Genomic DNA, 280,949 nt, shown 5'->3' on the forward strand with positions numbered 1-280,949 from the left:
GTCCTATTGATGAGGCTTCCCCTGAGTTTTTCATTTGACTGATTAGGTCCTTTCATTCCCAGTATCACTTCAGATTGACTCTTCTTGGGTATTTCTATCTCTTTTATGAATTCTATTTTCATATCCTGAGTTGACGTTTGTATTTCATGCAGATGTTTGTGCTTTCTTGACTACGTTCCCTTGTTCTTTGTACTCGCTAAATGTGTTTATGGTCATTTGTTTGCATTGTTTGCTCTTACGCTGGAGCTGGTATATTTTGGAAGAGAGACACGCTGTCTTATTTTCTCATTCCACTTTTGCTTCTGTGTCAGGACTAATACACATGAAGTTTGTTGGTTGACTAATTATTTGTTTGTATTTTTGTCTGTTTATGAAAGTCACCTTCTTTTCTTTGGTGTGAGTTGGTCCAGCTTGTACCCTCCGTGGGATGCTGTGATGTCTCCTATTCTTGGAGCTGGCCTTTATGTCAGTTTGCACAAGGAAACTGGTGTGCTTAGTAAGTCAGTCCAATTAAGCCTATCTTGGTGTGAAGACAGAATTCTGAATTCCAGAGCCCAACTTTGCATATAATTTGTCTTAGGTTCTTGGTTCTTGTTGATTGACTCTTTTTCCACTTGACAAAAACTAGAGTTACCTGAAAAGAATGAAGCACAGTTGAAGAAAGCACCTCTTAACACTGGCCTGTAACGAAGCTCTAAGGAAGAAGCCACTGAGCAGTGTTCTCCACAGCTTCAGTAACCGCCTCCAGGTTCCCACCTTGGGTTTCTGACCTGACTTCCTTCAGTGATGAACTGTGATGTGGAAGTATAAGGAAAAAAACTGCACCTCTACTGCTGAGCAGGTCTGTGCATGTCTGACCACACAGCTACATGACAGCAGCTGCACCTCTACTGCCCAGCACTCGCCCAAAGTTTACTTCATCCCAGGCTGCTATAATGCACATCCTGATTGGTTTCTTAAAGAAACAATTTCAAGCTATAGTTTTTATTTTCATCCAAAACCATTTTTATTCAGCTGATAATTCTATTCTTTTTAATTTGAATATTTTTACTTTACTTTTGTGTTTAGATTTAAATCTACCATTTTGTCATCCATTTCCGTTCGTTGCTCCATCGCTGTTCTTTTTTAAAAAAAATAAAATAAAGGGTTCTTTATTTAGGGGTACACTCACAGATGTACAGCCCTCTGCATGAGTGGGGAACAGGAACCAAATCTAGCAAGAGAGAGAGAGAAAGAGAGAGAGAGCACACGTTTCTATATCTTGTTTTTATAGTACCCCAAGACCACACCCAAAGTGGTCCAGCCATTGGCTGAAGGAATTCCCCCAGAACCTCCCCGCTTTGTCTAAATAGGAGAGTTCCAACTCAATACAAAACTAACTACAATAAAAACAGAAATCAAGTATAAAAATTAGAACTATAACCAGCATAAACAACATTAAGCAAGTCTTGCTTAATATTTTCCATCTCTGTTCTTAAACCACCCCCATTCTTCTCATTTTGTCCTAAATCAACTTTAAAAATATTCTGTAATGTGATGGTGATAGCTTCCTATTTTTCTCTTATCTGTTACCTTGCATATTGCAACATTCTCCTTTGATTTTTTTTCTTTACTGTTGTAGAGTGAATTCAGGGCTTCACAATACTAGGCAAGTGTCTATCACTGAACAATCCTCAGCGGTTCTTTTGCTTTTTTTACTTTGGAAACAGAGTCTCACGAAGTTGTCAAAGTTTACCTTAATCTAAGTCAGTAGCCCAAGTTGACAGTGCATGCGTGATATTCCTGCCTTACTTCTTGAATCTCTGGAATCATAGGCCTTCCTCCTACATCTAGTTCTTTTCCGTATTATTATTTTATTATTTAATAAGCATATTAAATTTTCTGCCCTATTTTTTGTTTCATTGGCTTCATATTTGGAAAAGAAAGTCTTTTAATGAAACTTACATAATTTTTAGATAATTGTACATCTATGTAGAATCATAAAAATAGAGATCATATATTACACCTTCCTGTTTTTGCTTATGATGTTATCTCACAAAATCATAGCAACAGAATCATAACTGTGGTATGGGCATTAATGTCATCCCTTGTGCTGGTTAGTTTTATGCCAACCAGACATGAGCTATAGTCATCAGGGAGGAGGGAGCCTCAACTGGGGAAATGGGTCCGTAAGATTGGACTGTAGGCAAGCCTATAGGGCATTTTGTAGCTAGTGATTGGTGGGGGAGGTCAAGTCTATTGTAGATAGGGCCATCCCTGGGCTGGCAGTCAGTCTGAGAAAGCCATGGGAAGCAATCCTGTAAGCATCAGTCCTCCATGGCCTCTTCATCAGCTCCTGCCTTCGGGTTCCTGCCCTGTTTTGCGTTCCTGTCTTGACTTCCTCCATTGACAAACAATGATGTGGAGGTGTTAGCCAAAGAGATCCCTTCCTAGGTTGCTTTTGGTGTTTCATCACAGCAATAATGATCCTAAGACACCCATCAAGTTAATGCACATCTCCCCATTTTTACTTATGAGTGTGTGTGTGTGTGTATCTATTTTCTATCGATTTTATGATGTGCATGTGTCTGCACCTACTGCATAAGCAAGTTCTGTTAACACCATAACACCCCATGTGAGCTTTGATACCTCTTTTTGCCCCATCCTGTTGAACAGCAACAACTCCTTCCTAACGCCTCATCACTAGTCTCCGTTGCTCGACGTTTTCATCCTATTTTTATGGCATTCAGGTGTGTATCTTTGTATTATCTTCTTTGTTGTGACTCCAAGCATTACGACAGACACCAGAGACTTATTATACTGTCTATCGACAACAAGCCTATCATTTGAATGTGTTGGTGTCTTAGTATTTGCTGTCAGTATCCACGCTGCTGGCTCATTTAGTTTGGAAAGCTTTTAGTGTATTTTCACAGAACTTCTATTATGCAGATACCATTCCAAAAATATTTCAACAGCAATTTGAAAACTGTATAGTACTAATTTTAACCATTAACAAATAAAATCTCCATCTTGAAAACCTATAATATAGTAAAGTTTATATTTTTTCCGGGGCTATGTATATATATGGTATATTATTTATATTGTTGCCTATTCCTTCTGTAGCTTCATATAACTGTAAAAAAGGATATTAGTTTTCAGCTAGTTTATGAATTACTTTTACTGTTCTAGACTATGGAAAGGTACAGGTGTCGCAAAAGTGACACATGAACCTTCACACTTACTTGTGCACCCAGAGAAGTCATAGTAGATGAATCCTGGGACTTGCCACTATCAATCACAGCAGTCTTCCTCTGCGAGACAGGCATGGCCTCCAGGTCCTTCGCCGTACTTCTTTCTAGGCAGATCAAACTTCACAGAAGAATTCGAGATAAAAATTGGTTTCTCTCTCTGCCATAATGGCAATTACTTAGATGAGTTATTAAGTTTTTTGACTTTCCTGTTTCAGAAGTAAAATTAACATCTACATTCAATTCAAAGCCAATTTTAAATAAATTAAATTGGGTTTTCACCATTGGTCTTTTAACACCTGTTTGTTTCGGCGCGAGTCCATCGCTATGTATCGATATATACATATGCTACATATGCATACATATGCATACATACATATGCTATGTATCGCACGCTGGCCTCTCACGCATGCTCTCCCTGCCTAGAATCCCAAGTGCTAGTACCACACCCACCTTTGATTTAACTTGTTGGTTTTTACTCCTTTCTTAGTCAGCTGAAACAAATTTGCACCATCTTTAACGATTTGGGTGAGCGACATAGTCTCTGAGTCTCCAGGAAACGTCTCCTCATCATCTGCCAATCGCCAGCAGATCACATTCTGGGTGGATTTTGCACTGAACGTCCATTTCTACTGCTTTTCCACACGTTCTACTACACGACACAGTTGTGAAGTGGTGGTAGCTACACATTTGTGAGTAACCGGTTTATTTATGTTTTCCCTTCAATGTGTGTTGCTACCGCTGTCATAGGAACCAAAAATGCTTCACAGTACGATTGGTGCATTTCCTTAGTTTTTAAATTTTCCTAAATCTCAAGACACTCTTATACTAGATGTATTAATTTATTTTCTAATATGACTATCAAGTGTTTGAGGGGGGACATTGTCTGCAGAAAAGCTTAATTTGCAGTTAGAAATGCTTGAAAGCATGGTGCAAACTTCAGCTTGGTTCTCGACAGCTTCTAGCAGGAAGCATTCTCTTTAAAGGGTCAGTTAATAAAGCATGAGGGGTTCTGAGCCGCAGGATCTAAGAGCAATTCGCAATTCCTGCAGGAGAGGACAAGATGTATGCTACAAATATTTAAATTTATTCACTCTGTGTGTGTGTGTGTGTGTGTGTGTGTGTGTGTGTGTGTGTGTGTTCTCACATCACAACACATGTAGTTAGAGAACAGTTTGAAGAAATTGGTTTTTTCCTTCTACAACATGGCTTTCTGCAGTGGAACTCGGGTCCTCAGGCTTAGTGACAGACGCCCTACCAACTTTGCCACCTCCCTGGCCTCCAAGTTTTTCTTTATGCACCCTGAACTTTCAATCACCTGCACTTTCTCTGTACTGGAAAATATTATTGTCGGTGAGCCAACTTGATCCGCGAGCTATAATTTGTTCAGAGTCATGTACATGATAGAGACAAAGATGGAAATAAGCTATAAGCATCAAATCCCCATGAAGAAGGTATTGTGTGCTTTCAGTTCTTCATGAAGAAGGTATTGCCAAACCAGTTCATACACAAGGTAGCATAAGTGTAGGCATCCCATAGAAGCTTAGAATGGAACGGGGAAAGTAGCCACTTCAAGAGTGAAAACGTACAGACCTGCAAGTAAATCCCAGAGAGAAAGAACTCAAGACGGAATCTGACATGGTAAAATTTCATCATAGAACTACCCAATCCACTTCTTTGTTTAACCCTCATAGAGCCCTTCAGTTTAGCAGTATTGAAACTAAGACTTGGAGAAATTAAGTCACAGGTCAAGATCCAAGAAATACCAAGTGACGAAAGCAGAGACACAGGAAATCTGTGTCTCGAAGCTCCATGTTTTCGCTCCATGTTTTCTAATTGAAGTAAAAACACTCTCTTATTGGACATGATGGCATTCTCTACCGCCATAGCCTCTGACCTTAAAATTCTCAGTATTAGTTATAGGAAGCCCAATCACCTCTCAGGGAGGCCTGAGTCTTGACTTTGGCATCTCCTGCAGGACATAAATATATACCATGCCATGTGCATGCAGGGAAGAGGGTGTTGGAATCCCTGGAGCTGAAGGTATGGCTGATTGTAAACTGAACTCCAGGCCTCAGTAAGAGTAGCAAGTTTTCTTGCCCACTGAGTCATCTCTCCAGCCCTCTACAAGACTTTATATCTGTCACTCATTGTATCTGAGTATCTATTTCCTTGAAAGGGAAGAGCAATCTTGACACCATTATTTATTTTGCAAGCAAAAAAAAAAAGGAATGAGGATGTTGGATGAATACAAAACATTTTACAGCTCAATGGTTGGAGTTGGAGAGATGGCACAGCAGCTAAGGTCCACACTGCTCAGTTATGAGAACAAGAGTTCAGATTCTAGCATTGATGTCAGGCAGCTCACAAACACTTGTAACTCCAACTCCAAGGGCTCCAACTCTTTCCTCTGGCTTCAGGGGACACACGCCCCCACACATTTGCACAAATACATATATACATGCATATGCACACAGATATTAAATGAAATAGGTCTTTTGAAAAGTTGAACACAGGGTCTAGATGCTTTACCATTGAGCTATATTCCAGGCCCAGTGTTTAGAATTTATGTTTTCTTTCTTGGCTTTGATTCTGAGAAATGGGCATAGAGCTATGAGTCAGTCACTGTGCCTTCAAAGCCTGTGGAACTTTGTTGACTTGTGCTGCGTGCCTGGATGCAGTTCGGGTAACTGTGCCACCTTGGTGTGGGAGAGATCTGTATCTGTGGGTATTCAGATAGCTAGAACACCCTGTTCTGGGTGAAGACAACCTTTCACTGATCGGATTTTGATCCCTCCACACCCACACATACACCGTGACTCCCGCAGGACAGTATTCGTTCCTGGACCTAAACAGGAAGTCAGAGTCCTGACTACCCTTCCTTAAATCATAGCAATGTACGTGGCAATTGTTTTTGTTCCTTTAAGAAAAGAGTTGCCTCATCACTTTCTTTGGTTTGGAGTCTAGTGATCCTCAGAACATTTCATCTTTTAGGTTAACGTCAGGACAAACGTCAGGAAAGTCGGATGCCTCCTGGAAACATCAAGGTTTCTGTGCCCATTTGGGTAGAAAATAATGTGATTAGATTTTATTGTTTGATTTCCAAGCCTTCCAGAATTTAGTGGGGACAACAGTTGCAGGGGTCACAGAAGAAAAGCGACTGGTACTGACTTGTGACGGTGGCAAGTGGAGAGAATCAGACAGAGGTGTTGAGGGACAATGTCATCCTTCTGTTCCTTGATAAAGCCTGCCTAGCAGACACCATCACCCACTAGATCCCAGCAGTAGTGGGACTGAAGGCACCTAGCGAACTCAAAAATCTCACTGCACCTTCTTTGGAGGTGGATAGTAGTACAACAGCCAGCTCAGATCTTCTGTTCTGTGCTCAAGTGCCACACCAGACATGAGTGAAGAGACTCCATTTCACAAGGGGACCCACAGGCTAACACTTACTGCCTGGAACAACATAAACATTGGAATGCCAGTTCTTACCCATTTCTACTCTCTTTCCACCTAGAAGACGTGTTCTGGTGATGAAATATAATATCGGTTATGCCTATTAGCGGAACACATGGTGAAGAACTAAGGGACGATCAACAAGTTTCTCCTCGGAGCCATGGTTTGGAGCCTGTACCCCAAGTTGGCACTGATGACTGGAAGATGACCATGTAGACAAGGGAGGCTGTGGTTCTTCCACGTGAAAATCGATCCCTAGAACTTGTTGGACCAAATTTGCTTTTATGTCAGCTAACTGACTTTTTTTTTCTGGATATTTCCAATAACAGTGATTATTCCTGAATGAAACTCAGTGAGTCAAAAGCAAGTCAGGGGGTCAGAGACAGGGTCCTTCACCTTGCCTAGAGTTGGGGAGCCAATGTATAATCACTGAATTCCATTCTCATTTGGTAGCGCCAAACTTGCTGGACAAATAAAAACTGCACTTAACTAGAAACCTACACCTTCCAACGTGGTGTGGCAGAGTGTCCCCTGGGTAGGTGAGCTTGGAGTTAAACTAACAGGTCACTAAGTAGTTGCCACTCCTAGATGCCTCAGCATAGTAGGCCTGATTGTTTTCAGTATGAAAATTCAGTGAGAAACATTACCTTGCCACTGAATTGTGCATGGTAACCTTCATATTTATCATGTCTCCTTATTTTAAACACCTGTGAAATCAGAAATCATCTCTACTTTATCAACCTAATTTGTAGAACACAGGACATAACATGAATGATACGGGGCTTTCTTCCCAGCTAAGAGAAGGAACAAAACTATGATACAATGTGGGGTTTACTGAGAGTTAAAACCTTGTATATCAAGAATGTTCCCAAGACAAAACCCTTACCTCTTTTTTATATATGCCCCTTTCTTCAGAGCTTAGCATCTAGCCCTTTAGCATATCAAGACTTCAGGAAATACCTATCAAATGAAAGAAATTACAAAATGTCAAGTATGTGTTGAATATATACCAGATATCAAACTGAAAAGGAAATCCATATAAGTCAAGTTCACCAGAGGTTCTTTGAGGATAAAATGTAACTGAGAAGAAATTATATACAGAAAGCTAAAGAGCGCTGAGCAAGCTGAAGTTGAATATGCAGTACATAGGGAGTTAAGGCAGATGAAGGTAATGAAATGACCCCAGAGGAGTGGGCAAGCCTTTGGGGACTCAGAGACGGCAACCGGTCTCACAGGAAGGACTGTAAAGAGCGAATTATGTGGGGAAGGAAAATGACACATCTCCCTGTGTTTGCTGCACATCTGAGCCTCACCTTTTCCAGTAGTGATCTACGAGCGAGGAGGAAAGTGCCAACATTGTAAATAACACAGTCAGAATTTGAATCAAAAGTTGACTCCCCCCAAAATACGTTTCCATTCTCCGTGGGAATCCCACCTACCTGAAAATATGAGGAACGTGTGAAATGAAGAGTGAACTCTTGTGAAGAACAGACACCATTCCAGGTGGATTGCTGTTTGACACAGAAGTTCAAATGGTGTGATTTGCCCAGGCAAGCAGGGCTAGACACACAGCTGGGACACTCCCAGAATCACCTCTACACTAGGAACTGTGCTCTGCACCTAGAAAGCGGAACCTTTAAGGGATATTAACGGGGAATCAGTATTCTAGGAGAACTGGATAGGCTCTCATGTAAGAGAATGAGGAAGGAGTCAGATAAACGAAGGAAAGCCATTTGGAGGGCTCAGAGAAATGGTGCTGAGACCCTGGCTACCAGAGCTAGCCGAGCAAGCATTCTCTTCTTCACTGGTTCTCTTTCTTATTCTCAAATAGCTCTTAAGAACTATATCAAAGGAACTACTTAGATATGATCATTTTTCTCCTAGTATCTAAATTCTAGCGGGAGTGATGAACAATTAAGAAAGAAATAATATCAAAGTTGTAGCTGACCAACATAGTTCCTGTAAGAGAATCCTGGATAACGGGGCCAGGAATGTTAGGTGGGGTGGCCGGTGACAAGCACGAGCTGAGTGAACAGGAACGAGGTGTCTTCAAGGACATTTATTAATGAATGAGTGGCAAGCACAGGCCATTTGGGATGGATGAAAGCCTATGGGTTCAGGTAAAGCGAACACCCAGGCCCAGAAGTACTAGCGTGCAGCAGAAGGCGGAGTTACACTAGGGAGATGCTACAAAGAGGGGCCTGTGAGACTACAGGAAGCAGAACAATGGCAATAGAGCTATACCTATGATTTCTGCCACTGGGCCTGGTCAGTCTTTGAACATGGGGAGTACAGGAGTGATCCAGGAGATTCCAGATTTGACAGCCTCTAGGAATAGCAAGAAGTGGAGGGGCTCTGTGTGTAAATATGTGAGTATGTAGATGGTTGTATGTGTGAGTGTGTATGTGTGTGTGTGTAGATGGGTGTATGTGTGTATGTGTGCGTGTGTATGTGTGTGTGTAGATGGGTGTATGTGTGTATGTGTGCGTGTGTATGTGTGTGTGTAGATGGGTGTATGTGTGTATGTGTGCGTGTGTATGTGTGTGTGTAGATGGGTGTATATGTGTATGTGTGAGTGTGTATGTGTGTGTAGATGGGTGTATGTGTGTATGTGTGAGTGTGTATGTGCGTGTAGGCGGGGGGGGGGAGTTTGATGAAGGCAAAGGAACACCAATATAACTCATGACTCATTCATGGCTTGAAACCTGTTTAAGAGCAGAACTTACTTCCTTTCTCTCGTACCTTGTGGAGTTTCCACCGCTGGAATCGCTGACTGTACACAGAACTGATTTATTAAGCCGAGAAGGCTGTCTGCATGTCTTGGGAAAGGCAGTTGCACCCACTTCTACAGTGTGGAAGTGGAAAGCCAGTAGACATGACCAAGGAACCCAGCTGATGACATCTATACTTGTCAGTAACTCCAAAATCACTTGAAATGTGGCTCACAATTTAAAAACCATTCATATTGATAATAAATTCAGTAATCAATAAATATAAAGAATGGGGAGGGTGTAATGGGAAAAAGACACTTAGTTGAAAACTTCTGGGGGAAAAATAAGGTGCAGAGAAGCACAGGGTTGCCTTGAATCCTTTGGCTCTAAGTATCGTTGTCTAAGTCACTGCAAAGGACCATCTCCAGATTACATTGGTCACGTGACCTAGGAAGAGTGAAGTCTGTGCCTTCTGAGGAAAAACACGCTTCCCTACCCATGTGCTTTTAGGATGATGCAAAAAAAATGTTATCATTAATATACCTGGGTTTTTGCAAGTTGACCAACAATGTAATTGTAATTGTTTCATTTTGTGGTGCTGAGGGTTGAATGTAGGATCTTGCACACACTGGACAAGAGCCCTATCACTAAACTGTATCTCCAGCCTTATTTTTACCCATCATGTTGAAACATACTCTCACTAAATTGCTCAAAGTGGCCTTGACCTCACTCTAAGTTCCTTAGAAGATCCGGAACTTTCCCATACTTCTGACTCATCCTGCAGAGTCCCTGGCATTATAATCCTTCGCTACTGGCTTGACCGTGTTGTTCTTCCTTCAACACTCCTTATGAGAAAAGAAAACAGCCAGCCAAATCTGACTCTAACATCTTGGTGGCAAGGCGAAGAAATGTAGGTGTTTGGTGTAATCTATTTGATCCCTACAAACATATGCATGTATCAGACACCATGCAACACCCAGAAAAAGTGAACAATTTTTCTATGTCAATAAATAAAAGCATTACGGGGTCTCTTTTAGGAGCAATGAATTGGGTTCATGTATACACATTTGATTACTTGGATCATCTTAAAGAGATAATCATTCCAGTCTCTGGTCTCTTAGGCTACCTTGTGCCTTAAGAGGTGGCAAATTTTGTCACACTAACCATGATCCTAACCATCTCCCAAAAGACAGAGGACTTGAAGACAGCAAAGGGCAGCCCATTTGTTTGCACAGCTACCAGACAACTAGACTCTGCTGAGCCACAGGCTTCCTATGGGAAGACAAAGTGTGCGGCAAGAGCCTACACAGCCTTGCAGGCTCCTTCAGCCTGCTCCTGGTGTATCTGCCACTGGCCCTTGTGCTGCATTCTGCTGCCACCCACACATGTGGCCCCCTGGCAAACTTTCGTCACATTGCACTCATCTTCCTAGACCAAATTTCACACGAATTTCCTGGAGTTTCTATTTAGATAAGTGATTCTGACTAGGTGGGTATCACTTTGTGCCTTGAAACCCAGAGTGTCCATTCCCCTTCAAAGCCTTCACCTCCTTCCCTTTCTCCTAGTTTGGCCTCACAGTGGCTTCTTCCTCAGACAACATCTGTTCTGCCTCTCGGTTCTCAACATCTTGTCTTGTCCTATTTAAATCTTGTTGTGAGGAAGAAAAAAAAAAGAAAAAAAAACAGAAGCTGATAATCGCAAGCTTTCCTTTAACACACACACACACACACACACACACACACACACACACACACACACCACAGTCTGTTTCCATCATCTGGATCATCCACAACCTGAGCTGCCACAGCCCTGACACATACATTTCCGGACTATTAGGAATTAGGGACTGCATTTACATAACATTAAAATCGCTGTCTACAGGCACAAAACAGAGTGAACGGCTTCAACACCCTCCTGCAGACGTTGGTCTGAGACACACTTTCATGGACTTCTGCACCTCTGGCCACGTCCCTGGTCACTCCTAACACCAGTTCTGCTGACAACTGGCCAGACTTCAAGAGTCAAACTGCCAGAACCTGGGTAGAGAAGGTGGTGAGGTGGAGCCTGTCCTATCTCATCTCCCCAGCATGCCTTGCAGCGACAGGAAGCCACCCACCCGTATTTCAGAAACCACAGGCTCCTGCGGTTCTGAGAGCCCTGTCCTATGTGTCCTTAAAACATGCACACCATTTAATGTCTCATCAGTCACCTTCTGTTATATGACTCAACTGTAACCAGGAAAGACCACAGTTTGCCCTGACCAAGACACAGTTTGGTCTCCCGTTTTCCCATTCGATCATAAGCAACTGTTTCAAAAGAGATGGCCAAGCGCTGTGTGCTAGAATTTTGTGACCTGAGATACGCAGGAAATGACCTGTTTCTTGTCATAGACAGCCCTGAAGACAAAGCCGACCCAGCAGTGTCTGTCCTCCATCCCTAGTGCCAAGCAGGGTCTGGCCATTTGAGGAACGCAAGCCCTGCTTGTCGGTTGGAGATCAGAATGGCCCTGGTTTCCCTCAGCCACCTAGTTGTACAACAATTAAAAGAAGATCCCAGATCAGTGGCAGTCAGCTAGTCCCAAAGGCAGACTCTCCAGCGGCCACCTTCAGATCTGCCTATGGTTCCTCACTGATCCTACCCCCGCTACCGAATCGCAGCCCGCAGAGGCTGGTGTCATGGCAGCTGCAGTCCCAGAATCCTCCACTTTCTCTGACCAATCAACACCTTTCCCAAGGAAGCCCTACGTACTTCCCAAGGTCTCTGTGCTCACGAAGTCTCCATCACTTGATGCTACACAGGTGGTGTAGATGAGGAAGTCGAGGGTCCAAACCCTGTAACTCACGAAGATCAGCTCCATGAGTCTTTTGCACGTTGGTAGACCCAAGTGGCTGCGCTATTCCTTTCTCCTAGCCGTCTACTAAGTCTGCCAGCACGGCAAGTTTCCTGGACCTGCCCATGTGCCCCAGGCTCTCTCATGTCCTGTAGTCACAGTCCTGAAATAATTTTGTCTTCAATTTGTGTTTGGTCAGGGAAGTTGAGAGGAGCAATGAAGCATTGAGCTCGTACACAACTAGCTTTTCTGGCTTTCTCTCAGCACCTCACCCAGCAGCAAGGGAACCCAAGACATGGGAATGAAGGAATGGAGCAGAGTTGAGTGTTTGTGTGTGTGTGTGTGTGTGTGTGTGTGTGTGTGTGTGTCTCCTATGAGTATTCTCCTAGCCAAGGATCCAGTAAAAATGTTGTAACAAGGGTAGGAGAAACAGAGAGAGAGAGAGAGAGGAGAGAGAGAGAGAGAGAGAGAGAGAGAGAGAGAGACGTTTTCTATGTACTTTTTGAAGGAAGAGCTATGTATTTGCCATGGGACCCTGAAAGTTATGGAGTCAACTTTGCCAGGCAGATGTAGTCAATTAACCCATGAACCCCAGAGTATCGATGCAGTGGTATGTTTGAGAATAGTTAGTTCTTCATAAGGTGCAGAATATAAGGAGCAAAGGTAAAACGCAAGTCGCATGCAGCACCGAAACCTCACCTCCCACCTGCCACCTCTTTGACTTGTGTGGTTTGCTAAATCCAGAGCCTTGACCAGCAAGTTGCTCAGGCTACCTCATACTCAAAAAAAAAAAACAGGATCAAAAATATTGTTGAATATTTGAGTCACGTTCTCAACGCCTGTATCTAAAATAAGGCCCCAATTTTGCATCTGCGATTATTTATGCCTGGAAATAAGGAAGTGAAATTCCCACCTACTGGAAGGACAGTTAGCAAGGCCACTCAGCCAGGCAAGTGTGGCTGAGAGTGGTGCAAACTGCAATGCACGTGCAGCAGAGACTCGGGAGTTTGGGCAGGCAGCTGCACAAGCCCTGTGACCCAGAGCAAGATAGGGATCAGTCTGTGACCTCCAGAAATGCGGGAACAAGCAGGGCCGTTAGCTTCAGGGGCCTGGCGAGGTCAGAAGGAGTGAATATTAAGCAGGACTGGCCTGTGTGAGATGGCGGTCCATCGTGGAGAGGATTTCCAGGGCCCACTAGGATGCTGCCGTCTTCCCTATCCAAATCATTTCTGCATATCTCAGAGCTTAAGTAGGTTCCGAGTAATTTGATGCATTTCTGCTTTTGACGTGCTTAGTTTCCCATCCAGGGCATTGCTACGGAGCATCCATCTCTGTGAGAGTTTCTTTTGCAAGCCTCGGAGCTGAGCGAGCCGAGCCGAGCTAGTACTAGCTTTGCTGTCAGATGTAGCCGTGTCCCACAGGATAATGCCCATTGTGGACTCACACCATGTCAACCACAGTAATGGTGATAGTATAGGGTGGAACCCAAGCAGAGACAAGAAAGTTCATGAAGGCCTTTGGAAGACAAGCTTTACTTTAAGCTGGAGCTTCAAGAAAAATATTCTCCCCTTTGGGTGGCGGGACACTAGCTCCTGAAATATGGGCAGGAGAGTTAAGCCTGTCTAAAGGCCTGAGCCCTTTCTGGCCTAATCTTCTTACAAATCAAGACCAGGCTATGGACTAATTTACGAAACTGAGCAACTTCTGGGAGACTCTGCCTTCTCTCTAGAATGACTGGGTCACCAGCTGCGACTAGGTCACTAGGATCCCCCGGGCCGCTGGGGGTTCTTTGTACTCTGCTGACTATTGTAAATAAGGTTTGGAAAAATGACTGTCATTTTACCAGAATCTAAGCTCTACTGGCTAACTTAAGAAAGATGTTTTGGTCCTTGAATCTGGACTTCATTGGATATTAAAAAAAAAAAAAAACAACCAAATCCAAAATCTTTTAATTCAGCTCTTTCCCTGGTATTTTTAAAAGAATAAAGAGGTCAGAAAGCAGCATTTTTTTCACAAATCATTGTACTAATATCACTGTCTGCTTTTGAAACTGCAAAGCCCATTGATGAATCCTGTAGGCTCCCTTCTCCCCTCTGTCAGCTTCTGCAGTGATGTCCTCCTCACATGATGGTCCATTGAAATACCTTATGAAAACTGTCAAGAGACATTCTTCTGTGGCAGCCGATGCTTCTCTGCTGTCTTGAATGCTTCTGTCTTCCCAGTGTTGGTTAATTTTGTTTGCGTCATGTAGAGCTTTGATTTTAGTCAGCATTATTAATAATTTACTCTTTAACTTAATGGGACTGCAGAGGGGCTGAGACAGGTCTGGCTCAAGCAGTGTGAGCTCCCTGTTATGGACAGCTCCGGGGATCTCGTGTGTGTTGCCAAGTGCATTACAGGGTAATAAATGTATAACGAGCTGTGCAATCTGTGTGTGCTAAAAATGAACATAGAATTAAGTAAAGGAAGTATTGCCCCTGTTCAGCCTCTGCTATTAAAAAGCCCAACCTGAAAACCATTGCAGACTGCAGAATTGACTCCTAGGAGCATGCCTTGTGTGTCAACAGCCCACATCCATACCTGGAAGTCTTGAGTTATCTTCAAAGTACTTGCTTCTAGAATAAATTCATCAGCAGAGGTCCCGAGCTGTGTTATAACATGCATACCAACGCTGCATTTCGTTCACTTAGCGAGACATGATCTAAACAGTGCCATCCATGGGTGTGAAGGGGTTAAACAGTAAAACCTCAGAGGTCTGCAGTTGCTGAGGGTGGGGGTGAACCCAGTCAATGTGGGATAGAGAACCACATTCACAATGAGGCAGAATGTGCTGTGGTGAGAGCCCCGTTTCCCCACACACTAAAACCAGTGGCAATAATGCCTTCAGGAAGAAGGGAGACAATCATAGCCAAGGCTCAAGACAGCTCCCAGAATGTTCTAGAAAGGTTAAACTGTGGGGGAAAACACTTCCCTTGAATTCAGCAGCCACCAAAGATATATAGATACAGGGGTGGGTGACATCATTAAATACAACTGTATATAGTAACAGACACTGGGATTCCTTTTAAGTTGAGATGAAAATTTTCACAGAAGAAGAATTCCCCTTGGGATGCAGGAAAGCTGGACAGGAGCAGGAGCACTCCCACGACACAGAAAACCCTAGCATTCAAGACACTAGTAAAACAAGGCAAAACAAAAAAGCCACCATTCCCATGCCATCTCTTCAGTTGTATGCCCTTTGAGCATTACCAGGGTTTCAACCAAAGGAGCAAAGACCCTTGTCAGACTTATCCTGCAGATTAGGAAGTTATTTTCATACATGTAATCCAGAGTCCTTTTAGCTTTGTCTTCAGCAGTAACGCAAACTGGGCAGAGCACAGCGAGAGATGCAGCTTACATGGACCACATTCTGATTCTTAACGCCACCTCTTACACTGTTCACTATCTACATAGACACATCGCATGATTTCCATTTTTCTAATGTGGAGGGAAATAATGAGTGATGGGTTCAATTATTTGCTACTTGAGTATACTTTCGTGACTGTTTTTTTTTCTTGGGTCCAATACAGTTTCTTCTCTTAGTTGGGAAAAGGGCCATTACACTAAGCCTTCTACTTCATCTGCCTGGCTGTAAAGTTGCTGTGGAACGGCTCCTTTGTGATGCCATGTTCCATGACATGCTTGCATTGCAATGGATGGGAAGACTCATCACTCTCTGGCTATCCCTTTTGCTGCAAAACAGGAATATTTGTGCAGTTCCAAACTGTTGCACACTGAAAAAGGGCAACCCTGCAAAAGCGCAGAGCCAGGGAGAGGTGGTCCTGTAGACTCCGCCAATGCACAGCTTGCCCTGTGGAAGCCTCCTAGTCTTTGGTTCAGAGTCGACTACTGTTTTGGAATAGGGACCAAGACTTTACTTATTCTTCCAGTAAACATTTATTAAAGACCTGCTGTGGAATAAACACACGTGCACATATGTACACAGCTTTAGGATCCTGTCCTTGAAAATGTATCACATCAGGGAGTCCTAAATATAAGGTGGGCCTAAACAAGGGGGGATCCAAATAGTCCCACCCGAAAGAACTGTGATCTCCCCAAGAGACTTTAAAAAACTTCTTCTTCTTGGCATGACAAGAAGTTCAAAGACACTGAAGCCAGAGAAGACACAGGAAGAGCTGTGCAAGATAAACATACTAAGTACTTAGAGAACAGCATGCTCAGCTGAGAGCCTGACATAAGCCGGGTGCCATCCCAGAGCCTTTACCTGCTCCTTGTACCATCACAGTTCTACTGATGTAGGTTTGAGTGTCGTGTGTGCATTTAAAGGCCTTGCAAATTCTAGGTCATTTAGTGTTCTGAGCTATCGTATGCAGAGATACTACTGCTACCTCATTTTACATATGAGAAAACTAAAAATCAGAGAGACTTAAAAAATATGTCCAGGAAAGTATAGGAAGAGGACAGGTCAGGATTTTTATCCAAACATGACTCCATGTTCATAATTCCTGACGCTCCTCTCCTAGGAGTGGAAGCAGCAAGAGTGAGTTGGGAGCAAGAGTTGGAAGGGCCTGCTTGGTGAATACCTTTCCTATTAGCAGTCCGCAGAGAAGGCAGTGGTCATGCCTTCTGCTAGGTTGGGAGGGCAAAGGGAGACAGGCCATGGATGAAGAGAGGTAAGTATGTCATGATTTAAAGCTCTGACTTCACAAATGACCATCATTGGAAGCTTCAGTTCATCCATCTACACAGAGCAAGGGTTTTGCATAAGGTGTTAAAAATTCAGAGATGCATAAATAGCTACCCATACCGTGTTTTCTACATAGTTGGTAAACAGAAACTACTAACCATTTGGATAGCCTGGACCCTGCTTTCATAAAGGTGGGACTAGGCAACATTCATCCTGTGAGCTCTCCAGGCACATTCACAGCCACGGGGAAGATGTTACCAGGTTCTGACAGAAATGCAGGCGCAGGGGTTGTCCTGGTGATGTGACCAAGTAGCCCCCAGGGTCCCTCCTGTCTTAACCTATGTTCCATCAGTCCAGTTATCCTAATGACAGTCATCGAAAAACCGGTTAATCTATACTTCATATACAGAAACTAATGCTCCCAAAGGAAGCTTTCCTTGCCTTATAGTATATGAAGCAGGAAATTGATACATGAGATGAATCAAACTTGTATAAGTTACAAGTCGAAATGAGTGTTCTCTCCATCCCTGCACATTGCTGAAATAACAGCTTTCCAGAAAGGAGTACTGGTGCTGGGGGAAAGTATACATCTATCTGTCGACTATCAGATTGACACGTTCAGGAAGTGACTGCGAGGCTTTCGTGCATCTCCAGAATGCCTAAACGAGACACAACTGTTTTTAAACGGAAGGAGACCATTATCCACATACTGCTGTTGTCGTGATAGTGACAAACTATGGCAAATGTTACTATATGGCAACTATTGGTCATTGTGCATTAAAAATAACAGATTTAATAGTCAATATAGAGGAATATATAAGTGGAATGCCTCGGAGATGAGGGAAGAAAGAGAAAGGTAAGCCAAGAGGGGATGCGTTTCTCTAATCTGATCTCACGACGGCTCAATTACTCTCTTTACACTTCATTTACTCCCTCGCTAAATTTATACAGCCCGTGAATGGGTCCACAGGCTCTGGAACTCCGCCTATCAGGCTCCATATCTGCAAAGCCCACACCACGGACAGACCTCCCTGGCTCTCTTTAGTGGTTGGCCTGATTGATCTCATTAATTGGTAAGAGCTATTTATTTCTTCTTTAATAAATACTTCTTAATTCAATTAATCTCCTTGTTCAAGCTTGCGCTAAATTTAGACGTGGGGCTTCAGCTGCATGGGCATCATGAGGTAGGAAGATTTTTATAACAGCAAATTCATTCTTTCCAGAACATTAGCCCAGAATTTTTAATAACCCAGCAATCAGGTTTGCACACCACTACTACAATGACACATCTCTGGCCCAATTTATTCTCTTACACAGATACACACTCTAACTAATTCATGGGCTTAAATGCATCAGCTTTAAATTGGGAATTTAGAAGGTTTCTTGTTGGAAAGCAGTAAAAGCAGGATACTCTAATTCCAGGCATGTCTCATAGAGACCGTATTCCTAAACTGTCATTAAATCACTCGAATATTGTGCTCCTGGCATCTTGGATCCATTACATATTACATCTGTATTTAAATGGCGACATTGGTCATCTTTACAATAGCATATTTTTAAAAATAGAGTTATCTCTAGTAAAAGAGCTCATTTATGAGCTGTTCAAAATTGAAGAAATTATTTCCTGATTAGACAGCCAGGAAATTTAACAATCAGCCAGCATTCCTTAAATATCAGAAGAAGTCAGAAGAAGGGTAGCCGCCGTATGCCTGAGGTTCACTGGTGCCTTACCCTGACTTGCAGGCAGAGGAAGATTGGAAAAGAACATCATTCATTCCTTCCTGTTCTTCCTCATCCCTCTGTATATCCAACCCCTCAGTCTTACATTTTGTGGTTGTCCTCATCACTAATTTGTCAATGTTTTACAGAAAAAAAAAACCAAAAAAAAAAACATACCAAATTTGCATATAAGAGGACTTCATATAAGGTAGAAAATGCAATTGGGTGAGGAATGAGAAGTAAACTTAGTCAAACTGAAGATTTAACTATTAAAGGCAGACAAGTCTCCTGTACCATCAAAGAGGCCAGCATTTCAGAATATGAGTCAGCCTCGCAGTGACCTATCCCTCTCCCTTCTAGTCCTCTGTCCTCCCGCTTGCACTGTTTCCCTAGGAAAAGGGGCTCCTCTCTTTTTACACACACTGGGTTAGCCACCTGCTTTCTTAGCCAGTCTTCGACCACACTAATGACCTTAACATCTAATCCTTTCATGCAGCAAGTGAAAAGCAGGGAGGTGCTTGCTTGATGAATAAGGACACTTCCTTTCTTTAAAAAAAAAAATCACCCATTAAGATGAACTTCAAAATTATTTAACATGAGGGTGCTCTGTTTTGGGAAACAATATCTTAATCTTTTATCAATAGGAAGTCGATTAGGTAGAAAAACGATGGGTGCGTATTAGGAAGTTTCTGAAACAGTGATATGTTTCAAGTTACCTGACCATGAAATTATATTGTCTTAAATATTGAGTAAATGCAATGATATAAAACATCCCCAAAACACAGCATCCAATCTTTCAAGAGCCATGAACTCACTTACTACCTTTTAGGGAAACTGTCAGGGACCCTAACCTCTTCCTTCCGTGCCTGCTCATATTAATCACTACCCTGAATCTGGAGCCACTGTCTTATGTTTCCTTAGAAAAATTATTGTTTCTCATTTTCCAGTAACTAGTCGATAATATATTTTGAAGAGCTTTATGTCTTTTGATACCACAAGAAAGAAAAAAAACATGTTTTTTCTATTCTTTTGTAGTTTGCTTCTTCCACTCAAGAATGAGCTGATCACTCCCCTCCACGGATGTGTAGGATAGAGTCAGATCCCTCTCCATGCTGTGTGGCATTCCTTTGTAAGCCCACATCACACTTCATAAAATACTCACTTCCCCATGGACCTCCTGGCTTCTTAAAGCTTTTGTTATTACAAAGAGTGCTCCTATGAATAGTCTTGAATATTCTAATTTTTACCAATCTGGTGATAGGATAATGTGGTTTTAATTTTGCATTTCCCTAGTCGCTAAGATTGGGGATCTTTTCATATGTTTATAAGTCATTTTCTCTTTTATAAGTCATCCTCCTCTTTTATAGGTGCCTATTCAAACCTTTTGGTTATTTTGTTATTTGCTTTATTATTAATTCAAACAATCTCACTTGCAGGGTATATTTTCTTCTAAAACAAAAGTTTAGTAGTTCACAATTTTACCATTAATGATTTGATTGTAGAGGAACTGATTAAAAGAGAGGGTTGATTTTCATTTCTTTCCTTATGTGTATAATAAATTAGTCTCCAATTATGACAAAGTGAATTTTTTTCCTTTCTTCTCAGTTATATTTCTAGCTCAATTATGAAGTAAATTTCACATATTTGTGAGTTTGCTTGGGGCACCTTCTTTTCTATTCCAGTGGTCAGTTTCTTTGCTTAGCTATTCTTTACCCCCTGGACCTACTTCACAAAACAATAAAAATCATCTCTCCAATCTTTATGAAAAGAAGAAGTTTTGTTTGGGATTAAGTTGAATTCCCAAAATCGATGTTTTAACTTGGCATCTTTAAACCAACCCAGCCATACCAACCCAGCCGTGTATCCATGAACATGGTGCATCTTTCCATTGCAGTGGATGCCGGCAGGTTGGTTTATTTTTCTTTCTAGACCTGCATGTGTTTTTAGGTTTCTCCATCTCCATTTTAGGTTTAAAGGTTTGGAATTACTGTATTTTTCAGACTGTTTTGACCTCATGGTTCTCTCATAATCTCTTTTACCTTAATCTCCTTTGTTAATAAGGACGTGGCTGCCCTTGCCTGCCTGTCTGATATTTTAGTCTCTATTTAGCTGCCACATTTTTCAGCACTGTTCTTAACTTCTTGGAAATTGCTCTTGATGGAAATCCAGTTCAATCTCAATCAGAGAAAAGAATCTGTTGAAATTGATTTCAGGTCCTGATATACTCTGACACAGTTCTAGCATCTGATCTTGTGTTTTCTATTTGCCCTTTAGGTTTTCTTTTCTTACACTTTTCTTGACTCTTTTGGGATTCAGCTTTTTTTCTTCTTGCTACTAAATTCAAAGATGTACATACATATTGTTGTTACGTTGGGGCGCTTTAAGAACTAACCACACCCACCCCAGCTACTTCTGACCCCACCTCCCCCTCGTCGCCATCTTCTCTCTCTCTGGTGCGTGTGTGTGGGTGCGTGCGTTTGTGTGTGTGTGTGTGTGTGTGTGTGTGTCTTTGTTCTCTCTACGTTTGTCTATATCTCCCTTTCTTTAAGTAATAAATGTCTAGCTTTATGTATAGCCTTATGTCCATTTACTCTGCCGTCCACCGCATCCAGCCACCTGACTCTGCCGCTCGCCCGAGGACCTTGACTCCCCCGGCCGCATGGCGCTGCCACTTGCAGCTGCTCCGTGAGCTGCCTGGGACATCCCATCATCATATTATTTTTAAAAAAGAACAATACATATATGCATACATACATTGACACATACGTACGCACCTTATTTCTATTATTTTACTGGCTTACATATGTGCCATTAAAACACAAATTTAATTGTTGACTGAGGTCTCTGTCCTGCCCAGTTCCCACAATTGTTAAGTCCCAAAGAAATCACACAGAGGTCTTTATTAGTTATAACCTGATTGGCCCATTAGCTCAGGCTTCTTATTAACTCTTATAACTTATATTAGCCCATTATTCTAGTATATGCTAGTGACATGGCTCAGTACCTTTTTCAGCGGTGCAGGTCACATCTTGCTTCTTCTGTGGCAGACTCACAGCTGCAGAGGAATGGACTTCCTCCTTCCCAGAATTCTCCTGTTCTCATTGCCCAGCCTCTACTTCCTGTCTGATTTTCTCACCTATACTTCCTACCTGGCTGGCTACTGGCCAATCAACATTTATTTAAAACATGACTGACAAAATAAAGAATTGTCCCACACCATCTAATAAATACCCTTAGGTTTTATACACATGACATTTTCCTGAAGCCATTTTTGCTTCTAGTGTGAATGTAGCCCAGAGCCCAGCTCTCCAGGATCCTTCTTTGCCAGCTTTGGATGGAACCCCATTCACCCACAGGCATCTGTGATGTCAGAGATGGCATTCAGAGAAGCCTGACACACTTGACCAAGTCTTTGCCGGAAGGAGAATATGAAGAGAGACTATTCTGGTTAGACTTTATTGACCCTGACTCAATCAATTCTATGGCAGCTCTGCCTATGGCAACCAAGATCTGTGTTTGTTATATGTGCTAGGTTCTTAGACTAGAGTTCTGATTGGAAGGATATTCTAAAGTTCTTTTCAAAGAGAGGAACTCTGAACATTCTAAGAGAGGAAGTGACAGAGGTCACCCAGGAGTCAGTTGGCAGAACCAGAAATAGACCCCAGGTCTCACTCTCGGTTCGGACAAAGCAGCTTGTTCTGAAGGGGGGACATACAGGAGAAATATTTCCCCCAAAAATTGCTTTTCTCTTCCACTCAAATTCCTCTGATAACGACATAATAACTTGGAATTGCTTAGAAACTTGGACTGGCAAGAGCTGCAGTCCCTTCCTACTGCTACGACCCCCCTCCTTGTGATTCCCATGACACCGGGGCTCTTCCACCTTGGGTTCTCCTTGCCCTACATGCTGATTGTGGGAAATGCTGGGCTGGAGACATCTTGTCTTCAGCACTTTGGGAGTCTGCAATGGGCCTCCCCAGATGACATCAGAAGGTCCAGACTGTAGAAAGGTCTGAGGCCGTCTCAAGACCACTTCTGGAACTGCAGTGAGAAGGCACAATTCACACCCCATTTTTCACTCCGTTTGCAGTTCCCAAAGTTAAGTCTGACAGAGAGAGAGAGAGAGAGAGAGAGAGAGAGAGAGAGAGAGAGAGAGAGAGAGATTCTGTGCCCCCAGAGCCCTAGGAAGAAAGAAAAGATGTGTCTTTCCCCAATTTTTCAACACTGTCACAGGTTTCTCCTTTAGGGAGGCTTCTTGAGGCCCCACATGCTGCCCCCCTAAAAGAGGCGAGCCCTTCTCCATGTGAAGGGAGACAAACGAGGACAGGCTTAATGCAGTTCTTTGTGATAGGCTCCTTTTCCCAGAAATCAGAGGTTATAAGAGAAAACACAAATGGAGTCTAAATCTGGTTAGATTTGCAGAACCTCAAGGTTTCGCTGGGTCAGGAACAGTGTAAAAATAGTCTCTCAGGATGAATCCTGGCCAGGGAGATAGAGACAAGCGATGGACAGGGAAAGGCGGTGTGCATTTCACTGTTTCCAACTGTCCTGCTTGGTTTTACTCTTTCTCTCTACAGAGTCGCTCATTCTCCAAGAGCAGTGCAGAGGAGCTCCCTGAAGTGGAGGGACCCTGAAGACTATGGAGCAGGTACTTTTCAAAAGTTCAATCACAAAGGGTATAGTAAAATAGATCCTGGAAGTAGGTAACATGCCCACAAGGCTGGCCAGACTGTGGTGCAGGAACTAACACCTTCCAATTCAATGCACATTCCCTCCGGTGCACAGTGAGGGGCACCGAAGAAGAACAAAGGTCCCCTCACCCTCAGCGTGTTTCCACCTGTCCATGAAGAGCAAACACTATCTTCTTTCTGAAAATCTCCATGATTGGCCCAAAAGAACACGGGTCAGTCTTAGAAAGGATGACCCATTTAAAACTTCTACGCTATAGTTTATGAAAAACCCACTTAATGCTGCCTCGCCTCGACAGAACACTTCTCATAGGGAATGAGAGGCATTCTGTGGTATTGAAGCTCAAGAAGTGCCCAGTACCTTTTCAGACTTTAGAACTAGGGTCAACGTCTTCACTAAGTCAGACACCTCAGCTTCTCTCTCATCTCCATCCCCTCTCCCCTCTCTGAGGAGAAGGAGGAGGAAGAACACTGGGCACCTCATTCTTCCCTGGCATTCTTTCCTTTTGTTAGGATTATGCCTAGCTGGGTAGGAAAGCTCTGAGTGATCCTAACCCTCCACTGATGTGGTCAACATAACCTCCATCCTGGCAGTAAGCAAACGACTACATTCATAGGTCACGATCTAGATCACAAGTAGATCCCACTAATCTCACACACTAGCAACTGTGCATTAGCTCACTAGTGGGTCTACAGTCTCCCCTGTTACTAATAAATCGATGGTCAGTGTGTGTTGTTGATCACAAGGTAAGCACAAGAGAGCCAAACTCCATCTGTCTCTTGCAGGAAGGAAATCTGAAAGCCATGAAAGCACTACCTATCAGCTTTGTAAATATGAAATGCAGAAGTACTTTAATGCTGGGAGACAGGTGACAGGCGGAAAGCCAAGCTATAATGATGTCCAGACTTCAATACCTTAATCATAAATGAGTCTTAAAGAAATCACTGACTTCCTTGGGGCTTTCAGATAATCATTACATAAAATCATCACCTGAATGGCATCAATTCATGTCTGGTCTGTCTTCATTACTAAACAGTGGTGTTCCTGAGCGACGGTGTCATAGCTCCGCATTTCATACACTCACAAGTTGGTCCCAGGCCTGGAATGTAGCGATAAATTGGCATTATATGGATGAATAAATGATATGCAGTGGGGAATCGTTAGGAAAGAACACTGAAAAGGAAGGAATGAACAGAAGGAGGGAAGGAAGAAGGGGAAGGGAAGAGGGTCCTCAGCAGCAGACGCGATGCTCACAGTCAGCAGTCCTGGTGTGCAACTGCCCACAGACGTATGCAGCCTCCTAGACCAAATACGGCATGGACAGGAAGTTGTTGTCTGGCTTCACTCAAGAAGCTGGTGAACTTCATCCAAAGTCAAATTTACCAAGGATCATGGTAGTTTCTGGAGTCTTGGCTCCCTCTTTGAAGCCCCTTTATCTCCTCAAGCATCACCTCTGACATTGTTCATTTGCTCCTGTAGATGCGTCATATTGTACTATGACTATTGCATCACCATTAACCCGGTGGTTCCTAATGTTTACAGGGAAAAGAGAGGACAGTTGACGGGGTTTGTCACAGACATGTCCTGACGGTTCACTAAAAGTAACTTATGGCTCTCCTCAGGAAAATGTACCCATCTTTGGGCCCCATGCAAAAAACTCAGGCACTGATGAAAGTTCAGGAGTTCATAGACCTAGATTGGTTATTAGGGACTACTCATGTCTGCTCAATATCTTCATTACATTTGTTAAGTTTTTATCCCTAATTGGGAAAATGTCCAATTTAGGGGATTTCCAGACACCAATAACCAGATCGAGAGAAAGATAGTTCTCTGTCAGAATCAGACCTCAAAGTATGCCTTTTTGTTTACATTGAAATGTTGTTAGTCTTCTTGAAATAAATCCAGTAACGGTTAATGTGGGGGTCCTCTTCCTATCCTTACTTAGATCGGCAGTGACTCTGCATGAAAACAGACACATGCACAGACACACACAAACACATAGACACACACACACACTGTGGAAGAAGAATGCAGTAATAACATTCTGAGTAATTAACACCCTCTGAAAAGCATAATGAAGCACAGACGTGAGTCAGTAACTAGCTTTCTTTCTCAGTCATCAGTGGAGGGAGGGGCATAACAACATACTAGTGTATGCAATATACTCTCAACGATCCTTGGATTCCTACAGTTGTCTACCTGTGTGTTACTGTTCAATCTAGTTTCCTCCCCTTGGTCATGTCCCTCCAAACTCCAGAGTAGTATTGTGGAATATTCTTCAGAGAAGCCAATAGCTCTCAACCCCTCTTCAGGGTCTGGGGTGATGCTTAATCTTAATCATTAATGATTAGATTAAAAACCACCTAAGGAGCAGATTGGTGGTGGCACACACTTTTAATCCCAGTACTCAGGAGGCAGAGGCAGGCAGATCTCTATGAGTTTCAGGCCATCCTGGTCTACAGAGTGAGTTCCAGGACAGCCAAGGCTACTTAGAGAAAACCCTCTCTTGAAAAATATAAAACAAAACCAAAAAAAAAAAGAGCAACAAGAAAAAGAAAGAAAGAAAGAAAGAAAGAAAGAAAGAAAGAAAGAAAGAAAGAAAGAAAGAAGAAAGAAAGAAAGAAGAGAGAGAGAAGGGAAGGAAGGAAGGAAGGAAGGAAGGAAGGAAGGAAGGAAGGAAGGAAGGAAGGAAGGAAGGAAGAAAAACAGACAGACAGGCCACCTAAGAAGTCAGTAAAGCAGAGTTCTGGACATAGAGAATTAACTATGTAAGAAGACCTGCCCTGGATGTGGCCAACACCATCCCAAATGCTCAGGACTGACTTGGAATAAAAAAGAACAAGGTTGCTCACACTATGAGTCTATCTTTGCTTCCTTGTTACTGTGAGGTCAGCTACTCTGCTCCTCAAGGCTCTTAGCACTCTGATGATCTGAAAACAGGAGACAAAATAAATCGCCCCTTCTAATTTTAAGCTGTTTGTCAGGCATTTTGTCACTCCGATGAATGGCTCCTGGAAGGCAGCATGTTGAACAATAGATAAGATGCTGAAAGGGCTCATGAAATCCTTAACTGACAGGGATCTCCATGCCATATGCAATGTCTGGCCCCTGAGGAAAGCGAGGAGGAGGAGCTCATCTTAGAATTTCCTGAGGAGGGGTCACCCAGAGCTCACTTCATGTAGTGATACTTTGTTAATGCTGAAACAAATAAAACTTGACTGAAGATCAAGTGTGAAACCAGTCACATTAGTTAGCCATAGAGGCTAGGCGGTGGTGGTGGTGCACACCTTTAATCCCAGCACTCTGGAGACAGAGGCAGTTGGATCTCTGAGTTCCAGGCCACCCTGGGCTACACAAGACTGAGTCAATCGAGAAGAGAAACAGAGCTCACGCCTTTAATCCCAGCACTAGGGAGGTGGAGACAGGAGTGCTATGGCTGGGCAGAGAAAGGGATATTAAGGCAGAAGGAGACAGGGGCTCAAAGCGTTCAGTCTGGGGTTTGGTAGGAACATGATCGCCCCTTTGGTCTGAGGATTCAGAAGAGGTAAGGACTAGTGACTGGCTGCTCTGCTTCTCTGATCTTTCAGCTGACTTTCAATATCTGACTCTGGGATTTTATTATTAAGACCAATTAGAATTTTCTCTATAACCTCATGTTAGGAAAGGAGGCACGCTATTGGTTTTTGTTTCAACCTTTTTATTAGTATTCAGTTTTTAAGATGGTATCTGCAGTCTGGTTTGCTGTTGCTGTGGTTATTACGTTTGAAGTAGTTGTAGTTCTCTGAGGACCCATGTTTACGAACTTACCAGTTACAGTAGTTGTGTGTGATTAAGAAAGGCAGATTCTACACCCCTGAAACAGTTACACTAGTTGCGTGTGATTGAGAAAGGCAGATTCCACACCCCTGAAACAGTTATCCCACTAATTCCTTCAGAGTAGCTCCCCCAAAGACTGGATCCCTCAAAATGGGTATCCCATCATCAACATGGAGAATGGGTTAGTCACACCGTTTTGAGATCATCCATCTAGGAGAACTGGTGGAATGCACGGGGTGAAACCACACCCCAGTCCACCTGCCGCAGAAAGGAGATAGCAATCAACAATCTCGTTCAATGAACTCCACAGGTGTGCAAGACACACGCTCACATTGGAAGAGGGCTTTTTAAGGTGGCACTTAAGGAACGCGTCAGTACTTCAAGTCATCTGTGGGAGTACAGTTTTCCAGGTAAGGGATGTCGGATTGTTAGGATGGATGGAGGAGTCAAAGGCCTGAGCATTGCTAGTCTGTGTTTCAGTAGATTCTCAACAACTTAACAATGACTGCTTTCTTTCTCTGCTCTGCTAACATCCAATATATGCAGGTCTGGTCCTGACTGAGGATATATAAATCCAAAATAAGCCCTTCTTCCCCGAAGGAGTTTCTTGCCAGATATCGCAATAATAAAAAGAGAAGCTAATACATCAGTGCAGGGGTGCGGTGTTACCTCATTTCTTTGACTTTTAGTCCCCTATTGGCAGACAGTGTTGGGCACCTGAGCATCAGCCCCAGGCCTCATGGCATGTATTTAGAGCACTTAATTTGACTTATTGATTGAAAGGGTACTGCCACCTTTTCCTCTTTTTCCCCCACTTAATCTGCCCTTTGTAGGTATTAGCTAAAGTTTATAGGAGACCAAGGTATGGGGTAGACTTATTATAGATGCTTTTGGAAGTATAGTGATGTATCTTTTTAAATATTGTCTATGTCAGGTTGTATCCACCATTTTCCAAAAAACACAGTCTTTCCATTTCTTCTTAAATTCAACAACTTATCAAAATATGTGCATCTTATACCCTTGAATCCATTCATCTCTTCAGTTTCAATAATTCTTTCTGCAGTCATTGTGTGGTATCTATTTTATTTCCCTTCAAAGCATGAATCAGTTATAATAGTTTCTAACATAATTTTGACCTAATTTGAGTTGTTAAATTTTTATTTGTTTGAAGAAAATGAATTAAGTTATCTCCAGCACACTTTTAACATGCATAACTTTATTGAGAGCATTTTTACTAGTATGATAAACTCCTGGGTTCCATATGACTGAGTAGAGGAGTCCCTGGTTAGTCACTTTTTCTAGGTGTGTACATGGGGCCATTCTGGAAGAGATTAGCCCTTGAGCTCTAGACTCAGACTCTCTCACCAATATGGTGGAAGGGTCTAAAGTAAAAACAAGAGGAGGAAGGACAAATTTGCTCCCTCCTCTCTACTTGAGTTGGGACACCCATCTTTTCCTGCCATTAGATTTTGGTACTCCAGTTTTGGGGGTCTTTGTGTTTGGACTGGAAGCATCCCACCCAGTTTCTTGGGCCTCCAAGCTGCCGAGGATAGACACAAGACTTCATAGCTTCTATAATGTCCTGAGCCAGCTGTCCCATAGTGAATCTCTTGCTCTGTATATACACATTTCTTCTTGGTTCTGTTTCTCCAAGAGCTTGAAGAGAGTTACTGATAAATTATAACAGAGAACAGTCAAGAAACAAACAAACGATCAGGAGAGTATAAATCACTCAGGAGCTCCTTGTCCACATGGAATGTTTGTGTGTTAGTGAACAGACTTTAGATATAGGTATGAAGTATTGCTTTTCCTTAAAACTCCCTTACATCTTGTATTTTCATTCAGTTAATGGTCATACATTAAATCATCATAATATTCAAACACTATCTTATCAATAGTGAGCATTTAGGGTTTTTTCCATTTTTCTGGGAACTTTATTCTAATGAACAATATTAAACATACACATAAAGGGATTGCCTTACACAATCACTTATCTCTTTGAGTACATTCCATCAAATAACAAGCACAATATCTTGTACTTTCTACACTGGCATACTGATGGGTAGTATTGACTTTCCACTAAAGTATAAATGCCATCAATAGAATCCAATCTCTACATTCAATGGTAGCCTTTAATATGTTATAGTCATAGCTCATATTTTTTCTTCTTTTAACCTCTACAAAAGTTGGATGTTTTCTTTGTATTGAGTTATGTATTTTTTGTTGCTGTTGTTTTTCGAAACAAGGTTTCTCTGTAGCTTTGGAGCCTGTCCTGGAACTAGCTCTTGTAGACCAGGCTCTCAAACTCACAGAGATTTACCTGCCTCTGCCTCCCAAGTGCTGGGATTAAAGGCGTGCACCACCACTGCCCAGCTGTATTTCTTTTTAAATTGTGCCAGTTCTTCATTTTTATTACCTTTTTTCATTAATTTTAAGAAATTTTGCATATTAGGGAATTCTTTTATATTTATTGCAAACATAATCTCAAAATAATATTTGTGTTTAAATAATATTTTTCTCCTCTTTATCTCAGAAACCTTGTAATTGATACACAAAAGTAGAAATAATTGTATCAACAGACCACATGTAGAAATGTCCTATCATCAAAACTTACAAAGATTTTAGCAACTTAGCTCTAAGTGTGAAATCTTCTCTAATGTTGTTGTTGTAAGCAAAGCTCATTCCACCTATAAATGTGTCAGTATGTACCCAGAACTACAAGGTTACCATGACAACTACATGTACAACCTTTCCCCAACTTATCCACCTATAATACCTAGCTGCCTACCCCTGTGAAGGCCCTTGCACAACATCTGCCCCTTCCAAACCCTTGCTGCAGTCTTTCCCCTAGGGACTGCTTTCTGAGACTTCATTTGTTTTTCCTAGCTTCTTAGACACACATCTACAGATTTCAGTATCAAAATCTATTTTCACAAAGTTTTTTATTCCTTCATTTATCTGTTTTCCACAGACTGTAGCATCAGATGAGGAAGGTTTCTGAAGTCAGTCGTGATTCTTGCCTCCACTGCCTTTCCCCAGAGCTCTGTATTTCCAATCTAAACGACAGTACACGCTGAAATCACAAGTTCTTCCTGATAATTTTCCATGTTGTGGGCATTTACATAGGCATTTGGGGAAGTTACGGGTTTTCCCCAAAGCATTTCCCACTCACCACAACAACCCAGCTTACAGCCAACTTCAGGATTTCCCCCAGATCAATATACTTATTTTAGTGCCAAATTAGCACATCCTCATTAAATCTCCCTTTGCCTATGCAGCAAGCATCTTTCCCAGAACGCTGCTTTCACCAGCTCTCTGTCTTGTTTTACTCAGGAGGACTTTCCCAGGAAAACCATGCCTCTAACAAGACATGTCTAACTTCTCTCTCAGGGCATCAGTACACAGAATAAGGTCAGTTGGCTCTTTGTGTGTTTTGCAAATGGTTCAGGTGAGGAGAATCTGTTACTTCTTCAGGATCACTCAACCAATACTGAACTTCAGCCATAGTTTTGCAACACCATCACCACACTATCTGATAGAACTAACCTAAGAGGGTAAAGATTTCTCTTTGCTCATGATTTCAGAGGGTTTTCACCCACCATAGCAGGGGAGACATAGTGGAAGAGCTCAGTTCACACAGCCCGAGCATGTAGCCAAGGCTGTTCACATCACAGCAGCCCAGGAAATGGGGAGTAGAGGCTGAAGCCAAGGGCTCAGCTCTCACCTTTAAAGGTTCGTCCCTAGTGCTCTACTTTGACCAGCTATGTTCTACTGCATAAGATTTACATACCAAGCCAGAAGAGCATCATCATCTGGGGAAATAGGTAAGCATCCAAAATATGAACCTGGAGGAGAGGCACTTCAGATTGAAGCAGTAACAGTGCCTATTCATGATCAATTCATAAATGATAGGCTTAGTGATTGGGCATGTGTGGTTTTGAGTGTACAACAGATTTTGACTGATTGAGCATAGCCACTTCATGGAGCTTGGAGCCTTTGGGGGCAGAATAACATAAAAACAAACAAACAGAAACAGAGAGACAGGACGCGCTAAGAGGCAATGTGACAAATACGAGCAAGCTTTTCCCAGAAGCTCTTCTCGGTTCCATACCATCTTCATGGAAACGCATTGCTTAGGTCAAAACTAACCCATGGGATACCAGTCAAGAGAATTGATAGACAGTGTCTCCTGGAAACATGATTGCTTATAAGGTGAACTGAGTGATTTGCTCAAGACTGAAGAGAAAAAAATCATTACCACTTGTGATTCTCCCGACTCTTCTATCTACCAAACCAAGGCAGAGCATCTAAGGTTGGTAGCATGTTGTAGCATCAAAGCTTTCACCCAAGCATGGAGGGCCAGTATTGCCTCGTCAAGGCATCTCATGTCACAGTAGAGCCTAAAATCAACTCTTTGGTGTTGACTACAGTCGTTACAGTGATTCCCAAAGACTTCAACCAGAAATGGTTCAACACGAGGGCACCTTTGCTGCAGTTCTGGACTCCTGCACCAGGGACGTCAATCACACATGACCCTGTTGAAAACCAACATCCACTGAAACAAAAGACAATTGTGAGTATAAGGATGAGGTGAAAAATAGATTCTAGAGGAGAATAGACCCCTCTCCCTGATGTCCTCAGAAGGCCCTCAAACCAAGTGCCCGTCCCATCCCACCCTTGACCTGCCTCAGCCCGTAAGAGCTTGATCTTTTGTCTCTGAAAAGACAACAGGATTGGGTCTTTAAGTGAAGAAATAAATAGTAAGTAGTTTTCCAGGTTTTCCGCAGCGATGTCTCGTATTTGACAATCTTACACTCCCCGACTTGACAGTCTGCTTTCACTAATCCATATGCATATAAGGTGTATATTACCCCCACGTCTACGAGATTCTCACTTAGCCAACGACATCTGTCTTTGAACTGTCATGAAATGCTAGAATGATTCTTTTTCTTTTGTGGTGTCAATTCCTCTTTCTGTCATTATTAACCCTGTTAAGTACCCTCTTCCCTCCCCTTCTGAAAGGCATGAACTGAGCGCTCAGTTTCAAACATACCCCCTTAGCACAGCCAGATGGCGGGGGAGAAGCACATCTAGCTATCTGCTTCATCAAACATCTACTTTCCCTCCATCAACGGGGAGTCGGCCCTTTTGTACATTTAACAAATTCAAGCAATTTAGCAACTGGGTTAAAGTCTATGTAAAGTACTTCAACAACATGGGAAATGAAGACACTGGTCTTCTGTCTGAGAACTGGTTAATGGAAGGCGTGAAGTCTCAGAACGCGCACAACAGTGGGTTCTTACAGTGCCGCCTAATGCACTGCTGGGAAAACCTTGAGAAGTTTCCCATCACGGGGGGGGGGGGGGATGGGGGGAGGCGGGTTGACAGTTTTTGCCTTTGCTGTCAGTTCCACTGTGGGAGGCTCCTAAATTTATTATGCCTAGGAAAGGATTCTAGCACACTTCTATCTCACGAGAAGCAAAGAAGCAAGGCATACAGCGTTTCCTTCAATGAGAACTATTGCCCCCTACTATGTGTGTACAGAGGCCAATGCAGGCAAGCACATGGGCGGTGACCAACGAGCTCTTCTCTGTCTACCTTGATCAAAGGGAAGCTGAGCAAGAACTCAGTCCTGCTTGCCTTTGTACATCAGTCAGTTTAACTTGATAGATAGATAGATAGATAGATAGATAGATAGATAGATAGATAGATAGATAGATTCAGATTAAAACAGAGAATTGTGGCAGTGGCATAGTAGCATTTCCCACTGACTGGAGTGTCTCTACCCAATGCAATTTTTAATGAGCAAGCAAAAACGCTCACTATTACCCATTAGACACCCATTTGTGAAGCATTAGTTTGGGGTCATTAAGAGGTAACTGTATTTCCTCTGTTAAAAAAAAATCCGCTATCACTTGGGAGGCTCCTGAACCTCAGTTTCCTCATCCGCAAAATTAAGACTAGTAACGTGGTCCAACTTCCCGGGAGGAGACTCAGGAGCGCTTTTTGCTGATTAGTTCAGAAGCCAGGCAAATATCAATCTCTGAGTGCTATGTAGGCTGCTTCGTTCTACCTTCGGCGCCAGGAGCTTTCACCGGCATCAACAGGAGCTCCAGGAATGGAGAAGAAATATGTAGGAGGAGAGATGGTCCAGAGCGTTTCCATGGCGATTACGAAGCACACTGCAGGGCTAGAGGGCGGCAGTTAAGTGTGTGATTATCGACCGCTACATTTGGATTTGCTGGGAGAACTGCTGCATCAAATAGTCCACTCGAATGACATCAATCACTGGGTGCAACGCTGTGTCTTACGGGCTTAATGGCCTTGGGATCTAAGGGGCCAAAAGAAAGCTGCCCTCTGAGGTGAGCAATGGGCTCTCCAAGTACTTGGAAAGTTAGAAGTGCCTCTTGCTTTAGCTAACAGCAAATAGTCCAATAAAAAGGTAGCTAAAGCAGCCTGTAGGTTCCGAGCATCACATGGCCAATAGCCACAGCTTAACCAATGTCCTCGTCAGCTTAACCAATGGAGCCAAACTTCCAGGTCTACAAAGTCACTCGTTCAGACTGCCGCCTTTTCACAGCCCCAGAAGGGATTCCCCAACTGTCACCAACTCTCTTGTGAATAATTCCACGCCCCTTATTTCAAATTGTGACAAAATAAGGGATCCTCAGTCTGTAACTCTCTTTTCAGTAGTAGCCTTTGCTGTCGCCTCTAAATTAGAACTGTTCCTTCTCCTGGACTTCAGGGTCATTTGTGACAACTTGCTAGAAACACTGCGCCTGGCTCGAAGTGTTTATAAGATATAATCATAGAAAATAAGGGATATTCAAATGAGAAGTCAGCCCTTCAGCTTAATTGCAAAACAGTGTGTAAGCTCGAGAAAATTGTGAATTTGAGCTCTGAAGTGGAAATAAAGTTGCTACTATCTGAGAAGCATCTCATAGAAAATGAGTTCTTTTTCTTCATTAGAACAACATATCTGCAAGTAATAAGAATATTATGAGGAAGTATTAATGGAACATATTACCACTGGGCTGTGTATAGCCACAGAATAGATGATATCTTTAAACAATTTTTAAATCATCAAGCTTAAACAAAGAAAACTTTATTCTTGGCCTTTCTAAAGTATAAAGTATACTCGTTCCTACAGAAATAAAAACTTATCAGTCTTTCTATGATACTTTCCTAATACAACCAAAACATGGGCAGAGTAAGCCATTATGATACCAAAGGTTGTACTTTAAAAGAATCATCTTTGTTTCCTCTTTTAAAAACAAATAGAAAGTGAGCAGACTCGTGCACAGGTAAGAATGGTATGAATAATATTGCCAACCTTTCTGGGGACCCAACAAGGAAAGAAACTTGGACTATTCTGTGCTGAATCCTTTCCCTCTAAGAGACTTAAATAAATCAAGAAGAAACTGCATAATGTACCTGAACTTAGAGACCAGAGAGAACATGAGGAGGGATTGAAAGGAGCCCCTTCTTGCCACAGTATTAGGGAAACAGCCACCATGCACATACATGCATACTGCAAAACTAACAAACCCAGTCTGTCTTGGCATGCAAGCAAAATGTGTTTCTGAAATTAGGAAAGTCTTATAAATCCTTCAAAGCACAGTACTATTGAATACAAACTTTCTCAGTGTCTGATCAATGGTTAAGACATTGATGAACCCCCTCTCTCTCTCCCCGCCACACACACACACACACACACACACACACACACACACACACACACAGAGTCTCTATGTTAAAGAAAGCAAAGTAAATGTTAATGATGACATTAGGAAATACTAACTGCTGTGGAAAAGAACAGAGAAAGGGGGCAAACAGACAGATATCCATAGCAGCATTCTAGAAGAAAGAACAATAACCGCACCTGTAGCGACCAGTCTGGAATAGTTGGGGAGAACTAACCTGGGCAAAGTGGCTGGCTGGAAGTGAAGACAAAGTCAAGAGCTGTTAGACAGGCCAGGCCAGGGGAGAGAGGCAGAGGGACGTAACTAGGGTCTCCTAGGCCTGGGCTTTGACTTGTGTAGAGAAGCTATCCCGCCCGGCACAGCTTCTAACCAGACATCTCTGACCTCTGTGAGGAGCAGGACAGAGGGGAGCAGTGTTACCGCCATGGAAGATACGGCGGCAGATCCCTGCCGCTGGCAGAGACAGCAGCGTGGGTGGCAGAGAAACGAGAACAGTGAGCATGAACTAAACAGTATCTAGTTGAAGAAGGCAAGGCTGGAAGGAAAGGCTAGGAAGGGACCCATCTGTGCTACAGAAATCATTAGATGCCCGTTAGAATTCCTGTTAAGAGACAGCATGGTCCTCTGAATGTGGCTGACAGTTGCATGGCTGGGGCAGAATGAGTGGCCACTGGCAGTGGCACCAGGATTTATTCCTACTGCTTATCCTGGCTTTTTGGGATCCTATTCTTTTTGGATGGACACCTTGCTCAGCTTAGATGTAGTAGGGAGAGCCTTGGACCTTCCACAAGGCAATGTGCCTTACCCTCTCTGAGGATTAGATGGGGGTGGGGTGGGAGGGTATGTGGAGGGAATGGGAGGGCAGGAGGGAGTGGGAACTTGGATGGGTATTTTTTTTAAAAAAAAATCTAATAAATTAAAAGAGAGAGAGAGAGAGAGAGAGAGAGAGAGAGAGAGAGAGAGAGATACCAGGCTAGATTTTAGAAGGTCTGAAGCATAAGAGTAGATGTTTAGAACCAACAATACAGAGAAGACGTTGAACTCTGATGCTAAATAGGTCTTTAAGTCCCTGGCAACTGAGAGACCTCTGAAAGGCCTCCCCTGAGTAGTGCCTTCGTTTTGGGAAAGAGGCCAAGTTGCCAATGACACAGAAGAAAGAAATGGGGAAAAAAAGAAAGATAAACAGAGCCCTGAAAATTTTCACTCACAGAAATAAATTGAAAAGTTTGTATAAAATTGGGGTGGGGGACTTTAAAATACAGCAAGAAATAAGAGGGCTCTGCTACCTTTCAGACAAACTGCAATTGGCCCCCACAACAGACTTTTCTCCTCAGAAAAAAAAAATGAAAGAAAGGAGGGAAGAGAGGGGAGGGGAGAGGAGGGGAGGGAAGGGGAGGGAGGGGAGGGGGAGGGGAAAAGGAGAGGGGGAGGGGAAGGGGGAGGGAGAAGAGGAGAGGTGGGGTAGAGAAGAGGGGGAAAGAGGAGGGGAGAGGGACGGGGAGAGGAGGGGGGAGAAGAGGGGAGGGGAGAGGGGAAGAGAGGGGAGGAGAGGAGAGAGAAAAAAGAAAGAAAACATAGTGTGCTTGCACCTTAGTCTAGGTTAGTGCCAACAGAGAGCCTGGGAAGCTCTTCCCGACAGTCTGCTTTCTTTTTTTTCCTTCTGTTTGCTAGAGTGATGTCTTAAGAACCTTCAAAGGCTGCTGCAAGCTGGGGAAACGTGAGGGCCAGAGAGGAAGAGTCATCTGGAGCGGGAAGCTTGGACAGGGATGAGCAACCAGGAAGGAACCAGAGGAAGGGGCCTCCTGGATTGAGAAGTGACTGGAAAGACAAGATGGCCTTTGGGCTGACAAAGCAGACAAGATTTGCATCGCAGACCAACCACTTAAAAACCGAATTCGACAAAATATTAAACACATATTCGTGCTTAGAAGCCACTGCAGGAAACCTACGACGCGTCGACTCATCTAGATCCCAAAGCATTTCTGACCAAGGTGTTCTTGCTGCTGTTATCGTGGTGACTGTGTTTCCCATTTTACAAAAAACGAAACTGAGGTGTAGAGAAGCCTAGTACCTGTAGATCAGCCCAATAGCTTGGCTCGGGCTTCTGTCACTCAACTGCTAGCCTTGGCTTTTTCTCTGCTGCAAAGGAGTGACCCGCTTTGACCTTCAACGTTATGTAAAGTTAGGACAGCAGTACTGTCTCTGATATGGGTGTCAGGCCTGGGAACACCTATCAGAGAGCTGAGTCAGGTTCAGGGAGGGTATCATAAGCTACCGTTAGTCTTTGGGTAGGTGTTGTTTTGTTTTTATTTTTGAGAGATTTTTTTAAAGGGGCCCTGCCTAGCTGTGAAGAAGGAAACATCCCCATTTCTCTGTGTTCTCTTCTCCCCTCTCCCCTCTTCATGTGCCCATGAAGCTTCCATGGCTCTACAACCATTGAGTTCCACTCTTTGTGTTCTAAGAAGATTTTATCAGGACACATTTGGGGCTAAAATGAAACTGTCTAATTCTCCTCCTGTTGCACTGAGCCCTGTAGGGAGCAAGGCCATATCTTATGCTTTATTACGATGTCTGGTCTATCAGACAGCACCCGAAACCATAAATAAGTACTTTCTGAACAAGTAAATCTGGTGAGATGTGAGTATGAATGAGCCTGGGATCTGAACCTCTGCATTCCGAAGCAGAGCCAGGAAAGGGACAGAGGAAACTTTTCCTGGTTGCCAAGGGAACTCTCAGGGGCTTCTCCTGGGGAGGCTCCCAAGCCAGCCATAGTCAAAGGCACCTTCTCCTGTTCCTTAGTCCACTCTTCCTTCACTTTAGCAGGAGGTGGGGGCCTGTGATCTGTAAGTAAAAGGAAGGAAACCATTATGGGAACTAGAAGCCAGGATCAAGGACGTCACCCACCCCAGCAGCCACCACTGGTGTCCAAAGGCACAGAAGCAGAAGCTGGAAGCCATGAAAACTGGGAAAAAGAAACAGAAGCTCTGGACGTTGTTGCAAAAGTTTCGTACAGCTCCAGGCTCCCTGCCTGTTGCTCTTGTTTCTTACCAAATGGAATTAGCAGAGTTCTCTTGGTTTAACTTCATAGAAAAAGGATCAACAAGAAATTCTTTTCCTGTTATTTAAAAAATATATTTGTTGTTCCCGATGTCTGGAGGAAAACAAGCATCCAGTAGACTGCTGTGCCACAGATTCTTTAAGACTGAAGAAAGCTACCCTTGTATTAACAGTGGCATAGAGGGCAGGGTGGCACATAATTGTGTTCCCAGCGCTTGGGAGGGAGGAGGAGTTCACTGTTATTTTCTGTTACATAGTGAATTTGAGGCCAGTCTGGGATACATGTGACCCTGCCTCAAAGGAAGGAAGGAAGGAAGGAAGGAAGGAAGGAAGGAAGGAAGGAAGGAAGGAAGGAAGGACGGAAGGAAGGAGGAAAGGAAGGAAGGAGGGAGGGAGGGAGGGAAGGAAGGAAGGAAGGAAGGAAGGAAGGAAGGAAGGAAGGAAGGAAGGAAGGAAGGAAGGAAGGAAGAAGGGAGGGAGGGAAGAAGGAAAGGAAAGGAAGGAGGGAGGGAAGGAAGGAAGGAAGGAAGGAAGGAAGGAAGGAAGGAAGGAAGGAAGACTATTTTTAAAATAAAAAAAGAAGAGCTTGCCCTATTTCATCTAAGCACCAACACCACCGCAGACGGAGGAGGTACACTGCAGAAGAGAACCTGAAGTTGAGAGAGCTCGGGAGACTTCTGAAAACTGGCAACTGGTTAGCTAAGTCACAGTACCCAGGCACCCTTCTTCTCTGCAGCATTTTCTTTCCCATAGAGTGTCTTCCAGCCCTGTGAGATCCAAGTTCCCAGTTGAGTCCTCACAGTACTAAGCTGGGAATAAGGAGCCTCAGGTCAACTCCATGGGAGGCGTTCATCATTTTGACAAAACCCTCTCTACCCAAAGAACTGGTGATTCCATTATTCTTCCTGAACTTATAGTTCTCTAACATTTTGAAAACAACAACACATGTTATTAATTCATAAATAAAATGACAGGCATGAGAGTATCTTGGTTTTTTTTTAATCTCTGAAGGTATCAGTGTTTTAGGTGACCTCTGGTCTCTTGGTATCCCTCCAGAGACTCCAACTTACAACCAGTTACTTCAGCTCCACCTGCTTGTGGGAGGAGGGGTTAACAGGAAGTAGACACAGGAACCTAACTCTGCAGTATGACCCCCACCACAGAGGGATATTGTGGTTAATGGGCTGAACAATAAATAACAGTTGTTTACTTCTGTTCCTCGGGCCTTATGGCAATGTCTTCCATATAGGTCCTTCTTTGCTCTCAAATGATTCCTTGGGGAAGATTTTGATCATTACCCCACAAGGTAAAATGGGGGAAACAGGCTTAGAGGGTGTAAGACCTTAAGATAATATCGGAAAGCCCTACATATCTGGATTTGTAGAGTTAGTAGCAGACACCTTGCCAGGATTACCATGTCTGAGACCATTCCCAAGGGCCAGGCACACATTTAAAGAGACATATCTGAAATCTAAGAGCGCTTGAGCATCTAAGAACTAGAGACGCCCAAGACCCCTTCCTTATCACCATCTAATCTCCCTTTGCATCTTACATTTTATGGTTACAGCCTCCAGTGACTCCTGACAGGACCCCTCCAGAGTTACAGGCTCCTAGACCTAAGGATGACTGACAGTCAGCGTTAGCAATACTTACAAGGGATCACAAAGAAAAAGTGGGAGCTAGCAATAGGACCCAAGGGCGGTCTACAAGTCTGTCTGTCCTCCCTGGCTTTCTACCCACGAGTTGACTGGTTCAGGGCCGCTTTATACAATAAAACATCTGTGGGAACCAACTGGGTCGTAGATGTTGTCTAAGTGGTCCAAGAAACTTTGTCCATGTCTTGATTGGGCTCATGGTGGATGGAAAGGACTTCTCTCAAGGAGAGCAGGGGCAAAGCCTGTCATTGTGGCGCCTGGGTCGTGCTGTGGCAGCCTACTCAGCCAAACCACAGTCATCCTGGACAGCTGTGTCCCCAGCCACACTTAACTGCCCTGAAGTCACATTTTGTGCCTCTCGCTGTGACTTACTCCTCTTACCACCTGGGAAACCTGTGTCTTACCCCTTTGAGACCCACAGTCTTCCTCCCTACTACTGTAGCTCTCCAGGATGCTCCCGAGTTTTATTTTGTGCTTTAGTAAGCAGCTTTGAAATGTGGTAAGGCAAGGATCCCCGCAGGGACACTGCTACGCTTATGGAATTCAAGATTCTCCCTCTGTGCTCAGGGTTATGGATTGCCTGGCCCCCTTCGGGTGTGGCCCAACTAATGAGAACGGTGATGGGCTCTTTGTAGAGTGTGAAGGGTGCGGTGTCAGAGGCTGTAGTCCTGTTTCTACGCAGGCACTCCGTGCCTGCCACACCAGGGAGAGATCTGAGGCGCCCACCGCGGAGCGAGGTGCAGGATTGCCTTGCTCCAACCTCTGCCCGCAGACCCCTTCCACGCTGGCGCGTGCACACAGGCCAGGATGGAAGGCGACATCCTAACTTCTGCTGTGAGCAGGTGGGAGGGAAGAGACGCGAGAGGTATTCCATTGGTTGTCTGGGAAAATGAACTGCACCTTCCCCTCACTCGCACAGGATCAACTTTTCCCACCCCCTAGGGTGGGCATTAGTACTTTGGGGGTCTAAGCCCGAACGTGGGAGCCCAGGGGTCCCAGGGACTTGGCTCTGCACACAGACAGCGGGTGCTCTTAGAAACCGGGAAAAAAAAGTGCCTTACAGTGTCCCGTGCCCCTCGAGTCCCCCGACTGGGCGAGCGCGCCTGTGTCGCGACCGCCCGGCTGCCCCGCGCGTGGCGCTGCGGCCGGGAGGCCCCTCCCCCTCCCCGCGGGCCCGCACGTGCCGCACCCCTGCGGGTTGAGCTCAGGTCCCGCAGTGGCGCGGCTGAGCTGGGCTAACCCGCGGGCAAAGCGCCGGCCGCGGCATCCCGCGCGGGGCAGCGGCGCGATGCTGCGCTGGAATGAGGAAGCTTGGCGGCAAGGGGAGGGCCCGGGCGCGCTGCGCGCGGGGGTGGCGGCGGCGCGCCGAGCGGGCCCGGCGCGGGCGAGCGGGCTGCAGCCGCCGGCGGCGCCAGCAGGTACGGCCGGTGCCCGCCGCCGCCCGGCGACCCTCGGCGGCTGGGCCCGAGCCCCGCGCGGCTGCAAACTTTGTGCGCGCGGCCCGGCAGGTTGCAGAGTTGCGGTCTGCTGCGGGACCAAGCGGCGGGCGCGGGGACGGGACGGCACCTCTCTCTGCCCGGTTTCTTGTCCCCGCCGGTGTCGCGAAGCCGCGAGGTGTACGCGAGGGCCGGGTGGGCTACGGGACAAGCAGAACGGGAGGCAGGTCGCGTGTGCCTCCCCCAAAGTTTTCACGGTGCGGGACCAGGGGCGCGCGCTCCGGGCGGCCGCAGGTGGTGGCGCGGTGTGCCCGGGCCAGGTGCGCTGCCCGCGGGCGGCGCTGTAAGCGCGGGACGGCCGGGTGGCCCGGGGCTCCCGAGCCCGGTCTGAGCCGCGGGGGGCGGGGAGTGTGGCGAGAAATGGGGAACAATGAGAGTGAGCAACTTGAGGAAGTCATTGTGAAAGAAAGCTGGGAAATGCTCCGCGGCCAACTTAGCAGGGCACTCTAACAAGTGCCTGCGCGGCCGCACCCGGGCCGGCAACAGCGGCAGCCCGGCGCAGTGCAGCCCATCCCGGGACACTCGACCGTGGCAGGCGGAGACCGAGTAGGTCCCGCGGGGTACAGGAGCCCCAGATCCCCGGCTGCTCTTCGCGCCCCAGGATCAGTCTTGGCCCCCAAAGCGCGGCATACAAATCCACGTGAGTGTTTTCAAATTAATTTCAGTAGGAAAACTTGGGATAACTGGTGGATTTTTTTTTTTAATTAGAAGTAGGAAAGAAAGGAAAGTCAGTTGAAATCCATAGTGTAGTGTCCGTGTTGCTCACGTCTGTCTTTTCCTTTCTGAGGACGGAGAGCTTTAACCAAAGCGTCCCTCCGCCTCTCTAGGGGCTGGGACAAGCAGGTGCGCGACCAGGCCAGCCTGAGCCACTTCTGAGTAGCCTGAAGTCCCACGAAGAACATGCCCTACTCATGTTTAGGCTTATATGGATAGATCTAGTGAGATCACAGAAACAAGCATTTCCAAAGTCGTGGGTAAAGACTTTCCTTATTTTTGGTGCGAGGGCCATTTGTTTTCCTGGTAGAATCCAGTCTTAGTTTGCTTTGTGCAAAATGGAAATGACCTGGGTATTGAAACTGTACTTTGTTCATCGCAGTGTGTGATCCCAGGTCATGGAGCTATGGCAGGGAGACCCTGTTATCAAATAGGCTTGCGATTTTTTTGAAATGTGTGCGTGTTTTTTTTTAATAGCGAAGCATCACTAGTTAGTGATTACCAAGGAATCTTATAAGCCCCTGATTTCCTTCTAATTTGTAGGCTTCAGGATATGACATCTGGTGACCCAAAGAGGTAACATTTCAAAAGGTCTGAGCCAGAAGCCTTTTCAATTTTCCATTTTCTCTCGGGTTGGAGCCCATCCAGAGTGAATTTAAACATGCCGTTTGCCCAAGTTACCCACGCGTAATTTCTCCTCCTGCTACAGATAACGTATTTTACCTTTGAGCTGCCTTGTCCTAAACTTCCAGAACCAAAGTGGTGTTAGGGAAATAGCACTTCACTGGTCCAACATACCTGGAAAAGAAAATTTAAAACGTCGAAAATGCCTAAAATGTATAATACTTTTCATAGACACTGAAATGCTTTTAATGATTAGTTCCTTTGGGTTATGAATGGAGAGGGGGATGAAATCTGTAAGAAAACCCCAGAGCCTGCGTTAGTTTCTTTGTTTGGCGATATTTGTTCTATGAGATTAATTGAATTCATTCAATTGTTTTCTATGAGATTTTTAAAGTAAAATTTTAAGCATGATTCTTATTATGTTAGTATGTGTCCAAATGGTTTCAGTAGCAAATCAGATTATTTGATATGTGACTCAAAATTTAAACGGGGACAAATATCCATGACAAAAGATTCATCTCCTTACATTAGATCAGCACCCTGTAATACACAGAACATGTTGAGGACATATGTGGAGTACATCCATGTAAATGACAATGGAGCATTTTATATTTTTCTAAAAACATGTATATTTTCATATTTTTCCACAAACATACATGCTTGTTCCTTTTCTCGTAGAAGAAAAAAAAATGTGCTTCCCAGACTTACAATTCACTAGAGCTGATGACAAAAAATGTTTTAAGTTTGACGGTTTTGATTTTTTGTTCATGGTGATAATTGAAACCTAGAGTTAAGAAATCCAAAGTACATGTTTATATAATTCATTAGTGTTTTTTTAAGTGGAGGGCAAATCCCAAGTCCCCCCCCCCCAAATTTAGGAGCATCGTAGCAAATAATATCTCACCATGGTGGCCTCACAAGTAGACACTGGTTGCTAATAAAGTGTGGGGGTGGGATGTCTGACTCTCTTGAGAAGTTTGTGTGCTGTGCCCTAAAGAGAAAGCAGGTGGTGGTCGTTCTTGCGCAGTTTCCATTGTTGAAAAATTAAGATCACAGTGAATTTATTGGCCAAAACATCTAAAGCCCAGCAGGTCCATAGGTCCCTTGCATTTTCTACTCCACTTGAGACTGGGTGTAAGGATGATGGTTCTTTGGTTTGAGGAAGCGTTTTCCTTTATCTGAATTTGTGTGTTTCATCTTTAGTTAATGTAACAGCCCATTATTCATGAGGATGACAGAATTTCTGAAATCTGAGGGGATCGTGTGTGTGTGTTTAATATATATCAGGATTACTTGTATTAATATATGCAGGAAATAAATTGCATGTGTTCCTATGTACTCCTGCTTGCACAAGCACACATCACACACATTGTGTGGAGTGACAGAAGCTTGAAGGTGGCAATGAAAGGAGTTTTACTATTAAATAAATGCACCTAACCTGGGAGATTAATTTCCTTCATCTTATTTATTTTTTTACTTTTTTAATATAAAATATAATGGTTTCTTTATAATGGCAGATTTGGGCATAGATAATGTTAGTTGTATAATATTAGGGCATTTTGAGTGCTCGTCAAATTTTGCACATTCGACTACAGCTACTGCAGTTAGTAAGGTTCCTCAAGGCGTGCGTGAGTAGCGGGATGCCCTCTCTACTGTTTGACGTTTCAAAACAATCCCTCTATAAAATAGGTGGCACTTGTTGTGTTCAGAGGAGAATGACGAAAGCGAATTTGCCTCCGAAGGCAAACCAGGAGCCTCTGAGTTCCTTGGGAACCGTTATTGCCTGTTTTTAAGACTGACAAATATTTGGGGGCATTGTGGTTCCTTCTTTTAGCCGAAGCTCCTACTCTGACTAGAAACCTACGAACAGGACTGTTCTTCCTTGCAGCTCTCTCACGTTGCTTCGTTCCACGGGTTCACTGTGTGAGCATCACATTTTCCAGGAAAACACGGGAAATGGCAATGCAGCAAGTGACAGCTCCTGAGGGTGCCGGGGGGAGAGAGACAGAAATCCACTTCACGTCTTGAAAGAGACCTTGCTTCCCGCTCCAAAAAGACACATGTATTGTTTTTTACTCTTAGGATTGTTGAGTGTCAGAGAATTAGCATTAAACATACACACACACACACACACACACACACACACACACACACAAATACAGGTGATGAGCTATGGAGAAGTGGGGTCTGTTGGAGTCTTGGGTCAGCACTCTGATAAATCCATATGAACAGTAACAGAATTATTTCACCGTGATGCTGATGCGATGCTCACACTCGTGTTCTTCGTATAAACCTCTGCTTCTTCACCTCCCTCTCATTCTGACATTAGCACGTGCCTTCATAACCTCAGGTTTCTTTGTCTCATTGCTGGAGTATCTGCCCCTGCTCTCAGAATTCCAGGGCCCCCTTTATGACGGTGTTTGTTTGGTATAGCCTTTAGCTGTTAAACGCTAATGGAACAGTTAGTTTTAAGACATGTGTAAGCATTTTTGCATAGTGCACTGCATGTCACAAGTGAACTATCCCAGCCCACCAAACATGATTCGCAAAAACTTTCTAAGGGGAGAAATGGATGTCTGCCCTGGTTTGGGGTATCTCACTGGCTCTTCATGAGAAAGTTCCAAAGGGACACAGCTGCCTGGGGACACAGTCTAAAGACAACTGACACATTATTTTCTTGGGCATTTCCCCATTTTCATGTCTGACTGTGATAAATAAGTGGATGCCAGCGTGTCTTCAACCCATGGTGATAAACTCTTTAAGTGAAATATCGAAAAGCCCAAGTCTCAAGCATGTAGGCCATTGAGCTTCTCCTTCGCAGGCCTGGCCCAGCTACATTTCTCCCATGGCCATGTCTTGCTAGGGGGAAGTCACAATTCCCGTTGACTAAAGAACACCCCCTTTCCACCCTGTGTCTGACAAATCAGACATCCGAATGATTTCTGAACTCACTTTGGTTAGGACAGGAAGCATAGGCTCCCTTCCTGTGTGAGCTTCCCTGAGAGAAAACTAGCTTCCCTCCTCCTTTGCATACTTGGCGACTGGTTCCACCTTTCTCTGAGCCCCAGTGGTGAGTGGAGGCAGCAGTGGGACCTTGAAGGAAGAGGGATCTGAGGCCTAGCCCAGGACCAGGATCCTTCCCGGGTGGCTCCTCACAGGGCACTCAGACCAAGTCTGGATTTGTGTGGGAGAGAGAGACTGCTCTTACTTGGCCTTGGGGAGGCCCACGCTTGTTGGTGAGTGTCACATGGGTTTGGTGTCTGGATGTGCTTGCTTGGCTTGACCTAGCCAGTGCTCTTTCCATTTCCCGCTGGGATTTTTGGTGAGCAGGCTTCACCCGGAGCCTCCCTGGCACTCCTGCCCAGCTCCCTGCCTTGGGGTGATAGAAAGCATCATTAGCCTCCATCTGTGTGTTCGCTCTCAGGTTCGCCCCATGCTCCACCTCCTGACAGCTTGTGGCATGGGGCCACGGCTTAACGAATTGCCTAACGTGGGCCCTAATTAGAGCAAAAGAGCTTCTCCGTATTTTCTCAGCCGAGTGTGCAGTGAGACGTTTTTCTTCAGAAAGCAGATCACCTCTGCAGCAAATCTGACACTTGCCGCCATTTTCAAAACAGAAGTTTCAGATGATGGCTAGAGAGTTAGGACTCTGTAAAGGACTCCCGAGTCTGAAGAGAAACCTGGCACTGTCCCAGTCCAGTCTGATTTCCTTTCTATCCCACATTCTCTTCCCCTTCTCATTCTTTCTCTTTATTTTTCTCTCATATGTGGTATTTTGACTGAACTATTGAAGCAGTTACCAAAGAGTGTCTTTCTATGCATCAGATAGATTTGTGTGTGGTGTGTGGTGTGTGGTGTGTGTGTGTGTGTGTGTTGCATTTTAGAATCATTTAGATTCCACACTGATTCTACACTTTATGACATTTTTCTGTGATGTGCAAACTGTCGGAAAATGAATTGTGTGGTTTAGAATGAACTTTTGCCGAAGCTAGGCATTCAGTGGAGTACCAACTACGCAAGTTTTAATCATTTTCTGTTGATCATTTTTCACTGGTAAATCTGGAGCAAGTCGAATTCCATAAGACAGTTCCTTCAACCTAATGGGGAAAAAATGTTTAATTTAGCAACTTTAAAAGACATGAAAATGAGGAGCTGACCTTTTATAAGCTTACCTGGGGCACTCTGCAATGTGCCCCAGTGCTTTTAATGGAAACTAGCAGAAGCCATCGACCCCCTAGGGTGAGCCCCTCTTTCAGTCTGAAAAAAAGTGACCTTTTCTCCCTTGTTTGTACAGAGTTTTGTGTAGAGTAGAAAATTAAAGTGATATTCAGAGAGACCAGTTGTGAAACAGGTAAATTGTGTACCTTACTTCATCAAATGAAAACCAGCTGCTAAGTATCAGGTCCTTCCTTTTCTTTTTTTTTTTTTTTTTTTTTTTTTTTTTTTTTTTTTTTTTGATTTTTCAAGACAGGGTTTCTGCATCTCCCTCCTGTCCTTAAAGCAAAGGTTGTTTGTTACTTTTTAAACCATGGTTTGGAAAGTTCTAGCTCTTTTCCACCATGAGGTTGTTCTATATGTGTGACTGAATATGAAGGATTTTTGCTTTTCACTTTTATTAAAAGCACATGGAATTTTTGTCAAAATAATAAACTTTAAAGGAAAAAATAAAACGACTTAGAGTGTTGAAAACTCATTGATCCTGTCTGTTGAAAGACTGCAGAACAGTCCAAGCAGGCATCAGAACCAAGCTTCCCTATGTTTGGCTTTCAAAGGGTAAGGGCTTTTCCTGCCCGATTATAAATAGACTCGCCAATTTTTGTAACCGTACAAATGAGGAAGCTGTAAGGTTCCATGAGATTCAGCTGATGACCCTCCTGGGTTTGCATGAGGACCTTGTAGGCTGAAGGTGAAAGATTACAAGATCCATCCAAATAACCTGGGTTGGGTGAACACGTGTTCCACTTGGATCTCAGTCTTATTCATGATGTGTGATGTTGGTGTGAATGTCTTGAGGATGCTCCCTGGTCTAGGTCAGGGGACACTGCTACTGAGCCATCCCATAGAATGAAATAAAACGTGTAGACAGACATTCCTTAGGATCTCACTAGAAAGCCATTGCAGAGAGTCAAGTGGTATATTTTTCTGTCGCTGTTCAGTTTATTGCCTGTAGTCGTTAATAGATAACTGGTTTTCTCTCTATGGACACTACAAGCGTCTTACTTACCCCACCAGAAGTTGGGTGAGCAAGGTAACTTTTCAGAGTACTAAAGCCCTTAAAAGACCATGATGTGATTTAGGGAACTCAATTTTTGAATGTAAGTTACAATATTGTGAACATAGCTTTGAAATGGGAAAAATATTATATATTAATATTTGAATAGTTTTTATGAAAAAGTTCCTTCACTTTAAGTGATGACAGTTGATGATTTCTCTGGGCGCTGTCAATAAAACACCAGTTCCAGTACTTTAGGGAAAATGGCCGCAGAGTCCATGTGGCCTACCCTAACTGGGTGATAGCAAACAGGACAACCATATTTGTCCTCCTCATTGGAGCAAAGACTAGATAGACTAAATGTTTTTTTTATTATGTCTGGGGTGTGCCAAAATGGCCCTTTTGTGTTTCAAAGAATAAGAGACCACGATGAGTTCAGTGATGGCTCTGAGCTGGCACCTGAACAGTGTCCCATTTTGTTGAAATGAAAAGTAAAATGGAAAGCAGTGTGTGTGGTACCTAGGCAGTGCATTTCGATATCATCAATGAGGGAATCAAGTCTGAGTGCTCTCTCGGCTACATTTGCCACGTCTACGTGAAAGTCTTCCTGAGCAATGGGATGCTCCTGTGAAGATCTGCAGGGTTTAACGTTTTTAGGCCTAAATAAAATAAAGCCCAATCAACTGGTCCAAGCCCTTTTTAAGCAAAGTAGAACAGCACTGTAGGCCACCACCATCAGAGGTTTCATGGCTATTTTTTTTCTCCAGCAGATACAGTTTAAGGTTGGATATTCAAGTGTTCATTTGGGAAGATTTACTTATACTATAGTTTAATTTCATTGTCAAAAGTCACGAAGAGATACTGTATTTGTTGTGGCACCACATCCCCTTACCACATAAGAAAATAATAGTGTTGTAAGCTTGTACTTACCTCTATTAAAATAAACAGACAGGGAGTCGGGAGAACAGGGCCCTGCTGTGTCTTCAGAACAATTACAAAGTATCAGCACTTTGGGAATTATCTCTGTGAATCTGTCCGGGAAGCCGTTGCTGTGTTTTAAAGATAGAAATCTCATTTGTGTTACATTGCCCTTCTCTCACTCTTCTCCTGGCCGTGCATAATTGTCTTCCACAGTAAGAGAGCAGAAGACAATGTTTCTAAACTTATTCTCCTTTCCCTTAAGTGATGAAGTGTGAAAAGCCATTTGTATTTGAGGAAGCTACTTAAGAAGTGGCCAGTGTTGATGGTTCAAGTCAGGAGGCATATTAATTGTGAGTAGGTGGCCCATGTGCAGGGTAGACAGGAAACCCAGCTTTGTGTGTGACCATGCCTTCCCTGATGGCAGAGAGAGCAAAGGGAAGAATGACAGCCATGCCAAGACACTTACGGACCTCTTGTTCCCAATTCCATTGTCTGCATTTTAAAAATTGTCTTTCTTGTGTACGATCTACCATCTTTTTCTCTTTCCTCTTCTGGCCTGGGGGTTCACCCTGCTGCCCAGGCTAGCCTGAAACTCATAAGTTGCCTGGGCTGCTTTCAAACTCATGTGTCCCTTTGAAAGTCCATCGATTACAAGTGGGAGCCTCCGTGCCTGGGTCCACCATTTTCTATTCCACGTCATGGAGCAGGTGCTCAATTACAGCTTTTTACTAGGAAGCATTCTTTATTTTATCTCCTCTCTCTCTCTCTCTCTCTCTCTCTCTCTCTCTCTCTCTCGGGTGTGTGTGTGTGTGTGTGTGTGTTCACACGTGTCTGTGCACATGTGTGTGAAGGCCGGAAGTCAAAATGGAGACTCTCCCTCAATCTCTCCCCCATGTTTCCAGGCCAGAGTCTGTCCCTGACTGGCTGGCTCCATTGGTTGGCTGTCTAGCCTCATGGGTCCTCTGTCCCCACCTCCCAGCACGGGAATTACAGTTGCCAGGCAAGGCTTTCTCCCTGGGTTTCTGGGATTAAACTCAGGTCCTGACTGAGGCATTTCCTTGGCCCCTTGCTGTATTCGTGACCAACTTCCTCATTTCCCTTTGACCCTTCTCCTTTTGCATATCAGTTCCTGCCCACAGAGGGAAAACTGTGAAGCCAGGACTGCACATCTGAGTGATTTGCCCTGGAGAAGAAGGTTCACAGAGCAGACTGCTGCGGGGAGCTTCTGCAGCTTAGCTGGATGTGGGGGGGGAGGGGCATGTGAACGCTAAATTGGATTCCTGTGCTCCTGTTTAAATCTTGTTTTTCATTGTTATTTGCACCAGCAAAGCTCTGGGAAATAATCATGAAACTGTGTAGATTGGCAGCTAATTTTTGGTAAAATGAAAAGGATCAGAGATGAAATAGGAGTGCTCAGAAGTTTTTATGTTCCCCAACCTGCTTTGTCAAACTGTTCCGCAAACCTAGAAGGTCTGTGACTAGATACAAAGATTTGCATATTGCTGGCCTTTCTGGTGGAGCATGCCTTTTGAAAAACACAGCGTAATTCGTGGCGCTATGATAGATTTGCAAAAAAGTAAAATCTTCAGTGTGCAGATGAAAAGACATGTCTCTCACAAAATAATGTTTTATTACAGAGGTCTGTAACAGACATTTTTAATAGATTATAGTTTTAGACCCTCCCCATTTCCTTCTACACACACACACACACACACACACACACACACACACTTAACTGCCTTCAGAGCAAGTATTGTCCAGTATTTAAGCAGCTAGTCCCAAGTATCCCTGCGGCAGTTTCACCCATAAGAAAGAAACACACTGGGCACATGTATGTAGCTGCATAACCAGAATTTAATTTTGTTGCAGAAGTTCTGTTGTGAAAACGATGTCTTGGTTTCAGGCTATTGCTGAGAACAAGTTTGTATGCTGGCCAAACATAAAGGATACCTTTCCTTGTCTGTCAGACATTCGGATATTGTCCGCTCTGCATCTTATGTACAGTTCTTGGAGCAGTAATAGCAGAGGATAGATTTTGTCACCAGATGGCTGTGACTTCAGAGCTCAGCTCTGCTGTTGGTTGGATATAGCCTTGGGCTGGCTGCTCCTATTTTGTGACTCTGCTAAGGGCCTCAGTCTTCTCTTCTGTAAAACGGAGATGATAAAACAGGTCTCCCTGACAAACAGGCACTGGATGCTCGCTGTGTACTGGAATCTGAGCCAAGCTGCCCAGTAAAATGCAAGGCAAGGCAGGGTCTCACCGTGTCAGAAAACATAACATTGTCCCTCTCAAACACCTCACAGCCGCCTAAAAGGTCCCTGTGCTCTTCCATTTCTGGCTATAGACCAGGCCCTCAAGGGTCCTTGTGGAGCATCATTACACAGGGAGGTCGCAAGGCCATTTCAAGACGGGGAAGGGCATTTACCTTGAAAACAAATACAAAAGTTGGTGTGGTGTTTCTGAATCCCTGGGGGAGTGGGGGGCAGGTTTCAAAGCATGTGGAAATACAGTGCAGGCAGATTCCCCCCCCCCCCCCACCGACCGTCCTGCCTGCAGCAGGCTTTCTGTGCCATGTGCTTAGCCGTTCTCTGGTAGCCATACTGTCAGACTAACTTGAGAAGACAAATGTTTGTGGTTTCCGGCTAGCATCTCGTTTTCCATTTTGATTTAATAAATCTAGGCTCACTCAGCTTGAGACAATTCTGGAAAAGCCAGTGGGCTAGGGCTGAAGGAGCTCTTTCTGCTCCTTCAGCCGGCTAGGACTTGGAGCCCCACTGGGAAAGGTGCTTGCTGAAGGAAGACCTGGCGGCACCCATTGGGGACTTGTGTGCTCCTGGGCTCTAGTAAGCCCTCCTCTGGGCCTTGCAAGTTAGAAATGGGCCAGTATTAAGGAACATTTGGCCAGCCTGCTTACCTGGAGGCAGCAACTGCCCAGGGCTGTTGGATGCTTTTCCCGGGAGCCAGCCAGGTTCCAGCCTGGTGGCAATGGCCTCTGTGTGGCAAGAGGAAAGAAAGGCTCCTGGTTTCCCAGGGAGTTTCTCGCGGGCTGCAGAAGCTTTGAGTCTGTGCTTCCTGCCTGATCCCCAGTGCAATGGAGTCCTTCCTTGGCCATCTGAAACCTGTGACCTATTCTCCTGTCTTCCATGCCTCTTCTAACATTAGTGACTTGTTGACTCCTTCTGTCTGAATCAGGGAAACGAAACCTGTTTGTCCCTGTTTAATCAGGAGAGAGAGAGAAAGCAAGAGAGAGAGAGAGAGAGACAGAGAGACAGAGAGGCAAACAGGAAGGGAGAGGGACAGAGGGAAGGGAGAGGAAGATGCAGAAAGAGAGACAGGAGCAGAGTTAACCGAAGAAGACAGGAAATGCAGAGGTCTGGAGGGATGGTGGGTTACAAGGGAAGCTTCACTGCTCTCTGTCCTAAAGGGCCAGCCTTGGGCAGCCTCTGTCATGCTGGCCTGCACTTATCTCTGCATCTATTTCCCCTTGTGCAAGATTCAGAACTGCTTGCTCCAGAGAAACAATAAAAGCATTCATGTTTAGAAGAACTGCACAGGCTCATTTACTGATACAGTGGTGTGCTCTCCATTGGGTTGGCTCTTACCTGAGACTGCTTGCCTTTCCCGTGCAAAGTGGACCATCGCAACACGTTTCTGTGGCACGCCTGTTCCTTCTGACACCCCTGCCCAGACCTGAAGATGCTAACTTCTCAGATGGGTCAGAGTTGAGGAAACATGCCATTCGTTTGCTTGGCGATGAATGCCTTTTAGTGAACGAAAACTCTTTCTATTTCGTTTTATTTTATTTCTAGCCGAGACTATAACATAACTGAGCTTAAATTCTCATTTTTGAAGTTTTTTAAATGGATTCTTTTCTTCGTGTGTGCACATACATGTGGAGGTCAGAGGACAGCTGTGAAGTCAGTTCTCTTCTTCCACTGTGTGGCTCCTAAGGATAGAGCTGGGGGGGGGTCGGCTAGGTGTGGCAGCATCACCTTTGTCCTCTGAGACATCTCTCAGGGGCCCTTTAAATCCTGCCTTTTCCCCCTCCTGTGCTCTGTGTTGCTTCTACAGAGGAGAAGAGGTGCTAAGTAGGGATTTTGTAAGCAGCCCCTGGTGGTTAGCATAGGACCTAGGAATGGGTTAGAGTCTTTCAGGACCCTTCCTGATACTTTTCTAAGTTTTCCCTTGAAAGAAACCAAATGTATTTCCCTCTCACTCTGCCCTTGATGGATTACTTCTTTTGTCTCCCCCCCCCCAAAAAAAAGGTGCAGATTTTTAGTTTTGGGAAGTTTGAGGGGCTTGAGAAATCATTCCAGCAATGACAGACAAGTCAGGCTGAGAATCCGTAGGACACGATCTAGGCAGACTCCGGCCCTTAATTTATTGTTAAGTATCTGAAAGCGTTACTGATGGTTGAGCTTTGCACCAAGTAAGGGACCCCCATTGGCGACTGTACTAGTCACAAGTCCAGAGAGGATAGGGTTGAAAATGTACATGAAAATCGAAGTGAGGGAGACTGTGCCACAAGGGTCCATGGGCCCTGGCTGGGAGTGGGTCTGTCATCAGGTGACCCAGCCAAGCAACCAAGAGCAGAAGTGAGCTGCTGGCATCCTGTCATGTACCATGATGGCCACGCTGCCCCTGGGGTCTTGCTCCAAGTGACTTCCCTGTCTGCCTGCTCCGTGAGAGCTGCTTGCTGTGTCTAGGAGATACTGTTGAGAGGAGGGCAGGTACTCACAGGCCCGATGAAACATTTCTTTTCCTTCGAGTCGGAAGGAACTTGGGTGTATTATACTGGGCGATCATCTAGTCAGTCAGGCCTTTAGTGCATATCCATTAATATATAATGATGGTACTATGTAGTAGTTAAATAAAAATACTTCTGAAATAACATGTAGTGTCTTATTCTATGAAAAGCATAGGAAACACACAGGAAAAAGAGCTGAAAGTTACAAATATTATGAGTCCTAAGTGGTGGAACTTACATGAGTTTCTTCCCAAAAATAAGGAAGAAAGAAAGAAAGAAACCTCATGAAAACTCACTCATGTCACCAAAAGTTCAAAGTTCACACTACAGACATTTTGTGTTGCCGTCATTGAGTTCTGCTTTACCTGCCAACACTGGGACATCACAGAACTTTTGATGAGCTTCATAAACCAGTTCATCTGTGGCCAGCAAGCCACAGAAATAAGGTCTCAGCTCTCACACAGGCCTCTCCTCTGAGTCCTTTATCATTGTTCAGAAGAATCCAGTCCTTTTTACCCAGAATGGTGTGGGACTCTGGGCACAGAACTTCTGGCTGCTCTTATGCTGGTTGGTGGTTGCCTCTAGGGATGGTTTGTTTCCTTTCAGTGGCTGCTAAACCTTCACTGGGGGTCTGAAGCATATGTGTACTGTGCGGTTTTTGTCTCCCTGTGGTCCTGGCTGCTCTCTGAAACCAGGTATCAGCCTTGGAAGTTCTCACAACTGAGACCAATGAAATGCCTTTTAGAAACAGATGAAACCCTTCTCCGCACAGAAGCATTCCTTATAGCTGAGCATATTCTTGAAAAAATATATGCGTTCTATCCATGTATATCACAAAAATGTTAAAGGTAAAAAGAGACCTCAAGTTTTAGATTGATGGATAGATATAACATCACATAAAGTACATATTAGCAATATATGGCATCTGAATACATATAGATAATATATACAACACATGAATATATGCATGTGCTATGTATATCCATACCATGCCTTCCATATGATTCTGTGCTATATAGAGCTATTTACATATGTGCTACTGCCCACATGGTTTCCAAACGATTGGCATCCCCCATCGGTCTCCAGGTCTCTGATGAAAGCAGGCCTCAGCTCATATCCACCTCGCTGAAGCAGAGAAACGGTGGTCCCCAGGTAAAAACAAAGGCACTCGGCTTAGACTCAAGCAGATAGCCTAAGTCTGACAACAGTGGCAGGGGTCTAGCAGAGCATGGTGAGCAGACTCAATGAAGTCACCACAGGATTCTGCTGGGCATGGATTTCTTATGAGTTACTGGATGTTGTGCGCTAAGAATGTAACATCTAAGGGCACCTAAGTGCTCGGAGGTGTGGCCTCCGAGCCAAGTCCCACTGCCGTTGTTCCTCTCCCTCTGTCTCTGGGTCCCTCCCTGGTGTCTGTGGTCATTTGTAGTATAGTCCTGGAGCACTTCCCACGGCTGCTACAGGACAGCCTCTTCCTCAGGGTGTTTTCAGTTCAAACCAAGATGAGAAGCCAGTTGCAGGCCTGCAAAACAGGAGGCTTGGGCCCTCTCCTGGTTTGTTCTGTCACTTCTCCCCGTGGGAGAGTGCTGGTGGGATCTGAAGCTAGAGTCGAGGAGTGGGGGGACAAGGACAGAGCCTGTGTTGCCCATCTGCCAGGCTGGAGGTGTATTCATTATTGATGGAGGTAGTGCGTTGCTGTTCAGATATGCAGCCTGCCTGGGTAAATGAGACATTCTTCAGCAAATTGCTTCGTTTTTTGATTGCTGATTGTACGCGTGTCACCAAGCTGACTCAAGGTTCATCGATGCATGCTCAGTAAATTAGAAAGAACATAACTATGGATCAGCCAAGAGAATGAATTCTGTGCCTACAATGACCCAGGGCCATTTAATTTTCTGCTTAATTTTGTTGCAGTCAGTTTGCATTTTGGGTTATTATGCAGTAGGAAATTAACAATAAATAACAAATTTGGTCCTCCTGTGCTTGTAATGATATTTTTATAAATCTTTGTAATGCTGTTTTTTAAAGGATCAGGGTCTGTGCTAGACTGATACTCCAGCAAGTATGTGAAGAGGAAAAATGCATTCTTCTTGCTAGATAGCGTTGTTGTTAAATAGTACAATCTCTCTCTCTCTCTCTCTCTCTCTCTCTCTCTCTCTCTCTCTCTCTCTCTCTCTGCCTGTCTCTCTAATTTTGCTTTAAACTAAATCCATTTCTCTCTTTTCTTTCTCAGATAATCTGAACGCAATGGATGCTGACGAGGGTCAAGACATGTCCCAAGTTTCAGGTGAGACCTTGGGTGATAGACATGTGTCCAGAAGTTGTGCTGGCTGTGCTTGGGGCCAGATGGGATGTGTTACTGTTTACTTCAACTTTCAAAGCATCCCAGCTTGAGAGCCTGAACATAAAAGCCTCCCAAATGAAATGGGTTATGGTGTCAACTCTGACAGCAACTCGGAAAGGATTAAATAAATACTGTACTTTGGAGAAAATTATGATGGATTTATCTATCAAACAGCTAAAATGCATGTCAAAAGGTGGCATCTAAGAGGTAAAAGATGGGAGAGAAGAATAGGAGACAGCAGCTTGCAAAGAAAGCACACCTACCAACAGGGCCCAGGTCAGGGGCTGAGGACTTACCAAGGGAGGAAGGCAAAAACATAGCTGCTGAGGTCTTCTCCTCTTACAAGACCTGGGAAATGGAGAGCTATGGCTGGGAGACAGTCAAGTCAGGCCCCAGGCTGTCCGGTGGGGTAGCACTGAGCATGTGCCGTGCAGCAGATCCTGCTGTGTTCCTGTATGATAAGTAGGTGAAGCCCATTCCTGCCTGGCCCTGTATCGGCACACTACCTGGAAGCAGGCTTCCTGGACTTGGAGGTCTGGTCGGTATTTCTGTTTCAGAGCCTCCAGGCAATTCCCCAGCCCCAGAAGCCTGGCCTTTATGTGTCACTGTTCAGTCTGCCTTCTGCGCCTTGGCCGAGCTGCCCCCCACCCAGGTTCTGAGGAAGTGTTCATTTCTAAGTTTGCAAGTTGGTCCAGGTGGGTGCTTCTAGGGGACCTGCCCTGAATGTGTGGTGCTGCATTGCCCTCCAGAGAACCTGCATGCCCTGAATCCCACCCCTTACTGAAGCACACTGTGGCATTGCCATTTGTACTTAAAAACCATGGTCTGTCCACCGACCTGTATGTACCCTCAGGTCTTAAAATAGAGGATAGTATGAATGTGCAGGGATGGAAAGAAATCTGAAATGTACATGATAGTGGAGAAGATGCAAAGTATGATTCCATGTGGAAGAAGAAAATGAGTTATACACACGTGTGCACACGTACATTCTACATGCTTGTGTGAACAGTTACAGTGATTCTGGAGTGTACATATTAACCTGGACCGCCCCCCCCCAAGCTGTGGGCGTGTGGGGAGAGGAGGAAGACGTTGCTTTTATCTTGTACTCTTCAGAGTTACTTGGCTTTATTTTCTTTTATGCTTTTTAAGCAAAACAGTTACATGGAAAAATGTTGTTAAGTTTGTTGCAGCTTTGTGTTTAGTTTCCCTACCCGCCCCCCCCCAAAGCCCAGGGAAACTGTGTGTGCCAAACATAATTAGAGGAGAAGCATGGGGTCTTCTGATGGAAGACCTCGCCCACTGGGCTTACCCCTTACAGCCGGATTGCCTCGGATGTCACAAAAATAGGGATGTTGAGAAACTCCAAGGGCAAGAAGAACCCTTTTGTTGGTTCTCCTCTTCTGCTTTTCCTTATGTCTTTGACCTCAGATGACCTTTACGTTCTGATGTCCTGATGTCAAAACAATAAGCTAGAGATTAAATCAACCCAAATGCCCATCGGTGGATAACGCGTGGTATGTGTATACAATGGAATACCATTTAGTTATAAAAGTTGGGATCCTGTCATCTAGGACAACATGAATAGATGGGAATGGCATTCAGTTAAATGAAATAGTCCAGGAACTAAAAATCAATGGCATGCACACTGTGCGTGAGTGTGCTTGTAAATGCGCACACAGAGAAGTGTAATAAAAAAAAATTCAGTAAGGATAGACCATAAGCTGCTTCCTAAAAGGTGAGCAAAGAACAAAGTGGAGAGGAAACAAAAACGTTGCAGACAGAAAACCCTCAATATTTTCAGTATTTCACAGAACGTGTGGCGATTTATTGAGGTAACATGCTCACAGCACGTTTGTAATTAACAGAAAAAGAATACACCGCAGAGGAGCCAAATTCCCTCGCCTAAGCCGCCACCTTTTGTGTGGTCTTCAGCCCTGTGATAGTTACCTTTTAAACTTATTTCCATAATTTATCCCATAAAAAACATGCCATTGTTTTCTCAACACTGTCCAGTGAGTAAGCAGTGTGTTTATGTTTATTGGGGATGAATTGTGTCATATTTGAACATTTCTCTTTAAAAAGAAGTTGAGAGAGAATGATTTCTGCCAGAAGCTGGGGGGTAAGGGGCATAGGCAGAGAGAGGTGGGTCAGTGGATGCGAAACGTGGTTAGCTAGGAGGAAGAAACTCAAGTGTGCTTTTGCACAGTATGGTGACTGCTATTGACAGCACTGTAGAAACCTACAGGACAGGATTCTGAATTTGCTCACTCTAGTGGAGAGTCTGGCATGGTGGGATGTGCCACACACATGTAGGGATTGTTATGCACTGCATATATGTCTGAAATCTCAAATATCTCACTGTACCACAAAAAACATGAGCAATTATTGGGCATCAATAAGAAATTTAAAGCAATAAAGATGCAAATATACCTTAGCCTTGAAAACTGCCTCTGACATGTTAGCTGGGAGGAATAGTCAGTACTCTCATCTTTCTGTTTTGATCCCGAGGCTTACGAATGCCTTATTTTCCTGAACTTTCTTTTCTTGCCCTTAAAAGTTGTGCTGAATACTTGTGCATTGTGGATCGCCCTAAAGGAGAGGATAGCTGGGGCAGGCTTAACAAGCAGCTTGGGAAAAAAAAAAAGAAAACTCCTTCACTCTCCTTTTTGTCTGAAAAGATTTAGTCTGAAATTTTCTCTGTATGCCCATAGCAAAGGAACGACTCTCTCTCCATCCCTGATGGAGCCGCTGAGTTCTGTTCAGCCTTGAGCATTCTAAACAATGACTAGAGCATCCATAGAGTGTGTCACATTTAGGAAGGGGATTAAACACCGCCTTTACGCTTCTGTAAATCTGATACCTTCCCAATTCAAACCGGGTCTCTTTCTTTGTCTGCTAAGGCTGGGAAGGCAGTGGGAAGTTGCATGGTGGGATGCACGTTTAGTTAAACAGGAGTGGATTGGATTTCTTTGTTTTTCTAGTGGCCTTGAGTGTCACCGTGGATGGAACCCAGGATGTTGCTTGTGCGAGGCAGGCGCTCTGCCACTGAGCTATATTCTCAGCCTGGGGTTAACTTTCTTCATAAGACGTGGAGGAATGTATTACTGAGTCATTCTCTTTTTCATAAAATGTTCAAATGGCAGCAGTTTCGTAGGATTCCCCCAAACATGTGCAATACTTAAAAAAAAAACAGTCCCCGCTAAGCCCCTGTTTTCAAGCCCTTTGGATTCTTTTTTCCTGGCATTTATCCTAATTGTGAACTCTGCTCCAGCTGATGCCACCTAGGGGCTGGGGACAATCCTAGAGGCTGACAGGGATTACAGATCAGGCTCACTGACTTGAATCCACTAATTGGAAAACTCTCACTGATAGGAGTAGGCTCTGACCTACAGGTGTGTCCAGCCTTCCTGCATGGTCCTCTACAGTAATCTCACCCAGGGACCATGCAATAAAGTTACAAAATAATCACCAAGGACCCCTCTATGTTTTAAGCATGTTTGCAAATTGGGGCATCAGAGCTCTCCTGGCCTGCAGGCCTCGGATTTTGAGTCGAACATGTGTGGATCTAAAGAAAGCTGCCGTTTCCTTTGGGACACTCCTCACTAACTTTTTGAGTGAAGCTATTTTTTCCTTCTCTTCTACGTCATTCTTTTCAAATTACTCATGCGTATGGCTTGGGCTTTTGTTTGCCTTCTACAGAAAGAGACAGTCTATGGGAAAAAACATAAAGGAGTTGAAAGGCCATCCTCACACCTGTTTCTGACTGCAGCTGTGGAACCCAAGCCTCCTAAACCGTGGTATATCTCCTGGTGCAGCAGTGGCTCTGGCCAGTGAGTCTCTGAGGCTCCTCTGGCTCCCATCACCCGAACTATACACTTGATATTTTCTTTTTTATTGTTTTTGTTGAGCTATATATTTTTCTTTGCTCCTCTCCCCTTCCCCTCTCCCTTTCTCTCCTCTCCCATGATCCCCACACTCCCAATTTACTCAGGAGATCTTGTCTTTTTCTACTTCCCATGTACATTAGATCCGTGTATGTCTCTCTTGGGGTCCTCCTTGTTGTCTAGGTTCTTTGGGATTGTGAATTGTAGGCTGGTATTTCTTTGCTTTAAGTCTCTAAAAGCCACTTATGAGTGAGTACATATTATATTTGTCTTTCTGGGTTACTTCACTCAATAGTATGTTTTCTAGATCCGTCCATTTGTGTATTTGGTATTATCTTATTGCTATTTGTAATGTGTTTGTTGGAACATGCACACAAGGTGTACACCCTGTAAATATGCATAATCTGTGTAGGGAAAGAAGCCTCATGTCTATTAAATAACAATGGAAGTATCCTGCCCTGTTAATCATAGTAAATCACATTGATTGAGCACTTTGAATTACCCAATACTAGCCTAAGCATTTTCTTGTTTTCACCATACAAAAACCCACTGAAGGAGGATGTAGTTACCTCCAAATTGTAGGAAACTAAAACATGGCTGATAAGAGATTGACAAGAAGTTCCATGGGAGTATGAGCCTACTCAGCTCTAGGCGCCAAGCATCTCACTCTTCTCTAGAGCGGTTGTTCTGTGTCAGGAGCATCTATTTACCCCAGGTATTATGTTTCCTTGGGTCCCTCAGTATGTTAAAGACACAGCCTTTGGGAGAGATTCCCAGAGTTTTGCTGGATAGCTAGGGTAAATTATAATCTACTTGAGAAATCATTTACTTTTAGTTTCGGATTAAGGGCACGGTTTCTTTCATTTGACCACAGAAACTTCTCAAAGACACACTTGACACATAGGCAACAGGCAAATTAGGTATAAATTGATACATTTATAATTTAGGCAGAAGTTTTGTTTTCCAAGTAAGTGAAATTGCACTTGCCTCTTCAGAGCTATTTGGTGACTTATTAAATGCTTGCTGTCTTGCTTTCTCCACCCCATTGCTCGTGCTGCAGGGTAAAGGTGCAAGCCATAGCCTGTGCTTCTCTTGTGCATGATAGGTTTCTGAGTGACACCATGAGCTTGACAGGTTAGCGTTCGTGCTTGTTGTTAACTTTATTTTCTCCACAACCCTCTGAACTGTACTAGAATCCTGAATTTTAGCCTCCCAGTCTGCCTGAGGAGAGAGTTCTAAAGTGGTGGCCCTCTCTCCTTCCCTCCATTTCTTCCCGCCATCTCTCCTTCTCCATCACCTCTTCGGCTGCTCTCTTGAGACCTGTAGCCCAGATCCCACAGTGTATTCATAATGGGGCCGTGTTGGCTTGACTTAGCACTTGCCTTTTATAAAGAAATGGTTCAAATGATGAGAGGGGCGAAAAGTAGCGTGCGCAATGATTTTGCCTCTCAGGGAGGTTTCCATGAAATGGTACATTTTCCTCAGGAAGACCTTCCAGCAGTAAAAGAATGCAAAGGTCCTTGGGCACAGAGTCCCCCAGAGTGACGAACGTCTCTGCAACACAATTCACACTGGGGGGCTTTTAGGCAAATCAGAGGACCTCTTAACAACCATCAGTGAGCCCAGGTGAGGCAGGGTTGAATTAATGCCATGCTCTCGGCTGCCATGGGAGCACATCTGGTTTTGTTCCATCCGGTCTGGTTTTGTACTCCATGCCCCTAGAAACATGGGGACTGATCTGTTATTCTTCATCTCTCTGTGTGGTTTCTTCTGCTCTAAGAGTTCCTATTGATCGGTCTGGCCCACAGGTATTTTAGAGTCATGATCCCTACTGTTCTCATTACACCTCGTCCTCCACGGAGGGACAAAATAAAGGACGGAGATATAAGATCAGGAATACTGTGGAGCTGGCCTTTTAGTGTAATGACTTGAGCCAGCTGTGATTCTTAAGAAACACAGCTGTTATTACGAACATCATCCCTAAGACGTAGTTGATATTGTTCTTTCAAAGATGGGTCAGCCACACTTTTAAAAATGGGTAACTAAGAGTGGTTTGGTTGTTTTTTTTTTTTTTTGGTTTTGGTTTTTTTGGAGGGGGCACATAATTCAACATGAATTGAGCTGAAACTGTGGCATGCTTTCATTAGCTAACACCTGATCTTTATCACACATACCCTCCTCCGAGCTCTAGTGTGATATGGCACCTCCTTGGGCCCAGAAGTTATCATAGGAAAGATCATCATAGCAAAAGAAGTCGAAGCAATTCCATTTCTCTTTCTCCCATTCCCACTCAGTCATAGTAACAGCTGGTCATCACAGGAACCCAAAACTCCAACCATTCTGTATCTGTCAACTCATACACCAGCTTCTCAAGTTGTGGCTCTGTTGCCAGGGGCCCCACTATCAATCTGATGGAGGTTCTTTTTATAATTATTTCTCTTCTGTTGAGGTCATAATGCAATTACATCATTTTCCTCTTCCCTTTCCTCTTTGGAGGTTCTTCATTGGCCTTTCAGAAGACAAGTGATATAGGTCATTGTTCATCTGGCTCCCCCCTCCCCACTGCAATTTCTTTGTATTATAAAGAAGATCTGCTGAGAATTTTGTGTGGTCGCTATCTTTGAATTCCTCCCTAAAGTCCTCAGACTTTGAAAACCTTTATTCTGGGCCATGGTTCTGTATGAAAGTAAGAGTTGTCAAACTGTTGGTATGCCTTCTGCATCCTCCTGGTTAGAGTCTTTCCTCTCTTGCTGAGAAGATGAGAGTCAAGGCCACACATCCAACCATGGTTCCTTTAAAGGTCATCTATTTAGGGTGATGGAGACAGCGCTGACTAATGAACCCAGACTCTAGCATAATGTGAAGACTTTCGATCAGTCTCTCGGGCCTTTTCCTTTTCTTGGGAAATTATATAATCTTACCCCATCTTTAACTATTTATCTTGTATCAGCTATCCAAATATACCCAATAATGCTCTTTCTGAAAATATGCCAGTTGCTCTAATCACAGCTAACCTGGGATATTACATTGTGACGTCTCTTTCTTAGACATTGTAATGCTATCCCCCAAAGCATATCCTTGGTGCCTTTACAGATTCTATTTTAAAGATTTCAGTAATGCTTGTCTCGTGTACTGAGACTTTTACTGATCCCGTCCATCTCCTAAAACGTTGGTGCAATTCTTGTGAGTTGATCCAGTCTTCACACCGTGTCTCGTCATGTTCTCAGAAAGTTTTAATGATTGACGTGTTGTTTGCATGTGCTCCCAAAAGTCTGGGTTAGTGTCTGTGTGGAATTCATTTTGCCTGTTGGGCCAAGTTGCTAATTCATCAGGCACACATCTGGTATACTGGTACTACCTTCAGTTTCTTAAGCAAGACTGCCTTTTGTAAGTAGCTACAGTGGATCAGTTAGCATAGGCTTAGGGCCTCACCAGTCCTATTAACCCCTTTAAACAGCTCTGGAAAGGTGAAGTTTTTCAAATTCCAGCCTTCATGAGAAAAGAGTGAGAAAAGGCTATCAGTGACAGCTTCACAGTGTTGTTCTCATATCTAAAAGAGCTAAAGGGACCTCATTTTAATTCAGCCAAAGATTCCTGGGAAGAAGGAAGTCGGTGAGATTAAGAGGGGGATGTGAGGGTAACGGGGAGTGAAAATGACCAAAATATTGTATATCGGTGTAAGGGATTGTCAAACAATAGCAAAGAAGAAAGGAAGGAAGGAAGGAACGAAGGAAGGAACGAAGGAAGGAAGGAAGGAAAGAAGGAAGGAAGGAAAGAAGAGAGGGAGGGAGGAAGCCTTACTTCATGAAGTGTAACAAACTTTTGTCTCTGTGTGGACTGTGAGTTTGTCAAGCACATGCAGAGCCTTGGAGATACAGGTGCCATTGGCCCAGCAGTAACCCTTCCAAAGAGTACATAATGGTGCCTTTAAGGATATGTCCAAAAACTGATGGCTAGGGTGCTCAGCTCAGTATTGTTTAAAAATATAAAAAAAAATTAAAAATATAGAGTAAAAGCAGAAAAAAAACGGAACCCTTCATGTGCCCATTACAAATAAAATTGTAGAAATAGCTCGGTAGCACCAAAATGTATTGAGAATATCTAAAGGCTGATTTCCTTTGGAAAAATGACGTCATCAGATCTGTTCTGCAATATATCAGTGTTTATGTAGTAATTTAGTAGCAGGAATAGCTAAGGCTACAGGTGTTGTTTGCCTTTTGTAAATCTTTGTTCTCTGGTGTTTATTTATTGCTTGGCAGTGCTATTCATTCCTAGAAAGAGCAATACATGTTGGTCCTAACAGGGAAGCAGTAATTCAGAGCAGATACCCCTTCATGCTGCCCTTTCGTGCTATCAAGGAAGCCCGGCACTAAGGTTTTCCCAGCAGCTGACCATGCCCGCTGGAAACTCAGTCTCTGATTTGTGTCTACAGGGAAGGAGAGCCCCCCAGTCAGTGACACTCCCGATGAAGGGGATGAACCCATGCCTGTCCCCGAAGACCTCTCCACCACCTCTGGTGCACAGCAGAACTCCAAGAGTGAGCGAGGCATGGGTAAGTGGGTCACCGTGGTGTCCTTCAGGCTGCGACACACCCGCAGTTAGGAAATGGCTGCTGTGTAGGGTAAGGTAGGTGTGGTCAGTCCCGCTTGCCCCCTGAAGTCACTCCCTTATATTTTTCAGGGTTTCCAAAAGTTGGGACTTGGGCAATCTGTTTTAATTGATGTGTTTGTTTTTAAGGTGGTTTTCTGCTTATTGCAAGTGGTCTTGGTGTTACTATGGGCTGACCTACTAGCATGAGTGTACCTTTTGAAACACATTTACATAAATTTAAAGGTCAGTTTAAATCGAAAGATTCAGCTTAGTCCCGGAAGCACCCTGTGTGATAGGGGTTTGTTTTTCAAGGTAACCCAGGCATAGACAGATGTTCACAACCTGCCTGTGGTTCTCATCACAAAGCAAGAGGCTCGTCCTGGGAAACAGAGGGCAATGTCCTTTGACCACATGACACACAGAGCGCCCCGGCTAGAGTCGGGCTGCTGACTTGGTTCTGATGGACAAAGAGGTGGGCTTGCCCTGCAATCCCACAGCTGCCGTGGAGCCTCTGCAGAATCATCACGCTGCAGGCAGGCTTTAGGGAACTGAAAACAAGGCCGGTTCCTGGAGAGCAGGGAAGATGTGTCCTTCACTTGTCATAGATGAATGGGTCATGAGTGTCAGCAAAAGCTGATGGGCACTTTATCCCTGTGACCATGCTGTGTTACTGGGGACCAACCGTGACTGACTCCATGACAGACGGTGCCCCTTGCATCCCGAGTAAAGCGCTCAGTCCCAGGTACGCTCAGTGTGGGAATTCCTTTGGCCTTGTCATTTCCAGAGTCTCCTCTACCTGACTGTCCCCATGCACAATTTTCAGTTCAGTTTCCTCTCAGGGCGGAGTTTAGAACACAGTCTTTTCAAACTTGAGAAAATAAAAGGCCTCGGTAATCCTTTTCGCCTGATTTGACAGTAGCCGTTGTCTTGGCCCTGGAGAGACAGGAGGCCATTTGACGTGCACCCCACAAATAAAGGAAGCGAAGGTTCTCATGGGCAACTAGAGGCCAAAGAGTCACTTGCCAGGAAAACTGAGAGAAAAAGCCTGGAGGACAGATAAAATGTGGGAAAGGGGTGAGAGGATCTGCCCTACAGATGCCCCAGCCACATTACATGGTGGCCAGCTGGTCCTGTGTGACTCTTGGAGGAGCCTCACCTGCTCCACATGTAAGCAGCAGGCTGTGGGTTTCATAACTTGCAGACTGTAACGTTCAATAGAATGGTGTGAAGATAGCATGTAGGAGAATTCACAGATTGAAGTAAATAAAGTTGAAGCAATACTTCACCACACTGTCCCATGGTATGGTATGAGAACCAAGGAGTCAAAAAAAAAAAAAGCCAGGGGACCAGGAGCCTGAAGAGTCTGGGGTAGGAGCAGAAGGCAGCAGGAGGAAGCAAGAGTCACCATGGAGACAGGGAGTCAGTAAGAGGGATGTGGTCATGCGGGAGGGCAAGTCCCAGAAAGGACACATTCCAGATTCCTAGTCCCTGGTTGTGACTCTCAGGGCAGAGCTTCTCATCGTCCCAAGCCTCAGTTTCCTCATGTGAGCAAGAGCAACTACCACATGCCCCAGGATGGCTTTGTGGGCCAGATGAAAAAAAAAAAGCAGAAGACAAAATGGCAGACAAAAAGTAAAAGGTAGGGAAAATGTATATTGTACATCCCAGGATTTACAGCCCTGGAAAAAGGGGCCCTGTGTAGCTTCAGGAGCGAGAGAGGGACAGGCAGCAGGTCATCAGGAAGAGACAATGGATTTATTAATTAAAAACCAATCCGTACATCAGGTAGTGGTGGTGCACACCTTTAATCCCAGTGCTTGGAGGCAGAAGCAAGTGAACCCCTGAGTTTGAGGCCAGCCTCATAGACAAAGTGAGTTCCAGGACAGCCAGGGCTACACAGAGAAACCCTGTCTGGGGAGAGGGGAAGGAACCCATAAAATAGGCAAACTAAAATCAGCCAGGAAAAGAAGAAATAGAACAGTACCAAAGAGGAGACTAACTTGAAATCTGAGTGTGAGCCATCAGAGTGGACAGTTTGGGAAGGCATGGTCAGAACTGACCAGCAGTGAGGGGAGGAGATTGGGTCACTCGATGGGAGAGAGACAGGCCTGCTGTTGATCCAGAGTCTGTAGCACCAGACAAGAGCAGACCAAGTAAGAAAATCATCAGTGGGAAACACTAGAACCCAATCCCCAACTGGTTAGTGGGTCATTCCCAGGACTTGAAAGTTAGGGTTTCACACACTGCTGCTTTTTCTAATGATGGGCCGAAAGGCCGCCCTAGATCTGTGTACAAATATTGGGACAATGACAGTCAGAAGCAGAGCAAGACACGCACCAGTACTGGGCCTCCATTTTCTTCAAGGTCTGAGTAAGAAGAAACAAAAGATTGGAAGGGCAGCTTGAAGAATTTAAGTCAGACCCAAAGGAGAACTTTCTGGCAAGCAGGGATTTAGTCATCAGAATGGTCTACTTAATGACAACTGTGGCTTGTTCTTTCTGAAGTGGTCTCTTTAAAATGAAGAGAACTCTCAGCGCTCTGAAGTGGTTGTGTCTGAAACCATTTGAAGTTGGGGAAGCGCTCATTGACCTCTTCAGGCAGCCCTGAGTTTACCAAGTCTTGGTTGTTTGCTGTAGGGAGTGCAGAACCCATTGCACTGACACAGAACTCCAGGGCCTCGGGAAGGCCTTCCTGTGGGACAGTGTCCAAGCTGAGGTCTAGAGAGAGCTGGGCAACTTGGGAAAGACTCCCCTCCTTCGCTCAGTAATACGTCTTTCCGGGGAGTTTTCTCCTGGTTTGGACTTGCTCTTGCCCCTTGTGACCGAGAAGGGACCAGAGCTGCACCGCCCTTCCTACCTGACAAGCTGAGGACTGTGGCCAAACTCTGAGAATCCAGAGCACCACTCCATGATGAATGTAACCACAGGGATGTCCGAGCAGAGGGAGAAGAGACCTGGAGTGCGGGGAAGGGGATTCCAGGCTAACAGCACAGACAGATGCTATGAGAAGGCCAGGCAAGGGCGGGGCTTAGCCTAGAGTCCAGGAGAAAAGCCAGCAGAGGCATAGGCCTGCCCAAGGCTGGACTAGGTGTTCCCAAATCACCCCAAGTGGCAGCTTCGGGGGCTGCTTGGCCCCTGACATTGGGACAACTTTGTACAGAACCCAGACAGAAGGAATGGGAGGAACACTGCGAGGGTGTGTGTATTCTAGGCTGCGTATCTTTCCATCATCTCCCTTTGAGTCCATCTCAGTCTGGTCTTCATCTGCCGGCACTGAGAGCGGCTGGCCCTGCACAGCTTCTCCCTGAGTGCTTGAGCCAGAGTCTGGCTCTCCTTAGCTTAGATGGAAGTGGGGAGAAAGTACAAAGTAAAGTGGGCGATTTCCATTCCACTAGAGAAATAAGGACGTGTGTAAAAACCTCGATCCTGGTTTTTATTTTGTTCGTTTGTTGTTTTTTGTTTGTTTGGTTTTTTTTTTGTTTTGTTTTTTTTTTTTTTTTTTTTTTTGCTCCATTCATTACATTGATTCGGCCGTGAGGGCAGGACTGAAACAGAAACTATAAGCAATTCAGACTTTCATTGCGTTTAAGCAGTGTAGATGGTGTTGTGTTACATGAGGGCATGTCAAATATATTGACACATATTTTGTAACCTGGAGCCAAGGTCCTCTCCTATGGAGGGGGTAGCGTTGAGCTTGGGCTTCGGTTGGCAAACCAACTCTGGGTTTCAGTGTGGCGTTTCAGACATACTACTCCAGCACCAAGGCTTCTCCCCAGCACTACTGTCCTTACCTTTCTCCTGTCTCCGTGGTCAGCTTGAGGCAGGCAAGGGTGGTCCTCGGGTTGGGTGGCCGCTATGAGGATTCCCTTAGGCCTAGGAGAGGGGAGAGGGGCTGGAGAGAGTTTTTCAGGACTTGAAGAGAGACAGCAGGCCTGGCTGGAGAGTGGGCAGCTGGCTTCAAGTACGGATGTGAGCCCCCCTTATCTAATCAGCAGCTAGAGGAAGTTGCTCTTATCGGTGAAATGCATCTCTTCTGAAGCGATAGCCCCACTTCAGCTTGGAAGAAGTGTTATCTGGCAGTATCTGAGCAGCTGCGGCGAGTGCAGGGACCGAAGGTGCAAGGAGGTAGCGTCTCCAGCCTCAGGAGCCACTGCTGACCCCGGTTTCTCTTCTCTGGGGATGACTGGAGAATGTAGGTTGACTTTTTGTGCACTTTGCTTTCTCTTTCTTGCTCCCTTGTTCCTCTTCGGAGCTGAATGCTCCATGCTGTGGCTTCAATGGGGCAGATCTGCCACAGTCTGTCCATCTCTACCTTGGAATGCTTGTAAAAGCCACTGGCGTGCCCCTCCCACTCCATAGGCATATCCCAGCCAGCCAAGAAGTATCCCTTTTTCATGAATTTCTCAAAACATGAGATACTAAATAGTATTATAAAAATGGTTTTCCCCACTCTCTTTCTCTTTCCATGTTTGGCCCAAGAGGCTGATGGGTATCTGCAGCCTTCAGGAATGAGAATTGCAGACTGCCACCCAAGCCCTCTGCCTTCTGCATCTCCCTTAATCTGTCAACTAGTGGGAATCAGTGATCTTCACTGACACTTGGTTATGCCTGAATTTGAAAGTGACTCTGTGCAACACGTGCCATCTTGGGTTGGGCCTGGGTATATACAATGCAGACCAAGCAGCAGAAATTTAAGACCATCCCTTAGAGGAAATGCAAATTGTTCTTTGTCAGCACCCATGTGTGCATGCTTACTTGCTTCTATGTACGTAGAGATTATGTATTATATGTATGATGGATGCATGTGTGTTTGTTTATGTGTGTGGTAGATATGTATGTGTTTGTTTATGTGTTCTTGTGTGTGGCATATGCATATATATGTTTATCTGTGCACATGTACATATGTGTGAATATGGGTATGTAATATTTTATGCATGTGTATTTGTGATACATAAACATGTATGGTATGTGTGTGGTGTGTATGTGTAAGGTATGTAAGAAATATGTATATAATAGGTATATGTGTGTGCTGTGTGTATATATGTGCTTTTATGTGCTATGTATGCATATGTTATATGGCACATGCATATATATGGTGGGTAGTCTATATGTATGTGTGTGGCATATGGGCATGTGTATGTAATGCATATGTGATATATATGTACATATGTATATATACACAGTATGTGTGTGCATGGTATATATATAGTATATATCTGAGATGTGTGTAGTCTCATGTGTATTTGTATGATGTGTAGCAGTGTGTGGATAGTGTGTCTGGTATTCATGTGATATGTATGTTTGTGACATTTGTATGGTATATATATATGCTGTATGTATGTATTATGTGTGGATGCATGGCTTGTGTGTGGCATGTGCCATTTCTGTAGTTTATATGTGATATGTATGTTTGTGTCTTATATTTGGTATTTATGTATGGGGTATGTGTATGACTTGTGTGTGGCATGTATATGTATGGTATGAGTTACTTACTTGTGAGTGGTGTGCAAGGGGCTTGTGTATGGTGTGTGTATATATATATATATGATATTTATGTGTACAATTTGTATAACATGTATGTTGTACATTGTGTCTGTGGTATGGGTGTGGCGTATATGGTGATGTGTATATGTGCTGTGTGTTGTGAGGTGAATGCGTGATTGTTGCTTTTTTAATATTTATTGCACTTATTTTCGGGTGTGTGGAGGTGTAATATGCATGTACCTTGGAGCATGTGTGGAGGCCGGAAGACAACTTGCAAGAGTCCATTCTTTTTTTCCATCAAGTGGGTCCCAGGGATTGAAGTCAGTCTTGACAGCTAGTGCCTTTACCCCCTGAGCCATCTCACTGGCCAAAAAGCTTGATAGTATCCCACTGCTGTTTTCCTGGAGATGCTGGCCCTCGCTAGCTGTTGGAGCCCCTACCTCACAAGCTCTGCAGTTACTACCATCTCTGCACCTAGAGGATGAGGAGTTCACCCTACCCAGGCAATGCATGCAAGTTACATACCAGCATGGAGCTCACCCCAGCCAGCACTCATGGTGTTGTTAATGTCTTCATGTTGTGCTAATGACAAAAAATTACATATCATCTCAATTGGGTGACCCTGTGCCTGAGTAAGTGACTTGGCACAGACACCTAGACACTAAGCCTAAAATGAGATCATTCCCTGGTTCCCAACAAAGGGTCACTCAAGGCCCCTGAAAGAACTAATTTCCTGTCTGAACCATCAGCTCCAAACCTCTGGGCACAAGAAGTGTAGGACAGCTCTGCCAGGCCCTGGTGGAGAGAGAGAGTGTAGACGAGTGTGCTGATGGGGGGTCAGGAGGTATATGGCTCATACTTTGGCCTAGTCTCTTCCTGTACACAAAGGCCACTCTATACCCGTTTACTTCCTTATATTTGTAGAATGGTGACCACAGTGCCCTGAAATGTCCTTAATATCTTACCCAAAACAGAGCCACTTAGGTGCAAAACATAGCCCCGCCCCATTCTCTGCTTAATTCATTTTGGTATTTATATAGATGTTGTTTGTGTCACCTTTCGGCTTTGTTTGGGTTGTCTGACCCCTCGGGGATGAGAGAACCCTATCAGATCCTAGAACCATTCCCAAAGCCCTTTAGTACACAAGATGGCCTCGGCCACTGCCTTGGAACCCGTGACAGCTAAGGAATGGCTGGATAGTGGTGCCTGTATTCCAATGATGCAATGATAAACTCTCAAGAATATGATTTTCTTAGAGAATATATACAAGGAAGAGTTTTTCCTAACTGGACTGAGGCTCAGATTCATGGAGCAGCTGGTTTGAGCAGGGGTATGAGATTTGATTGTAGGAAAAGTTGAGGAAAGAGGGAAGGATGCTGAGAAGCAAAAGAGTAGAGGCCCTGAAGGACCTCAGCGGCTTGGTCTGGGTGGGAGCCGTGGTGCTGGCAAAGGGGCCCTTCCCAGCAGGTTGGCCCAGTGACGGCCCCAGCTGATCTTCATGCTACGGTTTGTTCTCATGACAGTCTCCAGAGACTATTGTCTTTTGGTCTCCTGGCAGGGTGTTTGAACCTGTGCCAGGAGGCAGTGTGGGTAAGAAGAAAGCAGGTAGAGATGGTGTCTGTCTACTGATTTGGTCTAGGTCCCTGTGTGTAGTGACCAACTGCAGTGATTGGGGCGATGGAGATTCTGCTGAGCCAAGAGGGGAATCCAAATTTGATTGAGATAAAATTCAGTGAGGATTCCAAGCCAGGGGATTCGCTGGAATGCAGGGATGGAAGAGGAAGAAATTCCATCTTTGGGTAAAGTCTACTAGGTAGGACAATAGAGAAAAAACTCAGGCTAACATTGGCAACCTTGTAGGAACAATCGTCTTTAATTGAATAGAAAAGAGAAAAAGGCGACAGAGAACACGTCCTATGGTTTGGGTGAAGTTTCTCAGAAGAAATAGGGCATGGAAGTCACAGAGGAGACACGTAGCCAAGGTGAGAAATGCCAACGGGTGCACAGGAAGTGCCCTCCAAGGAGGGTGTGGGCCACTTGTGCATTCCCAAATGCATCTCAACAAGATGCAGGCAGAAACCAAACTGCCAAGGAGATCAAGCAGTGTGCAGCAAGATGGGGGAGTGGAAAGGGAGGGCGGGGGCGTGGAAAGATCAGATGGGGTGGAAAAAGGAGCTGAGAAAGTTGCCTACTGAAGAGGAGAATTTCCCGGCTGGTGCATTAGATGAGAATATTTAAATTCACTTTAGAAAGTAGGACTGGAGAAAAAGAAAAGATTGAGCTAAGAGCCCTAGGAGGCAAGCAAGGTGGTTCCCATGCTGCCCTGCTCCTTCCCTTTGAATTCAGAAGCCTGACCCACAAGAGGGTGTTCTGAAACCTTTGCTGCCTTCCTAGCTTCACACCTCATCCCGACAGGGTGGTATTGGCCTTGATTTCCTCCCTGAGGTGCCCTCAGCACCTGTTGCCCCTTAGAGTAGGGCAGTGTCCCAGCAGTGAGGATGGAATATTGGATGGTGTTGGCTTATTGAGGACAGAGAAAGAAGGGAGGGCAGGCAGGAGGGCTTGAAGTCAAGAAGAGAAAACAAGGCGGGATCCGATGCTCACCACCTTCATTCATCCATAATGACTTAACTCCTACTGGGGGCAGAGGGACAGAGCCCTTGTGGGAGGCTGTCCCTGCCACATGGCCAGTAGTGCTACCCCACCCAGGTCACTGTGACAACCATGTATCTCCATATAGCTTCCAGGTGAGAAACTGACTTAAATGTCATCCTCACTTCCCTCGGTGTCCCCCCCACACACACACACACACAGGACAGCTTTTGAGTTCACACAGGCCGTCTTCAGCGGGTTAAGACTTTTCATTGTGGTCATGATGTTCCAGACCTCAACATAGAAATTAAAAGTATACTGTAGAACATTGAACCCAAAGAGGTAACAGAATCCCATCGTTGGAGGTACATCCTTTCTTCCTGTTTTTCTCCCTTGTGTCTCCAGATGTTCAGGCTGACTCTGGAAAAATGGTTCGTTTCTATAACTAAAACCCAATATTCATCTCATCTCCACCTTACTCTGACCATTTCAATTCGAAATTCAGATCGTGCTCCATTAATTTGCTGAGAGAGACGACGGAGAGTCCAAGATGAAAGGGCTGCAGAGTAGATAAGACAAGTTCTACTTTTTGCTTCTGGGTTTTGGTCTCAGTGTTATTTTCTGCTTTGTTCTCCGTGTTTTGAAAGCGTCGGGGACTCTGTATGTAGAGCAGCCAACTGACATTCCGTTAACTTTCCTTCTGCATGGGGTTTCAGAAAGAAATGGAAAAAAAAAAACAGGTTTTGTGCTGTGGTTGCCAGTTGCCACCTGTCCTCCTATCTAGTTAGGACATTTTTCTGATTTGGGAAGTGTAAATATAACCCAGAAAGAAAAAGAAAAAAAAAAGAAGAAGAAGCTTCCCTTCCTTTTATGCAAAAGCAGAAAGGTTTAAGTAGAGACAGCAAACCTCCCCAGCACCCTTAAGTTTGCAGAGAAGCAGTTGAGCGCAGTGCAGATGCCTGCTGGGGGAGGCGAGGGGTGCAGGAAGCTTCCTCCTCGGGTCCTTGGGTCCTGAGGCTTGGGTCCCAGGTTCTAACCTCCACACGATATGCTCAACAGATCACAGGTCTGCCCAGAATTTTAACCTTTTCCTGGGAATTTTTTTAAGAGAAACTTGGAAAGAATTCGGAACGTTTGCTTCAGTTAGCCTGGAGCCAGATAAACAGCAGACTTCAGAGAGATTTATTTATGCTCCTAGACTCTTAATTGAACAGTTTGTAGTCTACCATAGTTAGAAGTATTTACACCCCAGACATTTGGCCAATGCTACAAATTAGGTCTTTTTTTTTTTTAATTTTCTTTTGTTTTAGTTTGGTTTGGGATTGAGAGCTGACTTGATATAATTTTCATATCTTGACAGCTACAATGAAGTATGGGGAGTATTTTTTGGATAGCTGTCTGTCCAATAAAGGGTAAATTTGACTCCAAAGTATTGGCTTCCAGTGGCTCTCTGATGTCGGTATCACAAATGTGCCCTCTTCTGCAACTGCCCTCTGCCTCTAACGAAACCAGAGCCCTTCTGCTGAATCTATCAGTTATGTTCAGCCCAGAAGTCAGGGCACAGATCAAGAGCTGACTCCCTCCCTGGCCCCTGCACCTGGGGTGGTTGTGAAGCTACTTTCTCAGTAAGGCTTAGCAGTATGCAAATGTAGGGGAGGGTGATCAAAAGCTCACCCTACCGTGGAGGGACCCAGCACTCTTGGGGCTCTGAAGCACGTGACACTTGCAGGAACTCACTTCTCTGGTTCTGAGCCATCTGTACCACCCCTGTCAGAAGTCGGGTCAAGGCAGGCACTGCTGGCCACAGGTCTGAGGTGTGTCTTTGCAAGGCTGGCTGCCAGCACAGCACTTCCCCTACGGTGGATGTGGCTGCAGGCTGTCGATTTCCACGGAAGTCCCCAGGCCAGGATTCCGGTGAAGCGCTGAACAGCCGCCATCTTCCCCATCCAGCAGGGTGTAACCTGTGACGTGTGATCAATGGCTGGCTTCCAGGCTGGCTCCTGCTGCCCGGCAGGGCCCAGGCAATTGTGGGCATTCACTTTTTCCAAATGAAAGACTGTCACCCTAGAAGGGAAACCTTGCTGAAATGAGAAAAAGACTTTTATTATAGCCCTGTAGGCAACTAACTATATGATTATTGTTATTATTATTCTTAGGACCTGGCAAAATGTTGACTGCCCCCACAATGTCTCTACACTCCAATTGAACTTGGTTGCAATAAAAATAGGAATCTCCAGCGACCCCAGAGCGCTTCTCTCAGCTTCTATTTATACCATAAAGTTTAATAATGACTATTAACTCTGGCCTGGTGTGGTGACCACTTGTTTGCTTCTGGTCTGACAGTTGAAACGGCCTTTAGTGAAATTGGTGTTGCGGGGAGAAATGCCGAGACGTCAGCCCAGTGGCTTGAGTCCTGAGAGGATGGTGTCTGGTGGCTGTAAAACCATGTGCATTTCCTTACAGTTTTAGAGGCCTGTTACTTCCCTGTGGTCCTCCCACTGGTTTCTGCATTTGCCTTTGTGCTGATGGGTATGGAAACACCTATTAAGGGTCTGTGTTTATCGGTGTATTTTCATAGTCCAGTAACTACTTTTATTATTGGTGGAATATGCACCCTTCTCTCGACCTGCTCTGTGCCTGCGTACCACACACGTGCCCAGACTTGCTGTCATCCCCTAGCACACTGACAGGCTTGCCCCACAACCGTGAGAAACCCTCATCTAGGGTCAGGAGTCTCATAGATGCCAGACGCAGGGTAACCCGTGTTTCTGGAATACGTCCATGCGTGAGTCACCTGTCCTAGTGTGGCGCTATCTGCTGGAAATGCAGTCGCCTGCAAAGGTGCTTCTGAATTCCCTAGAGAAAGGAATTTTTCTTTTCCAAAAAGGGAAAAAATAACTCGCACAGGTAAATTGATGTTACTATATTTTATTTAGTCAATACACCCAAATATTATTACAGATATGGACTCACTCTAAGTAGGACTTTTTAAAGTGAGAACTTTTACTTTTCCCTTGGATTAAGTGTTTGAGCCCACTGTGTATTTGATGTTTGTATCACATCTCGGGTTTTAACTGGTTGCTTTTCTTATGCTCAGGATCCAACTAAGCCAGCAGGTGGTAAGGGGTTGATTCGGTTTTTTTCAGTACTGTGCTCTAGCACTGAGCTGTAGCCCCAGGCAGGCAGAGCTTGAGACTTCCTGAGAAAAGGATTTAATTACATTATAGAAGAATATTATGGGGTTAGTGCTGAGTTTTATCTCTATGTCAAAAGTATGGACTTTTGCTCAGTCTAAGTCCTGTCCTGTTTGCGCCCTTCAGTTATTGTGGACCCCAGCATTCTAGCAGCCAGTCCTGCAGACATTTGCTGTATGTGCAGAGCATCAGTGAGCTGGGAAGCCCATCTGCTTCCCTGAGCCCAGCTGACTGCAGGTCAGAGAGGGAGTAATGCTAGCTTTGTTTCCTCCACCACCACCCCCTTTTTTTAATTTGGCCCCAGATGGGGTTTCTCTGTATAGCTGTGCTGTCCTGGGACTCACTTTGTACACCAGGCTGGCCTCGGAATCAGAGACCTACCTGCCTCTGCCTCCCGAGTGCTGGGATTTAAGGCTTGCACCACTACCACCTGGCGTACATCCATCCCTTCATTTATTCCTGGGTTCTCCTGTGGTCCTGGTGCGAAGCTATTTATTTGATTAAATATCTACAGAACATGGCGGTTGCTCTGCAGGCAAAGCCCATTCCTGAAGAGTACCACAGGAGACAGCTCCCAGCAAACTGAGCCTCAGAGACACTGCTGTGAAACTAGTTTTGCAAAAAAAAAAAAAAAAAAAAAAAAAAAAAAAAAAAAAAAAAAAATGGTGGCCACCAAATCCTCTTGCTCCTTCCTACAGGCTGCTGCAGCCTGATGAAGCAACAGGGAGGAGAGGGGTAGGAAAGGATTTTAAGGGAGAAACAGAGGCCAGCTTCCTTCCCATACGCCTCGTGTTTGCCTCAGCACCCACTGCTGTTCTGAAGGCCCAGGCACGGATGGCTCTGGCATCCCCCACCCCTTAGGCTTCCCCACCACACCTGGCGCCAGCACAGACCCAAGCCCTGTGGATGTCTGCCCTGCCACTGCCCACTGTTCTTCTTACAGCTCAGGAGACAGGGTGTGTCCCTGTGCATGCGGCTGCTGGGTTTCCTGAGCACACCATGATCCAGAGCACAGAGATAGGATCTGTCGTTGTGGCTTTGTATTGTTATTGTCTTATGACTCTCCCTCCCTACCTCTCTCCCTCCCTCCCTCCTTCCTTCCCTTCCTCCCCCTCCTTTCCCTTTTCTCTCTCCCTTTTTCTCCCTGTCCTCTTTCTGTCTCTTCCTCTGTCTCCTCCTCTTCTTTCTTCTCTCCCTCCTTCCCTTTTTCCCTCTCCCGTCCCCCTTTATTCCTTCCCCTTCCCTCCCTCATGCTCGTTCTTCTTCCTTTGTTCCCCACTCTTTCTCTTCTCCCTTCCCTCCTTTTCTTCTACCCTTGCCTCCCCTCCCTCTTTCTACTTCTCATTTCCCTCCCTCATTCCTTTATTTCTTCCTTCCTTCTTCACTCTGTTCCTTCATTTGATCATACATGTATTATCATCAGAAATTGGTTGCTTGAATGGATCTAGGAACCAACAGATGGATTGTGTTGCACTGATCTACCCTCAGCACTCTGCTCAAGAGGCATAGGCAGAACCATCAGATACAGTCCTGTTGTCCTGAGGAACCTGAAGCATCTTTATGTGCCCATTGGTGGTAACTATTTGTTTTTTTGCTTCCTGTTAAGTGAGTTAGATATTCCCTGGTTCGGGATCTATTGTGGTGCAATGATCTAGCTGGTTGAATCACAGAAAACCTACTGTGCAATCTTCATAGGTATAAATCCAAGGCTCCTGAGCATGTGAGATTCTTGACTTTGTTGACCACTCCCAGATTGTGGAACCAGCATTATTATAGCAAATTTTGAAGTAGAAGTAGGTTCGTTTAATCCTACTTAGTTGTGAAAACTAATAAGGAATCTGAATAATTCCTGCCATATTCCTCAAAGCTGTGTAGTCTCCAGAATACTGCCACTATACCTACTTCCAACCACTGGAATGAGTGTCATGAGAGTCACAGGTGGACAAGATCCTGTTCCTTTAAAGAGTTAAATATACACTGTGTCTTGCCTCTGGTTGCTCTTTAGACTTGGAGCTAAAGAGGAGTGTGTTCTGAGTGGATTCAACATTTTAGAATCAAGAGACAACTGGAGGGGCTGTTGAGACAAATGGGAGTTAAGTGTGTGCATTCCCAGGCGCCCTATTAGGCAGAAGTCACCAAGTAAGAAGAGGTCGCAGGGTTTACCCTTTGATAGAAGAGAGGAAAGGTGCAGGGGTAGAGCAACAGAAGCCATCAGGAAAGTGAGAAATAAAATGTAGAAGAATATAGCTTGCCCCCCAATTCATCCTGTTGGTTTTGGACACTTAAAATCCACTTAGATATTTATGGGAATGGTTAGCTGGGTGCTCTGAAGTTCATAGCTTTCATTGCTTTCATTGAATTCATTGATGGCAGTGTGACCATTCTCCTGGCCAAAGCTGTCATGTGTAGTAAATGATATTTGAGTCACCAGTGGACCACATATGTGACAGTCCCATCGATGATATCTGCTCATGGTATCACGGCTGTGTCTGTGCTTCATACACTTTGATGATCACAGGGGGATGAAACTCTTCAAGAATATCCATGTTATCAAGTGATGCATTTCTGTAATCTCTTCTGTCTGAACATGAATGAAACAGATAGTGGATATACATGGCCAGCCTTTGATGCTAACGCCTTTCTCCCACACCCAGTACTCACGGAGCAAGGTAGACGCAATTTCCAATTCCCATGAAAAGCACTGGGTAAAAGACCACTCAGACACCATGTGGATTCAGCAGTTTAACCAATCACCAGGCAGGTCACTCACTGTAGGTGCTAGCAGCGTGGAGTAAAGGGTGGGCTGAAACAGCAAGCATTGAGCTCAGTCTGTCCATCTGGAGTTCCTTGCTTCTGTCTGCATCATCACTGCTTTCTCATCAGTGAGAGCCCTTCCAGTTGCAGATGAGACATATGTTAGGCCCACTAAATATCCCCTCTTCTATCTAATTGCTCCTTTCCTTGGAATATAATAAACACATAGAGCGAAAACTACAGAGCCTTGGCTTGCTATTTGTGCTCCTTCTTTAGAGGGCGCTTGCCTGTATGCATTTCTCTTACATCTGTGTGCTCGCAGACAGCATGCCACAGCCAGCCATGGATCTCCAGGGGACTCACTAATAATGACCCGTGGATATGTGACTTCTTAAGCACATGGTCGTTGTTTATCAACTCTTACAGTTCTGCAGACGCAAGGCTGAGTAGAAAGAACACTGCCTCCCTTGCCCTTGGTGCGTTGCCTGAGTACACACACAAGAATGAATGAGAGTTTTACAGCCACATCCCTCGTCTCCTGCTGACCAGCAAACCTAAGCAGTTTCCCCAGAAAAAGTATCTCTTAAGCATCCTGGAACATTTGACTGAACAGCAGAATCTGCTCATAGTCATTCTCCTGCTTGGCTCAGTTTATCTCAGCTCAGTCTGGGCGGGATGCATGGGCATTGTTGAATAAGACAAGACCCCTGCCCTTAAGAGGTTCATTGTCTCTATTCCATAACATGTCTGGCTGAAAACATCATCTTTTTTTCTGTTTTGATAGTATGATACTCTGTGGATAAAATATGGAAATGGTGAAGTTTGGATTGCCGAACTGCTCAGCGTTCTGTGCCAATCCCTGCTCCCCTAGACAAACACCCACAGGAGGAAACAGCTAATGGACCAAACTTCAAGTCAAAGTTATGCGTTCAGTCTATTCAAAATACAGTTCTTTACAGGGGCCCACAAACACCCCATACTTCCCATTTAAAGGAGTAAGAACATGCTGCTGCCCCACTCTGTTCAGTTCTTATTCCAGTGAAGTTTATTTCACAAGGAGATTTATCCATCAGGTCTTGGATAGAATTTGATTTTTATGTTGGCAATTGATTTTTCTCCTAACATTCAGAGATCCTGAGAGTCAGCTGAAAGGTTTGGTGCCATGCCACATAATGTGTTAAGTCCTTCAAGAGCAGGTTGTAAATGCAGAAAGATTTCTTAGGAGCTTTAAGTGACAGGGGATCAGCAAGGAAGAATGCTTGACAATAGTGATGCGTGGAGATGTATCTGTCGCTGTTGGTGCAGCATTCCTGGCTTGTGTTAAATGCGTTGGCTTGCTGCTGGTGGAGCTCCTTTGCATCCTTCAGGTCAGAGAGGCTCGTCTTTTATTCCACAAAGAAACAGGAGCTGGCTTGGAAGGCAGAATGTTTTGCTATAATCAAGATGTAAATATTTATCTTTTGGTTTAGAACGGATTACAGAAATCCCAAGATTCTCCTGCTGTGTGCCTGGAGCCATTCCAAGAGAATGCCCTTGCTTGCTTTCCCATCTGTCATTCACACTGTTAAATGCTGACAGAAACTGTTTGAGTTTGTCAGAGAAGTTAGAAGCCTCGAATTTGTGGCATCCAGAGAGATACCACATAATCTTTTCAGATCTACATGGGTCCCAACAAGGAAGATGGGAGAACGTTTGCTGGTCAGAGATGCTTCATAAATGAGCTGTTAGTGACAGTCTCACCTCAAAAAAGGAAAACAGGAGGGGATAGGCACACCCAGAAAGTTATTTGTGGTGCATTCTTTGAGGCAGAGCACCTCTCTTAAGTGCCGCTTCCCCCGCCACATGCCATGAAGACTGGAACAAGGGTGAAGTGGTTTTAAGTGCTCATGGGTAGCACCCAGAGCAAGCAGGGGTCCTCTTCCCTGGAACAATGCTCTGGGCCATCAAGAACAAACCAACCAGACGACTGGACCAGATATGGTTGCAGTGAGCGATGCTTCTGTAGGTAGACGTGGAGTACAGTAAACTTGAGATCAGAGGCAACAGCCTTAGTGAGTGTGTGTTTTGTATAATATTGCCCAATCTTTTAATAGATGTCCATGAACTACTCACAGGAATGAAGAGATACACCCTGAACAATGGACAGCTAACGGAGGGCAAAGTCGTGCATGGGTCATGTAGGATATGGTTGCTGTAGGGGCTGGATATGGATCTGCTGATCTGTATGCCGTAGATAGAGAACTTTCAAGCGCATACCCAAGGACCCAGAACAGGCTGGAAGAGTGTTCCCTGTGTCGAGTTGCCAGACACCATGCTTGCTTAGCTGGTTAGCTTAAGGGCTCGGTTTTCTGGTCTTTGAATCTCGCAGTACTATGAACCCTCTTTAGTCTATTACTGACTTTTCCTTTAAGTGTATGTATTCCTAACCTTCATTGCCATCCAAAGAGCAAATCCTTGCCAAATGGCATTCTACAGCCAGGTATCTAGCACCAAGTCTAATTTCATTCAGGACATATTTGCCAGGCATATGATGTTGCGGTGACGGGGGGGGGGGAGATAGATGAATGAGCTGTAACCTGAGTTTTTCTGGGGGGACAGAATATTTTAAACTGCAATGCACATAAGAAACGAAGAGAGAAATCAGTTTTGATGAGACGTGTGTAGACATATTTCCCTGATACCTTACCAAGATCTATAAACCTTCCTCCTCACCCCTGGTCCAGTAGTAAGACTTCAAGGTTTGGTTTGCACCCTCCCGCGGTGACCTCCCACAGTGCACTGAAGAGAAAGGAGCGCCCTCCTCGCTGCGCTGTTCTTAAAGCGCATTTGTTGCAAGCCCCCCCCCCAGCCTGCAGCTGCACCTCAGACCCTTCAGCACTGAGTGCTGCTGGCCATTGCCCAGTGGTGCTGAGGCTGCCCGCAGAGAGCTCTACCTCACTCCTGACCGTTAGAAATGTGTCACCAAAGTATGAAACTATTGACGCTGTTAGGTTTCCCATCATTTCTAGTCTTTCGATCCCTCTCATTTGCATGGGTTACTCATAAATGTAGATCTTGGGTATGATTTGGACAACTGCTCTGTCACTTGGCAGAAGGGCCTTGCTAGGTGGGTCTGCTTCGTCTGCAAATGCTGGATGTCAGTGAGCCACAGGTGGTGCCACAGGAGCTGGCCTGGCGCCAAGGGCTGAGGAAACAAAGTGTGTATCTGTTTGACGCAGTTACTGGTTTAAAGCCCCCTTCGTAAATGCGAGCACCGCTTCTGAACTATGAAGTTCGCTTTAAGATCCCCAGTTTGCTTACTTAATTTGTGTGCTGACATCTCTGGGTAGAATCGAACACGCTGACTACTAAGAAACCTTGTGAGTTCAGGTTGAGGAACTCTGAAACATTTACCGCTTTACAGTTGTTCATGAGTTTGACCCTTGATTAGGTAGTTTTTGTGATGGGGTGAATGGTTTGTGGACTTCACCGGAGTATTCTTATGATACTGGAGGAGTGGGTTGAGCCGTAGTATTTGGAAGGCTTTTATGTTTAAAAGGATGTCGTAGCGTACAACTTAAGAGCCTTGATTAAACTCAGCCTTTCATGGTTACACCTTAAAGTTGAAACACATTTCATTTCATCATTTCCCAGAAGGGGCTCTCAATTCACCCGTTTCCTGTTTTTAATCTCAGGTTGTTCTGTATTTGCTCCATATCTACTCTCCCAGTAGCACGGCCTGGAAGTCAACATCAAACTCTTGCCTGACCTGAGATTTGCGCGTTTCGTACATAGCTGCCGTCCATGCTGAACTATCTTTACACAGATCTGTGAGGCAGGGCTGTCTGTTCCCCTCATGTCTGAAACGTCACAGCCAGTCACTGAGCTCCCCATCACAGCAGCGATGTGCTGTGTCTGACGCACAAGTTCTCCTGCTCACGGACAGTGTTTTTAGTCTGTCATTGAGCTGGGGGGTGGCATTCGAGACCAAAGCTTCTGAACTACTTAATCTTGCCCCATTCTATTTCTGGTGCACTTGAACCATCGTGTGCAAAAAAATATTCATTGAATCTGCTTGATACCTCTTGCGCCAAGAGTCCTTAAAGACATATGTGTGTTGTTCATGGTGACGGTGTTGATGACGACTGAGCCCAGTAGCCGTGCATGCTTGGCACATGGTATACAACTGAGTCACACTCCCACGCCTTGTTCATTCATTTATTCACTCCTTCAGCAAGCATGTCTCTTGCTTCCCATGGAGCAGGGGTATTGGCCTGAGGTTTTCGCTTCTGTTCACATTTCAGATGGTTAGAACCCCAGAGGTAGAAAACACGCTTGCGTTTGTCAACCCACGGGTCCCGCACTCCACTCAAGAGAAGTTGCTTTGCCTCTGGAGCCGCTGGCTCTGAGAGGTCTGCTGTGGTCACATAGTGAGTCCTGTCTCTTCCTCTGTTAAACTGCTGAAGATTAAGATAAGAAAGGGTCCCTTCCCTGCTGCAGTGTGTAAAACAGGGATCCTCATCCTCAGAGTGGGTGTCTCAGGGATTTGCCAGGGTAAGCAGATGAGCTATAGTAGTTTAGGGATTTGCTCGTCCTGGTGTTTGGCTCTTTTTTCTTTCCCACCCTGGTTATTGTTTAGTGCAGATGGGTGTGAATGGCTGAGGAGTGAGCAGAGAGGTGGTGGCGGGGCCATGTATGGATCCACTGGTCTTCTCAAGAGGGTACATTTTTAACTTAGCATTTTCAGGTCAGGCTGTGAGACTGTCACTTTCAACCCCTGTTCTCTCTTCAGATTCTTTCTAGTTACGCTTCCATTGTATTTCTGTCTTTTAAACCAGAAGCCCCCAAGTTGACGTGAAACACGCCCATCTCCTTAGCTGCTGTCTCATTGTGTCTCTATATTTAAGCATGTGTTTTACTTGGACCCCTTCCTTGACGCAGCTTGGCAGCCACAGTGACATGAATTTCTTGTCCCTGCAGGGTGTAAAACTTTGCCAATTTCATGCAGTGTGCTTTTGCCCTCAGATATGTTTCAGGTTGTTTAAACTTGGTTGTTGAAAATGCATTGGCGCTCATGGATGGTGTATGGCTCCCTGTGTCTCTCTACCCTGGTCTTGCTTTCACGATCAGATCTTAAGGATGGGAGTCCCAGGGTCTACTGGGGGTTGGGAGCAGGGGTGGGGGCAGGCTACAGGAAGAGTGTTCATTCCTGCTCTAGAAGGCATTTGCAACTTACGCATCCAAGATTTCTAAGGCTCTTGGACTGATTTTCCTGACCTCAACCCTTCCTCCCAACCCTTGCAATGACAAACTGTTTCAGCCTTTACCACCTCTCCTAGGCCACCATAGGCGTCACAGCATGGTGTGGCCGACTACCTAGTACAGTCCCTGGTCACACAAGTTAAATGGCCATGGGACATAGGTGAGGATGTCCTGGTGATACGGGTTACATGATCTATGTGACCTGACACAGGTAGGACAGCCACATGACGCATGATTACAGGAGGTAACACAAGTTAAGCCATCTGCACAACCGTTGGGACATTCTGGTAATAAACGCCACTAGTAAGGAAATCCCGTCAATACGCAAGCACACCAAAGGTAGCACCAGTGAAGACCCAGACCACCAAAACAAGCACGCCTACCTGAGCCTGCGTCTGTGAAGTCCCAGAGACTGCAGTGACGGATTGATGGCCAAGGGCTAGAAGATGTGGCTTTTCTCCCAATGTTAACTTTTTTTTTTCAATTGTATTGTTTTTATTATTTTTATAAATATCTAAATTACTCTCACTTCATTGATTACAAAGGATCAACAACCCTCTTAGTATTTCTGTTTCCAAGACATTCCATGTCACGGCTTTGGCCTGAGTTCTTCAGGGAAGGTTCTCTTGTGCCAGACAACCCTACATCCAGAACCTTTAGTCCTGGGACCCAGCCTGGCACTGAACAAGGGTGGGAGAGGGGTACAGAGAAAGCAGAATCCTCGGCTTCTGCCTGGAGGGCACTGGTTCCTGGGCTCGGCTGAACCCCTCTGCAGCATGGTTGTTAAAGGGCTGTGTCTGCCTTTCGTGTGTCTGAAGTCCATATTTCTCAGCTCCCTGGGCTGTGTGCAGCTGCTGGTCCGGGGGACTCATGGGAATAGGATGGAGAGAAAGACAGTGTAAAGGGTGTGTGGCAGCCACTGCTCTGGGTTTCTTTACCCTTACCCTAGGTAGCCTGGCAGAAGTGGGAAACCTGCTTTCCCTACCTACACGTGTGTGAGCACAGCCCTCCCACAGCCTGAAGCATCCAGCGCAGAACGTGGTGATGTCATTGGACTGTTTATTCTGAGTGTGGCCTTGGAGGTCCCAGAGAAGCAGGGGACACAGCACTCCAGGTAGCCATCTTTAAATCTCCAGGCACGTGTTTTTTACATGGTCTCTAAGTATTTCTGCTCTTTTACCTGGCATTGCAGGTTCCATTGTATATTTTAAGATTAAAAAATATGATGGTTGAGGTAGGTGACCCAGAAGACATCACTCAGAGCATCTAGCCAGAGAAGTGCCTATCAGAGGCCTTGAAGACAGCCTGACAGGTGGGCAATGGCCTGAAGTAGACTCTTCTGCATAGCCCTGCCCACCAGCCTCCGTGAAGCAGATCTTCCCCAGCCTCCATTTTCCAGGGAAGGATTGAGACGTCTGACCTTTCCTTCTTACTCACAAAGAAACACGCCTGTCCCATGCAGGTGGATAGGCATCTTGTACAGGACAATGCATCATCTGGGACCTGGCGAAGGGCTGAACGTGGCCGTGTCTGAGTAAGAATGTCTTGTGTGAAGAATGCTCCGAGCACAGCAGAGTCCTCACACGCTCAGTGCATGGCCTCCCCGGGGCAGACATACACACAGACATGCATGTCCTGCACACTGCATGAAGCTGAGGCTAGAGTGTCCATTGACCTAAGGCGCTCTTGTGGCGAATCGCTACAAAGTGTCAGATGCTAGATCACAAGGAAATAAATCAGCAGAAACAATCCTCAGAGCCACTGGCGTAGAAAGTCTGTGTGAGCAACAGTGGCTCTGGGGTGGCCGATGCTTCTCCGGAGCTGCGACTTCAGGGACATCGTGGGATGACAGCATGGGAACTTTCACCCCTGGTTGTTAAGGGAAATTTCCATTTGCATCAGGCTGTTTTCTAACCTCCTCAGTGGGCCCTGCCGGCTCTGCTGCAAGCCTGTGGCCATGCTAGATAAGAACTTTTTTCTAAGCGGTGTCCACACTCCGCCGGTGGGTGCCTTTGACTCAACTCTGCTTGCTGGTTATCTCGACGAGCAGGATGCCACAGACAAACGTGTTGATTTGTAATTTTGTTCTCATGTTTCTTCTGTTCCCTTCATTCAAAAACTGACTTGTAGAGGTTTCTTTCTTCTTATTTTTATTTATTTATTTATTATTTTTTCTATTCAAAAATTTACACTTCTTCCCCTCCTCCCATTCCCCTCCCGCTCCCCCACTCCCCCTCCTCCTTCCCCCTCCCTCCTTAAGAGAGGGCCAGGAACCCTGCCCTGTGGGAAGTCCAAGGCCCTCCCCCCTATATCCAGGCCTAGGAAGCTTTGCATCCAAATAGACTAGGGTCCCCAAAAGCCAGTACATGCAGTAGAAACAAGTCCCAGTGCCTTTATCAATGTAGAGGCTTCTAAATGTGCCCTTCCTAAATAGTCTTATGTTTTCTGCTTCTGTAGTCTATTTTTGCTGTTGTTTGTTTGCTTGTTTTTGTCTCTGCCCTAACACTGGATTTTTATTAGACTGTAAGAAAATCTTATTGTGGTTTTTACTCTGGTCTTTTTCTAAAATACAAGAGAGAAATACTTGAGTGGTCTACCAGAAGTGTCACCAGTTCCTGGATTTTAGCCCTGACTAACTAAGGTGGTTGTCATACTCTTCTGTGGAGACGAGGCCCGGAGAGCTCAAACTCTTACTTTAAGTTCAAGAAAGGGCTGTGTGTGGATGTGTGTGCGCATATGCCTGTATGTGAGCATACATACACGTGTACGTATGTTTGGATTTTTGCACCTGTATATATCTAACGGCATGTGTGTTGTACAAGTTGTGCCTACATGCCCATTCATTACATGTGTGTGTGAAGGACGGTGTGTATGTGGGCTTGTATGTGTTAGGTATATTATTTTCCCGTGCCTGTATCTGTATCTACGCCTGCACCTCTGTGTGTCTAAATATGTAGTGGGTGTGTGCCAGTATTGATTTGTATGCGGACCTGTGCATGTCTGTGTGCATGTCTGGGTATTGTGTGTTGTCCCCAGCTCTCTGCTAAAGCCCCTGGTATGATTCCCTATTCTTACTTCCCTTTCTGTCAGTTCTCCATAATTCTTTGATTTCAGTTAGGCCGGTGTCTTGGGCAGCTTCCTCTTTTCCTGTATTCCTATATTTCAATATTCACCCTCGTTCCTCTTCTCAGGCTCTTACCATACAGTCAGGAGGATGTGGAAACCCAGTTACAATATGACACACAACACAGTGTCACAATCACTGAGCACAGCCCTGCGGCCTGGGGATGGTGATGTTGATGGGCTAGGAGAGGCCGGGAGGGACAAGGACAGGTTCGAGAAGCCTGCTCTGGAAGTCCAGGGCTTCCTGCTGCATAGCTGCTATTCTAGAAGTGTTGTGACCAAAGCAGACCATTCCGTACCTTTCTCCCATGGCAGCTGGGGTTCATGCATCTGCCTCAGAGGGCAGGGCCTCCCCATCATTGCTTCATAATCCTGCTTTTCCTCCCAAATGCCTGTTGACTCCCAACTTCCCTATTTCTGCCTATGGGGTGTTATGGTCTCCTCCCTTGGAGGGCTCCCTATCCCTAAGCCAGTCCCTACTACGTGACCCACTGAACAAGCGTCTCGGATAGCCCTTGTTGCCTGTGAGCTCCAGCTTCCAGAGGGCCCTGGAATGGCTCCCATCCTCCTACCCCTCCACCCCAGGATCGCAGAACACTGTCTCCATAACTCTGAGCAGGAAGAGGATCGCTTACATGCCCACCTCAGATCTCTCCCTGGCGTGAATCACCTACGTGATTTCTGACAAGCCCCTAGGAAACCAGGGCCCATGGCCCATTTCTGCTGGTGCTCCTGGGGGCCCTTGGCAGCGGCTGCTGCATTTGTTGTGTTCCTGTCGTGCTGCCAGGTTAAAAACTCTGGAGGTAGAAACACATCTTCCTCTTGCAAGCTCTCAAGTGACCGCCCCCCACCCCGGGGGGTTGTGAACCCACTTCCGGAATGTCTGCATTCCCTAGTGATGTTTGGCTTATTGGGAAGGCCTTGTTTCATAAAATACGAGAAACAAAAAGTTTATAAAAACCCATGTCAGGGCTTAGGGGGTGACCTGGGAGACGTGTGCTCTGAGGTCCCATGGACTTAGGGCACAGCCATAACTTGCTGACCCTAACTGGTGACCCTGGGCAGGCCTATTGTCTGTGAGTCTTACTTCTCTATCTAGTATAGGAGGTGTTAGGGGGTGTTTTCCTAAGGGTTGTTTAAAGGACTATAGAATTCCACAGTAGATATTCAACTCAGCTCTCTCACCTAGAGAAAGCTCACAGGCTTCTTTGAGGGCTGCGGGGAGCCAGTGGGAGACGTTATGTGCGCAATACATCTGATTTTTTAACCGGGAAGAGCGCATGACTTGAACTACTCACTTCTATCCATTTCCCAATAAATGCTACTGAATCATAAAAGGAGAAAAACAGGAAAGGAAGAAAGAAATTCTCTCATTTCCAAGAAATGCTAATGATAAGAAGGACAGGACTTTTTGAGATGCCCTGATCCTAAGAAACTGCTGCTCCCTACTAGGAAGAACATGTGGCATTTGTAGGTTCTTCCCGAGAGACGTGACATTTTGTTCAAAGTGCCAGTAACCTAGGGCTTTCTAAGTAATGGGCTGAGCTCAGGAAAAGGTAATGGCACCTGAACAAAAGGGCAGCCAACATTTCCTGAGGGCCAGGTGTCTTCTCTGCTCTCTCAAGTTTTTCTGGGTCTCCTTGTAAGGAAGCTGCAGCGGGGTGATGTCCTGTAACTCTCTGGTCCCACAGAAATGATGAGGTAGAGATGGGACCCGAACAGTGCTTGCTTCTGGGGGCCCATTTCCGTGGCAACTTCCGAAGCTTGGAGGCCAGTTGCTAGGGCCATGTTCACTGCTAACACCTGAGAGCTTTGCTCTGCCAGCCAAACAAGATAGCATGTGGTTAGTATTTGCCGTGCTCAGTTCTTATAAGGGGAGACCAGAAGAGAGATAGAGGAGAGGAAGGAAAATAAGAAAATGGAGAAGGAGCCTTAAAGACCTCCCTACAAAAAGAACCATACAATGCAAAGACTTTGCTAGGCTGAAGTTAGCAGTTAGTTGCCCCTTCGATAGTCAAGGACTTGAACTCTCTGTGTGCCCTGCCCTCTTAGCGTGTGAATTAACGTCATGTGAACTGCTGCTGGTGGCCGAATTCCTTAGGAGGGTTGTTAGTCTCCAAGCCACTGGTCCCAGGCTCACAGGTGCTTATGAGCAGCTCTTACAGATACCCTCTTGGTTCCTCACGCTCTGAGCTGGTACCTGAGAAGCAGGCTTTCTGGGGAGAGCGCGTGGAGAAAACCAAAGCAGAACTAGGGCTCCCTTGCTTCCTGCAGTGTGTGCCATTGTCAGGAGCCTGCTAACCATCCTCCACCCCAATTTCTCAGCCTGAGCGTGTCTCAGTACCTTTCCACAGACAAGTGCCCACCCAAAGGCATGCGCTGCGAGCTAGCACTGGGCCCGTGGCCTAGTAGGCGGCAACGACCGGTGTCCTTCCCATCGCTGTGACTTCTCGCTGAGTCACTCTTTGCTTGGAATTTTGACAGGGACCCGTTGGGCTTCTGGAAGGGAGGGAGATCGGAGGATCCACCCTCTGTGTGTCCCTGGAGAGATTACATTATCTCTGGCCTCCCTGAAGCTGGGCTTGGGCCTCTGGAATCTTTGGGGCTGACACAAAGCCAGTTCTGGGGATGGGACGGGATGGCCGTGCCTGTAATCAGAGCCCACAAGGAGGTAACCCGTTTGGGGTCCTCTTCTCCTGAAGACTTTGGGACTTAGAGTGCTCAGCGTCACTTGGCATATGCCCCCCTCATTTTCTGGACTGGCGTATCCTACACCCCACCAGTGTGAGAGCCGTGCACTTCTGAGCTATATTTAGGGAGCCGGGTCAAGTGGAGCAGTTCACATGTTCACAGCCCTACATTTTGCCAAGTGGTAGTTGGCACTAGCAGACAGTTCAACTTGTTGCTCTTGGAAGCGTGTTGCTGGGAAGGCCGGTCTCCTGCCCGTGTGGGACGTCTTTCCTCAGCTCATAGAGCCGTACAGCAGACGAAATCACTCCTTGGTTGGCTCACACCTCAGCACTCCCGATAATGACTAGACTTGTCATGCCTGACCCTTCCAGGCTGCCGTCCTCCCATGCCTCTCCACTTGTCTGGTGAGCGCAACCACTTCTGTGCCTCGCGGTGGGCGCCTCTGGCTATGTCTGCCCAGCCCTTCCAGGATAACCCCAGAAACCTCCTGGTGGCCCTCCTGCCGTCTGTAATTAGTGCCCTGTACATGTTCTAATTGTCCAGCAAGGTCTCCTCATACTCTCTACCCACAGCATACTGGCTTCCTTAGGCAGTCTGGTAAATATGTCTCTCGCTACACCAAATTTCAAATGGGATGGGAAATAAATATTTACAGGAGGATCTTCAGGTCATCATTATGGTAGCGTCGTCTCTCCCCCTCCTCTTACGCATAAAGTCTTTTAACTCAGATCCAAGACTTCAAATGAGGTCACCCTGCTGTGGGACACCAGCAAGCACCTTTCTCGTGACTATCCTTCTTCTGCTGCCACTGTGTTCATCTTACTCATCAGAGTATCCCTTTTCTCTGTCCTTAAAGCTTTCGTCATTGGGTCTGGAGAGATGGCTCAGTAGTTAAGAGCACTTCCCGAGGACCTGGGTTCAATTCCCAGCACCCTCATGGCAGCTCATAACTGTCTGTAACTCCAGTTTCAGGGAATCTGGCACCATTACACAGACATACATGCTGGCAAAACACAAATGCACCTAAAAATAAATAAATCATCTTCTAAAGCTTTAATTGTTGTGTTAATCTTCTCTTGCTCACATGGGTCTTCTTGAGTCACAAGAATGTCCTCACGGCCCTTCTGCACTTAGTACCACACACCTAAGCAAGTAATGTTCTTACTTAAAATGAAACACTTTTTTAAAAATACAGAAAAAGCCTGAAGCCTAAACCATTCAGAAAATATCTCAAAGCTTTTTTTTTTCATATTTAACCTTCCAAATTGTGGGTCTGTGAGACCCCAGGTTCTGACCTAGCTGTCACGGACTTGATGCGTAAGAGGAGGGGGAGAGAAGATGAGGGAACTTACAAGTGTCCCCATAATGACGACCGAAAGATCCTCCTGAAAATATTAGAACAGTCGTTTTTACTCTCTGCTCTTTCCTTGTACTCTCTAGAGGACACTCTGACTCCATCCCTTTCTAAGCCATCCTTGTTCTATCAGCTGGAGCTTTGTCTAGCCTAATTTGTTCACTGTGATAATTTAATACCGCGTTAATAAAACATAAACAAAAATAGGATAGGGGTTGGGATGTAATTTGTGAGCAGGATCCTTGACTCACATCAAGGATCTTCAAGGCTCTGGGCTCTGCCCTCGGCGCTGAATGTAAAATCCAGGTGTGCTACGTCAGCGCAAGGGCGGCCCTGCCCCCTTCCCCTGTGTTCTCTCCGCTGTCTGCTCTGGAAGCAAATCTGGCAGGTAGAACTGGGAGCAAGACAAAGTGACGCTGGGAAGAACCCCAGTGTCAATCCACCCAACAGCCTAAGACACAGAGTTGGTCGCCTTAAGCTTCTCCCAGGTGGGGCCGGTCCCGTTCAGAGTGCTGGCTCAGGAGACCACTGTTAGGATTTTCCGAGCTGGAACACATCAATGGTGCTGGCCCTGACGTCCTCCGCCCCGACTCCGTTGTCTTGGGTGGGCTGCCGAGCTGTCTTCCCGCAGCTGTTCCCATCTGAGGAAGGTGGCAAACGGTAGTTGGGTGTAGCCAATGCCATAGGCCCATGGGATTCTTTGTGGACAAGGAGATAAAGCATTATCTTCCCAGCCTGTGGCTTTGTGCCGAGCACGAAGCTGACTACTTGTCTTCGCAGTGCGACAGTCAGGCCCTTGGAGGGTTATCATGAAAACGCATGCAAACCTGAAGAGCAGATGGGATGATTCCCACTTGGCGGATAAGGAAAGTGAGCTCCGATAGGCAGCACGTGACACGTTTTCCAGCCAGAAGGGCAAGCCTCGCATAGATGCCTCCGTTGACTTGGTGTGGTCAGCTGCCTCTTTGTCCCGCAAGATCATGGTCGCCTTTGTTTCCTGCAGACTTGTGAATGTCTGAGTTCAAGGACACTCAGAACCAAAGAAATCCAGAGCGTCCAATTAAATTGGAGAGCCAGTAGACAGTAACGTATCACACTGTGTGAGAGTAATGTCAAAAATTATTTTCTCCATTTTTGACTTGGCTCTAAATATACTCGTGTTCTGGAACTGCATGTGAAACCCAATGCTTTCTGCCATTTGTCAATTAGTTCAAGTGGATTTCTGAAAATAGCCAACTACTGTGATCATTAAGTAGGGAACTTTCTAGTCCAATCCTGTCGTGGGTACCCTGTGCCTCCTGTCCATGCTGCCAAGGGGACACTGTGTGCTGGTCAGTCATGGCCTCTTTCTGAGCATGCCTATGACCTGGGATAGGCTCAGGTGAAGACCAAAGGCTATAGTCAGAGAGAGACAGGGTGTGAGGCAGGCTTCTGAAGAAGCATCTCCAGGCTTGGGTCCCACAGCAGGCCTTGCAGGCTCCAGAATCCTGTGAGAACCAAACACAGGAAGCCGGGAGAGTGGGGAACCCAGTTCTCCAGAAGAAATGATCTGGGTATCTATGTCCAATCACAAAGTCCACAAGGAAGTCCCTTGAGCAAGTAAGAGGTGCCGATCCAGGCTGGGGCTATGGCCGTGCGTAGCTAAATGGAAAGCACAGCATTTACAAACATGGGTAGTTGTGAGCTTTGATGGTTGCGTTGTTGTTTGTTTTAGCATTTTCTTATGGTTCATCTCTCTGTTTACTGAATAGTGTGATCTGCCAAGAGATTCCCTGATAACAGTTGCCAGGGCTAGAGGAATTTTGACACAAGCTCCCCCCCTCCCCACATAGCTCTGTAGGCTGTTGGGGCGTTTGGAAGTTAGATGCGGTCTGTAAAGACAGGTAAGGAAGATGGCAGCCTGAGCCTAATGGACAGATGTATTGGGATGGGAGTCTGAAGGCCACAGCCTACAGTGCACACACAAGCCAGATGCACGATAGTGAGCAGGAAGCACAGGCAGGAGGTGCCCCAGACCACGGCCTTGGCTAAGCAGTGGCTTCGTGGAGGTGCTGGGGGTGTGCATGGCTGGAGAGCAGCGGGGGAAATGAGGCTCATCGGAAAAACTGGGGTGGTCATTGGACTTTGCAAGTAGTGGTGGAGGTGCTCCCGTGGATTGGATTAGCTAGGCCCTAGTTCATCGATGCATGTGGAGATGTAGGAAGAAAATTAGGCCTTGAGAAGAGGGTGAATTTGGAGACAGGCAGCTGTCTGGGGCCTGGAAGGCAGGGGCGTGGCTGGCAGGATGAAGCCTGTGTGCATTCTGTTCTCTGGGCCCTGGCATAGTACCGCTGCCCTCTCCTTCCACATGTGTGCGCCTGGAGCCACTCAGGATATCGGAATCTGCCCAGCAGGACCCTTGAAGTCTGCCCAGGAAGAGCTGGTTCCCCAGGGGAAGAGGTGTGACGGCCTCACAGCTCTTCTGACCTGCATCTGGGTGAGCGGTGGAGTCACTTAAGTAGGTGTAAGACCACACACCCACGATCCTCTGCTCCGTGTCTGTGAGCAGAACATGGAACTTCTTTGATTTTAGCTGCCTCTTTGCAAGGCTGGAACCACAGGATCTTCTATAAGTGAAGTCAGCTGGCTAGTGTCCTCTTCCGGTGAGAAAGCCCCGAGCCACCTTAGCCAACAGGGAGGATTATGAACAAATGTATCCGTCTGTAAAGTGTGTAGATTCTCAGAGGATCCACATCTGGCTTCCCCCTACACTCCCGGAGAAGGATGCCCACAGTGTCTGTGGAGACCTAGAGCCCTTTGCAGCCCCAACCCTGTCACTCTTGCTGACGCAACCACACCCACAGTCTGCCTGCCCCTTCTGTAGATCTGTAAGGAAGGCCAAGGTCGCTATGAACTGTAGACGTGTTAGTAATAGACTTCCCTGTGGCTGAAGGGTTAACTGATGTGACTTAAAGAGTGGGGTGTAAAATCCAGCTACAATGTATTTCTGAATGCTGGTACATACAAACCCGAGCCACAGAAAACTGTCATCGCCCAACCTGACTTGAAAGTGGAGCAGATGTCCTCTCTCTCATTCTGAAAATCTCACCTAGCTTTCAGCCTCTCCGTTAGGTGCGGCATCAGGAGCTGCTCACGAGAGGTGCCGCTGACGCAGACCGAAGAGTGTGGTCTCTGCCATGTCAACCTGTCTTCCATCATGTTCACAGGGTGGCGGTTCAAACAGGGTTCAGGATCTCAGGTGGCTACAGCATGCTATGTGGTGGTGATCGCAAGATAGGTAGGGAGCATCAGAATCCCCTAGCGGAGAAGTGTGATAGAAAAAAAAAACGTATTTTGTGGCCAGGTGGTGGTGGCACACACCTTTAATCCCAGCATTCAGGAAGCAGAGGGAGGAGGATCTCTGTGAGTTCAAGGCTAGCCTCATCTGCAGAGCAAGTTCCAGGACAGGCTCCAAAGCTACACAGAGAAACCCTGTCTCAAAAAACAAGCAAAAAAAAAAAAGTATTTTGTGATTCTTAAAATACTCGTAAAAATTCTCCATGCAGCCAAAAGTGATGGCAGATGTCATTAATCTCAGCACTCGGGAGGCAGAGGCGGGTGGGTCTCTGGGTGGTTTTAAGGCCTGCCTGCTGTACATAGCAAGTTCCAAGACAGCTGAGGCTTCAAAAGTGTAGTCCTGTCTCCAAATTTGTTTGGTTATCCCTGCCGTTTCATAAAACACTTGCTTAAAGGTGGGGATAGACTGTCTAATAAATGAGGGAAAAGTCAAAAGTAAATCACTGAGTGAGTGGTTCCTCTGCCCTCCCCACAGTGGGATGAGCTGCTTCTGATGGGGCTTCACAGGCTGTCACAGGGTAGAGTGAGCCTTACCTGAAGACCTCTGCAAAAGAACGAGCAGCCAGTAGCTGCGTCCTTCTTCATATGCCTGCCACTGGGAGCAGCCTGGAAATGTTGTCAGACGGCATGATGGTCAGCCAGCTCCCAGAACACAAAGCCCTCTCAGTGACCCATGAGCTTACCTCTCCCGTGAGTGTGTGTGTGAGGAATGCCAGGCTTAGCAGTGAGGGCCACGCAACAGGCATAACTAGGGCAATGGTGTTTGCAGCACCCTGCGGGTTATTGGTCATTTGGGGAACTCTGTCGTAAATGCACTGTCACCCAATGTGACCATGTACAGGCGAGTGTGTGCATGTGGTGTGTGTGTGTGTGTGTGTGTGTGTGTGTGTGAGCACTTACCCTTGTGAATGTGTGTGCAGCTGTGATAGCTTACACATTTCCCGATGCCTCACAAGCACCCAAAGAGGGCTGCTTGCAGAAGTGTGTCCTTTAAATTCTGAGTGCCGTATAACTAGCCATGGCCTTAAATCTTCATATTTACATGTTAGATGCCAAAATGGCGGATTGTAGGACTTCCTTTGAGCCCTCACTACCAAAGCAGTGATGGCGTCTGCCTCAAGGGCCCGTTGTGAGGGCGTGAGGCTGACTGTGGAAAGCGACTTGTAATGTACCTGACGTTTATAAGCATCCCACTGAGTTCCCACTGTAAGAGACTGGATTTCAGCTTAGGCTGGGGTTTTGCTGTTTGCCAAGACACAGCGATTTATGAAAATATTGTATTAATTAATTGTGTTACGATGAGGGTGTGGAGCAGAACAGAGAACTTGCAGGGGCTCAGGTATCAAACTCAGCTCCTCAGTCTTGCTGCAAGTGCCTTCACCCTCTGAGCCATTTTACCAGGCAACAAACTAATTTATGACGACTTTAATGGGATGCATGATGTTAACTTTAACTGTAGAGATTTAGACCAAGAAGCAAAACAAATAGATGAAAAACGTGTGTAACTTCCCTAAAGGGGATGTGACAGTATCCCCTTAACTATGTTTATACAGTATCCCCATATTTTATCGTTTTTCATGAAGAGGACTGAGAGGAGGTACCCCAGTGGTAAAGTGTTTGCCGTGAGCACATGAGAATCTGAGTCTGGATCCCTAGAACCCAAGTGAAATCCAGGCGTGGCAACAAACACATGTAATCCCAACAATGGCAGGGAAAAGCCAAGGGGATTCTCTGATAGCTTTGCTAGCAAGTATAATTGAATTGGCAAGCTACAAATTCAGTGAAAGCATTATCTATAATAATAATAATAATAATATAGAGAGAGAAATTGAAGAAGAAATCAGACATTGACTCTGCATACATATACACACGTGTGAACACAACTGTACATGCACTATCCACATATATAGCTTTTCATGGGGAAAAAGGAAGGGTCTGTGGCCAAACAAATTTGAAAAACAATGGTTTAAGCAAAGTTTGATAAATGTGTCTAGTCCTGGAGTTCTTCAGCCTTTTTCCTGCTAAGTCAGTAGTTGATCCAACAAGTTGAATTTAACCAGCTGCATTGTGTACACAATTCTGACTGCCACACTTAGAAACAAACCGTGTGTGTGTGTGTGTGTGTGTGTGTGTATGCGCGCACCCCTGATGTGTGTACATGTATATACACACATACAGACACAGTATACCAAGTCTTAGAAATAGGAACTCACCAGGAGCTGCCCGAAAAGAGAGGGCAAACCTGGAGGTTTGGTGCCCTTACTGAAGGCGACTGCTCGGTAAGGAGCCTCCAGAAATTCAGCAGTCCACATGTAGATTGGAAACTTTGTTTTCTCTGGATACTTTCTAAGACAAAAACAAATGAAGCCCACTAGAGGTGCAGTCTACTCCAAGGACTTTTACATGCTATTGTGGAGATGGGTGCGCTCCCTGGAGATACTGTAATGTGGCTGAACTTGTGGACCGGCCCTGCTGGATGGTTTCTCATAACTCTAGAATGTCTTAGGTACGTCTAAGCTGCTGAGCCCATGGGGGCTTATTCACAATAGTTCAGTGTGAGGAAACCCTGAATTGAGAACCTTGGGGTCAGGCGTCCTGTTCTGAGTACTGACTTCTGTTGCCTGTGTGAAGACCAACGGTAACAAATTAGCAACTAACTAGTGGTTTTACACAGTAATATCCTTTTAAAAATAGCACTGTCTTCTAAACTTGTACTGCGCGATGATATTACAACCTGGCTTTCTTTTTTGCCTTCTTTGTTGCAGTTGCATATGGGGCTGATGGCTTTAGGGACTTTCATGCAATAATACCCAAATCTTTCTCCCGTAAGTATATGCTTGGCTTCTAGACAACAGTAGCATGCGCTCATTTCATGGACAGTTTCATCACACGCACGCCACAACTTGCATGTTCTCTCATCAGCACCCTCCTTTACACCTGAAAAAAAAAAATGTGATGACCCAAATGGTTGCCATTCTGTTCATTAACACCACGACTGGTCACGTCACTGATCAAATAAAGAAGTACAAAGGTAAAGGGTGAGGGGGCTGTTTGATTGGTTTGGGTTTTTGGTTTTGGTTTTGGTTTTGTTTTGTTTTTGTTTTTGTTTTTGTGAGGCAGGGTCTCCCTATTAGCCCTGCTGGCCTAGAATGTTCTGTAGTGCCCAGGCTCGCCTTAAGTTTGTGATGATTTTCCTGCCTCTGCCTCCAGGAGCTGGGCACACCCATGCCCAGTTTACAAGTAAGGTTTTAAGAGCCTGACATTGGAGCATAGTGAAGGAAGAGCTAATGTAGCCATAGTGGGTCTGTCCCTGAGAGTCTGTTCAGCAGGGTCCGGATTAGAGTTGTGATCAACAACTTTGTGGTCCATGCTTCCTGCCAGCATCAAACAAACCAACATCTTTTCAGATAACTTGTGCAGTTTAGTGTGACGGGAAGGGAGCACATTCTCCTTTTCTTGCTCTGGAGTGCTAACCTCAGAACAGAGAAGACAAAAACCCATGGGTTTCCAGCCCGTTCTTCCGCAGTTGCTCACTGCATGAACATGCACCCTGTTGGCATGCATGCAGGCTAGCCTGCTCTCCTCTGAGCTGTTGCACTAAAAACTAGATAGTAATTTTGTTTTTTAATGTATTGAGAGTTGAAAATGATAATTATATTTGGGCAACCAGAACGAGTATTTTCAAGAATAGTGAAGCCTTTTTTCTTTTGTTTTTTAAGTATTTAATTTAATTTTTATGTTGCATGCATTGGTGCTTTGTCTGCATTCACGGTGGGGTGAGGGTGTCAGATCCCCTGAAACTGTAGTTACTTAGAGACAGTTCTGAGCTGCCATGGGTGCTGGGAATTGAACCTGGGTCCTCTGGTAGAGGAGTCAGTGCTCTTACCTGCTGAGCCATCTCATCTCTCCAGCCTCGGCTTTTTTTCTTAATGCAAAGGAAATTAATAACCAAAGTGTTACAAGCTGTTAATCCCCTTAGGTGTTCGGTTTCCAGGCCTTATATCAGTAATTTTTTTTGGTATTATGAAGCAGCACCAGAAAACAGACTGTGTGGATTCCACTTTGAGGAGAGATTTGTGTTTGCATCGTGCATCGGTCAAACCCAAGCAAGTACTCAATCACCAAAATCACGCCCTTAGGCCAGCTTGTTGATGTTGTGCTGTTACAACTATACTTTTAATATTGAAGTTTCCGTCACAGTAAGGTCAGGTTTCTGACGTCCTGTTAGCAAATACTATTTGGGAAGTACAGGATTTGGCAGTACCCATCTATGTATGCTTAGGGTCAAAGACTGGATTGACTTATCCTGCCAGAATATAAGAAGTTTATTGGGTGTCTCTCCTACTAATAACCCTGGGGTTCAGCTGAAAGATGAGAGTTTCGGGTTTGTTTCTGCAGTGGAGGCGTGTGTGCACACATGCACGTCTTTTATGTGTGCGTAGACGTGAACGCGCCAGGGCAGGAATTCTTGTGAATTTTGAGACAATCGATCTTATTATGTTTTGGAATGTTTTGATATGTCAGGTGCTCATAATAGTAAAACAGCACATCCTAAGACGTGTTGTCATTAAAACTGCAGAAGGAGCAGAGCCCAGCGTAGCCTAATAATGTTCAAGCGGATGGCTGAGGTTTTCCAGATGGAGAAAGTACTGCCCTGTACAAATGACAGTGGGAAATTTTCTGAGCCATTGTAGATGTTTTTGTGTATTTCATGTCTAAATACTTACAAAAAATTAGTTCCTAGTACTGTCTCCTTTTCTTTCTCTTGCCCCCTCAGTATCCCTAAGTTGTAAGTACCTTTCTGGAACAAATGGATGGTTGATCCTCAAGTCTCCACCCAACAGCAACCAAACTGTTCTGGGCCAATATCGCCACCTTGTGGTCATGCTGGAGAACTGACCCAGAGGCTCACAGGCACCTCCCTTCTGGAAGTTAAAATAACCTTTATCCCACTTTGGGTCCCTAGATTTCTGAGAGACATAGAACTATGCTTGATACTGCTCCTTTTGTATAGTTTTCAGCTATTAACTGTATCTCTTTTACCTTTGACTTCACTATCCTTGAAAGCCTAAAACACCAAGTATGACTATTTCTAAAAAATATACTGAATCAGATAGAAGCCCTACTATTTTAACTATGTTTTAAGGGATACTAAGTTATAGAAATTGTCCTAACTAATGCTTATCATTTGTCTTATTTTGTTTTCTGAGACAGATGTCATGTGGCTCAGGCTAGCCTCGAGCTCCCCATGTAGTGGAGGATGACCAGGGAGGGACTCCTAACCCCTTGCCTCTGCCTCCCAAATGCTGGCATTACGGCTGTGTACCACAGACATAAAAACACCAATCTGCACATACACAAGTGTCTCAGATCATCACTTAATTACCACAGACAAATCGAAATATACCTTAAGTTCTTTTATCCCATTAGATTTTGCTATCTTTATCTCATTTTCCTTTTGACAATGCTAAGATTTCATTTATGTGGTCTAAACCCATGCTGAAAGGACAACTTCAATTGTTTTTCCATAGAAAACTCTCAGTCTTAAGTTCCAAAACTACATTTCCAGTAACTCTGAAGATGCATTCTGAAAAGAGAATGGCAATGAAAGCAGCAGAGCCTCTGCAAGCCAGAGCCTGCTAGCGTGCATTACACCTCTGCATTAAAAGTATTCAATTATTCACAAGGGTACAGCACAGTTGGCAGTGAAGCCAGACCTCTGGGCTCCCGTGGGCCTGAGTTCCTTCATTTCTCGGGATTGTTTGATTCTAACCTTTTTCTAGCCGCTAGGGGCCTTGGCACCCTTGGAGGAGCATTCTCTTAGGACAATGGGGTCACTGGGCTGGTGGGCCACCTCTAAAATACACAGTGATGAGGTTTTCATTTTTTCCCCATTTTGAGTAGCATCTGAGAAACCACATAGCTTTCATTAGGGACTTGGAAATATCCGTGTTAATATTAGCCACGCTTGGGAAACAGTTACTCTGGGCCTCGTCCACTATCTGTGAGTTGCTGGACGAGCATGGGGCAGGCAGGCTGAACCTAGAACCTTCCCAGGGAACACTTAGAGGACTCCATTCGTGTTCTATATTTAATCAGCTCAGTGCAGCACTTTTTTGAGTTTCTCATTGTTCTAAGTAGTGGAGTAAGGATAGAGTTTTCAGGATATTTGCAAGCCCATTTATTCCTTATATCCAGAGAGACTGCAGCATTTCACGAAGGAACACCACAGCTGAAATAGTTCTAACCAGAGCCCCCCATTTCCATGGGCAGCAATCTGGCAGATTTCTTCTACTTTTTAGCACCCACTTTACATTTTTATCCCCAGAGACATGAGGGCCTTCCCCATCTCTGTACAGAAAATCCCCACACTGCAGGGATCTGAAATTCCTCATGCTGACAGTGTAACTTGTGTCTCACCAAAACCTCTTCTCTCTGGCCAGCTCAGACATCACAGACTTCCCTACTCAAAACATGGCCAGGAACGTCCTCATCACAACCACCAAGCTCCCGAAGCTAGTGCACTCGGCAGTTATCATGGAACTCTTCCTATGCCGGAATAGATGTGGGGCCTTTGTGAGCCTCTGCCTTGTTGCCACGACTTACGGTCCTTGGCCACGCCCACGGTCCTTGGCCACGCCCACGGTCCTTGGCCACGCCCACAGGCATCTGCAGACACTGTATCTTTCTCAGAAACAAGAGCTTTCTGATGCTAAAAAGTCCTAATTCCTGTTCATCCCCCCTCACCATGGATCTCTCCTGACCAGCACACAGACACACCACACACGATTCTATATGACTACATATTGTATATATAAATTATATGTATGGAATTATATATGGAAATGAAAATACTACCACTCCAGTAAAAGTCAGAGCAAGTAAGTTTGAAATTCTTGCTCTGTGTCCTTAGGAGCCATCCATCCATTTCCTCCCCATACATCTCTTCCCCAAATTGTATTTGGTGCCCACACTGATCGCGGGACAACCTAGGAACAACTCTCATGCCTTTTGAGCTGCCTTTCTCTCCCGGTTCTGCCGCAGCTGGCGGCAGCGCCATCTTGCAGGGTAGACATGCCAAAGCCCTGCCTTCAGCTTCCCTAGTCACACTAGTGGTGGCCCCCGGTAGCTTTGAGGAAGCATCCTCCTCCTGACTTTTCACTGCTTCCTCCCTGACTCTGCTCTCCCTGTCCTGGGCAGCCTGCTGGAGTAGGCCTCTTCCTGGAGCCCTGAAGGTCACTGTCCCTGCACCCCGCCATCCCGGCCCTCTCTGGGAAGCACCCACATAGGCACTGGTGACATGTGCCATGGAGTTCCCCAGAGGACTGCACGGGAACTCTGCCGTTCTTCAGGCAGAGAAGTGCTTATGACTGGCATGTGCTTCTGTGCCCTGTGTGCAGTGCCCTCGGGAAAACAGGGTCACTTCCCTTTGACGAGGCTCCTTCACCTTAATGAAATCCAGCCAAGTCAGGGATCATCCCAACACGCGTTCTTCTGCAGGGTGGGCTTTTGTCCTGCTGTGGGTGCTCCTGGGTTACACTCTTTACTGCCGCCCTGTGTCGAGGCTGTCAGGGCAGGAGGACCTTACCACAACAAGCTGTGTTTTGCTCCAGGGTGTTTTTAGCTACGCTGCCTCACTTCAAAAACAAATAAAAGATGAATAATTCCAAAATAACCAGAGATTGAGGTTTTTCTTGTAGCTTTATTGTGCTCCCAAGAGAACAAGTTTGATGTAGTCTATGATCTGTCATTATAGCAAAACTTCCAGAGGCTAGGGGCATATAAAGAATAGGGGTTCATTTCGCTTGTACTTCTGGAGGAAGAGAAGTCAGGCATGGTGTCCGCAGCTGCTAAGGGTCTTCCCTTTCCATCTCTGACTTGAGGCATCGTGTGGCTAGACGGAACACTTGCTCTAACCCAGGCCTGTCTTCCTCATCTTAGAGAACACATTGTAGTTAGCTTTGCATTGCTAAGTGAAATACCCAAGGCAAGGAGTTTATAGAGAAGTTTGTATTTAGTTCCCACCCTGGGGGTTCCAGGCAAAGTGGGGGGGGATGTTAGTGAGAGCAGTCAGTGATAATGATGGGGCGTATGTGTTAGAGCAGACCTTCCCTCAGGTGTTGGGAAGCAGAGTGACTGGGAGAACTGAGCCCCACAGCCCTTCCTGAAGGGTACCACCAGCCACGGAGACCCCAGTAGGTCCCCCCTCAAAACAGGTCCTCACCCTGGGAACCAAGCCTTTCATGAATGAGCCTGTGGGTTTTTACCCAAACCATAGCAAAGTGGGTACAGACACTGACGAGTTTGCATCTACCCCCAAAAGACACAAACGAATTCAGTGTCATTAAACACCATTATGTGAACAGCCACCTAGATAGGATCTGGCCTCGGAGGGAAGTTTGGAAGGGCTGCTGATATGCAAAGTCTCAGGTCAGAATCTTGTAGGGAAAAGTGTTTTTGAGAATTCCCCGTTTCAGAATTTCTCAGTGTTACTCATGGGCTGAGTCCAGCCTCGGAGTACATTCTCACTTCCAGAGCCCATGTCTGGTCTGTACAACACATTCCATGATCCGCCAAGAAGTCATTTCAGCTAAGAGCTGTTGGGGAAATGTTGGCCAGAAGTGGGGACGGGGGGACCGCTGTACTCCATTTGCCTCCCAGTTCTGCCACGTTCTAGCTGTGTGACCACAGCAAGCTCATTGGCCGAACTGTACCTCAACCACGACAAAGTACAGGATGGTAATGTCATGCCCTTGTTGGGTTCATGTGAGGTTAAATGGCAAGTACCATTAAGTTACCAGAGGTCTTGTACAAGGTAAGTGTCAAAAACACTGGTGGTGTCAGACCAAGCCCTGTGCTGTGGAACCACTGTGTGTGGAATAGGGTGTCACTTGCTGCGCCCCAGCCCCAATCCCAGTTAGCTCTCCTCAGTTCTCTCAGGCTGGCCAGGGTCATGGTAGTTCCTTACTTAAGTTTACTTAAAGATGAGTAATCAAGCGTAGAGAAGTTGAGATGGCCTGCTTAAGATCTCTGTACCCTTAAATAAAGGAGCCACGCCTCTGGCCAGCCACTTACTTTTTGGTGTCTGGACCTCAAATGTCCCATCCCAGTCAAGAGGAATTTGGTGAACAGAATCATCTAGCAGTCTGTGAACCAGGTGGGCTACTTAAACTGAATAGTCTCCATTGTAAAGTGACTTTGGATCTCCAAGAGTCCATTCAAACACAGGGCTGGAATCACCCCAGGATCTTGGAACCAGCAGAATTCTTGAGGAATCCAAGAGTACACACTTCAGGCATTTGGGTCACATATTCATGCTCTTTGGTCATGTCCCAGCTAATTCTCTGGGACCAAACTGAGAATTCTTGACTGAAAATGCTGTTCAAAAATTATGTCAGATGGATCAATGGCTAATTGTTCTTGATGCTCTAGCGGAGGACCCAGACTTAGTTCTTAGAAAGCATTCACATTTGGTGGTTCACAACAACCCATGAGCTCTAGTTCCAGAGGGTCTGGCCCGCAAGCCTGCACGTGGTGTGCATATGTAGATACAGGTACTCCCCCCACAAACATCAAATAAAAACAAGAAATTGTCTCTTCATTGTATCAGATAATCCCCACACTGCTGGTTTTACTCAGAAAAACATACCTTGCTAACTCTCATGAGTCTGAAAAGCAGAGAGAAATGATAACTTCTGATATTCTGATATCACTACAGTCTCTACTGAACATTGCATGTGGGGTTCATCACTGTACTGTCAGTGTCGCAGGAGAAGATATGTGCAATGTGTTATGTTTTCTTTTGAAAAAGATAGGTGAATAATAAAACTCATACAGGGATGCAGAGTCAGAAGTGAGTTTTATCTTCGTTAATCTACAAACATCTTTCTGTTTGAAAAACTCACCTGTTGCATCCAAAGACCATTCCAGCCAACCCCTCAGCAGGGGAAGGAGCTGTAAGAGGAACAGCTCTGCCTTGGGGTGCAGGTTGAGGTGTGCCACTGTAAGATGAGAAGGAAGCCAAATGCAAAGAAAGTGGAACTTGGAAAAAAAGGAGTTGAGAATCAGAGTTCCAAACAGCAAAGACTTGTTCCAGATTCATTGTGCATACTTGTAAGAGGGCTTTTCAGTCCTGAAAACCAGCTTCTTATGAGTTGTGCTAATACTCACCAGACCTAGGGAGGTTGACCAGATAGCCCATCACTACCTATGGCCAGGTGTTCGTGTGAGCACACAGGATTTGACTCCAGGTTCCCTGCCACCCCGAGAGGTCCCACAAGCCCACAGTGAGGTATAATCTCTTTAAATAGCCTCTTCCTGCTTTACCAGATACTCCCTGTCCAGACCTGCCTGTGTCCCTGCCCCTTCGGTGCAGCCCATAGGTGCCATCCATGCTCTCTGGAGGGCTAGCGCCTGCAAAACCAGGCCGCCTGCCCTGAGGTACGGGCTCAGAACTACTCCAAAGCGCCGATTGTCTATTTGATGACTTGCTGCTGCTGCTGTGTTGCTGTCTTGTGACTTATTATTTTTGCCATGACACTGAGTGGGCCTCCTGTGTTATCTCTTTCAGCCAGTAATGTTAAAGTAGAGACTCAGAGTGATGAAGAGAATGGGCGTGCCTGTGAAATGAATGGGGAAGAATGTGCAGAGGATTTACGAATGCTTGATGCCTCAGGAGAGAAAATGAATGGCTCCCACAGGGACCAAGGCAGCTCGGCGCTGTCGGGAGTTGGAGGCATTCGACTTCCTAACGGCAAACTAAAGTGTGATATCTGTGGGATCATTTGCATCGGGCCCAATGTGCTCATGGTTCACAAAAGAAGTCATACTGGTAAGGCCCGGCGTAGTTTTCCTTTAGTATCTCAAGAGGTCCTGTGGGTGCTGACGGCGCAAACTCTACTGTCACGCGTGGGGATTGCAGCTTAGTAGGAGAGCTCCTGCCTAGCACACACGAGTTCCTGGGTTCAGAGTGCAAAAGAGGGTGTGGAGGGGGATGTGGTCTGGAAGCATGTTTCCAGTTGACCAGCAAGGCAACCGTTGCACACAGTTGGCTCCCAAGTTGTACTGAGAGGTACAGCTTCCTTATTCTAGGACAGCATCTGAAAGGTCTGCTCAGCAGGCACCTAGCCAAGCCCGGAAATGAAAGAGCAGGTTGACAGCCTATGCACGCCATCTTCTGAGGGCCCGATAGACTCACCAAAAAAAATCTCAGCCCCAACGTTGACTTTCATGAATAAAGCGTCCATCCTTCGCAAGATAAGATCAAGAGCTACAGATGCACCAAAACTGGCGTCACAAATTCCCCATTGAGAGACTATAATAAAACGCCTGTTTTGATCTTGTTGACACTCAGGGCTCTCTGTGAGTGTCATAGCGAGAGGTGGCCTAGCAGCAAAACAGTTTTCAGAAAGGGTGCCAGGGAGCTTGAGATGGTTCGCCCTGCAATCTCCGTCTCTGGGGTCAGCCGGCTGGAGTGTCCCGAGTTTTCACCCCAGAGCCATCAGGAGCTGTCTGCCAAAATCCTCTTGTCGGGGAAGGTTTGCAGGAGGCTTTGGGAGAGGCGCTTGAAGTAATCAGCCCCAAAGTGAGTATATGTGGACTATCCAGTGTTCAGGAGCTGTGCCTATTCCTGCCTTTGGCAGTGTAGGAAGCCTCCCAGCTTCTGTTGGCTGCGCTACCCCTGTTCCACCTCTCTCGTAGAAGCAATCATGTTTATGAACAGTCAGCTTCTTCTTCAACATTGCTGTCATACCACCATCACTAAGGGCACTAAAGAGGCTTCGTATAAAATATTGATGGCCTTCGGTGCATTTGTTTTGCATGCCACAAGGTTTCTTTAGCACTAAAGAGAAACATCACTCTTCCTTCCAGGGAGGTTTCTTGAAAGGTAGGTGTCATCTGGTGGGTTCACCAGCTCTCATGGCCACAGAAATCTTACCTGTAGAGTTAGACACCCTGGGCCATCGCTACCTATGCCCTGGCTTCTTTGGGGCATGAGATGGCTGGCATCTGCTACTGCAGTATCCAGGAGGAAGAAAAGACAAAAGCAAAAATAAACGATAGCATGTTTATAGAGTGAGGACGACGGCTTGAAAATGGCAGCCTTGTCTTTGTCTTACATGAGGCCCAACAAGGGTGGATTATCCAAAAGTAAGCAAGGGCTAGAACATACCTGGAGCAGAAATGTTGTCCTCAAGGTATGGAGGTATTTCCAAGGTTGTGGTTTTATATATGAGGAGAAACCACTTCCAAAATTATATAGTCCATGTATAATATATGTGTAAATGATGCATAAGATGATTTTGTAGAAGATGTTCTTCAACCAAAGTTTAGCTTTAAAATTAGGTAAATTTGACTTTTCTGAAGGAACCCCTCAGTCCTCAAATTACCCATTGAAACAGACCTGGTACCCCCAGCCCTGAGAAAAGCAAATGTGAGGGTAATCTTGCCCTTGCCTTCTGAAGTAAGGTGGAAATTAGCAAGGAGGCAAACTACTGTGACAGACACTGACAATCTAAGGCCTGTAGTAACACATTCCTGAAGAGGACAGACACTCAGCCAGTCTAAGGCCTGTAGTAACACATTCCTGAAGAGAACAGATACTCAGCCAGTCTAAGGCCTGTAGTAACACATTCCTGAAGAGGACAGATACTCAGCCAGTCTAAGGCCTGTAGTAACACATTCCTGAAGAGGACAGACACTCAGCCAGTCTAAGGCCTGTAGTAACACATTCCTGAAGAGAACAGATACTCAGCCAGTCTAAGGCCTGTAGTAACACATTCCTGAAGAGGACCGACACTCTACCAGTCTAAGGCCTGTAGTAATGCATTCCCAAAGACACGCAAACCTCAAGTGAACCACTGTCCTGCTAATTCGTGTATGACCTGACTGCAATGAAAATTCCCTTAGGTAGATATTTGATAGGTGGATCGAGTTCTGGTATACTAAATTGCCAAAATGTAACTGCCTGCCTTGATTTTAAAAAAGAAGAATTACATGTGATGAATAAACCTGCCAGGCACAGATTCCGAAGGGTATCTCATGTTTGCTACACACTTGCCCCAGCAAATAGTGACTCGGTACTTCAATATACTAAGCTTTCCCTTCAGCTGTGGAACAGATAACTTCCAGAAAGAGGTTCATACCATCCACCATATCAAGCCTGCCAGGAAGAGATTCCTCTTCAGAGTTTGCTCATGGCCGATTCCACAGTCTATCTTCATATATGTGACTAGACAAAGCCACGGGTAGAGATTAAAAACCCTGATTAGCCCGCTGGGTTTGAATAACTAGACATGGCGGACAGGTGGCTGTGGCAGACAGGTGGAATGTGTCAGCAGAGGTCTGTGTTCTACATCCCTATGTTTACAGCAGCTAGTTAGAATGCTTCCCCAGTCTGAAAGAAGCTTGGAATCTTGAGAAAATGCAGACTCTGACTCAGACCCCAGACGAGTTTGGAGAGCAGGCATTCCCAAGAAGTCCCCAAGAACACTGGCCGTGAAGTCTGGGGCACGATAGATAAGTCTCTGGGGACATGCTCTTGAGAAAGAGACAAGGAGCAGAGCCACCAGTGTGGCCTCTCAGTTATGCAGGACGTGATGCCCCAGTGGACAAGCTAGGATATACACCAGAGTCTCCCTTCCCTCTGCCAGTGACCTCTGCGCAGTCATCGAGGTTCACGGTTTCCCTGCCCCCTTCCCTGGTAGACACGGACCTCGGAGGCGTAGCCCCGGCTCTGCTCCTCTCACTAGGAGAAGTTCCAGGGCTGCCATTTCCTAAATGGTTTGTGGGCAGCAGTGTGTCACTTCCCCTTGGGTGCTCAGTTGGTCTCGTAGTGGATTCAAGTGTCACAACCTCCGTGTCCCTACCAGCATCTCAGGGTGAGTAGGAGAAGCCTCCTGAGGTGGTAGGAAAGCTGAAGGAAGTGTAGCCGGCCCCCGCCCATCGCATTATTAGTCTGGATAGTAAAGACCGAAGAGGCCTGAGGAGATCAAAAATGCTGGCCCACTGTGGTCTCCAGCCTAACAGGCGCTGCCAAGGGCATGGTACCTGCACAGCTATTCTTGTATGCCATACTTTTAAAAAAAAATCTTCCTTCTGCAGTCATACCCTCAAAAGTTCTACCAGTTTAAAAAAAAAAAACGAAGATATTATTTATTACCCAGATAAGTTATCCAAAGGTCTCAAACATTTTGCAGAACTCCTCTTCATGAAAAGTGTGGAGTGGCTGGGATGAAAAGGAAATTTAGAATTTTGCAATATCTAATTCCTCATCCCAGTTAAATGCAGGTAGCTACACGCTTAGAGAAACTTGAATGTAGATACAGTATCAAGCCATTGTCCTTCAGGAAACAGGCCATGGCCACTGGCAACAGAGACAGATGGGTTGTGTCTTAAGATCCAGCTCTTTGAACGCATCCCCTTATGTGTAACACCTCCATGAAGTGGAAGTTGTGGTCCGTTTTTGGAATGTGGTCTTTAAGACCCCCCACCATGGACTATACGTTCATGCCCACACAAGCCATCGGAAAGCCATGGATTTGCAGTAAGCCTGCCTGACCTTGCTTTGTGGCTGGGATTAAGACACCAGTCATACAGTGCCCATGAGGGTGCATTGACTCAAGTGAGAAGGCGAGCCTCAGTCTCCTCAGAATGCCAGCCTTTCCTTCCTATAGGAGGGAAATGAGTCTCCCAAACATGTTTGTGTCATGGGCTTTCCTGCGCAGGCCTACCCTGTCTGAGTAAGAGCTGTGTGTGGTGTTAGGCATGGTCAAGCTCCCCAGCTGAGTCCTCTTCATACGCTGGTCACTTTTTTTTCCCATTCATCCCATTGGAGTGGAACCTTGGTGAATGCAGTGTCAGCTGAGTTGGGCACTTGGGACCCAGACTCGGCGATGGAGAGTGAGCTGCTTCAGTTACCACTCCCCAGCTCCTTGACTGTAAACACTATCTTTCTGTTCAGCTGAGTCTAACCCAGATGGGGATTTTGGAAAACGCTGAATACATACTGATTAGTATCAAGGCCCCTCTGTCTGGCCTACAGTTCGTTAAATGTTACTGGAAATAGTTTTAACTTTTGTGTCTGCACTGCCCACTGAAAAAGACTGAAGAGGTAATTAGGAAATCCAAGCACCAGTATAGGCTTTAAGGTCTAACCTGACCTGGCTTTCAGCAGCTCCACCTGAGCTCTTCTCAGTCACCACAATAAACAGTCTCTTCTTCTGCATTACCCAGTTGGGAAAATGTTAATCAGGTATTTTTTAACACATTGTTTATTCATAAGAGAAATGTGTCTTGGGACATATATAATCCATATATGATGATCTTTTAGATGTAGATTCTTTCCTTCCAAAGAAGCTTTTATGAGGAATATGACAAACATCACTCCGAGAGTTATCGCCTGAGTTAGTGCTAAGACCCATGACTACCCAGCAGGACAGCCCACATTCCCTGTTCTTAAGTAGAATTCCTGCACCTTCTCCAGACCCGGGGGTTTCAGCTGCAGCTCTTAACTCTGCAGGGACACTAGGCTATCTCAGTCACAAACCTAAGAGCCTCCTTGGAAGGCTCCTTCAATGGCAGCAACATCTATACCTAAGCTGCAGCTTGTCCAGTGTGGACAGAAAAACAAATGTGAGGGTGTCCGAGTTGTGAAGGAAGGACCGGGCAGAACGTCTCAGGGCAGTGCATTGTGCAGGAACCTGGGGATTCCCTCTGGAGGACAGGCCCTAGCTGCCCTGTTTCTTAAGTTCCCATTATATTCAATCTCTCTCCAATCTCCCTCTCACCCTCACACTCTCTCTGGCTGTCTCTCTCCTGATTTGCCTGCTTAGGGACAGACAGGTAATGGAGAAGAAATTGAAAGGGAAAATACAGGGAAAATGTAAATGAAAAGAAGTTATTATAACTGTTATAATGAAGTGCCTTTCATTTAAATATAAGAATGTAACGCTGAAATGAACTTGTGATCCTGAAATGCATTTTTAATGAGTTTCCTTTTTATTTTGCTGCTTCAGTGGCATATTTTAAAGACCCTTTGAAAAAAGCCACATTAAAAACCCCACCAAATGCCACAACACGCAAAATTGGATATTGGTTTATTCCAAAACTGCTGATCAGGAAGAGTGACTCCTCATCACAAAATGTTGCAGTCACTTTATTTAAATGAGTTTGAATTTGCATTGTGATGTGCCATTCTGATTTAGGGGAAAAAAATTAGATTTTCAGATCAAATTGACCCAGCCAGTGAAGCGTTAAGTAGCTGGCAGGTTTAGTCTAAAAGCCTCGTGTTCTATCAAACCTGCAGCCGGTAGAAGTCACCAAGCCCGTGGGAAACAACTTTCTTGCCGCCGTCCTTCTCACCAGGCTACCCTCTTCCCTTCTCGCCCAGGTGAGCGACCCTTCCAGTGTAACCAGTGCGGGGCCTCCTTCACCCAGAAGGGCAACCTGCTGCGCCACATCAAGCTGCACTCGGGCGAGAAGCCTTTCAAGTGCCACCTCTGCAACTATGCCTGTCGCCGCAGGGATGCCCTCACCGGCCACCTGAGGACACACTCTGGTAGGTCTCCTCGGCATGGCTGGACAATTGTCCAAATGTTCTCGAACTGTCACACAGACTCGTTTTTAATTAGATCTCATCGTCTGTCTCTCGGGTGGCATCTTACCCAGTAGCCCCACAAGCTCCAGGTTGAAGAGAAAGGGATTTTGTCCAACAATTGTGTTAGGTTTGCTTGCAACATAGTCAACATGCTATAGCCCCCCCATTCTGCCCTGTCACGTGGTGTCGTGTGCAACACTGTTCTTTAGGAACACTGGGTTGATTGGCTTTGTCCCTGCCCTCAGAGAGGGCCCCGTCTCAGCCAACGATCACTCTGTCATTGGTCAGTGGCTTCTCTGAGCAGCAGCTGCACCCTTGAGACAGGGGCTATGCAGGAGAGAGGTCCTCAGTCCACCTTCTCCTCACTGCTGCCCTCTTCCCAAACATGAAAGATGCATTTCACAGTGTAAGTTACCCGTCTCTTTGCCCACCTTTCCTAAGCCCCTCAACAGCATCCTATGTGTGTCTGCTGTGGAGGAGCCTGAGGGTTCTACAGAAGCAGAAAGAAAAGTCAGTCTGTCCCGATAGGAGGATCAGAAGAGATTCCCACGGCAGAAGGATTAGACATGTTCAGTCAAAACTGAGTTTGCTCTAGGGGAACCCTAAACAAGTCAGAGTGGGCCATTACTATGGTGCACATTTTGACAGGTGTCAGCAGAGCTGGTTTTTCTAGTTAGTGGTCCCCTCCAGATGGGCATTCCTAGGCAGCTGTAGAGAAGGAAAAGAGCTGAGTCCAAGAGCCATCTCCCCTCTGGTCTGCTTCCCTCTCTGACTGACAGCGAACATGGAGGAGACTTACAAAGCTTATAGCAGAAAGCTGTGATTGCGGTGAACTTCTTGGCACTGCAGAGAAAGGTGCTGCCTTCCTCGGAGGAGCTGTTCTCTCAGAGGCTAAGACAGGGGACCGACACTTCCCTGTCCTAGGTTGGACACTAGTTCAGACCTGACCCAGGTTTTCTGCGAGGCATGAGAAGAAATGAAGGCTTCCTGAGATGGGGGTAGCACTGTATACATGTATTAGTGATGCGCACGTGCGCTCCCCCAAGAGAGGGTGTTACCAGGGACGGAGGGACATACAGTCCTGTGTAGGCATCAGGTGTGAGACTCATACAGCGCATGCCATGTTAGCTGGTGACTAAGAAAGCAGCTGCCCATCTGTCATGGATGAAAAGCCACGTAAACCCAGTCGGCAGACACCATACTCTCAGGTTGGTAGCAAGCACAGCTTCTCAAGCCAGTGGGAAATGCAAAGACCTGCTTTTAGGCTGACCCCAACCACAGCATTGTTGCTCTTTAACTCCTGGTTTGCAGTGTAACTCTTTCCTGCATATCCTTCAACCGTAAAATGGCGAGATGAAATCCTGTGAAATTGCTGCAGGGTTTGGGTTTTGCCTACACACTTGCTCATTGCATCTGAGACATGATGGGCTCCTCCTCCCTGCTAATGACGGATAATAGGGCTAATGATGGATAGTCAAGCAGGTGGTGGGCTCCCCCCAAGTTATCTCTGTCACGGGGTCACCAATGAACTGGTCGAGACATCCGTCAGAGACCTGGGTGTCGATGACTCTGTTGTTGAAAATGCCCTTGACGCACACAGCTCTGGGAGAAAAGAAGCACCGTGTTTGCTTCTTCAAAGCGATTTTGCCAGAATGACAAGGCTTAAAGGCTCCCAAAGCACATGTTTTCCCTGTGTGAGTGACCGTGCCCGTAGTCCATTAACACGTGGGATTGACCATATGGCTTTCCCTAGCTTCTGGAGGTGGTCTGAGGTTCTAGACTCCAGTATAGAAAAGGAATTTGATATATACTTCTTTGGAAACTCCAAGCTTTGTTAGAGACAGTTTGTTTCTTGTGTTCTAACAATAAAATCAATCATACACTGAGAAAAATCAGATATCATACCACTTATACAGGGGGGCCATTTTGATTCAGCAAATCATTGAAGTTATAAATTTTTCAGGAAAGGACATGGAGTAGGTATTTACATTGCATTAATTTCTGTGACAATAGAATATAAATATGTAATTTTAGGCAGCATTTACTCCATACTTCATCATTATTTCCTAGTGTTTGGGGTGCCTCACGATCTCTAGACAAAAGGGGCTGGAGAGATAGCTCAGCAGTTAAGAGCCCTGGTTGCTCTTCCTGAGGAGCTGGGTTTCATTCCCAGCACCAACATGGCAGCTCGTAACCATGAGGCTCGAGTCGCAGGGCGTCTAGCCCCCGTTTGTGCCCTTTGAAGGCAGGTACAGGCCTTGCACACCCTTGGTGCGCAGTGATACATGCAGGCAAAACACCTGTACGCTTCAAATCAAAATCTGCTGTGGATTCTGCAGCTGAAGCTTTGGTTTTCATGAGAAATTCTTCTTCGCAGCATCTGATCACCTAGGAAAGAGAGCCGAGTGACCCCAGCCAGAGCCAGTCACCAAGCATTCCTACAGGCATGACTTTGTACCATACTCTGAAAGATACAAGATCCACCAGCATAAGAAATGCTATATTGTCATGAGGGGTTAAAAAAAATGTATATTCTTCATAAAGTAATTGGAGAATGTTTTCTCTAAAGACTGTTTTTGCTGAAGTCTTTAAAATAGGCATCATATGGGCCCTTGCCTCGTCTCATAAAATACCACTCCGAAAACACAGGAAAGATAGACTCACATAGAACACCATTGCTCCACATAGAAACCACTCGCTATATGTGGCACTTAAGTTTTGGCAAGTTAAAATTAAACAAAATTAAAATGTTAGTCCTCTGTGTCACGAGCCAAACTTGGACTGTCCATTAGTCCCATGTAACTGGTGGCTGCCGTAATGAGGAGCACAGAGAATGCCATGCTGAACGGACATGCAAAGAACACTTAGAGCATCGCAGTGAGTTCTAGCGGACAGGGCTGTCTGGAAGTTCCTTCATGCTAGTGTTCATGGGGTTAAAACAGGGTTTTCATAGGCTTTCCCATGCAAAATACATTGAATCGTCTACATGTATATGAAAATGAAGTTTGGTTTATCTATATTAGTTGTTTTGTTGTTGTTGATTTTTTGAGACAGGGTTTCTCTGTATCTTTGGAGCCTGCCCTGGAACTAGCTCTTGTAGGCCAGGCTGGCCTCGAACACACAGAGATCTGCCTGCTTCTGCCTCCCGAGGGCTGGGATTAAAGGCGTGCGCCACCACCGCCCGTCATATTGTATATTCTTAAGCAAGACAGTATGCACTACAAATGTCAAGTACATTTGTGTTACATAGACAGATACAATTTGGAAATACCCATTTCATTCATTCAAGCCTTTTCCTGCCATGGCTTCTTAGAGATGCTGAGTGACCTCTTTTGTTGCCCCAGTGAGGGATCAGACCTGGCAGGAGGTTCACCCTGGAGGTGGCATCTGTAGTCTCCTATGCTTCTGTCCACACTGTGGTGCACTTTTTCCCATTAAAGGACCTACCTTAGTGATTTAGAAAGGAGTTTGGTAGTCGATGTGATAAGTTAAGAAGAAACAAGAGTCATGGACTCTCGGTGCAATCAGTGAGTCGCCTGGGCATGAGCGTTTTTTAAAATTCACTCATTTTGACCCAATCCATAATAGTCACAGCTCTCAGGGAGTATATTTTTATTTTTTTTTACCCTTTTTTTGTTATAATTGTATTGCATGCATTCCCATTACCCAGAAGGCCAATATTTAATTGGAGTCTTAAACTCAATTGTGTTTTCTGCAGTTGGTAAGCCTCACAAATGTGGATATTGTGGCCGGAGCTATAAACAGCGAAGCTCTTTAGAGGAGCATAAAGAGCGTTGCCACAACTACTTGGAAAGCATGGGCCTTCCGGGCACGATGTACCCAGGTAAGCGCTGAGGCTCCCTGCTGAGCTGGGGCCCTCCCCCTCCCGGCACCTGGGGCAGGAGGGGGCTCTGTGGCGTGTTTCTGGCCATGCCGTCCAGGAGGAACTTTTTGTACTGCAGACTGCACTAGGGACAACTCACTGTGTTCCTCTGTTTTCCAAGTTCTCACCTGACCAGACATAGCCTGTCTTGTGACCTCCCTTCCCGGAAGTGACCCTAATAAGATTTTGTGTTGTGGGGTGCTTTTGGTTTTGGGGGTTTTGGGGGGGGTGATTTTTAAAACAAGAGGAATTGGTAGGAGCAAAGAGATAAGTGATGAAGAGGTTGCCTGGTATGCAGGAGGCCCTGGGTTTGAACCCCAGCACCACACAAACACACACACAAATAATCACACGCATACACACACACACACACACACACACACACAGGAAAGTAAAAACAAGCTAGAGTAGTGTGGTGATTGAGTCTTTGTGTTTAAAAGTTCAAATAAGACGGCTCAGAGGTTAAAAGCACTAGATGCTCTTCCAGAGGTCCTGAGATCAATTCCCAGCACCCACATGGTGGCTCACAACACCTATAGTAGGATCTGCTGCCCCCTTCTAGCATAAAGACATACATGCAGATAGAGCACTCATAAACACAAAATAGATAAATAAGTCTTTTTTTAAAAAATATGTGAGGTTTTTTGTGGTTTTTTGTTTTGTTTTGTTTTTGTTGTTTTGTTTTTGAAAACTAGCGATTCATTAAGTTCGCCAAAGGAGAAGTGTCAGGCTGGGACTTAGACTGAGCTATGGGTGTCCATACCTGGGAAGATGGGGGAGGACTTGTTGGAAGACCCGGCGGTCATCGGTGCTGAGGCTGTGGGGAGAGAGCTGGGATGTTCACTAAACTCTACCTTGTCAAGAGACTCAGTCTCACCCTGAACATCTAGTGTGTCCTGACTCCTGGTCAGGTGACTCAGAACACTGCAGCGTGAGACTCAGTCTCTCTCTCTGAGCATCTAGTGTACTCTTAACTTCTGGCCAGATGACTCAGAACACTGCAGTGATGGCTTCATGCTCCAGTTCTTTCTCAAGAAGTGAGAAATTGCTCTAGCAAGAAGCAGCAGTCTGCCCTCAGCACAGCCACAGAGGCAGGCGCCAGCATTTAATTACACTGGGTTCTTCCTGCCTCTGCCGCATGTCACACTAAGATACGCCAGAGGATCCTAGACCCCCGAGCTGGTGTCAGTCAGCTTCCCATCACTGCAATGCCTTTCTCTTTGGAATGTTGAGGACTTCAGCCCATGGTTGGTCAGCCACACTGCTTTGGGCATGCCATGCTGGAAGCATGGGTACACTAAAATCCCCTGCTGCAGGGTGGGGGGATTCTCACAAGTCAGGGAGAAGGAGAGAAAGAAAAGACTAGGCACCCTTGTTCCTCTTTGAGAACATACCCCAGTGACTTAAGGATCTCCCTCAAGACTCAACCCCTAAGGGTTCCAGCACTTCTTACTTGGATCACCCTAGAGCCCAGGACTCCAACATGTGAGCTAAGCTGGAGCTGCCAAAGCCATGTTTATTTCACCCCTCCAACACCTCCCTTGTAGACACGCAGTGAGTGCTGGATTAAAAAACTTGGCATTGACTGCTCCAGTAATGAACGTTAGTGTAAATCCTGCCAATAAACCTGCATATTCTTGTTTCTCTCTCTCTCTCTCTCTCTCTCTCTCTCTCTCTCTCTCTCTCTCTCTCTCTGTCTCTCACTCTCTGTCTCTCTCTCTCTCTCTCTCCCCCTCCCTCCCTCCCTCCCTCCCTCCCTCTCTCCTGACCCTCCATGTCCCTCAGGTCACTTCATTAACTCCCCAGACCTATTTACATTGAGTCCATTAAATACAAACGGCCTGGCTCAGGAGATGTTAGAAAAGGGTTGTTTTTCTGAACAAAGTCTCCTTTAGCACAATGGTTGAGGTCACCTGTTACACTTTGTTAATATCTTCATGAGAAAAAGAACCTTCTCCTGGGCCTCACATGCACAAAAGACATAGAAGAAGTGTTGGGCTCAGAGGTGTGGTATGACCTCACCTGAGGGACAAGAAACCTGGGCTGGTGGCTGAGCCCAGTACACAGAGAAGGTCATGTAAATGAGCGTATTAGTTTGATGGCGCACATCTGTGAATGACTTCTAGAATTGGGTTTTATGACTTTCCGTAGTTCCTTTGGTTAATCAGCGTGTAGGCTGAGTGTTGAACTATTTAACAAGACATACTTATAACCCACCATTAAAAAGAATGTGCAGCGGTAGTTTTTGACTAGAAGTGCAGGTTTTCAAGTGGCATTCACAATACAGTGAATATATAAAATATGTAAGGATCCTGTCGTCATGCAGAGTATAGAGTAAGGGTCAGAAAGCGACGGGTCATCCCAGGCAAGGAAGAAATGTAGGAGATGGAAGAGGGGAACAAGGTTGGTCCATCAGCGAACACCCTCCCAAATCTAGGCATGGTTTTCACACAAAATTGTCTTATGCATCTTGTTAACATTTGGTTATAGCATGATTAATAAAAAACCCAGAGACAGCTATTGGGATTCAACCTGAAGATCAGAAAAGCAAAACATCCAGCCCCTGGCTCTTACCTCTACCTCAGTCCGAAATGGTAATCCTGCCTCCAGGAATCTCAGAATGAGACTCTCTGTGAGAGCAGTTTCCTTCCATCTTAGATTCCTCTCTGGTGCTGGGATTAAAGGTGTGTGCACCACTGCCCTGACTGTAAGGCTGATCAGTGGGTCTGTTTTATTCTCTGATCTTCAGGCAAGCTTAATTTATTAAAGTACAAATGAAATATCACTCCATATGGTAGTCTAACTTATTATAAAAATCTATCTAAAAAAATAAATGAGAAGATTGGCAAGACTAGAGTGACATGAACATGTAGCCATGCCTAAGGAACTCTCTGAAGAACATGGACATAAACTGGCATAGAACTGGATAAAGCTGTGGTCAATCACCATGATCTGTCTGAGAAGGAAAAAGTAGAAGACAGAAACGGTGTTGGAAGAGCTGATTCCAAAGTGAAAGCTGATCACTTTACATTTTCGGCTCCTTAAACAATAGGAAAATATTTAAGGACGTTTCAGGGGAATGAAGGAATTGTATTTTAGAAATCCCTGCCATGCAAACCAGAAGTCAGCTAGGCGAGACTGTGCAGGAGACAGGCTTGGATCTTGACTTACCAATAGGGAGAGTTTGTAAAGAAAAGGAGATGGGGGCTGGGGAGATGACTCAGAAGTTTAGAGCACCAGCTGCTCTTCCAGAGGTGCAGAGTTCAATTCCCAGCAACCACATGGTGGATCACAACCATTGGTAGTGAGATCTGGCGCCCTCTTCTGGCATGAAAGTATACATGCAGACAGAACACTGTCTACATAATAAATAAATAAATAAATCATTTTTAAAAAAGAAAGAAAAAGAAAAGGAGATAGATCGAACTAGCTCATATTTCTATTTTCCTTCATGTCTGCTAGGCTTCCTACCCTGTGTAACTGATATATGATGACTAGGAATTTGCTGTGTGGTCAGGGACTGTTCCCTATACAGTGTGACTTCAGATCCTTTGATTATTTCTGGACCTGATGATATTTGCTTCTGATGGTTGTTGTTAGAGTTGGTTAAGGTAATCCTGAGATTGGGCCCTCCAAAGTGACATAGCTAATTCTCTATGGTCCAGTCTTGGATGGTAGACGAGCAGCTTGTTGTGGGGTTGAACAGGCAGAGGAAGGGGTGTTAGCAGGTGGCTGGTTGCAGGCGGCTAGTGGCTGGATCTGCCAGGGGATTGGAAGATGAGACGTAGGCCCTTATTGGCATTTTACAAATGTAGCGTTGGCACAGGATATGGTAGCATCTCGAAGTGCAAGCTTGTCTAAACTAGCCTTTCTAACTGTCTTTGGCTTTAGTCATTAAGGAAGAAACTAACCACAGTGAGATGGCGGAGGACCTGTGCAAGATAGGAGCAGAGAGGTCCCTTGTTCTGGACAGACTGGCAAGCAACGTCGCCAAACGTAAGAGCTCTATGCCTCAGAAATTTCTTGGTAAGAGTTAAATGTTTGCTGTCTCTTAACATACAACTATGTGCGTGTTCTAGACTCCAATGAAAATTATTTGAAAGTAGAAGAAAAGAAAAAAATATCACTTTTTGAAAAGAAAGTGATAAAGTTAGTATTTCCTAAATATTGAAGTTTTTTCTAATAATTTTCTCGAAATTGGAAGACCTCTCACCAGGAATTAGAGCCCTTAGTATGATGTGTCCGTGGCCACTAATATAGCAGTTAGATCAGTCCTCTCAGAACTTCGATTCAGGTTTTCCTAGGAGGCTGTGTAACACTGCCCTCCAAGGACAGTGAGGGCTAATAGGAACCGAGCAGAGAATGACCCTCAGAAGTTCTAGTGAAGGGGTACTGCAGCTAGAATTGCTATGTGACCATTGAGTTGTCCTTGATACCTGATGCTTGATACTGTGAGAGACAATGCAGAGGGACCCCTTGCTCCTCGAGCCACTGTTGTCCCAGGAAGCTCTGACTTTGACATTTATGGTCTTTGAGAACCAAAGTGAGCCGTATAGTCTCATTCGGAATCACAGAAGAAGCAGGAGTATGCTCTCAGTGGGAGCAGCAGCTTTGAATGGAGATACAGCATGGGCCAGAATTGACTGGAAAGGGGGGACGGCAGGAATTATGGGAAGTGATCAAGAGGATGCATTGGTGAAGGAGGCATGGAGATGGAAGGGTGAAGAAAACCCTGGGTTTCCCTGCTTAGTGACATTTGCAGAAAAGATAAAGCCACATCTGGAGAGTAAGAGTTCAGAGTCTAATGAAATTATTTTCAAGAATGTTTCAAGAGAACATGCAACTAAAAAAAAATGGTCACACACATACACACACACACACACACACACACACACACACACCTACACCTTCACACTAGAGCGCCTACATCGAGCCAGAAAGACAGAGGTCAGGTTCTCAGGCAACAACCTTCCTCTTCCGAATCCAAATAGGACTCTAATTTTATGTCTTAATTAGAGGTTTCTCATGGCTTAGGGGTTGGGAGGAAGAAGGGAAAGAAAAACCTTCAAGACCAAACAGAAACCACTTATTGGAAATATTATTCATGAACTTGACTATGCAAATGGGAGCTTCTGAACCAAAAGAAGGGAGGAGACCCCGTTTCCTGATCAGAGAAGCAGGAGGGGGGGAATCTTGGCCAAGGAGTCAGTGCTGGATGGCTGAGACTTTAGACAGTATCAGGTGCAGAGTCCCTATCTTCCCGCTGTGGAGTGCACCAAGAACTGGACTCATGGAGAGAGTCTGACGGACCGCTCAGACAGACTGGCAGCGATGAGCAGCAAGTGTGTTCAGGGGTTGTGAAGAGCTCCTGACCTCAGGAGGCAGGGTGTGGACTTCCTCTTTTCGATTAGGAACCTGAAGAGTGCCCCATGTTTTAGTAATGACCGTATGCAGTGCCCTAAAGCTTTGGGAGATGTCCAGCCAAATGGAGCATCTGAAATTTGACCATGACTGTCCCGGGTGAATGGGCATTGTCTTGATTCACACGCTTCTGGGTGAGAGGGAGCAGCAAAACTGGTGAAGCAAGGCTGAGATGAGACAGCGCTCTCCAGGGGAGAGGTTAAACGCAGGAGGAAGTGGCATTGTGGGAACAGAAGGACCAGGATAGCAGAAGTGGAGTCTGCAAGGAAGAGCTCCCAGCAGCTGTGCGCTGTTGGTGTTCCCCAGAGGTGATTGACAGTTCATGCCCTACCCAGTGCCTCTTTCTGCTCTCACATGCCTGCCTCCCTCTTGCTGCTGTGTGGTGGCTTCCACTGTCTCACAGTTTCTCCATCTCTGAAACAGAGCCAGGTGGCCCTCACAGGCTCCTCTCCACATTTGGGATGATATATTATTATGTTACTAAAATGATAGATAGCTAGTAAGAATTTTGATAGAAATATTTGATGTTTTTCAGTGAACCAAATCAAACATCCCGGCATTCCCATTACTAAATTAAATGAGCATCATTGTAAATATCTTCCTGACATATATGTTTCAGCGGGTAGGATGAATAAGAGGTGGATTACAAACTAGAGATGGGAAGTAAATGTCTTTTGAAGTTCCCAAAGATGTCCCCTCAGACAGACTCCAACTGCTTTTTCTGGGGGTGGATGTATTGGTTTGTTGTGTTTAGCTCTTCCTGTACCTTGATAGAATGTACGTTCCAGTGATCACAACATATTAAACATGTCTTAAACTTCAAGAGGTGGCCTGTCCTCAAATAACTATTTACTCCCAGAGGGGATTCTGCTTTTTGAAAAGAATTACTCTTGGAATAAAAATATCTTCTTATGAATCTTTTTTTTTTTGATTTTCGTTTTGCATTGTGCATCTCTACAGTATTCACATTCTATTTAGTAATCATTATTCTTATATAGTGTAGGCAGTCACCCCTATACATTTTAACAGGTTGAAGAGTCAGGCCTAGGCGTCTTAGCATCATCTCTGTTTATTTTGATTAATCCCCTCATTGAGTAGACTTTACATTCAAGCCTCCTTGTGTCAGCATCCCATCCCCATTGTTGTCCACCCATCACCTTTGTGCCAGAGGAGTATCCTCAGGAGGGCATTCCCCTGGACCACTCTTCCTTCCCCGCGAGTGATACATCATGCTTCATTGCCTATAGCATTGTTTGTGGGATGGTGCTGGGATGCTGAATCCAGCCTGATTTTCTTTTCTTTAATGTGCTTTTTAATCCAGAAGTCAGAAGCATTCTAGTGTTCTACAGGCTGGATGAACCCGTGCCTTTTAACCTGGGAGGTTCCTTTCTTTTTCTTTCCTGCCTTGTGGAAACATTCCTTTGCATAAATACCCTTTGTTCTGCCTAGTGTGCTCTCTCTACTCCAAAGTGCTGGCTTTCTATAAGTTGGAAAATTTGTCTCCCACGTCTGTTAGCATTTTATTTTTAAGTTTATTCACTGTTATTTTATATTTCCCTGCACTGTCAGAAATTCAGTTCCTAGTCATTTTTATTCTACTGTTTGCTATTTCTAACTCATATATTAAGTGTTTAATGGATTGGATTTCATTTTGTTTCCTGAGATCTGAACTCTTCCCATATCCTGTTGGGTTTTTTTAGTATTGCCTTTGAATATTTTCTGAATTTGACTGCTTGCATATTCCAAAAATTAAAATAGCTAAAACTTTAAAAAAAATCACTCCATGTCATGAATTAATTATGCTGAATTTCTTCTCTTCCTGGAATTAAGTTTCTTTTTCCCCTAGAATGGACTTATTGGTTTGTCTTAATTCCTTTCTCGCCAAAAAATATTTTCACTGTAACCATGGCATTTCTCTTTATCCTGCTCATTCTATTTGGTCTAATGGGGCTTGATTGACATTTCAGTGTTCTTCCCATTGTATCTGAGATTTTTTCCTGTGAGAACTATGACTTTTTTAAATCCTGAAAGAATGCCAAGGATGGTGTTGGGGGAGTTCAGGTGAGGCAAAGTGCGGCTTTTGTTTTAAAATGGTCCCCTTTGAGAGCTAGCTCTCTCACATTCCTCAGACTTGGTTAAAGCCCTAAACCAGCAGATGGTGCCTCCTGGCTCCACAGGGGACATCTCAGGGCTTCCCTGCCCCTGAAGTGCAGCTCATCAAGGCCTTTGCTTCCCTGCAGGGGAGCCAGCCTGCATGCTAAGGTCGCTGATGCCATGTGCTTCCTGCCAGCAGAGCTTTCGACTCTGTGATCAGAAAAGGGGGAAAAGCAATTAAGTCTATTCAACTGTTTTTCTGTCAGCATGAGGGTTGGGGGGATACTGGAAATGTGATTGATCCCACCTGTTTCTAGAAGTGACATCACCCAAAGCTTTGTCTTGTGTCTCACTGAAGGACTGATCTTTCCTTGGTCGTAGGTAAATGAATATAAAGAAGAATGATTGATAGATAGATAGATAGATAGATAGATAGATAGATAGATAGATAGACAGACAGACAGACAGACAGACAGACAGACAGACAAGATGTTTCACTGAGGCACTGGGGACTTTTGTAGCTTTTAATTTCTCACATATGGGTAGAGAAATTCTTTGGGTAGATTTATCATTATCATTTATCCGTGCTCATCTACAGTGTATGTTGCTTTCTTTGCAACACCCACTTGTTGTTGAAACTAAGTTCTTGAAACAGCAGGCTTCAATGGTTGCTTAGAAAACCACAGAAGCGCGACTCTGGGGAGAAACAGGAAAGCACCACCTTTGGTGAGAGAACACACACTTCGCAGGCGAGCAGAACTGGGCACCAGGCCCACACCCTCCTCCATTGCTAGGCTTTGGCAGTCAGTGAGACGCGAGTGCAGCAAGAATGAGTTCCTTCTGCCCGTGTAACCAGATAGACTACGACCTTGATTTTAAAAACAAAATTTACAGGAAAAACAATCTTTGGTTTTAGGAATGCTGTGTAATTTTAAAATGCTACCCAATTACTTCCCCCATAATGGAGAGAGAAAATCGTCCGTTGTCTCTACACAGGGATTTTGTCCCTGTCCAGTCTCTAAGAAGATGTAATTGGATGTACACAAGTTTGCTTTCAATAATCTGAGGCTCATTCTGCACCCTTATCAGGGTACGTGTTGCTTCTGACACAGGTAGATGGAAGCCAATGAAACCAAGTAGTCATGTGGTACACATGCAGTAAGACACAAAGAAATGTAATGTAAAGAAAGATACTGAGCCATGGGGAGTATATTCCTTGGCTACTATATTTTATTAATTAAGTTCATTCATTTATTTTACATCCCAGCTGGTTTCCCCTCCCTCTTCTCCTCCTATTCTCTTCCCCCACCACCTCCCTTCTGCTCCCACCCATCCACTCCTCCTCTGTTTCTGTTCAGAAAGGAGCAGGCCTCCCCTGGTGTCAACAAAGCATGGCATATCAAGTTGGGGTAGGACTAAGCTCCTCCCTTTAAATTGTGGCTGGCAAAGGCAACCCGGTGTGAGGAATAGGTTCTCAAAACCCTGTCAAGCATTAGGGACAGGCATTCCCACTGCTAGGAATCCCACAGGTAGACAATCCCAACCTACTATTTTTCAAGGATTGTGGGTAGATTTATGAATTGTGAAATAGTTTGTCCTACTGTAAATAAAGAGTTGGGGCGGGGTGACGACCTCCGTGTCGGTGTGAAAAACACGGGGATCATCCTCTGCCACCACCTTCAGCAGCTGCTGTCAGATCCAGCCTGACTGGGAGCTGCCCTTCATCTTTGTGCCTCTTCGTTCTGTCCTCACTGTGCCTGAGTAGGTCACTCTCTTCAGACCCTTCAGAAGTTCTCCTTTTTATTTAAAGAAACTTCGTTTAGTCTAAGGTTCCAGGATGTGATCCTGGCTTCGAATTGGACATTTCCTATGCTTCTAGAGCTCTGACCCCCAGACATTCACATTGTCCCACCAAAGCTCCAGGCCCCTCTGTTCCCAGCCATGGGACACAGAAGCCCACACACACATCTGGCTCATATGAGATGAGATGCGTGTGTGACACCGGCAGAGAGCCTTCCTGTGTTCATGGGATTTCTCAGGTGGGGATGGAGTCTGGCATCACTATTGAGTGTGTCTGTCTCGGGCTAGCTGTGTGCATCCAAGGACAGGGACTGTTCTCGCTGGCTTTCCTTTTAGTCCCACTGCCGAGCCAGATGTACTGAAGATGCAAGAGGCAGAGTGGGAGGAGAAATGTAAGCAGGGCATCTGGCTCTGTGGGCTGCCTGCCTCATTTACCATCACCGAGAAGGCACACACATGGCTAATCCTGACAATAGGAATATAAACAATTGCTTTGATGAATGTCTTTGCTGCCAGAGTTGTGTTAGACTTAACATTTAGAAGAAAAAAACTTTTTTTCCTATTTTTGGTTTTTTGAGACAGGGTTTCTCTGTGTAGTCCTGGCTGCTCTGGAACTCACCCTGTAGACCAGACTGGCCTCAAACTCACAGAGATCTGCCTGCCTCTTCCTCCCAAGTGCTAGGATTAAAGGTGTATGCCACCATTGCCCAGCCTGCCTCTGCCTTTTGTGTGCTTCACTGAATTAAAGGCTTATGCCACCACGACCTGGAGAGAAGATAAATCTCTAAAGAAATTCATTTTATTTCATTATCAAAACATTTGCTTTAAAACTAATTACCCAACGCCAAATCTAGCCTTATCTCCCATTGGCACTAGGGAAGGAGGTTTGCGTTAGCTCAATTTTCCTCGCTACAGGAGAGCATCTGAGATGTTCAACTTATATAAAGAAGTTTGATTTGCAGCTTTGGAGGGTTCCTTCCCAAGACTGGACCTGTTGTGCTGGGCCTGTGACAAAAGAACATAAGTCGATCATAGAGCAGAAATATTTGCCTTGTGGCTATGAATCAAGAGAGAAATAGATAGAGGTCAGGGTCCTGTATCCCCTTTGAGAATATAGTCCCCAAAATCTAAGTCCTCCCTAAAGAGTCCAGAACCTCTCAACAGCATATCTGCAAATGGGTTCAGACACATTCAGAGCTAACCTGGGATACATCTGGGTAGGAGCCACAGGTTGGACAATACCTGAAAACATGGGCCTTTGAGGGCATCTGAGGTCCAGACTGCAGTGAGTTCATGTAGTCCAAAAGCTAACATGAGAGCCGCAAGCTTAGACTCATATGAGAGCTTAAGTTTCTTGAGTCCCAGGTCCAATCACTGCTGTTTTGCCTTCATCACAGCAAATGTGATTTCAGCTGCTTGCAGCCCAGTTCCTCAGGCCATAGCCTTAGGGATTCTGTTTCCCCCCCCCCCCCCAGACAATGGCTCTGTTGCTACCACTAAAGGTAGCTTCAACTAAATCTCTATCATCCAAAAGCTACGGTGAAGACCTGTAAGCTCAGAGAGTTAGAACAGCAACTGGATGACTTTCTCTCTTGGCTGGTGTCCCTGGAACCCCTCTCCTTCCACACTGCCCCAACTAAAATGCCCACACTATACTCCTCCCTGCTACTTCCTGCCCACTAGTTGCTACCACTGCCCCTTTGAGTCCAGCTTAGTTTTATTTAACTAACACGAATGCAACACTTCTTTACATAGTTAAACAAATGCAGCAAAAATAAAGTATCACCTCTTTGCCTAATTAAATATTCCACAACATTTCCCCCTTTTGTCTAGATAAAAGGAAAGATTTTAACTTTAACATAGAAAAACTGTAAACAATAAGAACAGTTATTAAGTCAGAATTACATTTACAAAATCCAGTCCTTTTGCATTTGGCATATTCAAAGAAATCCTCTACTATCTATCCTATCTTGATGAGTCAAAAGCTCTGTACCTAATTTACCTTCTATCATAACTAAAGGAAACACTGTAACTATCTAGTCTCCAACTTAATAGGATATGGTATTATCTGAGTAAACAAGAAGTTTAGAGCAAGCAAATTCTAAAAATATAGAAACAACAGAGGTATGTGGCTGTCTGGACAGTCACCCAAGGTTCCTCTGCAACATTTGAGCATCCATCTTGAGCCTAGAATGTCTGGTAGACCTTTCTATAAGACAGTTTTGAAGGACTGTCCTGCTTTGTCTTGACAAAGTTCTGCAGTCACTTTTCCTTTGTAATCTTCATGTCCAGTTTGAATATTAAAACATTAAGCTGTTGAGGCAAAGACAGTTTCTTGTCCAAATATCTAGCTTTGACACAATAAAAGCCAACCCCATATGGAGGTTCTTCAATGCCCATTGTCTTTTTATGAAATAGATTGATGCTGCAAGGAGAAGATGTGTCTCACTGTCATGAAAAGCCTTAGGTTATTAAACTTCTTAAATTCCATATCCTGAAGGTCTCTGAAGTATTTGAAGATCACCTATCTAAAATATATCTGTATAACCTTGAAAACTTACCCAATATAGCCACAAGTTTGATTATTATAGATGACTACTAACCTACATTTCTTAATTGTATATTACATTTTTGATGAGCTGCATAAGCACAACACCCCAAACAAGAGGAGAAACATACATACAAAAAATAACTTTAACTTTGTATAAATATACCAAAATTTGTACCATTATAAAATATTTGAGGTTAATAGTTGTTTTATTATCCTATATTCTTATATAGCCCCTAAGTGATGACAAACATCCAAAACCCACCAAATGACCAAAAAACCGCCTACCCCACCTCTCAGGAATGTAGGTGTTGTGTTGTCTAGGCTGTTTCCTGCCTGGAGGCAACTCTGAGAAAATTGAGACAATGATCGAGTTCTGGGAAAGCTAGTTGTAACATTTGTTGTCCAGTTTCAGAACTGTTCCCGTGCACAGGGATCAGCATATACATTATCTGTCTTGTATTTTTTTTCTTAGTTTATTTCTTTATGTCTGTAGCCAAAATTTTCAGGAAGTCTCTGCTCATCAAACATGATCTCTATTAACTATGAAAAAATCCACAACCTTTCATTTCCTAAGGAAACAGAAGAATAACCTCTTTCCCGATGCAACATATTTTCTAAATTCCATTTTAAAATTAAGACATCCCTCAAGTGTCCAGGCTGGTTTAATTCAGCAGTCCCTTTTAAAGTCCAGTGTCTCTCAGCAGCTCTTGTTTGCTCATGGGCGTTCAAAAAAATTCAAAGTTAGGACAACACCACATGGGATCCAGATTCTCTGTGTATTCCCTTCTTTGTGTGGCTCTTTTCCACTTTATATTACTTTACTCTCTTTTTAAAGACTATTTTTAAACTATTTTTTTTACTATGACTGTCTATACTCATTTTCTTTTCTTTCTTAAGCCCCTGTGTACATTTTTAAACACACTGTAACCTATTTAGAGGCTTTTTTCATTCTGGACCTGCTTTACCGTGTACCTGTAGTGTTCTCTGACCGTGTAAACCAAAGTTTAAACTCTCTGCACAACTTTGCACTGGCTCTGGATCCACCCTGCTTGGGTCTGTGAGGGCCAAACTTGATGCCCCATAGACCTGGCCAAGAGCTGAGTTATTTAATCACCCCAGCTCTTAGAAGTCGGTGCCCACAGTACAGCAGGCCTTTTTACTTAGCTTGTTTCTGCTTAATGGCAGGCCAGCTGCTCAGGTGCTTGCTGTGTGGCAGAGCTTCACCTCTGCATGCCATGAGCCAGGCTACTAGGAAGCCGCGTTGTTTTTCTTTCCAGCTTTCTCGGGCCCTATGTAGAAATTTGTGTCCCATATTGGGTACCATTTGTAGTGGGGATTTTCTTTGGGCCACCAAAGAGCTCTCAAATAAAGACATGAAGTCATTATTAATTATGAATGTTCAGTCTTAGCTTGGGCTTGCTTCTAGCAAGTTTTCACTTAAGTTAACCCATTTCTGTTAAGCTATTGCTGCTCCAAGGCTTGTTTATGTCAACTATGTTCTGTTCATCCTCCCTTTTGCTTCCTCTGTGTCTGGCTGGCTGGCTGGCCCCTAGCTGGCTCCCCTTTTCCCTCTGCCTGCCAAGCCTATCTATCCTTCCTTGGCCTAACTATTGGCCATTGAGCTTCTTATTAGACCTATCAGGTAACAATATAAAACAACAACTCATCTTTACATAATTAAACAAATACAGCATAAGCAACAGCAACACATGTCTACATAGTTCAACAAATGCAACACATCTTTACATGGTTCAACAAATACTCCATATCAAGTCACCACTGAATTCTCAGTTTCATCCATCTTTAGTATTAGGCGTGCCTGTAAACAGTAAGTGAATGGTGCCTGCCTTCCAGCTCTGTCTCCCACTTCCGATTTCTGCTGAGATAATTCACCGCTGCTAACTCTGAAGAGAGGGTGCATACAGTTATGTTAATGTAGTCATTCTACTTTCATCATTCATTAGAGTTCATCCCCTTTTGAAATATTTATAAGAAATAGTTTAGTATAACTAATATGTAATCATGTTTTAAGGACATGTTTTTCTAGATTAAAGTAATAAATGTAATATAGTATCTTAAATTTATTACAGGAATTCATTCATGGCTGTGGATTTTAATTAAACAATTTTGGGATAAATTAAATAATATGCATTTAGGAAACTTTTAAAATATTTAAAGTCAATATAATAGTGTTAATTTCACCTTACTTAATGAAAGATGACGTTTAGCCTTGTGAAACATGGCACAGTTTAAGCTGACACGGACAGTCTTTAGTCTCCCTCTTCATAGATAAGCAGAATTTCTCAAAAGACTTACCCATAGTAAGACCCTGAACAGGCGGTTCCCTTTTTCCCTCCTGTGCCTGGGCAAATGTCTCCTGTCTGCTGCCACACTAGTCCACCTTCCAATCTCCTGGGTATAGATTTACTAATGGTCACCTACTTCCCACAGGAGACAAGTGTCTGTCAGACATGCCCTATGACAGTGCCAGCTATGAGAAGGACGGGCTGATGACATCTCACGTGATGGACGAAGCCATCAACAACGCCATCACCTATCTGGGGGCTGAGTCCCTGCGCCCGCTGGTGCAGACACCTCCCGGAAGCTCCGAGGTGGGGCCGGTCATCAACTCCATGTACCAGCTGCACAAGCCCCCCGCAGACGGTCCCCCACGGCCCAACCACTCGGCGCAGGATAGCGCCGTGGAGAACTTGCTGCTGCTGTCCAAGGCCAAGTCTGTGTCATCGGAGCGGGAGGCCTCCCCGAGCAACAGCTGCCAAGACTCCACGGACACCGAGAGCAACGCTGAGGAGCAGCGAGGCGGCCTCATCTACCTGACCAACCACATCACCCCGCATGTGCGCAATGGGCTGGCCCTCAAGGAGGAGCAGCGTGCCTATGAGGTGCTGAGGGCAGCCTCAGAGAACTCGCAGGATGCCTTCCGCGTGATCAGCACGAGTGGCGAGCAGCTGAAGGTGTACAAGTGTGAACACTGCCGCGTGCTCTTCCTGGATCACGTCATGTACACCATCCACATGGGCTGCCATGGCTTCCGGGATCCTTTTGAGTGTAACATGTGTGGTTATCACAGCCAGGACAGGTACGAGTTCTCATCCCATATCACACGGGGGGGAACATCGCTACCACCTGAACTAAACCCGGCCAGGCCTCACAGAAGCACAAAGATAGCTGCCTATGCCTCCCTCCTGGCAGCTGAACCCACAGCGGACAATGTTGGGTGTGGATTTGCAGGCAGCATTTGTTCCTTTAAGTTGGTTGTTTGGGATTTGATTTGTGTTAGAAGACAAGTTTTTAATGTTAGAGACAGGATTGCATTGCATTGGGAGCATTCAGAACATCCACCCTTCTAGACGGTTTTGTTGACTGCCAGCTGAGATTTCCCTGACCAGTGGCTTTCTGACCCACTCCAACACCACCCGACAGAGCCTGAATTTTCAGAGAATTGAATAAGAGAATTATCCAAGAAGGAGCAAAGAGAACCTTTCCCTAAGCAAAGTTTATGCCCCATGGATTCTCCAAATCTTCCTAAAACATTATAGCCACTGGTTTGGGGCCATTTCAGGGAGCTCCACAGGTGAGCCACAGGACCAGATAGCTATAAGGCAGCTGGGGAGGAGCAAGGACACAGTCTGTGTGGAGGCCAGGGCCGAAGGTTGATCTTTTAAAGATGCTATTAAGTCACATAATGAATGGGAACATGGCGTCTGGACAAGTGTCTAGGATTCATCTGGGCAAGAAGGGAAGGGGATTGGAGAGCCTTGTAGACTCCTCTTCGTTGGCCTGGTCACACCCAGCCTCTGGGGGCTTGTCGCCCAGTGAGATGGGCTCAAACTCCTGTGGGCATTTTGGGGGTAGCCCTATCCCCAAAGCTCATTACTGCATTTTAGACCCCAGTCCTGAAACTGAGACCTTGCTTTAAACTTCTTGCTCTGTAAGATCCCTCCGAAGCCAAAGCTTTCTTCTAAGCCCCACGCTCAGTTGTCTGGGCTTCTTTTCTTTCCTGGACTGTCTGGACCTGGGATCAGGACCTAGCCCAACAAAGTCCAACCCCATCACTTCGTTCCAGCTGAATCCCTGTTCTGATTATAGCTATGGACCTGGCTATCTTAGTCTGATAACCACCTTTCCCTGCTCACACTGTGTGTTATTTTTGTTTGAAAGCCTATCAAACCACTATTCAGAATGACCATTTTTAGGAAATATATGAGCCCAGCATCTCAATGGCTGAAGCACATAATATTCTTGCTGTTAAACAAAAATTCTAAATGATCTGAAACTCTTCAGCATAAACACCAAATACCACGTGTTTTCACATAAGCAGGACAGGAACCATGCACCCTTGACCAGGTAAAGGTATTAGGATATTGGAATGTCTGGGGCCACGGTGTGACCCGTTCAGGTTCCCAGAGAGGAATGCCCACCAGATATCACAGGAAAGAGGCATGTGAGGTGGTAGAGGTGAGATCTGGTCCAGGCAGACCAAGACAGGGATGCCACACTGAAACCAAGTCAGGTAGCTGGAGGTTCTCAACAGGACAGGCCTCTCTTAAGAGTCAGTATTAGGACCATTACCCTCCACCACCTCAATGAAATGAAAAGTATATAATTGTCAATGTTTACAGCACTGTCTTCATAGGAACTCTCTGAGGGGTTTCCAAAGAACTGGAGGGGGGATTGTCTATAGCAGCACTGGGGTTAAAGCACGGGTTCTTAGTCGTAGCCCTCCTGATGCAGGGGGCTTGTCATCGCTGGTGGTGACTGTTCTGTGAATTGTGGCTTCCCTAGCAGGATTCCCTCGTCACTGCCCAGTAGATGCCAGTAGCATCCTAGCTGATACCCAAAACTGTCTCCCAGGTGTTCCCTGGGGGCACATCACTGATCTAAATTTTAAGCTGGTGGAAAGTGTGGGAAACTTTCCACAAATAAGAAGCACTTGAAGCCTGTCCCAGTCAGCAGCCTCAAGCTGAACTGATTCTTTGGGAAGTGGATGAATTCCGTATGCGCATTTGAGAATACACTTCCTCAAATGCTTCGGAGTTCAGTTTCAGGAATGAAGTTCGCGGACGTGGCACTCTTCAGTGTGGATTTCTCTGCTTCCAGAACAATGTGGCATTTTGAAAGTAAAGATGAAATTGCGACTGTAATGATTTACACTGAGTAAAGGGAGAATTTGAGGAACTGGGAGCTGTGAGCGACTTTTGTTCAGTATGCAGTTACGGAGAAAGGCTGGCCTTACCCAAATTCATATAGTCCAGGTGACAGCCTTCCAAGCCTCCAGTTTGCTGGCAGCTCCTGTTCACTCTTGTCCTTATCCGTGAGAGCCTCAGGGTCAGCTGGTCCAAGGAAGATGGCTCCAACCCTCACCCCTACCCCTGCCGCTGGCATTCAGAGGTTAAAGCAGGATTGTAAATAGTGGCTTCAGGAGCTGTGTTCTAGAATGCTTCACCCCTTGCTCTCACTGCCTTTTTTTTTTTTTAGCTGATATGTCTGTTTGCACACCTTTTGTTGTGGTTTTATATTGTAACAGCATTTTTTGAAACTATTGTATTTAAGATAAGGTTTCATATTATGTCCACAAGTAATTAAATTATGTTTGAAGGTGGCTATATTCTGTATCAAAAGTTGATGGTATTTTTCTTTAGTTGGTAAAGTAGGGTTTTGCATGACCTCACGTTTCGTTCTGTGGTTTGTTCTGCTGTATGATGTGTGTCTTTGGTGTCGCCCTGTGATGAAGTGTGCCGAGATTACACGCCCTCATGTTGTCTTTTAAGAGGAGCTGTCAGAGGCAGGAGGGTTCCTAAGAGCAGGCTGACCTGTTAGTGACAGCTAGAAGTCACCATTTCACCTTCCATCTCCTCCCTGTTACCCCAGCTTCCTGTCCCAGGTCCCTTCTGTGCTTCATACCTTAGTGTGTGGGTGTCCTGATGAGAGCCAGGAGCATCGCTATGTTACCATTGCATTGTCCCAGCACCACTGGCTTCAGATAACAGCACGTTCTGTTTCCAGTTTAGAATGGACCACATAATAAAATGTTAGAGTCTTTATTGAGAAGCAGAGGCGCTCGTCATGGCGATGGGGACTTTGTTTTATGCACGTGTCTTATTTTGTGCTGTTTTCTTCCTTCGCTTGCTCTTGAGTGCATTGTGACTCTCGTAACATCATCTTGCCAAAAACAAACTTGAGATGAACTGGGTTTATGTAGACATATCATGATGTATCATCTACTCCTCTCTTCTTCAGTTCCAGCAATAAGAATGGATAAACTCTAAATCCCAGATCTCCCACATTTAACACCCATGGTTTTTTTTTGTTTGTTTGTTTGTTTTTAACCTTAAAGTGAGCCACAGTTAGACTTGAGATGTACGGGCATCAACCAACAAGAAGCACATGCACATCTGGTGCTACAACACGCACTGTGAATAACGTGACCAGATGTTAATATGCAATATTGTTTCAAGTCCTTTCTAATACACTTTTTTATAATGGTGTGTGTGGTGGTTGTTGAGGTCAAATCTCCGCGTATCGCTGCAGCCGCAGCTCTTCACTCCCTGATGGCAGGTGCATGCAGAGGTCTGTAAATGGGACAATGGGACCACCTCTGCAGCCCTGGTTCCATCGTGACGTTAGAAAGCCTCTGTCTAGCTGTGAACAAGCGATTTCCACTGGAGGCATAGAGTATCCTTTTGTACACATTTCGTGTCTTTTCTGTAGTGAGAGAACAAATAAATTCTACAAACACTCTGTCTGCCCCATCCAGTGAAATCCACACAAGCCTAAAAGAAGCCCTGCCCTTATGGTAGTCTGCTGTAGTCTCTCAGAAACAAGAAGGTAAGGAACACAGGCCTGGAGATGAGAAGTGTGAGAGGTGGGGGCAGAGGAGGAGGCACAGTCATTTAGCCCTTCCCAGTATTCTGGACGTAGAGGCAGGGGGATCAGATGTTGAAGGTGTTCTTTGGTTCCATAGGGAGTTCAAGGGTAGCCTTTGGTACCTGAGACTCTGTTTCATAAAAAGAAAGAAACACACACACACACACACACACACACACACACACACACACACACACAAATCTGGCTGTTTCTGAATGTTGCCTTTTGCCATCGCTTCAACTAAGACACAGATCTGGGAGAAAAAGAGGTAGAGCGTTGAGCAATTAGTGAGACTCAGAGGAAGTTCTCAGACAACCAAAGTGGGAACTCCATGTTCCTCCATCATTCTGGAAACTCCTGGCTCCTCCTCTGCCCCAGAACCTAAAGCAGCAACCAGCCGGCACAGCCCCCATGCAGAGGTGGGGTCAGATGTTGCTGTTGCCTCACAACACCCTCCTCTTCTTTTCCCAGGCCACTCCCCTCCACCAAGCACATGTATCACTTCTCTCAGAACCAAAAGGGATTCCCATGGTCCCTAGAACAGCACTAGCACTGCCTCTGGCAGCCATGTATTCTCTATTCCACCAGTAACCTTCATCCCTTTGCAAACCTGTTCTGGGATTAGCACACAAGAGGTCCAGCTCCAAATTCATCAACAACAGCCCATCGGGTATCAAGACTCCTATGTGTCCCAGAACTGGTCTCTCAGATGCATCTCAGACCCCAGCCTTTCCTGCCCATGTAGTTTGACTATAGCTTCGAGGGTCACTTACTGAGCATTCTGGAGCTGAAGGTATTATGGGATAACCCTCCTTTCCCAGTCATGAGGCATGGGCCAGCCCTTCAGCTTGCTAAGCAGATAACCAATCAATCCTAGTTCACTGAGGACCAGTTATAATATGGCCTTGACTCTTCTGAGTCTGAATTCACAGTTGTCTGGATAAAGGAACAATGTCTTCCCACGTGTGTCTGAAACAGCTTAGATGCAGACAGAAGAATTGGGTAAGAAATCAAAATGTCCATTCTGCTACTCAGAAAAGCCAGGCCTTAAAGTGTGACCACCCTGAAAGGGGGGGGGATGCCCTGCAAGATGCCAGGATGGGGGGCTCACATGGCTTACCCTCAGCACCTAATCAGTCCCCTAGGGAGAGCTTTGCTATTCTGTCTCTCTACAGAGACAGAAGGCCACATGCCAGCTATCATGTGTTTCCTGAGCAACTCTGTGTCGAACAATTTGGTCTCTGTCACTGCCCTCCTGCCTCCTGAGTCTCCTTACTGCAGTCCAACCTTTATGGGGTTCCAAAGTGATTTGTGAAAACAAGGACCTGACCAAGTTACTGTTCCTACCCACAGATTGTCAGGGATGCCACTGAAGTTTCAAAGCGGAGAGCAGTTTCCTCAGCTAGGAACATGAGGTGGGCATTCCTCTGGGCATGCCCCCGAGAGTACGGTCTGGTCGTTAAGAGCAGAATGGAATCTGGAGAGAACAAGCCTATGTTTGAATGTTTGCACTACAGGTTAAAGGTGTGTGACAGTGGATACAGGGTCTAAATGTCCTGAGGCTCCTTTCCTCGTCACTGAAAGCTGGAGTTAAAGTTATTAAATCTGACAAAATGAGAGAAATGGGCTGGGTCATTCAAATACTCCTGCTTTGTTTGACATGTGTATAATACTGTCACAGAGGCCAGAGAGCTGTAGTCAGGAAGCACCAGGCCTCTCCTCCCGTGTAACCAGCAACACTGATGAGTTCTCCTTACCCAAGTCCTCACAATTACCCTGGAAGGTGGGGCCATGCCCCATTGGACAGATGAGAGACAAAGCAGCAGGGCTCACCTGGGAGCCTGAGTCTCCCAGGAAGGTGGTGCTGGGCAGAGGTAGAAATGGCTGTAGGCCCTGACCCAGACCCCTTCTCCACCTGGCTCCTGCTTCATTCTGGAATGTTCCTTTTAAGGAAAAGTGGGTTAAATCTGATGCTCTTGAGTGTCGCTCCCGGGGCGGGGGGGGGGGGGGGATACCTGCATCTAGAAACCTGCCTTCACAGCAGCCCTCAGCCTGGTGCTCACCATATTTGCCCCCAGGGTGCATCTGACATCTGTTTCTCAGTCTTGTCCTTACTGAGAGTCACTGTCCCTGAGACCTTCCCCCAGAGCAAGTGGGGTAAGTGGTATAGGGCCGGCGCACTGACTCACAGAACCAAGAGGAAAAAAGAAAGTGGGTAGAGCCAGGAGTGGGAAGCCAGGTCTTGCTTAATTAAGACAGCTGTGGAACATCTGTCGGTGCCAACGCACAGCGGGTGTATCTGGGCAGAACTGTCTACTCAGACTGTCTTGGAAGTTGTGAGTGGGGCTGGGGCTGCTCCTATGGAGTAGAAAACAGATCTGGGACAGGGCAAAGGAACAGAAAGAGCAGACAAAGAAAATGAAAATGGTCCATGATGGAAGAAAAGCCAATTGAGCAGTCATCCCAGTTTTCATCTTAAAAAAAAAAAGAGACCGAATTACAAATCTGAGGAAGACCAAATGAGGAGTGCAGCTGAGGAAGGCCTCCGAGCCAGGTGCTAGGATGTTCCAGAGGATACCAAGGCAGAGAGTGTGTAGGAAGCGATCATGTGGGCACAGGTAGGCTCCAACCTCAGGAAGGCACCTAACAAAGACCATTGCTTCAGCAACATGGTGCCAAATCTCAGCTGGTGCCAAGTTCTTAACCAGATTGTCCAAAAAAAGGAAGGAGAGCCTCTCTGGGTGTCTCCTGACTTTTTCCACTTTCTGACCAGGCCAAGATCAGGAGCGAAGTGGGCATCCTTGACCTCTGACCCTGTCTCCAATGATTCTGCAGGTGTCTGGGGAGAGAGCTGCTTATATCAGGATACTTCAAGCTCCACCTCAAAGAACAAGTCTGGTGGGTCAGTGTAGAGGCATGAGCCCCTGGCCCATGCTCCCTTTAGCAGCAGGCACTCGGCCAAGGACAGAGCAGATGGGCCCTGGAGACTCAGTGAGTCGGCACCAAGGGAAGCAGATGTGCCTACCATGGTCCCCAGACACAACCGGGAACCAGCCACGAGGGGAGGAAATTTGCATAATAGGGATAATTTGGTACCAAAACTGTCCCCTGAAGTAAACTGCATGGATCTCAGTATAGTTCACAAATTTCACTTCTTCTTTCCCATGTTTTCTCAGACTAACTAGATATGAGGTAGAGTGTGCGACTCGTCCAAAGGTTTAGGGTGTTGTTTTATCGTTACCGTTGTCTCCCTTCATGAGTTGGTACCAAGCCTTTTCTCTCTCCACTCTGCCACTCCCTTGTGCCTGAGGTGAGCTTTTGACACTTTCTCAGAGGCCTCTCCCACGCACATGCCAAGTGGGGACAACCAAATGCTCTTAACTTTGGCACAACCATATGATATTCAAGACTCACAAAGAACATTAATGGTCATTTGCCTCTTTCTGGTATACTTGGCCAATGGAATCTCACTCTGCTGCTTCCCTAGAGCCTGCTTGAGCTTCCTCATCGACATTATCCCTGTGGCTTTCTGTGGGCAGAGGGCGTGTGGTTTCAGGGCTTCCCACTTTCATTCCCCTTTCAGGTCCCCTCCTTTCATGGTAACACCCTCGTCCCCACCCACAGATGGGGTACAGCCTTTCTCTAGCCCTTCCAGGGACTCCCTGCTGTCCCCATAAGTTCCCACTTCTGCAAGCATCATGAGCTATTTTTTAATATTTATTTTATAGCACCTCACAGGAAGGCAGTTGTACATTTATATCCACTGATACTGTCACCAAATTTTGAGGTGACAAATACCCTAAAATAAGGCATGTATACATCTGCACAGGTTCTAGCCAAAGGAAAGACTAGCCTGAGACAAATTCCCTAAGTCACCAGCAAGATGATCAGATAGCGTTAAAACTGTCCCCACCACATACACACCCCTAAGCGGCCAGTGTGTTTTATATCAAAATTGGTAGTGAAAAATCATAAACATACACTCTCTGCAGATACTCAGGACAGGTAAGCATAGTCTGGGACAGGAAGTCAAGCCGAGAGAGCGTCTGCCTCTTCCTGGTTGGTTGATTCCAAAAGCAGAATGTGAAGTGACCTTCAGCTCCACACTAAAATGGAGGCCTTTTTTCTTGCAGCTGCTGCTGACTTAGCTTGTGACTGCGAATGCAAATGAGTTAAAATTGGCTACTTGTCTCCCCTCCATTTTTAAACAGTTAATTTAAAGTATCAGGGATACAAAAATAAAGCAGACTTTCTTATGAGTTCAACGTCATGCTCTGAGGGACCATAAAGGGCAGGTGGCTCTTCTTCAGGTAAAACTCCTTCTCTCCCACATTACAGAACTCTTCCCAACCCATCCCTTCTACACCACCTAAGCCCCACACAGTCTCACTACAAAAGCCCTGCTTGCCCCCAAAGTCTCCTCCTACTGCACTGGCTGCTACAACAGAATTCACAGCACCTGGTATTTGGAGCGTCCTCAAGACCCAGTCTATTTCTTGTTATTTGGGCATTCCTGGTCCTGGGCATTAAGTGCTGGACTCTCCCCATCAGACTGTGAGGTCAGAGAGAGGGAGCTGAGCTGTCTCCAGACTTCCCAGACTCACCCCTCACAATAATGGTATCCAGTGCTGAGGATTTTCTCAGGGTCCTGCTTAAGGTGATGATCTGGACCCTAGCTCCTGGCTTTCCTTCCAGAAGCTCCTTCTCATCTCTGTGCCTGCTTCAGCCTTCCCCTGGGGAAGAGGGAGGGTACAGCAGCACTCACCCTGGGATCTCAGGTGAGGCCTCTCCTTGTCCTGGCATTCAGACGCATCCAAGGACTCATCCTGAACTATGCAGTGGCCCCTGGCATGAGAGACCATGAGGCAGAGAAGGTAGGAGCGGGCCCTTGAGAAGAAGCAGCTAGCTATTGAAGCAGTAGGTACAAGGGAGAGGCTGTCACTCAAGGATTCGGACTTTTATTTTCCACCTTAAGCAATTGTTATTCCTATCAGAGAGTAGTGGTATAATGCTGTCCCGGAGTATGGTTGGGTTTCATCCCATTGACTCTGAGCAGCCCAGCCATTGACATCTCAGGACCCAAGGCCAGTGATGGAGATACCAACAGAGGACAACAGATCAATGCCAGAGTTTTATCCGTGACTGCAAGGCTGAGTTAGGTGTCCAGAACCAAGTCCAGTGCTGTACAGACAGGACCCAGCAAGCAGTCAGGATCCACAGACAAAGTACATCTCAGCTGACTGTCGAAAAGCAGGCAGCAAAAAGAATAAATGATGGAGGCATAAGAGATAATTGAAACCAGAGGTGCCAACTAGAAAGGAAGACAAAAAGAAAAAGAGACAAAGAAAGAGAATAATAACAAAACAGTGACAGACGTAGTCGATGCTAATCAAACTAAATCAATGATCATGCTAAGTGCCAGTAAACAAAATGCACCAATTAAAAGAAAGTCACTAGCCAGGCATAGTGGCACATGCCTTTAATCCCAGCGTTTGGGAGGCAGAGGCAGATGCATCTCTGTGAGTTCAAAGCCAGCCTGGTCTAAAGTGAGTTCCAGGACAACCAGAGCTACATGGTGAGACCCTGTCTCAAAAATAAATAAATAAATAAATAAATAAATAAATAGCACTATCAGAATGGATCCCAACTAAGACTTGTCTACAGGTTGTCCATAGAACTTTCACTTTAGACAAAACAGCACATATAAGTTAAAAGTTAAAAAAAAATAGAGGAGAAAGAAGAAAAATGAAAGAAAGAGAGAGAGAAAGAAAGAAAGAAAGAAAGAAAGAAAGAAAGAAAGAAAGAGGAGGGAGGGAGGGAGAGGGAGGGAGAGAGTAGAGAAAGGGAGGAAAAGGAAGGAAGGAAGGAAGGAAGGAAGGAAGGAAGGAAGGAAGGAAGGAAGGAAAAGATTTTTTGATTGAACAAAAGCATGGAGGATCCGCTGCTCCCAGAAACCATCAATTATTACATGAAATTCCCAGAGCAGGTGTGGGGTTCTTCTCTGAGTTGTTAGAGAAGCCCAAAGCTCCCCCCCACCCCGAAACAGGAAAGGCTAGTCCTATTGCTTTTGGTCACCCACCAGAACTAGATGATAAGACCCTATGGGTAAAGACACACACAAATTGTCTATAGGAAACAGAAATTTAGGTAGAACTCAGGGGACATCTCCTTCCCCATGAGCTCTTCCATGGTGCTGGTGGGTACTATGTAGGTTGTTAAGTGAGAAAAGTCACTAATGGCTTACCCAACTGTGGACCCTGTGTACTAAAATACCAACCTGCCAGGAAAAATGTGCCCACTGACGTAAGAGTGACATGATTGTTACAGTGAGAACCACTTTCTGGTTGGATTTGAGGCCCAGTCCTCCAGAGGGAAATAGTGCCTGGTCAAAAGCCAATAGCTATGAAGGTCATAGGCCCTAGTGAAGACCCTATTGAAGAACTAGTAAAGAACTTGCATTTATCAAATGGATTTGTTTATGCCCACAGATTTTGTTTATACCCATAGAGCAGTGCTGCTCTCAGTCTCGATTGGAGACTTCATTTTGCAGTGGGTGGAGTAAAGGCAGAAATTCATAACTGATCAAACCACTAGGAATTGTTGACTGTTGAGTTCTGAGCCTTAAATGGGATATGTAAAGCACCCCTCAGTGAATACCCTAGAGGAGGAAACACAGAGAGAACCCAAGGATGGAGAGAAGTGCAGTGAAACTCTCTTCTGGAATGATGCGACTGTTGTACACTCAAACGTGCAGAAGCTGTGCTTAGCCTGCACAAGAGCTGCTCCTGGCTGTGCCCATTAACCTAACGTCTTGCAGTTGGGAGTGTCTCATAAGACCTCATATCCCCCTGAGGAGTCATAGGCCATTCATGATTGCTAGGAGAGGAGGAGTCATGTTCCTCAGCGGTGTGCCCACTAAATTGCTCTTGCAATTTAGTTAACAATCCCCACCTATGTCTCTGCAAGCAACCCTCATGAGATGCAGTGGACCATGCATACACACATAAAGGACATGAAAACAGGAGACAGTCTTGTTGGGAATAAAGGGTTTGGGGGAGTGAGAGGAGGGTAGGAGGATAATGAAGAAAATATGATCAAAGTACATATTATATTTATATGTATATAGTTGTGAATGAATAAATAATAAAGAGGGGAATGTTCAAAATAGTTTAAAAGAAAATTGTTGACCTTTAACTAACAAACGCCTATACATTAGAACATCAGAAGCTGCAGAACATCACAGAAATGTATTAGACCTTTGAGGACAGACTTAATGCAATTGTGTTAGCATGCTCATTTTTGCTGTACCTTCTTTATGTTACTAAAAACATGAACTCTCAAAAAGGGAGAAAGAAGTACGTTGTTAATTTGAAAACGTAAATAGAAAGCAGAAGTAACTCTATTAATGTCGTACAGAGCTGACTTTGGAGTAAGGTAAGTTATTGGGAGTTAAGGGGGGCACCATATAAGGAAAAGGTAGTTAACACAATCCTGAACATGGACTTGCCTACCAACAGAGCCTCAAAACACAGAATAGAAAACAAAAATACATTAACTATTTCTTATATCTTCTATGAAAACTATAGGCCAGCAAGATGGCTCAGCTGCTGCCAAACCTGTGTAGAATTAAGTTCCATCCCACGGACCTACTTAATAGAAGAAGAGAACAGATCTTAGAAGTTGTCCTCTTGTCTCTGTCTCTGTCTCTGTCTCTCTCTCTCTCTCTCTCTCTCTCTCTCTCTCTCTCTCTCTCTCTCATCTGTCTCTTTCGATTTTTCTTTTGTGTAGCCCTAAACGTCCTCGAACTCCATCTGTAGCCCAGGCTGGCTTCGAACTCACAGAGATCTGCCTGCCTCTTCCTCCTGAGTACTGGAATTAAAGGTGTGTGCCACCACTGCCTGGCTCACATCTTTTTTTTTAAAAGAAGTAACAGATTCAGAAGGCCAGAAGTCACTGAAGATGTATCTAGCCTGAAAAATAAGAATGACTTAGGCAAAGAAAGATGGGGAGGAAATTTTAGGCAGAGGGGCCTTTGCGGCTTGGACCTGGTTTCTTGTACCGATGTGAGCCATGTAGTAGGGTTGGAGTAGGCATGCTTCCCAGGCCTGCTGAGTTCGGTGGTCCTGAGCAAGACTAGAAGAGGCAGCTACCACTCAGCTGCAAAAGCATCTCTTAGCATCCCAGCCAAAGATGAGCTCCTGGCCTGTACCGCAGCTGCTGGGCTGTTCTGAGTGGCACAGCCCCTGGAGTTAGGGTGGAAATGGGTGTGATCCCTGGTTTCAGGTAGTGAAACTAAGGTCAGGGAAGAAGAGAGTCTTGGTCAAGGTCACAGGGAGTCACCCTTCAGCCACATTTCCTAAAGCTCATAATACACAATACAAAAAAGAGGAATGAGGCCAAAAGTCTCAGGAAAAGTCATGCACTCTTGTCCCCACAATGTCCCTCTGAATGCCTAAGGAGAATAGACTGTAATTATTTACTGCAGCTTTCCACAAACGTATTTAGTCTGAGAAGTCCCTATGACAGTTTTTCAATTGTTTTCTACATGCATGTCACTGTAGGTAAGGAAACAATTTAGGTAGATGGGGCCCTCGAGGAAGAGCCCTGATCCATGACAGATCCACAACATCCTGGTCCTAAATCCCAAGCCTGACACAGTCCTACACTACTGCCTTCAGGACATGAAGGTCCCAGCACTGCCTCTCCCTTTCTGGAGCACCAGGCCCTGAATCATAAATAAAGACAGGTTCTGTTCACAGAATGACTTGGTCAATGTTGGGGTAAGGTCGGGTGACTCTTAACCTACTCTATCTGTAGGCCACTTGGCATCTCTGTTCTCAAGAGATTTAAGACATAACCATCTCTTGTTTTCTGGGCCCCATTTGTCAGCCCACAGTGAGAAGGCTAGGATAGTCCAAAGTTGAGATTATACATATAAAAGACTCCTAAGGCTTGTTCTCCTTACGACAGGGAATAAGAGGCAGAGCGACTTTAACCGCTGCCTCTTTAACATTGAAACTGAAGACCTGACCTAGGGACTGAATAGGTCAAAATAGATCTAGGTTCTAAATATCTGAGCTGACCACAGGAAGTACTAACATACCATTTCTACATATGCGTTCTAGTCTGCACTTAGTGAGACATATCATTACGTGCTTAGAGATGAGGATGAAAAAGAAAGGCACTAGCCATGGCTGAGCTGCACCAGGCTAGCACCCATCCATAAGGGCCCATTGCACCCACCTATAAATGCGGACTGCAAAGGCTCAGTTAGGACAAGTTACTTTCCCGGAGCAGGCATCCTTGATAAGCAGAATAACGTCCTCTGCAGTAACAACAACAACAACAACAACGTACGGTATACCAGTGCCGAGGTGGTACCTGGTATTAAGAACGGCTCTACAAAGTACGGTATACCAGTGCCGAGGTGGTACCTGGTATTAATAACAGCTCTCCGGTTACTTTTAGAGGAGAAACAGTATCGGTTGAGCAGATCAATTTCCTGTTTTCCAATTTACATTCCTTACAACTTAATGCCTCTCGTTAGGATCTGGGTTTAGTTATTAAAGTATGCAAACTCTCCAACGTAGGATCAATGATTGCAAATCCCGAATCCTCAAAACTGTTTCGCTTGGGTGGTGCCAAGCCTACGTACAATACTGTTGGAGAGGAAGTTGCGGCAGGTGAGAACAGAGTGGGCTGGGGAAATGGAAACACGGTGAAGAACTCTGGCTGGGTTTCTCCATGAGAAGAAATGGCCCAGAGTACCTATCACCTGAGACTGAGTCAGACCACATGCTTCAGTGCTGTGTGTCTGGGTTCTAACAAATGAAGGAGGACATGTGCCGAGAAGCAAAGGCGGGCATGCTGATTAGTTTTTCACCAACTTGACACAAGCTGGAGTCATCTGGGAAGAAGGAGCCTTAATTAAGAGAATGGCCCCATCAGATTGGCCTGTAAGCAAGTCTGTGGGCATTTTCTTTTTAATTTTATTTTTTTAAAAAAGAAAACAAACTATCTTTTTTCATTATACATACCAATCCCAGTTCCCACTCCCTCCCCTCATCCCACTTCCTCCACCTTTCCTCCCACCCCACTCCCATCCACCCTTCAGAGAGGGTAAGGCACATTGTTTTGGGGAAGGTCCAAGGCCCTCCCTACTATATCTAGGCTGAGTAAGGTATCTATCAAAAGAGAATGGGTCTCAAAAAGCCAGTGCAAGCAGTAGGAATAAATCCTGGTGCCACTGCTAGTGGCCCCTCAGTCTGCCCCAGTCATACAACTGTCACCCACATTCAGAGGGCCTAGTTTGGTCCTATGCTTGTTCCTTCCCTGTCCGGCTGGAGTTGGTGAGCTCCCATTAGCTCAGGTAGACTATTTCAGTGGGTTTCTGTGGGGTATTTTCTTGGTTAATGTGAGAGGACCCCAATCGACAATGGATGGTACCACCCCTGGGCACATGGTCCTGAGTTAGCTAAAAAAAGCAAGCTGGGTGAGCCACAAAGAGCAAGCCAGGAAGCAGTGTTCCTCCGTGGGCACTGCTTCCGTCCCTGCCTCCAGATACCTGCCTTGAGTTCTTGCCCTGACCTCTCTTAACAATTGCCTGTGATGAGGAAGTGTAAGTCAAATAAACCCTTTCCTCCCTCAAGCTGCTTTTAGTCATGATGCTTGTCATAGCAAGAGAAAGCAAACTAACACTTACCGTTCAGATGGAATATCTTTCCATGGCCTCAGAACATCCCCAAAGGGTATGTGTGTACCTTGCATGTACTGACGACTAATTGTTAGAAAGAGAATTTTTCAGCCCTTCCTTTTAATGCTTAACATAACCCTGCTGACATTACCATGTGTCAGGCTGCTCACTGGGTCCTTGGGGTGATGAAAGGTGTGGCTTCCACTAGAAAAGGGAGCTCAGATGTGATCCTCTTCTCTCTAAGGAACAAGAGTAATAGCTCCCTTGTCATGAGTTATGGTCATCAATGCCACAAAAATGCTACACTTTTCTCTGTGTTTGTCCCATGCAGGTGTTCATGCTGTGACTGCATCAGCGTTCCCCGGGAAGTGTTCTGATCCTCCAGATGGTACGATAGTGGGTTCATCCCTGGGCAAGGCTGTGTTAGGAAGGCAGGGCTGGAGAGACGGCTTGGTGGTTAAGAGCACTGACTGTTCTTCCAGAGGTCCTAAGTTCAATTCCCAGCAACCACATGGTGGTTCACAACCATCTGTAATAGGATCTGGTGCCCTCTTCTGGCATGTAGAGCACTCATACATAAAATATAAATAAATGAAGTTTAAAAAAATTACAGAGAGCTGAGAAAGTCATGTCTGACAGGAGCAAACAGCAATCCTATCTTTACTTCATGTTCGGAGATAAGAATGCTATTCATCCAACCACTATAACATGGGATACCAGAATGACAGAGAAGAACATTTATTTCCTTCCCCACATAGACCTTCTGTTATAACAATGCTGTGCCTTTGACACAAACCACGTGTGGCTATTTAAACTTAATTAAAAGTAATTGGAAGAGAAGTTTCAGCCTCTTGGCTGCAAACATTCTGGGTAATCAATAAGCTGGATTTGGCTCTGGCTATGACTGCCATCCACAACTGAAACACACAAACAAGAGGCGCACCCATCCATGAAGCAAGTTTGCCTTGTTCCTTGGGCTTCCTCAGTATTTAGCATGGTGTGCTGCACAGGAGGAGCCTGTACCTGTAGAGCCTGAGTTTCCTCCTGAAGTAAACCACGCCCTCTCAGTGATTCCCTGTAGGCCATTCCTGAGCTGCTGTGGCAACTTTCACTTCCGTTTGTGAACGGACCCTTCCCTCTGCCTGGGAGGAAAATGGCATTTGCTTAAGGTCCTGTGTTTTGCCTGCGCGTTCACACTGATCCAATTCAAAGTGCTGTTGATGGAGGCAATCCGGGGATAGCCAGGGTGCTGCATCTCTCTTTAAGCCTGAGCCCTAGTGGGTTCCCATAACCTCCAGTCCCTCCCATAAGCTAGCAACCTGCAAAACAGAAACTCTGATGGGCAGTGAGCGGAGGGTGGGATCTCCAGAAATAGGGAAGAACGGGCTACGCCCTCCTGGCCAGTTCTTGCAGGATCATCCTCCTCCCAGGAGAGAAAGAGGAAAAGAAGGCAAATCACTTTCCACTTGGTTCTGCTTCTCCTAAATAAACTGCTTGCCTAATTTCCTCTGCAGCTAGAGAAATGATCCTTGTGCAAGCCGCTGTTTCCACACATTCAAACCCTGTGGACCCCACCGGCCTCCCAGAGGCGTTTGCATTTCCAGTCTCCCTGGGTCCCTCCGTCCCAGAAGCTTTAGCTGTCTCAGGAGCTTTGTTGGAAGACAAAAATCAAGAGCAAGTCACACTGACTGCAACCAGCAGATCCTGCCACAGAGTATCCTGGCTCCGCTGGGCTGCAGAGGAGGGCCGAAAGAGGTTCTAGAAGGTTCCATCTTGAGGCACAAGCCCTCCTGGTATGGCCATGAATGCATCCCCGAATGGCGCCAGTTTCTTGGAGGTCCTGCAGCAAAAGGATTTAAGAAAGTCAAATCAATCTAGTTACTCAGATCACATTAGTAAAGCCTGCTTTCTAACCCAAGCTTGTACCTGGAGAGCCTGTGGGTTGCAGAGAGTGCCCACTTAGCTAATAAAGCCTCGCTTCTTTCATGGGTAAAAACGCATCAGATACACTCAGACTACCAAAGAATAGGACCCTTCCACCTCTGGAGGTGTGAAGGAAGTGCTTGTGAAATACCTGGTAGGGTAGTGCAGTCTTGAGTGAGGTTTACCTGTGTGCTGAGGGCTGTGCTGCCAGAAAAACCTTGAACTTGTGTTTGCTGGATTAGCAACCCACTCCCTCCTTCCCACAGCGCCACAATCCTACTGTATCTTCTTGACCTGGAAGAGAACAATTCACTCAGACCGGATTCAAAGCACCTTTCAGAGTTTATAGAAACAATATCCAGGAAAAGTACACCAGCTGGAAATCTCACATGGAATAAACACAAGGTGCATGTTGTTAGGGAGGAGGGTACCTGGGTTTTGAGCATGTTCTCTGCATCATCACCATTGAAGCAATCCTCCTGCTTCAGTCTACCAAGCAACGGCAATTACAGACACTTACAATTTCACCAGAATGAAGGACAAATGTAAAAGCTAGATGGAAATCTGTGATCTTATGATCCAAGTAGAAAATACAATTAGGCCCTGTGTGGTGGCAAACACCTTTAATCCCAATACCTGGATGATAGAGGCAGGAGGACCTCTATGAGTTCTTAGCCACCCTGGTGTATATAACAAGTTCCAGGCCAACAAGAGTTCCATAATGAGACCTTGTTTTTCAAAAAGAAAAAATATAATATAGTCATAGGGAGTAATAGGCGAAAGGTAACAGAAGAGAACAGAGACTACTCCAGGTTAAGTGGGGATGGGGACAGGGTGAGGAGAACAGAGAAGACGGTAGAAGAATGCCTGAAGAAGCCTTATGAAAGTCCACAAGTTTGTGAGCTAATTAAAGAATAAAATAAAATACTTTGCAAAAAAACACTTTCCATGATAAAAACATAGTAAAGGAATTTGTGACCAAGCCAGCTCTACACAGGATATCAGAAAGAATACTTAGGTTCAATAAGCCCACCTCACCATCAAGTAAAAACAGTACCAAGCTGGGTGTGGTAGTGCATGGCTCTAATGCCAGCACTCAGGAAGCAGAGGCTGGTGGAGCTCTAAGTTCAAGGCCAACCTGGTATACGAAGAGGTTCCAGGACAGTCAGGGCTACTCAGAGAAACCCTGTTTTGGGGGGCAGGGGAATACAATTCTATAGGGTAAAGGAATGACAAAGGGAATTCCAAGCAAATGAAACCAAGAAATATATGGGTACAGCTATGATAATGTTTGATAGAATTACTTCAAAGCAAATCTAGTCAGATAAGGAGAGCCACTCCACACTCACTAAAGGAAAGACCAGCCAAGAGGATACCATGATTCTGAGCCCATAGATTCGAGCTGCTCTCGACTTTGGTTTCTTTTGGCTGTGAATAGTGGTTAACACTGACTCTCACGTCTTGTCAAAGTGCCACAGATAAGTAATTGTTAGGCTCAACCTCCTCCATCCAAGGCTCAGGGACCATCACAGAAGAGTGGGCAGCAAGAATGTAAGAGCTGATGTGTGAGGAGAGCTGTGAAATATTGGCTCCTGGACATGCCAGGGCTGCCAAACACATCAACTCCAGCAGCTGGGGTTACCTGTGCAAGACCTACCCAAGATCAAACCAGCAAAAATTCCAGCAAGGTCCCACATTAGCAGGGGAGCTATTAGCAGCTGATGGCTGTCGAGGTAGCAGCACTCTACAGACAAGATCCCACCCACTTGCATGTGGACAGCAGAGTGGAGTCAGGAGCTCTTAAAATAAAACAAAAACAAAAAAGGAGTCCGTGAAGTTGAGAGAGTGCTGGGGTGAAGACCACTAGGGAGAGCTGGAGGGAATTAACAATGGATGGATATGGGCAAAATTCATTGTTTAAATGTATAGAGTTTTGAAAGGATACAACTATTTTTAAAGTTTTATGAGAATTTTAAAGCATCTAAATTCACTGCTAAGACATGAAGAAACTCCCAAACCTGAGTTTTATAGCAAATCAATGAACTGAAATTTTCTAATTCCGAGCTGGAATTCCTTGCAAGGGTACCAAAACTCAAAACTTTTTTCAGCCCCGGCGAAAATCTGAGAGGCGCTCGCCCCCTAGTGGCAACGGCAGGCAAGACCAGGAAGTCGATTTCAGGGACCGTCCCAGTTTCCAGAGATCTTAAAGGTAGGGAGAGCGCAGTGTCCACCACCAGGGGGCAGACACAGGGTTACTCCCCCGCCCCGAAGTAAATGTGTTTTATCTGCGTCCTTTACTTGTGGGTTGATTTTGAAATGACCTTTAGAACTCAACAATCGTGTCTTCTGAAACCAGTTGTATAAACTCTGATAATGCTAGGCCCACAAAAACTATGGACACCCTCACTCTGAAGCCCAGAGGCCTCTTGTTTCCCCAATTCTCACCTATGGACAACACTGACCTCTGCTGGTCAGAGTAGGTGGAGTCCGCAAGAACTTAGAGCTGGCAGCTTACCACACTGTAGTCACTAGGAGCTCACCGGGCCAGTGACACAGACCAAGCCATGACGAAGAATGACGAAAATGATAAGATGTTAACAGATCTGGGCTCAAATTCCAAGCGAGGAAATCTTTGCTTAGGTGAGCCGTGAGAGGGTTTCACTGCTCCTCTGACTCCAGGGTGGCCTTAGGGACGCTGAGATGCAGTGGTGTAGGAAATCACGGCCAGGTGCACAGAAGGCCTTTGAAGAGTCGCTCCCTTCCAGAAGTCATTCAAATCCCTTACGCTCTTAGCACTGCTTAGTCTGTCATATAGTTATCAAAATGAACTTCACAGTGAAGAGACCCAGAGAGTTGGGAGGAAGACAAACACCCACTTGGGGTATCGGGTACCAACGCTATCTTCTGGAAGCATTTTCTTGTCATGTTGCCCCATTTACTGACGATGGCTCTGTGCATTTTTGAATAGGCACCTGAATTTACACTAGTCATTTGGCTCTGTTTTTACCAGTTATGTTTGTAAGATGGAAAATTCCAATATCCATCAATGTGGATGGAGTTATTTAAAAAAAAAAAAGAAACAAAGAAAGCCTGTGATTTATCCATATCGTGGATACTATTCATCAAGAAAAATGAACTAACTACTCTACAAGTACCAGCGTAGTAACTATATTCCCTTGATGAAGTCAAATAAGAGAGTATAGTGTCTGATTCTATTTACGAGAATTTTTATAAGAGGAGAGCCGCTTGTTTGTCCCAGCCACTCAGAACCGAAATAACCACACAGAAATTGTATTGATTAAATCACTGCTTGGCCCATTAGCTCTAACTTCTTATTGGCTAACTCTTACATCTTAATTTCACCCATTTCTGTTAATCTGTGTATCACCACGAGGTTGTGGCCTAACAGCAAAGTTCCAGCACGTCTCCCTCTGACTCCACCCTTCCTCCCAACATTCAGTTCTCTCTTCCCTGCCTACCCTATCAACAGGCAAAAGCAGTTTCTTTATTCATTAACCAAGAAAAGCAACACAGAGACAGAAGGACCTCCCACACCAAATTTTAGCAAATGCAAGCTAATATTTGGGGACTCTTTTGGCTTGAGTTTTTGTCTGGTTTTGGCCTTTTGAGACAGGGTGTCTCTGTGTAGACCAGGCTGGTCTTGAACTCACAGAGATCCACCTGCCTCTGCCTTCCGGGTGCTGGGATTAAAGGCGTGCATTACCATTGCCTGGAAGTTCAGTAGCTACCTGGTGTTGGTTGGGGATTGGGAGTAGTGAGTAGGAGAATTACAAAAGAACACACAGGCACTTTTCAGAGTGGTGATGTAACTGTAAGCTTGACTAGATGAGGAACATGTCTCTCTCGGTGCACCTGTGAGGGCATGCCAGGGTATACACAGGCTTGACTGGATGAGGAACATGTCTCAGTGCATCTGTGAGGGCGTGCCAGGGTATACACAGAGGGGTCAATCTTCCCTGAGTAGTGCATGGAGGGGCTGGACCAGAATGAAATGAAGGAGAGGATATTAAGTCCACTGCTTTTCAGGCATATTCTCTCTCTCTCTCTCTCTCTCTCTCTCTCTCCTTGCTCACCTTCATGAGACAACCTGCTCTTTCCCACCACGTCCTCACTGCCATGACAGACTGAGACTTCTGAAACTATTTATCAAAATAAACCTTTTCTGCTCAGGTATCTGGTCACAGTGACACAAAGTCTGACTATTATGTGTGTAAATGAGCATTCCTTGAAAAAAAAAAACAAAAAAACCTGTGTCTGCAAAGCCTAGTTGACTGGTTAAAACATAAATGGTGGGGGGCTGGAAAGATGGCTCAGTGGTTAAGAGCAGTGGCTGCTCTTCCAGAGGTCCTGAGTTCAATTCCCAGCAACCATATGGTGGTTCACAAACACCCATAATGAGATCTGGTGCCCTCTTCTGGCCTGCAGGCAGACATACAGGCAGAACATTGTATGCATAATAAATAAATATTTTTTAAAAACATAAAAGGTGTAATGGTGTGAATAAGTTGGACTGTTTCTGTTTGAAGAGCCTAGGGACAATTTTTTCTAGATGATCTTTAGCCTATTAAATAGCTATTCCCTGCTCGGGTCTGTGTTGAACCTAACATTCCGACAGACTATTTAAAAAATTAGAAAGTATTAACAAAACCATAGTTTTTCAGTGTTCAAAGGGTTAAGAACATTGTCAGTTAGCATCCACTTCATGGCCTATAGCACAGTTCTGCCCACCTTGCTATAAGCCCCTACCTGATGTACCCATTAATGTATTGAAAAGTGTCTTGACAAGATCTTCTGAGTAAGTTGGGAGTGTAGGGGTCACGAGAGAGGACAGAAGTGGGGAGGGGAGGGGAGAAAAAAATGTATAGCTCAATAAAAAACAATTTTAAAAACAAAGTGAAACAAACAGAAAAAGAAAAGATGTCTTGATGTGTGGCTTTCTTTGTTCTAACATTTAAAAAAGTTTATGAAAATTACTACCTCATTAGAATGTGGTATTTGGGGATCTAACTCTATGTTCCCAGGCCATGGTCACTCATATTTGCCTCCAGAATAAACTGTATCTTTTATTCGTTTGGGGTAAAACTATTTCTTTTCTCAACTACATACATCTATTAAACGTAATTAAATTGTACACTCTGTGTATGTGCAGTTATTGTATTTCTATTTTATCTTAAGAAAGCTGTTTTAAATTCTAAGAAGTCTGGGATTAAATTATTTTGAAACTTCCAAATATTTTTAGGAGTTTTACTATGAATGCTACCGGATTTCTCGGCAGCCATGGTGATTCACGATACCTTTGTGCTATGATGTGAAGAACTCGTAATGGACTTTAGTTGCCGTGGTGGTGCATTAGGAAGTACACCCACTAAAAGGTGATTAGGCCATGTGTGTTCCATGCTCACAAATTCTCAAGAGTTCCGTTGCCCAGGAGCAGGACACGGATGTCCCAGCCCTGTGGTCTTCATGCTGTTATCTACTCCCCAGGGGCTGTCCACCCTGTCCGGCCTTCTACCGTGCTGCTCAGCAGCTAGAAAGCTCTCACCAGATGTGACATTTTCATCTTGGATTTCCCCTTCAAAAATAAGAGAAATAAATTTATTTTCCATATGAATTGCTGTATGTGTATTCTATTACTGCACAAGAAAACTAAGAAACCACAATGTCCTGGGAGCTATTCAGAGGCTAACAGTGCACAGCTATGAAGCCCTCTCCTCTTCCTTCCCTTCTTAACCTGTCTCCCCCTTTCCTCTCTCCAGTCCAGAGAGGTCCAGGCCTACTCCTCCATATTCCCCTCTGGCATGCCCCCTTCTCAGTCCTTAATATGTTTCTCTCTGTATCAGCATAGGGAACCTGTTTCAAATATCGTCCCAAGAAACTACAAAAGAAAATTGGCTGGGCGAGCAAATAACAACTCATTCTTCCATCTATATAAATATTGGGCCAGAAAACTGGCTTAGCAGGTAAAGGCATTTGCCACCAAGTGTGATCCATCCCTAGGACCCACAAGGTTGACAAACTGATTCTTACAAGTCATCCTTTCATCACCACACATGTCATGGCACATGTACACCCACGTGCACACATACATACAATGAAATAAGTACAATAATAAAAACTTTTTTTAAAAAAAGAAAATATAAATTTTAAACTTCAATATCAAAACTAAAAAACTAGAGCAAACGGTGAAAGTGAGACAAGTACACATCACACACACATATCCAAACAGATGCAGATATATGCCCACACACATGTATACACACACAGGCATACATACACACATGTATGCCCATGCACGTATTATACACACATGTGTACATACACGTGCACATATACACACATACACATTCATAGACATATATACGTATACACACACACACACACACACACACACACACACACACACACACAGTGTCTAAGCTCCTTAGCAAATATTTCTAGTTCCAAGAGTTCTTGAATTTAGAATTGAGCATACAGAACACTTTCAGAGGCATTCATTTCTTTGGGGCTTTTCAAATCAGAGGCCTGTGTATGTTTAACACTTGAACTTCTAGCCCTACTTGTACATTAGGATCCACAATAATCGATTATTAATATTATAGCTTGGCCTGGGGGTGTAGCTCTGGGAAGTAGCACTAGCCAGCGTATGTCAGGTCCCACGTTCTATCACCAGCACCCAAATCCTAATGCTAAGAATTCATGCGAAGGCAGTTAAAAGTTCAGGTCTGTCAATCATTACATTTCTTTTTGCTACTTGGAAGCTGATAACCAATTCTAGACGGCCTCATTTATTTTAAACTGATATCATTGACCCATTTTCTGAAAAACATGGCTTGGTTTTTTTTCCTCATCTATTTAATGTTACAGGATTGATTTATACTTTTAATTTTTCAAAATTTATGCTGATGTATCTGTAAGAATTTATGCCACACAACTGCAGGTACCCAGAGACCACCCAATATGGGTGTTAGGAACTGAACTTTAATCCTCCCAGAGTAGCAGGCATATGTACCACTGAGCCAGCACTCCACCCCCTTGTTGGCTTTGTCAAGTGGTGTGTTTTCTCTATAGCCTCATAAACTGCATACACTACAGGACAGCATTCCATAAAGGAAGAACATCAGAGCTCCCCAAACTTGCAGAGGAGTTTCAGCAGGCCCTTGAGCAATATACTTTAACTCTACCGCTTTTTAATCTCTCTGCTGTACAGGTTGTAATAAGTACACACGTCTTAATATTACTGCTCAATAAACCACAAATCATCAAGTTGGCAAGTACCATGGCCTTGTAAGGGAATCTGGGTTGGGCTCATCACCATTGCTCTTTTGACTGGGCAACAATATCAGTTTAGTCTAATGTATTTTTTAAATGAAATTACTGACTCTACTATGAAGGGATTCATTCATTCAAAAGAGAACTGTGAACTCCATCCAGTGGTGAGCACCGATCGCCTAGGCAACGCCTGACAAGAATGGTGCAGAGGAGATTATGTGGTGCAACTGAAGGAGTACAACAGAGTCTTTGAAATCAATTATACACTAGGATTAAGCTTTTCCAAGGTACTAGCTTGGCTAGGACAACAGTTTTTCATTTCTTTGTATACAGCGCTGGGGTAGATAGTGTGCATTTTTTCCACTCTAATTTGGGCAAGTTGAGAGGAATAAATAATGAAGCACTGACATACTTATTTTGCATCAACTAAACTTATCCATTAAAATAGATTTATCTGCATCATTTCCCTTAAATTGTAATAATGTCCTCGTTTTTACAGCAATTTTGATATTGTGTGAAATTATGTCCACAGGTGCTTATCATGCATTGGGGGTTGTTATTGCTCTGGGTCAGAAGCTTGCATACAGCCAAGACATTTCTCGCAGGCGTGAGAGCTCACAGAAATCTGTACCCAAACTTGGATGAAATAGAATTTATCCACTCCTGTAGTCACAGATGTAATGTTATGCATATATGTTGCTTGCTCAAATATTCCTTTGTAAAATGGGTTTCTGAACATTCAATTTCTTAAAATGCAGATGAAATTCATCTTTGCCTCACATTTACTCTTTAAAGCCGGCTTGATTGTTTTGCTCAGTTTGGAGCTGGATGAATGCCTCTCAGCTATGGATTCTGATTCTGAGGTTTACTTTGAAATACAATATTATATATGTGCAAAACATGGAGACTTTAAACCTGTTTTTTTTTTTTAAAGATTCATCTTCAATTTGGTCAACCTTTTTGCAGCCCTATTTTCTATAGGTAATGTGAAGTGTTTCCTAAGAGTAATTTCCAGTAGGGACTCTCATTTCAACCCCCACTTCTCCCTTAGGTATCAACATGCAATGCCCTAATTTTAAAAATTATTCATGCCCAATAGTTTAAAAATAACTTTCTGTGATTTCCTTTTTAAATGGAGCACATTACCATTGTGAACAATAACTGCACTGTGTGTGTAAACCCAAATACTGCTTCCCTAGAGCTGAGATTCAAGGCCTGCACCACCACTGTTGCTGCCTCATGATCTCAGATTAGGATAAAATGCACCCAGGCTGCAGCAGTGTTCAGTGATGGTGGCTGAGTTTTAAATGCCAATGCCCAACTCTGTAGAAATAGCAGGATGACTGGCGTGAGGCTGCTCAGCAGAAACCAGCCTGTTTCCATGAAGTTCAAGTTCAGTAAACTGATTTTGGGTTGAATGCTTTTTGGTTTTGCTTGTTTAGTTTTGGTTTGGGTTTGTTGTTGTTGTTTATTCGTTTCTTTTTTAAATTTTTTTTAATTTTTCGAGACATGGTTTCTCTGTAGCTTTGGAGCCTGTCCTGGAACTAGCTCTTGTAGACCAAGCTGGTCTCGAACTCACAAAGATCCACCTGCCTCTGCCTACCTACCGAGTGCTGGGATTAAAGGCGTGCGCCACCACCACCTGGCTTTGTTTTGATATCTGCCTGCCTGCTGCTGCCTCTGGGATTACAACTGTGTACCACCATGCCCAGCTTGGTTGGAGGTTTTATAGAACCCTTGGGTCCTTCCTTTTCCCCTCCTGGTCCTGTTTTGATCCCCACTGCCAACCCATCTTCCCACCACTTTTTTCTTGCAATGTCCTCTAGGAACAAGCAATGAGCATCTCACTTTGTTTACTTATGTCTCTCTAACTCTTCCTCAGAAAGTCTGCCTGATATAAATGGACCAAAAGGAAACCACTTTGCTTCATTATAAATACCACTGGTTTTTTTTTGGGGGGGAGGGAGGTTTGTGTATGGGTGTTTTGCTTTCATGTGTCTGTGCACCACTTGCCTGCCTATCCTCTTGTATCCTCAGAGGCCAGGAATCCCGATACTGGAATTACAGGTGGTTATTAGCTGTCATGTGGGTGCTGGGGATCAAACCTGAGTCTTTAAAATGAAGTAAGGAAAGCCTCCTTAAAATGTCTTTCATTTGCTCAGCAGAGTGAATGGATGCTGTGGGGTGAACATGAACTCCTCTATGGGCCCAAGTGACTGCCCATGTGTGCTAGTGAGAGGGATGCGGAGAAAAGACTTCTCTTCAGACTGTAGGGAGCTGGGCCTTGAAAACTGAGCAAGTCAGCAACAAGTTACAAAAAAGAGAGAGAGAGAGAGAACTAAACTCTTAAGTGCACCGAAGCTCACAGATTCAAGTGAGATGGAAGGCGGCAGCACAAACTCACTGTTCAGGTCATGAGGCTCAGGAAAGCCAGAGCACCGTAAATCACTCCCGTGAGGGGAGCACCACTTTTTAGTGGGTTCTAGTGGGACATGAAATCTGTAGAACCGGTCTAATTACTTCATGAAAGACTGCTGCTGGCCCACAGCCTGCCCTGCTGCCTACACAACAGTTAAGGATTGGGTCCTATGCAGACCAATCTCAGCTGGCCTCCACAAACAGATGACAAGTACAGTCTGGGAACTTCAACAATCCAATAAACACCCAAGATCTGCTATGTGGAAGGATCAATCCTCCTTCCCTTTTTCAGTACTGCAACAACTTACACTATCTTTCTACTCTGTGGGTTGCTGATCCAGTTTCCTTTACTGCTCCAAAGCTTTTATTTCATTAAATTCCATGTATTGGTTGTTAGTCTTATTTCCTATGCTACTGGAAATCTCATTTAGAAAATCCTTACCTATGCTTATAAACTGAAGCATATGCCTATTTTTTCCTAGCAGTTTTAGGGTCTCAGGTCTTACGTTGTCCTTGATCCATTTTGAGTTGTGTGCAGAGTGAAAGAAAAGGATCCTCTACATGTGGCTATCAGCTTTCCTCACATCAGTTGTTGAAATGCTGTTTTTTCTCCAACGTATATTTTTGGCATCTTTGGATATTTTTCTCAGACACAAACTAAACTAAGTTCCACAGAGGGAAATGGCCTCTGGTTGATGACTAATGGCAGTTAAAAGTCAGTAGTGACAGGCGCTGTTGATGGAGAAGAATAAAAAAAAACATGATAAGACTGTCATGGAGTTAAATGATATCGAAATACCAATGGACAGTTGGTAATAGTCTACAAAATTATGGTTAATTTTTAAGATCTAAGAGTGTAGAAGTGATCTCTAAATAGAATAAATTCTTGATAAGAAAAACTATATTTAACTCCTTGGTATTAAGGCTCCAAGGCTCGTGTCTTGACACAGAAATCATAAAGGGCTGAGTTATCTTTCACTGTATCTAATTCAGACAGAATCTCCAGGGAGGAAAGGTTCATTTTGGTTGTTTCAGGAGGTGATTTGGGAACAAAACCTGTGGCAGGAGAGTCTTCACTTCACAGAAAGAAACCAAGAGCCTGGCATAAGATTTAACCCCTAAGTATATAACCCCAATGACTTTTTATAAATAAGTCTTACCTCTTAAAAGTTTCTAGAACCTTTCAAAACAGCACCACTATCTGGGAGCCAGTGACTGAACATATGAGCCTGTGAGAGACAATTCATACTTAAATCCTACAAGGATAAAGTATTGGATGTTAGGAGACATTTTAAGATGTTAGAAAATAAAAACTGCAGGGTAGTGGTGGTGCATGTCTTTAATCCCAACATTTAGGAGGCAGAGGCAGCTAGATCTGAGTTCAAGGCCAGGCAGGTATATAGAGCTAATTCCAGGACAGCCAGGGTCACACAGTGAAACACTGTCTCAAAAAACCAAAAGAAAAGGAAAATAAAAATTGAAAAAAGTAACTTAAGCTCTAATGAGACAATTATATATTTCACAGGGGAAACTAAACTCAAGTTTGTAAAGTAGCCATGTATAAATAAAAGGTAAATGAAAAAGGATGATATATACTCTATCAAAGAGTACAAACTTTTTTAAAAAAAATAGATTTTATGTATAAATAAAATTATTGAATTTCTTTGCCTGCATGTGTGCATATGCACCACGTGTGTGCATGCTGCCAGCTGAAGTCAGGAACTGAAGTTACAGATTGTTGTGAGTCACCATGAACTTTCTAAACTCACTAAAAGTGTTTTAAATTTCATTATAAGATGCCACGTCACAAGAGAAAAATATCAACTCTTGTGGTAATTACAGCCCATCTATAACATGGGCTCCCAAACAGAAAATTACTGTAGATATGTATGATGATATGCAAAATGATGACATACTTTTAAAAAAAGGAACTGGCTAACTGGGCATGGCGACACAGACTTGTAATCACTGCAGTTTGAAGAATGAGGCAGGGAGATTGCTTTATGCCAACATGGCTGCATACCAGTTAGAGGGGAAAACAAAACAAAACAAAAAAACAGACTACCAAAGAAAATACATAGTAAAATCACAGTACTATATAAAACAAAATGAGTTGTCCCCCTCAAAGTAGTAATAAGCAAACAATCAATTTTATTTTGCTTCTGTCTTCTGAAGTTTCCACAATGAACATGTTTTACAAAACAAAATGATATAACAACTTTAAAACATCTATTAGTTTTGAAAGAGGGTGAAATAATAGGCTTTAAAGTGGTATCAGATAAAATATTAAGGGAGAACATTCCAGACCCCTAGAGGGTAAAAAAAAACAAAACACTGTCTTCTGTTTGGAGCAAGGGGTGATACATAGATGATACCAGATTACATCTTGCTATTTCTAAACATGTTTTTATCAGTTAATTTTGATAGAAAAAAAAAAAACCCACAAAACAGGTTACAAACCAGCACAGGTTAATGTGGCTTAGTTTCTGGTGCCTTTGCTAAGATCTTAATTAATTCTATGTAAGCCAGACCACACTAGCAGTTTATTATTACCAAACTAAAGTTCTAATGTGAAGTCACTTAGAAATAAAAGTCATTCTATTTAAATGAAATGAGCTTACACACCACATAACAAATGGAAGGCAAATGCAAGATACTAACATAACAATCAGGAGTTAAACTGTTATCATTCTAATCTGAGGCATAGCATTCAGGCTACACTCCACAACAATGAAGTAGCACACCCTAAGCCTCCTATGTTAAAGGTAAAAGGACTGTTACTATTTATTAGATGCCAACTTCTTGCTTCAATTGCTGTGTTCACTTTCCACAACCAAATGTTTCATTCCACTTTTCATAAAGCTCTAAGTCTTTTGGAGACACACTAGGTCGCACAGTTCTAAAAGCATTTTCAAAATCAATATAAGCTATTGCTCGGACTTGATCTGGGCTTATGGTAGCAATATCAGCAGTACACAAACTGCGAATAGGACCAAGAGAAGCCTCTCTGCAAAGCTGTGTCATATCTGCTCCAGAAAACCCATCAGACTGCTGCACCACGAGTTCAACTTCTTCATCACTAAGGCAACATTGCTCCTTGGACATGAGATTAACTACTATCTGTTTCCTGGCTGAAGGTTCTGGGAGGGGAATATAAAGTCTTTTCGCCAATCTTCTCCGGGCAGCCTCATCAATCTCTTGGGGCCGATTTGTGGCTCCCACCACAAGAATACGGTCTTCAGAACATGTGGTTGCTCCATCTAACTGAACTAAAAATTCTGTTTTTATCCTTCTAGAAGATTCATGCTCACCATCTCCCCTTTGAGACAATAGAGAATCAATTTCATCAATAAATATCACAGCTGGCTGCTGACACCTTGCAACAGCAAACAACGCACGGACCATTTTCTCCCCTTCACCTACCCACTTAGAAGTCAAAGATGAAGCAGAGATGCTGAAGAATGTTGCCCCAGACTGACTAGCAATGCACTTGCCAATCAAAGTTTTACCAGTCCCTGGAGGGCCAAAGAGGAGAATTCCTTTAGGGGGCCCTCGTAATCCAGTAAAGATATCTGGCCTCATCATGGGCCACACAACAATTTCCTTTATTGTGGCTTTTGCAAATTCTACTCCAGCAATATCTTCCCAATGTACTGGAGGCCCATGGTCCATAATTTCATTCGTAATAAGCTCAATCATCTTTGGCTCCACATTCTTCAGACGGTCATCAGTGGGGTGCACTAGTTCTGCAGACTCTGCCCTAGTAGGCTTACACTTCACTCTCTCATTCTGCTCATCTCCATCTTGCTTAGACACTGGAGGAACAAACTTTCCAAATATTCCTCTCGATTTCCCTGCTCCCAAAGACTTTTTCACACCACCATATGAAGATTTTGATATATGCTGGGATTTGTAGCACTCTTTTTTTTGATCTGCCCATAACTGTTCTTTTGCAGTTTTAAAGGAAGGCAGGCTATTGTGGTCCCTTTGGTCACCATCTTCTGTTTTACTAGAAACCTTTTTCGGTATTGGGTTAGAAAGCTTGTCAATGGTGCCAGAGTCAGAAAAAACCTTCCTTTTTCGTGGATTCTCACAGCCAGAAGGAAAACAAGACAGATTGGAAACAGACATATTTGGTCCTACGTTGGTTTTAGGAGAGCTGTGATTTTCTTTTCTTGTATTTCCAAATAATGGTGTAGTGTGAAATGTTGCAGTGGCTGACTCACCTAAAGGTGTTGAGGAGGTGGGACAAGCCTTAGTGGTATTAGTTGCCAAAGGCAGCAGAGCACTCTGAAACCGCGAATGTCCCAGACTGCTGCCTGGGATGGCTTGAGTCCTACCTGTGTCATTGGATAGAAAGCCACCCTCGCCAGAACCTCCACAAACACTAAATTTAGAAAGCTCAGAGACAGTGGGCTCTTTACCGATGACTACCGATGATGCATCAGCAGGTTCCAGCAGAGACTCCTTCCACTTCTTTCCAGCTTGCATCATCTCCTTTACCTTACTCATTTTAAAAATATTATTTACTGACAATCCAGACTGCCACTTGTCACTGTCAGCCTGTTTAGATCCTGCCAAAGCTAAAATGCTCTCTGCATAGTTATTCAAGCCAGTTTCAACATTGTCAGAATCAATAATTGCAGAATATTTTTCTGTATACCTTTTGAACAGTTTGGTAGCACAGACCTGAGAGATCTCAGCGTTGGCCCATGCATACTGAATGTGTAGTATCTGTGCACGGTATGCATCTGCCTTCTGTCCTGGTGAACACGTGCCAGATGTAACTACAAAGTAATTCTTCTGCCAATTGTCCAGTTTCACAGACCTAGAACTGGAACGCTCCATGTCAGAAATTCTGTAACACAAGACAAAATTGAAGACAAATCGGTATCAAGAAAAAAAAAAGAATATAAAACCTCTGTTAAGAAAGGTACCCTAGGCCGGGCGGTAGTGATGCACACCTTTAATCCCAGCACTCAGGAGGCAGAGGCAGGTGGATCTCTGTGAGTCCGAGACCAGCCTGGTCTACAAGAGCTAGTTCCAGGACAGGCTCCAAAGCTACAGAGAAACCTTGTCTCGAAAAATCAATCAATCAATCAATCAATCAATCAATAAATGAATGTACACTAGATTTATACGTTTCATTTATAAAGAGGTATCTGTAAAATATTTAGGGGACTGGAGAGATGGCTCAGTGGTTAGGAGCATTGCCTCCTCTTCCAAAGGTCCTGAGTTCAATTCCCAGCAACCACATGGTGGCTCACAACCATCTGTAATGAGGTCTGGTGCCCTCTTCTGGTCTGCAGGCATACACACAGACAGAATATTGTATATATAATAAACAAACAAACAAACTTTTTTAAAAAAGAAATATTTAGTTAATCATATATTTCAAGTACTCATGACACAAAGATACGTTGATAATAGTTTTCAAGATTAAGGACAACCTAACAATGACTTCTTAGATGTTAAACTGTCTTATTTATAAAATAATTTTTTCTACAAAGAAAATATTCACTGGCAGTGGTGGCACACACCTCTAATCCCAGCACTCAGGAGGCAGAGACAGGCAGATTTCTGTGAGTTCAAGGCCAGCCTGGTCTACTAAGTAAGTTCCAGGACAGGCTCCAAAGCTACAGAGAAAGCCTGTCTTGAAAAAAAAAAAAAGAAGAAAAAGAAATAAAGAAAACACTCATGAGTTTTAGCAGAAAGGATTTAAAGGTACAAAGAAAGGGGTTGGGAAATGTGACTCAGGTGGTAAAGTGTTTACTAACATGCCCAAATCCTTATGATTAATCACCAGTACACATATACAGGGTATAACTATGCATGCCTAGACTCCTAGCATTTGGGCAGTGGATTCATCACCCTCAGCTACAAAGTTTAAAGCCAAAGTCAGGCAGTGGTGACACATGCCTTTAACCCCAGCACTCTGGAGGCAGAGGCAGGCAGATCTCTGTGAGTTCGAGGTCAGCCTGGTCTATAGCACTAGTTTCAGGACAGGCTCCATAGCTGAGAAATCCTACCTTGAAAAACCCAAAAAACAAACAAAAAACAAAAAACAAAGAAATAAAGTTTAAAGCTAATCTGGGATACATGAGACTCTGTCCCAACGTTTTTGTAAACAACTTAAAGAAAGAAAAGATTTATTAAGTGAAGATTGACAGAAGAAAATATCTAATATCGACCTCTGGCCTCTACATACACATATACACACATATAAGAGTATTCACAGAAAGACTTCCAATCAATCAATGGCTAAATATCCCACACTCATGAGATAGGTTATCTCATGGACCAAATCATCAAAGAAACTTCAGAGTTAACCAGAGATGAAACAGACTCAACAGGTATTTACAGACTGCATCCAACAGGGGAAAGTAATTTTTCTCAGCAGCCAATGGAATGTTCTCTAAAATAGATCACAGTTTAGGACATTTATCAAGGCTTACTAAATACAAAAGAATCAAAATAATCGCTTGTGGGGCTCAGGCGATAGTTCCTCAAGCACTGTCTACTTTGTTTTTTGAGACAAGGTTTCTCAAGGGAGCTCACCAAGTAGGCTGACTGGACAGTAAGCCACAAGAATTACCCTGTCTCTGCTGTCCCAGCATGATTACAAGTACCTGCCACCAAACCCAGCTTTCTTATGTAGGCTCAGAGGATCAAACTTGGATTTTCATGCTTCTATAGCACACACTTCTCTGAGACTATTACCCCAGAACAGAATTACAAGATTCTATGTAAACTTGAAGGAGACCAGAGAGATGTCTCAGCAGTTAACAGCACTTGCTGCTCTTGTAGAGGACCCAGTACCACATGACTGCTCACAACCACCTGCAACTCCAGCTCCAGAGGTTCTGACACCCTCTTCTGGCCATAACACACACACACACACACACACACACACACACACACACACACACACACACACCCCTTCCTAATATATGAACAACTGAAAAAACTAACCCCCAATCTTACACACACTCACACACCTTCTGAATATTTAAAAAAAAACCTGAAAACCCCCAATATTCCAATCAAAAAATGTGCTGATAAACTAAACATTTCTCAAAAAGAAATACGAACAGCCAATAAATACTTGCTTAAGGGTTCAACATCCTTATTCATCAGAAAAATGTAAATTAAAACTGTTTTGAGATTCTATCTCCTAGTCAGAATTGTTCTCATCAACAACAACAAAAAATAACAACACTGTCAAGGATATAGGGAAAGAGAAGTCCTTATTTCCTGGTGATGGGAATGCTAATTTGTACAGTCACTATAAAAATCAGCATAAATGCTTCTCAAATGCACTGAATACTATAGTCTTGGGTATACAATCCAAGAATTCTAAGTCCACACAACAGAGATGCTAATGCATCCACGTTTGTAGCTATACTACTTACAATAGCCTAGACAGTCATCAACATATGAATGGATATGTAAATACACAATGGAGATTTATGCAGCCATAAAGAAAAATAAAATCCAACCTTTACAGGAAATTGGAATCAACTAAAAGTCATACGCTACAGAAAATATGCCAAACTCAGAAAGACAAATACCTCATTCTTCCTCCTACAGAATCTAGATTTAGAAATTGTGTGTGTGTGTGTGTGGTAAGCATGCATTTACATATATGTTTGTAGAACATGGAATAGAAGATGATCATGAAAGGAGGTAATCTTTAGAGAGGTGGGAAATGGGCTAATAGAACACGCAATAGGAAAGCAGAAAGGATCTACTGAGAAGGAAGGGAACCAGGGGAAAGGGTGGAGAGCAGGAGGCAGCACTGAGGGGAATAAATCAGAACACAGTTTAATGATATATATATCTATGAAGATGCCCTGATGAAGCTTTAAATCTTGCATGCTTTCTAAGAAAAATACTAAGCAAGTCATTTACAATTTCTGGGTCTTCAGATTTTATCTGAAGGAACCATATAAGAATCAAATCAGGTGATCGTGAAAATAATGTGGCAACTGTTACCCCTGCTGTACAAATGTAGAAACTGAGACTAAAAGAGTAAAAAAAACTTACTAGCGAGAACTCAGCTGATTATGAGCAATGTGAGAAGTCAGGTCCAAAGTTCCACATTACATACTGTGTACTTTACCATATACTGAATGAATACTACTTGATTGAGCTGCATGAAACATAAACATGAATGATGACATATTTAATATTTTTAATGATTTATCCTGCATAAACACTTGGAACACGATGGCACAAATCTTCCAAACTTTCCCCATTTCTCACAGTGTTAAAGTTTAATATTTATGCTGAGTGGTGGTGATACACGCTTTTAATCCCAGAACTCAGGAGGCAGAGGCAGGCAGATCTCAATGAGTTTGAGGCCAGCCTGGTCTACAGAGTAAGTTCTAGGACAGCCAGGGCAACAAAGAAGCTATCTTAAGAAAAAAATTAAAACTTATGAAAGATAAACTGCAAGAACAAGCCAGTCTACTAGTAAAGGAGTTTTATGTCAGGTTTTCCACAAGATATTCTCATAAACCCTTCACATTTTGATACAAGAATCTTAGGAAAATATACAATTAGGCCGAGAGATAGCTTAGTACAAGAAGGCACTTGCTTTCAAGCCTGTCAACCCAAATTCTCAAGACCTACAGGGTTTCTGAAAGTAGTCCCCTGACATCCACATGCACAGTTTGGTACAAATGTGCCCCCACTCACCACTAAATAATGTAAAAACTATTTTTGTAATGTAAAATCTGCCTACACACTAGCAAGAAAAAATTTTAAGAAAACCTTTTGGTTTCCTAAGGTGTATTATGATAAAGTAAAAAGACCAGCTACATTTTAAATTTACTTCCAATTTATCTGAAAGTATAGCTTAATAACCAATACTTTTTATGTATATGAGCTATATTTAATATAGCTTTGGGAGGGAGTGAGACAGGGTTTCTCTGTGTATCCCTGGTTGTCCTGGAACTCAACTCTGTAGACCAGGATGAACTCAGAGAACTTGCCCGTCTCTGCTCCCAAGGGCCACCACCACAACCTGGCTTAACATAGCTTTTTATGTCCCACAATGCCATGGAAAGAATTTACCACATTATAGGTAGGTATACATAAATTTTTGTTTATAATAGGAAACTTAACATCTAGTAAAACTATAACTTAAATATAACCTAGTATCAAAACTAGAACAACAGTTCTGGGGCAAGCAGCCCTGCTTTCATTTGCTTTAACCCTATTTTAATCTCCATTATACGACACCAGAAATAGGAAACTTAACAGGAGGTGACCTAGAAAATATGAAAACTAAAGTCACCAATTCTCATCACTCTTCTCAAAATTATCTCTTCCACCGCCATCTTTCTAATCAATATTCATCTCCCAAGTTTTACCTCTTTTCCACTCAGTAGTGTACTACAATCAGACACAGACAACCAAAAACTGTCACCAATGCTCAATGGTCTACCACTTCCAAGTTATTTCATGGGGCTGGGGATTTAGCTCGGTGTTAGAGCACTTCCCTAGCAAGCACCAGGCCCTGGGTTCGGTCCTCAGCTCTGGAAAGAAAAAAAAAAAGACAAAATACCAAGTTATTTCAACAAGTCTGGTCTTGGTAAAACCTATAAATTATGGTAAATGAGTAGGAATCAGAGTTGCATTTCAATCTTTTTTAACTTTTTTTAATGTTCTGATTAAGTAAGCTACTTGGTCAAACTGGACAGTTGGCTTCTGCAAGCAAGAACTTTTTTTTTTTTATTGCATTTAGATTTTCTTCAGTACCTACACCAATGGTACCCACTAATATATGATTAAAACCGGAGTGCCTACTATATACCAGACATCATTTTTGACCTTTACATAACTCTAATTTATTAGTGGGAAAGTAGTATAGGAATTTAGAGGACAGGATCTAAAGCCAGATCCTGGACATAATTAACTTTTTTAACTAATTGTATTTATTGGGAAGGATTGTCTGAGGGCAACTTGCAGGAACTGGATTTTCTCTTTTCACCACACGGGTTCTCAAGGATCCTAGACTTCAGGTCCCCAAACTCAAAAGCTTTTACTAGCTAAGCCATGTCCCACTAAACCATTTCCCTGACCCCATAGTGGATGCATCTGTTCTTTCAGCAGTGACTTGGAGTCTATCTCTTAAGCTATGTAGGTTTTCATCTGGAAAAAAAAAAACAAAAAAACAAAAAAAACAGCGTGAAACTTATTTAGCTGACAAGTTTTTGAAATCACTGGAAGCATTAAAGAGTTCCCAGAACTTAGAAATGTCAGATAAGAGATTATGAATTAATATTCCTTTCCTTTGGAAGGTTTCCTCTGGCCATAGTGCATGGCCTGGAACCAGCTACCTAAAGACACCTGACAAATATCCCTATCCCAAATGCTTGGGGTCAGAAGCGTGTCTGATTTCCAGATATTAACACATATACTAGGTAGGGGACTCCGTTATAAACACAAGACTCACAATATTTAATATATACCTTAGCCACATAACCAAAAGGTTAATTTATATATTTTAAATAATTCTGTACTGGGCTGAATTTTTTTTTTTTTTTAAGATTTTAAAAGTTTGACTTAGTGTAATCTCCCCTTGTGATGTTACGCTGGGCTCCGAGAAGTTCAGATGTCAGAGGAGTTTGGATTTTCAGATCAGGGAAAGTCACCTGTGTTAGCACTGCCAAAAGCACGCTACTCAACGTGAGTGAATTCGGGGGCAAACCTGCTCCGGCCTTCCTCACAGTCGTGGCGGGAGGCGGCTGCGGCCGATCTGACCCCAGGGCCGTCCCGCCCACCGACAGGCACGTCCCCCAACCCGGGCCGCCGTCGGGAGCGAGAGCCTCGCCCTCGGCTTCGCAACCCCGGGCCGACAAAACGAAACAAAACACCAAAAAGACGGCCGAGCCGGTGTCCACGGCCTCGGCCCGCCACCCTGACGGAAACCAGCCGCCTACCGAGGCCCACCAGCAAAGCCTGCTCCGCCCGCCACCACCGAAAAGCGCGCCCTTCGCACTGCGCCTGCGCCGCGAGTGACGCGCTTGGCCAGCGCCGCGCCTGCGCGTAGGAATAGGGGCCGAGGGGCGCGCGCGCGGCATGAGGGCGGGGCCTGGCGGTCGCGGGCGGGACCCTGTGACTGGAATTCGGTTTTCCCGCCCGCGGTCTGGGAAGGAGGGAAGCTAGTCCCGCGCTATGGCGCTAGCTTTTTTTCCAAGCACGCCATTGGCTTTCGCTTCACATCAGGTTTCGGTCGTTCTTTTTGCAGTGTTAGATGCTGCGGAATAGACAGAGGCAGTGAGAGAGGGAAGAGAACTCACTCTACGGGATGGCGGAGAACAGGGCTCTCGCTGGGAGGCCCAAAGGGGCCCGCCCGCTTCTGCGTTCTCCAGCCCAATCCAGCTCATCAGCAGCTATCAAATAATAAGTCTCGAATTCAGGCAGCTTTGGTAAAGACGACAGCCAGCGTCAGACGTAATACCAAAATTACCAAAGCAGTTGCTGGCAGGGATCCAGTATCAACTGAATAGCTTATGTGGTTACTCATCATAGGTAGCTAAACAGATAGTGACAAGCTTGGCAGTCGCTGATGGACCGTCCCCCCTCATAAACAGCTTCGGACCCCACCTCCCATCTCCCTATTACCAGCTAAAACTTTTTGCAATTTGGGTGAGGTCACTAAAGGTTAGGTTCTTAATTGATTGTTTAGGGCATAAGCCACTGGGTCAGGCTCCAAGCTGTCGGGAGCTGATTGTCAGAGAGTGGGGGGTGCTCTTTATTTTTGTCTTTTTGTCTACAACCCTCATTGCTAAGCCCGCCTGTTTTCACTGAGAAAAACTTATCTTTTCTTTCCTTCATTTTATCTCCCTCTTCAGACACTGACCAAAATCCCGGCCCAGCTCACCCTAGGGTTCTGGGCATTTTCGCTCTGAAGACCTTCCTTACCCCTACGCAGCCGTTCCCAGGCCTGCCTAGCTGAGCCTGCTCTTCTGACCTTTAATTCCCAAAGCATGGCCTTCGCTTTTCCTCTTAGCCCTCTCCCTCCTCCCAGAGGCTGCCGAGACGTCTAGATTGCCTTGTTTTTCTCCTAAACTCAAAACTGTCTTCCAGTTTCCTACGGAGTCTGTTTTTAAATTCTTATGTTTTTTTAGACCAGGAACATGATTCCCCGATGCAGTTTGAACCCTTAAGCTATGTAAAGACATCCATCTTCTAAAAAGTGGCTTTGTTAGAATTACAACCCAGTGCATAGTGTGAACAAGTTTAAGGCTTAAGCAAGCTATGCAAGGAATAAATTTGCTGAGAGCACAAACTGCTTGATAGACTCTTTCTCGTGGGTGAAAGTTTTGGGGCCTGCAATGAAGAAATAGCCACTTAAGCAGACAGAACACTTGGTGAGAGGGCTTCTTCTTGTTTATGTATCTATGAGTCCATAAACATAACCTCAGACGCTGCGTGTGTACAGCCCAGTTAGCCGATTAGTTTCAAGCAGAGAGAGAAAATGATCCCAAATAATGCACATCCTTTCTGCCAGGAAAAATGTGTTTGGGGGGCTAGCAAGGCGTCTCAGGTAAAAGAGCTTACTGTGCAAGCCTGGTGACCTTCGTTTGCACTCCAGAACCCACGAAAACATGGAAGGAGAAAACTGGCTCCACACAGTTGTCCTTTGACCTCTTGGCACAGGGGCCTTTTCCACCCATCATACACAAAAGCATTAAGAAATGTTTTTTAAATATGTTTATAGGCAAGTGTGGAAAAGTAGATTGTTGTAGAGCTAGGAAAAAAAGGTGGTAAATAATCAAACCTGGCTCTTTCTGAGATTTCCTGAGTGTGGTTGGATTTGAGCCAATTGCCACATCTTTCCGCTCCCAGTCTACCTCGGTGAAAGAGGCCCAGTGAACATAGGGGATGTACCCAGCCATCCCGTGGATATGCAGTCTATGGCAACCTAACGTGAAAGGAACACACAGTTCCGGTGAAGTTTTAATTAGATGGCGCTCTCCCCTACAACCAGAGGCAGAATTTTAACAAGTCTTGAGTTCTAATTATATTTAATTAGCCTTTATATTCCTGAACAGGGCAACCTCCACTCCTCAAAATGAAATGAGAACCTGTACTGGGCAAAAGTAGAAGGGTGAGTTTTGTAAAGCAGGGAGGCAAGACTATTGGAGAGGAGCGGACAGGTTGATAGCAGCTAACTTCAGCTCTCTTTTCCTCTGAGACTGAAGCAGAAGGACTTAATCAAGCTGAGGTAGCTTGGGCTCTGGCTGCTGTGAATTTCCTGTGTTTGGGGGAAACTGGTGCACGTGTGGATGCCTCTGCTTCCTTGAGTATCCATTTGAGCTGGCTATGGGGTACATTCCTGTAATCTTCCCCTGACTGTCCATTGTACGTCTGCTTTTGGGAACCATGCAAGTTTCTTTAAAATGGTGTTTCCAGATATTCCAGTTTATGCAAGCGACTTGCTTTCTTCGGTTGTAGCGCGTTTCCCACACCTTATGCCTAGCGTATGTTATGGCACACACAGAGAGGTGCCCGGGAAACAGAATTTGATACCAAGGTAGTGAAAACTGTTAATATTTGGAATTTATATGATTCACATAAAACAATAAAGCTATCCATAGGCCAAAATGCTACCGGGCAAGTACCATGTTTCCTTAAATGTAAACTTTCTGGATAAAATGCCAGTAAGACCATTTTCCATGGGCTGGAGAGATGGCTTAGTGGTTAAGAGCATTCCCAGCAACCACGTGGTGACTCACAACCATCTGTCATGAGGTCTGGTCTGCAGGCATACACGCAGAAAGAATATTGTATACATAATAAATAAATAAATTTTTTTAAAAAAAAAAAGATCATTTTCCAGTTTTTACCAACAGTTGGATTCCCTAGTTAAAAGCTCAATCCTGCCTTCCCTTGGGATCTTGTCCTTTATCCCTTTCCTGTGTTTCCCTTAAGATGATGAGATGCCACCTGTGACATCTCCCTGTCCTTCTGCCGCGGGGTTCTCTGCGTGCTGACTAGTTTGTGGTCAGCCTGACTCGGATCTCTGGTTCCTGGAACGCCACTCTTTGCTGCACTCTAGACAAGAGATATTCCAAGATAAGTCTTTTGTCTGCTGTCTGCTGTGTTCAGATAAGTCTGTTGGCTTGCCCAACACCAAGAACAAGTGCTTGTAATCAGCAAAGACCCAAGGCCATAGAGGCAGCATCTAATACCAGTGCCACCAGAGGTCAGTGTGCTCTAATATGATACTGCCCCGGGCACAGATTTAAATACACGTTGACTATGGGATAGTCTTAATCCAGACATACTGGATTCTTGTTTGTTTGTTTGTTGTTTGTTTGTTTGTGTTTGTTTTTTCAAGACAAGATTTCTCTTTGTAGCCCTGGGTGTTTTGAACTCAGAGATCCAACTACTTCTGCCTCCCTAGTGCTGGGTTTAAAGGTGTGTGCCACCAGGCCCGGCTTTGGCAAACTGAATTCTATGTAGATAATGTATAGGTAGGGTCAGAGATGAAATTTATCCAAGCAGATAAAGATGGAGCTTCTCCCATAAGCAACCAAATGTCCCCACTTCCACTTTTCCTGAGAAAATATATCCTAGTTTGCTTTCCATTGTCATAAATACCATGATCAGTAGCAACTTGGGGAGGAGAGGGTTCATTTTGGTTTACAACCTGCAGTCCATCGTGAAGAGAACTCTAGTCAGGAACTCAAAGCAAGAACGAGAGGCAGGAACTGAAACAGAGGCCATGGAGGAATACTACTCACTGGCTTGGCTTCATGGCTAACTCGGGTTGCTTTTCTATACAACCTAGGGCCACCTGCACAGGCTGCACCATAGCCGGCTGGGCCTTCCCACATCTATCATTAATCAAGAATATACTGCACACACTTGCACCCAGGAAATCTGAGGGAGGCATCTTCTCATTTGAGGTCCTCTCCTACTGAAAGACTTTGGGGTGCCTTAGCACTACTACACCCCCTCCTTGTGAACCAAGACCCAGGTAACTAACCACGTGTGCATTAGGGCTTTGAGTACTTTCCCTCCCCACTGTAGTCTTTCTTCTGTAGACCCAGGCCCTGGAACTGGGGTGAGACGACTACAGGTGTTCCTGCATGTAATCACCATAGCATTGATTAATTAGAGTTAGCCAACCGATAAATGAACTAGTCAAAATGGTAGACAAATGATTTCTGGACTTTCCCTTTGATTCTGTATCACCTTGTACTGATTCTGTACCACCCTGTACCCTGAACCACCCCCTCCCTAATTCTGTGATTTTCCCTTTAAAAGAACCTGTAATAGAGAAAGCCGGGGTCCTTCTCCTCTCGAGGCTGAGGGACCTCTGCCGTGGCAGAATAAAAATTCCTCTTGCTATTGCGTCAACCGTGCTGAGAGTGTCTCTTGGGGCGACCTCCTCCTTGGTGGGGCTTTAGGGCCCAACACTACTTTGTGTCAAATTGACAATTAAAAAAAAATTAACCAACCCAGAGTTAGGCTTAGGGAGTCCATGGCACAGGTGGCCATACAGTTTTACAGTTTTACAGGAGAGAGGGTGGATTCTGGAGCCCGACTTCCTGGACAGCATCCATTCCTCAGGTGCCAGTTATCTCTGTGACATGGAAACACGTCATCAAATCTCCCAGTGCCTCAGTTTCCTCATCCGTAAAAGAGAGGTAGTCGTATCGCTTATCTCAGGGAATGTTAAGATGAGTATTAAACTGAGCATTTCGAATACGGGTAACAGCGCCTGTCACAGTGTAAGAGCTGGTGTATAGTTTGGTTAATTGGGAGAGAACTCTTCTTCCTGTTTCTAGGGCTGAGTGTTTTGGAGTCTGAGCGCAAACTTGAAGAAATGCCTGGAGAGGCCTGTATATGGGTGCGCCGGCATCGGCTAGACACAACCTACAGACATTTGACGGGAGAAAATTTCAAATGAGAAAATGCTCTTACCTGGTAAGCCTGTGGGACATTTCCCTGATTGAAGATGGATATGGGAAGGCCTAGTTCACGGTGGGCAATGCCACCCGTGTGAACCTCATTGCTGTAAGAAAACAAAACCAAGCAAAACCCTGCACCATTTCTCCCTCTTTATCAGTTCCTGCCTTGAGTTACTTCCTTCACTTCTTTCCGTGATGGGCTGTGATGGGAAGTGTAGCCAAATCAACCCTTTCCTCCTCAAGTTGCTTTTGGTCATGATCTTTTGTCACAGCAATAGAAACTCTAATATGACAGTAGATAAGCTAAAACTGAGCCCTAGTTAGACAAAATTACATCCTGAGGTCTTAGACTCCCTTCCCTAAAGATTCAGACAGTTTCAGAGAGAAATACTCCAGCCTTTCAGATAACCCCTGCCTCCCATTTGTACAACGTGTCCTTTACCACAGGTCCCCCAACGACTTGCTCATACTAACGTCTCAACCATCTTGCCAGAGTTAAAGACCATGCTGAATGGAGCTCTTTCTGCAGCAGAAGAGGGGGATCCTATCAATGGCGGCAGTAGCTCATCTTGGACTTGTACAGCGTACACAAGGGCACACTGAGAAGAGAAATGCAATCATTGTAAAATGTAGGCACATCAACCTCAGTTCAGTAATCTGAGTGTTCCATGCTCCTCTGGTGCTTCGCAGATGGCTTTGGTGGCCTCGGTATACTGTTCCCTGCCTCCACGTAGGGACAAAACCAAATCTGGTTCACCTATAAACAAATGTCCTGCCCAAATAAGATAGAGAACATGCATGATCAGCACCAAGCTTTCTAAAGAACAGATTATACCACAGTGTTACATTTACACAAATGTTAGAGGCATCAGAAATTCAGAGTATACCTGCTGCCTTACTCTTTCCTGTTGCTGTGGTCAAAACTACCCTGACAAAAGCCACCTAAGGGACCACAGGTGTGATTGGCCTGGCAGTTGGAGGATGTGGTCCATCCCGGAAGGAAAGCCAGAGTTAAAGGAGTCAACCATGCTACAATCAGTCTGGAAGCAGAGACCTGTGAATACTGTGCTCAGCAAGCCGCCTTCTGGTTTTGCAGTCTAGGTCTCAAGCCCAGGAAATGATGCCACTCCCATTGGAGGTAGGTCTCACCACCTCAAGTAACCCAATCAAAATAATTCTTCACGGGCATGGCCTCAGGTAACCTAATCTAGAGATCCCCTCACACACAGAGGCTTGTCTCCTAGGTAAGTCTAGGTCCTATCAAGTGGATACTCAGTATAAACCACCACGTGTGCTAATAATCCAAGGATTCCTTTTGAATGTCATTGTCATTTCTAAATGCTTCAAAGGACGACAATTAGTCTCGGATTAAAAACACATATGTTGGGGGCTAGAGAGATGACTCAGAGGTTAAGAGCACTCACTGCTCTTCCAGAGGTCCTGAGTTCAATTCCCAGCAACCACATGGTTTCTCATGAAGATTTGGTGCCCTCTTCTGGCATGCGGGCATATATGGAGTCAGAATATTGTATACATAATAAATAAATAAATCTTGAAAAAAAACCCACATATGTTGGACCTAGAGAGGTAGCTAAGTAGCTAAGAGTGCACACTGCTGTCGTGGAAGACCCACGTTTGATTTCTAACGCCCTCAATGAGGTGGCTCCCAACTGCTGTCACTCTTGCTCCAGAGGGTTCAGTGGCCTCCTCTGGCCTCCTTGAGCACTGGATGCGCTCACACACGCACGTGCACACACCCGCGAGTTTCAAAATAAATCTACAAAAAAAAATTTTTCTAAAATTAGAATTATTCTATATAAAGATCAGAGATTATTCAAGTAAATGCCTAGAAGTTGAGCTCATTTCTAAGCAGAACTTGAGTGTTGTTAAGAAACCTGAACAGTGACTGACATATACCAGGCTTTCATTAAACACACGATGGCTAAATGAACACAAACAAAGGTGGCATGTTTGAAAGGGTAAGCCGAGTTCACAAGTTCTGATACATTGTAAAATAAGATGCTTACTCAACCCAGCTAGTATTGCACATCAATTGTTTATTAAATGTTGAGCCACACAGAACAAGCTGACTGCCGCCATAGATGTAGTCTGAAGGTAAGACCAAAGACGACCCTGGAAAATACAACAAGGCCTGCCTGCCACCAATGACTCTATGAACACGAAGACAGCTTATTATCAACAAAAATCACAGCCAAACACAGAACAAAAGCTAGAGCCATGGGCATCAGCTCTGCACACAGAAAACATTTCTCACGGGATAAAACAGAAACTATTTCTTCATTGACAAGCCACTGAGAAGTCAATCGCAGGTTTCTGGGTAGTTTTGGAGACAGACACGAGGCCACATATAGCCATGATTTCACGAAGGCAGGGTAGTGCTTGTTTTTCTCTCGTTCCACTTTGAAGTGTGCTGCTTTTCAACTTTTGATCTCTACAGGGGAAAAAGAAGCACGAATTTAGCAGCTAACCTTGAGAACCAAGAGAGCAGCAGTGTTCCTCAGTGGTGGTGCACCTGCCTAGAGAGCAGAAGATCCTGGTTCCATTCTCGGCACCACAAAAATGAAAACAATAAAAAGAAGAAACTTGTGTACTTCTCAATTGAGTACAAAGAAGAAATATGCTCTTTCTGCAGTGACACAATACAATCAATAGTTCTAACCGAAACATTTAGGCGGGGCAGTGGTAGCACACACCTTTAATCCCAGCACTGGGAGGCAGAGGCAGGCGGATCTCTGAATTCGAGGTCAGCCTGGTCTACAGCAAGAATTCCAAGACAGGCAGGGCTACACAAAGAAACCCTGTCCCTGAAAAAACAAACAAACAAGCAAACAAAGTGTTTATGTTGCCAATCTGCCATCTGTAATGATAGCTGTCACTATAACTGTGCTGTTTGCCATGCTCTCCCCTCTGATAGCAGCCTGGAGGCTTTGCCCTTCCTTAACACCACAATTTTGACCTTGCCTGCCAGAGTCCATCAGTCACGTGACAGTCCCATTTATTGTTATCACGTATCAAAAGCTTATTCTGAGAGTTGCTTTGGTCAAAGCTGTTTGGGGAAGTCTGAGGGGGGAAGTATAAACCATCAAAGCATCTATACTTCGCCACGTACAGCCTCATAGAAGCGAATACAGATTCACTCTATAGAATCGTTACGCGTAGCATTCTTTCTGCATCTCTTGACTGAACGTGTTGCAGCTCTCTCTTCCCTTCACTTTACAGTGGAGGCCAGCCCCACAGCACTGAGCGGCCAAGCTGGAACTGAGCTGGAATCCTGCGGCCAGGAGGACAGCATGTTCCTGGCATAGTTAGCTTACCTGAAGCGGCTCTGCTTTCACTTCTGGGCTCTCAGCACGCTGCTTGCCAGCTCTCGGATGTGTTCCCAGGCCAGCTGCACGTGGGAAGACTCCACAGTGCGAGAGCACACAGCGAAGCGTAGCACGAACTTGTCTCGGAGACGGCACGGTACCAAGTGGATTTTTTTGGCGCTGTTTATTCTTTGTAAAAGAGTTTCATTCAGCTCGTTGGAGCCCTGGGGTAATTAGAAAGCAGATCCACCATATAACCCAAAGTCTGGTAGATAACAAAGAAACCACCTTTACTTTTCATTTTCTATGTAAGAGGTCAGAGAGCTTGATGACATAACTAACGCGGGCTAACGGGACTTACGGGATCGCTTCTCCCTGTGACCCCATTTCTCTATGATCTGTGTTATCACAAGTTGACCTTCCCGTCCTCCAACTTAGGTTAAGAGAGATGAAGGTCGCTAGAGGTGAGCATAAACAACAGAACTGAGGAGAGACCTTGGAACCAGCAGCAGGCCTCAACAACAGAGGCCCGGGAACACCACAGTCAAGCTGTTGCGAGAATATACAAAAGGCATCTGTAAGCACAGGAACGGGGAGTCAGGGATGATCACCACACAACCTCTCTAGGACAGAAAATTGTCAAGTAGCTGGGGACAGAGAGGCCAGAGTCCTCCACTCCCAATGACTGACCAGAGATAAGAGGGCCTTATCAACCAACACACAGAAAGCCTTGGCTTTCCATAAGGGCCCCAAGGAGATAGGCTGGTAGCTGTTCTTTGCCTAGCCCTCCACTCCTCTGTAAACGTTGTCATGAAATGGCTCCCCATCTGCTAAGTAAGTCTTTCTGTCCAGCAAAATATAGAAGAGGGGTTGTCATGGGCATCCTTCTGGAGTTGTAAGACCCTCGCACAGCTGGATCATTTATTCTGGACATTAAGGATCAAGGTGTAGGAGGATGCATGGGAAGGGAAGTGTTCTCTCTGCCTGAACAATGGTAGCCGAACACCTTCTGGATACAGAAAACTGCTCTTGGCCTTGGATAGATTCGCACACCTCTAGCTGTGAGTCTGAGTGTGACAACCAAGAAAATCTTAAGTGCACAGTGAAGGAACTACAAGCTATTCAGACTGTTGGTGTAGGTGCCACGTCTGGACAATGGGGTCCTATTCAAGGACGATGGAGACCTGAGACGATAACACAGACAACAAAATCCAAGTAGTTAAGGAACAGTTGAGTACCATTTTCAATTGGTTTGGGTTAGACAGGACTTCCATCAAGTAGGACCAGAAGGCAAACAGAAATGATTAGAGAAGCAATAATGCCAAAGGCAAGAGTAAGCCAAGGAAGAAAAGAGGAGTCTGGCCAGGGAGAAAGGAGCAACTATGTGATTGTGAGGTCACAAACTTTATGTTCAATAAAGGGCCACAGGACCAGAAATACCGCTTAGTGGCAGAGCACTTGCTTTGCACATGTGAGGCCCGGGTTCAAATCCCCGGTGACACAGAAATGAATATTGTAGAGTGGATGCTATTGTTAGTCAGCAGAGTGGTTCATGCCTGTAACCTTACCCCTTGAGAGATGAAGATGAGAAAATCAGTTCAAGATAGTCCTTGACTACACAGTCATTGTGAGGGTAGCCTGGGCTACACGAGATCCTGTCTCAATGAGTAAGTAGCCACAATAGATTCTGGTTGAAGCCATCAAGGATGAAGAAGATTGAAAACTCAAACTGGAGAAAATAAGGACAAGCAGAAAAATTACACTGTGCAGTTATATAGGCAGAAAAATAAGGAATAGTATTTGGCTAATGTGTTTCTTTAAGAAGAAAGGTGTAAGCCGGGTGGTAGTGGCACACGTCTTTGATCCCAGCACTAGAGAGGCAGAGGAAGGTGGATCTCTGACTTTAAGGCCAGCCTGGTCTACAGGAACAAGTTCCAGGACAGACAGTGCTAAAAAGAGAAACCCTATCTCAAAAAAAAAAAAACTGAAAGGAAGGAAGGGAGTGAGGGAGAGAGAGAAAGAGAGAGAGAGAGAAGGAAGGGAGGAAAAAAGGAAGGAAGGAAAGAAGGAAGGAAGGAAGGAAAAAGGGGGAAAAAGAAGAAGCAAATGTGTAATTATGGGAAGGAGACAACAAAGAGGGTTTTGCATGTGAGGACTGTACACACTACCAGGCAAGTAAGAAGGAGTAGAAACTGAGGCAAAGTGTATTTGGTATTAATCTTAAATTATACAAATCCAGTAATAATCTTAGCCTTGACAACATCATGTCAAGACTGAAGTGGACAATCACAAAAGGCATTCTTATACAGAGGTCTTTGGGGAAGACAAACATGCTCACAACCCTGTAGTTAAAAGTAAATTACATCTCAATAAACAGTTAAAATAAAAGCATCCTACAAAACTGAAAAGATCCTATAGCAACATCCAACATCAATGAAAACAAATACCTACTTGGGGAACAAAGAAGTCAACTCAATGCCGACACCACTGTTGGTAGACCAGCCACATCCCGTGGTCCACATGCCAAACTCCAGGGGCATGGATACCTTGAGGCGTCCCATGTGTGTCGGCTACACATCTCCCCTAGACATTCCATTTCATACTTTCAGAGAGCATAAGGCTCCACTCTACCTTGATCATCACAACACTAGTGCTTGCTGCTTCTAGGATTTCCCAGGGTTTGGATTTCGTCTCAAACTCTAAGAATCAAGATGAGGGGAGGGGATAGGACATGGAGGTGAAGCATCAGGAAACTGATGTATCTCAGACTGCTCTTTCTCATGACTGCTGTCTAGGCTTGGACAAGGAGGCCTCCTGGCAAGACCTCGAACTGATTCAGAAACTTCCAGTTGAGTGTCATGGCATGCATCTATGGACCCAGCCACTTGGGAGAATCACAAATTTCAGGTCAGCCTGAGTAACATCACGAGTGCCTTGTCTCTTATTTTTTGAAAAAAGGAGGAGGGGGAATGGAGGCAGGGACAATGGATGTAGCACAGTGTAAGCTTGTCTAGCATGGGTGAAGTTCTGAGTTCCACCGCAGTACTATAAAAAGGAGAGGAGGAAAGAGAAGAGGAAGAAAACAAAACACAAAAACTGTTGGCCTATTAAAAGGCAGTTCTGTAATGGCCAGAGCATCTGGCTTCATTTATAAGCCAGTGATGAGCAGGGGCCTTTTGAGTAACATGGCTGTGTCAGTCTCTGCAAAGATAGCTTACTCCCTTGCTGGTCTTGGCAGGTTTCCTTCACAAAGTGAACACACAGCCCAGGTGCCCCCTCTGTGCAGGAATCTTGCCGAGGTATATATAGCCAGATGACTGGGATAATGAGGCTTGTTTATCTAACCAGTTCCCAGATGTGCTGATGCTGTGTGTCCACAGGTGACCTGGTTCCTGAGGCCACAGACAACTCAGCAGAGGAGTACAGTTCCAGAGGTATTGGATGGACTCTTGGCCTTGGGTCAAGAGGAAAGCATCCAATCACATCTGAGGAAACTGGGCAACAAGTCCACGGAGGAGAGTCTACGGGACCAGTCAGCCAGCCAGCACCGCCTGCTAAGCACCGCGGGTCATGTTCTGTAGACCTTGGCAACTGGTACACAACTTTGCATGTGGATGTCCTGAATAATACTTTATCTCAATCAGTGAAAACAAAGATGGCTGAAATCGGCATAACATACCTTTAACCGGAAGCAGACCAGCCCAAGAATGACTTCCGTGCAGATCTCAAAGCGAGGGTCCTGCCGTACCAGAGACTCAAACTCATGAGACAGTGCCACGTGCTAGAAGCAGAGAAGGGAAACTTGCTGTCTTTCTCACCACAACTTCAGCCTAACCCTGGCCACCCAGCACCTCACAGGACTGTACATCTGTTATTCATTCACATCTTCTGATCACAAGCCTGTCCCCTCACCAGCATTTCCCATACTGGTCAGGAGGAAGCTCATCTGCCCTATGAGCACGGTACGTCACAGTTCCCTCAAAAAAAAAAAAAATTCATTATCTTCTGTCCACGGATCTATGTCTCCAACCCCCATTTCTTTAATAATTTTATAGTAAACATCATAAGGAAGTTGTTGAAGATTCTAGAAGAAAGAAAGGCTACATCCAGTTGCCTTGCCCTCCTCACAACAGCTTAAAATATTGTGATACAGGGGTATTACTTTACTAATTTGCAGATAGTAGACTGAGACTCAGAAAGAACAAGTGTCATAACCAAGGCCTGATGGCCATGCCTTGGCTCAGATGAGACTCACAGCAGCTGCCTAAGACTGGAATATCACTTCTGCAGCCGGTTGGGCTGTGGTCTCGGCCTGATACAATGGCTGCCGTGTTCAAGAGCTATGTGCTCTCTGGCATGGTGGTGCGCAGTCACGGCACCTAGGAGACCGAGGTAGGCAGACCTCTATGAGTCTGAGGCCAACCTGGTCTACATTCTGAGCCTCAGGACAACCAATGCTACATAGTGAGACCTTATCTCCTAAAAAAAAAAAAAAATAAATAAAGTTTTGTGCTCGCATTGAACACGTAAGCTTATTTAATCTCGAGATGTTTATAGAACTCGGACGCTGATTAAAACCACATACGATCTGCAGAGAACACACTCGATCACTGTCCGTGTGCACGGTTAGCTAATTGGAACCTGCTGGCACCCAGCTCTAGCTGCCACAGAGTAGCCGCTTAAGAGGAGCAGAAGCACACAAGGCTTGCTGGGACTGAAACTCCCGTTGAAGCAACTGTTCCTAGTCGTCGCACCAGGGGGCACCAAAGATTCAGGACTAAAGCTATCTTCTATTAGCTCAGGCCTAGAAAGGCCAGTTTTGACCATTCTCCTGTCTCTTGTTAGGGCAGGATTAAGGCCTTTCCAGAAGGAGGTGTGGTATGTTTTTAACCTGGCACGGCCTAATCTCAGTGAGTTGTCCTGAACTGAAAATCATCATCACCTTGGACTGATAAACCACTCTGGGACTTTTTCTTATTACACCAAGTTGACTCACTAGGATCAGGGACTATCCTAGAAATCTACACACGCCCTCAGGGTCTAGTTCTTTTCCCCCACGTAGCCTCTCACAGTGCTCGATGCCTGCAGACATTGCCTCACAACGATTTTGTGATCCGACGGATGTCGATTTGTAGCACGTGACGAGCACCCTGGAAATAAATGCTGTTCTGCATCCCTGTCACAGAAGAGGAGCCTGGAGACATTCGGCCCCTGCCTTTGGTTGCACATCTGGTGATGTAGTGGGTACTGGGACTTAAGGGGAAAGCTGTCACCACCCCAGGCTAGAAGCCACAGGCATGCTTGCCTCATCAAAATGATGCTGTGGCTTACAAAGGACTCGGCTGAAGTCAGGGGGCCCTCTGCTTCTGGCTAAACGGGTGAACAAGTCCTGGCTCATATTCAGGCCTCAGCTTCCCCAGCTGTGGGGGGGGGGAGGGGGGAGAAGTAGGGTAGTAGGACTTGGAACCAATCAGTGGTTCCGCCAAGTTGCTTAGTGCCTATCGTGGTGATCTGCGTGGCTTGTTGAAACAAGCTACGTACAGCCCAGGAAGCCTCCTTGAGACTGAGGGAGCTAAATCGTATCTATCTCTCCCAACCAACTCAAAGGTTCTCTTAGTTCGACTTTTAAAAAATTATTTGTTTATTTATTTAGTTGGGGGGGGCAGAGGGAGAAAAACACTATGTTCTCACTACTACTGTTGCTCAGTCAAACTTGCTGTTGACTAGATATGCGGAAAAATAAAATAAAATTTACACAGTGGTTTAACTAACCTCCTGGAGCTGAAAATCTGTATTCTAACAAAAATGTCTTAGAAGACACAAAAGGCCCAGTTTATGAATGCCCGAACCTTAAAAACCCAAACTACACCCTGATTCCAAAATTATGCTTAAGATGCTGTTTCAGACAATAACAGACCACATATCCCTCTGTCCCCAAAGGCCTGTGCATGCTAGGAAACTGTCTATCCCAGTTTGTATATAAAAATTCTGGTGTCTTCACGTTTAGGGAAGCGCCTCGCGATGGATTTCTCAGAACGTCCCCATTGTTAGGCAATGTATGATGGTGTTTGCTCATCAAGACCCTTGAATTCATTTCTGAGTCTGAGACCATTACATTACTCAGATAAACAAAGAAGGCGGTCGGTCACCTTGCGGATGTACGCCTGCAGTCCCTTGACGCCATACATTCTGAAAACAAACCACATTTTCAGAGAGCGAAACCTCCGCCCCAGTGGGATCTGCCAGTGCTGCAGCAAAATATAAAGAATACGTCAGCGAGAGGCGTGTTAGTAGCCAGGCTCCTTTCCAACTCCTCAGTTGACCAGTTTCTTCTGGAAGCGGCCATTTCCCAGCCTGGATGGCAAAGAACCTGATGTGTGAGCTGGAGAGAGGAGAGGCAGGAGCTGTCTTCTCATCCCATGGAGATGCGGACAGAAGCCCTGGTTGGGGGGGTCCTGATGTTTATTAGGTTCACCAGACAGACTGAGTACACACCGAAGAAGGTACTAGATTAAGAAATAGAAGAGTGTGGTCCTTCCCTAGGGAGCTTCCATGGGAGCAGGGGGTCATTCGGGCAGAGAAGGGGGTGCTGAGCCCCTTGTGTGTCTGCCTTTCTCTGCCTGGATGCTCTGAAACCACACTCTGAAGCAGTGTCAGCTCCTTTGTCTCCCTGACCTCTGGGAGTGACCCCAATACCCTTTCACCAAAGAGGCCTTCCTCCGCTTCTCCGAGCTCTCCCAGACGGTCAGCTGACTGGCTGTTCACACTGGCTCCTCACATTCTTCTTGATGGTGATGGATGAGGGTTGGAAATGCAATAAAAGCACGTAGGGAAGGACAGGGATGAGACACAGGCCAGTCGGGAGGACGGCCTTGCACCACTTCCTGGCTTTCTTTGAAATTCTCTACTTGAGCTTATAAAGGGCAGGCTGGGGGAGGGGAGCCCTTTGCTTCTTGTCCCTCAGCTCCCTGCTAGACTGGGAGATGCTGAGATGCTGTTCTGGTTAGGGAGAGCACTCTAAGCTCCACTGCTGTCTGCCACCAGAAATACAAGTCAGAGCAGCCCGAAGTCAGGATCTCTCGAGAAACAAAGATTGTTTTTATTAAAATCCAGTTGTTCCTCCCTTAATCAGGAGGTGAGTTACAAAATCTCTCCTCTGTGGATGGATGGAATTTGGGACAACACCAAACGTATATATGCTGTTTTTCCTAGACATATATGCCTGTGGTGTAATTCCTTTTGTTTGTTTGGCTCTTTGAGGCAGAGTCTCATTATGTAGCCCGGACTGATATGGACTCACTTGGGAAGCTAAGTTGGCCTCAAACTCATAGAGCTCCTCGTAGTCCTGCCTCCAGAATGCTTGGGATTAAAGGTGTGCACACTCATGCATGACTTCACTCCTTATTTGAATTCCTTATTATTGAACTTTTTCCATTTATTTATTTATTCATTCATGCATTTATTTTGAAGGGAGTGATTTGAGACAGGGTTTCTTTGTGTAGCTCTGACTGTCCTGGAACTCACTCTGTAGACCAGGCTGGCCTCAAACTCAGAGATCCACCTACTTCTGCTTCCTAAATGCTAGGATTAAAGGCCTGTGCCACCACCCACCACCTGGCTTGAATTATCTCCTCTCTCTCTCTCTCTCTCTCTCTCTCTCTCTCTCTCTCTCTCTCTTGGTTTTTTAAGACAGGGTTTCTCTGTGCAACAACCCTAGCTGTCCTGGAACTAGTTCTGTAGACCAGGATGGCCTTGAACTCACAGAGATCTGCCTGCCTCTGCCCCCCAAGTCCTGGGACTAAAGGCGTGTGCCACCAGTAACCAGATCGAACTATTTCTTGATGAAGGCTTCTGGCTTTTCCGAGTTACTATAGAGTAGGCACACAATTACCATGCATATAAAATAAAAACGGGACGATGAGGCTACAAGATGTGCAAAATTTGTGGGTTTTTATTCTTCTTTAAATTTTGACTCTGCACGGTGTAAGTATCATTTGGGGAAAAGCAGAGATCTGACCCTGGGCCAAGTTCACTTAAAATAATGGAGGCTCTGCTGACGACTGCTTACAGACTTGCCAAGCTCCGGTTAGCAAAGATTGGGAGTTCTTTCTCAAAAGTCTGGCCTTGCAAATCCAAAGCCCACAGCAATGTCAGGATGAAGAGACTGTGAATGATCTTCCCCTCAAACTATTTTTAATATTATCCTCAAACTATCCCTTCACTAGTGCTTTCTAAAAGGTAAGTTGGATCCTAAAGGAGGATTGTGTACACACAGTTAAATAAGATGAAATGCTCTCCTGGCCATACCCATATCTACACACGGCCTGGATTTTCCCCCATGGAGAAGTCTCCCTGAAACTCTGTCCTGGGGGAGCTGTAATGAAGATTCCCTGGTGACCGGCACCTGCCAGCTTGCAGCTGTCACCAGAAGCGGGAAGGGTACTCTCTGTCTATGAGAGGTAATCCTGCTACCTTATTATCAGTGGCTGACATACTGCCCCAAGAATTTAGACACACCACTTTGGACAAGATGCTTTGATAATGTCCTGTGCTCGCCATGCACACCCGCCTCCCCACCCAGCAAATGAGCCGGGTCGTTTCTTGAGCCTGAGAAACGGCAGATGCAGTGGGCCCCTCGTGTTCCGAGAGTGGCAACAGATGCAGTGGGCCCCCTTCATGTTCCCGGCCTGCTTGGCTTCTATTCTTGGAAGGAGCCTCCCAGCATTACTTGTGGTTCCAAATTCCTTTCCAGAGTAAAGCTGGGACAACCTGGTGTTTTCAAACTCCAGAAAACATTTGTGGCAAATAAAAAAAAAAAAAAAAAAAAAAAAAAAGAGGAGAAAGAAGTAAAGCAAGTCGAAGAGAGGCTGCCAAGACGACAATCCCCTGTCCAAGAATCGAGCTCTTCCCTAACTCTGCTCTTGTACTCCTTAGGGTGCTGCCCCAGGCAAACCACAGAAGGCAGAAAAGAGGGCCATGGGCTGTGAGGACAGACTCTTGCAGGAGCTAAAGTCAAATCTCCTTCCATTGTCTTAGAAGGCGGTTGGGGCTATGCCTTCTAAACTGGGACCTCCGATGGGCTTGGCACAGCAGTTTACGGCAGAGCAGTTTACGGCAGAGCAGTTTACCGCAAAGCCATCTAATATGTCTGCTGGGGCACACTTAGTGCCTCTTGTGGACTCCCGCTCAGGAGGTGGGGAACGCAGCACCCACCCCAGTAGAAACCCCCTGTCACTTTGCTCAGTTTGGATTACAAAGGACAAAACCACCTACTTACCCTGTAGTCCGTGATGAGTCCTGGAGAAAAGAGAAAGACAAAGAGAGGCCGTTAGAGAGGGAGATGTCTTCTGGGGGCAGACAAGAAACTACCCAAGGACTGGCTAGGGCTAGGCTTCCTTTGTAGCTCAAGGTAACATTCAAGGGAAGTCCCTGAAAGCAGGATGCCTAGGGCACATTTGGAAGGCTGCGTTATTAATGGCACCGGTGATACAGAAAATGCTTCAAATAATTAGCGAGGTGGGGGGGTGGGGGGCGGTTCAAGGGTGTTGGCTGACATCTGGCTCTGTGAATATGCTCTTAGTCAAATTCCTCATCCTGGACTCAGTGTCCCCAACTGGTTATGAAAAGGTGTTTTGTACTCTGGTGCCTAGAGCCCTAGATCCCAGGACAGTGTGAAGAGGCCAGGTGAGGAGTCACAAACCAGTTTCTAGAGTGTCCTGGACAGAGACTAGGGAGGAATGTTGAAAGGCTGTGCAGTTGGGCACAATCTCCTCCATGAACACAGGCTAGGCAAAGCATGCTACAGTTTGTAAGGGTCCCTACATTTTAGGCAATAGTCACTGCAACATGGCCGTTTCTAGTATACCCAGCATCCACTGCGCAGGAGGGTTCACATCCTATTTACAGGGCATCTAAAGCTGTTACTTGACTTCCATCTGGCCTCAGGAAAGTCTAGGTAAAAGTGGCGGTGTTGGGGGCATGCATAACAGTCTCAGCCTATCTTTTGAATAACTCTGAGACAGAGCTTACCGCTTACACGGGGTCCTCAGCTCCCATCCCACACTCTGACCTTTTCTTCGGAGCCTCTTGTCAGTAACGGAGCTATTAAACAAACCCAGCGGCAGTAGCACGGTGTCAAAAATAACCCGATAGTGACTCACAAAGGCCCAAGGTACCTGGTAAGAGCTCCATGACTCATAAGTGACAATGAATGGATGACATTTCCTTCTTGGAGTGTTTATGTCTGAGCCATCTGATAGAGTCCCGCTAGCACATTCGGCCACTTTAATCAAGTTGTTGTGCGAAACCAAAGGAAATTGAAAAGGTGGTTCCGCCAGATGAGCCATCTCTCAAGTGCCATCCCCTCACTGGGGGTTCGTGGCTGCCGTGTGGAAAGCTTTCATGGGTGAAAACCAGCTTCTTCGTGAGTCTGTTTCACTGGGGAGGAGCGAGGACTGGCCTCCACGCCTGAGCTCCTTAGTGCCAGCAGAGGCAATGGCCGACTCTTCCCCTCAGCCAGCAGGCTCCTATGGCTATGGCTGTATACACACTGTGGACTGCTTAATGTGCCTCACAGACCTACTGCATCTTTAAACCCTCATAATTTAATTCGGTGTGGGCAGCTTTTAAATGGAACATTAAAGCAGTCAAATCAGGCAATGCTTAAAACTGTGAGAAATACAATATATTGACAATTGTGGTTTAAACGGCAAATGCCTCCCAAGGGTTCATATATTTGAACACTTGGTCCCGAGCTGGTACTGGTGTTTGGAGAGGTTACGGAACCTTGGGGAGGCAGAGCTTTCCTTGCCGGAGGAAGTACAAAACTGGGGGCAGGCTTTGTGGATTTATAACCTTAGCCCACTTCCTGCCCTCACTCTCTCTGCTCCTTGTGTGGGGATGAAATGTGACCAGCTAACTTTCTGTTCCTGTTGAGCCTTGCCTGTTGTCAGGCCTTTTTCTCACCACCATAGACTCTATCCCTCTGGAACTGTGAGACACAGTTAACCTGTTTCTCTTCTAAGTTCCTTTTGTTCATGATATGTTCTCATGGTAACAGAAAAATAACTAACACAGAAATATTTGCATTTAGAAGGCTGAGTTAGAAAATCTAATTTAGCATTGATTCTTTTCTACTTTGCAAAATAGGTCTTTATTAACACAGATTATATGTGAAAAGCCTGCTTAATGAGAGCAATCATTTTCCCTTTTCTGTCAACAAAAGCCAACATTTTCTGTTATATAAAAACCTCAGGCTGGAGATACAGGCTCAGTTGGGAGAGGGTTTACTTAGCCTGCAAGAAAACCTAGATTTGAGCCCCAGAATCATAAACTTGGTGTAGGGGCACATTTCTGTAACCCTAACTCTAGGGGGGGTAGTGTAGAGGCAAGACCATTAGAAGTATGAGGTCATCATCCTTGGCCACATGGTTGAGTAGAACTACTTGTCAGGGAAATCTGAACTTCCACTCTCTTGGTGCCCCTCAGACCCCAGCCTACCCTGACTCATGATTCTGTCCTGGGGGCTGTGACCTACAAGGAAGGAAAATAGTCACATAGAATGTAGTACTTTATGTTTTATAAGAATTCAGCGGCGTTGGGGGCTGGAGAGATGGCTCAGAGGTTAAGAGCATTGCCTGCTCTTCCAAAGGTCCTGAGTTCAATTCCCAGCAACCACATGGTGGCTCACAACCATCTGTAATGAGGTCTGGTGCCCTCTTCTGGCCTGCAGACATACACACAGACAGAATATTGTATGCATAATAAATAAATATTTTAAAAAAAAAGAATTTAGTGGCGTTGTTTACCAGGGTTTGATGAGGAGACTCTGGCAGAACTTCCCCTCTCTCTCTTTGTCTCAGAGAGAGAGCGTTCTGTCAGTACTACGGCCCCTGCTATAATTTCAGCAGATCACGGCCTGTGGTGGTGCTCTTGGGGGGTGCTTCAGAGTCTCAAGAGGCAGGGCCTACTGGGTTGCACTTGGAGCACTGGGGATGAACATTCAAAACGAATTGCGACCGCCCACCTGTTTCTCTCTTCCTCTCCTCTCCCCTCTTCTCCCCACCTCTGACTTATGACTATACCACAGTGTGAGCACTTATTTTACTACTTGGTGCATTTATCTAATTATTCTTTAACAATAAAAACGCGGGAGTCAGATATGGGGTAAGAAGCTGAAAAATAAGAGCTCTGGAATAGTGTTCAATGATCTCTCTCTCTCTCTCTCTCTCTCTCTCTCTCTCTCTCTCTCTCTCTCTCTCTCCTCCCTCCAAAAGGCCTGGGGACCCTCTCTAAGTCCCACCCTACTACTTCCAGGGTCTCTCTGTCCTCAGTTCCCCAAAATCTTTCTGTTTAATTTTGGTACACTAGTTGCTAGCTCTGCCCTCTGATTCAAAGCAAATTTTTATTGGCAGTTTTGAGAGCATCAGAACATAACAGAAATATCACAGAACAACTACATGCTCCTGCCAGGGTATGCTTCTCTCACCGAAGGCCCAGCTCTATGGGGGCTGCCCCATCTCGGACTTGAGCTTCTAGAAATACGAGTTAAGTGCCTCAGGCATCCCACGGTCGTAACAGGAGGCTCACTTATACAGTCATCGTGGCTCAAACACCTCATTGTGCCTGCTTTCTGTCATGGTCTCTGGAAAGGACATGGCTAAATTAGAGGCCACCCCTGTAACTGTGGGCCTCCTGCTATAGCTTCTGAGAGAAGTCTGTGTGCACGCTCCCACTCCTGCTCACGGCACGCTAGTCCTCCAGTCTGTGCCGACACCGAGCCTCCTGAGCCGTGGCGCCATCACTGCCAGGCACAGAACCCAGAACCAAATGTAGGCGTGCGCACTGGTGCATAGGCCCGACCTAAGTTTTCGCCGTATTTTCTCTTCATTCCCCTCCCTACCCAGCCTCCTTCTTTGCCTCTTGGGACCTTCTTCATGGTATTGATTGATGTTGCGGAACTCCTTTTTAGGAACGTCAGCAGCAGCACCACTATTGTGTTTTCTTTCTTGGAAGACTTGCCTGTGCCTGTGCTGCGGCTGGTGGCCGCTCTCTGCCTGCCCCTGCCCCCACCCTGTGTAACTCGATGCTTCCAGGGTGAGAAGGAGCCTCTGCTAGAGAAATGCAGCCGCTGCCCTCAGCACAGTATAGGGGGAGCTGTGAGGGTAAACCGGGGCAGCATGGAAACCCTCAAGTCCCGAGGAAGGCGCATTGCCAATGCAGCCCGCAAGAACACAGAAACCCTGAACAGACAGCAGAGGGGGACAGGCCTCTCACCTGAGTCCTGATGGCTGTGCTTCAGATAAACAGGGTCCATTTTGAAGGCTCCTGTTAAGTCAGTTCTCTTTTTCACCCTGATTTCAGAGAACAAAAGACAGGGCCTCTAAATTCCAGCAGGAATAAAAGTATTCTAGAGACATTTGCACCCTTCCCTTTGGCTATCAGACTGTTAAGAACACCGATTGGAATTTCCCCAGGAATCTCATGCTGGGAAAAGGAAAAGGATAGAAGCCAGGGCCAGCCAGAGGGTAACTTGCCTCCCAGAAACAGGTTTCACCAAGTTCTGAGGACTTGTCAGGCCACTTTTGTAGGGGACAGTGGAGCCAGGGCCATGATGGGCTGGACCACACATTGACCAGGGCTGCTTAGTTATGCAGATCCCTTGCTCTTTAGTTAAACCTGATTTCCATGTCAGTACCCAGAAAAGGAGGGTGGAAGTATCGCTGGGCCTCTTTTTGTTTCTCTTCCCAGTGTGGCACACTGAAGAAATCCTTTTTTTTTTTTCTGTTTAACATTACTATGCCTCTTAATTGGCATATTGAGGGTAGGTGGGCAAGCCTGGCTTGTTAGAGCTGCCAGAGTTCAGGCTCTGACCCTAACAACTCAGGAGGCACACCTTGCTGGACAGACAGCACCACACTGGGCACTACACTGTACTGGCTTCCACCGTCTCACATTTTGTATGGGGCCTTTGATTTCCAGCCACCAGGAGTGTTTCACTGTGGCTTTCTATGTGTGGATTTCAGCCCTGCTTTTTTGTTTGTTTGTTTGTTTTGTTTTGTTTTGTTTTTCTGCTATTGATGATCAAGTCCAGGGCCTCGTTCATTCTAAGCAAGTGCTCTAATACAGACAGCCACACCACTAGCTCATCACTATGATTGGCCTTCATTTGCATTTCTGATAATGGATGGAACTGATTACTTTCTACTAAAAGACCTTGTGTTGGACACTGCATGTAAGCGGTACACATGCTTGCACACACAGACATACACACACACAGTAAATAAATAAATAATAAACAAGCAAATGAACAAATAAGTCTTTTAAAAAAAATACAAACTGAGGGCCAGGCATAGTGTCACGTGCCTTTGGTTTTGTCCTGCAGGGGTATTGAATTTTACCTAATGCCTTTCCTGAACCTAATGGGATAACTCTGTTTCTCATTTTTCTTTAGCATGACAAACGACATTTTCAAACCTTCTAATGTTCTAACACACACACATATGTGGAATACATACGGTCTGGCCTATTTTGTTAAGCACCACTGTGTCTTACTAACATCTGACTTAGAATTCAAACTTTTAAGTTGGTGGGGTTATCCTATGTTTTTCTTTCTGGGCTTTTCACCCAAATGTGGAATCGAGCCGAAACTAACTTGATGACATAAGAGACATTTGCTGTTCCCTATGAACTAACTGTGTTTGTGCTTGGACCAACAACTCCTCTGATAGACCTCAGAAGGGCCAAATTTCATTGCTTTACAGACATAGTGTTCGAATTTTCTATTTATTCTTAAGTCAGTTTTGGGGGGAAGAAGTTTTTGTTGGATTGTATGTGTAGCTGTGGATGTTCTTGACATGACTTCTTCATTTGTGGTGCTGGGGAAAGAATCCAGGGCCTCCAATGAGCTGATGGGGAGCGGGAGGGGGGTTGGAGGGAGGTGGGGGGTGGGGTGGCAGTTACTGCATCCCAGCCCTTTTTAAATTTCTGTTCATCTTTCCCAAGATCATTTATCTAAGCAGACAGAACAGCAACCAGGATCTGGCTTTGCTGATGGTCTCTGCAGCTCTGATATTGAAGGGATGGTAAGGTCCGAGCGGATTATCTCAGACTTACTTTCCTGTGAAGGAGCCAGAGCACCAAATGAACAGTAAAAAGCTTAGGAAGAAAATAATGAATTCATTAAGAAGTGTATTTACGGTGCCTGTGGCGATGGCCAGATTCAGAAACTTCCATTATCTTGTCTATTTCGATATCTGAAGAAGTCAACCGAAGTATTTTATGTTACGTTATGGGCAAGCCGTTGGAGAAGTCTCGTTGAACAAAAGAGAGACACTGCTGTTTTAAAGATTACAAACAGACTGCAAGACAAACAAACACAGAAATCCCACCCCAAACCAAACAATATTTGCTTCTTGTTTTAGTCCAATCTTAAACCGTATCTGTAAAAAATTATTAACCTGGGACTGCTGACCTGTGTCACATTTTGCAGGGTCTGAGGGTCAGCTACCTCAGAACTCTGGTGTTCGCTTACAGGTCTCCCGACGGCCTGCGCTCTGTTTTGACAGGGCAGATCGCATTACTGCAATGATATCAGGGCTAGCAAAAGATTTCTTTCTGTTTAGCAGATAGATGTTCAGGACAGTGCAAAAGACCATTGAAAAAGTTCTCAGATTTCATCCTCTGAGTGACTCCCTGTCACCACCTTCCGAGGCGCCATCTTCCTCTAAAGCTCTCTGCAAACACTCAGAAGGGACCTCCCCCCTCCCCAGCATGCTCCACAGAACCCCTCCGTGAAGGCAGCTGGGCAGAGAAAGACAGGATGGGGATGTTATGTCTAGCTAGTGACCTTTTGCCTTCAGGCTGTACTTGCTGGGCTAAAATTCAGGGTCTTTTGTAGTGTTCAGAGAGAAAACACAGTCAATAACTGTTTGAACGAAAGTTGAAACAGAATGGCTGCCTAAGTCTGGCCCTCCCCTTCACCCAAACACAGCCCCTTTCTTCAGCTTCTTCTGGGCCCGTGATGAATGACCCCACTCGGCTCCCTGTGCACATCTCTGCATGGGTCTGTTAGATAACGCACTGTTTCCTGTATCTGCTCTTGGCGGTGGCATGCCTCGAAGCGCAGAATTCTGCCTTACTCTTTACTGGGGCCTGCATTTTTAAGACACCAGTCCCCCAGCCCTGATACAGATCGCTATGTGCCCTTTCTCAAGAGAAAAACATTCCTCCCAGAGCCCCTAGCTCTCTCTACCTATCTCTCTGTCTCTCTGAAGGAATCTGTTTTGCTGCACAAGCTGGTTTCAAACTCCAGGCCTGAAATAAAGCTCTTATCTCAACTTCCTGAGTAGCTGAGACCGTAGGTGCATGCCACCACGTATTTCTGGATTAAGCCTTAAGCCCTAGCTTCCTCGCCCATAAAACAGGGAGGCAATTCCTAACCCGCAGAGCTATTGAGAGGGTGAGATAAACTGTGAAGTGCTGGAGAAAGAGCAGGCATTGCTCAGAAGGTAAAACTCTTAAGCAAAGCACCCGTATTGCCATGAACGTCTGACATGGGGATGTTTGTGGCAAGCCCTTCATCACTTGTAGCAAGGACCAGAGAAGAGTAGAGGAATTCTGTCCGAGCAGCCTGAGAACTCTGGTGTGTGCTGCTTCTTGGCAGAAGTCTGTTATTGTCATCTAACTTGACATTGCCTTTCTTCACAACAAGGTTTGCTTTACTGGGAGCCTCGTACTTGCCTGGGTAGCTGACTCTTAGGGCTGTGTTGAATCTGAAAGTGTGTGCCCTGCCCAGGCACTAACCCCTCCTCATGACGAGAACGACATTTTGAAAAGAAACACATGTCTAGAAAGCCATTTTTAAATGTAGTAGCTTATTTGAAACAAATTAAAAACCATCTTCCAACAAGATGGTCTGCAACTCTTTCAACCAAATCTGAGCTAGGCGTTGGGTTGCTCTACCTCAGGGCCTTTGCACAAACTTTTTGACTCCTGCCTGCCCTTTCCCTATTCAGAGGTCTGGTCAAATGTCACTTCCCCAAAGGGCCTTCTCCTGACCTCCCTGTCATAAATAACCGACCAGTGAATGAAAGAGCCAATTCATGGTGTCCTGGGCACTTTTTCCTCCTCATGTCAGCTCCCAGGCCCTCCTCACCCAAATCTCGCTCCTCATCTTTCCCCAAGAATTCCCCTGATAGCATCCTAACCCCAGGCACTGAAGCCATCATTACCTACATTTTATGTGCTATCACCCACTATGTTATTTAGTTTTTTTATTTTGGCTGACACCAGTTATTATTTTATTTTCTGGCACTCTGTGGCTAAGAGCACTAGAGTATAAAATAATTTTGATCTTGCTCTAATTTCGTAATGCTCAGATTCAAGTACACCTATATTAGAACAATGAATTTTCTTTGAGCTGCAATCTGAATGTTGACTCTGAATCCTGAAGTGATTAGAAGTTGTCGGAGACTTCATGGTTACTAGGTCACGACGGTGACCTTAATGGAATTACCAAATACCTCTTATAAAAGATCCTAGACAACCTCCTCACCCCTTCCACTAGGGGTGGACACACTAAGTAGGAATTGTCTGAGAAGAAAGGAGCCCTAACGAACTCTGATATAGAGTCTACTGTGGCCTTAATCTTAGGTTTTTAACCTCCTCCACAACTGCCAGAAATAAATTTGTTAGTAATCTGCCAAGCCTGTGGTGTTTCGTTAGAGCAACGTGACTTTACTAACACACCTCTGATGGTTTGCATACATGTACCTCCAAAGGCCCAGGGGAGACTGGTCCTCAGCCTGTGGCAGTATTTGGAGTTGGTAGAGGCTTCCAGAGAGGAGGCCTAGTTGGAAATCTTCCAATGGCAAGCTGTGCTCTTTAAGGAAATCGTAGGAGCCCAGGCCCTTCCTATCTCTTTGGTGTCTTGGCTGGCTGGGGCACAAACAGTTTCTACACCATGTGTTTCCTCCATGATATACTGTCTCACCACAAGCCACAAGGAATGGAACCTATTGACCATAGACTGAAATCTCTGAAACTGTAAACCCAAACCTGTGTCTTCTTTCTAAGTTCATTCGCTTCAGTATTTTGTTCTAACGACAGAAGGCAGGATAGCTGAATGGGTAGAAGTGCTTCCATACAGGCCTGGCAAATTGAGTTCGGTCCTCAGATTCCACAGGATGGCAGGAAATGGCCAACTCCTGAGTGTTGCCCTCTGACTTCTATACACATTCGAAGGCTTGTGTATGCGTGTACACCACACACACACACACACACACACACACACACACTATACACTAAAATTAATAAATAAAATTTGTAGAATGTTATTAAAATCTTGGGTGAAAAGACTGTGACAAAAATGAATTTGCTTTTTATAGCTGTTAAAGGATTGCAGATAAGCTAATAAAACAATAAGCCGATTATTTGGTAACTGGGGGACTTGACATTACTTAAATTGAGTGAGAGATGGGTTCCTTCCCATTTTAAGGTAAAGTATCATCCATTTAATTACATTATACACTGAGTAATTTTGCAAAGCAAGCATATTGAAAACGTTAACCTTACCTGTTATATGAAAGTCAAACAAAGGTTTCCCCTCTGGTTCTATGAGTAATTAATCAATTTTTCACTCTTTTTTTTTTTTTTTAAGAAACAAATTTCTAGTGTCCCTACACCACCTCCGGACATTATTTCTTAAAGCATCATAATGTGCTACGATATTATTTGATTTTTAAACTTGTTTCTCTTAAATACAGCCAGAGTGATTACTGCACTGTTGCTAAGAATTTCCAGAGATTTTTAAAGACACAGTTCTTTTATTTGTTCTCAGCAAGTACTTTTAAGCATTTAGGTTGTTTAAACTCAGAGCTAGGCAGGGAGACTGGTGATAAAGCTAAGAATAAATACACAGAAGCAAAATAATTAAATATAAGTGCTGAAGTTCCCTTGGAATTGTTGTCCGCTCAGGAGCGATAAGTCAACCGGCAGGTTGGCTGTCTCCACTCTTCCCTCAAGCTAATCTGTTGCAACAATACATTCTAGATAAAAGTTTACAGCCGGAGTGAGGTTGAGCAAGAATTCCAACAGTGGTTCTGAAATGGAAGTGACTGATGAACTAAGTGATTAGATGTGTTTTCTCTGCTCTCACCAGGGCCCTGGATGTGTTCTGGCAGGTAGGCCCCCATCTCTGCAGAGCAAGGGTCACCGCGGGCAAACGAGTATCTGAACAACAAAGAAACTTACCACATGGCAGAGCAGTCAAAATTCACCAAAAGCCACTTGTGGGGATTAAAGTTAAAGGAATCTGCAAACTGCAGAGGAATAAGAACAAAAAGAAAACAGTCACCGCTCTTTAGGGATAAAGCAAGCGCCTGTGCGTTCTAAGAGTTCATTACGTACACTAATATCACACACGATTCCCCGGTGCGAGAGTTCAAAGCACTGGAAATCCAGAATATTTAATTTATAAGTACTGTGTCCAGAAAAGACAGATTGGGCCTGCAAATCCTTTGTGCACGTCGTTCCTTCAACTACCCAAACTAGCAAAGTCCACAGAATAAATGTATCATCGTGAGCCCAGGAAAGAGAAAAAATTTAAAACCAAATCGACAGTGATTAAACATTCCCTTTTTTATTTAACTGAAGGCTCCTTTGCCAGCCTGAGAACAAGATCCTACTTTCCACGCGTACTTAAGGGTTTTCTTCCTCGATTTGAAAGACGGTGTCTAAGTCCCCTGAATTCCTGACAGTCCCGGGTTTCTTGAAGGATCGCAGCTAACAGCCGCAGCCTCACAGACCGTGTTTTCAGGGAGAAAATAGGTTTCAGCTACCGACAGCAGCTGAAGGCTCCTCCTGGGTTTCAGCTCTGCACACACAAACCCCAGAGCCTCACAAAGGCTGCTTTCTGCCGTTTCCCAAACGCAGGCCCTGGGTTCCCATGTGACTGATGAGAGGCAATGGGTCCATCTGAATGTCAGGGATTTGGCCTCCGAGCTCAATCTAGATAGAAGTGAGGCTCAGTCTCGCCCAATTTCCTAAAGAGACATTTTTCAAACTTCCCAAGGCTTTGCGGTGGCTCCTCTTTATTTAATTCCAGGGACCCTCACGGAGGAGGCAGCAAAGCCCTAAGGGGCCTGATTGGTGTCAGTGATAGACTTGGGGCCAGCCAAGCAAGCTTCCATATGGACCCAAGCTGGAGGTGCCGATTCATTTCCTCCCAGGTTTCAGAAAAAGTAATTTTGAGAAGGAGACAGGAAATTACAGCAAGTTTCATTTGTTGATAAAAGGAAACAAAAGGTTAAAGAGGAGCATTGTTTGCTAGGGATTTTATTAGTTCCCTCCGCTGGGGCTGATCTGTTTAAACTTCTTTCATTACGGTACAGTGATATTTTCCTCCCGCTGACAGAGAGGACGGCCCTTATCTGCAAGGGTCGGGCCACAGCAGGATATTGCAGCCGCTTATCTGACCACGGAGCAGCCAAGCCCTCAGCCAGGCAAGGAGAGAGCAGTACCACTAATGGAGGAAAAATCGCAGCGGCTCCTTGTCCCTGTGAGTGCCGCGAAAGCAGTCTACTGTTGATAGGATCTGACTGCGGTGCCCATCGCTGTGGTGGTCTGTCTGTCCCGCACCCCTCTGTGAAAGGCGAAACTCTGATTTGTTGGTTCAGGCCAAGGAAGAGCACTGGTCGATCAGGAAACCCTAAACCTGGACTCAGCAGCCTACGGCCTAGGCCTGACTCTGGGAAAGGAGCCGCACAGCCCTTCTTCCCTCCACTAGTTAGAAGGACAAACGGCCTGAGTGTCCCTTATCTGAAATGCTTCTTTATATTTAAAGAGTATTTGCACGTACAGAGTGAAGTTGATTAGCCATTGGCCCCGAAACTAAACATGAAATATAAGTGTCTGGTGGTGCAGCTTGGAGGTAGTTTTACTCAGTGTTTTTAAAACGTCGATGTATGAAATGGAGCTTCACGATATGGAATTTGCCTCTTTGGCATAAGTGCTCGGAAAGTTTCTGATTTTGGACGTTGGAGTTTGGCTTTGAAACGTCCACATATCATCAAGATTAGTGTTCATTTCTGAGACCCGAACACCCACAAAACGAGCTATGGGACATGAAAGGGGTTTGGCATCAGAATCATAGCATCAGAACTTCCCACATGTTAACGCAGCCCTCAGTCCTTGGTGGTTTCAACCTCGTTCTGCTTCCTAGGATGGATCTAAGTTTCGCATATGAGAAACACTCAATAAGGAACCTACTGACTGCCTGACGCAGCACAGATAGAAGCCACAATGCGATTTTGTTCATTAGCAAAGAAGGCAAGATACTATTCTCTGGAAAGACGGGACAATTTTTACTCCATGCCTTTGATGCTGGCTTTTCTGTTATTACAGTCTTATGAGAATCCAAAGTAGTAATTAGAAAATTGATTGGCAAGCCTGATATGCAAGCAGAAAGAGGTTTAGAGGTAGTTTCTTCAAGCCCTGGTGGAAAGTGGTGAAGACATCTAATGCGTGCTCAGTTGCCTACGCAGCAAACTCTTCTTAAAAGCGCAGCAACTCCTTAGGATAAACCCAGGGAGGATTCGTCAGGATGAAATCCATTTTACAGTGTGAGTAGAGGGTACCTAAACTGCCCAAGGTCACATGGTGATTCCAATCCAGGAGCCTAGCGGTAAAGCCTGCGCGCTGATTCCGCTTCTCTTAGAAGGCGAGGTCTCAAGAAACCACGTCTTCCACGAAGAAAGCAATTCTTTCCTGGCTCAGGCACTGGCTCTTCTATTTTAGTACCGCCTTCCTTGGACACACTTCTACAAAAGGCCTCTTGGGGCTCTTTAGTGCATTAATCTGCTAGTTGCCAGGTAGAAAAGTTTCCTATCCTGTGTGGACTGCCAAACAATGGAATTCTGCCCGAGTCTGGAAGGCTATCGGTGATACCTGTGGTAAGCCTGCACTGATTTATGTTCTGTAGTTCTATGGAGAGAAGAGTCCTAGCTGTTTTGATTGCACTTCTCAAGGAAGAGTTCCATTTGATATGAAAGGATACATTTTGCAATTTTCAGAAGACTCCATAAGACACTTCAGTGCATTGGTGACTCTCGATGGGAGATTGACTAAGGAGACCGTCCTGCTCAGGTATACAAGAAGAATGCGAACAACACATTGAGCCATCTTGGGTGGGAATTGCAGATTGACATGTTGAATTATTGTTTGGGTAGAATGCGTAGAAATTTTATTTTGCTCAGAAATATTTTTTTCATAGCTTTATAAGTCTAACCTATGATGCACAGCTCTGCCCAGAATTTGTAGCAACTGGGAAATAGCTGTCAGTCTCGGGAAAGCTTCAAAAGACAGACTGCATGACTAGAATGTCCCCAGCCCCTGTCCTGAGGAAGTGTAATTTCTTTTTAATTAAGTTAGTTCTCACTTTTAAAAATGATGTGTGTGGGGGCGTGGGATAGATGCATGTGACTGCAGGTGTGCACAGGCTAGAGACATCAAATCTCCTAGCATTGCAGCTATGGGAGTGGGAGTAGATGCTGGAAATCAAACTCAGGTCCTCTGCGAGAACAGTACGTACTTGGAATCACTGATTCACTTCTCCAGCTCCCTGGGGAGATGTAATTTCTAATAACCGTTGCAGTTGGCTAGAAAGTAGTTTGCTAAAAGAAACCAAAGCAGTAAGAGTTGGGGTGTCCAATTCTTACAAAAGCAGAATTCACTGATAACACATTGAGGTTTTGATTTCTTTCTTTCTTTCTTTCTTTCTTTCTTTTTTTTTTTTTATGATCTTGGGTAGCAGTGATGCTCAGTGGCTAAATACTTGCCAGGTACACAGGAGGCCCCTGGGCTTGATTCCCAGTGCAAAAAGTCAAAATAAAAGACCTTGTTAAACAGCTTAAGGCATACTCACCTCCACGCCATTCAGAAGATACCTGAACTCAGGACAGATAAAGGCACTGCCCGCATAAGCAGCGTCAACGTGCAGCCATATGCCCTCCAGGTTGCCTAATGGTCAGAAGCAAATGGTGAGATCACACTTGGACACACCCCCACCTCATGCAGAGCAAGAATTGCCTGTCTAGAGTCTAGCAAACCTCTTACGTATAGCATATCAATAGTATTTGTGGAACAGATAGCTGGATCTCCAAAAGGCTCCTCCCATCAGGAGGATGTAAAACTGATGCCCAGAGAGCTCTCAGAAAGTGGTGTGTTTTGGGGGGTTGGGGGGGGATGGCATAAATCTTTTATCCCATCACTTGGAAGGACGAGTAGAGCTCTATGAGTGAGTTCAAGATCAGCCTGGTCTACAGAGCAAGTTCCAAGACAGCCAGGAAACCCTGTCTGGAAAAAAACAAACAAAAAGAAAAAAACAAGAAAAAGAAAAGAAAAAAAGAAGGAAGGAAAGAAAGAAAGGAAGGAAGGAAGGAAGGGAGGGAGGAAGGAAGGAAGGAAGGGGAAACACAAGCAATCACCCAGTAGTACAAGGCAGAGTCCAGCACATGGCACCCCTACTGTGCTTACCCCCTCAGCTGGAGTGTCTTTCCTCATTGTATTCGCTAACCCTTCTCAAGGCCTCCTTTCAGAAATACCCTTCACGGAAAGTTGAACACATAATCCAGACTTTGATGGCCTTGGTTGTCAATCTGAGCAGATTTGGAATCACCCAGAAAGATCAAGTTCTTGGCATGCCTGTAAGACCATGTCCAGGGAGCATTAACTGCGGATGCCAAGAGCTGTACCGAAAGTGGGTGGTACCTTCCATTGTGTAGGTCTTGTATAAAGAGAAAAAGCACTTCACCTCCTTGCCTCCGATGCTATGTCCTAGATAGTCACTAGTTAGCTAGTCGTCTATTGCTGGCCCTGTTCTCTGCTGACTTTACACTATAGTTTCCTCTCCCTTCCACTATGGACTCAATACCAGAAACTTTCCAGGTATCTCCAAGTTTGCACCACTGAACTGGAACTGCTGAATCATCTATGTACTGGGTTCCTGAGCAGTGACTGTGTTCCTTGTGTCTCTCTCTACATGGTAGCAGCTGCTGTAGATAACCTAATTCATCCTATTTTTATAACACACACATATGTATGTGTGTGTGTGTGTGTATAGGATATATATGTATGTAGTCTATTGGTTCCATTCCTCTAGAGAATTCTGCAAATCCATACCCTGACATTGATCTGCCTTCTTCATGCCCACCACCAAGTTAGGTAATTTATCTTAAACACTATCTTAAACTACCCTTGGCCCTTGTCATAAATGGCTTATGTTTCCTAACTGAATCAGTCACTTTCATAGTCGGTTGCTATAAAAAAAAAAATCATAACAAAAGCAATTTAAACCAGGTGGTGGTGGCGGCAGTACACGCCTTTAATCCCAGCACTCAGGAGGTATAGACAGGCGGATCTCTGTGAGTTCAGAGCAAGTTCCAGGACTGGCTCCATAGCTACTGAGAAATCCTGCCTTGAAAACAAACAAATGAACAAACAAACGAAAGTAATTGAAGGGAGAATGGGTTTACGCGGCTAACAATTCAAGGTAGAACAGTTCTTACAGCAAGTGTTTGAAGCAGGCCATCCTGTTCGGTCTATGATCAAGCAGCAGAAAATGACGAAGACTCGTCCTCAGCTAACTTTATTTTATGCGGTATAGGTTCCCAGCCCAGTGAATTGTGTTACCACTTTCAGGGTGGGTATTTCCACTCAATTAACCTAATCCAGATAATCCTCCAAGGTTCTAGCCAGAGGCTAACCTAATCTGAATAAAGGTATAGGTGTGCCAGGAAGCTTGTCTCTTAGTGATTCTAGAGCCCAACAAATTGACAGTCAACACTAACCTTCACTGCAACCACACCTAGAGGGCTTTCTCTGCAAGCACGCTCTCTCTCAATAGGGGTGTATCTTTGCTCACTGCTCTGAGGATGTCTGCCCGCGTTCATCCATCCACCTAACCTAAACTTCATTCTTTCACAGGCAAAGGAAGGTAAAGGTGGTACCTATATCTTTGAGTACACACTAGATAATACTCCTACTTTGCCTATACTGTCACTTAGAAGTCAGTGAAAACAACATTCATTTTCAAGCCCGGGTATAATACTGCACACCTTTAATTCTAGCACTTGGGAGGCAGAGGCAGGTGGATCTCTGTGAGTTCAAGGCCAGCCTTATCTACAAAGAGAGTTCCAGGACAGTCCTGGCTTGTCACACAGAAAAACCAAAAGTAAAAAGAAAGAAAGAAAGAAAGAAAGAAAGAAAGAAAGAAAGAAAGAAAGAAGAAAAGAAAAGAGAAGAAGAAAAAGAAAAGAAACAAAAACTGATTTTCAATGTTGCATAGCAATTATCATACAAATTAAAACATCTCTTAAGTCTCAGGAAGTAAACAAATCTCACATGTCTCAGGAAGGTCCTGAAACTTGTAAGATTTACAAGACCCACCTCCCCCAAATTATATAAACAATAATGGCTACTAGGGAAAAGAGATTGGCCAGCAATGCTGCCTACAAATTCTGCCAGGAGCTCCGGGGTGCAGCTTCTGTTGAGATATCACCCAGGCTGCTGTGGGCTTCTCAGTGATGTAGCCACCCTTGAGTCATCCATGTTCCTGCGAGTAACCCCTCACCCAAACTCCTGTAAATAACCCCAATAAAGTCAATGGTTCACCAAGTTGGACTTTTGTGGGATAATTTGGTCTTTCCTTGGTTTCCTTTCTGGGATGAGTAATGCTTTGTATCTTTCTAGGAAAACTCATACAACATGAAAAATAGCCCAGCCACCAAGTATAGTCACGAGGTGGGTAAGACCTAAAGGTTGAGGCTACAGAAAGGGTAGTTGGCAGCCATTCCTGCACAGACCAAGATACTGGTGTTCTTATATTTAGACAAAATGATGGATCCACCACTGATTTTTTTTTTCATACATGAGGACCATTATTGTGTGTGCTGCGAGGAAAAATGAATCATTCTGAACTCTGCTGATAAAAGATGTAAAAGACATTCCAAAGCTTTGATTCAGTTCTCTCTTCAAACTGAGACTCTTAGGAAATCAAGGTCAGATGAATTATAAGCATTGTGGCTACCGCTATGCCAGAACACCAGATTTAAAAACCAAGGTACGATAAAGAAACTCAGTCTTTAGAAGCAAGGGTGAAGGTGTCAGTCTCAGCAGCTGCTCACATGACCTCAGTTGGATGAGGCAAGAGACAAAGACTTAGGATAACACAAGACTCTCCCCGGGGAACCGCGGGATCATGACGGATGGCCATCACAGCCATTACTCAGATTAGCTGTGAAGCCAGAAGAACTCTATACTCCTTTGTAAGACAAGACATGCTGTAATTTGAATGTCCGTTAAATCAAGCGGAGGATATTACCTTTGGGAAGTGACCAGATTATCATGGTGAAATTCAGTTAACACCCTTGTAAAGGAGACACCGGAGAGGCTGCTGTATCTTCTACCACAGGCAGACACATAGAAGATGCCGCCCGTTAGCCAGAGTATGAGCTCTCTCCAGGCTTCAGATCCACCCATGCTCTGATGCTGCATTTTTACACACCAGAAGTTTAAATAAGGAATCCTGTTATTTACAGCCCCTGGGGTGTGTGGACTAAAAACAAGATGATTCCGTGTTTTCCACAGGTGCCGCTTGGGTCCCACTTAGACTGTTATCTATAGTATTTGCTTTCTTAGCTGAGGTCCTTTAGCGGAGTTCCATAGATGCCACTGTTCATGTTCAGTTCAGGTTGTTGAATGAAAGAGTAAGATCAGACAAGTTGGAAAGTCTGCATGGGCCCACAGTAAGAAACACTCACACAGCCGGGCAGTGGTGGCACACACCCTTAATCCCAACACTCAGGAGGCAGAAGCAGGTGGATCTCTGTGAGTCTGAGGCCAGCCTGGTCTTCAGGACAGGCTCCAAAGCTACACAGAGGAACCCTGTCTTGAAAAACTAAACAAAAACAAACAAAAAAGAAGCAATCATACCATAGCATGGGGAAGGTAGGGGTCTGGAAGGACTTTTAGGTGTCTCTCTCTCTCTCATCCCTCTGCTGCTCCCCCCATATCCCCCCACCCTTTAGATAAAGGCAGGCTGGGTAAGCCAGTGAGACCTTGAAAAGAAAGCAGGTCATTCAGCTTTACTCCTGTGTCTCAGAGTTTGTTCCATAGCACCCAGATGAGGGACAGCTCAGTCTGAGTCTCACCAGCTAAGGGATGAACAGCTACGGCCACCCTAGAAGGCTTTTGGTACTTTCACCAATAAACCTGGTTCGGTAGGTAGGAAAAAACCCAACGGAGCACCAAACTGTCTTGACTGAAGAAGTAAGTTTACCTGTAGATCTAACCTCTACTCTGATTCCTAAGAAATGACCTATGGACCTAATTTTTTTTGCCTGGAGCTTTGGCCCAGACATTCTGATACTGTGATTTATGATGGGGACACTAGGCGATGCCATAGCAGTTTTGACTTCTGGAGGAGTTGCTGTCTAAAGGTATTAGCTGGGCTTCCAGGAGGGGCTGAGGAGACCAAGTCCTCATAGAAACAGACAGTAAAGCATTAGGAGAACTTGTCTGATAGGAAATGTCTTGACCCAATACACATGGTTGCACATTATAAGTAGAGCAGTTCATACCACCGTGACTCCTCAGAGACCACCAGAAGGCCCGTGTGCTAGCACTTCGAGACTCTATCCTATGTGTCTCCTTGGCTGATTTTGATGCCTATCTTCAACCATCCCTGTGAGCTAGTTCTCAGTAAGTTTTGAGTCCTCTAGCAGGAGTCCTGAAGCTGTAGCAAGTGTCTGAACAGGGGTTCTCAGACGCAAGGACTACCTTGTGGAGACTGTCTTCTTTATTTGGATTAGTTCCAAACTCCAGCAAAAGATAACTTTCAGATGTTTCTGAGATGCATCTATACAGAGACTGGAGAGATAACCCGGTGGTTAAGAGCACTGACTGCTCTTCCAGAGGTCCTGAGTTCCCAGCAACCCCATGGTGGCTCCTGACCATCTATAATGGGATCTGATGACCTCTTTAGTCATGCAGATAGATATGCAGACAGAGCATTCATATATAAAAAGTACATAAATAAATAAAACTAAAGAAGGAAAAAGAGGAGGAGGGAGAAGAAGAAGAAGAAGAAGAAGAAGAAGAAGAAGAAGAAGAAGAAGAAGAAGAAGAAGAAGAAGAAGAAGAAGAAGAAGAACAAAAAGAGCAACCGCCGTTTCTATATGGGCTTCTCCTGGCCTTATGAGGAAGTAAGATGGAATTGACAATGCCTCTGTGTTCTGCATGATTGGCTGAACCAGCCCCATCATCCAGGCCCTTTCTACACACATAGGAATTATGTAGACACAGCACAAACACACAACAGCTAGATATAGGGGGTTACACATGTCAGGCATATTAATACTGAGCTCACACCACCTTTGTCTTCTGCAGCCCTTGGCTTCTTCCTCCCACTAGAACATTTTTTCTAAGAGGCCACCTCAGTTTGCAGAAGCCAGGCCAGGCTGGCCATGGTGCACAGCCTACTTATAGCCCTTCTGGCCCTCAGGATGAAGCTGTGACAGGCTGTAAGACATCCCTCCCCTCCCAATTCCCTGAGATTGCCTACTATGCCCAGCCAGACACCTTCCTCAGTGTCCCCAAGTGTGCATCCAGTTTCTAAGGCTCCCATCTATCCATCTGCCATAACCTAACCTCTTCCTAATTGACACCTCCTATGGCAATTGATCCATCCAAGTGGACTAATGTCACCATCCACTCTGGGGCACCATTTTCAAAGGGGCTAAAAAGAGGCCGAGTTTCCAGAAGCAGAAGCTGGAAGAAAGTCATCTTCTGAGAGATGGTGAGTGGAGAACTCTGTGTTGTCTTGACTAGGTTATTGTAACCAACAAGAGGCCAGCCCGGAACACAGTGCTTGATGGTGAAGCATGCTAATTAATGATAGCGAAATAAAAGGCACCGGTTTAGAGACAATGGGTTACAAAGGTTTTAACTATAAGACACTACCACTGGTTAGTAATATTGCCCTCCAGTATGAACACTGGCCATGCATGAAAGGGCTTGGTGTTGGCCTTGTCAACACCCCCCGACATTGTCCCAAGAGCAATCTCTGGGATTGAACCCAAAACAGCAAAACACACATCAGGCTCTGCCACAGAACTAGACCGGCCTGACAGAGGGAGCTGCAGGACAGCAGGGCAGCCTAAGCGGTAATCACCCAGCCCTGTGAGCGCTCATGGCAGGGGCCACCTGCTGGCTGTCATCTTCCTGCTCCTGTGGGGAGCCAGATTGAGTTCAGGGATAGCAGCCCTGTAGGCTCTAGCTGGCAGAAGACTTCAGCGCTTTAAATCCGATAGCCCTGGGGAATGACATCAGCCGGCTGTTGGCCAGGACATTCAGTCCTTGGCCTGACATCTGAGTCAGAGGACTTCGACTAGCTTGGCTGAGCTTGTGAAGGTCTGCAGCTAACGAGGCCCACAGTCCAGCCATAGCTGGGGATGGCCAGCTAGTTCAGTGTGTTCTCAGCCTGCTGTGTGTGGCTGTCTTTAGCCAGTAATAATCCCAGCTGTGCCATAGCTCATCACAGGTGGAGCCAAACTCCGAGGGAATGGCAAGGCTGTGTCTACCCCACTTCTCATGGTTGGTGATTAGCCTCACGGTCCTGGCGGTACAAGCATGTTCTACACGTAGTACATGCCTTTCCTACGGCCCATTGTCTGTGTGAACTCCCCTGAGCTGCGCTGTGAAGGAAATACTGTTTTACCATTATGAGAGCCGTTTTTCTTTCCAATTTTTAGATAGGGGAAAATGAAGGTCAGGATTTAAGACATGCAGCTGTAAGCTATAAGCTCCTCTGCTGCTTAAGGTCATGGCCAGCCCTCCCCACCACCACCACCACATCAGAGTGCCTGTGCTACTTCCATCCCTGTCTCCTGCTAGCCAGGGAATAATGACCCAGGGGAGAAGAGCCCATTCCTGAGAAGAGACCACAAGCAAATGGGGTTAGGAGAGGTGGGAAACGTGCTTGGCCCACACAGGCTGACAAAGAAGCCAGATGCCAAGCAGGTGGCATGATGTCTGGCACCAGTCAAAGGACTGAGGTCAGAGAGCTTGCTAGGGACAGCTCCACCTGAGCCTTCACGTCCCCGAGGGACAGAGAGGAGTGAATTTCATGAGCTGACATATCCTTGGTGCCGTGGAAAGATTTCCAAGGCCTGCTGAGTTCCCAGCGCTCGCATCAAAGGTGAAACTCTAGAAACACAGGCGTTTATTCATTTTGCAGCTAACTCTGAATTCTAGTCTCAACGGGAAAGACAAAATGTCCTGATTGAGGGAGGAAGGAGAAGAGCACGAGCTCTGGAAATTATCTGAAATGGAGCATTCTCTGTAGAAGTTTAGCTTGACAGTATTGATTTGCTAAATCAATACTAAGAGCTGCATGCTGCTTAATGACGGGCAGTCTGAGAAATGTATCATTCCTCAAAGTGGTCATTGGGAAAGCATGGTAGAGTGTGCTTGTACACACCCGGGGTGTAGCATATGCCATCCTAACTGGTATTTATCCTCACTGAAAACGTTACTGCACATCACAATAATTTATTTATTTTATTTATTTATGTATTTATTGTTTGGGTTTTTTAAGACAGGGTTTCTCTGTGTAGCCCTCGATGTCCTGGATGTCGCTCTGTAGAGCAGGCTGGCCTCAAACTCAGAGATCCGCCTGCCTCTGCTGTCTTAATGCTGGGATTAAAGGCGTGCGCCACCACTGCCTGGTTTACAATAATTTACTTTCTTTAAAAAAAATAAAAATGCAACAGGCAATGGTGGTGCACACCTTTAATTCCAGCACTCGGGAGGCAGAAGCAAACAGATGTCTGTGAGTTCAAGGCCAGCCTGCTCTACAGAACAAGTACCAGGACAGCTACACAGGAGAAACCCTGTTTCGAAAAACCAAAACTAGAGAGAGAGAGAGAGAGAGAGAGAGAGAGAGAGAGAGAGAGAGAGAGAAATGAGAAATGTGCCGGGCAGGGGTGGCACACACTTTTAATTCCAGCACTCAGGTGGATCTCTGCATTTGAGGCCAGCCTGGTCTACAGAACAAGTTCCAAGACAGCCAAGGCTACACAGAGAAGCCCTGTTTCAAAGACCAAAAATCAAAACAAACAAAAAAAAAGGGGGGCACGACAAAAGACTGGATTCAAACAACGCATGCCATATGAATGCCATGAACACACAGGACCTTCATGTTGGGGTAATTGCTACAAATGTTGAGGCATTTAGTTTCCTTAACATGGCCACCATATCCTAAGCATTATGTTTCCACAAAGTACTTGGACATTTTCTCCCTTTCAAATAGTCTGTTGGTATTGTTGAGCTCAGCTGTTGTGCAATTAGTTCAAACTCTGAGTTTGTAATTTAAGTCAATGGGGTTACATTATTGTAAATAGAGGATGAGGCGTGCAAATCAGGATGATTAGAATTAATGAGGAGGAGCACAGCTCAGAGTGAAAGGGTGGCTAAATCCTCCCCTTCAAATAAAAAGTATTTGAAGAATACTTTTTTAAAAAAAAACAAAAACAGAAACAAAAACTGAATCCGATACTTACAGATGGGTCCCACTTCTAGGAGATTGTCAAAAGAGCAGCAAGATGTGGTCCCCAGTGTAGCAACCACCTAGGAAGTAAAAAAAAAACAAAACACCATTTTACCATTTATGTTGCCATTATTATAACCCAGCCCTGCTTCCACAGCCATTGCTAGTGGATAGCCCAGGCACAATGCTAATGAATGTTTATGTGGAGATGAAAACCCATGAATCTGTGGTTAATCTTTTGGTTAAAGTATTATAGCAGAAAAAGAGAGCAGACCTATGAACAACAGTCTCAACTGTGGACTGGGGAGATGGCTCAGTGGGTAAGATTGCTTTCTCTGAAAGCAAAAGACCTGAGTTCAAATCCCTTGCTTCCAAATAAAACCTAGGCATAGACCCGCATGCTTGCACCTCCAGCATTGGGAGACAGACACTGGTGGATGCTGGGAACTTTCTGGTCAGTTGACTTGATCAAAACAGTGGGCTTCATGTTCAGTGAGAGACCCTATCTAAAAAATAATACAAGGGCTGGAGAGATGGGTCAGCAGTTACGAGCACTTGCTGCTCTTATAGAAGACACAGGTTTGATTCCCAGAACCTCCATGGCTGCTCACAATTGTCCATAACTTCATTTTCAGGGGATGCAGTGGGCACCAGGCCACACATGATACACATACTTATATGTAGGCAAAACATTCACACCATATATATAGTGAGTGTTTTAAACATAATGTATGTATACACACACACACACATATACATACATATACTATGTGGTGTGGAAAGTCCTTCTGTATATGTGTTGTTTTTATTGGTTAATGAATAAGGAAACTGCTTGGGCCTATGGCAGGGCAGAAGAGAGTTAGGGAGCGAAAACTAAATTGAATGCTGGGAGAAAGAAGGTGGAGTCAGAGAGCCGCCATGGAGCTGTCAGAGGGGAAAGATGGGAGCTGTTAGCTAGAACCTTGCTGGTAGGCCACTAAGTTTGTGGTAAAATATAAAATAATAGAAATGAGTTAACCAAAGATAGAAGATCTAGCTAGCAATATGCTTATGTGATTAGTAAAGGAGTGATTTAAATAATATTGTTTCTGTGTGATTATTTCAGGTCTAAGCGACCAGGAATGAATGAGCAGTCTCCCCCAACAACTATATATGTATTATATATCTATATACTTTTTTGGGTTTTGAGACAAATAACTAAAATAAATAAAATTCATTGCTTCATTAGTTTGGACTTTGATGATGTTCTTTCTTTGTTCTGTTATGGGTTCTCAATTTGGAGTGGGTAGATGTTTGTTCAAGTATCCCCATAAATAGTTATACACACACACACACACACACACACACACACACACACACATTCAACCATAAATATACACCAGTCTGAGCTCTGCACTGTGAGGCTAGGAAGTGCTGACTTTGGCGGATGATCACCCATATTTGACCTACAAAAGGTTTTCAGGGAATGGTGCCTTGAATAGAAATGAAGGAATTCAGTCATGTGAATTCCTATATGCTACTTCATCAGCTTTACCTACTAGAGATAAGAACATAGTTCCCATAGAATTAAGAGTTTAGACATTTTCACCTATTTTGGTGTGTGTATGAGTGTGCGTGTTTGCATACAAAGCACAGAGCAAGCATATCAGAGGTGACACACACTGAGGTCAGCTGGGGTGTGTGGAGGTGTGGACCCACACATCAGAACATTGTTCAAGAGTGTGCCTCAATGTCCTTACTCTGGTGAAGGAAGGAGGATCATCTGTCTATGTGTTACTTTCATTGGTTAATAAAGAGACTGCCTTGGCTTTTGATAGGATAGCAGCTTAGCTAGGCGGAGTAGACAGAATGGAATGCTGGGAGAAAGAAGCAGAGGCAGAGAGCTGCCCACCATGAAGCTGCCAGGTCAGACATGCTGAATCTTTCCCGGTAAGCCATGACCTCGTGGTGAGACACAGATTATTAGAAATGGGTTGAATCAATATGTGAGAGTTAGCCAATAAGAGGCTAGAGCTATTGGGCCAGGCAGTGTTTAAAAGAATACAGTTTCCGTGTAATTATTTCGGGCATAAGCAAAGCAGCCCACTTCTTTCTACACTCTGGGACTTTTCTTATCCAGAATTCCATTGCTCTCAAAGATTTGCTTCAGGGCTGGAGAGATGGCTCAGTGGTTGAGAGCACTGACTGCTCTTCCAGAGGACCCGGGTTCAATTCCCAGCACCCACATGGCAGCTAACAACTAACTGTAACTCCAAGATCTAACACCATCACACAGAGATACATGCAGGCAAAATACCAATGTATGTAAAATATAAATAATTATATTAAAAAATTCAAAGATTTGCTTCAACCTTCAAAAGGTCCCTGAGAAAGTTCTACCGGTGCTTGCCAATACACTAAAGCATGTTCTGAGAAAACATGGAGTACTGTGGGTCATGCAATGTGAAGTAAAACCTGGAATTCACTGTAGAATCCATCCTCTCAGTGCCTTGAGATGCTGGTACCCATGGCGTTCATTTGTGTGAATGTCTCTTTCTGCAGGCCCACAATGTTCTTAAAACCAGGTCTTTATGTTGGTGGGAATTTGAACCTTGCTACACCTGGAATGGATGCCAAAATGTATTTGCTGAACTGACACGTTTCAAATAACAAAAAAAAGTCTTGTTTATGAAAGCCAAGGGCCAGCCGGATTCATAGAGGCCATGCTGTCAGGAGAATGAACTTTCTCCTCAGGCTTGACAGAAACATGAAATTTTGTGCACCCTTGTGTCCAGCGCACGTCAAATGTCAAGGGTGCATAACTGTTCAAGTCTCTCCAGAAATAGTGTCACACAAAGCTATTTGAACAAAGTTTGACCCCTTGTGTCAAGTCCCCTGCTCCAATAATATCAGCTACACCGCAGGACGCAAGTGTTAACTTCAGCAGGTCAGAAATTCAGACATAGTTATCTGGAACGGCCTTTCTGCCTCCATTACACAGATGACCACCCCTCTTTGTTCTGAAAACCAAACCCGCCTCTTGGCAAGATTCTGCTGTCTTGCCAGGTAACCTGGCATCTGTGGGTCACTCACCCGACTGCCTGGGCCCTGCTACTCACAGAGAGGCCTGGGTTGGTGGAGATACTTGGCACTACTTCTCCTGGTTAGCACCTTTGAGTACTACGAGGAACTAACAGGGACCATAGTTTTTCTGTCCCCAGTTGTAAAAGAGAGTGGCAAGGCAGGTGCTGGCAGGGCCCTGACAGCCATCTGTATCCACAATGATCAGTTCCTAACAGACCTGGCCTCAGGCTCAGCAGAGGCAAGCATTTAAATACAGGCTTTGCGATTATGTGTGTCTCTGGTGACTCAGCAGATGATGAAGTCACCCCCTGAAGGTAGTTTGTTATCTGATTCACTACCCCAGGTAGAGAGGAGCATGCTGTGCTGTGGGGTGGACTCTAGGGGACACATGCAGAAACTCCAGGACCCGTGGGATGTGGGGGCATGCGGCCTTTCCCTGGGTGCTCATGGGAAGTTGTAGTCAAGGCAGGCAAAGAGAAGCTGCTTTGACTAATTTTTAGTGGCTCGGGCTGCCTTTAATTATTTGGTACCTGGCTGTTTCAGAGGTAAACAGGAAGACAGCAGCCCGAAGAAAGAACCTCTCTGAGGCTCTTCCTTGTTTAGGGCGCATATAAATAGCGTATGAATATTGGATTTGCCACTCCGTCTTTGATTCAGAAGAGGAAGGCTCTCTAGGGACATCATTGCATCAGAAGAGCCATAGAGGCCATGAGCGGTGACACAGGCTGCTATTCTAGCTTTCAGGGGTGGAGGCGGTGACATCTCCAGTTTGAGGTCAGTGTGGACGATGTGGGAAAACCATCTCAGGGCAGGGAAGATGGCTCAGCAGGTAAAGATTCTTGCCACCCAGCTTGGTGACCTAGGCTTGGTTTCTGGGACCCTTGTGGTGGAAGGAGAGAGTTGCTTCCTCCAAGTTATTATTCTCTGGCCTCCACATAATTAAAAAATAAGTGCCTTTCTTTCTTTCTTCCTTTCTTTCTTTCTTCCTTCCTTCCTTCCTTCCTTTCTTCCTTCCTTCCTTTCTTTCTTAAAAAAAAATCAAACGAGAGAGAGAGAGAGAAAGAGAGAGCCCTGGGTATGAAGCCCAGTTGTATTGCCTTGCTGGACTCCTTGCCAGGCCCCATCTTTCTCACTCACAATGTAACATAATGGACACAGGACTTGCCCAGCATGCAAGGTACTAGTGGGCTTCCAAGCTCCCTGTTTCCAGGTTTTCCTGGAGCCTCAGGCTCCTCTGAACCTCAACCTGGTGCCTTCACTTTATGCATTCAACACGCTCCACACTTGCCTCATTTGTACAAGATGAGTCACGCCGTGGGCCTCAGGCTCACTTTTCTCTGGTATCTGTAATCTCATCCTGATCTTTAACTGAATATTTAAATGCCTTGCTTTAGGTACCTGGATAACTAGGCCGGTTCGTCATAGGACTTTTAAAAAGCTTCATCTGTGTTATTCTGGGTAAAACTGCAGTTTCAGTAAAAACAGATTGACTCGAGACATTAATACTGCGTTACCGTCTCCATTTGTGTCTCTTAGAAATGACATGACTGTAATGGAGCAATTGCTTAAGCTTCATCTCATTTGCTCATCTAAACACTAATTGGCCTAAGTACAATAATTTCTGCTGTTAAATTCAGACATGTTAAACATTTGCTTGTTAAAAATCAGCTTTTATCTATTACGGGGTGCACAAAGAATATAGAGGATGATTTTGCCAAATATGATTACTGCTTATCGCCTGAGATGAGCTTTTGGACAACATAAACGTTCGATCTTAGATTTGCACGCAACGTATTGATTTATTTATAATGAGCTTGAAACAACTGTGCACAAACAGTAACAGTCTGCCCTGTTCTGGAAGGAGCCTTGCTGGAGAATAAGAAACGAGTGACTGTTTTTAATGCTTCGCCGGTGAAGTCTGGTTGTTCTGAGTGTCTCCTGGGTAGATCATCACAATGGCCTTAGATGGGCTCACAATAAGAAGACGCCAGAGTAGGTAATCGTCCAAGAGCACATGGCCAGGGACAGATCAGTGGTGATACCACTAGCCACACCTTTGGGAGACAGTGGTCCCGAGTGCTTGCCACAGACCCCTGTCCACTTGAACTGCGGAGGACCTGTGAACAGGCAGTGAGACCTAAGATGGCGAAGCATCAGGGCGCTGCTGCACGGACAGTGTTCTAATGGCTTGCCCACGTGCCGCAGAGCTACAAGTCAGCCGGTCCTAATTCTCAGAAGCCATATTAAAGCTAGCACCTGCTCTGCTCCAGGCTCTGATTACCCCGGCTCAGCAGCGCTCAGTGACGCTAACCTGATTTCAGTGTGCTCTGCAGAGCCCTAATCACATTTGTGCAGCAGGAGGGGGCAGGAGCCAGAGCAAGCCTCTATCTTCAGAGCCTGCGGCCTTTCTGCGAGTGACAGAGCCTGTGTGACCTCCTCCCCTGCTGTCCCCACCCCACCAGCCCTTTTCCCTCACGTACGTGCCTTGCGGGCATTGCCCTTTGCTGATGTTATTAGGTTGGCTTTATTGGAGAAGCAAACTATCATGAAGAAAATAGAAAGAGAGATGCTTTATTGTAGGACTCCGGTCTATGGAAGGACAGAGTCAGTGTTCTTAGGCAGATCAGACTCGGCCAAATAAGTCTCTTATTCTCACTAGTGGGTATCCAGCTTGAGGGGTCTGCAACTCTTGACATATACTGAAGGTTACACACCTGTAACACACATGTACACATGCAAATACTTCTGATCATCACAGAGCATTAGGGAACTTAGGCATGGCCTAGCTACTATTCCTTCCCCATCTGTGGCAGGAGGCTGTGTCCTAGTTGAACAGTCCCAAGCTTGCACCTTGAAATAGCAAACCGTTTGCACTGTCTCAAATATCCTATGCTCGTTCACACTGATGAATGTTGTCAGTCCTCATTCCTCTAACAACAACAACAACAAAAAAAAATGCAATGCACCATGAATCCCTGTCTGTCCAACCTCTAGGATATAGTTGCTATAGTGTTGCTTAGCAACAAGACATTATTGATCCTCTCCAAAGCTGATTGCATTGATGTGGGAGCTCCCTCTGTGTGCTGTGATTACCATTAATGAATAGAGATGCTTTGGACGTATAATAGGGCAGAACTTAGGTAGATGGGGGAGGGGATGACTAAACTGAATGCTGGGAGAAAGAAGGGCAGAGTCAGAGAGACATGTAGCCCCACTGAAGAAAGATGCTGAAACTTTAGCCGGTAAGTCACAGTCAGGTGGTGATACACAGATTAATAGAAATGGGTAAAATTAATGTGTAAGAGTGAGCCAATAAGAAGCTAGAGCTAACAGGCCAAGAAGGGATTTAATTAACACAGTTTCTGTGTGATTATTTCTGGTTCTGGGCAGTCAGGAAACAAACAAGCGGCCTCCTTCAACATTGTATCTTCTACTCTTGTCTGTATTTGTAGTTATCGTGAAATGGTGCAAAGACCAGGCATATCTATATCTTTGCTGTGAAAAACCATTCCAAGAGGAAACAGATGATGGTTGGTCAGATACCCTCAGGGTCGGTAAAGGTACACTGAGATACAAGCATTTGTCAAATGTTTGAATGCTTGAATGAACTGTGACACTTCCCTTTGTGCCAGTGCATAGGACTGGAGATATCTGTGACTTCTGTCTGCAAAACGGCAAGGCGCTTTCTCCTCGAATATTTTCTCCAGTTTGGTTCATTAAAGCACAGTTCAAAAAAAAATGGCATATTGTTTCTCTCTCCCCTCCTGCATGAAAATAAAATTTGACTCTGTTTCAATGAACTGTGCAGCCTTCACTTCAGTGCTTACGTTTCTCCTTATTTGGTTTCTCCAACTGGGCACACGAATACAGTTGACCCTCTGTATCTGAGGTTTGATTTGAGGTTGAGTTCTAACAACTTGACGCTGCTTAGGTGGCCAAGAATCTGAGACTAAATAGGCCACGAACCTAGGAGAAAAACCAAGTACTACTGTTCTGTGACACGAACGGATCAATAAAACGAGCCCTGATGACCTTCTCCTCTACTCACAGATCACTGTCTTGCTCAGTCCTCATCAGAGAAGCTTTCTCCTGCAGTAGACAGGAGCCAACACAACTGGACAGTGTGAAGAGTGTGGGAGAACTGGGGGCACTCGGTCTAAAAGGGAGGTGTTCACCCAATCACTCCCCTATACACAAGAGGAGGCAAAAGGTTGTAAGAGCCAGAGAGAATGCACGGCCCTAAAGAAGCAGTGTCTTCCAGAAACAGTAGGACTAATGCACATAGGAACTCGCAGAGACTGTGGCAGCATGCACAGCAGGGCTAAACTAGACAGGGTCTCAGTACTGAGCTGGGAAAGCAGACAGGAACTTCCACCCACGGCTAATGATCTAGCTCTAAATAACAACTGCTTGCAAAGGAAAAATTAGTCTCACTGGGTATACGAAACCACACTTCAGGGCAGGCGCATGCGCAGCAGGAGATGGCCAGCGCAAAGTCAACTCAAAAGTGTTTTTGAAGGTTTTTTGTTTTGTTTTTTTCTTTGTCTCATCTTGCTTTATGTTGACTCTTTTTTTTTCTTTTGTTTTACTTGTATATGTGGCTTCTAATTTTGTGGTTTTATGGTATGTGTATGTAAGTATTTCTTGTGACCTTTCTTTGTTTCTCTTTTCTTTTTTAAAATTTTATTAATAGTAGTAAATTTTTTTGTTTTCTTGTTTTTGTTTTTTCTGAGACAGGATTTTTCTGTAGTTTTGGTGCCTGTCCTGGTACTCCCTCTGTAAACCAGTCTGCCCTCTGCGACCTGAGTTCTGGAAATAAAGGTGTGCATCACCATCACTTGGCCCTTCCTTTTTGTTTGTTAGCTTGTTCATTTTATTTTATTCTTGTTTTTTATTATTTATTATTATTTGCCTGCTTGTTTTCTTAAGAGAAACAATGTGTGGGGTTGGAAAGGTGAGGAGGTGGGGGAACTGGGAGGAGATGAGAGAGGGGCAGCCATGATTAGAATATATTGTACAAAAATAACTATTTCCAATTAAAAGTGAAAGTTTTAAAATGCTAGGGGAAAAAAAAATCCAGAAAGTTCCAAAAGAAACACTTTTATTTGCTGGGCATGAAGTATCGTATGCCGAATCATGAATAAAACGATGTGTAGACATTGCTTTAGACATCAGAAGCCCTTAAAATACATAGGAAGACACCAAGGTTATATGCGCATACTGTGGGCTCTCATATAACGCACCTGAGCATCCACAGGCATCCTGGAAACAATATCCTGTGGATAGTGAAATACATCTGTATGCATAAACCTCTCATTTCTGTACATTTTCCAAAAGCCCAATGTATATATTGAATGTAAACATTTCATTACAAAAAATTAAACTGAGCCCAGTACTGCAGGAAATTTGAGAGTGTGCTGGTTAGTTTTTTGTCAACTTGACACAAGCAAGGGAATAGGGAATCTCAACTGAGAAAATGCTCCTATCAAATTAGCCTGTAAGCAAGTCTGTGGGGGCATTTTCTTGATTAATGTGTGATGTGAGAGGGCCAAGCTCGCTGTGGGAATTGCTACCTCTGGGCAGAAGGTCTGGATTGTATAAGAAAACCAAGCACACCACGAGAATAAGCCAGTGAGCAGGATTCCTCCATGGCCTCTGTTTTACTTCCTGCCTCCAGGTTTCTGACTTGAGTTCCTGCCCTGACTTCCCTTCAAATTGACTATGATTGGGTTGTGTAAGTTAAATAAACAGTTTCAGCCCCAAGTTGCATTTGGTCAGTGTTTACCACTGCAACAGAAAACAAAATAGGACAGGGGATATTATATACCATCTAGACAGAAATTAGAAAGGCAGAAGCAAGTCTTTTCCTATCAATCATCGCTAGGAAAAAAATCGACGGACTGGGGAAATTGCTCAGTTGGTAAAGAATCTGCCATGCAAGCATGAGGATTGGAATTTGATCCCCAGCAGCCATGTAAATAGTTGAGTGTGGCGGTATGCGCCTGTAACCCCAGAGCTTGGGGAGGTGGTGAGAACAGCTGAGTGCCTGGAGCTCACTTCATCACCTAACCTAGCTCCAAGTTCAGGGAGGGACTCTGTCTCAAAAATTCAGATGGAGAATAACTGGAGAAGATATCCAACATTGACAGCTGTTTTCCACACATACACACACAAGGACACATGTACACATACTACTGCATATACATACATGCATGCACACGGACATGCATACATTACACCAAACACAAACAAACAAACAAAAGACTAGAAACTCTGGGTTATGCTACAACATAGAAGAACCCTGAAGACCTATGCTAAGTGAAAAATGTCTTTCATGAGAAGAGGTACCTTAAGGCACTTGGAGCGATAAAATTCATAGGCACACAAAATACAAGCGATTTCCAGGAGCTTAAGGGAGTGGACGTTACTATTTAATGGTCACAAAATTTCAGTCTTGTGAGAAGAAAGGAATCAGATGCATTGACAAAGGGTGATGATTGCATATATACTAATCATTTGAACATTTGTTTGTTTCGTAAGTTGCACATGCAGGTGCAGAGTTGCAAAGAAAAGTTGTAATATTAGCTTCTAGAGAAAAACAATAGCAATGATTATTTTGAAAGTTCGTATTTCCTAACAGACACCCAGATGGTCCCTGGCCTACAGTAGCGGGACTCCAAACTTTTCAACCTCATGGCAGTGTGGCAGTGGCACACAGCCGAAACCTTAGGTCTAATGTACTAAACAGCCTGAAAAACACATTTGGAAGTGGTTAATGTATTTTATACTATGTGTATTTCCCCTAAATCAAAAATTAAAAAAAAAATTCACAGAGGATAAAGTGGAGACCACATAGCAATAACAAAAGAGTAACTTTTCGTGATGCCAAAGGGTCAGTTCCCCCAAGGAAAGAACAGCCCTTATTGGTATGCATCCCCTCAACAAAATACAGGAATTAAAAATTGATAGACCTGTACAAAGAAATAGATGAGCCAACCCTCACAGTTAAAGACTCTTAATACTCTTCTACCAGGAATAGATAGATTCAAGAGACAGAAATTTGATAAAGATGTACTCGAATTGAAAAGTACCATCAATCATCTGAGCTAATTAAATCTGTAAAATACTTCACATAATGATCATAGAATATCTTCTTCACATGTTTACGTGGAACGTTTACTAACGCAAGCCACTTTCTGGGTCACGAAGCACATCTCAATAAATTTGAAAGGATAGATATTGTACAAGATATAGTCTGAAATTACAGTGGAATTTCATGAGAAATCAGTGACCAAAATATAGCTAGATTACACTCCAAATTCTGAATAATCATAAAATCCATTTCAAAATGTCTTAGGAAAATTCTCAAAAAAAAAAATACTAAAAAGCACTTCAGCTCATAGAAAATGACACTGCAATTCAAGATAATTTATCACCAAGTGAAATTGCTTAGAGAGAGATTTATAGCATTGAATGCATCTACTAGAATAAAGAAAATCTAAAATCTATAACCCAAGTGATCACCTCAGAAAACTAGTAAAAGAAGAAAATTAAGTGCAAAGTGAACACAAGAAAATAAAAAGAAGTGTCAAATAAATCAATGAAATGGAAAATAGTAAAAAGTTGATTCTTTGAAAAGATCAATAACTATGATGGCCTTCTACCCATATTAGCTAAAACAAAACAGTAAAGTCACAAATTACTAACATTAAAATTGAAACTGGAATCATCATTGCTGATCTCATTGACACTGGAATGATAATAAAGGATATGATGGGCTCTAATCTCGTAGACATTAAAGGAATAATAAGAAATATCGTGGGCTCAGTGTCCACAAATTTAAAGACACAAATGAAATGCATAAATTTCTTGAGAGACTTAACGTAAATCTTACATAAAGATAAATAGATAATCTCAGTAAAGCTGCATGTATTGAAATTGTGTCTGTAGTCAGTAACTTCAAAAAAAAATCATAGCACACCATGCCCAACTGGACTCCTTGGTTGCTCTATTGATCAATGTGATAATAGCCACCAGTCTCATGGTCGATATTGACAAGTGAATCTAAAGGTTATAATCAAGAGTCAAAAACCTTAAAAAGAAAACAAAATTATTTTTGAACAATAATATCAGAGTTCTGATTCCACCTTAGCCAACGGACTACAAACCTGCAATAACCAAGACAGTGTGGTCTTAGAAAAAGAAAGAAAAAGCCAGACCAATGGACCAGAGATAGGTCTACACATGTAAGCCAAGCGTTGACAAAGGAGAAATGGTAGTTTAATGGAGGAAGTGTAATCTTTCAACAGACGACTCTGGAACAACAGCCCATCACAACACTCACACACACACACACACACACACACACACCCTCTAAACACATTTTCCTTCTTTCACAAAAATCATCTGAAAGTAGATGATAAATTTGAGGATAAAGTAGAAAACTACAAAGCTCCTAGACTGTAACTCTGGAGAAAATCTATCTGGTCATGGTGTTGAATCAGTTGGCCGGAGTTCTTTTGTTCTGTTTATACAGAAATAATGTGTAGCCAAGGAGACAACCTTCAAGTTCTGGGCGCTTTTGTTTCCCCTGGTGTTTTGCAGCCGTGAGTGATGGCAACAAGCAGGTGGGAGCAGCAGCAGGTGGTACCTTCTAGTGTTACAGTCTTCATGCATGCCTTGGATATTGGGACTCTAAGCCCTGTACGTGCTCCAGCCCTTGTGTAAGCCTAGAAAGCTGGGATTTTTCAGCCCTTGGTTGTAATTAGGGTTGAAGTTTGTGGGCAGCGGGAGAATAAGGATTTCTCAGCTCTTGACAGCAACCAGTGTCACAGATCTTGTGTAGGCCAAGGAAGTTGGGATTCCTTAACCCCAGACCCTGCCCAGCGCTACGTGTTAGCCCTGGGGCATCTGAGACCTTTGGTCCCAAAGATCTAACAGTTCTCTGGAATTCCTCTGGCAACCAGGGCCTGCAGTTTTTCTTTTCTGACACGGTCTAGTCTTTTATCCTCCTTCCGTCTCAGCTGTCCACCCTCTCCTGCCGCCCCTCTTCTTGGGCCCTTCTTCGGCCTGCCCTAGCTGCTCTCAGACTGTTCATCTGATTCTCCTTCAGCTGTCAAGCAGCTGCCTTGCCTCTTTCACAGCCCGGCCTGCCAACTGCTCAGCTGCCACCGCCACTGCCACTCCTGCTGCCTTTGCCACCACGGCTGCTCTGCTTTGCTCTGCTCTCTCTCTCCCTGCCACTCGGCCCCACTACTGGGGGAAAAAAAAAAAACACTGGAGAGAATCCTTTTATTAGGCCCTAAAATCGCAACTGCTGGGAAGGCAGCACAAGCTAGTACGTCGGAGCTGATACGCTTAGTGGGCTGGAAAACCTGGGAGTACAGCCTGAGGAGAGGCATTTAGGCAGAAATGGCCGTTTGTTTTGGCCCCACATAGCTTGGTCTCTTAGCGCCAATCACACCACTGAGACTTCTAGTGGGATCCGTCCCAGCCTTGCCGCTTTACCACCAGTCACAGTAGTTCCTTTGCTAGGCCGATGTAGGTGTGGTTTCCTTTCGGCCTAAGTGAAAACGGTCGCGGGGTTATATAGAGCTCATGGAAGCATGTGATAGCAAAGAAGGCTGCCACAAACGGTTTCCATCAGCCCTCGCTGGAGCAGTAGTCGGGGCGATCAGCTTAAGGCTGGCTGTCTTGTAGTTTTCCTAGGGTGTCTGTGAAATGTTCTCCATGGCTGGTGCTAGCGTAAGGGTAGTTGACTGTTTGACGGACGGTTCTGTTGCAGCTAAGGCAGCGAGGGGGAGTCTGAGGTTGCTAATTAGGAAGTCAAACCATGTCATTCGCCTGCGTGTTTAATTATTTATGAGAAATGAGCATCGCAAGGAGTTCTTCAGGACTTTGTCGTTAACACTAACAGTATTGGCTGTTGCTGTGAGCCTTTTTTTTTTTTTTTAATCAGCCGTGTTTTATACTACTTCAGGAAGGGAAACGTCCCTCTCACCATCTTACGTATAACACCAAAGGCCGGGCCCGCGGGAAGAATTGATAAATTGCACTTCACTGAAATTAGATATGTTTAACCAAAGACAGAAGACACGATTCAGAGAGTATAATAACAAGCTACAGGCTGTGAGCAGACGTTTGGAAACCACCAAGTCAGTATGGAAACTTTGTGTTCTATTTTTCTTCTGGGAACTGGGGCTATGGCTTGAGTGTGGAATGTCCCTCATAGGCTTATGTGTTTCAACACTTGCACAGATGGTCGTACAGCTTTAGAATGTTGTAGAACATTCCGGACATGGGGCCTTGCTATGGGAAATGGGTCATTGCGGGACAGGCCTTATGGGTTCTTGGCCAGCTCTCTTCTTGCCTGAGCTCTCTGCTTTTTGATGCTGATACGATCAAACAGCTGTCTCACATTCCAACTGCCCTCCAAGCAGCCCCTGCTGCCACCTGATAGGCCGTGTCCCTTAAACCGCGCGCCAGGATAATCCTTTCCTTCTTGAGTTATTTCTGTTAGGTATTCTGTGGTAGCAGCAGCCTAAATCTGCCCTATCAAAATCAATCTGTTACTTAAAAATAAAAATTAAAAAAAAATCAAGCCAGGTTTTGACATTGATGGTTTTTGAAGGAGAGTCAGTTTCCTTAAGGGTGTAGCTCCTGGTATGTCAACTGTTCTCCAGTGGAAGGTCTCACACCCATGGGCAACACAAAGTAGACTCCGTGGGTTATTAAAAAAGAAAAAGAAAAAACAAGATATAAGTTTAGGAGTAGAAAGGGAGATGTGGGTAGTTCTGAAAAGAATTAGGGAGAGAAATTGGGGGTTAAGATGATCAAAGTGCATTGTACAAAAGTCTCAGGGAATTAAAAAAAATTTATTAAAAAAAGAAAACAGTTAAAAAATCAGCATAAGGGCTGGAAAGATACCTCGGCGGCTGAGAGCACATACTGTTTTTGCACAAGATCCAATTTCAGTTCCTAGCACCTGTTATGGGGCAACTCACAGTCACCTGTTACTACCTGTAGTTTCAAAGGAATCCAACATCTTCTTCTGGACTCTGGGGGTACCTGTACAACCCCCACACATACACATACATACAGATCCACACACATATACACATATCCCTGCACACAGACACAGACTTTAAAAAAGTCTTTAAAAATCCATCAACCATTTAGAACACAAACAAAAGAATGACTTCACATCTAACAAAAAAATGTATGGATGGTACATATCCATATGAAAAGATATTTAACACTGACAGTCACCAGAAAAATGATTATGCCCCTCAGAGATATTACCCTCCTAGATAGAACTAAAATAAAAAATGACCACACCAAAAGGCTTGCGAGGAAGCAAAAGAACCTAATTTTTTCAAGCTAAATGTGGGTATGCAAAACAAGACAGTCCAGAGAACATTTTGTTAATTTCTTTAAAAATGTATCCCAAAGAAATAAGACTCTTTCTCTACACAAATACCTATGCATTGATAGTCACAGATATTTGATTGGCAGTAGTTGGAAAATGAGAGCAAATCAAAGCATTTCTCAGTAGGAAATGGGTGAACAAGGTGTGGGCTAAACAGCCTGGTACCAAATCTGTGGCAGAGCAGTAAAAAGGAACACACGTGAAACCTGGGAGGGGGGTCCCAAAGGCACATGATTGAGTAAAGAGATGCTAATCTCGGTTTTTCACACACTGTATGATCCCATTTCTATAACATCCTCAAGATTACAGACTCTTAGAACACAAAACAGATTGTGAAGATAATGGGAGACAAGAAGGTGAGAGTAAAGAAAGGAACCACAGGAAATAAGATTATTTCAGGAAAAAGAAACATTTCAGTATTTTTTGTTTTGTTTTGTTTTTGAGACAGGGTTTCACTGTCGCTTGGAGTCTGTCCTGAAACGAGATCTTATAGACCAGGCTGGCCTTGAACTCATAGAGATCTGCCTGCCTCTGCCACCTGAGGGCTAGGATTAAAGGCGTGTGCCACCAACACCCAGCAAACATTTCAGTATTTTAACTAACTGAGTAGTTGGGGGACTCCATAGTTCTAAAGATACAAACACAGTAAACTAGGACCAATTTCTGAGTTATAATGTTATAGTGCAATTATATGACCTGTAATACTTAGGGTAAAATGGGTATAGAATCCCTTTGCTTTCGTTTTTAAAAGATTTTTTCTCTTATTATTTTAAATTATATGTTTGTGTCTGCGTATAGGTACATGCGTATCAGTGCAGGAATCCACAGAGGCCAGAGCCGTTGCATCTTCCTGGAAGCAGAGTGTAGACACCTGACATAGGTGTTGGGAACCGAATATTTTTTTTTTTAAGAAGGAAAGCACAGAAAAAGGCATACAAGAGAGTTGACACTCTGGGGAACAGACGGAAGTCCGTGTAAGCATAAAAGAGGGAAAAAATAAACAGAAGTGAACCATGAGAAGACCATGGGTACTTCCCCAAACTGGTATCAGAATCCACCTTAGACTCAAGAAACTTCATGAAACGGAAATAGAGGGAATACAAGAAACAATTCTCTTTGAGTCATGGTAAAATCGCCTAAAAGTCAAAACGAAAAACAAACCCTTTAAGACTGGGAAAAGGAATTGCCACTTTCCCCCTTGTCTCCCTGCAGGCAGTAATAACACGGACAACAAGCCTCTTACCAGACATCACAGAAGAAAGTCAACAAATGGAGATAGGCTTCCTCCTTAGCACTAGATGCTCAGCTGTAATGGTTAGTGTTGATCCTCAGCTTGAGAGGATCTAGAGCTACCTGAGAGATGGGCCTCTGGGAATGCCTATGCTAATGGATATGGGAGACCTGTCGTAATGGTAAACGGGACCATTTCCTGGGCGGGCAGCTGGACTGCCGAAAGTGGGAAAGCCGTATGAGCATGGGTGTACATGCGGTCATTGCTCTGGATGTACTGCCCTTGAACTGTGAGCTCAAAATACCCACGCAGGACCTTGAAAGGTGGCCAGGCCGTTAAGAGAACTGGCTACTCTTCCAGAGGACTGTCGTTTGATTCCTAGCACCCACAGAAAGGCTCACAGTCATCTGTAACTCCCATTTCAGGGGACCTGATACCCTCGACCACTAGGGACACTACACACAAGCGATGCACAGAGTCCATCCAAGTGCCGTGCGAAATAAAGTAAAAATCTTAAAAATCAAGCAAAGCCAAAACACCCTTCTGTCATTAGGTTGTTTTTGCCAGGGTATTCTATCAGTAAAATTATCTTCCAAAAGCAAATGGCAAAGAAAGATGTTTTCACGAAAATAAAGCCAGAAGACCACATTGTCGATTCACTAGAATAAATTCTAAAGGTCTTTCACACAGAGGAAAGTAAGAAATATAAAACATATGGGTGTTAATGGACTGATATGGTAGATTAACCTAGATTTATGTTGCTCTTACAAAATTGCAATGTCTATTAGACTTTAGGCACGTGTAGATTTGAATGTATACTAATAATCACACAGAAGGTGTCAGGGAGGTATACTAAAATATTATATAACCAACAAGATAAAAATGAAGAGAATGGAACAACTTAAAAACACTCAATTTTTAAAACGTCAAAAAAGTAGAGAAAAAAAATAAGTGAGCCAAACAGAAAATAATTACAAAGATGGTAAATAACATTTAAATCCATCAGTGATTAATTTTGGTGATTAATCATCAGTGATTAATCAGTGGAGAACTGGGTAGCAGTTGTTACAGAGGAAGGAGGTACTTCTTAACAGCAAGCCTCCCTTAATTAAAAAGGGAGACTTCCAGTTTTTCCAGCACCATTTGTTAAAGGTACTACCTTTTTTTTTTAGTGTGGGTTTTGTCTTTTATATTTTTATTTTTTTATGATTTATTTATCTTTTATTTTATGTGCATTGGTGTGAAAGTGTCAGATCCCCTGGAACTGGATTTTCAGACAGTTGTGAGCTGCCATGTGGGTGCTGGGAATTGAACCTGGGTCCTCTGGAAGAGCAGTCAGTGCTCTTAACCGTTGAGCCATTTCTCCAGCCCCATCTTTTTTATTTTTTAAGATTTATTTATTAGGGGGCTGGAGAGATGGCTCAGAGGTTAAGAGCATTGCCTGCTCTAACAAAGGTCCTGAGTTCAATTCCCAGCAACCACATAGTGGCTCACAACCACCTGTAATGAGGTCTGGTGCCCTCTTCAGGCCTGCAGGCATATACACAGGTTATTGTATACATAATTAATTAATAAATAAATAAAAAGATTTATTTATTACGTGTCCAGTGTTCTGCCTGCATATATGCCTGCACACCAGAAGAGGGCACCAGATCTCATTATAGATGGCTGTGAGCCACCATGTGGTTGCTGGGAATTGAACTCGGGATCTCTGGAAGAGCAGCCAGTGTTCTTAACCTCTCTAAGCCATCTCTCCAGTCTTCATGGGGGTTTTGTCTATTTAATCCTTGCCAAAATCAGGTGGTTGTAGATGTCATCTTACCTAGAAATTTGATCCTTATTTTATACCCTACAAAAAGATCCACCCTAAATGCACCAAAGACCTCAACGCTGTACTCAAAACATCTAAAGGGAACAATAAGAAGCACAGTTCCGGATACAGACTCAGAGACATGGACTTCTCATGCGCTCTGACTGTACAGAAAATAAGGCCAACAACTGACAAGCTGCAGAGCATGAAATTAAGACGATTCTATGCTGCAACGTACATCGAGTGAAGGAGCAGCACAGAGAATATAGAGGAAATCTTTGCCAGCTTTGCATCTGACCGAGGATCAGTGCCTAGGATGTATAAGGGGCTAATAAACCAAAACATCAAGAAAACAACCCAATTAAAAATGGGCTATACATGGCAGAGAGTTCTCAAATAAAGAAATACACATGGCTAATCTTAGCCATCAGGGAAATGCAAATTAAAACTGCTTTGGTATTTCACCTTACCTGGTCCCAATGACCAAAATAAATGAATGACAAAAGACACTCCCGAGGCTGTGAGAAAAGGGGAACACCACTCCCTGTTAGCGGACATACAAACTGGCACCACTGGGGCATGGAAATCAGCATGACGTTTCTCGGAAAGTGAGAAGCCTTGTGACCCAGCTACATCCTTCCAGGGCATACACCCACAGGGCTCTACAGCCCGCTCCAGACATAACTGCTCATCCATTTCCATTGCTGCGCTCCTCACAATGGCTAGGAAATGGGATGTGCCGGCTCTCAGTTCACCAATGGCTAACGAAGAGTTTCGTTCCACTTTAAGGAAAAACGAAATTTGCAAGCACGTCGATGGAGTCGGGTAACCCAGACCCAGAAAGATGATGGCCACACTTTATCTCCTGTGTTTGGATCCCAGCAGCCATCTTCAGACGTGTGTGTTTACCTTGGAGCACTTGGAGAAGTCAGGGGAGTAGAAAGGCCTTGCTGTGGGGGAAGAGGGGGCAATAAAGAGCTTAAGGCTAAGAGGATAGCAGAACACAGGTGGTGTGAGGAGGACAGGAGCCTAATGAGACAGGGGGATTACATGGGGAGAGAGACGGGGTGTGGTGTGAAGCACGAGCTTGGGGATGCATCACTTCACACTGAGAGTGTTTTAAAAATCCACATGGAAGGCAGCTATTTTATAAGCTTACTAAGAATCATAATAATAGGGTTTGGATGTAGGCACCCTACCCGAGGAGTTAAGGCTACTCCAAGAAACCCTGGGTTCCTTCCCCGGCACTGGAAAATAAATGGGAAAAAGGGGTTTCTGAACAACCTCCTGAAACCCAGATGCACACTTAGAATCTTGCTATTAAATATGACCTATGCCTGGTTCTACCAATAGACATGCTTCCAAAACGATCCTGGAGTCTGCATTCCTGAAGCTCCCCTGGTAACACTCTGTAGCCAGACAGAAAACCCATAGAGCCACAGCCATGACACTCCAATGGCTTCAAACATGACATATTAGTCCCAGGCAGAACATAGCGCTGTGGCTACGTCGGGAACATGACGACTCTCAAACTCCAGGTGCAACCCCGTTAGAATGCATATCTAGGCACAAAAGAGCCAGCGTGCCGTTGACTAGGTAGACATTTTACGTCGGAAGGGTAATTCCCCATTTGCTCACAAGCCTCCCACAAAGCCTCCCACAAAGGAGCCTTCTTATTATCAGTTGAGAGCAACAAATCCAGGCAGTAAAGCCTAAAGCGGTTATTTTTTAAATGTTATTAATTTTATTCTTTGACAATGTATATAACATATTCTGGTTACTTCCATGCCCCGATTCTCCCCAATCGCCTTTCTCCCTCGGACATTCCCCCTTAGAAGTCTCTTCCTTACTTTCAACATTGTTTGACTTTGTCATGTGACCCACTGATTTTGACCATGGCTGACTGTGTCACTAAAAGCTTCAGGGCATCCTTTGGAGTGTGAGGAGCTGTAGGTAGCTACCTGTAGGTAGCCATGTATCTTAGTTAGTTTCTGTTGCTGTGATAGAGCACCATGACCAAGGGGGAGAAGGAAGACTTTATTTGAGCTCACTGTTGTAGAAGATAAGTGGCCAAAATGTCGGCTTGACAGCATGCAACAGGCATAGCGGCAGGGACAGGAAGGCAAGAATTCACAGCTTGAGCCTCAAGCAAGAGGCAGAGAGAGTGAACTAGAAATGGTGTAAGGTTTTTTTTCCCTCACAGCTCACTCCTAGTGAAAGGCTGAACCAACTGAACTCCATGTCACCAATTGGGGACCAAGTGCTCAAATGCCTGGCCCAAGAGGGGCCATTTGTCATTCAAATCACTGCAACAAGTGAAAACAATGACTACCTCTTCCAAGAACACATACACATACACACACACACACACACACACACACACACACACACACACAACTCACGCATGCCTCGAACTCTACCCTAGCCCCACGCAGGACCCAGAGGATCTGATCCCACAGTGCCATATCCAACAAACATTCAACTTACAAAGAATGGAATCAGGCCAGCTGCCTTGTCTTGCTCCAGGGCCTCCTGAAGGGCAGAAGCTCTCATGGAAAAGTTGCCATCTGAAGGGATTGCTTTTAACTTTACTCCACCAATTAATCCAGCTCTTTCTACAGAGGAGTGCGCCTGCAAGGAAAATAAGTAGAGCTGAGTCTGAGGGTGTGCTCCCAGGGCTCCTGAGTGTGCCCCGGCTCTTGATGCCCCACGAAGGTGGCAGAGTTGGTTTCTCCTCCTCCTCCTTTATGAAGTCAACTCTTTCCTGGACTGGTTTCCATCCTGGAGTCTTGCTTTTCAATCTAATGGATCAAATACTCCTAAGAGTGAAATGTTGGCTCTCTAGTAACTAAGCTTCTCATTCTTTTGTGTGATTTTAAATACATGTAGATTTAAATATGTAACAATATGCACACCACAGGTGACACGGTTGTATAATAAAAAAACATGCAGGGCAGTGATGGCACATGTCTTTAAGCACTTAGGAGGCAGAGACAGGCAGATCTCTGAGTCTGAGGCCAGCCTGACCTACAGAGTGAGTTTCAGGACAGTCAGGGCTACACAAAGAAACTCTGCCTTGAGAAAGGAAACAAACAACAATAAAAAAAAAATCCAACAACTAGCAAGGTTAAAATGAAGAAAAATGGGTTGGAGAGATGGTTCAGAGGTTAAGAACACCAACTGCTCTTCCAGAGGTCCTAAGTTTAGTTCCCAGCAACCACATGGTGGCTCACAACCATCTGCTATGAGATCTGGTGCCTCTTCTGACCTGCACTCATACATGGAGGCCGAATGTTGTATACATAATACATAAATAAAATCTAAAAAAAAATAAAATAAAATGAAGGAAAAGGAACAATATAAAATAGTTAATCAAAAAGTCAAGACAATAAAATAAGTGAGCTAAAACTACCACATTTCTGTCTGTAGGGTTTTATGAGCATGGTAATGAACTCCAAGTCAGTCCTTTCAAGCCACAAGTTGGACTGAGTGGTCACAGCAAGCACGGTGCTTTTTATCCCTTTTGCTAATAGAAAAAAAAATAGGCTTTGAGAATGTACATGATTTACAAAGCTGGGATTTGGCATCAGGTTGGAGCCTCACTTCCAATTTTTCCACAGCGGAACTTTAAAGGCAGGCCACAGGGGCACAGTGCAATTCCACACTGCAGAGATGGTAACCAGCCAGTTGTGCGGGCTCGCCACATGTGTACTTTATTTCTGACTAGATCTATCAAGCTCCCACGATGGAATAAGAAGTTTCACCCCTCCTGATCCCCAGGGAACTGCTCTTGGGTTGGACGTGATGCTAACTGTTCCTTGGATTCAGCTCCAGGGTCGGTGGGGGGGGGGGGGAAGGGGAGCATTGGGCCAATGCCCACCCCAGCACACTCACCTGATCAGATGTGTAAGCGACCAGTTTTTCCATGATGGCTGCTTGTGTCAACTCTGGGGAGGCTGCCTGCAGCTGGCGGATCACTTTGGTCCGAGCAGCCAGTAGGGCCACCAAGGTGGCTTCGCTGGCACTCCCCTGAATCCAAGAGAGAAAGGTCAAATGAAATTGGAAACGCTGCACAAGAATCCCTGTCTAAACTGTTGGAAGACATATTATTGTGTCCATAGTTTCCTTTCAAAGCTGAGCCAGAAATTGCAAAATTCACTCGCTTTTGCATCTCACATCTGCAGGGGCTGGTTTAGCTCTTGTAATTACTTTGACATTGCTTTATCCATATTATGTCCCAGGGAGCTAACATTCTGATCCTGTAGCATATACAAGACTCTGCAGGTGTTCTCTCATGGGTTCTTTAGGCCTGGTCTGGGACACACTGTCTCCACTTCCATCAGAGGAAGAGACTGATCCAGGGCACCCTGCCCAATCCCTGCTCTGTGTTCCTATGCATGTGGACGGAACAATTTGTATTTGCTTATAACATAGGAATGCATTTTCCTTGACACACGGAGGTGGACTTGGACAGTTTCTCCCCATCCTTCATGGAACAGGCTGGATTGTGCTCGCTTACTTCCTGCACTCGACATATTGAGGCCCTAGGCCTCAGCTTCTCAGACTGTACTGTATTTAGAGAAATAAGATCTCTAAAGCCAGCCATGGTCTACACTACGTGATATACACACGTATAGTCTTAATAGTCTTAACACTAACAAGCCTGAGGCCCGAGGATAACTGTGAGTTCAAGGCTAGCCTGGGTTCTCTACAGTATGAGATTGTCTCAAAAGACCCATAAGAAGAGAAGGCTGAAACCAAGGAAGATAAGAGGAAATGAGGAAGGACGGAGGGACAGAGGGGACCTTTAAAGTAATAATTGAATCTTTCGGGGAGACCCGAATCCAATCCGAGTGCTGTCCTGAGAATAAGAAACTAGCCAGCAGACATGACGCAAACAGGGGTGAGGCCACGAGGAGACAGAAGTGAGAAGACAGTTAACGAAAAATTCAAAAACTGAACTTCAGGAAAAAAACAATGCTGCGGTCACTCTGGTCTGGGCCTTCAGCCTCCAGGACTCGGAGGCAATGTATATGTTGTTTCAGCCATCTTTGCTCTGCACTTTGTTGCAGCAGGCCTAGTGAGCCAGTGCACGAAATCTCCACCATCTAGTTCAGCAAAGTAAAAAGTAAAAAATTGTACACAGTTCCTCTTTCGAGACTGAGAGTGAACGAGAGAAACAGAGTCTGTGCCCATCGTGTTACCCATTTAACTTGTAAGATAATCCTCTTTTTAAAGTTTTTCACCTTCGGGTGGGTTTCTGCCACATTCCCTGGGCTTGCAGCACGAATTAGCTAAAAGTGTAGCTCCATTTGGTCTTTCCTGGTACCTCCTAGCATTTTGTGCTCAGCTTCCCCGGTAGGCAAATCCCGGGGAAAACTCATCATATTTTTTGCTGATTCTGAAAGTTTATACGAGCATGGAATTTTTCAGATAAATGTACAAGCACAGTGAATTGTGTAGAAATGAAATTTTTTCTTATTAATATTTTTTCTCCTTCGTCAGTCATGATCTCCCACTTTGATCTCTCATCCACTGTTTTTACTTACTCTTCTGAATCAACTCCTGTTCCCTGCGGAATGGGGTAGGTTTTCCAGCTAGATGCGTGTGTTCCTATTTCTGCAGCAGTAACGCATGAGTTCAAATAAACAGATAGACCACGGTCTTCACTCAGCATCTGAGTGACTCACACATCCCCTTCAGGCTGTACTTTCACAAGGGGTTGTTTTGCACAGGCTCGGACCATGTCAAAGAGGCCCGGCTGACCAGACAGGCAGCTCTTTCAGGAAATTCAGGCTGCTGAAGGCAGACCCGCAGCGGCATCTCCCCTTTCTCCTGCGCATCCCAGTCCCGCTTATCTCGGTCCCTCTGGCCACATTTTGTTTTTCAAAGAAAGTGTGGGTAGATTCCTTCTGAGAAGTGGGTGGGGGTGGGAAGCGGCGGGAGGGGGGTGTGAAGGGGCAGGAGAAGGGGAAGGAGGGGGAGCTGGGGTTGGTATGGAAAAACGAAAAGTAAATGTTTTTAAGAAAAAAAATTAAAGAGGGTTGAAAAAAAAAAACTCTGGATGTAGTAGCACACACCTTTAATCTCAGCACTAAGGCAAGCAGATCTCTGTGTGTTCAGGACCAGATTGATCTACATAGTGAGTTCCAGAACAGCCAGAGTTACATTGTGAAGCTCTGTCTGGGGTGGGGGTGGAGGGGGGAATGGGTAGAAAAAAATTTCATCCTTTCTTCAGAGCCCTGGACTTATTTTGTAATGAATGATTTTGAGTGGCCATGCCACACCAAGGCAAGCCAAGCTCACTATGAGCTCGGTGGGCACTGTTCATATTCTGAGAGAAAATTCTTTATTTTGTCAACAACAACAAAAAAAATGATTTAAGAAATAGCAACCAAGTCCAGTGGAAAAAAATAATCTCTGAATTATTGAGATTATGTTGGGCACTGAACCTCAACATGCCATTACAGATCCGTTTCGGGCACACTTGAACATCAAGGTGAGTGGCTCTGTCTCTTTCTGCAAGTGGGAATTTGCTGAGGGAAGAAAGAGAGAGCAATTGTTCTTTGTTAAGAAAGCAGTGGCAGAGCCCAAGCTTCGCGGCGGAGAAGTGGGGAACTGAACAGACCTGAGCTGCATCCAGCTAAGCCCACACACTCGCTGCCTCCTTTACCTGAAACCACTTTTTCCCCCCCCCCCGCGTCTTTGTGTGGTTCACTGATGCCTTTGCTTCAGCCAGACAAAGGTTGCCATGGCGAGCCTGCTCTGAGGTGGGAGGGACCTTTGGGGAGAGTGGATGCTCAAGGCTGCCGATGGCCTGAGCCGAAAGGTCCTTTCATCTTCTAGGTTTTACAAATGTCACCTCACACAGGGTAAGAAATTGGCAGCTTTTCTTCCACAAGAGCTTTCAAACCCAATTAAGAGACCCATTTTGCAGGTCTCATTTGTCCGGCCTCACAATGATGGTGTGCCTTCGACTCAGACACCCACTGCTGCGCCAATGCAAAGCTGTGATTACAGCTCTGAGGGGATCGATAAGGCAGGCTGCCTCACGGGTTGTCACTGGGCTCCCGGCTCTTTAAGGCTACACAAATTACAGACAATCAGCCTCGTGAGCTGAAAAGGGCCAGCTCCCTGCAGCAAACACAAGGAAGTCTGCTTTCCCCCCTCCCCACCCCAAACTAAGTGGGTTGAACTCACAAGGGCTTTGTTGAAGCCTGGTCTGAGAGATGTCAGAATTAGTCCTAACCTAAGGCTGGAACTTCTAAAAATGAGATTGTCTTTAAAGATGGTTTAACCCACGGTAACAATCAAACCTCCACACAATATCATAAGCAAAGAGCCTGGGTAAGCTGGCATTAACACTCTGAATCACCTTTTACACAGTCTTTAATTAGTTTCTGCCTCTTTTTTTTTTCTTTTTGCTATGAAAACTATGGTTGATAATGCAATAAATCCTTATGAGTATTTTTGAGGATTAAAAATTGATTATATAAAGCACAATAAATAGACTTTGTCGTGGTCATTCAATAAACTTAGCTACTTGTAAAATTCTTTGAGAAGTACCAAACTAAAAGATTCACTTTTGGATACTAAAGACTCAAAAAATTAAATCGGCTTCACTGTATGACAAGCGACCCAGAGATGCTTTCTTCTGTGGTTATGCTCTGGTCTTGGTGGAAGACAGACGTGTCGCATGAAGGAAGCTGTTGCTCTTGGAAGACTGTTTGTTGCCCCTTATCCTGAAGACTGTCCTCTGAAATCTTACAAGACTGAAAAGTGCAGTGTGACATGAATAGTTTAGGTAGTATTTACATAAATCGTGACACATCATAAAAAACTGTACAGTAATATTATTCTCCAAAAATATTTGGTCAAGAAGGGGACCAGAATGAGAGGAACAAGAAGGGATAGGTGTTGGGGAAAGGGGGTGGATAAAAATAAAGTATAATACCACATGTATGGAAATGCCATGATGAAGCCCATTGCTTCATTTCCTAACTTAAAGTGTAAATTAAGACAAAGTTTTAGCCGGGTGGTGGCAGCGCACAGTTTTAATCCCAGCGCTAGGGAAGCAGAGGCAGGCGGAGCAGAGGCAGATGAATCTCTGTGAGTCTGAGGCCTGTCTGGTCTATAGGGAGAGTTCCAGAACGGTCAGGGCTACACATAGAAATCCTGTCTTGAAAACCAAAATAAAGGGAAAGAAATAGCTTGGTTTTAAATGCCTGAGGGCCGGTGAGATGGCTAGGCTGCCCTGCAAGCCTGATGACCCCCGTGAAGGTGGAAGGAAACACTGACTTCACAACGTTGTCCTCTGACCTCCCCACAAGGGTCATGACAGGAGTATCCACACACACCCAATACGCACACACACAACGGTAGTAATAATACTAGTGATTAATAATGGTAAACTAAATATTTAAACAGTGAAGCTATAACAAAAGAAAACAGTGTGCAGAAAACGTGTATGTATCGTATCATCTCGATTTATGTAACTCACAAATATAAAGATACTGGGATAAGACCTAGAGAGAATTATACTCTAAAATAGTTGCTGCATTTTCCTGTTTCTCCAATGAGTGCCCATTATCCATAAATACAGAGGGCACAATAATTTTTAAAAGTGAAAAAGTGTAATCAAAGCTGACATTGAAGATAGTAAATTGGCAATGTGGAAAATTACAGAGATACACAGAAAACCATGAGCAATTATTGAAAATATAGAGGAGAAAATGGCCAAAAAAGGGAGGGGGAACTACTTAGAGAGAGAGAGAGAGAGAGAGAGAGAGAGAGAGAGAGAGAGAGAGAGAGAGGAATTATGGAAAAAGGTAGAAAAGGTACTGAGTCTGGAAATTTAAACTCCTGAGAAGCGTGGAGGTGGCCTTCTCACTAACAGGGCAGAGAGACTGCCCCAAGGTAGACAGAAAGCTCGGTCATGAGGAGGGCTTACCAGAGGCTAAGCTCTCAGCCGAGTGTGGCGCTACAGTAAGAGCTTGCTCTGGGGTCAGGCCGACTGTGAAGAATGAGATACTTGCCCAGAAATAAATCAGCCAGAATTCCAGGCCCTGCCTCTGCAGACAGCTCTGCTGGCCTCTGCAGCCCTGACCGGCTGTCTCTTCTCTGGACACTCTGTCTTGATGGTCCTTGTCAAGGACAGCAAGTGGATCTATCCCTGGAAAACCAGGATTTCAGCATCCGAGCCTGGTGAAGTCACCGGGGTTTCACCTAAGTGGAAATGGCTCTGCTTGCATTTCGCAGACTTGTGTGGTAGCCCCTTCTCAAGCTGGAGCAAAACCTGTACAAGGCCTTTTAGCCGAGGAGGTTTGGCTGTGCGGCACAGCCTCTGAAAAGAAGAAAACGGTCCTGAGCAATGATAGTGGGACTTCCCTAGAACATTCCTGCCGCCATTTTTAGTCTGGTCCACAGTCTTCATTTATGTTTCTGTTACAGTACGGCGTATATGTACATTTACTAGAATACTTTTAGATAGGGTCTCGTGTTGGACCAAGCTGGTGTGAACTCACTGAGGGTGACGAGGAACTCCTGATTTTCCCACCTGAACCCCCTCAGCTGTTGGTATTGCTGGCAGTCCCAGCCCACCCAACTCTAGGACTTCATTTTCATCCACTCCCTACTTGCAGGGACTCAGCTATGACCAAGTAACCTAACCGAGGAATGGAAAGCGTGGTTTGAGCCTAGTACCGCTGGCCTGCCCACAGATCTCTGCATCAGAAAGAAGGAGAATTTACATTTTCCAGCCCACTCCCCTTCCCCCCCCCCCCGCCCCCGCCCCCGAGCCCTGCTGAGTTTGACTCCCTCCCTGCCTGCCGGTCGCAAAGGCTAGGAACCCTTTCAGGGCTCTCAGACCGCATCTCCCACCACCAAGATACCAGGCCTCTTTCCCAGGCATGGAGCTTGTTTACCTTTCAAGGGGAAAAGGGACTCTGCTGATGTGATTAACATTAAGAACCCTGACTTGGAAAGATTATCTTGGATTATCGGAGTGGACCCAATCCTATCACATGGGTCCTTAAAAGTGAGGACCCGGTTTCACATCTGCAGTCAGAACAGGACAGGGGAAGAAAGGTCAGTGAGATGGAACACAGCTGCTTCTGGAGGAGATGGGAGTCACAGGCCAAGGAATTCCGGAGGGCTTTAGAGAACTTGAGGAGGTGGGGAAATGGATTTTCCCCTTGGGCTTCTAAGATGACAATCTCGATTTTAGCTCATTAAAACCTAAGTCAGACTTACAGAGCTATAGGAAAATAAATGTGCCTGAAGCCACTAAGCTAGGCCTAGCATCCTTAAAGGAAAAGGTCATACGTTGGAGGTTAAAAAGCATGGTCTTGTTGAAGAGTCTCAGGACTAGAAATCGAGGGCCTTGCTTTCTAGTTTAGTTTGGACACACTAGACATGTGATCTCCCACAAAGACATTCTCCTGTCAGCCCCAGGGTTCTTACCCATAAAATACGTGGGGCCATCACTGCTTGACCTTATACTCAGAGCTTCAGAGAAAACAATATATACATTTAAATCCTTCTTTCTAAACTTAACAATCCCTTCTCAGCATTAAATGAACTTGACATGAGAAAAATACATAAGGGGTGGTGATGAGTTAATGTAGCTCATTGTCTGTGTTACTCTAAATGGTTTTTTTGTTTTTTGTTTTTTGTTTTTGTTTTTTTTTAAAGCTCACATTTGCTGGGGCATGGTGGTACATTCTTTTAATACCGGCCCTTGGGAGACAGAGCAGGTGGATCTCTGAGCTCAAGACCAGCCTGCTCTACATAGTGAGATCCAGGCCAGGGCTACACAGTCCGACCCTGTTTCAAAAAGGGTGGTGGTGTGGGGTGGGGGGAGCATAAATTCCAATCATTCACTCTGAAGATCCTGGTGGAATGGAAAATTCACCACGGCTGTCATTTGCATCTGTTGTGTGCCCTCATGTAAGCCTTACAGTTGTTTGCGTGAATATGGAGAATGAATTAAATGTATGCATAGACGTAGCAAGAGACTTAGGTAAGCTTCTGGCTCGCAGACAAATGGCACCCACGGCCAAGTAGTACATACAGACGTTGAAACGTGGCTACAGCTGTCACTCGTGGTAAAGCCAGGATCCGATGGTGACAGCAAGATTTTAGGTTCTGGAATACACAGACACAAGGTCTATAATCTCCCAGCTAGAATGGTGGGTAAGGTATCAGTTGTCCGGTGCCTCTTTTTCCTCAGTCGTAAAATAGAGCACCTAATTCACAGTACTAGGAGGAGTCAATGTGTCTGGAGAGTGCTTAGGCGTGGTGGCCGGCCATGGATATCCCAACAAAAATATTCGCTGCCTATGTGGTAGCCACTGATCTATCCACCAGAAGGGCCTGTGGAGATAAGTGCTCGCCCACAGCTTGGTGGAAAGCCGCACCAGGATCTAAATCCAGATTCCCATCAAGTCCTTGCAGACCAGGGTGTCCCAGCTTTCCTGTTCTCTGGAAGAAGGCTAAGGGCACAGCTCGAAGCAGCAGGGGCACTGGTTTCTGTTTGCAACTGAGGTCCTTTGTGGAGCCCACACGCCCAGAAGGCCGCCTTCCCCACTTTCCCCACCTTACCTGGATCACTCCTCCCCCTTCACCAGCTCTTCCAGCCAAAAAGGCCTCTGGCAACTCCAGCATCTTCCCCAGCCAGTCCATCATCACTGTCTCCAGCTCTGTGCACGCTGGGCTTGCAGCCTGCGGTGGGGGTGGGGGAAAGTGAGGCCCTACGCCGCCGCCACGGGGCGGCTGGCCTCTGCACAAAACGGTGACACGGGAAAGCCTTGTTTCTTTGGTAACTTTTATTTGATCGATTTGACAAAAATTTCACTTTTGTTTTTGTCTCCCCAAATTTACTCTTGGTGGGGGAATTAATCCCTTGGTCGCCGTTTTTTTTTTTCTTTTTTTTTTTTTTTTTTTTTTTTTTTTTGAGCACGTCTTCCCACATTCCTTTGTTGAAACCTGAGCCCTCTCCGAGAGTCTTGAGAGGTGGGGGATGTTACGGGTCAACCAGCCTGCGTGGCTCCTTGGTCATGAACTGATGGAAAACGGGTCGTCTCAGGAGTGAACCAGATGGAAAAGAGGATGTTCACCCAAATTCTTGTCTGTTTCATGCAAGCCTGCTGCCGGCTGCCATCACACGGCAGGCTTCACTGCCAGATGCCAGTAGCATGTTCTTCACACCCTCAAGTAGACTTCTAATGTTTATAAAGGATTCGGTCTATGGTATTTTGTTCTCCCTCAGCAAATGGATTGAGACAATGCTGTGTTCTCATTTCCCAGAGATCTGAAGGAGCCTTGGGGGTTAGCTCTGCCAAGAGGCCTGGAAGCAGGGCCTGGGCCTGGCAGCACTGACAGAACTTTACAAGGAGGAGATTTCTCTGCTCTTCCTCAACTCCTTCCAGAAAGGACACAGGGAGCCATGGTGGGTAGCTCTCTCCGGGCCCCTTCTGACTTACCTCACTATCCCCATCCCCTCTCCATGACAGAAGGTCTCAGGGTGTAAGCTGAGAACAGTTCTTGGCCACATCAGTCTCCCCATCTCCACCACACACACAGCCATGATTCTTTAAGAACTAACGCTGAAGCAAGGTCCCAGATACTGAGGAATTTGGGGTCGACCCTGACTGAATCCCAGATTAAAATCTCCCAAACTCAGATGGGCCTCCAGTGCCTGAACTCAGTCTCGGGCTTAGCTTCTTTCATTCAGATTGGCGCAAGGAGACTAGCGGTACCCTTGTGAACCTCACTCCGCCATGCCTGACTGCTGTGTACTGTGAGCTTGATCTATCATAGAATCCAGCAAGGTCTACTTGTAGATCGTATGGCTATGAGTGAATTGTAGAATTTCCATGTAGCCAAAGAAATGGGCTACTTCCATCTGCTAGGTAACACCAGACAGGCTACTTGTCCTTTTTTTTCTCTAAAGATTTATTTTATTTATTGTGTATATCATATTCTGCCTACATTCAGGCCGTCAATCCAGAAGAGGGCACCAGATCCCATTACAGATGGTTGTGAGCCACCATGTGGTTGCTGGGAATTGAACTCAGGACCTTTGAAAGAGCAGGCAATGCTCTTAACCACTAAGCCATCTCTCCAGCCCCCGCTACTTGTCTTATGTAGTCTTTTAATTCCCCAGGAACTGGATGTCTGTCCTCTGGCCTCTCGTTGCACACAGAAGGTGATGGTGTACTCTTAGGGCCACGCAAAGGTGAAATGAGTCTCCACTTTCCTTTGGGTCAGTATCTAAGGAGCACAGCGTGGTGACCAGAGTACTCTTGTAGCTACCTGTGCGTCCTGGCATTATGACACATGGGTGACTAAAGGATCCGAGGACTTTCTCCCTGCTGGGCAGATGGTCATCCCCATCCTGCTGGGTTCTACTGCAGCCAGGATAATTCGAACTCCAGGCGTTTCCCGTTATGAACCACAGCTATTAAATAATACAACTTCTGAGACAGGGAGGCGGGCATTTCCTTGTTTAAAGCATAAGAGACCATCCCGGAAGGGCAGATAAATCAGAGGTGGTTGCTGGGTCTCCAGGCAGACATGCAGAAGCAGCAGAGCTATCAGTGAAACCTGCCTCTACAGCATCGAATTTCAAGAAAAGGGTATCCTCAGCCTAGGCCATGTCTGTCCCTAGGAGAAGGAGGCACCAGTTGCCTGACAGAAAAGCAGTGATGACAGGGAGGCCTACTTAACTCTTCCCATAAGCTGAGACTCCCACTTGCTCAGCTCCTGAGGAGCCCAGCTTGAAGGAAAGCAGGTGCCATGTGGTGAAGTAGCCAACTCAGCTGGACTCTGCTGGCTGCTGAGAACCATGAGTTGCCCTTCCTTCCTGCCTCCCAAGTCCTCAGTCAACACTAGTCAATATGAGTGGGCTCTAGTGCACACATAAGGGGGAACACTCTGCATCTAGAGAGTCAAAGATAGTTCTAGGCTTTGGGGAACTCTTCATAGTGTGAGGAGCCCCAGAACCTAAGAGTCAATGGCATCTGCTTTGAATCTCTCCGGAAGCACACAGCTGGGACACAGAGAGCAGGAAGACCTAGGCTGGATACCTTCAGAGTAGGGAACTTTCTAAGTCTTTGCTCCATGTAGGGCAAGACCTCACACAGGGAGGGTTGAAGGGCCTGCAGGCAGCCCTAAGCCTATTTCCAGACACTTTTGCTCTGCCTGCTTGCCCATCAGATAGGCTGGGCAGTAGCCTGGTGGGGGGCAGATGGAATGAAACAGAGGTGGCAGCATTCTCAGACTTGCACAGAAATCTTCTGGTCTTAGGGGAATGTAAGATTCAGCTTTGGGCTGCAGAAACCTTGGATCAAAATCAAGTGCTTATAAAAGCAAAACAAAATAGCCCTGTGCAGAATCTCTTCTCTTCTCTTCTCTTCTCTTCTCTTCTCTTCTCTTCTCTTCTCTTCTCTTCTCTTCTCTTCTCTTCTCTTCTCTTCTCTTCTCCTCTCCTCTCCTCTCCTCTCCTCTCCTCTCCTCTTTCCTTCCCTTCCCTTCCCTTCCCTTCTCTTCCCTTCTCTCTCCTTCCCTCCCCTCCTCTCTTCCCTTCCCCTCCTCTCCTCCTCTCTCCTCTTCTTTCTCCTCCCATCCTCTCTTCCTCTCTCTCTTTCTCTTCCTTCTCCCTCCTCCCTCTCCCACTTCCCCTTCAGAATTTCTCTTCCTTTAGAAACTCCCTTCGGGGAGCCCAGACTCTACTCTCTGCAATGTGGCCCCGTGTATAAAGGGATCACCTCCCCATGCAAGCACAGACCCCACCACAGGGTCTTGGAGATACTCACCCAGGAGAAGCCAATGCAGCCGATAGCCCCACACAGCATGTCTGCAAGCATGGCTGGGTACGAGCTAGCCGTGGGGAAGTAAGCGAAGAAATAGGGGCTGTGCCAGTGTGTTACCTGTGGGGAGACGGAACAGTTACTCTGGGCCAGAGGAGTCAGGCTGCACCCGAGCCAGGCCATGCACACAGAAGACAACTTGGACAAAGTTTATCAAATGTAAACGTCCCACACTTTCCAGCTTCACCTCCTCACCACGGTAGTGGACAGACCCCCTGCTTTGCGTTTGACTGTTTTTGCTAGCCAAGATGAACATGCTGTCTTCACAAAATACCAACTGTCACAACACATGAAGTCTCTAGGCGGCAATGATAGCAACACTGCTTCAGGTTCTTGCTGGGTGCCCTGAGCAGAGCAAGTGCTGCACCAGACATCTGAGGTCCTAGAGTAAAAAGCTTGGCTTTCCCAAAATGGCTTTAGCAAATCCAGTTGCTTTTGTTTATTTTTATTTATTTATCTTTTGGCTTTTAATGCCCGTTTCTTAAAAAGGATTTCTTTAAGGTGGTCCGTTCCCACTGGCAAATCAGCACCCTTAAGCGGAGGAGCTGCTACCTCTGTCTCCCACAACGGCCACTGCCTCCCCTGCCTCCTCTAGCCCAGAGGGAGCGAACAGTTGCTCCATGTCAAGCCTGGATAAGGCGCAGAGGAAAAGCTGAGGTTGAGCAGGGAGGAGATGCACTGAGGTGGTGTTCCTGGGAATCCCAGGGATGATGGAAACCAGGGCAGTGGTGAGGACACACAGACCAGGATTGGTTCATGGGTGGAATCTTCCCCTGCAATGTGCGTGCTACAACCTTTTTGCCAGCCCCAAATGACAGTATTAGGAAGCCTTGGTGAGGGACTTAGGTCATGAGAGTAGGGCCTTCGTGATGGAATTTGGGGCCTTCTAAGAAAAGATCAGACTGACCATAGCTAACAATTCCAGAATCTATGGAGGGCAACGACACTGTATTTTTGTTTGAAAAGTTCCAACACTTCCACCCCACCCCGAACTTTAACCAAACGTGTGTGCTTTTGAGGCACCGACAGCTGTTCTGATTTGTTGCTGGCGAAAGAAATAGTTCCCGCTCCAAAGTTTAAAAGGCTTATACGGCTCTGATTCAAAGATTCTGGAGAAAGGGTCTCCCCCTGACTCCCCAAATCCAGGAACTGGGTTTCTTTCTGCATTGTTAGGCAGCGAGACCATCTCTAGCTTTCTCCTCCAGATTCTAGTCAAGTAAATTCTTCTCGTTCACTGACTATAAAACAAAACTCCGCTGAGCCTTAGAGTCTCTGAAATCAGTGTGAGTTCTGTAAGAAACAGTCACATGAAATCTTCCCTCTGTTATCACCAGATTCCTGTAATGAGGCCGTTAGGCGCAGTCTTAAGCTGACATTCTTTAAAATGATAGATATATTTTTTTTAAAGGATGTGCCTGTCCTGGGGAAGAGATTTCACAAAGTGAACTGGGGGCAGAGACATAAAACAAGCCCTCATTCTTCACCAGGGTCTAAGGAAAGATGATCCCCGAGAGGGGCCCGAGATCCTGTAGCTGTAGAAGCTGGGAGCTCAAATCGCTCCGTGTAAACATTGAGGTAAAGATGAAAGGAAGGGTCTGCAGGAGGCGAGGAGCCTTGGCTGTCAGGAGCAGGAGGAGCTGTTAGGAGGAATAGGCTAAGTGCGGTGGTGGGAGAGGAGAAAGAGGAGAAGACCAGGGAGCTAGGTCCTTATGACTGGAGGGTACAGAGCTGCTTGCGCTAACCTACAGAGCCCTCATCTGAGCCCGACCTCTGGGACTTTGAGAAATGTTGACGTCACCTAGTCCACGTGTTTTCTTATAACATCTGGTTAGGGTCCAACTCTCAAGAATTCCCAAAGCTCCACATATTAGAGGCTTGGTCCCCAAGATGGCACTATCGGGAGGTCGTGAGAGGCCTTTAGATCTTTGGTGATGAGCCCTCAAAGGAGATTGGTGGTCCCCATCTGGTGGTCCCCTCCTCTTTCTCTGGGTTGCTTTCCAGCCATGAGGCCAGTAGATTTCCTCTGCCCTGTGCTTCTGCCATGACGCCCTGGCTCACCACAGGCCATAAGACCATCGAGTCCTGGTTGAACTCCCAAAGCTGTAAGCGAAAATGGACCCTGTCCCTGTGTGTTTGTCGTTTCAGCTGTCACAGGGTCAGAGAGCTGATGAACGTGTTGCCATTCTTCATAGTTTTTGCAACGATGTAAACACGTCTTTTCTCAGTAAAACCGCATATTAGACATTTACCGGCCAATATGTGGCACGAGGAACTCTGATTATGATTATGAAGATAACCAACCAGGATAGCTCATTAAAAACTGGAAGATTCCAGTAAGGCGCATTACATGCCTGTCTCCAGGCCTGGGTGTGGGACAGAGCCAGAGGGGGATTTAAAAAAAAAAAAAAGTGAGAGTGAAGGAAAATCAGGGTTAGCAAGAACAGGAAGGGGGAGGGAGGGAGGGGGTAGGGAGGGGAGAGGCTGACAGTGAGTCTCAGAGGCTCTGGAGAACTTCACAGGCTGAGTGATGTGTTCAGCAGAGCAGGAGTGGGGCCCATGAGGCTTTAGAAAGAAAAAAGAAAGAGAGAGGAGAGAGAGAGGGGAAAAAAAAGAATGTTCAGATAAAAACCAAAACATCTGTAGTGGTAACGTGCTTGTCTTCATGGAAATGCCTTGAGAAAGTGGAACTTGCAAGGGGCCAACAGAGGAAGAGGCCAAAGACTGCACAAACGCACCAGGCCAGAGGGTGCAGCTGGAGCCCAAGACCTCAGTTTCTTCCAGGTACCCGGAGGGCTCCACGCTGCCTGCGGCTCTCTCTCCTCACTACCCGGGGCTTGGAAAGGCCAGGGTGATTCTTGACTGGAAGGGACACTCCTCTGCCTTGCTCTCTATGACTAGCCAGAGCAAGCGGACTGAATAGTCCCACGCCGGCTCTGTACAACCCAGAATTTTTGTGTAGCTGCGGGTCAAGCACAGGGCTAGCACCAGGCTGCCCGAAACTGTCACCCAGGGAGCTAAGTCCAGAGCACTCTTGCTCTGCCCAGTAAACACTCCTACAGAGCGCAGACCCCTGCAGGGAGACTGCACATTTTTGCCAACACCACGCTTCTGTATTCCCCCGTGGTCTGACATTTGACTGTACCTCCCTGCACGGGTTTTGTGCTGACTGGCTTAGCTTATTTGTTCAACTTGTAGGCCAGAGCCAGAATTTTTAATTTTACTCAGAGAACAAATGGCAGGGGAAATCTCCTGAAGACGGAACTTGACAGGGGCTGTGAGAGGTGTTCTGGAACAGAGGCGCAGAGGCTGAAGACTAGCTGCCTCCCCAGAGCCTCTGTCTTCTGTCTGAAAACAGGAGTGAGCACCCGCTATCCCGGCTCCCCCTCCCCCCCCGCCCTGCAGATCACGTGTCTGTTTCTCATTCTCCTTATAGCTGTGCCGCAGCCACCTAAGTGCTGGGGAAGGGGGCAGAGGCCCAGCTCAGACTTTACACGTGATTTGGTGATCAGGGTCAGACCCACTTGGTCAGAATCATGTTAATGAATAGGCTTTTAGGTAAATTGCTTGATGGGTAAAGCAGTACTGTGGAGACTTACCACTGAGGTTCGCTGCAGCCCTTTGATCCCTCTCTATCAGGGAGGCTCAGCCATTCTATGGCCTTGGGCAGAAGCAGTGGACACAGCCCGCCCGTGCCTAACCAAAATGAAGAAAGCATTCCCTCGGTACATGAAAGTACCTTTGGACAGACTTAAGAATGCTACAAGTGTCTTTATTTAGGATAATTAATTAAACTATTTGCAATCAACCACCAGAATTTTTTTTTTTTTTTTTTTTTTTTTTTTTTTTTTTTTTTTTTTTTTTTTTTTTGCCATCATAGAATAACGAGGAACCAAGCATGGTGAAGCAAGTACAGAGTTGTGGGGGCCTTGGGAGAAAACCCTCACTCTACCTTTGGAGCCCATGTAATTTGGATCTATCATTGACTAGCCCACGAGAGCTTCTTGGACCACTAACTTCTCTAAATCTCAGTTGTCTTAGTTGACACTGGAAAAAAAAAGGTAGGCGTTTCTCTTTAACCTCTCTGCTTTGGTGACCCCATGACACCGGAACTGTAGCTTCCAGTCGTGCTATATTGGCATAAACCCAGCCCTCCTCTGACCTCATAGACATACTCACCCCTGGCATGATTATCTTCTCAATATCTTTGATTATGTCTTCATATGCTTCTGGTTCCTGGGGGGCAGCGGTGGGGATTAGGGGCCGAAGGTAGCCAGGCTCCACGTCAGGGTACACTGGGCGCCTCTCAATGCCTTCCAGATAGTCAGCTATGTAATCCACCATCTCCTTCCCTCTCCTCCGGAATTCGCTCGAATCCATGTTGAAAACTGAGAAGAGAAATCAACCCACAAAACTTTAAGTCTCTGAACCAGAGACCACTCAGCTGCCCTTGCTTTATTCCACGTCTAGATGAGACAGACAGGCCACCGGATCCACCCAGGGCAGCACAATGCCCATCCCACACCACACAAGACACCCAGGGAAGACTTCACAAGCACCTTCATCATTTTATTTATTTTTATTTCAGTAAAATGCGAGAAGCACACATTCATGGATCCGTCCAAGTTGAAGGACCAACACTGGCCCACATCCTGCCGGTACCCTTTGTTACCATGTGAAAGAGCCTTGCAGTTTGAGGCCCCCAACCCCCACTCTCATCCGCTGAGATGAAGATAATAATGCCAGCCCCTGAGGAGTGGGTGAGGGCATGATCACTGTGTGAGCTCAGCCCGGAGCCCAGGACAGCACAGCCCTGGCCAAAGTTAGAGATGTCTTTTCCTGGCACCTCACGTCCTGGGGACCCGCACCCTTGCCTACAGTCTGCTTTTCAGAATGGTGCCTTCTTCACATCCCCCACGCCACACACACAGGCAACTATCACCAACACCGCAACAACCTGAGCGACGCTGGCGACCACAGCTATTTTCTCCATGGGACTTACTGCAGCTTGCTAGGGCTGAGGAGCGTGTCATTATATTTTGGCAGTATCTTTTGAGTGTCATTTTAGACAGTAAAGTCACTAAGAAGAACAATAACAACCTAAAGGATGACGTCCAAACAGATCGTGAAAAGAAAAAAAAAAAAGAGGACTCGTATGTACATCACAGGAGCTCAAACACCAGGCAGAGTAGAGCCTTGTCCAGCCTCAGAGGGGTTGTGTGCTTCTGATGATTCACACACTTCCCCAGCTCTGCACTTGCTCACGAAGGGATAGTGAGTCTTAACCGAGGATTCAGATACAAGTTTAGCAAGCAGGAGAATCGGAACATCTGGAATTGATGTACACTATAAACCAAACGTATTTGCAAAACAAGAAAGACGGACAACCCCCTAGAATCCTATCATCCCCAATTGTAACATGTGTCTTTCCTGAATAGTTCCTAAATTTGTGAGAGACAATTGAATGCTAAACAAAGGATACATTTCTAAATCCCTCCCTTAGTCCAGAGCTTTGTAATTGAAGATGGATTTTCCATCAGAATAAGTACTGGGGATGAGTCAAATCCATTGTGATTAGCAATGGGGCTGACCTTCATGTCATGTTCCCAGCACTTCCCCATGCTCCCCATTGTCTGGGATGGGAGGGGGGGTTGGACAGATTTTTGTGATGTTAAATGCGTTAGAAATGATTCATCAGACACTTTTTTAAAATGGGAAGACAGACTTTTTATTCAAGAGTATTGCATAGGGGAAAGAGTTTGACCTCAACTTTGAAACACCAGGAACAGATGGGGAATTGTCGCCAAAGGGGGATTACTCAGGGCTCTCCAGAGGAGCGAAACCCACCATATACATATACTTCTAACTACAAAAGGGAGTTTATTGGATTGACTCACATGCTTAGAGGCTGTTTATTTCCACAATGGCTGTCAGCAAACTGGAGGGAGGTTTGGAGAAACCAGTTGCCACTTAAGTCCAGGGAGCCTCGGGACAGGAGAGACCAATGATGCAGTCCCAGTCAGAGGTCAAGGCCCTGAAGGGGCTTCAGGGAGTCATTGGGTGCTGGGACTTACTGAGAGGCCGAAGAAGCTGCAGCCGCATGTCCCAGGTCACGGGAACTGCAAAAGTCTATGCCTGCAGGGAGAGAGCAGTGGGGCTTCCTCCTTCTGCCTTTCTTCTGCCTTTCGATGCATCTAACCCAGCCGATTGGTGCTGCTCAGACTCAAAGCGAGTCTCCCTCAGTTCACTGATCACTTCTAAGGTTTTCTGGTAATGCCTTTTCAGAAGAACCAAGAAATGGGCTTCCCCAATTTCTCAGGTATCTCTAACTCCAACCAAATAACAAGCAAGGACAATCATGACAGCAGCTGGTAAAAACCAGTGGGTAAGAAAAATTACTGAGAACGTGGGAGTTAGTGTTGGGGCTGGGAGGTAGCACGCTGGATCAGATACCAAGGGTGGAAAGAGACGAATCTGATAAGATACTAGCAATATCCACCTAGTAGATTTAGCTGAGCTTCTTTGTCAAACTAGGCTTACAGTGACTAAGGTTGTGTTCCGGCGGTAGCTGGTTTCCAGGGACAACCTGCCTGATCAGGATTTTCCTACCTCCAGTGTCCTCTCCTAAAGGGACAACACACAGGTACAGACAACCCCCATGTCAGAGTTATCGTTTGGGCGAACATTTCAGTCATGAGTGCTTGGCAGCTGATGGTGCATAAGATAAGATTTAAATTATAGCAACAGCAAGTGCTAAACTAGCAACAAGAGGGAAACCATTCCGATAAATGTATTTCAGCTGTGTGACTTCTACACACTGTGACTGGGCTATAGTCAGATCTTGCGTCTCCATTGAGGAGTATTATATCATTACCTGCTTCCCGTTCTGTTAGTGAGAAGGTGTGTGTGTGTGTCTGTGTGTGTCTGTGTGTGGTGGGGGTGGAGGGCAGGGGGTTGGGGGTGGGTTTCGGGGTTGATGCTCAGGGTTAAGGGCTGACCTGCTCAGACTCAGGCCCTGACTTGGCTATACACTAACACACTACATGAGTTGCTGACGCACTAAGTGAAAAATTTCTGTGCCCCCATAAGCCTTTCCGCCAACGCAATAATCCAAATCAGACCAAATCAAACCGAATTAGAAAAAGCCCAGGTTTAATGAATACAAATGCTCCCGGGTGGCTTTCCAGCTCCTCAGAGAGGAGATGGGAAAGGAAGATCAGACAACCGCTCATTTGTTCTCTGGGGGACAGTTTAAATACCCTGCGGGTGTGGTCTTGAGCATCTCTGGGGAGGGGTCATCATTTGGCGGGGCTTTCTCTGTGGTGAAGTCTGAACTGAGGCAACTCCGAGGGAGAGGGGACTTGGGGTGGAGCCTCCACCAGAACACTAACCCCTGTTTTCTTTAACTGAAAACAAAAATTAAGATAATGATAGTACCGCCATAAGAATTTCATTGTGAATACTCAAGAAACACATAGCAATAGCTTTGAACAGTGGTACAAAATAATCACTCAGGAACTGTCAGCCATAGTAGTGCCCCATTGTTTGCCTTTTCATTTTCTGAGGTTTCAGTTACTTGCAGTCAACTGCAATCCGAAAATGTTAAATGAAAAATAGGTGAAATTTTAAAACTGTACATCGTTCTGAATAACGGAATGGCATCTGGGGCCTTCCTGCTCCATGTCACCCAGGACAGGAGCCTTCCCTTAGCACCGTGTTTCTCCACTGCACATACTACCAGCCTGTTAGCCGCTTGGTAGTTATCAGACTGACTGTCACAACATAGCAGTTCTTTCATTCAAGCGGGCCTCGCGCTAACACAGTAGCTGCTTTGTTGCAAATTAGGAACCCTTAACTTCTCTCTGTGCCTCATTTATTAAGTGAGCTTCATCCCAGGTGTGTGTGCACAGGATACATTTCTGTCCTGAGTTTCGGGTAGCCCCAGGAGGTCTTGAGCTGTATGTCTCTGTGAGTGACAGGCAACTACTGTTGAAGCTTTTCCTTACGACTCCAAATCCTACCTCCGCTTCTCTGTTCCTGCACATTTTTGTTTTACGTTAGAAAATCCTAAAAGTAGAAAACATTTATTTTTTTAAATCATTTCTTTAGGACAGATTTTTCTAGAGATATATGGCTTTGGTGTTTTTAAATTATACTGCCAAATTTCTCTGAACACATGGCTTTATCAAGTTACTCTTCTAATGGGGTGTGCGGTACAGTCTCTGAGGTTAATTTTAAACTTTACCCGTCTCATAACCATGAATGGTTCTCTTTTAATGTTGACTATTAAAATCAAATAGTGTTCTGATGTTTCTTTGACATTTGGGTTTTTTCATTTATGAATTGCTTATTCATTATATTTTTTCCACATGGATATTAGGTATTTTTTTTATTTAATTGCAAGGATCCTAACATATTAAAACTTCTACCTTCGTATCTGTGATATGTTTTATGACATTTTCCTCCTTTAGGCCTGTTCTAATTTGGGATGATGACTTGCAAGAGTCAGAATAAAGAGGCCTTATAAGATCTTTAATTTTTTTTATGGCAAAAATCTCACATATTTCCCTTTATGATTTAGAACTTGCATGTGATTTTTATAACTGCCTAAAAGGGACCATTTTTTGCAGTCTCTGTCCTACCAAGGGGGGAGTGCATGTGTTGCAGGAAGCTGAAGTCTCGAAAAGAGAAGCCGTACAAAGTCATGAGAGCCCCTCAGCCTCTCAGAAAAGCAGCAGCCGAGCCTTTCTACAGGGAATAAGAGAGTTTTATGGACAAAGCAGGATGTGCCAGGGAGAAAACAAACAAGCACGCCCCAACTCACTAAGAAAGGAAATATTCCTAGTCAAACTGTAATATAATACCTGGTTATTCTTTTCAAACCATCTTGTCATTTATTTGAAGATTATTTCCCACTGAAACCTTTACAGAAGGTACTTAGGGCACAGCCTCAAGAGACTCGCATGCTCATTTTGGAGCTGTCTGATATTCATGGCTCCAAGTTGGGCAAATATTAGCTGGAAGATGTAGACTGTGATAAGGGCAATGGCCTATGCTTCTCCAGACCCCTGAAAGGGTTTCTGTTGACACAACCTGATCTGTCTCGGCAGCAGCTGCACTGCATGGGTTTTGCATGGAGCCCCTGTCATCGTTGGTGCATGTGTGGTGAGCCAGCCACCTCCCTGGATGTTTTATTATACCAGTGACAGTCAACACAACTCCATACCCATGGGCGTCAGGAATATATGAACTCCCCCTGAACTCTCGCAGGCCCCCCCAGTCAACCCTCCATTAAGAAGTTGTTATTATTATTGTTGCAACTTGCCGTTCTACTACTGCCCTTTGGTAACTGAGAATGAATGAATGAATGAATAAATGAATGAATCAGTTGGGCCTTCTAAATATTTTATTTCTGTTCTATTCTATATTGGATTCTACCCTGCTTTTGTGACAACTTCAATACCAGGTCAGCACGTCTCTGGTAGAGTTACAGCTACTAAAGTGAGACCTACAACCACAGCCTCATCTGGCCTTCAGTTTGGACAATTTTCACTATGCTCAGGCTGTAGAGTCTACTCTCTGCAATTTGACTTACTGGAGTTCTCTGCCACAGCCATTTTCTCAGAGCTCCATCCAGGGCCCTGTTGACATTCTTACAAGTTGTCAGGGATAGCATAGGAATTCTGCTTCCATGGGACCTCGGTGAAGAATTTTGGCTGCAAACCTGAAGCTCACGTCCTACCACGGTGTATTCCAAGGAGTGAGCTCCTGTGTGTTCAGGGAAGGACAGCAGAGTTCCGAGCACCCATGAGTACATAGTCTTGCCTAGCATTTCACATTTTCCACACTTCTACCCAAGACCATAACGAAGTTTCTAGCCACGAGAAATCTCTCACAATCTGAAGAATGACTCTCTGACGCTTTACCTCACAACAGCAACAAAACGCCCCGTCCCCTGAGCCTTTTTCAAGTCTTAAGATGCTGGCGAAGAGGCATGTTTCTAAAGGAACGTTTGGTGAGTACTTTCACTAGTGACTGTGTTGCACAGGAACACAGTCAAAGTTGGCTCAAGAGCAGCTTTGGTATGCACCAGTGTCAGGCGACCCAAGGTCAAGGGTACTTCTTTAGTTCCCATGAAGCCTTCAACCTTCAACCTTTCTAAGGTTTCCTGTCAGCTCCTGCAAAGGCAAACAGGCATGAAAGCACCACCAGGAGAGCCGTCGGCAGGATGAAAAGAGGGCACATGCTGAGTGCCTGCTGCACAGTCCACACTCAGGAAAAAACTTTTATTAGTAATCAGGCAAGTATTGTGCAGAGGAAGGGGGGACATGTGGGAATGCTTTCCTCCCCTCTCCTCTCCTCTCTTCTCCCCTCTCCTCTCCTCTCCTCTCCTCTCCTCTCCTCTCCTCTCCTCTCCTCTCCTCTCCTCTCCCCTTACCTCCTCTCCTTTCCTTCCTTCCCTTCCTCTATCTTCCCCTCCTCTCTTCTCCCCTCTCCTCTCCTCTCCTCTCCTCCCCTCTCCTCTCCTCTCCTCTCCCCTTACCTCCTCTCCTTTCCTTCCTTCCCTTCCTCTATCTTCCCCTCCTCTCTCCGCTCCTCTCCCCTCCCTTCTTCTCCCCTCTCCTATTTTCCCTACCCCTCTCCTCTCTTATTCTCTCCTCTCCCCTGTCCTCCCCTACCTTCCCCTCCTCTCCTCTCCTTCCCCCTTACCTTCTGCATCCCAGGCTAGATTGGGACTCACTTCCGTAGCCCAGGGTTGACCTTGTCCTTCTGCTCTTCCTGCCTCCACTTCCCAAGTTCACAGACCACAGCCTATTATACAATACGCTAGACAAAACATTCTAGTGTTTTAAGTCGAAGGAAAACCACTGAGCAGAAGTGCCGTGTCTTCTGGCTTTAGAGGTTATCTCACTGCGTTTCTGCCCTGCAGCTCACAAACTTCCCTTTATGGGACGGAAAACCTGCTGTTCTACAGCCACCATTTTCTTTCCAGTCTTGAGAAGAGGGCTTCACTAAGCACAGATGTTCTAAAATTCAGAGCACGGGAATATGGAGCCAGAACTCACGTCTCTGCTGGTTTGGGTCTTTCTGTGAGTGACCTGTGTTTCTGGCCACTGGTGATGTAGGAAGCAAAGAGGGAAGAAAAAAATCATTGTCCCAGAGTCTCCTTCACAGGCATGATCCCAGTGACCCCGCCCACTAGGGGGCCTTGTCACCTGCCAATAACTCCACGCTGCGGTCCAGTGTAACGAGTGGATGTTGACTGGATGCTCCGCTGTTGCAGAGAGCTTTGTCAGGATTCTTAACAATAAGGGTGAGGCACGGAGAGGCTGACTGCTAGCAAGGTCATGTTTCAGCTGACCTCTTGCTACCACTGGACTCAAACCCAGAGCATCCTAGCAGCTGTTGCAAATGCCCCTTCCTTGACAATCCCTAGAAAAGTGACCTAAAAGAACATCAGAACCTGATGCCCAACCATTTCCTGAGCCTCAGGGACAGTCATGATTCCCAAATGCCTCTCAGGGCACCTAGCATTGGAGCTTCCAAGGTGTCTTAGTTGGTGAGAGGCCATGCTCGTCACAAAGGGAAGCGAGAAGTTTGTGGGCTTGGGTAGCACTCATTGAAATGTAGCCATGGTCAGGCCCTTACTTGGGTCCGCTTGTGCTATTGCAGAAGAACATGGCAAACCAGGTGGCTTGCACTGCCCAAACAGTGGTTTGGCCAAGTTGCAGAAGTTAGGATTCTGAAATCATGTTCGCTTTCTGGTGAGGTGCCTCTCCTGGGCTCACACTACTGACTTCTGAGTTCTCCTTGGACAAAGGAACAGGGGCTCACTTTAGGACCTCTGCAAGGGTGTCCTTGCCATCTCCCAGACTGCATCCTTTTGACCAGAGTCCCTCATAAGGCTTCACTTCCTTATACCATCAGGTCCTATGGTAAAACTTGAACATAGGCGCATGGACGATAAAGGTCACAGTCCTTGGAACTCTGCTTCCAATCTGAGAAACATCCACACTCCCCAACTCCACACAGAACTCTAATGATGGCACAAGGTGCTCAAAGCCTGCCAGTGTGTTCTGCCCTTGCCCTTTTGCACACGTGACAAGGGCCACTATTTCTTTCTCATTTCCTGTTTCATAACAACCGTGCTGCGTCTAAGCATTTCCCAGGCTGACAATGCATGGAGTTTAATGATTTTCAGCCACGTTCTCGCGGGGAAATACTGTTTCTAATCATATCTCTGTCACCATACTGTGTGATGCAAGTTAGAGAAACCTAGAAAAATTCATTGCATTTGTGACTTTATAAAAGCAAAAAGAGACTATTTGGGACAAAGACACAGCCTTTTTTTTTTCTTTTGCATTTTTTACACTTTACAATTTGCTTTCTCCACACGTCGGTGTGCAAAAGCGGAACACAACCAGCACTGAGACCTCAAAATGCCTTTACCCTCATTCATCCCCACTGAGGAGCAGGCATCTGATGTAAGGGATGGGACTGCCAAGGGTCAGGCGGGGTGACTGAAGCACCGCGGGGCAGGTGACACCATCAAGGGTGTCCTGGAAGGACATGAGCTCCTCCTGTAACGCACGGAACGGGTGTGAGCTGTACAATTCCTTTTGCATATTACTTAATTCTTCCTAGGAAACCAGCAACACCACAGAAAGCTTAGCTCGACATAAGAACAACCCAAACCCGCATCTCAATTAGCTTTTCTCATCCACCCAAATTTCAAATAAAAGACATCAAAGTCTTCCTGCTTTTACTCACGTGAGCTACTTTTTAAGATTTACCCAAGAAGCATCAGGTGATCTTCATTGACAACTCCCTCCTCCCCTCCTGTTTTATGTGACAGCACCCCCAAGAGTTCTTTGCAGAAGGAATGCTCCTCCCCCTGCTCTGTGTTTTCCCCTCGATTCACCCCCCCTTTTATTTTTTTTTTTTTGCTTTTGACCTTGAAGTCACATCAGTCGTTGATGAAAGATCACAGGCCACTTGCCTTTTCTATAGGCCAGAGACTCCTCTGACCGTGTTCCAGCGGCTGCCTCTTGGTAATTGTCTCATATTGGTTTATTGTCTTTGCAAACACAGACACCTGGCATGGTGAGTCTATTTGGTGCCCTTTGGTACCCGCTTCTGGTAGTCTCAATTTTCTCTCACGAATGAGGTCAGTGGTAAACACTGACTTCTCCGTCCCTCATTATCCCTTGTCTTGCACAGTTGCTGGCCTGCCACCGTGTTGCTAAGAACCCTGTATTTCAGGCTCTCCCGCATTCGGTTCTGGGAATACATTGACATTTGGTTGTCACATTCTATTGTCCGAGAAACCAAACAAGTCAGTATTTCTTAACCTTCTGCTAAGCGCATGATATTCACAGTCCCTTATTTAATACCCAGTAACCCTGTAAGGTGAGGATTATTACAACTGCTATTACCAAAGTCACACAGCCAGCAGGAGGGTGCTGTCCTCTTGCCTTCTGAAACCGGCCTCTCCCCTGTCAGCCCTTGGTCTGGACATTCCACACTCCCTGAAGGCTGAGAAACACAGGTGAACCCCGACAAGGTCTCCTGCCAGGACTGACCCCAAGTACAACTGCAGGGGTGCCTGCTTATGCCACTGGGGTCTTGCTTCTCCCCACACATTGGAGATCAGAAGAGAACCTTCAGCAAGAGGGCTGAGTCACCATGCTGCCCACCCTCCTGGGTGCATCTCCATGGGAACGGGCTGGACTAACCCTGTTGTCCTTCGTTTCCTCCATTTGTACACGGGTTCTACAGAACAGTGACATTACCTCCTCTTTAGAATTAAAACAGCAGCTGGCTTGCCTACACCTGCAACAGATCAAAAGGGGCTTGTACACATGGACCTAGCTCCCCAGTGAGGCAAACCCAGTTCCTTCCCACCTCATGTCGTTCAGGCAGTGGAATTTTAACCTTCCTTATGAACTTGCTCTACTTGCTTTAGAGGTATATCTGTGCCCCCTGAGGGTCTTCCTGCCAAAATGCCTATCAAGGGGCGAGAACATCAGGATTTGTTCTAAAATGCCGGTGTGCATTGCTTCCCTGGCACTTCCTTAAACCAGACCTAAGATGAGTTTGTAAAAGTTCAGGGTAGAGCCTTCATGGTAATCAATAGCTCCAAGAGCAGGAAAAAGATGGAAGCAGATCCCTGGACATTTCTTTGGCTGTGTGGAGGCTTAGAGAAGAATTCCATTTTCTTTATCTTATTAGTACAGCCCCTGTGTGGAGGCCCACACACCATGTGCCCAGGGGAGAGGAAAGGACGCTGCCACAGATGACAAGGCCTTATCTCTCTGCGGACATCCATCCAGATACCCCTCCCTGGTTAGTTCTTCATTGTCCTGAGATATCCTGATCCAGGACTCTGCAGGCTGTGGCCGAGCTTGGGGTGACCCTGAATGAAGTCTGCTTCCCTCGGGCACCCCTGAAAGTTCCAAAGGCGCCCAGCTTTCCTGAGATTGTCACTTTTGCTTTGATCCTGTTTTGGAGGGGAAACACGGTGTTTCCAAATAAGAACTTGTGTGTGTATAAGGAGGAGAACTGGAAGCCTTTGGCGGGGATGGGAATAAAAAGGCAAGTAAGAAGAAAACCCAGGTAACCTGACTGACGTTGCCTTGGAAACTGGAGCTAAGAGGATGCAGAGGGCAGAGAGGATGCACCTTTCCAGGGTGGTCGCCTTGCTCCTTTACAACAGAGCTCCCAGATACTGTGCGTCCATTGCGTGGCCAGCCCTTTAAGAGCAAGGTTACTGCAACTTGTGGGAGGCTGTTGTTAGTTCTCCTTCACCAGCAAAGCGCACCCAGGTCTGTGACCCTCAAGCTGCCTCCTCACTTTCATCCCACAGGGATAGGAGTCTCCTGAAAACCAGTCCACACGCTTGCTACAATTCTCCCCTGGACTCATATAGAAACTCATATGATTCCAAATAGGCAGGCAGAGGCTGGTACCTAATTTCTCAGAAAGTTCCCTTAGCAGTCCTGCCACCTGCGATGTCAGATGCCTAAGCCTTCTCAGCCAGCAGTATCTCTGTCCCTAGAAAGATGCCATGACCAAAATCAACCACAGACGCCCACTCCGGCCCCAGGGTCGTTGTCTGGCAGAAATAGGTGCTGGGGTCTGACCCTGAGCCATGTAGACAAAGGGCTGTACTCACAGGCAGCTGGAGTCGCCTCCTCTCTATTCGCTCTCTTGCTCTCTCTCTCTCCTTGGTGACAGTTAAAAGGCACAGAGGATGCGATTGCCATTTATGTAGACAAAGTGTCCGCCTCCCGAAGCCAATCAGCAGCTTTCTCCGCATTATTTACCCAGAGCCTCTCCTGTTCCTCTCTCTGTGTTCCTCCTGCTTCACAGGATGGAGCCCAGCAGGGCAGAGAGGGAACAATGGGACCTAGAGAGAGGCCCAGGAGAGGTGGGTCCTGGGTTCCCTGTCGCTGTGTGGGACCCAGACTAGGGACCAGTGTTCCTGGAGACTCCTAGCAACTCAAACCCTAGGCTCCATTCTAGGGGATAGCCTGACTCAGACCCTCCTTCATCCATGGGCACCACTGGAATGCTGCCTGACACAGGGGTTGTCAGGGACTAAGAGTGCCAAATCTAAATCCCACTCAATTCCTTCAATGAACAGTACTGGTTCCTTTGACCAATCACCATCCAAACTATGTTGGGCTCTGTACACTTATGTTTAGTGTGTAGGAGTGAGAAGAGGCAGACCTTACAGCCTGCTAATCAGTGGGACTTAAGGGTCTGAATTTCGTTTCTTTGTAAGGGTTACACATCACCATATTATTCTAGGCCAGGAGCCTGGGCCATGCAGATAAGGAAAAGGTGGAAGAAGAGTCATTCTGAACAGTATCACCATTCAGAAGTTTCTATGAGAAGCACAGATACACATGCATAGAGAACACACATGTGCATAGAGAATACATGTATGCTCAGAGAATACACATCCAGAGATATGCACACACAGAGAGAGCAGAGGACACATATATGCATAGAGGGTACCCACACGTTTACAAAGGTCACACTTATGCACATACTAAACATACACATCAATAGAGTATACACACAGTCAGGGAGAGCAGACACATGAGAGAACAAACACACACAATTAGCACACATGTATGCATACAGGGTACCCGCATGTGTACACAGGAGGCACACATGCATAAAGTGTACACATACTAACAGCGAACACATCCATCGGCACAGAGAGCACATATATGCATAGACAATACACACATGTAGAGAGAGCACACTCATGTTTAGAAGGTATCCACACATTTACAAAGGTCACATACCTATAAACAGAGAACATATATACACATGTACAGAGAGCACACACACAGGGGCACATGTAAATGTGCATGCATGTGTGTACACACACCAGTACAAATGTATACATGCAGTCACTATGCTCATGCATGTGTACACATAAAAGGGACTAATGTGTGTGCAGGTATATGCACACACTGACATATACACATATATACAGTTGCACATATAACACACATGCACCATGTTCAGGGTCTGTATACAGTCCAGAATCAGGAATTCTCCAAGGAGAACTGATCATCCGTGGTGTGGCCCCAGCAGGATCTCTTCACAGACACCTTTGGGACAGAGGCAGTGGCTTCCAGGACAGCAGAATGTACAAGAGGCGAGGGTGATGTAGCAGGGGGAGCCAGCACATGGTTATTGGCCATGGTTGAGGAATCCTGACCCTCAGCGCAAGCTGCTCCCTCTACTACTGGTGCAGACGGCAGACATGCCCACAATGGTGGATGTAAGGAGATTAGGTTGATCTGCACAGATGGAGCTCCCCAGCACCTGGTACCATCATCAGTGGAGCCTAGCTGACCGGGCAGGAGACTGGCAGCGCCACCCACCCCCTGGTTACCGAGACTATTGGAGAAAGCCACAGTGAGGTGGGAAAGGCTGTCTCCAAGTTGAACAGATATCCTCAGAAGGATCCTTCCCCAGCTCAGTCTCTCTGTTGACCATATTGTTATGAGGAAGAGGAATCCCTGATCAGGGAGGGCTGGCCAGGAGCAAGGGGACAGGAAAGATGACTACACACACTGGATTCTAGGAAGATCAGACCCTTGGGAAGACACAGAACTCTACCTATAGCAGGGTCCTGGGGAAAACTGGCTGCATATAAGAAGCCTGTGACCCTGAGCACAAGAGTCTGGAGATGATGTCCGTGGGCAAAGGGAAATCCTCTGTTTAATGGAGACTTTCCCTGGTAGCACTTGGCATTTTAAGGCTTCTATTCTAGATTTTTCGTGTAGATTCCCTGAGCCTCACAACACCTTTCTCTACCAGATCCAACTTATAGATGGGGAAATAACCTCAGAGAGGTCAGAGTACTTGCTGAAGATTACAGAGTTGCAGACCTGTGAGGAAATAGGCATTTTAACCTCCTTTAAATGTATGGAAGCATTACCCCAATATCATCATCATCATCATCATTTGGGCGAGGGGTTCAAGACAGGGTTTCTCTGTATAGCCTTGACTGTCCTGAAACTCACTCTATAGACCAGGCTGGCCTCAAACACACAGAGATCTGCCTGCCTCTGCCTCCCGAGTGCTGGAATTAAAGGTGTGCGCCACCACTGCCCGGCTTACCCTGACATTATATAAAATGTTTCTATTCTTAAAAATCAATCAACAGTGCCAGGTGGTAGCAGCTGCATATGTTTTTAATCCCAGCGTTTGGGAGGCAGAGGCAGGTGAATTTCTGTGAGTTCGAGGCCAGCCTGGTCTACAGAGTGAGTTCCAGGACAGTCAAGGCTACACAGAGAAACCCTGTCTTGACCCCCGCCCCCCCCCCCCCCCACACAAATAAGATGGGCGATGGCAAAGCCTGGGAAGAGGACGGGGACATCCAGACAGCACAGGGACCATGCTTGTGTGCTTGAAGGGCATGTGGGCCTTCAGATGTTGGAAGCAGAATGTGACCGTGTCTCAGGTTCATGTGTAGAAACTCCCTGAGCAACTCTCAGGGAGAAAACCGGAGGTTGGACAGGCAGGAATGAGAGCACCCAGAGATGTAAGACTTATTAAAAAAGAGTAGAATGGAAAAGACCCGAGGCAGCCTGGGAAGGGCCTGAGGTATGCAGTCTGACCAGCAGGCCGCAGGTCCTGTGCTGAAATTTGCTCTGACCACCTGTGAGAGGGAGAGTTGCACTTTTTGCACCACAGTGAAGCGGATAGATCAACATTTACAACAGAAGCAAACCAAGAGGAACGGAGCCAACAAAAGCCGGCAGAAACTCTGCTGGGCTGTGGAGAAACACACAGGAAGGTGAGACTAAATGGAAACAAACCGGTGCTGAATAGGAACCGCCAAGGTTATAAATACTTGAATTCTTCTCTAACAGGCGAACAGTCTCAGTGCCACCGTAATAAAAATCCAACACATGTCTCGGGCTCTGAAATAGAAGTGGAAAAGCGGAAGTCTAAGAAAGGCCAGTGGAGTTCTGAGAAGGAAGCTCCCGATGGCAGCAAGGTGGGGGCTGGGGGATGGCGGCGACGTGGGGGGAGGGGGGAGGAGGGGCAGCAGTCTCCAGACTCACAAACACAGTGGTGCCGTGTGCAGTGTATGGAATGAGGTCTGCAGGGTGCAAATAGACTCATGGGCAGCTAAATAGAGTAGAAATTCCAGAAGGAAGAAAACAGAGCCCTGAGTGTGGAAAATTGACAGGTGCACATTGCAGACCAAAATGGAAAGGGCGGGGTAGTAGACGCTGCGACGACAACTGTGCTCCACTTGGAAGGACGTGACTCTGGATGCTTTCCTCGCTGCATCCTGACGGGTAGGGGCAAGCGTCTAAAAGAAACCTAGGGGCCTGTCTTTCATGATGTTGGAGCAAAAGGACTTCTTAAATGGTTTACTTTTTCAGCCAACCATAAATGATGGACAGATTTGATCCCTCTCCCCCTTCTTGAACTTCAAACTACAAAAGTCAGAAACTAGAGGGAGGCTTTGGAGGCATCTTCCTGACTGTAGGTGAACAACTATGAATAAAAAATAAGAAACGACCAGGAAGTGGTGGCAAGCAGAGGCAGGCTGAACTCTCTGAGTTCAAGGCCAGCCTGGTCCATAGAGTGAGTTCCAGGACAACCAGGGCTATGTGGAGAAACCCTGTCTCAGAAAACAAAAAAGAAAAAAAGAATGAGAATGAGAAGGAGGAGGAGGAAGAAAAGGAAGAGGAGGAGGAGGAAAGAAAGAAAGAAAGAAAGAAAGGAAAAGAAAGGAAAAAATCATTTTAGAAAAGCAAGCCTTTGTGAGACATTGAATCCAGGATTCTCATGAGCATGGGGATACAACCTTGTGGTTGGTAATCAGAAAAGAGACTGTTTATTAGAAACAATTAGGGTTGAAATGGTTTTATAAGGAAATCTATGTCTTGACGATTTATCTATGCTCTCTTTAAAATTTTAATATTTTGCTTATCAATTCAGGTGGATTTCCAGGTCAACAGTCATCCCTCCTCCAAGTATAACAGTCTCACGTCTTCCTGCCTTTCCTTTCAGTGTAGAGAGAGCACACATATGTATAGAAGGTACCCACACATATAGTACCTTCTATATGTATGCACAAAGGTCACATACATATAAAGACAGTGCAGCCAAGGCTATTGGACAGATGTGTGCTCAGTCCAGTTTACACCAAAGCCGTGTGAATATGTCCCCCGTGAAACACAAGGCGAGCGTAAAACTACAATCAAATTGCATTAAAAGGATCTGGTTTTACTCCACTGTGATAGTGATATACTTTTTACCTTTTAGGATATGGCAACCAGAACACTTAAAATTGGAAATTACTCATGTTCCTGGGCCTGAAAACACTTAACTCCTAAACACTATGGTTTAAAAGCACTTAGCATGCAGCCTGGTCCTACTGACTTTGACAGGAATGCTTCTAACATTTTTGCTGTTAATTATAACCGGGAATTCAGCATTGGATTTTCTTCTGTTCTTATTCTTATAATAAAGGCTTTAGTTAACCAACTTTTGTATGAGAAATCCATAGAGCATTCCTTACCCAAACTGTTGGTGTGATGAGTGACAGGTGGTTTGGATCTGGGGTGTCCCCCAGAGGTCAAGGGCTGAGCCCCAGCCCCAGGCACCCCTCACCTACATCCTGCACCATCTATGTTGCTGTTTGGAGGTGGTGGAAGCTTAAGGGTTTAATCTACTTGAAACTGGGTCATTGGGAAGGTGCCCTTGAAGGGGATATTGGGGCCTCAGCCCTGTCCTCTTTGTTCCTTTTGTACTTGGCTCTGAGGTGAAGGGATTAGATTTCAGGGCCACACTGGAGCACTGAAGGTTCCGTACATGTCCAATAAGCTCATGGGTTCTTCAGCTGTGGATTTGACTGTCTATGGGTCAGAAATGAGTTTTAAAATTACATCTACACTGAACACATACATTTTTTTCTTGTCATTATCTCTGTATAATCAAGTATTAACAACTGTTCACACTGTATTAGGTATTGTGTGTAATCTAGAGAGGACTCACAAGTATGGGACTCACAAGTTCCTGTAGGTTAGAAGCTGAATAGGCCGACCAGCTTTTAAAAGGCACTTGAAAATTCATGGGTAACTGATGGTGGTAGTGTACGCCTTTAATTCCAGGCAGGCAGATCTCTGAGGTCCAGGCCAACCTGGTCTACAGAGTGAGTTCCTGGAATGTCAGAGCTACACAGAGAAACCCTGGAAGAAAAAAAAAACACAAAGAAAAGAAAGACAGGAAGGAAGGAAGGAAGGAAGGAAGGAAGGAAGGAAGGAAAGAAGGATGGAAGGATGGAAAGAAGGAGAGAGAGAGAGAGAGAGAGAGAGAAAGAGAAAGGCCTGGGAGGAGGTGGCACATGACTGTAATCCCAGTATTCAGGAGGCAGAGGCAGGCATATCTCTCTGAGTTCCAGGCCAACCTGGTCTTCTACAGAACAAGTTCCAGGACAGTCTCCAACGCTACAGAGAAATCCTGTCTCGAAACACCAACATCAACAACAAAACAAAACAAAAAGAAAGAAAGGAAGAAAGAAAATGAATTCATGAGGGTTGACATCCTCAGGGATCCAAACTCCATCCCTCATGGGTGTAGAAACAATTATAAGTAGTAAAGACATGCAGGAATTTTCCATTCTGGTGGCCTATTTATAATTTCTCCCTATAATTATATTAAGATTTCTTGTATGTATTTGAGTTTCTATGTGTTTACAACTGTACTATACTCTTTCCCCCCCAACATACTACTTTAGTTAATTATTTGGAAATTCTGCACGTGCACCTCAGTCACACTTCTCATCCTCCCCTGGTCCATCCTCACAACCTTGTACACCTCCCAAGACACAAAGAAAGAGAAAAACAGCAACCAAAAGCCACAAAGTCCAATCTGTGCTGCCCATAAACTCATTGGAGCATGGTCAAATGCCCAGTGGCCAGTACTTTAAAGAATACTGAGTGTTCCTCCCCCTGGAAGCCATCAGCTGTGAAGAGCTACACTTCAGCATCTTTACCACAGTTTTTAAGGACTCTCTTCAATAACCTTCTGTCTGTTTGGACTGTTTCTTTTTGTATTATACTCTTGATGGAGCAGAATGTCATTTGACTTACCGATACACCAAAATTACTGAGTGGATTACTCAAAGAACTTTACTCAAATTTGAAAAATCTCCTTTTCTTCCTCAACCTTCCAAGGGGGTGTCCTCCAGGTCAGAGACCCTTCTGAGGTAGCTCAGAGTTCTGTGAGGGGATTGTCTCAGACCTGGGAGCATGAGCCCTCCGAGGTTTATGAGTAGACCCCCTGAGGACGATGGTTAGCCCTCATCGCTGTGGTTGGCACCAGTCCCATACTGCATGCTGTCTTGAAAGCCCAGAATTGTTCACTCGAATCTGGCCCTGTGCTTCTGGCTTCCCAGCTGGGTTCTAGTTCCATCCCTGCACTTCCCACTCTCTCTACTTCAATCTCATTCTCCTGCCCACAACCCCACCTTTCCTGTCCCATCTCTCTGCATGGCATAGCTTGATTCTTAAAAAACATTTATTGCTTCCTTCTTATGCTTCTGTGACACTTTTTCCTAAAGCTTTTATGCAGTCGACGTATAGTAAAATTATAGTGATTAACTAGAAGAGCTTGCGTTGAAAACAGAGAATAAATTCAAAATATAGTTGGTCATGGATTCCACAGAGAAGACAGCAAGATTTCATCACTGAAGAACACTAACCAGCAGGGTTTTGAAATACCTTTCGAATGCTGATGCTTTCCTTTTAGATGGAACATTCGTGATGATTTTTCATCTTTGGTTCTCCCGTAAGCAATAAATCACATGCATGTTTAATATTTAAGGGACTCTGAGGAACCTTCATATGAAACCACTATAGTATCTGGGCCCCAGAAAGTGCTTCAAAACACATCTTTCCCTGAATGACGGAGAAGAACACGCCAGGCTATGGAGTGGAAGCAGTTGCTGTTCTGATCCCATCACATTCGCTGTGAGAAAGATTGCCTGCCATCTTCCTCGCCTCTTCTGCCTTAGTCTGTGCACCCGGGAAATGGAGCCTAAGATAAATCCTGTTTTTGGTGGAGACCAGGACAAGCCAAATGTGCAGCACTCGCTTTTACTCACACAGATGCAGACTATGCTTTCTTTCCATGAATTCTGCTTTTCTTTCTCTCGGTCTTCTCTCTTTCTTTTTTAAGACCAGGCTGACCTCAAGCTCACAGAGATCTGCCTGCTTCTGTCTCCCGAGTGCTGGAGTGGTGGAAGTGTGCCACCACGTCCTGGGGGATTCTACTTTTCAAGGAGAACTGTAACCAGTGATGTAAATTAAAGTGTCTAGTAAATTAAAGTATTGAAAGGAGAGAGCCCCTTACAGAACCACAGACACTGTGCAGATAAAAAGAGATTTCATACTTATAAATCATCTCCCATGTGTGTGATGAGCTTGTTTGGAACAGAGAGTTTAATCTTCACAGGAACCTGGCAAGGTAGGGTCCACCAACACCCCCATTTCCCAGGTGAAGAGGCCTAGGGGAATGAATGCCTGATGCCCCCTTATTGTGTATTCTCTTGTGAAGGAGACCCCTTGTCTCCTTCATCTGATACCGAACAGCCAGCTGAGGTTACCGTGTCCCCACTGCATGTGAATTCCAGCGGAGTCTGTGTGTATACACACATGTGCAACCAGCTCTGCAGTCACAATAGAACCAAGAACTTTGCCAAGGCTTCAGCGCAAGAGGAAGCATTTTGTCATCAGTAGTCCCCATTCTCAGGAGAGCCATCCTTTCAGCACACATTCAGTAGCGCGGAGCCCGAGAGCCACAATGGACACCGCGCCTTTTCAACAACTAGAGTCGGACAAAACAGAACACTTACTTGCTGAGGATTTGGATTCTTTGCAGCTTCACTCTGCTGTTAGAGACTGCCCTGCTTTGAGAACGGCGGCAAAGGTGGCAACTCAGCTGGGAACTTGGTGCTTGGGCAGTTACTATCTTTGCAGCCTGGCACCGATGCATTTCTTCGTCCTTGCATTTTAGCCCCGTATTCTGGTTAAACATTAATTGCAAGTGGTATAAAGGTCAAGGCAGTCTAAAGAAAGCAGCACACATGCTTGGGGGTTGGGGTGCAGTTCTTCTTTGGGCTCCTAAGAAAGGTTATCGGGTGAGCCTGATTTACAACAAGCCCTGACAAGTTGGGTCTTTCTTACTGAATAACCCTACCATCTACGCTTTACTCCAGTGCCTCGGTTTCGTGTTGTTAGCCCCGCTATGTGATTCCATAATCCAAGCCCTGTGCCAGGAAAAGGCTGCCCTACAAAAGGCCCTTCCCTCTGCCCAGAGCCTTTAAATTGCCTGAGTGTTTCCGGGGTCTCTAGAGCTAGACCAGGCAGAATCCATCTGCTTGCCTTCCAAACCAACTCATTGACACTTGTGATACAGGGCACAGTATAATGATTGAGATTTTGATTAATTTCAGGAAATCCAAGCTGACAGAGTTTCACTGGTGCATAAAGGAGAGCCAAGGAAGTGTCATTAAGAAGGCACATGGGGAAAGCCCATGGAGCACTAAGTGCTGGCCTTCCAGGCAGGTCGCCAACTTGGGCCACTGGGAACAAAGAACAGAATGGGTGTGAGATTGCGTACAGCAACTGGGAAAGGAACGGACACAGGCAGCTGAAGACAGAATGGCTGTCACCCGAGGTAGCTGCCACAGACTAGGGGCTGGGTAGAGCTGTTTGTACTCCACACTAGGGGCAGGGATGGTGGTGGGAGTGGGTTTGGACCCAAGGATTCATATTGTCGGAACTGGGACCTGGGAGAGGATCTGGTTGACACTGAGAAGACTCCAGATCCCTCCAAGAATCATTGGAGGAAAGACAGGGGAATAAATAAAGGGAGGGAAAAAACATGGCAAGGCAGTTGCACAGGGACCTGTCATAAGAGGCCCCATCCTTCAAGTCTTTGCTCAGGCCTGAGAAGTGAAAATTCTCAGCAAGGGAAGCATGAAGGGAGGAGTCCTGGTGGGAACCAGTGTCTGCAGTCTAAGCCCTTCCAGGCCTCAAAGAAAGCCAAGCCCAAAGACCACCCACGGGGAGCCTTGCAAGCCATGCTCTGCACGTTCTGTGCATCCCTCAACATCAGTGGAAGACACTGGAGTTCTCTAGAAAGGAGTTCCCTGGCTTACTTATGTTTAACCTCACTATGGCTCATGGTATCCAGAGGCAAGAGAGGGTAGAGTGGGATTGTCTCTGCTTTCCTGAGGGGAGGATTGCTCGGAAAACCAGGAGGAACTAGAGGATCCCTGGGGAGAGAAGAAGGTTGAGATAAGGCAGACAGGTCTGAGACACACATATGTGCATATGTATGCATGTGAGCATGTGTACACACATCAGGTAGCTTCTTGGGAAGAAGGAACCATAGAGATGGATTCTGGGCATTCAACCCAAAGGCAATAGCTTGTAGTTATGGACTAACAGAACATGGCAGATGAGACCAGTTTTGGCTCAAGTTAGATGGAGGACACTAAGCCTTCACTTTGGGAATTAAATTTCCGATACCTTCTTCTTATCTAAGAGTAAATATCCGGTAGACCTTTCAGTATCTGAGCTTAAATTTCCGAAGAGGTGTCTGCACAGGAAATCAAGTTATGAGTGGGAAGGATTTGGCAGGAAGCAATAAGAAGCACATGACTTAAGCAATAAGAGCTGAAGCAATAAGAACACACAGCTTTAAAAAAGTTGCCCCTCCAAATAATAACCTCTGCTCCTGCATAAGCCGGGTACTTGCGTGAACCTATAACCCCAGTTCTGAGAAGGGTGGAACAGGAGATCACTGGGGTAGACTGAGTGCGAGGGTTCCAGAATCAGGAACTCCGACGTCCAGGGGCAGACGATGAGTGTCAAGCTAAAGCAGAGAGAGAAGCTTTACCCTCCGGTACCACTCCTTGCTGTGAATGTTGTGGGTTATGTGGCACTTTGGTGAGGAAGGACACTCCTTTTATGCATTGTGTTATTTCGCAATCTCACGATTGTGCCCTATGCACATGATTCCTTTCCCAGCTAACTTCTACTTCCCTCCGACCTTTAAAAGCCCCCCTCCTCCCTATCAACCTCTTTTCCCTGTTTAGATGTTTCCCTTTGGCTTGGTGTTTCGTGGGTATATACGATCTTGAGTTTGGAGGGAGCTAACCATCAGAGCCTGGCCTCGCCAGTTGTGTACAGCTAGATGGGATGGCTCCCTCTCTTAGGATCTGTGGTTGCCGATAGAAAGGCAGAACCTGCGGTAGGGCCCCAGGAGTTTTTCCCTCTCCATACTGACTGCTAGAGAGCCCAACTTCTGTGGATCCAATGCTAATTATACCCAGCTGCTGTGAGTTCATGGCTGTTAGGGCTGTGTCATGGTTAGGAGGTGGTGTTTGGAAGCCTCTCTCCTCTTTCCTCTGGGCTCGCTCAGTCTTTCTGTCTCTTTTCCTGCAGTGTTCCCTAAATTCTAAAGGGATGGTGTAAACGTTGCATCTCTGGCTGAGACCTCAACTATCCCTTATTCTCAGTGTCTTATACAGCCGCCATGGGTCTTTGCAGTTACCTCTGTTCTCTGCACCAAAAAAAAAAAAAAAAAAAAAAAAAAAAAGGGCTTCTCCATCTAAGGTTGAGAGAATCAATCATGTCTCTGGTGTGTATAAACAGATACTATGCCAATTAAGCTAAGCAGCCATCTTAGGTTACCATCCTACAAGGTCTAAGACCTCTTTAGTCATGGGTTCTGGAGCAGGTTTACACTATTAGGCATGGATTCTCTCATCTATAGCAAGCCCCAAATCCACTTAGGGAGCGGTGGTTGTTCCATCCATAATAGTCATGCCACAATTGAAGTGATAGGCATATCTTGCCTGGAAGGTTGGTATTATAATTTGTTGTGTTCTCAGCTGGGTTCAACTCTTGGTGCTTTTTCTGGCACGGGAGCCTTGAGTAGCACCATCTGGAGCCATGGGAGCCAACCAGAATGGAGGGTTCTTCTAGCCTAGTTCCAACTTGATTTCTCTACATCCTGCATCTGAAGTGTATGCTGTCTACAGTAGTAAAGGCTCATAAAATAGTTCCGGTGGGAAACGCAGCTGAATTGCAAGAGCTTATTTTGAGGGTTAGCTCTGCCTAATAACTCCTCTGGTGTTTCACACTTGGTCTTAGGCTTTTTGTTTCATGGTCCGTTTCTTCTAGCACCTGTACTGTCTCACCCTGCTGGGCATCTGGCTTCCTACTCTCTTGTGTTTTTAAACTGGCTTACCAGAGAGAAAGTTACGGAGTGATTTTCTCATCCCCCTTTGTCCAGTTTGATCCTCTTTCTGTTCTCTCCCTGCTTCCATCCCTCACTATTCTATCTGTTTGAGCCTTCCCATCTCCAACCTGCTCCCTCTCGGCCCTTATTTAAACTATGCAGTACTGCGGTCCTCTATCTTCTTCCATCCTCTTTCTGCCTTCTAGGGTTCTTGAGGTGAGGATAGATACTCTTTACTCAGTCACTGTAGTCAAACACTGATTTCTTCTAGAAATACCCTTACAGATACACTTAGAAACAATGCTGTACCCGTTATCTGGGCAGTGCTTTTCCACTCACACGGATCCACAAAAATTCTGTGTCAGCACCATTGACAGAATGGAGAGCAGGAAGGGAGCTCTCTTGGCATTGTAGGATGTTCGGCCACATCTGGACTTTGTTCACTAGGTACCACTCATCCTCAATGTGACAACCGTAAGTGTCTCCGTGCATTGCTCATGTTTTCTGGTGGCAACATGATGATGGCTGAGAACCGTTGATGTAATGTGACCTTGCTGTGACCCAGGGAAGCAGGAGATAGCACACGCTGCAGTGGATGCTGCTCCTTAGATGGGGTGAGTGGGCTTTGTGCTATCAGGGACAGCGCTGTGTGTGTTGCAGGAGCAAGGTTGGGAGTGCGGACTTGACTGAGAGAGAAGGCTTCAGGGCAGAAGGATGGGCCGCCCTACAGTACCAACCCCGTGGCTGAAAACACAGAGGAGGAATGCCAAGGGAATCCAGTATTCCTAGAAAAGCTACCCTAATGAAGACTGGATGAGAATGTGAACTCAGTTGTTCTCGCAGAGAAAATTAAAAATTGTAATGCATTTATTCTACTGTTGCATGAGTGGTGAATGCAAGTGTGTATGTACCTTGGTGCATGTGTGGCAGTCAGAGTTCAACCCTGGGTGCCAGTCCTTGCCCTCCATCTTCAGACAGGGTCTCTCTAAAGTTTGCTGGTATGCATGCCATGCTATCTGGCCCGGGAGCTTCCAGGGATGTCTCTACCTTCGTCTTAACAGTTTGAATCCTGGGATTCCAGATGCAAATCACAGGGTCTGGCAAACATGGCCTCACTGCTACATCTTCCCAGTCTTTACAGAGAAAAGTTTAAAGTTGATAAAGCCCATCTTACCTCCCCTTTGCTTTTGGGTTTTCTTCCAGGTGTTTTGTAATTTTGCATTTGGACGTGAAGTCTGTGAGGCACTGTGAATTAATTTTGAAGATAGTGTAAGGCCTCAGAACTACGTCTTTGCTTATTGGCTGATTGCATGTGGCTGTGCATCTGTCCTAGCACTGCCCGATGCAAAGGCTGCTCTCTTGATTGCATTATCTTGGCCCCTTTGTCAACAGCCAGCAGGCTATGTTTGCATAGGTATGTTTCTGGGCTGCACATTCTATTTCATACGGTGTTTTACAAATTGATGGCCTTAGCTTACCAGTGGGTCATATCATCAGTTTTGAAGGTCTTAAGATAAGCCTTTTTAAGAAACAGGAACAAAATTGAATAGAAAAGAAGGAATATTGCGCCTACTAGTGAGAATATTCTTTTCTGAAACTCAGTTTCAAGTGCATGCGTTTATGTGCACCCCATGTCACAACATACAATATCTTCCTTACTGTAACAAAGACCTCCAAGACACTTGTGACACTGCCTCCCCCGCCCCCCGCCCTGCTTTCTCTCTGGGTATTATAGTCTAGGCTGGCTTGAGCTCACTCTAGAACTGCTGTCCTTGCCACCTCTGCCTTTGAAGTGCTAGGATTCTAGGCAAGAGCCTCCATGCCCAGTTAAGAACCGATCTCAGTCTACAGATGCAGAGGAGTCCAGGATTTGTCCAATATCAAAATTAGAATTAAATAGTAACTACAGAAAGCTAGGGGAGGCTACTCCCAAAGGCAGCCTGTTGCTCCTATGATTATTACTTTTTACTTTTATGAAAATTTCATGTACGAGTCAGACCGTATTTACACAATTTTTATTTTTCCTTCTACTAATTCCAAGTCCTTCCTTCCTTCCCTCACCATTCCCTGTCAAATTCATAGCCTCGTCTATAATTATTATTGAGATAGATAGACAGACAGAGCAACATGCTGCCCATATGTACCTGTGTTTAGGGTTGATGGCGCAGGCCCGAGAAACCTGGGCTCATGTTGTCCTCTCCTGAGGAGCAGCCATTGATGGCCTGCAGCTCTTCATCTATGTGTGGGGCATTATGAAATTCCCCCTGTCCGTGTTGGCATGTTGACCTGTGTGCTCTTGTGTAGACCCTGTGCTGGTGACTGTATTGCTGAGAAGAGAATTCCTTATCTTCCGCAGTCATCCCAGTCCCCTGGTTCCTACCATCTTCTCTCCCCTGTTTCATGTTTCCTGAATCTAAGGTGTAGGGGTTGGAGTCCCAGTTGGGGTTAGTTACCCTGGGTCATTTATTCACTGCATTTTGATAGTTGTAAATCTCTATAACTGCCTCTATCTTCTGAGATGAAGGTTGAGAGCTGTACATATCTGTGGATGAAAGGATACATATGTGGATAGCAGTTTACCTACATTAACTTATCAAATTGGTAGGAGTTCAAATCTCTGTTAGGGTCCATGACCACACAAGCTGTGGGTTCTTGGTTGCACTTATAGTACCAGGCATGTGTATCCTCCCAATGAACAGGCCTTTGGTTCAATTAGATAGCTGTTGGTAAATGCCAGTGTACAAATACAACCCTCACACTGCTGGGAATACCTTGCCAGGCTGGTCACTGTTGCTGCATAGCACTGTTGATAACTCTTCTCCCTCGGCTGCCTTTTCCCATCTTCTGACATTGTGAGTGCCAGCCCCCAGGCAGGAGGCTTCCAGGTCCATTAGTACTAACTGGATTTTGGTTAAAGTCTTGTCACCTAAGAATGTAGCACCTTTACTAATAGGGACTTACCTCTAAATTTGGGGAGACACTGGGTTGGTTAACTTGACACAAACTAGAGCCATCTGCAAAGAGAGAACCTCAATTGAGAAAAGGCCTTCATGAGACTGGCCAGTAGGCAAGCCTGTAGGGTATTTTTTTGATTGATGATTGAGGTGGGAGGGCCCAGACCACTGTGGGCAGGTGGTTCCACGTTATGAGAAGAAAGCAAACTGAGCAAGCTAGGAGTAAGCCTGTACCCAGTTTTCCTCCATGTGGCCTCGGCTTCATTTCCTGCCTCCAGGTTCCTACCTGAGTTCCCCTTCATGCTGGATGACAAACTGTAAGTTGAGATAACCCTTTCCTCCCCAGGTTGCTTGTGATCATGGTGTTTCTCACAGCACCAGAAAGCAAACTAAGTAGTCACGAAGTGCATTAGCAGTAGCCTATATTGTTTGGGGGGGGGGGTGTCTCTTGAACTCCCTTATCAAACTATTCTAAGGGAGGTATCCCTTACCTGGTTCTGGGATTTTTGTTACATAATCTATGGTTCCTGGGGAGAACACTACTCCTCAGTGTGGGGTAATTTCATTTATACACAGACTTGGGTATGTATTTTTCATATATTAATTTTTAAGTAAGTTTATAAAACAATAAATCTCTCTATGGGCGTGCGCGCGAGGCTAACTAAGTCTCTCCTTGTATCCCCCATTCCCTTCACCTTGTCACAGCACCTTGGTCCTGCTTTTCAGCTCTCTAGAGCTCCTTCTCCCTGCCTCCCCAGTGGTTCTTTTCTGAATGCAAGGGACCAAGTAAAGAAAATAGCCGCTCTGTGGGCAGAAAAGGTAAAAGTTTATTCCACGCTACCATGGCTGTCTACCAGGGAGAATCAAGAGGGGGATAATCTCCAGGGTTACAAGGGAATGGGTACCTGGGAGAAAAGGGAGCCTGTGAGGTGGAGTGGGGCTTTGAAGTGTATCACAAGTACCTGTGAGTACTTTGAAGTATATAACAAGTACACCGAGGGGGCTTACAAGCCAGCACACACCTTGATGTGTTGAGAGGCGCCACAGGCATATGTTAATGGAGAGCCATACTTCCCTTTTGCTTTCGATAAGAATGACTCCTTTTGGCAAGTGAGAACCAGTTTCACAAGTTCCTGGGGAATGCTGGCTTTTGTCTAACTACCAGAATCTGGGGAAAACTGGGGTTTCCTTTAGACCCGACAATGTCTACTCTCCCAGCTTCTACAGTAACTTCAAGTTTATAAAGTCAAGCCTAAAACTTTAGAGCTAGATGCCACAAATAAGAGATAACACGTGGTATTTGACTTTTCTGGGTTTGGGTTACCTCGCTTAATATATATTTTAGTTCCATCCGTTTCTTTACAGATTTCATGGTTTCAGTTTTTGTTAGCACTGAATTCCATTGCGTGTATGTATCGCATTTTCATTACCCATTCATCAACTGATGAACATCTAAGCTGCTCTAGTTACTAGCTGTCGTGAACAGAGTTGCAATGAATACAGTTGAGAAAGTATTGTTATAGTAGGATTTTGAGTCCTTGAGGCATATAGTAAGGAATTAAAGAGATGGATCATATGGCACATCTATTTTTGGTTTTTTGAGACCGCTTCACAATGATTTCCATTGTGGCTGCATTCGTTTGGAACCCCAATACTAGTGAAGCAAGGTTCCACTTAGCCACTTAGTGCTTGCTGCCCATTGCTTCCTCCCTCCCTCCCTCCCTCCCTTCCTCCCTCCCTCCTTCCCTCCTTCCTTCCTTCCTCCCTTTCTTTCTCTCCCCCATACCCCGCTAAGGGTGTTGAACACCGTTTGAGATATTTCTTGGCTATTTTTATCTTCCGATTTGAAAACTCTATTCTATCTACAGTCCATTTTTGATTGGATCACTTGTTTTTTAAATTCGTTGGTTTTTTTTATTGTGTGTATTTTGGATATTAATTCTCTATTGGATATATAACTGATAAAGAGTCCCTTTCATTCTGCGGAATTCCTCTTAATTTGATTGACTGCTTTATTGGCCGTACAGAACTTTTTTATTTTTATGAGGTCTCACTCATCAATTGGTGACATTAATTCTTAAGTGAATGGCATCCCATCCAGAAAGTCCTTTTATTTATTTCTATATCCTGTAGGGTGCTCCCTATGTTTTAGGCTTTCACACTAAGAACTTTGATCTATTTGGAGTTGATTTTTTTGTGCAGGGTGAGAGATAAGGGTCTAATTTTATTCTCCTACATATGGAGATTGAGTTTTCTGAGTGCCACATGTTGAAGATTCTGTCTTTCTTCTAGTGTATATTTTTGATATCTTTGTTGAATAATAGGGCTGTCATTCTGTGTACTTATGTTAGGGTCTTCCCTTTTGTCCCACTGATTTACATGTCTGTTTTTGTGTAAATACCATGCTGTTTTTATTGTTATGGTTTTGTAATATAACTTGAAATCTGGTATAGCAATCCCTGTTTTTGGTGAGGATTGTTTTGGTTACCCAGGGCATTTTGTGCTTCCATGTGAACTTTAGGATTTGATTTTTTAGTCTCCTTGAGGAATAGAATGAGATTTTTTTTTTAAATTATAATTGCACTACTTCTAAAAATTGCTTCTGGCAAAACCATCATTTCACAGTATTAGTTTTCCTAACCCACAACCATGGGAGGTGTTTTCCATTTCTCACATCTGCCTCAGTTTCTTTCTTCAGAGACTTTAAATTTCCACCGTGAAAGCCTTTCACATGACAGTTAAGTTTTCCTCTAGGAATTTATTTATTTATTTTTTTCAAATTTATTTATTTATTTGTTTATAAAAATTTCCACTCCCCCCCCCATACCCTCCCATTCCCCCCATTCCCTCTCCCCCCCCCACTCCCTCTCCTCCTCCCTCTCCAGTCCTAAGAGCAGTCTGGGTTTCCTGCCCTGTGGGAAGTTCAAGTTAGGAATTTATTTTTAAAAAGATTTATTTTAGTTTTAATCATGGAGTGAGGAGTGTGTGTGTAGGTGTTTGTGTGTGAGGGCAGATGCCCACGGAGACTAGAGGCTTTGGGTCCCTTAGGGATGGAGTTACAGGCAGTTGTGAGCTGCCTGTCACAGGACTGGGAATCAGGTTGAATTCTCTGGAAGAAGAAAACCTCCTAACTGCCGAGCCATCTCTCCAATCCCTGGTCTTTTCCTCTTCCTCCTCCTCCTCCTCTTCTTCTCCTCCTCTCTTTCGAGGCGAATGTGAATGGGAGTGTTTCTATGATCTTTTTTCTCAGAGTGTTTGTTGTCCACTTATAGAGATGCTACCAATTTTTATAAGCTGATCTTGTATCCTGTCACTTCTAGATGCTTGTTCGTGGGATCTTTGAGATCTTCTGTGTACCATATATGATCATCTGCAAATAGAGATAATTTGGCTTTTTTTTTTCTGTTTGCATCTCTAAGAAAAATGAGGCAGAGAAGCAGATAGACTCAATTCCAACAGGCCAAGGCTGCTTTATCAGAACAGTGAGGGCTGCAACCATTCTGTGGAATGAGGGTTAGGGCATTTAGAAGGGCTGGGGCACATGTATGAGAACTACCAGGAAGTTGTGGCTAATGTTTTGTGGTTTGACTGGGAGTTATTTTTGAATCTCTCAAACTTGAAAGAGGCTGGTGAGATAAACTGGCCTATCTAACTCAACTAACAAGACAGAAGCACCACTATGCCCTGCCCTAAATAACTATTTAATCATGTAGAATGAAATCTGCTTTAACCTAGTTAATGTTCATTAATTAATTAATGTCTGTAACTAGAGGTTTCTCGTTCTGCCTGGTCCCGCAGCTGCTTTTAAAATAATCACTCGAGGGTTAATATTAATTACATATTGTTTGGTCTATTAGCTCACGCTTATTATTAGCTAGTTCTTACAACTTAAATTAACCGATTTTTATTATTCTATATTTTACTACCAGGCTTGAGGCTTATTATTATCAGCTGCTGGTGTCTCCCTGACTCTGCCTTCCTTACCCACTCCTTTGTGCTTGAATTTTCCTTCTAGCTATATTCTTCCTGGCTATTAGGCAAATCAACTTCTTTGTTAGCCTATGGTAATACGACATATTCACAGCATATAGAAGGGCATCCCACATAATCATAATCTCCCCTTTTCTGTCTAATTAAAAAGGAATGTTTTAAGTTTTTGTCCTTTTTTTGCTGTTTTTGTTTTGTTTTGTTTTTTATTTTGCTAGGCAGCGTTTCTCTGTGTAATAGCTTTGGCTGTCCTGGAACTAGCTCTTGTAAACCAGGCTGGTTTCGAACTCACAGAGATCTGCCTGTCTCTGCCTCCTGAGTGCTGGGATTAAAAGCATATGCCACCACTGCCTGGCGGAATGTTTTAACTTTAACATAGTAAAATTACGTATAAAAAAAGCAGGTATCAAGCAGAAATTACAATTATAATATTTCATCTATTTGTATTTGGCAAAATAAAAGAAAGTGCTTTATTATCTAGTTTATCTTTGTGAGTCTAAAGTTTCATATCCTATTTATCTTTTATCATAATTAAGGAAAACTATCATTATAACTATTTAGTCTTCAACTCTATCAAAGACCTCAGAAGGATATAATATTACCTAAGTAAACAAGAAGTACATTGCAAGCAAATTCTAAAACTTTAGAAATGACAGAAATATCTGGCTGGCTGCCTGGACAGTCACCTGAAGTTTTTCTGTGATGTTGGGGCATCCATCTTCAGCCTATAGACCTAGAGTATCTGGCAGACTTTTCAATAAAGCAGGAAACTTGAAAGACTGTCTTGCCCATATTGGCAGTTTGTCAGTCATTTTTCTCTGTGTCCTGCAGAAGGTCTGGCAGATATTTTCTATAAAGCTGGAACCCTGAAGGATCACAAATCACCCTGCCTTGTTTTGATGAGGTTTAGCAGTCATTTTCCTGCAGGTCCTGCATGTGGAGTTTATATAGCATATTGTCAAGCAGTTCAGACAAGTGCATTTTCTGGCCCAAATGGCCAGCCTTGCCATATTGAAAGCAAACTTCATAAGGAACTTCTTCAATGCCCATCATCCTCTTGAAGTAATTGGTATTGCCAGGAGTAGATGTCTCTCACTGTTGAGAAAAGTCAAAATCCTTAAAACATTTTAAATGCCATATTTTAAACACTGTAGGTTTGTGAAGTGTTTGAAGATTACCTATCAATCAGAAATATATCTTTGTATACCTAGAAAACCTAACTAATGTGTCTATAAGTTTAACTATTAAAATTGACTATTAATTTGTATTTCTTAACTATATATTACATTTTTAAATGAGCTGCATAAACATAATACCTTAAACAAGAGTAGAACTAAACGTACAGTATAACAAAATTGACCTTAAGTTTGTATCAATAAACCAAAATCTATACCAATGTAATGTACTTTGAGATTAACAATTGTTTTGGTTTAAAGTAGATTTAATAATCTACCTTTTTCCATCATTTCTATATCATATCCCCCTTCTTTTCTGTAGAGATTTACTATTACCATTAATCACTTATAACCAACCCCCTCTAAATGAAAACAGATATTTATAAATAATATTTTTGGAATTTGGCCATAGTTTATGCTACTTTCTGCTGATTCAGAATGCTGGTAGTCTTATAGGGATCCTGAGAAAAGTTAGAATTATGGTCAAGTCTTGGCTGTAGCCGTCTGTGAGGCTGCATCATTTCAGCCAGTTGCTTGAAGATGTTCTGGATACTGAATCACATGGACCATCATTCCCATGGAGACCTCTCAGGGATCTTGCTTGATCAAATCATATTACCCTGGAAGGAATCCATAGCTTCTCATCTTCTGTAGAAACAAAAGCAGAACCTCTTTCCCAAAGCAACATATCCTTAGACCCAGATTTTGAAGTCAGGATACCTTTATGTTGGTTTAACTTAGAAGCCCCCACAATGAAATGTCTTTCTGTAGTTAGCTCATTAATAGTCAAAAACTTTAAAGAAAACACAATAGTATGCATAATCCAGACTCTGTAAATTTTTTATTTTTTTGTTTATTATGTTTTATATTACTTTTGTTGTCTCTTTAAAGACTTTATTTTAAAAACTTTTTTATAACTACCTACACTTTTTTCCTCTTTCTCTTCCAAGCCTACATATATATATAATGTATATATACATATGTAAAATATATATATTATATAATATATATATTATTTTTTCCTACATATATTTTTTAAATGCACTATGACCCATTTAGAGGGTTTTTTTTTTGGTCTGAATCTGTCTTTGTTGTGTATCTATAATCATTTTTTGATCACTGTTTTATTAAACTGGTAAGCAGGCAAAGTGCCTACTTTGGCTCTTGGTTCTGCCCTACTAGATGTTTTATCATGGTGGAGGTAGCAACAAACTTCATGCTTACTCCCTTCTCCCAATACTGCCATTAGGTAGTGTGCAACAGGCCCACAAACTTTTTTTTTGTCTGTATGAGTATGAGCTAAATCTATCACAGAGCACAGGTTGATTAGTCTTTCTGTATCAAGGCCTGTGTGAAACTATGGAAATGCACCATGCTGTTAGCTCATGGTGGCTGGTGACTGACTCCATATTGCAGGAAGCTATTGGGAGACATATCTCTGTATGGTGGCCAGCAGCAGAGATTAAGAATCCCAGTGCATATCTGTTTCTGTGCATTTAGAACATTTTTAAAGCTTTCTCAGGCCCTATGGAATTTTGAGAGCCTCATACTGTTATACCATTTGTAATTGGAGGTTTCTCCTCCTGCCTGGTCCTGCAGCTGCTTTTAAAAAAACTGCTCAGAGGCTTAATATTAATTACAAACTGTTTGGCCTATTAGCTCAGGCTTATTGTTAACTAGTTCTTACAACTTAAATTAACCTATTTTTATTATTCTATATTTTTACCACGAGGGTTGTGACTTGTTACGCTTTCGCAGAAGCTGCTGGCATCTCCACAACTCTACCTTTTCTTCCCTAGACCCTCCCGCCTCTCTGCTTGGATTTCCTGCCTAGATATATTCTGCCTAGCTATTGACTAAACCAGCTTCTTTATTAATCAATGGTAACAAGACATATTCACAGCATATAAAAGGGCATCCCACATGAAACGTCATTCTGCCATGTAGTCACATCAAATGTATTTGTCAAGACATGGCCATCTTTTAAGAAATTCTGCCAACCAACTTTTTTCTCTCACTCCTACAGTTGTATCAGTTGATTTTGTACAGGCCAGTGTGATCTATATTCAGACAATCCAGTCTCCAGAAAGCCCCATTGATGGTAATGCTGGGAGAGTGGTGCCTAGCTTGAAGAATATAAAATTTACATTTTTGATCTCTGGCTCACACTTGCTTCTTGACAGGCTGACATTTAGTTAAAAAGAATGTGCTTTTTTTTTTTCTATTTTGTGTTTTTTTTTTTCTTTTTCTTCTCTGAGGTTATTGGGGTGGAGTTCAGGCTCAAACAATTGAATTTTACATACAATATACACCTATGTTGTGACTGTCAACTGAATGTTGGTATTCAGTTATTAGCAGAGAGTAAAAAGACCAAACTGAGTACTGACAGTCGGGTGTTTGTAAAAATTTGAATTAATCTGACACAGCCATGCATCTTACCAATAGGATGTGATCCATTGGTGGAGAGTTTTTACCCTCAAATCTAGAGCGAAGCTTTGCAGAAACAGATTAACAACCTGAAAGGGCATGGTAGGGGCAGGTTCTCAAAGGGATCACTTCTCACTCTGACCCTGTTACCACTTCTGTTCTCCAGTCTCTCACTTACTCTAGTGCCTTTTACTTGAACCTTTTATGGTGATAAATTTACGTTCTTTGTTCTCTCTGCAAGAGCTACTATCTACTTATTGCTACTCAGAACTTAAAACTCAGGAATCCCTGAGGCTAAAACTTTCCTTTTCTATATTAGGTTCTTTTTGGACAGGGGACAGGGTATTTTTTGACTTTGATCTTATAATCTTCTGTCTTAGAGTCATGAGTACAGTCATGAGTCATGGTACACTACTATGATGTCTTTAATAATTAATTATGTGTGCATGCACGTATATGTATGGTGTGCATGGAGGTGTGTGTTTATAATGTGTGTGTGTGTCCATGGTGCATGGGTAGATGTCAGAGGACAATGGCAGGGGTTGGGTCTCACCTCCCGGCTTCTTTGGAGGCAGAGTCTCTCCTGTTTCAATAGACTTGTACCTTATCTGGAGGCAATAATTTCCCTTTGGTTCTCACCTGGCGCCTTGTTTTTGAAGTAGAGTGTCTCTTGTTCTAGCCTTCCAACTTATTTTCAGGTAGTCTTTCTTGTTGTGCTCCCCTTTTGCCTTGTTTCTGAGGCAGGGGAGTGTCATCTGTTCTTGTTTTACACCTTGTTTCCAAGCAGTCTATTTTCCAGGCTAGCTGACTCACAGGCTTCAAGTGATACTCTTGTCTCCTCTTCTCAACCTACCATAGAAGTGTTGAGACTGTAGATGGGTACTGGGTACTACCATATGCTTAAAAAAACAAAAAAACAAACAAACAAAAAACAAAAAAAACCCCAGTGGCTCTAGGGATCAGAACTGAATTCATCAGATTTACACAGCAAGTGTTTTTGACTCATGAAGCCATCCCTTAACATTCTATTCTGTACCCCTCCCAGACACAGTGTATGTATGAGAAAGCACACAATACTGTTCCTGTTTATCACTATGGGGGATTAGTTACAATATGTCTGATAAATAAAAAATATCTGTACATACCCAAATCTGTAAATTCTCAGGTCCTATATACCAAATGGCATCATATCTGCATATAATCTAAATATAAACTCTTGTAAACTTTATATTTTTAATAGGACACTCATAGTGCCTAATGTAATATAAAGGTTGTGTAATAATTGCTTTACATGCTGTTTAGGGAATAAGGAAAAGGGAGGCTGTAAATATTCAACATCTACATAACCTCTATGAACCTCACTAGAGAGTTAGCATTGGCAGCAATGCAACAGTTTCAGTTCAGTCTTAGTTAAATCTACAGAGGCCAGCGGATTTCAAAGGTCTGGCTATAATTCCACCAGAGATTTTGTTACTAAGAGAATTGGCCATAACTTTTATTTCAAACAACAAGCCTCCAAAATGACATTTGATTAATATGCAATGGAAAAACCAAGTAAAAATGTCTTTTGGTTATAAAATTATTGGGCAGCATTTCAGGAGAGTCATCTGGACAGGAGGAGCGAATCAATGAGGTGATCAGTAATAATGGCCTGTGTGCCTGGTCCTTGAACTTTCTGCACAGCCCTTTGTCACGGGGTTGCTGATTTATTTTGTGTACCAACATCAAGGGGCAGTTGAGGGGGCAGCAAAGAGTTGAATGGACACGAATGCCAAAGGGTTTGGGAAAAGTAGACGCTATAAGCAGAAGGTAAACGTGACCCAACATACGAACAATTGTGCTCTTTAAAACCAAAATTAGGGGTTAGGAATATAGTTCATTGGTAGAGTGCCTACCTAGCAAGCGCGAGGTCCTGGGTTTAATCTCTAGTACCGTTTAAGAAAACAATAATAAGAACAAACTAAAACAGAACAAAACAAAAAAACCTCAGATGTCATGCATGAACTAGTCTAAGGAATCAAACCTTTAGTTCGAAGGCTTACACTGTGTTCCAGGAAAAAAAAAAAAGATACCAGTCTATTAGAAAAGGACAGCTGCATCCATTGCCTTTCCTGGAGATTGTCTTTCATGGTTCCTCAAAGCTATTGATCTTGAAGATGCCTGCTAGGGCTGGGTTGAGATTGGTGGCATGTCTCTCTTTCGTCGGCCCTGCTAGCAGCCCCACCTCTGTGGTAGATGGAGGGATGACACATAAGGCCTGTGTTGGCTAGGCTTCTCTTTCTCACCAGCTAGACTTATCTGAGCAGAGGGAACTTCAACGGAGGAAATGCCTCCATTAGATTGACTTGTAGACAAGCCTGTGGGGCTTTTCCTTGATGGATGATTGACGCGGGAGGGCCAGACTGTAGCGTGGGTGGTGCCGACCCAGGTCGTGTGGTCCTGAGTGGTTTAAGAAAGCAAACCAAACAAGTCAAGGTGAGCAAGCTAATAACCGGCATTCCTCCATGGTTTCTGTTTCAGTTCTTGCCTCAGTTTCCCCTCGTGATGGACTATGAGCTGTAAACTAGAATAATCCCTGTTCTTCCCAAGTTGCTTTTGGTCATATAAGGTGGTTTTTGTTTTATTTATTTATTGATTGATTGATTGATTGATTGATTGAGACAGGGTTTCTCTGTGTAACTGCTGAAGCTGTCCTGGACCTCCCTTTGTAGACCAGGGTGGTCTCGAAGTCACAGAGATCTGTTCGCCTCTGCCTCCAGAATGCTGGGATTAAGGGTGTGTGCCACCACGCCTGGCTATGCACATTGGGCACCTGGTGTTTCATCACACCAATGAACACCAGGAGTATGAACTGTTGCTATGACAGATCTGACCACGTTTTTCTTTTTGGAGGAGAGTAGGCAATTGTGGAAGTGTTTAGAACTTTGGCCTGGAAAAGCCACTGAGTTCTCTGAGCTTTCTGAGCTGTTGGGGAAGTTTAGAAGATAATGTTCTCAAAAGGAAAATGGCTTGTGAAGCTTCTGAAGGTAGCGTGAGAGTCTCTCAAAGACTTAGCAGGGCCGTTCATGTGACAGATCTATAGTAGGAATCTGTGATATCTGGTCAGCAGGATCTGAAGAATGACCATGATCAAGAGACCAGCACCCTTTGTTTTCCTGCAGTGGGTCTCAACCTTCCTAATGCTGCAATCCCTTAAGACAGTTCCTCATGTTGTGGTGACCCCCCAGCCATAAGATTGTTTTTGTTGTTACTTCATAACTGTAATTTTGTAACTGTTATGAATTGTAATGTAAACACCTGATATGCAGGACATCTGACATGTGACCTCCGTGGAAGAATCGTTTGTTCCCCAAAGGGTTACGATCCATAGGTTGAGAACCACTACTTTACTAGGACAATTGATGCTGGTCAGCTGGAGCTGAGAAAATCTGCGGTGGTTAAGAGGAGACCAGTATCATTGAAATGAAGTCTGGAAGTATTTTTTTTTCAGGGTTAACACACGGACATTGGGATCCAGAGAGTACCAAGGCTGCATCTCACGTTGGCAGCTGAACTTGGTCATGTGTAGGAGTCCCCTAGGTACTACTGATTTGGATGCTGTGAAGGGCCATAGAGAACAGCTGAGACTTGGCACTGTGAGAGACCAGGAGAGGTCACTGGGAAGGTGTGTCCCAGATGCGGAACTTTGAGCTACAAGATTTAATTTACATTGTTGAATTTTGGTTTTGCTTTGATTGTGACTGTGCTCTGGTTCTTCCCTTGTGGAATAAGAGTTTGTACCTTATTTTTTATTTTACAGGAACCTGCTGTTGAGCGTTTGGACTTTTTAAGAGGCAGTGTTTTTTGTTTGTTTGCTTTTTTTTTTTAAAGAGAACTTTGACTTTTGAAGCATTGAAGTCTTTATAAAGTTATGCTTTGTTTTATCTTGTGATATTAATATTAACCTGGATTCTTGGGGACAAACAAGAAGGGAAAGTTTATGGTGTAATAGTGATGTGGTGGGTGTCAGAGTGACCAGGAATCAATTGTGTTGGTTAATATTTCATCAACTGGACACAAAGTCATCTGAGAAGAGGGAACCTTAACTGAGAAAAATCCCTCCATCAAACTGGCCTGCAGGCAAGCCAATGAATGTTTTCTTTATTGCTGTGGGTGGTGCCATTCACAGGCAAGTGGTTTTGGAGTGTGTAAGAAGGCAAACCGAGTAAGCCAGGAGGAGCAAGACAGTGAGCAGTGTTCCTTCATGGCTTTGGATTCAGTTCCTGCCCTGGTTTCCCTTTATCGTGGACCATAGCTGTAGAATGAAATAAACCCTTTCCTCCCCAAGTGTCTTTTGCTTCTAGTGTTTTATCACTGTAATAGAAACACATTAAGACAAAGTCCAACAGTGCCGGTTCCACATTTTCCGTTGTTGTTCCCGGTCTTTAAGAGTGAAGTCTAAGTGTCAAGGTGCAAAGTGATATGAATGAGTTTTCTACTTTAAAACCAAATACTGTTTTTACCATTTAATAAACTTCCCTTTATCATTAACTATATATAGCTGTCCTTCTTAGTGGCTTTGTTTGATTTTTTTTTTTTCCTGGAACTCATTCTACAGACCAGTCAGGCCTGAAATTCACAGAGATTCACCTGCCTCTGTCTCCTGAGTGGCGGGAGCCAACACACGTGCCACCATTGCTCAGCTCCTTCTTAGTATTTTAATGGTCATTGAAACAGTCTCATATAATCCAAGTTGGCTTCTGGATTGTAAGGCGCTATGTTGCTAAGGCTAGCTTTGAGACTTCTGATCCTCCTGCTTCCGCCTCCCAGGTCTGTGCACATGTGTCTGGCACAGACGATGTATCTTAAGCACTTATGATGTAGTGAAATCAAGATTCAGAGTGTGTTCTGAGCATTGTTTTCTTCCCCTGTGTGCTCTGTTTGACTTCT

At 45.0% G+C, this 280,949-nt stretch overlaps 3 protein-coding genes and 2 long non-coding RNA genes across 10 annotated transcripts; 2 read left to right on the top strand and 3 right to left on the bottom strand.

Annotated features, from left to right (window-relative positions):
• Window positions 1–899: 899 nt before the first annotated feature.
• LOC125401234 (uncharacterized) lies at window positions 900–22,020 on the bottom strand. 2 transcript variants are annotated; one of them, XR_015738607.1, is made up of 4 exons: window positions 21,635–22,020; window positions 7,570–7,643; window positions 3,222–3,348; window positions 900–1,213 (listed from the first exon to the last, which is right to left on the bottom strand). It is a non-coding gene; the product is annotated as an uncharacterized LOC125401234 (long non-coding RNA). The 2 variants fall into 2 exon arrangements; XR_015738606.1 differs by lacking the exon at window positions 21,635–22,020 and adding an exon at window positions 12,143–12,295.
• Window positions 17,852–38,226, top strand: LOC125401235 (uncharacterized). Its single transcript, XR_015002793.2, has 5 exons — window positions 17,852–17,984; window positions 23,208–23,278; window positions 30,469–30,546; window positions 31,566–31,708; window positions 36,510–38,226. It is a non-coding gene; the product is annotated as an uncharacterized LOC125401235 (long non-coding RNA).
• A 2,612-nt stretch (window positions 38,227–40,838) lies between these two features.
• Ikzf1 (IKAROS family zinc finger 1) lies at window positions 40,839–129,495 on the top strand. Its single transcript, XM_085692196.2, is given in 9 exon segments — window positions 40,839–40,968; window positions 55,499–55,552; window positions 63,926–64,045; window positions 104,422–104,682; window positions 110,242–110,409; window positions 114,167–114,292; window positions 118,223–118,357; window positions 128,649–129,325; window positions 129,327–129,495. Coding segments are annotated over 9 exon segments (1,698 nt in total). The 3' UTR covers window positions 129,354–129,495.
• Window positions 129,496–157,537: 28,042 nt separating this feature from the next.
• Window positions 157,538–166,432, bottom strand: Fignl1 (fidgetin like 1). Of its 3 annotated transcripts, none has more exons than XM_048435448.3 (4): window positions 166,359–166,432; window positions 164,787–164,951; window positions 163,456–163,561; window positions 157,538–160,267 (listed from the first exon to the last, which is right to left on the bottom strand). In XM_048435448.3, exon 4 carries the CDS (start codon window positions 160,255–160,257, stop codon window positions 158,230–158,232), a length of 2,028 nt encoding a protein of 675 aa, XP_048291405.3. In that variant the 5' UTR covers window positions 160,258–160,267; window positions 163,456–163,561; window positions 164,787–164,951; window positions 166,359–166,432; the 3' UTR covers window positions 157,538–158,229. The 3 variants fall into 3 exon arrangements, with proteins under 3 accessions (XP_048291405.3, XP_048291403.3, XP_048291404.3); XM_048435446.3 differs by lacking the exon at window positions 166,359–166,432 and adding an exon at window positions 166,071–166,346; XM_048435447.3 differs by lacking the exons at window positions 163,456–163,561; window positions 166,359–166,432 and adding an exon at window positions 166,071–166,346.
• A 6,949-nt stretch (window positions 166,433–173,381) lies between these two features.
• On the bottom strand, window positions 173,382–262,240 carry Ddc (dopa decarboxylase). 3 transcript variants are annotated; one of them, XM_048435449.3, is made up of 15 exons: window positions 262,080–262,240; window positions 242,852–243,060; window positions 238,622–238,735; window positions 235,407–235,526; window positions 227,700–227,834; window positions 226,293–226,436; window positions 206,287–206,353; window positions 197,592–197,686; window positions 193,922–193,989; window positions 187,946–188,022; window positions 183,948–183,967; window positions 180,820–180,918; window positions 178,350–178,451; window positions 174,680–174,894; window positions 173,382–173,796 (listed from the first exon to the last, which is right to left on the bottom strand). In XM_048435449.3, the coding sequence occupies exons 2-14, from the start codon at window positions 243,050–243,052 to the stop codon at window positions 174,697–174,699; spliced, it is 1,440 nt and encodes a 479-aa protein (XP_048291406.1). In that variant the 5' UTR covers window positions 243,053–243,060; window positions 262,080–262,240; the 3' UTR covers window positions 173,382–173,796; window positions 174,680–174,696. The 3 variants fall into 3 exon arrangements, with proteins under 3 accessions (XP_048291406.1, XP_085548344.1, XP_085548345.1); XM_085692218.2 differs by lacking the exon at window positions 262,080–262,240 and adding an exon at window positions 253,848–253,936; XM_085692219.2 differs by lacking the exons at window positions 180,820–180,918; window positions 262,080–262,240 and adding an exon at window positions 253,848–253,938.
• Window positions 262,241–280,949: the final 18,709 nt, after the last annotated feature.

The sequence above is a fragment of the Myodes glareolus genome, chromosome 8, assembly GCF_982192425.1.
Source record: "Myodes glareolus chromosome 8, mMyoGla1.1, whole genome shotgun sequence".
Classification (NCBI taxonomy): Eukaryota; Metazoa; Chordata; class Mammalia; order Rodentia; family Cricetidae; genus Myodes; species Myodes glareolus.

What these genes read in the sequence shown, in the direction of transcription:
- Fignl1 (XM_048435448.3), bottom strand. Translation starts at nt 160,257, where the DNA reads ATGGAGCGTTCCAGTTCTAGGTCTGTGAAACTGGACAATTGGCAGAAG.
- Ddc (XM_048435449.3), bottom strand. Translation starts at nt 243,052, where the DNA reads ATGGATTCGAGCGAATTCCGGAGGAGAGGGAAGGAGATGGTGGATTAC. An exon ending in CTGGCCTGATTCCATTCTTT is followed by an intron (nt 206,354 to 226,292) that starts GTAAGTTGAATG and finishes TTTACTTCCTAG; the next exon opens with GTGGTTGCTACACTGGGGAC. An exon ending in GCACAGCCATCAGGACTCAG is followed by an intron (nt 183,968 to 187,945) that starts GTGAGAGGCCTG and finishes TCTTTTCTCCAG; the next exon opens with GACTCATCACGGACTACAGG.